Source organism: Takifugu flavidus, chromosome 12, assembly GCF_003711565.1.
Source record: "Takifugu flavidus isolate HTHZ2018 chromosome 12, ASM371156v2, whole genome shotgun sequence".
In the NCBI taxonomy this organism is placed as follows: Eukaryota; Metazoa; Chordata; class Actinopteri; order Tetraodontiformes; family Tetraodontidae; genus Takifugu; species Takifugu flavidus.
The window spans coordinates 10515918-10746046 of record NC_079531.1 but is presented as its reverse complement, the minus strand read 5'-3'; the positions used below and the strand labels follow the sequence as shown (position 1 = coordinate 10746046).

The 230129-nt window shown below is 43.6% G+C and overlaps 15 protein-coding genes and 1 long non-coding RNA gene across 52 annotated transcripts; 12 read left to right on the top strand and 4 right to left on the bottom strand.

Annotated features, from left to right (window-relative positions):
- Window positions 1-5024: 5024 nt before the first annotated feature.
- On the top strand, window positions 5025-47799 carry fat3a (FAT atypical cadherin 3a). 4 transcript variants are annotated; one of them, XM_057049440.1, is made up of 31 exons: window positions 5026-5401; window positions 12262-15582; window positions 16915-17235; window positions 17926-17987; window positions 18755-19069; window positions 19388-19595; window positions 19894-19962; window positions 20589-20728; window positions 20864-21139; window positions 21254-21464; window positions 21549-24274; window positions 24352-25723; window positions 26480-26676; window positions 27499-27652; window positions 27813-28046; window positions 29789-30178; window positions 31137-31351; window positions 32832-32969; window positions 33889-34032; window positions 34369-34566; window positions 35254-36055; window positions 36282-36416; window positions 36517-36671; window positions 36759-36995; window positions 38281-38524; window positions 39267-39420; window positions 39881-40569; window positions 40750-40863; window positions 43270-43329; window positions 43739-43774; window positions 45725-47799. In XM_057049440.1, the coding sequence occupies exons 2-31, from the start codon at window positions 12279-12281 to the stop codon at window positions 46345-46347; spliced, it is 13923 nt and encodes a 4640-aa protein (XP_056905420.1). In that variant the 5' UTR covers window positions 5026-5401; window positions 12262-12278; the 3' UTR covers window positions 46348-47799. The 4 variants fall into 4 exon arrangements, with proteins under 4 accessions (XP_056905422.1, XP_056905423.1, XP_056905420.1 ...); XM_057049441.1 differs by lacking the exon at window positions 19894-19962; XM_057049442.1 differs by lacking the exons at window positions 43270-43329; window positions 43739-43774 and having other exon boundaries at window positions 5025-5401.
- A 909-nt stretch (window positions 47800-48708) lies between these two features.
- Window positions 48709-61568, top strand: blmh (bleomycin hydrolase). Its single transcript, XM_057049518.1, has 12 exons — window positions 48709-48865; window positions 50143-50340; window positions 51602-51711; window positions 51996-52137; window positions 52253-52341; window positions 52426-52518; window positions 58914-59069; window positions 59161-59319; window positions 59395-59462; window positions 59545-59662; window positions 60411-60477; window positions 61280-61568. Exons 1-12 carry the CDS (start codon window positions 48856-48858, stop codon window positions 61432-61434), a joined length of 1365 nt encoding a protein of 454 aa, XP_056905498.1. The 5' UTR covers window positions 48709-48855; the 3' UTR covers window positions 61435-61568.
- Window positions 61569-62504: 936 nt separating this feature from the next.
- Window positions 62505-76060, top strand: slc6a4a (solute carrier family 6 member 4a). Of its 4 annotated transcripts, none has more exons than XM_057049517.1 (14): window positions 62505-63527; window positions 66957-67632; window positions 69028-69162; window positions 69578-69800; window positions 70805-70943; window positions 71608-71742; window positions 71829-71932; window positions 72053-72180; window positions 72263-72375; window positions 72962-73093; window positions 73179-73278; window positions 73360-73460; window positions 73812-73979; window positions 74699-76060. In XM_057049517.1, exons 2-14 carry the CDS (start codon window positions 67173-67175, stop codon window positions 74771-74773), a joined length of 2013 nt encoding a protein of 670 aa, XP_056905497.1. In that variant the 5' UTR covers window positions 62505-63527; window positions 66957-67172; the 3' UTR covers window positions 74774-76060. The 4 variants fall into 4 exon arrangements, with proteins under 4 accessions (XP_056905497.1, XP_056905494.1, XP_056905495.1 ...); XM_057049514.1 differs by lacking the exon at window positions 62505-63527 and adding an exon at window positions 64989-65580; XM_057049515.1 differs by lacking the exon at window positions 62505-63527 and adding an exon at window positions 64989-65580 and having other exon boundaries at window positions 66847-67632.
- An 8548-nt stretch (window positions 76061-84608) lies between these two features.
- On the bottom strand, window positions 84609-102450 carry ankrd13b (ankyrin repeat domain 13B). Of its 2 annotated transcripts, XR_008952911.1 has the most exons (17): window positions 102310-102450; window positions 101720-102171; window positions 96725-96860; window positions 94403-94527; window positions 93979-94024; window positions 93553-93696; window positions 92802-93042; window positions 91647-91713; window positions 91373-91454; window positions 90987-91051; window positions 90523-90659; window positions 90112-90269; window positions 89786-89968; window positions 89287-89450; window positions 86666-86742; window positions 86312-86553; window positions 84609-86219 (listed from the first exon to the last, which is right to left on the bottom strand). XR_008952911.1 is itself a non-coding variant. In XM_057048640.1 (16 exons), the coding sequence occupies exons 2-16, from the start codon at window positions 101822-101824 to the stop codon at window positions 86382-86384; spliced, it is 1902 nt and encodes a 633-aa protein (XP_056904620.1). In that variant the 5' UTR covers window positions 101825-102171; window positions 102310-102450; the 3' UTR covers window positions 84609-86381. The 2 variants fall into 2 exon arrangements, 1 of the variants encoding a protein (XP_056904620.1); XM_057048640.1 differs by having other exon boundaries at window positions 84609-86553.
- On the top strand, window positions 102382-120431 carry git1 (G protein-coupled receptor kinase interacting ArfGAP 1). 5 transcript variants are annotated; one of them, XM_057048617.1, is made up of 21 exons: window positions 102382-102527; window positions 105416-105549; window positions 105887-105999; window positions 106614-106719; window positions 106878-106964; window positions 107069-107199; window positions 108180-108274; window positions 108361-108403; window positions 108980-109006; window positions 110008-110056; window positions 110505-110577; window positions 110980-111077; window positions 111554-111665; window positions 111869-111993; window positions 112367-112519; window positions 114149-114496; window positions 115352-115432; window positions 116268-116344; window positions 117407-117583; window positions 117683-117746; window positions 117838-120431. In XM_057048617.1, exons 1-21 carry the CDS (start codon window positions 102476-102478, stop codon window positions 118051-118053), a joined length of 2361 nt encoding a protein of 786 aa, XP_056904597.1. In that variant the 5' UTR covers window positions 102382-102475; the 3' UTR covers window positions 118054-120431. The 5 variants fall into 5 exon arrangements, with proteins under 5 accessions (XP_056904597.1, XP_056904598.1, XP_056904600.1 ...); XM_057048618.1 differs by lacking the exon at window positions 108980-109006; XM_057048620.1 differs by lacking the exon at window positions 114149-114496.
- A 282-nt stretch (window positions 120432-120713) lies between these two features.
- Window positions 120714-123940, bottom strand: tp53i13 (tumor protein p53 inducible protein 13). Its single transcript, XM_057048641.1, has 8 exons — window positions 123458-123940; window positions 123291-123365; window positions 123083-123118; window positions 122770-122828; window positions 122497-122575; window positions 122173-122301; window positions 121043-121985; window positions 120714-120958 (listed from the first exon to the last, which is right to left on the bottom strand). The coding sequence occupies exons 1-8, from the start codon at window positions 123572-123574 to the stop codon at window positions 120855-120857; spliced, it is 1542 nt and encodes a 513-aa protein (XP_056904621.1). The 5' UTR covers window positions 123575-123940; the 3' UTR covers window positions 120714-120854.
- Window positions 123941-125545: 1605 nt separating this feature from the next.
- LOC130534485 (uncharacterized) lies at window positions 125546-135361 on the top strand. Of its 16 annotated transcripts, none has more exons than XM_057048637.1 (25): window positions 125546-125617; window positions 127291-127442; window positions 127554-127658; window positions 127862-127915; window positions 128459-128518; window positions 128630-128749; window positions 128861-128956; window positions 129067-129159; window positions 129318-129392; window positions 130038-130160; window positions 130541-130651; window positions 131745-131855; window positions 132143-132217; window positions 132439-132472; window positions 132549-132595; window positions 132672-132726; window positions 132814-132917; window positions 133285-133347; window positions 133712-133780; window positions 133865-133939; window positions 134021-134080; window positions 134192-134266; window positions 134499-134534; window positions 134622-134702; window positions 134785-135361. In XM_057048637.1, exons 2-25 carry the CDS (start codon window positions 127395-127397, stop codon window positions 135115-135117), a joined length of 2103 nt encoding a protein of 700 aa, XP_056904617.1. In that variant the 5' UTR covers window positions 125546-125617; window positions 127291-127394; the 3' UTR covers window positions 135118-135361. The 16 variants fall into 16 exon arrangements, with proteins under 16 accessions (XP_056904617.1, XP_056904606.1, XP_056904604.1 ...); XM_057048626.1 differs by lacking the exon at window positions 125546-125617 and adding an exon at window positions 126533-126840 and having other exon boundaries at window positions 128459-128512; XM_057048624.1 differs by lacking the exon at window positions 125546-125617 and adding an exon at window positions 126533-126840 and having other exon boundaries at window positions 128459-128515.
- LOC130534490 (uncharacterized) lies at window positions 126166-128470 on the bottom strand. 2 transcript variants are annotated; one of them, XR_008952914.1, is made up of 2 exons: window positions 128348-128470; window positions 126166-126568 (listed from the first exon to the last, which is right to left on the bottom strand). It is a non-coding gene; the product is annotated as an uncharacterized LOC130534490 (long non-coding RNA). The 2 variants fall into 2 exon arrangements; XR_008952913.1 differs by lacking the exon at window positions 128348-128470 and adding an exon at window positions 127038-128334.
- A 657-nt stretch (window positions 135362-136018) lies between the features above and the next one.
- On the top strand, window positions 136019-137661 carry LOC130534489 (synaptic vesicle membrane protein VAT-1 homolog). 2 transcript variants are annotated; one of them, XR_008952912.1, is made up of 5 exons: window positions 136019-136292; window positions 136440-136516; window positions 136643-136867; window positions 137365-137554; window positions 137631-137661. XR_008952912.1 is itself a non-coding variant. In XM_057048642.1 (4 exons), exons 1-4 carry the CDS (start codon window positions 136271-136273, stop codon window positions 137371-137373), a joined length of 333 nt encoding a protein of 110 aa, XP_056904622.1. In that variant the 5' UTR covers window positions 136019-136270; the 3' UTR covers window positions 137374-137581. The 2 variants fall into 2 exon arrangements, 1 of the variants encoding a protein (XP_056904622.1); XM_057048642.1 differs by lacking the exon at window positions 137631-137661 and having other exon boundaries at window positions 137365-137581.
- A 1645-nt stretch (window positions 137662-139306) lies between these two features.
- On the top strand, window positions 139307-186957 carry igsf11 (immunoglobulin superfamily member 11). 2 transcript variants are annotated; one of them, XM_057050782.1, is made up of 8 exons: window positions 139307-139827; window positions 155231-155260; window positions 178181-178344; window positions 181052-181259; window positions 181456-181611; window positions 183287-183409; window positions 184070-184217; window positions 184653-186957. In XM_057050782.1, the coding sequence occupies exons 1-8, from the start codon at window positions 139767-139769 to the stop codon at window positions 185200-185202; spliced, it is 1440 nt and encodes a 479-aa protein (XP_056906762.1). In that variant the 5' UTR covers window positions 139307-139766; the 3' UTR covers window positions 185203-186957. The 2 variants fall into 2 exon arrangements, with proteins under 2 accessions (XP_056906762.1, XP_056906763.1); XM_057050783.1 differs by lacking the exon at window positions 155231-155260.
- A 1112-nt stretch (window positions 186958-188069) lies between these two features.
- Window positions 188070-193111, top strand: dhx40 (DEAH (Asp-Glu-Ala-His) box polypeptide 40). Of its 3 annotated transcripts, none has more exons than XM_057050777.1 (17): window positions 188070-188393; window positions 188464-188609; window positions 189193-189312; window positions 189404-189640; window positions 189727-189793; window positions 189865-189996; window positions 190359-190458; window positions 190531-190617; window positions 190706-190888; window positions 190968-191048; window positions 191135-191292; window positions 191655-191760; window positions 191942-192050; window positions 192177-192268; window positions 192378-192447; window positions 192558-192786; window positions 192939-193111. In XM_057050777.1, the coding sequence occupies exons 1-17, from the start codon at window positions 188225-188227 to the stop codon at window positions 193058-193060; spliced, it is 2208 nt and encodes a 735-aa protein (XP_056906757.1). In that variant the 5' UTR covers window positions 188070-188224; the 3' UTR covers window positions 193061-193111. The 3 variants fall into 3 exon arrangements, with proteins under 3 accessions (XP_056906757.1, XP_056906756.1, XP_056906758.1); XM_057050776.1 differs by having other exon boundaries at window positions 188071-188393; window positions 192174-192268; XM_057050778.1 differs by lacking the exon at window positions 188070-188393 and having other exon boundaries at window positions 189189-189312; window positions 192174-192268.
- Window positions 193112-193477: 366 nt separating this feature from the next.
- On the top strand, window positions 193478-199849 carry LOC130535619 (RAC-beta serine/threonine-protein kinase). 2 transcript variants are annotated; one of them, XM_057050781.1, is made up of 14 exons: window positions 193478-193836; window positions 194652-194713; window positions 195222-195350; window positions 195450-195561; window positions 195755-195908; window positions 195995-196126; window positions 196251-196316; window positions 196389-196457; window positions 196725-196847; window positions 197074-197202; window positions 198051-198265; window positions 198683-198770; window positions 198837-198939; window positions 199013-199849. In XM_057050781.1, the coding sequence occupies exons 2-14, from the start codon at window positions 194668-194670 to the stop codon at window positions 199090-199092; spliced, it is 1446 nt and encodes a 481-aa protein (XP_056906761.1). In that variant the 5' UTR covers window positions 193478-193836; window positions 194652-194667; the 3' UTR covers window positions 199093-199849. The 2 variants fall into 2 exon arrangements, with proteins under 2 accessions (XP_056906761.1, XP_056906760.1); XM_057050780.1 differs by having other exon boundaries at window positions 196251-196457.
- A 613-nt stretch (window positions 199850-200462) lies between these two features.
- Window positions 200463-205522, top strand: ccnp (cyclin P). Its single transcript, XM_057050785.1, has 9 exons — window positions 200463-200648; window positions 201070-201192; window positions 201666-201741; window positions 201845-201987; window positions 203323-203421; window positions 204162-204317; window positions 204596-204754; window positions 204829-205007; window positions 205084-205522. The coding sequence occupies exons 1-9, from the start codon at window positions 200595-200597 to the stop codon at window positions 205250-205252; spliced, it is 1158 nt and encodes a 385-aa protein (XP_056906765.1). The 5' UTR covers window positions 200463-200594; the 3' UTR covers window positions 205253-205522.
- A 2339-nt stretch (window positions 205523-207861) lies between these two features.
- LOC130535616 (von Willebrand factor A domain-containing protein 5A-like) lies at window positions 207862-216883 on the top strand. Of its 5 annotated transcripts, XM_057050770.1 has the most exons (20): window positions 207862-208018; window positions 208086-208288; window positions 208356-208578; window positions 209360-209526; window positions 209613-209727; window positions 209813-209988; window positions 210082-210170; window positions 210618-210762; window positions 211140-211219; window positions 211292-211406; window positions 212035-212193; window positions 212287-212390; window positions 212537-212745; window positions 213436-213492; window positions 213987-214043; window positions 214548-214622; window positions 215676-215702; window positions 215792-215958; window positions 216261-216384; window positions 216467-216883. In XM_057050770.1, the coding sequence occupies exons 1-20, from the start codon at window positions 207955-207957 to the stop codon at window positions 216544-216546; spliced, it is 2436 nt and encodes an 811-aa protein (XP_056906750.1). In that variant the 5' UTR covers window positions 207862-207954; the 3' UTR covers window positions 216547-216883. The 5 variants fall into 5 exon arrangements, with proteins under 5 accessions (XP_056906750.1, XP_056906753.1, XP_056906752.1 ...); XM_057050773.1 differs by lacking the exon at window positions 213987-214043; XM_057050772.1 differs by lacking the exon at window positions 215676-215702.
- A 240-nt stretch (window positions 216884-217123) lies between these two features.
- Window positions 217124-219330, top strand: mrps23 (mitochondrial ribosomal protein S23). Its single transcript, XM_057050786.1, has 5 exons — window positions 217124-217232; window positions 217686-217862; window positions 217958-218035; window positions 218256-218379; window positions 218767-219330. The coding sequence occupies exons 1-5, from the start codon at window positions 217189-217191 to the stop codon at window positions 218902-218904; spliced, it is 561 nt and encodes a 186-aa protein (XP_056906766.1). The 5' UTR covers window positions 217124-217188; the 3' UTR covers window positions 218905-219330.
- Window positions 219331-220678: 1348 nt separating this feature from the next.
- On the bottom strand, window positions 220679-226150 carry LOC130535618 (galactose-3-O-sulfotransferase 2-like). The gene is made up of 3 exons (XM_057050779.1): window positions 226017-226150; window positions 222393-223023; window positions 220679-222274 (listed from the first exon to the last, which is right to left on the bottom strand). Exons 1-3 carry the CDS (start codon window positions 226067-226069, stop codon window positions 221396-221398), a joined length of 1563 nt encoding a protein of 520 aa, XP_056906759.1. The 5' UTR covers window positions 226070-226150; the 3' UTR covers window positions 220679-221395.
- Between the last annotated feature and the right edge of the window lie 3979 nt (window positions 226151-230129).

Below are 230129 nucleotides of genomic sequence, written 5' to 3'. Positions count from 1 at the left end.
TGAAGAGAATCCATCCTGGAAACAGGAAATAATCAAAATTATAGAACCTTTGGAATGAGTGTGCTATCGTCTGGGGTAAAAGGCTGAAGCTACTGCCAGACCAGATATGAGGAACATCTGAATGAAGGAAGAATGGGCAGTTGGACACAGGTGGGGAACATTAGGGTGGTAACCTGGTGCTTTTCTACAGGGTCTATTGGTACTAGAGGAGGGACAGCGGCAATAATGTCCAACACAAACAGGGTTGATATTATGTGGCTGATTGGGATTATTGGACTGTTCCCCACACACAAAATAAGGTGGGATCTGAACACCGCGACCCCCCTCAATGCCTCCTGATCACTGCATCCTCTGTGTTTTTACCTGATCCTTTATTTCCTGTGCTGTCTTCCCTTCTTTATTATCTATTTGGCCATTAAAGTGAATCCCCAAATGGGAAAGGCCTTTAAGTGCTGTTAGTTCCTGGTCGCCACGACAACAGGATGGGACTCCTTTGATGAGGCTTCGTGCAGGGTCATAGACCTCTCCATCAGTGACCTGGGCATCAGGTGCATGAGGGATGGAGAGGACCAGTTTAATAAAGAGTACTGCAGGATTCTCAAGCCCTGGAGATTCTTCAAGGGTAAGAGAAGAGCTTTTATGGAACCATCCTGCCAACACCGGAGGCCCCGATGGCTAATACACAGGATTTAATCAACAACCTTTTTTTTGCTCATACAGTAAGAAGCTTTATTACAAACACAGATAAAAATTACACTGAGGCCCACAGATGTTGAGTAGGCATTTAGTTACCTACAATAAGGCTAGTATAGCCCACATAAGTGTGTTAAGGCTCAGATTTCTTCTCCCCCAAGTTTTAAATTAATCACTTTAGATACATATTTCAAGACACAGAGGATCAAGCTCTGTTGGCTACAGTCAGCATTCTTAAATCCAAACTGCACCGGGTGAAGGATGAGACTAAAAAAGGAGGAACTGCTCTCCGAGTCTTTTATTTTCAAATCCAGAAGATGATATTCAAGAAATTGCAAATTTTATATCCTTTATATCTTTAGATCTATATGTTTAACATGCTCCTAATGATCAAGATACTATTTCTACACTTCTAACCCCAGAGAGGAATCGACAGTCTGACAGGCACAAAAATGTTCATTTCCTGTGCTTTAATACATTCTTTGAAGCGTTTAAATATAAGAGGACACGGGTCAGTAATTTATCTGTTTTATTTATAATTTTGTTTCAGTAGTGGCATCTGTTATACACCACAGTCATGAACAACCCCAAAATATACCTGGAATCAGTGTAAACACTTACTGTGTTGTCTGGTGCATGTTTGCAGGCATCTATGAAGGTTATCAGGTCATCAGATGAGACAACTCAGAACCCCCAACAGCGTCTTCAGAAAAATCCCACCGTGTTTTTCCCTGTTCCAGGATCCCGGGAAGCTGAGCCACCTATAAAGACAGCAAAATCAGGGCTAGTCAGAGGTGTGTCAGTAGGGTCTGGAGCTGTAGTTCAGCTCTGCTGCTGTGTTCCTCACCATTCCCAGGGAGAGGCATGGGTTAGGCATGGTGGTGCACCTGTAGACCGCTACCTTTGGCGGTGGGATAATGAGTGAATAGAGAGATGCGATGCCTTCTGCTCATGCAAAATGAGACTCACTGTGTGCAGAACTGGAAATTTGATGTTATTGTACCCCACAAGTAGGGTTTTTCCTGTAGGTGTGAGGGTGTGAATGAGATGCAGATGAAGATGATGAAGACTGAAGTGTCATTTTCATTGCAACAGAGGCTTTATCTGCCTCAAGATGTTCCCCACATTCTTCCGAACCCTCTAATCCTAACGCATCTGAGAGATCTTAAGAACGAAGCTTCCAAGCAAATGTCAAGAAACGACATTACATGTTAAACGAGTGTTTCTTAATGACACAATACTCTCAATCTTTTTAGGATGGAATGTCTTCTGTGATGATGTGATCAAGGAAGGTTACCATATGCTTCACCCACTGGACACTTGCTTTGTGTCCTTCATACTCTAGGTGGTACAAGAGGTTGAAATCTACCCCTGAACTGGGCTTCGGTTGAGGAACTACCCAAACTCATCAACATACTGAGACACACTGTCCTCACTACAGCTACGTGTCCCATTGAAGATGGTCGGTCAGAATACCCCTGACACAGCGTTGTCCAGGTGTAGGTTCCTCAAAGTTGAATGTAAGTGAGTACTGACTGGAAGATCAACCACACTAGACCAGAATGTGAATCAAAACAACGTGGTTTAGGAACCACAAAGACTCACCTGGACCTGCGCCAAGCACCTGCTTGGTCGCTTGTCTTTTGTCTCTTACCTTCTTCACTGGAAAGGTATGATTGTCTGCTTGGAGGAAGGACTCAAAAACAGTGGACCCTGGTGCTTGTGAGGTCTTTAATCTGATGTTGAAGGCCATGATAATAACATGGGCATGGGATAATGAGAATAGCACACGTTATACAAACATCTCAGTTACCTTTCACTTACTGACTTTATCCCCTTTTCCAGTGAAACAAAGCTTTCCATTTGTTTTCAGGTTGTTGTTGGTCTCCCTTGTTTCCTCTTTCCAGGTGGAGACCATCAGTGGCCTACTTTGGGGATACAGTCCCCGTCCATTCGGATCTTCTCCTTCTCCATCTTTTCCCTCTGAAATCCTCACCAGCATTCTGAGCCTTGCAGCAGGACTGATTTAGCATTGCTTTTATGCAGTCGTGGCTGTGCTGCTTGGATTCATGGATGCTTTGAGCACTTGTGAATGTGCTGTATTCTGACATCTCTGCTGCATAAATTATCCTTTCTTAGGAGCTGTCCCAGGTATGTAAATCTTTCATCATAATCAGCACGGTTGGCATCCACAGTGATGGGTGCACGTGGTGTTGTTCTCCTTACCATGCAGGTTTTGAAGGCGCTCACGTGCAGACTGACCTTTTTAGCCCTTCAGAATTCCCTCGCAGATGGGTGTGATTGGTGGAGAGAACAGCAAGATCATCAGCATAGTCAAGACCTTCCAGCTAGGTGAAGAGAGTTGTTCTCCTTGACAGGAAGAGCATGGGAGGGATGGTGCATCCCTGTTGAACACCAGATTCCAGATTCAGCCAGTTTGGCATTGATTAATATTCAGGGGAACTCCAAATAATTGCGGAATCTCCTACATATCACAGTATACTATGATATCAAGCTAGAAGGCTGTCAACAGTACACCTTGTGCCAACATAGCTTGAAAGGCATGATGTCACTTTCGTTGACGCTTGAAGTGAACAGAAAACAAAACAGAGGAAGCTCGCCCCTCCCCCCAATATTTTTGTAAGTGTCATGAAATCACATTCAAATAGAAAATGGATCTGTGCTATGCTAACCTCGCTCAGGTGGCCGAGTGAACACCAACTGTTCCCTAAGTAAATTTCTATACATATTTGCAAACACACTAAGCCCCGCCCCCTCCCCAAACCATCTTTTCGGTGATTGGCTCATATGTTTTGAGGCACAGCTTGTTCCTATAGTGTTTTTGGACATTTACTACCCCCGTGTTGTCTTCACAGACCGGGCTTTTTCAGGGACAGGCGGGTAGCAGATCAACGGGAGATTTAAGACAAAACTGAAATAGAGCTGAAACCATGAAAGGTTGCATCGTGCACCATGAGGGTTGCCCGTTCCTGCTTTAGCTTGGTGTCACATCAGTTCTGCCCAGCAAAATTCCACAGACAACATTAGAAGGTATGGACAACAGGTGTTAGTTTTGTGGATTCCCTCTTTGGGACTTTGGTAATGAGACCATCTTGTGTCCCGTTCACTCTCTTTGAAGAGGTTGTTCCAGTCTTTGTCCCTTTACTGGAGAGGATCGGCAGATACTCTTTTTTACAGTTTCCTTTTCCAAATCTGATTAGCTCTGACAAGCCGAGTTCACCTCGGATTTGTGTGGGCAAAACTTGCACCTTGAACTGTGACCAGTCTGTGGTTGGAAGAAGCTTATCCTTCACTGATGTGGAGATGTTCGCCTGGTGGCCAGAAGCATTGGCCTTACTCTGGTCCTGTAAACCACTTTCAGGATCCAGTAGCTACACCTCCATCACCCAAACTTCCCACAACTGCAAATGGAAGCGTGCAAAATGGATCCTTGTCCATCAAAACCGTCGGCGCGCTGCATGTTCTTCAGCCACTCGTCTGGAGAGATATTGCATCTCTGGTGGGTCTCTGGGTGCTGGAGGCGTATTTTAGGGGGTCCAGGGTTGCTGGTGTGGTGTTCGGGTAGTCTCTTCCTCAGTAGGTGCTACTGGCCTGTGGTCTCTCAGAGTGGAGAATGGACTCAAAAAAGCAAACAGCACTTACTGCTTACATTAAGTATCTTATCTGGTCTCTAACGAAATATCCTCCAATAATATCGGCTCCTGGATGCAGGACTGGGAAGGCAGGGCAGCAGCTCCATTACAATTATGGAAATTTGTGGTATCCTGTTACATTCTGAACCTGAGGTTAGAGTCGGATGCCATTTTATGCAGACAAATAGAAAGTGTGCAAGATCTAATCACAGGAAGGTTTCCCTCAAGGTGACCAAGCTTCCTAATTACTGGAGCTTGCTGCTTGATTTCAAAGACATTTCTGATTCAGCACGAACTGAAGCAGAGTTCAGTTTCCCTTTTAACATTATTTTATAAGAAGTAATGGAACGAACACATGATAGTTGCCTTTTATATTTTAGTGGAAGCTACAATGTGAGAGAAAGACACAACAGGATCAGCACAATATTAAGTTATTCGCCAATTATTCTTTTTAAAAAACAGCTTTTAGTGACCTAAAGTGTCCCTAAATGAAATCCTTTATCCTGTCCTTCTCTTCTTGAATGGATTTTTAAAATTAAAATATTTATGTTTTCTTGCATGTAAACGACTTGGCTCTTAAACAGCAGCAGCATCTAAATGATATCAACTCTCATCAAATAGGAACGACACGCCTGTAGATTGGATTCTGCAATTCCAATCGGACCAAGCAGGCTGAACCTGTTTCGGAACAAGCATGGCTCGGAGGGGTGCGTGATGGATCCGAACCCGGCTCTCCGTTTCGCTCTATTTTGTTCCGTCTTCTCCCACATTTCCTGCTCAATCCGCCCTTTCTCTTCCGTGCTGCAATTACAGGTCGCTGTTGTATCGCCGTGTTTGCTCAATAAAAGGAAAAAGGGCGCTCTCTCATGCACTCCAAGCGCGGCTCCGCCCCGTCGTGAACGCGCGCCTTCACCAAGCAGCGGCAGCGGTGCGGACCGGGACCGCGGAGCAATGTGACCAGATCGGGAGTCCATCTGATAACCCTAACCCTCGCTGGTGTGGACAGGACTGACACGGACATACATGTTCTTGGGAATATTCTGCACGATGGCCGGGTAAGTAGAGGCGGAACATCCGCGCACCGGCTGAGAGAACCGGGCAGAGCTGGGAATGAGGGTGCAAGCGTGCTGCGTCCAAAGGGTTAAACGATGGGCTTTTGCGATCAATGATGCTTTCTTTTTCGTCCTGCGGGGGTCTCTTCTAAGAAAGGGACCCGCTGAATCGCCCAAACACCCTCCGGGTTTAATGAGCCTTGGGTGCGTGGCCCTGCGCACTGCTCGGTGGAAGGAACGGGTTAACCGCTGCCAAGGAGCGGGATGCGCGGCCACAATTTCTGCTATGTGGGACAAGAATCCGGCAGGTCCCCCCCCCCCCCCCCCCTTCTTTTTGCATCAATCTTCAGTGAAACGCTCGTTTGACTTATTAGTTTAATTCACGCAAAACTGCAAACGAATTTTTAAAGGGAAAAAAAAGTCGCCGACAGTATTTCGTTTTTTTTCCCCTTTCTAAGGGCGATTCGGGCCTTCCTGCATTTTTATTCCATCTATTCAAATTTCTCCGTGGGCAGTGGCACATTCCACCGCTCCGTTAGTCTACAGACTAACTGTGGACCCCACAGCTCGGACCCCTGATGTATGGATATGTGGAGAGTTTAGCCAATGCAGAGCTGCAGACGGAGGCTGGGGACGGCTCCGGTGTGCACATCATGCACAGTGGTGCGTGTGCAGGGCAATCAGTGCAATAAGAATACATGCACGTACATATTTACAGGCGTATCTCCCGGTGCACACGCGTCTCTTCTTTGTATTCAGCGTGTTGGATGCTGCAAATGGGGGTTTTGTTCCTTCACATCCGTGAACCTGCTCACCAAACAGCCTCTGGACCCTCCGCATTACCTCACCTGGTTTGCACAAGAGGGATTTAACATATTGTGGCAATTTGCCCGTTTTTTTTCTTTCTTTTTTTGCAAAACACGTTGAAATTGTGGCAGTAATTTTCCCGTGATTGCATTAGTTCAGGTTATTTTAGAGAAAGATGCAGCTGTGCTCAGGAATTTAAAAAAAAGAATGATGGTTGGTTGAGGCTGATCTCCAAAAGATGGAACCCAAACTGTCAAATGGACCCAACTCTAACCCATGTCACACAACCCTCCACGTCTGAGTTAAAGAAGCAGAGCGAAGAGGCCTCCCCCTCCTGGATTTGCCTTCATACATTTCAGAATGTCTCACACTGGCCGCCTGCCTGAAGTTGGCATCCTTGCGCGTCCCCTGCACCTACGGCCCCTTTTCATTATTTTTTCGGGCTCCTGAGGTTTCTGTGAAAGTCCATTTGTGCCATATATCAGCTCCTTGAATGTGAGAGACGGTGGGAGAGGGAAAGAGTTTAGGGAACTTCTTGTCCCCCCCTCCATACAGTTTGGGAGGCGTTGGGATCGGATGATCTGTCCCCGCTCGTGTGTTTGGCTCGTTTGTGGGGGTTTGAATGGCTCTGCCTTTGTTCCCAGCAACTGCTGGGAGTGAGTGCAAGGTAGAAAACTTACTTCTCTTCATCCCTGATTGTTGTTTTACGTGGTGCCATGTGAGTCTGTCTTTTATTCCAGAGATTTGAAATAGACTTTTTATTAAATTTACTTTGTCTAATCCCACAAAAGCCACTCACGTGAGTCATATTTACGGCTGGATTAATGTCTTTTCTTACTATAAATACTTTTTGTTCAGTAAAATCTGATGCTTGTTTGGAATTCCATGAGATTTCCTGCTGCTACATTAGCATTCTGCTTCCAAAACCAGCCTTTTATCTTCACAGATGTTCATTCTGAACGTCGGTGCTTCATAATATCTTTGTGCTTTGATTAAAAAGCCACTGTAAGTGGAAGAATAGAAACGTTTATGTGTAGCAACGTAGTTCCCTGAGGCAGATGATTAAAGCTGTAGCCTCCCTGGAGCAGATCGGCTGTAAATCACTGAAATTATGAATGTAGGTAGTAACTGTGGCTCCCCTGAGTCAGCTGGGTCCAACCTGGGACAGCCCGAAACCATTAAAGGTTGTCTGGAGGCACCATAATGGTCATTATTGCTGGTGAGATGTTGTAAGTAGGAATTCTGCATTGACAGCTTCTGTCAGCGTTTTGGGAACTTTACTTACTTTGACCAACATGGCCGATGGAAAAAACTTTGACATGATCTATAACAAACATTTCCGCACCCTCTACACTAAATGCACCTATACATAGAAGCACCGTCAATATCTACACCTCCATGAAGATGCTGCGTTCCCTACTGACTCTTTCCCTCTTTATCTATTTATTTATATGTATCTATTATACATGGAGAATTGGGAGAACATCCTATTCATGAATAAACTGACTGTGATTCAGTCAGTTACAGGAAGTCATCCAGCAGCAAAGCTTCCCCAAATCATCCAACCACCACCGCGTCTTTCACTTTTAATGTTTTTTTTCCTCACTCTCCCATAGATGCCATTTTAGCACCGTCTCTTTCCTTCGGATAAACCAGGGGTGTCCAAACTTTTTGCAAAGAGGGCCAGATTTGATAACCTGAAGATGCCCGGGGGCCAGTAGATCCTTCTGATGTTTTTTTAACCAGAAAAGTTACATGCAAATGTACACTATTATAAAGCAATTTTCATTGTCACAATTCTCTTTATTTTTCAAATGGCAGTGGAACCAAATATAAGCCACTCAGGCAGACGTGAACAACTCTAAAAACACAATTCTGCCTTTAATTCATATCTGGAGAGTCAGATAACATTGAACACTGAACTGTATGGAATACCTTAAATTTCCATGAGTTTGATAAATGTAATGCAAAGTTGTCTGTTATCATTCAAGTTTAAAACAAGTAAATTTTGCTCTTGTCTTTTACAAGATCTACAAGAAAGGAGGAATTACATTTTAGTGATTTATTTATTCTGTTAGTGCCAGCAGGCCATAAATAATACATTGTAAGACTGAAGTTGCGGGCCGTATGAAATCTTAACGCGGGCCGTGATTGGCCCCCGGGCCGGACTTTGGACATGCCTGGGATAAACCATGAACACCTGCCTGCAGGTCTGCAGTTGTTGTCCCTGGTTCTTTAGTGGCCTCTTGGCTGAGTGGTCATTGTGCCCTTGGAGTCATTTTGGTAGGCTGGGACTGGGAGGGTTCACCAGTGTTCCCAGTTTACTCCATCTGTGCGTAACCCAGACTGACTGTTAATGACCCCCCTTCTCATCTGTCCAACTCAGCTTGATGTGTTGCTTTTAAGGACTTTTAATCTGCTTCATTTGAGTGTGGCAATGCTCCAAAGATGCTCTTCACCAAAGTTTGCTCGTGGTTAAGTGGACATTTGCTTTTGTTGACACAGGGCGAGGACGGCGTAGTTTCCTTAAAAGGAAATCTTTGCCAATATTACATTTTAATGCGATGTAAAAATTATGAAATATGAAAGGAAGCAGGAATGGGAAAAGCACTGTTCATACTTAATCTTATAATAATTGATTTGTGAAGCATTAATACACTTTCAGACAATATCATAAGCAGTCAAAAGCTAATATCAGTTGGTAAATTATAGCATAAATATTTATCTACAGGGTTTAAAACATGTAATGTGATATTCACTCATCACTTCATAATAAACTCATTATTAACTTATCTTCCAATGAGATGGGTAATTTATTTTCCTTTCAGTATTATTTCCAATGACATTGGAGCACAAATAGGCTGAAAGAATTATCTTTGGAGCTCCTATTTCAGAGGAAATCAGTGATTATTTGTAGTTATTTGTAATATCTAATAACTTCTGAGGACAAAGCACTTTTGTTTGGCAGAAATCTGCCGTTATAAACCACATTGGTCAGTGTTCGCTGTGTACAAGCAGCCTCTTTTGTGAGCCAACTGGGTGGCTCAAACAGCCGAACATCGCTTGTGTGTTTGTTTGGGTGGCAGAGGTCATTCCTCCTGGAACGCTGCAGCAGGACCTTAATCTAATGTGATTTGCGGAAGCACGCCTTCAGTGTTTAAAGCGGAATTCTGTTGTAATTGAATTTGCACGTTTCTCCATGAACAGTTTTGGAGCTGGAATACTCAAATGTCTTTTTCTTCTGGGTCAAAAGTGTGACTATTTGTATGACATGCATAACCAGCGCACTCACACACACACACACTCACACCTGCAGGAGATAGCTATATGTTAATTTACTGTATTTTTCAGAAATAGTCACAAATCGAGTTACTCTGTAGTCATTTCCTGTTTCCACGTGGGACAGCTCGGGCCTTGACATCCAAGTAGATGTTCCTTATGACACGTGCCGGACGGTACCACCCACCTGAGCATTGTTGCAGACCCTGGATGTACCCTGATGGCTGGCCTCTTCCAGCAGGGCAAGGCACCCTGCCACAAATCAAAAATGGTTTACGGAGCACAACGGCGACCTTTATGTGTTGACTTGGCCTCCAAATTCCACAGATCTCAATCTGGTGGTGCATGTGTGGGATGTGCTGATCTCTGGTGGTTGCCTCTCACAGCTAAAGTGGGGTACGCCTATGACGATAATTGGGCTGATTTTTGTCCTGGTTTTCTCCCTTCCCGACCAAAGACGGCAAATGCTCCATTACCTTACGTCCTATGAGATTATCCTGCGGCTGACGATCGTAAATTCAGTATTTATCACCTGTGGCGGGAATGATTCCGCCACTGAGGTGTTATATGGATGACAGTGTTCATTGAAAACCAAAGGCCAGGACCCTGCCTTGTCCAGTGGGCCCGTTCTGAGCTGGACTCTCTAAAAGAGAAAAGAAAGGTGTCTTGTGCTACTGTGCTGGACCTCAATAAGCTCCCGACTTCCAAAAACCCTCCAAGCCAAAGAAGAGAACATCTTTGCTTTGGAGGCTTATCGGGAAGATGTTGGCATCCAGGTCAATCAATCAATCTTTATTTATATAGCGTCTTTTACAATCAAAATTGTTTCTAGGCGCTTTCCAGAATCCCAGGGCCTAACCCCAGACAAGCAACAGTGGAAAGGAAAAACTCCCCTTTAACAGGAAGAAACCTTGAGCAGGACCAGGCTCATATAGGGGGACCCTCCTGCCGATGGGGGGCTGGGTAGAGAGAGAGAGGAGAAGGGGGAGGACAGGTAGAGGAGAGGAGAGGTAGAGGAGAGAATCCTCCTCAATGGTCCTCAATGATAAAATGGAAACAGGAGAGGGGACTGAGCATGCACGACTGAATTACTGTTTTGGAGGACAAATGTAGAGTTTTGTACTTTCCCTGAAAAACTCTTTACAAAGTATTACCTCTCTCTGTCAACAGCTTCTTCTCCATTATCGTGAGAACCTTCTAGCTGGTCATCACGGCAGATAAAAAACATACAAAAGGCTTTTGTATGTTGGCCAAATTTGAGTCTGGATGGGAAAACTTGAACATTTCCTGTAAACCTTCAACACTCCCACCTTGAGAGACATTCGAACATCTCCGTCCAATATTTCTTTGATCAAGAAAACTACAAAGAAACTCCGACTAACATAACAAATAGTAGGAAACCCATCAGTGGAGGAACTGGCAATGTTAAGGATCGTGTTTAAGGTTCTGTTACTCATTTATTAAGCCCTGAATGGACTTGGGCTAAGTTACATTGCTGACTCTTTTGTTAGGATTGATCCCACTACAACTCTGCGATCCTGTTTGGTTAATTTGAGGTTCTTAAATTACACCCAAAGCTTTGGAATAAACTCTGCAGACGTCAGAACAAGTTAAAAAACCTTTTCTCTAGCTTCTACCTGGTTCTAGCTTATCTCTGCATGGCACTGCGCCTAATTTAAAACGATGGACACGATTTTTATACATATTTAAATGGTTTTATCCGACCATAACATCTGTTTTTGGGCTGTATTTTAACTGCTATGTTGAAAATTTTAAATTCTTTTCATTTCCATTATATATTCAGCATTTTGCTGCCTGTTTGTGTAGGTTATCATAAGCTGGTGTATAAATAAGTGGTTAGAAAAGGAAAATGTCATTCAATATGTAAATATTGTACATTATTATGCTGCAACAAAGCATTCTTGGATTTGCTTAACGTGTTGGAAACTGTGAGGAGCTTTTGTGTGTTCATGCTCTTCTCTGCCTGTTGCCAAGGCGGGTGTGATGGGGTCGTAGCATTCCGCTCTCGCTATTAATTATACCAGGGTGCAGACTTAGACACATGCACGCACGTGCACACAAACACACACTTGTACTTGTGAGGTCTCTCATTGACATAATGCATTCCCCAGTCCCCAACACCTAACTCTAACTCTTACAGTTAAATACTTCCCCCAGTCCTCCCCTAACCTTAGTTTAATCCCAATTTTATTCTTAATTAAAGTCCTAACCCCCCCAACAGGAACTGCATTATTCAAAATATCCTTCATCTCCTCAATATATAGATTTTTACACCTTTTTTTTCACAGTAACTCTGAAGCTCATAAGTAAGAAATGACTTTTTCTAAGATTAGGGTGATGAAGTGAGCCTTACATACTTAATGATTGAATTCTCTATAGATGATAATTTCACTTTTAATATGCAGGACTAGATTCTGGAAAGCTAAAGAAAAACAATCCTCCTATGTGTTTATGGAGCCCAATTTCACATAGGTTGATTGATGGAACTGCATTTAATGCATCGCAAATGAGTAAAATAATCCATCTTACTGATGTAAATATGGCAGCGTGGTTTCATACAGCCTTAATGGAAGGTTGGAATGAAGAGAGCCGCTGATGCCCGTTAGCCTCTCACAACTTGTCAGTCGGGCTTCAGCAAACACCTCTGAATAATTTATGTCCATCTTGTCCTGCGCACGAGATGGAGAAAGTTATTGTGATTCTGCTCCTTGCTGCATTTTTTTTGCTCACTGATTCTATGTGTTCTTTTGGTTTAGGATGGAACGATGATGGAATGGATGTGAACATGAGAAAGAGGGGAGGCAGACCAGCGTCTCCCTTCAGCCTTTTCCTTCTGCTGCCATTGCTTCTCTTCAAGCTGCCGTCCTGCTTTGGACAGGGTTCCTTGGAGCGTCCGAAGGATGACCCTCACTTCAGCTTCACTCAGGCCGTCTACCATGCTACCATTTATGAAAATTCTGCAGCACGGACTTATGCCAAGAGTAAAGTTAAAATGGGCATCCACCTGGGACAGAGTTCATGGGACATTCGCTACAGAATATCCACCGGAGACGATGAAGGGTTTTTTAAAGCAGAGGAGTACATTCTGGGTGACTTTTGCTTCTTGCGCATAAGGACTAAAGGCGGGAATGCTGCTATGCTAAACCGGGAGATTCAGGATAATTATGTGCTGATGGTGAAAGCGTCTGTGAAGGGAGAGGCCCTCCTAGAGACCTGGACAAAAGTCAACATCCAGGTTTTGGATATGAATGACCTTCGACCTTTGTTCTCCCCTACCACCTACTCTGTCACCATCATGGAGAGCACCCCTCTGAGGACTAGCATAGCACAAGTCACTGCTACAGATGCAGACATTGGCTCTAATGGGGAATTTTATTATTTTTTCAAGAACAAAATAGATTTGTTTGCCGTGCATCCAACCAGCGGAGTAGTTTTGCTCAGTGGGAAGCTCGACGTCAGTGAACGTCACCAGTATGACTTGGAAATCTTGGCAGTGGACCGTGGCATGAAGCTGTACGGAAATAACGGAGTCAGTAGCACAGCCAAGCTCATTGTCCATGTAGAACGTGTGAATGAGCATGCCCCAATAATCAGTGTGGTCAACAGTAGCCCCTGGTCGCATGCCAAGAGCCCCATATACGCCGTGGTAACCGTTGAAGACCCCGATGAAGGCCTGAATGGGGAGGTAGATTCAGTGGTCATTGTGGGAGGAGATCTGGCAGACAGCTTTTTTGTGGAAAGATCCGAAGAAAATGATTTTTTCCTGAGGGCCACTGAGCCACTGAATTGGGAAACTCACCCTCATGGCTGTAACCTGACCTTGCAGGCTGCTGACAAGGGAACCCCACAGAAAACTTCCGTCAAGGTTGTCAAAATCATGGACAAGACGCGATCAAAGGTAGCAGCCATGTTTGAAAAAGAAGTGTATAATATCACTCTGAATGAATTTTCACCTCCAGGAACAGTCGTACGTGCTGTAAAAATCAAGCCAGAGTTTAATTACGTAGAATATAGACTGACGCCTTCGGCGGATTCCGTCTTTTTTAGGATAAACGCTGGAACGGGTGTGATCTCCACCACTCAGTGGTTTACTCAGGTCAGCCAAAGTGTTTTTAATCTTGAGGTACAAGAGATGAATAGTGAGCTGAAAGTTAAAGTGAAGGTTGTGGTTCAGGACGCTAACGACAACACGCCAACCTTTCATCAGTCCTCTTATGAGATACTGGTCAATGAAAGCGTTCCAGTCGGAACCAGTGTCTTAACGGTCTCCGCCCAGGACGGGGATACAGGTGAAAACGGGTACATAACTTACAGCATATCCAGTCTTCAGTCCCTACCCTTCAAAATCAACCAGTTTTCGGGTGTCATCACCACCACGGAGCAGCTGGATTTTGACTTCTCGTTCGACAGCTTTGTGTTTGTGGTCAGAGCGTCCGATTGGGGGTCGCCGTACAGGCGGGAGAGCGAAGTTTATGTGACGATCCACGTGAAGAACGTTAACGACAACCAGCCACTGTTTGAAAAGACGGCGTGCCATGGAGTCATTTCCAGAGATTTGCCAGTGGATGAAGTAATTACCACAGTGTCAGCGATTGATATCGATGAGCTGGCCCTGGTAAAATATAAAATAGTTTCCGGGAACAAACTGGGATTGTTCAACCTCAACCCTGATTCTGGTGTCCTCTCGCTGCAGCATTCTCTTGCCCCGGCAATTTCAAGTAAAGTTTTCAGTCTCAAAATAATCGCTACTGATGGGGAGAACCTCTCCGAGCCCATGTATGTCAACATCTCGGTCGTTGAAGGAAAGTCTCTTCCCAAAAATATCAACTGCAGAGAAACAAACGTGGCCCAGAGGTTAGCCGAAAAGCTACTGAAAAAGTCAAAAAGCAGCACCGCACCCAAAACCGAGGAAGGTTTTATCGATATTTTCTCTGTCAATCGACAAACACCTCAGTTCAGCAAAGCTTTTCCCACAGATATTGCGGTCCGGGAAGACCTAGCGGCTGGCTCGAGTGTTTTCCAAGTGAGCGCCTATGATGGCGACACTGGGTTCAACGGTCAGATTCTGTACTCTATTTCAGACGGCAACACTGACAACTGCTTTACCATTGACATGGACACCGGTCTCATCAGCGTTCTCCTGCCCCTCGACAGAGAAAAAATGGATCACTATCTCCTCAACCTTACAATCTTTGATCTGGGCCGGCCACCAAAATCTGCTTGGCATTTGCTCACTGTCTTCATAGAGGACACCAATGATAATGCACCCCAGTTTCTTCAAGAGGGAGGATATATGATCGTCATACCTGAAAACACAGCTATAGGCACCGACGTCATCCAGGTCGGGGCTACCGACAGGGATGCTGGACCCAATGGGGAAATTGTCTACTCTATTTTGACTCCCGCCACAAACTTTGGAATCAATTCCACCAACGGGGTCGTTTACGTCGCTGGGCAGCTTGACAGAGAGCTTGTTTCTGTCTTTTATCTTAAGATCGAGGCCCGGGACAAGGCAGAGAAAGGGAACCAAAGGTTTTCTGTGACTACTCTAAAAGTCATATTGGAAGATGTGAACGACTGCCCACCGGCTTTCATTCCAAGTGCTTACAAAACCCGGGCTCTGGAGGATCTCCCCGTTGGAACTGTTTTGGCCTGGTTAGAAACACAGGATCCAGATTTGGGTTCGGGGGGCCAGGTCCAGTACTCCCTAGCCAATGACTACAACGGGTGGTTTGAGGTGGACAGGACCAGCGGAGCCATTCGGCTGATGAAGGAACTGGATTACGAGACCCAACAGTTCTACAACCTCTCTGTGAAGGCCAAGGACAGGGGGAAGCCCGTTTCGCTTCTTTCCGTCACCAGTGTGGAGATCGAGGTTGTCGATGTCAACGAAAATCTTTACGCTCCGTACTTTTCTCAATTTGCCTTAAAAGCAACAGTTAAAGAGAACGCCAGGATTGGAACTACCCTACTCCAAGTCACTGCTAATGACGACGACGCCAGCCGAGATGGGGAGATCCAGTACTCCATTCGTGACGGGAGTGGACTTGGGCGATTTGCGATTAATGAGGAGACGGGTAGGCTGGTTTTAGCTTTCTTTATCTGCATCGACCGTCAGAGTGACAATGAATCACATCACACAAAAGTCTTTGCACAAAAGATCTGAGAAAGCTATAAAAACAACAAATGCTTTTGCTTATGTACCATAGCGCAGAGGTTCTCAACTGGTGGGTCGTGACCCAAAAGTGGGACGCAGACCCTTTCTGGAGGGGTCGCAGACAGCTGGTTGAAAATGTAAATAATGTTTAATGCAAATCTGAAGTTTGACATTTGTTCTGTTTTGAAAAAAATATTAAATGAGCACCAACCCGGGCACTAGCCACGTTAAATGCTATTTCATTGACTCTCACTCCAAGCTGGTGCTGCTAGGCGGTGAGAAGAATATGTGTAACTGTGATGCGGGATATTTAATATGTGGATTTTCCTTCATTGAGGATAATAAGGGACAGAATCCCCAAAAGTGAGAGTAGTGAGGCAGACTAGTGAGGCAGATGGTGCTGCTTTGGCTAAAGTCATTGAGTTGTTGCTCGAGTGACCTTAAAATTGTTGCTATGATACGAGGCCCTGGACTTCTGCCTGCCCCGAATGTGTCTGAACACTCAGCGCACTGAAAATTACAAGTTAGCATTCACAGCCATTCCTCCAAAGTTACTTTAATTACAGCATTTATTAGAGTGTATTATTGTTGCTGTTGTTATTATAGTTGTGTAAAGATGCAATGTTCCCTAGATAACATTAAACTCTTGCTTTAGAAGTGGACAGTCACAAGTTCCATCCATCTCAATTGAAGTCATCTCTAACTGCTCATTGTCCAATTTGTTGAGTTCAGTTCATCAATGACAATATTCCTCCTCCAGGAGCGTTTAAGTGCCCAAACCTGTCATCAGTGGTGGTTTTGGGGGCAATATTTACACACATGTGAAGCACACAGGTCAGTGTTGGACCATTATTAAATTAGGTCCATCCATGTCCTGAATCACATTAGAACCTGTTTTTTTAATGGAAAATGGAAAGCTTGTTTCTACAGGTAGTTTTTGCTGTGTAGATTGCAATTTCTTTCAATTTATGTTTGGATTAATGTTTCGCTGCCTGCACCCATCCGTGCAAGAGAGGCCAGCCCACACACAAAGCTGGACTTTTGCAGGCTGCATGGACGGCGGAGATTTCTGTCGGCGTGCCAGTAATTATGCTAGGGCATCATTAGTGGTAATTAGGTTTTTTCATTTTCTGCCAGATAGAGCTGCGGCTTCCTCTTTTATGATCTTAATCTGATTTCGGCAACGTGTTAAGAAGATTTTGTTTTTCGGGGAGGAGAAACAGAAATAACATCTGAATTTGTCCTCCTGCAGGGATGATCTACACCACTGATATCCTGGACCGCGAGACCAAAGACTCTTACTGGTTAACTGTGTATGCCACCGATCGTGGCGTGGTTCCCCAGTTTGCCACTACTGAGGTGTTCATCCAGGTGGAGGATGTTAACGACAACGCCCCACTGACCTCAGAGGCCATGTATCAATGCACGGTGCACGAGAACTCCCCAGACGGGGTTTCAGTGATCCAGATCCAGGCCCAGGACCCCGACGACACGGCTCTTTCCTCTGATAAGCTCAGCTACCACATCATCAGTGGAAACCCACAAAACCTTTTCACCATCAACACCAACACTGGTGAGGACTGAATGTGTGTTGGTGAGGGTCATGTTTCAGATTAATACAGCAAAATGACTAAAATAGAAAATATCAGTGTGGATGCTTAAAACCAAAATGACTTTATATCTCTGTGATGAGGAGCTGACTTGTTCAGACTACTCACAGCAGCATTGATCAGCATTAATCAAGGTTAACAGGCTAAAGTTAATACAAAGATTTTTAATACTAATATAGAGTATATTATATACACCTTTATGATTGAAATGAATGTCTGACCCAAACATCTCCTGGGCTTATAGAAAATAGCTGGTTGACACAATGTAAATATTCCTATCTGAGCTTTTTTCATGATCAGTTAAAATAAAACAGTAATTCCATCTGCTGTCAACAGACGACGAGCAGAATTTTTGTACTAAATAAAAGTTCAAAAGATACATTTACAAAGAGGTCAACCTCCAAAAGGCAGTTATATTTTGCTGACACGCTGTATCACTTCTGCGCCTTTGAGTTTTCGCTTCAGCTATAATTTCACTTTGTTGTCCTCATTATATATTCACAAAGATGTACGAGCAAACAGATCTCTCACTCTTTCATTCCTCCCGCGCTTGTAACATTTGCAATTGCTTTGAATCATTTATTTCACCAGCGTGGCTGCGCATTTGTGTGTGTCGTCTGGGCGCCAACATTTTCCTCTGCTCTTCTTGTCAGGTCTGATCACCACCACTTCAAGGAAACTAGATCGAGAACAACAAGCAGAGCACAATTTAGAGGTGAGCGTGTGTACGGGACACGAGTATCACGTTGTGAGCCCGTCCTGGGTTTTCCCATTTATAGTAATGAGGAACGTGATCCCAGAGCTGGACTAGCTTTAGAGCTGGTGATCCAGAGGGATCCTAAAGACAGCTGACTAAAATCAGAAGAAAATGTCCTCTGAGCGAGTTTCTACTTGGGCCGAGCTGAGAGAGAAGAAGGTGAAGAGAGGAGACAGAGAGGCAGACAGCAATGAAGGTGTTGCCAAGCACAGAGCAGAGGAGGGTGTAGGAAGCGAAGCAACATCTGTGGCAGCGAGGATGAATATGTCTGCAGAGAGCTGGAGCCGAACATCGGTTGTCTCATTCACACATAGCTGGCTTTTAAAGCGCTTGGAATCGAATCAGGATTTATCAGCGTGTGTACGGAAATACATTAAAATGTTGTCATAGTTACTGTTTTCAAACACAGGAAATACAGCTTTAGCCACCCCCCCGTAAATGTTTACTGTGGAGCATAATGATGCATTATAAATCCCTCAAACGATGGGATTGTCCGTAAAATGTTGCTTTACAAAAACTGTATGTCAAAAATAAGAAGGAAATTACTGTTGGTCAATAAAAATATAAACTATAAAATGATTTTACCGTCCAACCCTCTCAAGAACCCTCAATTCTGGAGACAAAACATGTGCTTAATTCACATATGTGGTCCATTACGTAAAGCTTAATGTGTACTAAACCCTGTTAATTAGGTGTAGGTAATTAATCCTCCTTGGCCCCTGCAGGTCATGGTTTCAGACAGCGGCCCCAGTCCCAAACACAGCGTGGTGTGGGTGACAGTCCGGGTCCTGGACGAAAACGACAACAAGCCCATATTTCCCGAAAAGATCTACCAGGTCAAACTTCCAGAGAGGGAGCGCAGAAAGAAGGGGGAGCCCATCTACCGCGTCTTTGCCTACGACCGCGACGAGGGGCCCAACAGCGATCTCTCCTACAGCATTGTAGACGGCAACGAGGACACAAAGTTCTTCATTGATCCTAAGACGGCGGTTTTGACGTCGCGGAAGGCCTTCGCTGCTGGCAGCTACAACATTCTGACTGTGGGTGACCTTTGACCCGTCAATACCACTTTGTGTTTCTAACGTCATCCTCCTGACATCTTAATAATGACGTGATTTACGAGTTATTTATTTGTTTATGGTGTGATGTAAATAACCACTAAAAGGAAGTAAAGGGAGTGCAGCTCATTGGAGTGGAACAAGAATCAACTTTAAAACGTTTATTTACCGATTTATTTCAGTTTTAAGAATATCTTGGAGTTTATCGACACTCCACTCGTGATTCCAGGTCAGAGTTACTGTTTCCGAACCTTTTTTTCCTGAGCTGACGTCTTGCAATCCCACCTTTGCTCGTCTCAGATCAAGGCGACGGACAACGGCCGTCCCCAGAAGTCCTCCACGGCTCGCCTGCACATCGAATGGATCCGCCGGCCTCTGGCGGCGCCGCCGCTCCAGTTTGATCAGCCTTTCTACAACTTCACGGTCATGGAAAATGACAAAGTGTCAGAGATCGTGGGCGTGGTGTCCCTGCAGCAGAGCTCCACCACCGTCTGGTTTGACATTACAGGTGAGAGGAGCCGGGGGGGGGCGATCAAGGGTTAGGTCGTTGGGCTCTCAGCCTTTCCTGTTGGCTCCGTCTCTTCTGTCTCCTCATCACACCTTTTGTGTGAAGAAAGAAGAAAACTTCCCCCCAAATTTATCCCAAGTATCTGTTTTATGACTTTTATCTCACCTTGGAGCAGGTTTTGACCATCTGAGCTTATTTGTTTGTTTCCTAATCCACTTTTCTTACTAACAATCCTTCTCTCTGCTCTTCCTGTCTTACTTTTCCCCCCTTTCTCTCCTCAATGCTTCATTCTGGAAAGGCCCCATGTCTTTCCATGAGATCTTCTATATTGTGCAGAGCACTTGTGGCAGGAACTGTTCTTCAGAAGGTATCGACTCCAGATTTTAACCACTTTTTGCCGCCGACTGCTCTTCTCTTTCTCATCTGTTCACTTTCTGTTCGGTGTCTTTTGAACGTGTGTGTTTATTCATTTTAACTTAACGCTCACATTTGGAGTCCAACCACTTCATGGGGCCACATCATCTCTGATGAATTTGCTAATAAAGACTTGTGGTGGAAAATTCTTTAATATTTTTGCTGTGCGCCTTATCAAAAGTTTTAAATCAGTTCGTAAGTCCGAGCTTTATAACCTCTCCTGTGGTCGCCACCAAAGAAGGTCTTTGTCTGACCTTTAAGATGCACCTAGACCATATTGTGTCCTACTTTAAATTTACGCAAACAAAGCAGTAAATTAGCTTCCAGGGGAGGAATCTTGAGACTCTATTGTGAGTGGCTAATGTGTTAGACCTCCCCCACCCTTTCCCTTTTTGTTCTGCTGAACTGACCCTCATATGTTGTTCCACACACTTATTGTTCGCTATGGCCTGTGTCTCCAGCTCATGTGTTGCATCGACAACATTCCTGATCCTCGTGACATTTGTGTTTCCAGAACACAGATTTAAGATTAACACCTTTTCTATCTTTTCTCCTCCTAACTGCCACTTTTTGGACAAGGTGGGAACAGCGACAGTGTCTTTCACGTGGACAAAACCGTGGGGACCATCATTATTGCGAAACCTCTGGACGCTGAGCAGCAGCCGTCCTACAATCTAACGGTGCAGGCTACAGATGGAACAAAAACCGCTCACACACAGGTACCGCGTTCATTTTAACCCATTCAAATGTTGCCAAGCCTTGATTTGAACCAGCAGCTCAATTTGACCAGCACAGGTCCGTTCACCTCTGTAAGAGACAAGTTCAGTTTGTCATATTCCCTCTTTCTGTTGCAGGTTCATGTCACTGTGTTGGACAACAACGACAACGCTCCCGTCTTCTCCCAGCCGACCTATGACGTCACTGTTTCAGAAGACATTCCTCCGGACGCTGAGGTGGTCCAAGTTGTGGCCTCAGACCGCGATAAGCATCACCAGCTGTCCTACTCCCTGCAGAGCTCCATAGACCCCAGCAGCATGCGCTTCTTCCGCATCCACCCCACTCTGGGCACCATCTACACTCTTCAGAGTTTGGACCACGAAGCCTGCGCCCTGCACATTCTCACAATCACTGTAAGTCGCTAGATAACATTGTTAACCTGCGGGTTAACTGTATTAAACGACACTGAAAAGTAACTGATTTGTTTCCTTCCTTTCTTCTTTGGGTTTTATTTACATTGGCTGCAGGTGAAGGATCAAGAGTTCCCATACAGAAAGAACATGGCTCGAGTCTTGGTAGAAGTTAAGGACGTAAATGACCACGTACCTATATTTACCCGCAGTGTGTATGAAGGTTCTGTCTACGAGTCTTCGGCGGTGGGATCGGCTGTAGTCCAGGTTACGGCCTTGGACAAAGACAAGGGCAGAAATGCAGATCTGCAGTACTCAATTGAAGCCGGTAGGGGGCGTTTAAAAGCTTCTTGGAAGTTGTAATATTTTTGCGAACGATCTCAGTAATGCAGTTTTTTTTGTTATCCGACAGGGAACAAAGGAAACACGTTCCACATCGAACCAACTCTGGGCATCATCACGGTCTCCCACGACCTTAACTTGTCTAGCATCGGCCATTACGTCCTCACTGTCAGAGCCACCGATCAGGGTTCTCCTCCTCTGTCCACCACAACGATGGTTCACATTTCAGTTACCCTCTCTGACAACGCTGCCCCGAAGTTCCCCCAGAAGGAGTACCTGGCTATCATCACGGAGAACGTGGCAGTGGGAACGTCTATCATCACAGTCAGCGCCGTCAGCCAGACAACCCTAACGTATGATATCAAGCAGGGTAACGCTGAGGGGGTATTTCGGATAAACCAGTATAGCGGCGTGATGACTACTCGTAAGTCTCTGGATTATGAGAAGACCCCGTCGTACAGCCTCGTAGTCCAAGCCATCAACATGGCTGGAATGGCTTCCAACGCTACTCTAATAATCCAATTGAAGGATGAGAACGATAACCCGCCGGTTTTCCAGCAGCTTCACTATCGTGGCAGCATCAGCGAAGCGGCGGCGGTCAACAGCGTGGTGCTGGAGTCCGACGACTCGCCTCTCGTCATCAAAGCGACCGATGCCGACCGAAACGAAAACGCGCTGCTGGTCTATCAAATCGTCGAGGACGTCGCAAAAATGTTCTTCACGGTGGACTCGGGGACAGGCTCCATTAGAACCATCGCCGCCCTAGACCACGAGACGCTGGACACCTTCCACTTTCATGTTTTTGTGAGGGACAGCGGGAGGCCATCGTTGACGGCCGATGGTCCGGCTGAAGTCACGATACAGGTGATCGACACCAATGACTCGCCGCCGCAGTTCAGCCAGACTTCATACGAAACGGTTCTGCTGCTGCCGACATATGTAGGAGTGGAGGTTCTGCAGGTTACGGCTACCGATCCAGACAAGGACGTCTCCAAGAATCTCACCTATTCGTTGACCAACGGTGTCTTGGAACACTTTGCCATCAAACCCTTAAGCGGCGTCATCGTGGTCAAACAGAATAACTTCTCCAGCGAACGCTTCCTCTTCGGCGTGCGAGTTTCGGATGGTAAATTTTCCAACACGGCTTTGGTGAACGTCCTTGTCCGCGAAGCTCTGGACTCCGGACTGAGCTTCAGCCAGAGTCTCTACTCTTCGACGATTCGTGAGAATGAATCAGCTGTTACCCAGGTGGCCGTGGTCAACGCTTTGGGGAACCACGCCAACGAGCCAGTCATGTACGCCTTGTTGAACGGCGGCGTGCGCTTCAAAATCCGCCGCACGTCTGGAGTGATCCAAACCACGGGGATCTCTTTTGACCGGGAAGAGCAAGAGTTCTATGAACTGGTCGTTGAAGCGAGGCGGGAGGACGACCATCTGCATGTGGCCAGGGTTTTGCTTAAAGTCCAGGTGGAGGACGTCAACGATAACGCTCCCGTGTTCGTCGGACTTCCATATTACGCAGCCGTTCAAGTGGACGCGGAGCCGGGAACGGACATTTTTAGGGTCATGGCAATAGATCACGACAAAGGTATTAATGGACACGTGTCCTACTATCTCTTGGATGATCACGGGCACTTTGAGATCAACAAGCTGACCGGAATCCTGAGCCTAAAAAAGGCTTTCGAGTCCGACCTGTCTAACGTGGAGTACCACATGGTCGTCTACGCCAGGGATCACGGCAGCGTCCCGCTGTCCTCCACCACGGAGTTTCCAATCACCGTGGTGAACAAAGCCATGCCGGTCTTTGACAAATCCTTTTATCACATCTCTGTGAATGAAGACGTGGCCGTGCACACGCCCGTCCTCGGCATCAACGCCACGAGTCCGAAAGGCCAAAGTATAATCTACACCATTGTTGACGGGGATCCCTCCCTTCAGTTTGACATTGGCTTTGACACCGGCGTCATCACCGTGGTTCACCCTTTGGATTACGAGAGTGCGGCGCGTTACAATCTGACGGTCAGAGCCACAGACTATCTGACCGGAGCCCGCGCCGAGGTTGACGTGGACGTGGCCGTTAAAGACGTGAACGACAACCAACCCGTCTTCCAGAAGATGGCGTACAGGGTTGTCTTGTCTGAAACGGCCATGATCGGAACCCCGGCGCTCCACGTTAGCGCCACCGATAAAGACTCTGACAAGAACAATATCATCCACTACCAGATCTTTTCAGATCACAACAGCACGGACTATTTTCACATCGACAGCAGCAGCGGATTAATCCTCACCGCGCGTCTGTTAGACCACGAGCTGCTCCAGAGGTATGACTTCGTCGTCGTGGCCACCGATAACGGCTTCCCGCCATTAAGTAGCGAAGTATCCGTCACAGTGGTAGTCAGCGACGTCAACGACAACCCACCCGTTTTTAACCAACTTCTCTACGAGGCGTATGTCAACGAATTGGCCCCCAGGGGTCACTTTGTGACATGTGTCCAGGCCTCAGATGCCGACAGCTCCGACTTTGACAAGTTGGAATACACCGTTTTGTCAGGAAATGAAAAACTCATGTTCACGCTCGACAGAAAGTCTGGAATCGTCACCCTGTCCAGCCACTACAAGCAGCGAATGGAGCCGGCTTACAGCCTCAACATATCCGTGTCGGATGGCGTGTTCATGAGCACCGCCCAGGTTCATGTTAAAGTGTCGGAGGGCAACCTTTACGGGCCAGTTTTTGAGCAAAATGTATACGAGGCAGAAGTAAAAGAGAATTCTGCTGTCGGGACTCAGGTGATTCAGGTGAGTGAGTTTTTCCTCATTGGCAACGTCACCTTCTCTGCAGACTGAAACATCTCTTTCTTTTTGTTATACTTCAGGTCAAGGCGACAGATTCAGACCCCGGAGCGTTCGGCCAGATTGTTTACTCCTTCGTGAATGATCTCGGCAGAGAACGGTTCAGCATGGATGCCTTCGGTCAAATCACCACCGTCGAAAAGCTGGACCGCGAAGATCCGAGCAACAGGGACGTTAGCTTGACCGTATCGGCCCGCGACGCAGGAGGATACGTCTCTTACGCTACCGTCCAGATGACGCTGTTGGACGAAAACGACAACGCGCCGCACTTCTGCGCCACAGAATACAGGGCGTCAGTCAAATCCAGCGTGGCCGAAGGGTTTTTGGTGACGCAGGTCCAAGCTTACGATCCCGACGACGGCCCCAACGCCAGAATTACATATTCTATCTACAGCGATTCACATGTTCCGGTGATGGACATTTTGGAGATCGATCCAGACAATGGTTGGATCGTGACTAAAGGCAGCTTTGGCCATTTGATCAACTCTGTATTGTATTTTTTTGTCAAGGCTGAGGACGGAGGACACCCAGTCCGCCATTCTCTAGTCTCCGTGTACGTTCATGTCGTTTCTCCAGGTGCATTCATCCCTTCTTTTCTGCAGCATCACTACGAATTCAGCGTCCCAGAGGACACCCCCATAGGCACAGCTGTTGGAACGGTACACCTCAAAACTCCTCATGGATATGCCTCCTTCTCTTCTGTATTTACCCTGAACAACGGGGCAATGGAGAAATATAACCAAGACGGGGTATTTGTGGTGGAGAAGGACACGGGATTAATTAAGCTCAATAAGCCCTTGGATCACGAGGTGATCAAAGAATACTACTTTAAAGTGACTGCCACCATCCAGCAGACCAAAATAGACTCTGTGGCTTCTGTTGACGTCGAGGTCAAAGTTTTAGATTTGAATGACAACAAGCCAGAGTTTGTGACCGACACTTATGAGGCCACGGTGATGGAGGGAGTGCCCCTTTCTACTAAAATCCTTCAAGTCCAAGCACTTGACGCTGATTCTGGCATCAATGGTCAGGTGAGATACAGTCTCGGGGACTTAATCCGGTCCGAAAGTGACTCAGGAGCTTTGTTCAACACCTTCAGCATCGACAGCAAATCTGGTTGGATCTCCACCCTTAAGGACCTGGACCACGAAAGTGCTTCGTCCTATGTATTCACCGTGGTTGCCTCTGATCTGGGGGATACGGTGTCCTTTTCCAGCACCACCACTGCAACTGTAGTGGTGACGGACGTCAACGATAATCCGCCGCGGTTCCTGGAGCAGAACTACTTTGGTTCGGTCCAGGAGAGCAGCCCTCCCGGTGAGGTGGTGGCGGCGCTCAACACCAGAGACGACGACAGCTCCGCTGCTAACCGCCAAGTCACCTATCACATCACCGGTGAGCAGCAGTTTGTGGCTAAAGTCATAAAAACATCCAGAGCTTCTTTTTTTTTTTTACCATAATGTAAGTTTGTTATAAAAGTGGTGGAATCCAAAAATATCGGGACCTGATATTGTGATGAAATTTAAGAGTCTTAAAAATCTTCAAGTTATTTTTTAGGATTTACTTTTAGGTAGATATGGACTTATTCACATATATACATTGTGACTGCAGCTTTCTGTGGCTGCTATATATTAGTGTAGGATAACAATGGAGTGTAAATAAGTGTTGACCTTTACATTCAGGGATTTTAAAAAAAATTAAATACACACATAAAGTCTATCCTGTTTTATTCTGTAACCAAGTGGTGAAAGCTCAGAGCGTACAGAAGAGCCCAATCATCTGCTAAGGTATTAACACAATTAACCTCCCATTTAGGTTGGACTCAAGAACCTCTTTAAATTCATTATGAAATTTAAGACTTGGCTCTTTGAAATATTGATGTAAACCAAAGGAGACTACACCGAAAAGTCTGATTGCCAGTAATTATTATCTCCTATTATAACTTGGCCTTTAATGGGGATTTGAACCCAGACCTCCTCTACTGGAGTCAGTGGGATTAACCACAGACCAGCTACACTATCAGGAGTTACAAGTACTGATTCTAATACGACATACTGCTGTTTAAACGTGTAGCAGTACAACAGCCTACCCTACAGTCTTTGGTGTTGTATTTCTTTTACTGGTCCTTTATTCAACTTTCCTGTTATTTAGGTGGGAACTACCGTGGATCTTTCGCGCTAGGGTTGGTTCAAGGTGAATGGAAACTGTATGTGAAGTGGCCCCTGGACAGGGAGGAACACAGCCTTTACATTATCAACGTCACTGCGAGTGATGGCCTCTTTGTTTGCCATACAACGGTACAAGTGACAGTGGTGGACACCAATGACAACAGCCCCGTCTGTGACAAGGTCAGGACTTTAAAAAGCCATTTTAAGACAACACAGGTGTTAAAATGAGTAGAAAATGGGAGTTTTATCACAAGAAGCCATTCTCATATACATACCGTTCAGTATTATGATCCCCACTCGTGCATGCATTAGAGACACATAATGATAGTCAGATACCGTGTGGACATTTTGGCTTGTCTTAACAATTTTGGGATTATTTGAGGGTTCAGACTTAAAGTTAGTAAGTAAAGTAAGACTTTAAAGTTGGGGTTAGAATTGGGTTTGGGTCATGTTTTGGGTCAGGGGGGTTAGTTTGGATGGTTAAAGTAAGGGGCTGGGAATGCAATAGATGTCCTTGCAAAGATATAAGAACAAGTGTGTGTGTGTGTGTGTGTGTGTAGGTTTTTTTCTGTACCAAATTAAACAACTGATTGGGTGTTTCTGCCTGTGCACAGGAAAAATACACAATTTTACCATCATTAGACAGATTTATTTATTTATTTGCTTATTAACTGCTGTTTTCATGAAAGTTATGTCATAAAATAGATTTTTTTTTTACCCCAGTTAATTACTGTGAGCTTTGGGGTCAGGTTAGCAGGCATTGGCTTAACAACTTAATGAAGCTAAATGCAGCTAAGATAATTGTCACGGCTTCAGCATTTTGCCTGAATGTATCAATTTATTATATTTAGGGCAGTGTGACGGAACTGTGGTGATCGCTGTGGTTGCCTTTTAGGAAGATTGTCCTCATCTCTCCTCATTTATTGGGTTCTCAGCTTTCCTTCAGTGGAATTGATGGCAGATAACTTCAACCTTTCTTCCTTTCCTTCCTTTTCTGCCCAGGCTGTGTACGCGGCCTCAGTTCCCGAGGATCTCTCGGTCCACAGTGTCGTGTTGAGAGTTGGAGCTACGGATGCAGATCTAGGTGTCAATGCCTGGGTCCAATATTCCCTACACGGCCCAGGGTCCCACGACTTCCGCATCGATCCCGATACAGGTTTGGATAATGTTGTCATGATAATTAAATAATTGAAATGATAATGGAAGCCTACAGTGCAAATGTAAAACAAGAAAAGCTCCCCAAATCCCTAGTAGGCGTGATAATTTCATGAATAATAGCTGAGAAAATGCAGCACCTGAGCCGTCCTGTCGTCCAGGTGAAATCAAGACATCTGTGATTCTGGACCGGGAGCTGACTGACAGCTACAGGCTGCTGGCTCAGGCGACTGATGGCGGTGGGCGGTGGTGTCGCGCTGAAGTGAGGATCAAAGTGACTGACGTGAATGACAACCCTCCGATGTTCACCCAGTCGCAATTCTCAACAAGCATTTATGAAGACACCGTCCCCAAGGCTCTGCTGACCCGCGTTCCGGCCATAGACCCCGATGAGGGTAACTCAACTTCGCTGACGAGTCACTTTTATTACCATATTTTCACGACCATAAGGTGCACTGTATTAAAAGGGGCAGTCTCAGTTATGGGTGCTATTTCTGTATTTAAAACATACATAAGGCGCACCATATTATTAGCCGCATGCTGAAACATACAGTAAAAAATGACAACGGAAGTAAAACAGTGAGTTTCAACACATTTATTGAACAAAATATTCGTACTTCCGCGACAAAACCATCAAAGTTTTCATCTTCTGTTTCTGAATTAAACAGCTGCGCTATTTCTATGTCCAACAACCCGAATTCCTCTTCTTAATCATCTGAATCGGACTCACCGACCGGTTCCGGTTCAGCGTTGATTATGTGAAAGCTCTTCCAATACATGAAGACGGTATCATAGCCCAATGCGTCTACAATCCACTCCCATATGGTGGCATAACTTGCCCGCCGCTGCCTCATAGATGTGGCCGGGCGCGGTTATCTTGTCGCGGCAGTAGGTGCGGAAGATGGCCGCCCTCTCCTGGTTAGGGTTAGGGTTAGGGTTAGGGAGATGGCCGCCCTCTCCTGGTTAGGGTTAGGGTTAGGGTTAGGGAAGATGGCCGCCCTCTCCTGGTTAGGGTTAGGGTTAGGGAAGATGGCCGCCCTCTCCTGGTTAGGGTTAGGGTTAGGGAAGATGGCCGCCCTCTCCTGGTTAGGGTTAGGGTTAGGGTAGGGAAGATGGCCACCCTCTCCTGGTTAGGGTTAGGGTTAGGGAAGATGGCCGCCCTCTCCTGGTTAGGGTTAGGGTTAGGGAAGATGGCCGCCCTCTCCTGGTTAGGGTTAGGGTTAGGGTTAGGGAAGATGGCCGCCCTCTCCTGGTTAGGGTTAGGGAAGATGGCCACCCTCTCCTGGTTAGGGTTAGGGTTAGGGAAGATGGCCGCCCTCTCCTGGTTAGGGTTAGGGTTAAGGAAGATGGCCGCCATCTCCTGGTTAGGGTTAGGGAAGATGGCCGCCCTCTCCTGGTTAGGGTTAGGGTTAGGGAAGATGGCCACCCTCTCCTGGTTAGGGTTAGGGTTAGGGAAGATGGCCACCCTCTCCTGGTTAGGGTTAGGGTTAGGGAAGATGGCCACCCTCTCCTGGTTAGGGTTAGGGTTAGGGAAGATGGCCGCCCTCTCCTGGTTAGGGTTAGGGTTAGGGAAGATGGCCACCCTCTCCTGGTTAGGGTTAGGGTTAGGGAAGATGGCCACCCTCTCCTGGTTAGGGTTAGGGAAGATGGCCGCCATCCCCTGGTAATCCGCGGGCAGCCGCTGCGCAACAGTTGTCCTTGCGCGTATGGAGAGATGCCGCCTCCTCATAAAGCAAAAACACTAAGGTTGCTCGATTGCCATTTTCAGCCGCATATTCGATGGCCTGTAGTTTAAAGTAAGCCTCATTCATACAGGTCTCGCTTGACCGGTGCCATTTTAGGGGATCCTTACGCGTAGGTGTGCCGCTAATTGACTCGATTGGCAGAGCGTTTACCGTAGTGCACCCACCAAAGGCGCACAGCAGATTTTGGAACTCCACACACAAGGCGCTCCATATTATAAGGCGCACCGTCTATTTTTGAGAAAATCTCAGTGTTTTAGGTGCGCCTTATAGTCGTGAAAATACGTATGTATTAATGTCAGATTTTCTGCCACCTCAGCAAATCCTAACCCACCGTTGGTGAGCAGACTGGACCCGAATCCTCATTTTTGTGACGCTGCTCTGCTTTATTGCAGGACCTGGTCGCATAGTGACGTATTCTCTCGTTGACGATGCCGGACGTTCCTTCTCTATCGATAAAACCTCGGGTATCCTGGTTTTGGAACGCTTTCTGGATCGGGAAGTCCAATCAACTTACCGGGTGACAGTCAGAGCGACCGACTGGGGCGCGCCGACGCGGCTGTCCTCTTTCGCCAACCTCACCGTCACAATACTGGACATCAATGACAATCCGCCTGTTTTCGAGCACCGCGATCAGCTGGTGACAGTGAAAGAGGATGTTGGACTGGGAACGGAGGTGCTGAGAGTCCACGCAGCCAGCAAGGACATTGGGACTAACGCTGAGATCACTTACAGCATCCGGTCAGGCAACGAACACGGGAAGTTCCACATTCAGCCCCGGACCGGTGAGTCGGCCGATCAGATATCTGCTACATTTGTACCGTGTTGAGCCTTGCAGGCATATATGTGTATAATCTTCATCTATATATTTGGCGTTCCAGTGATGTTTGGGTCAGCAGACAACGAGGACCGTGTGCTTGCACCCCTTGGTGATTCAGACGGGGTGCCCAAATCCAATCCTTGTGGGTTTTCCAACCTACCAGGTAGATGTACACAGGTGCCTGGTAGAACAAAAAACCTGGCTGGACTGCGGACCTCAAGGACTGGATTTGGGCACTCCTGGTTTGGGGTACTCATCCACCTGTAGAAGCCATCTTCTTTGTGTGCCTCCAGAATTTGTTGGATTGATTGAATCCGTTCCTCCCTTCCCATAAAATACTCTTAAATAGTCTACAAGACTTGTTTTCGCTGCATCAGGCTTGTCTAGATGTTCTTCGTGCAAACGTCTGATGCTGAATATTGTGGTGGAGATGTTTCCCTCTGATGATTCTTCCGTGACGAGCACTGAGCACGTGTAGCTGAACTGTTGAACTGTGAGCCACAACTCCAGATTCATCCTGGAGCTCTTTCCCAGTCGAACGGTGGTCTTTTATCAACCCTAGGAGCAGATTCTAATGATGAATTTAAACAAGCTGTCACCCTAACAGGCTAATTAACGTCTGGTAGCTTGGTCTCCGCTATACCAGAGCTCAGATCTTAAGATATCTCGTCCTTTGGGGGCATCACAGTTGTTTCCCCTCAGATCCAGTCTGGTGGTATTTAGAGTAAGAGTAATCAAAGTTGTGTCGCTGTCCAAATATTCCTTCACAGTTAGAGTAACACTCTAATCTCTCTCACCAGAACCCTTTGACTGAATTTTAATTGACACATTTTATACGAGTCCTTGTACTGTTGCACCCCCCCACAGACAGTTTCATATAAATTCTTCTTTCTTTCCTGGTTCCTCCCACTCATCCTTCCCAGGTGCCATATTAGTTTCCCAGCCTCTAGACTATGAGACCTGCAGAGACTACTTTCTGACGGTGGAGGCTCGCGATGGAGGCACGCCCCCCCTCAGCGCCATCACCACGGTGAATATAAACATAACGGATGTGAACGACAATGCCCCCGTGTTCAGCTGTCAGCTCTACACTGCGGTGGTGTCAGAAGATGCTGCCATGGGAGACTCAGTCATCCAGGTATGTTTGGGGTCAGAGTTCAACCCGTTTTTCTTGTTGTTTCTCAGTCATTTCAATATTCAGGGAAGGATTTTCCACTGTTTTTGTAGTTATACTCTAGGGTTCGCTTGTTTCTCGGCTTGACGGAGGCAGCGAGGCTCTAATTGCCTTCCTTTAACGACAACTGCGTTTGTAGTCAGGGATTTAGCAGGAGCAACCTTACAAAATAAGCTTTCAGACAGATCCTCCAAACGGTTGGATGTTTCAAGCAGCCGTGCCTGAAAGTAGGAAATAAAGCCGGATATCTCGCTGTTGCGGTATTTAAACCTTTCCGCCTTCTTTGCTTTCACGTTTCTTTAATGATGTTCATTACTGGTACATATCATGTCCTGACTGACACAGTTCACGGAACAAATCACTGCAGATGCACAAGCAATGAAAGGAAACTCCAATAATAACAACTCAACCCCCCCATCTCTAATTACTACGCACACATTCGGCTAATCAATGTTTACGATGGCCGCCTTTTCTAAGTTTTGTCTCATTTTTAAAAAAGTGTATTATTTCGGCATAATGGACAAAAGTTTGAAGACAAAGAACTTTGAGAGGGGCAGCAGTTTTTGTCATAAATGGGTTCTTAAGCTGTGAGGAAAGTAAGAACTCAGGGCTTTTTTGTCAGAGCTGAACTGTGAGTGAAGGATATCAGAGGTCAAACGATGCGCTTGGGTTGTGATTAACACATTTATTGATCAGGGAGGAATATTTTTTAAAATATTCCACCATATGTGGAACTTCATTTTCAAGGGTAGATAAGGAGGATTGGGGGGAGTGCTTGGAGAGGTGAGATTTCTGCCCCCTAAAAGGCTTTTCCTGAGCTCGACAACCACTCTGCTGCTGATGGAGGTACATGTGGAGAGCAGAGTGGATGGAGATGGGTGGTGGTGCAGAACAGGGACTAGAAGATGGACGCATAGGCGTTAGTTAGTGCTAATGAGCAGACTGCTGTATGATGTACTTTTTTCTTGAATAAGCTCTATTGGTGCTTTAAATTCCTGATTAATCATCTGAACTTTAAAAAAATGTGTTGAATTTCTGGGACACTGGCTGGCCAGTGGATCCCTGTGCACCAGAGATCACAGACACGCTCACTCCACTCTCTCCCATCAGGGGCCAGCTGACCCCTGACTCTCCCCTATTAGCTCAGCTGACCCCTGACTCTCCCCTATTAGCTCAGCTGACCCCTGACTCTCCTCTTGACCTCCTGGACACTCACTTGTGTTTTCGCTGCCTCAGCTTCTGCCCCCGTCAGTCGTGCATGACTGAATCATTGCTGTGCTGATGGACGAGTCCCTCTAACGGGCGATCTCCTCAGCATGCAGCCGCGCTCAAAACACTGCAGCCTCTGCAACATTCTGGGATTGTCCGCAACAATGAGAAACGCGTGCACGTTCTAGGATGGTTGAGGATACAACGGAATAATTTGGACTGTTACTGTTTGCAGGTAGTAGCAGAGGATGTTGACAGCAAACCAAATGGAGATGTCTTATACACTATAATTGCTGGTAACCAAGGCAACCAGTTCTCCATTGACCCAACAAGTGGAATCATCAGAGTCAACAAGGAACTGGATCGTGAGTCGGTAAGTAATTTAGATGAATTAATTGGAGAAAACAATGAGAGGAATTAGTTGAGCTAAATATTCTTGGTGGTATATGAATATATTAGTATTGTATATGATGGTATAATGGAAACAAATGTAACAGTATGTGCCACTAAGCTCTTAAAAAGAATAAAGTTTAAAAAGGAAATAAATAAGACTAAGAACAGAATAATTCTCCACATTTACTGCAGTAAATAACCCATCATTGGCGCTGTACTTTGGGTTTAGAGTAGTAAAACAATCTGTCCGGATTTCCCAAGAGGGGAGATCTCCCCAAATATAGTAGAAAGCAGAATTAAATGTAAAACACAACATGTTTAACTGGAAAGTTGCACATAGCTGGATTATAGAAAACACCGCAGAAGAAAACAAAACAACAAGAAAACACAAAATGGTCCAAATCCTCAATGGATCAGGCTCGTCCAGCACATCCTGTCCAACTGGGGACTTTTGTCCCTCGTGACCCTGGTGATGCTTCACCACTGTTCCTTCCTTGCTCTGACTCAGTGGCAAATAATTATCACATCATGTATAATTAGTGAGAGGGCTTCAGGAGAAATGAATAGTTATCAAGTATATAAATCACTCAAAAACACCTGAAGCCGCCTCAGATAAGCAATTCCTTCACATTTCAGCCGGTAAATTAGAGAATTATTCATTCGACTTATTTCAGATTCCATGTAATCTGGGCGATATCGTCCGTAGGATCTATTTTTAATACAGATGAACTGGCACAATGTTGGAAAGGAGTTGGAACTAAACACATCCTTTCAATTGAACTTCTGGAGCAGTTGTGCACAGACAGACCAGAGGATTTGAGATGTGCTTACGGTGGTCTCCTGAATATTAAAGCATCACGTTATTTACGTGTGTGTGTGTGTGTGTGTGTGTCCTCCAGGTTCCCAGCTACTCCTTAGCAATCAGTGCTTGCGATACTGGAATTCCACCCTTGTCCTCCACCACCGTGGTCAACATAGATCTCTCCGACATCAATGACAACGCTCCCTTCTTCGCCCTGGATGATTTCACTGTTGTCATCCAGGTAAAGTTTAACTGAAGCTAAAGCTCACGCCTCAAATGTCAGGACCTGAGACACAGCATCACAGGGTTTCTTAACCTGTAAAATTGGCTTATTGCACACATATGTTGCACAAATCTTTTTAATCTCCCAAAGCAAATTTGAGTCTTGAACCCTTTTACCACAAACATGCTTCAACAGCGGTAACCTACACGACCCAGAAGCAGGAGGTGAAAACAGCTGTTAGCATTTAGAAGCTAATTCAAAAGTCAATAAAACAAGCATCTCCCAGTACCTGCTGTTTGTAAAACCTTTGGGTAAATGATCAAATATACTGTATATGGCCTCACTATTTCCCAGGAAAACAAGCCAATTGGTACCAGCATCCTGCAGTTTTCCATCACGGATCACGACTCCTCCAACAATGGCCCGCCCTTTGACTTCCGCATCCTGTCAGGAAATGATGGAAAAGAGTTTGTGCTGGAAAGAGATGGAACCCTGGTGGCCAACCAGGTCTTCAGGAGGGACCTGGCTACTGAATATGTTCTACAGATACAGGTAAACTTACTCTTCAGTGAAATTAATACCATTTAGACCAGGCATGGGCAAACTAAGGCCCGGGGGCCACATGCGGCCCGTTAAACGTTTTAATCCGGCCCGCCAAACTTGAAAAATTAAATGAATAAACCTTGTTAATGTTAAATTTTCACTGCAATTCTGGTGTTTTCCCACTAGAAAAAAGACAGTCAGGAGGAGAGTGATGGTGATATCCTGAAGGATAACAGAACTTTCAGTGCTTTAAAATAGAAATGGTTATTAATTTTTTTTAAAAGGCACATTTTATTCATTTGATTTTAAGTGTTTTAAGACTCATTCCAAAGTCAGATATTTTGTTGTAATGCTTCTCTTCATTTTCATTTGAAATTAAAGCACATGTTTTCTCCATATCCCAAGATGTGTATTTTTTCTCCAATGAGGTTACCAAAGCACTCCATCCATCCATCTGCTCCTGGTCCGGCCCCTTTGTCAAATGTTAGAACCCATTGTGAATCAAAATGTTTGCCCACCCCTGGTTTAGACTAATCTGTTCATCTCAAGAAGTGTAAGAAGAAGCGCTGGATACCAGCATGTTTGTGGTGTGAACAGGCTGACTGGTCGCCATAGTGACCAGCAAACACAAGTTAGAATTTTTAGCTCCCTTGTACTTTGAATTTTCTTCTGTTTTTGTGCCTGTTCTCCTTACAGGTGACAGACTCGGGGAGGCCGTCCCTGTCCTCGTCCTCTGTGCTAACTGTCCGAGTGATCGAGGAAAGCCTCCATCGGCCGGTGGCGTCGCCTCTGGAAATCCACATCGTCACAATGGAGGACGAGTTTCCCGGCGGCGTCATTGGTCAGCTGCACGCCACCGACACCGATCCTTACGATGCGCTGACCTTCGGCCACGCTTCGGCGGCCCAGCGCGGCCTCTTCAAGATCAGTCCCCGGGATGGTAAAATCATCGCCTTGGGAGGTTTAGACGCAGGCAGGTACCTCCTCAACGCCAGCGTGAGCGACGGCCGCTTCGTCGTGTCCGCGCCAGTGAGCATCCACGTCGTCCAGGCAACGCCGGAGATGCTGCAGGAGGCGGTGACCGTGCGCTTTGAAAGCGTGACGCCGCACGACTTTGTGGAGTTTCACCTGAAGAGCGTGCTGAAGGTGCTGCACCAGATTGCTTCGTCCCAACGGCAGGACTCGGTGCGCCTGCTCAGCCTGCAGCCCGTTGGCGGCACGCAACAGCTGGACATGCTCGTTGCCGTGGAAGCCGCTAAAGAGGAGTACTACAAGGCGGCCTATGTCACCCAGAAGCTCAGCGCGTCCCGGCGACAGCTGGAGGAGCTCCTCAGAGTGTCGGCCATCTTGGATAAGAACTGTTCCGGGCTGGAGTGTCACGGAGCGCAGTGTGAACAGAACATCGTCCTCAATTCGCACAACCTGACCACTTACAGCGCTCAAAGGACCAGCTTCGTCTCGCCACACTTCCACCGGTCCTCTCGCTGCACGTGCAGTGGTGAGTGCGTTCCGCTTCTGCCCCGGAATTCCACTTCCTGTGTTTGGTCTGAAGTGTCCACCTGTGTGAGGCAGATGGATGCAGTAACAGAGTTGCATGTTTTGTGTGTTAATCCATGTCAATAATGGATTTACCCTTTTGTGTTTTGGCATCGTAACAGTTAATATAACTTAGATCCATTCAAGTCTAAAGTATAAATTGTAAGGTGATGACCGTCTCTGCTCAGATGCCAGCTGTGCCGTCGTATCAGAACAATGCAGAGACCATCCATGCCCAGATGACATGCAGTGTGTGTCTAACACGGCCACCAGGGGGCACTATGCCTGCCAGTGCGCACCGGGAAAACACGGACAGTGTACAGGTCAGAACACGTGTTTGTTGGCTTGGAAGAATTCAAATATTTCTCGATTGTTGCGACCTCATCCTATTCAGACACCAATCTGTCTCCTGTTTGGTTGCAGGCCACTCATCTCTGAGTTTCTCGGGCAATAGCTACATCAAGTACAGGCTGTATGACTTGCTGCAGTCGGAGATGAAAGTCAGTTTAAGAGTCAGGACCCTGCAGAGCCAAGGAGTCATCATGTTCACAAAAACGGAACCCTGCATGGTCCTCAAGGTGGGCGCACATGCCGTCACACTGGGGTTTAGTGTGTTGATAAAGGCCTTGGTTTAACTGTGCGTCCACATGTGTGCATGCAAGCAGCTGGCAGAGGGGAAGCTGTGGTTCCAGCTTGCAAGTGACCTTGGAGGTGGCAGCAGTCCTGGCATGATGGGTATCTCTGGCAGTCAAATCAATGACGGCAGCTGGCACACCGTGACACTGGAGCTGAATCGCAACTTCAGCAGCCTGACGCTGGATAACCGCTACGCTGAAGGAAGCCGCGGGCCACCGTTCATACACTCGCTTGCTGCAGGCATAACCATCTACTTTGGAGCGCTGGTAAGTTTGAAAGGGAAGGGGAAGAGGAGCTTCATCATTCAAGAAGCAAATTATCACATCGCTTCATCTAGTTCATGATAGGAATAACCTGATTGATCCGGTACTTTCATAAAGTAGATCTGGATCTTTCTACCCAGGGTCAGATGGATTTTTCCTTTGTTTAATTTAAAGAGGGGTGAGTCTGAGAAATTGTCTTTCTATTTGCTCCCAACAGTCAGCATCGGGAGCATCTGACATGATGTCTTGTCGTGTTATTGTCAGTGTAAGTAGAGCTCTGTCTGAGTTTGATGATACTGATTTAGGTTTAGAGGGGAGACCCCTCCCCCCCCCCACAGTAGCTCTCCCGCTCTTGGAGACGTGGTGAACCACAGCCTCTGTGATCAACAGCCCGTAGGTTGTTGTCAGTAAAAAACCAAAGCATGAGTGAAGTGGTGCACAGAGGAGTCTAGCGGGAGGCTTTACCTTGCTGGCGAGGAATGGTGGGGGCTGCATTTGCATCCATCAAACAAGTTTCTGCCTCACAGCGAAAGGATTAATGGGGCTGGAGGAGCTTGGATCCTCCTGCGGTGGTGTGGAGGGGGTGTGGAGGAACCGCTCTGCTGCAGGGGACAGGGGTTGTTGTCCCATCTTAGAGACTCTGTCAAGTAGAATCACAGTGACAATGTTTCCTTCACAGCGGGGGGTGGGGGGCGGGGTGGAAACCACCACAAAGGCGAGGTTCTTGTAACACAGGAAGATGCTGGAGAAATGCAGATGGTTGTCAAGAGGAGCCCAGTGCAGATTAAGTTCTAGTTCTAGTTTAGTTGTTCTTAAATCATGGCTGTGAGACAGACGATATTAAATGAAAACTACAGTATGTGACCCACCAAAAGCTGGTGAGGTCAAAAAGAGAAAAGGATTAACTTTATTGTCTGAGGTCATACCGCCCTCGCTCCCCCGGTCTGACATATCGACCTCCAACATGATGAGCTGAGCTGGATCACATCTCGGGAGAACTGGAGAGGTGGGGGGGGTGAATGAATGTTTCAGGGAAGCAGGAAAGCTGGATGTTTGAGAAACCTCTCGAACATTTAAGATTTGAGGATGGAAACAGATGAATCTGTGAAAATGTGTGATGTCGGGCACTGTTAAGGAAACACATTTGTAACACTTTGCTTTATGTCCCCACGTATTTACCAATTTGCTTGTTCAGCTTTAAGAGAATTTGTTATTAAAAAAACCAGAACAGAATTCTTTGCCAGACAACGTGTATTTGTGTGTAATTCTTTTATATTTCATCCATCAGGTGCAGTCGAAATCGCACGATCTCCTGGACGCCCAGAAGGACCCACAAGTTCTTGAAGGTTTCCAGGGATGTCTGGACTCCGTGATAATCAACAACAACGAACTTCCGCTGCATAACAAACGCTCGCACTACGCAGAAGTGGTGGGCCTGACGGAGATTAAGCTGGGATGCGTCCTTTATCCTGACGTTTGCCTGCAGCAGCCGTGTCAGAACGGAGCTACTTGTACAAGTCATCCCTCTGGCGGTGAGTGGTAGCAAAGGCAAATCTGGCTCGGCCCAATCTCAGAATACCCTCAGTTTAATGACGATGACCTTCTGATCAGAGTAGAGTTTTGCCTTTGTGGGCATGTTGTGGTTGATATTGTTCATTTATGGGTCTCAAAGAGCCATATTGAATGAGAGGCTCTAAATGGGGTGACAAAACTCTATTTAACAGCATCATTTTGAAAAAGATAGAGTGCAAAGGATAAAGTAAAAATTTCATGAAAAAGATTATAATTCACTTGATTAACATTCTAAAAGTCACAGATCGGCACACTTATCCTGGGTTTCTTGGTAAATATTGCAGCCCAGTGAAGTTGGACTGTCCTGATCCTGTTCACGATATAACCTCAGTTACATCATACTGGTAAATACAAACCAGTTTATGTTAAACCGATGAAATCTAAGCATTAGAGGATTCAAGCACAGACAGACAAAGAACACCATGAAGTCTTAGACTGTCTCCTGTAACAGAGAGAGGAGTCGACGTACAGACACACCAAAACAGCAGAGGAACCGCTAACCTGTGTGCGGTTGGAGGATCTGAGAGCTTTAAATGGATCCTCTCGAACCTAAAATCCCAGTTTGTCTCAAACCAAGCAAAACACAAATAATCTTCTTTATTAGATTGTAAAAACAGCTGAAATTTTCATTTGGTCAGGAATGTTTCCTGGCTGCTCTGTAGAATAAACCAGCCTGTGTCACCTTTCTGCCCTGCTTGCCAGGATTTTCGTGCAGCTGTGGTCCCCAGTTCACCGGCGCCTACTGCGAGACGGAGGTAACGGCATGCGTCCCCAGCCCCTGTCAAAATGGCGGCGCGTGCAAGTCTATCGGCAACGCGTTCTTCTGCAGCTGCAGGCGAGGCTTCAAGGGCCTGACGTGAGTCTCGCACACAACAGTCGTCCCAAAATCCCATTTTTGCAATGAGATCTATTCAGATTTATTTCAGAATAAAGATGCAGCAAGAGATGTTAGGCAGTTTGAGGTGGATTTTTGATGTTGGGGGGCAGTCACAGACTAGTGAGATGATAATTTTCTCCCAATTCTCTTGCTTTACGTTCTCTTTTTTCACACTTTTGATAAAAAGAAGTGGTGTAAGTGATTCAGTTTCAAATAAATAGTCGTTTCGCTCAGTCTGAAATTCTCACCATAGCTCGATTGTGTTGTTTTGAAGAGCAGTGAGGATAGTTGCGCAATAAAAGATGAACTTTGACGCAAACTCTTTAAAAAGAAGAACCTTTTGAAAAGAGGAACTCACAATTGTGCTGTCAAAATGGTTTTCATGCATTATAACTCGACACCAGCCTCTCCGCCGTAACCTTTTCCTCCCGTCCCGTAGTTGCGGGGAAGACATAAACGAATGTGACACCGCGAAACCACGGAGCGAGTGTGAGAACGGCGGCGTGTGCGTGAACACTCACGGCTCCTTCTACTGTAACTGCACCGCGGGGTTCGTGGGCCAGCGCTGCAGTCTGCGGGGCGTTTTTGTCCCGGACATGCGGGCAGGAAGCGCCGTGATCAACAAAGAGGAGCTGATCGGCATCGCGCTGGTGGTTTTCATCATCATCACCCTCATCGTACTGTTCGTTGCTTTTCGCAAAACGGTTTTCCAGAAAAACTACTCTCGGAACAACCTTTCTTTAGTTCAAGATCCCGCCACTGCCGCACTGCTCAATAAGGCCAACGGGATTCAGTTTCAGTTCCTAAACTGCACCCCAGGGGACCCTTTCAACCTGTACACCGAGACAGGACTGGGTCCAGCCATGGTGGGACCTCCACAGGTCCCAGTTAGACCTTTGCCCTACACGCCCTGTTTCCAAAGAGACCCCAGGTGTACGCTGGAAAAGAGCGACAGGTGCGTGGTGGAGCATACAGAGATGAGCACCTTCCACCCGGAGTCGCCACGGAGTGGGTCAGGAACCATCAAGAGGGGGGTGGTGGTGTGTGTGCCCCCCAGCCTGTCTTCGGTATTGTCCTGTCAATCAGACTGCGAATCCATATGCAAGAGCACCTGGGACAATGATGAGGGTGAGTGTTTGTTTCACATTGTTAATATTTGAGTATTGTTTGAACTTTACAGTTACAGAATAAAGACAATAGTTTTAATCAGGCCTTGTGTTTGACAGCATAATATGCCGCTTGTGTCTATGGGTCACAGTCTGTCAATTGAAAGCATTTTAAAGTGTTTTTTTAACCTTCTTCCCACAGACAAGACTGCTGACACGGCAGATGAAGTGATATGTTATTCTGCGAGCAACAAGGACAGCAACTCCGAGGTCCAATCCCTCAACTCCTATCAGTCAGATTCCTGCGACGACAATGGTAAGATTCATATCCAGAGGAAGATTCTCTAAATGTGCCAAATTCAGAGCTTTTCTGACTGTACAAAGAAAAAAAAATACGTGAACCTTTTGGAATTTCATGGTTTCCTGCTTTGATTTATCACAAAATATAATCTGACTATCATCTGAGGGTGTTGATAAAAAAACATATATGTATATATGTTTAGGTCTGTCATGCCTTTGACAACAACCTCACAGAGGTGTGAGGAGAAAAAGTAACTGAACCCCCGAGTTAGCAACCAAAAAAGGTAATTAGAGTTCCCCAGTCCACAGTTCCAGGAGGTGCATTATAGTAAAATGGAGGCTCTCTACAAAGAAGAACCCCCTCCCAGACAAAGTGGCCCCAAGATGTGAAGGCGTCAGTGGAACCGGCTGACGTCTGCGTTCTTGAGGCTGCAGGACTCGTTAAACACCACCAAGGAGACAAACAGGGCAGAAGATGGATGGATGAGCGGATGGATGATGGATTGATGAACAGATGGATGATGATGGACAAGTGCGTGAATGGACAGATGGTGGAATGGGTGGATGGGTGACCTCAACCCAGCAGAGATGCTACTGAGCTCCAGCAGTTTTGCCTGCAGGAGGGAGCTAAAGCTCTGATCCACAGCTACAGGACGCCCCGATTGAGGTTTCTGCTGCCAAAGGATCGGATGTAACCAGCCCAAGGGGCCACTTACTTATTTTGATGTTGGATAATTGAGTTCAAAAAAGACATGAGGGCACCTTCTGTTTGTCAGTATGATGAAGATCAGTTCAAATTCTGTGACAGATTCAGCAGCAAACCATGAACTTCTGAAAAGTGTAGCTTCCCAAAGTATTTCCTGTCCTTCAAATGTCATTACGGATAGAGAAATTCAGCTTCACTTATCTTAAAATTAAATATTTGAAGCCATGACCACCAGTTTTACCATCATCTGGGGTTTTATAGGTCCTGTTGCCGCTCTTTTGGCTTTTTCTATTTCTGTATTTTGAAAGGTCGGTGCTCAGATCCTGTCATCGTCTGTCAGTTATTAACATTAACAGAACGTCCCTGCTGGCCAACAAATCCCAGTACAAGTGTACAACAATCTGTTATTGCTGCGACTAATAACGATACAAGCTCAGGTAGTTTTACAGCGTTATGGTGTAATTGTGATCTTGTATGCTAACGTTAAATGAAAGGGAATCTGGAGACAGGTGTTAGTGCTGAAGGCCTCTTCTTTCCTCTGTTCCTTCATCACTAGGGATAAATGAGTACCGATACCATACCTGATACCAGCCTTATTTCTAAGTACCTGTAATAACTGCCAATACAGTCACCGAAAACTCCAGCTTATGTTGAGTAGCGCTCTTGACCAGAAGATGGTGGTGCCGCAGTTGAGTATTGGTACTCAAGAGTGAGTATTCGTAGTGGTATTGAACGTCCCTAATCGGGACACTTGATGACCTCACTGCTACTCAACTTTTGTCTTGTAATTACAATCTGTGGTTCATCGCGTTCTCACGGGTGTCCCCAGCTGGGGTTCTCCAGACTGGAGTTGCACGTGTCACAGGTGGATGGAAGCTAGCCACCAGGGCTCAGTGTGTCCTGGAGTATTGTTGCCTCTGAGCTAGCCTCCAGCGCCCACCATGAGCCTGTTCGCTGCTAATAATGGATGCATGGTCTGCTAATGATATTGGGGATTCATAGAGATCTGCTATGGGCAACGTCCGTTATCTGCATCCACCAAGTTAACATGTTTTTCTTTTCATCATCTCTGTCCACAGTGAGACACTAATGACAACAATCCCACACTCTTTGACTTGGCAAAATCAGTTTTTCTCTGTTGTTACGCTTACTCAGCAGATTTGCTGTTTATCTTTGAATAATCCTCAATGGAGGCGACTCCAGTCCTCGAGGCCGCATTCATGCCGGGTTTTGTGTCCTACCTGGTAAAATCTGCCGTCACCAAGGGAAGTGGAGCCCCAGGTGGAAGTGTTGTCTAACTAGGATAAAAAGCCCGGCTTGAATCTGTTCTCAAGGACTGGAGTTTCCCACCCTTTAGATAGTTGATATGAGGGGATTTCGTTGAATAATCGCACATGCAGATCACACATCGGGCAGCAATTACAGTTAGATGGACCGCCTTTGCAAAATGTACAGTAAAAATATAAATTCTGAGTTTCCATATATAGACTGAAGTATCCAGTCACACGCAGCAATCGTGGAATAATTCAGTTCTGTGCCGTTCTGACCAAGAGGATGTTTCAGAGATGGACTAAAGGTTCTGCTAGATTATAGTGGTTGCCTTTCTCACAATATAAAAGACAGCACATCATTTAAGTTATGTCATACGTGTCAGATTTAAGGTTCATAACACACAAGTATTTAAAAACTCATCTCTTACTTTCTCCCTTTCGCAAGCCTCCATAGTGACGGTCATTCGACTGGTCAATGATGCAGTTGACACAATTGAAAGTGAAGGTATTCTCTTTCATCCACTTTTTCCTCTTTTATGTTGTCGGTGTGTTATTTCCAACATATGACACACCCAAACTGTCACGCTGTACACACTGTATTGACATTATGTAAACTTAATTGTTTAGGCAGTTTCATATATTATACTGACCGTAGTCTTCATGCTCTTTTTAATTAAAAATAGTTTTATACTGTTTAATAAAATGTAAAAAAACCCATTTTACATGATATTTTACATTAACCGGACTCATTTGTAAACTTTACACTAGTTTATCTATATATACAAACCGGTGGTTTTCATCATCTTAATTGAGCCTCTATCTTTTTCCTCTTCTGTATGTCTACATGTTGTGATGATATTAACTCATCATCGGTGATAAACGCCTCTGCATTTACGTCTTTTTCCATCTGACAGTGTCTGTTTTGGACCATGATCCAATCTACAACAAAGGTGATTTGCCTGACTCGTGTACACGCTTACCCGTTTGTGTACATCTGTGTGTAGCTCTGTGTCTCATGAGTGTGGGAAGCAACCAGTGAAAATATCAACCATTGAAAACGGGCGGGGACACGACCACGATCTCATCAGGAATCATTTTACAGCGGTGGGCTCTTATGAGGCCGTAGTTGAGATTGTTTCCGAATTCTCTAGCCTCTATTCTAACCGCAGAGGTCGTCAGAAGTTGCTACGCGAATTTCAAGGCTGATATTTTTGCTGTCGTCGGAGTCTCGTGATGAAAATGCTGAGAGATCAGCTGGTTTTGAAACGCTGATGTGGTCCTCCTGGTATCCTGAGCTGAAGAACCTAACAGATCTATTGTCACAATCTGAACAAAATCCGCAGTTAAAAAAGGAGGGTTTAATTTCAAATCCACTCAACAAATTCTTAAAATGTAAGTTAACTGGTTCCGGATCAGTAGCACATGTGGTCCTGGCAGAAAGGGGGCGGAGCACAGACAGAAAAGGGGGAGTGGCTTTAATAGACAGGGGGAAAAGGACTGGAGAGACCCCCTTAGAGGTACATCAATTGGCCAATCTTAACATCTCCAAATGTCATTTACGAGTTAATCATTCATAAAGCGTTATGATTTATTCAACAAACATCTGGGCTGAACAGTTGTGAACCAGTAAATAATCATCCCGTTCGTGCCAAAGTACAGGAAAGCAGCCCTGCTACGTCCATAAAAGGAACCGACATGGGTTATATTTGTATGGAAAATTGAATTGATCTATTCCGTCCTGTTTGCACATGCACGTACTCAGTTGGGGTTTAGCACCTCATCCAAGAACAATTCACCACGTAAACTTTGAACCACTGAGCATCGCTACAACAGTGCGAGCACGTCAGCCACAACCACCTATAGATATATAGATATATATGACCTATATGACCTATAGATGAACAAGTGTCTGCGACATGTCATAGAAGAGAATACAAAATTTCAGACCGCACTGGAAACAAATTGAAACTGATCCTCAAACCCGAGACAGCTAAATACTCTCCTCGATCCTGCTTTGAAGAGCGGAAGATTTCTGAGTTTCACCGTCTCAAATTTGCCAAGCTCTAAATGAGTGCTTTGACGGATTTTTGTGCCCCTTTTTTCATCTTCATTTCTTTTTTTAACACGCAGATATTCATGTCTGGGTGCCGTGCATCGCCACATTAACAAACTTAAGCCTGTCATTGTACCATCACATCACGGACTTCCAGGCTTATGATGGTTCTGCATCGTCACTGTTTGACATCCCACATCCTCGGTCTATAATTTCGTCTAAATTTTTGCTTCGTCAGGTTGTTCGGCTTAAACCTCATGACAAAACAATTGTGGTGTTTCTCTGATCATTGGAATCACCACGTTTCCCATTTCCTATGCAAATCCTGAAAAAAGCTGCAGTGAAATTAAGTCCCATTTTGCTCAAGCAGCATATTGCAGCGTCTTGAGTTTCAGCAATTTTCTTTCCTGACCTCTGAATAAAACATGCAAACTCAGAGAACCATGTGATATGTGCTTGGATCACGGAAGAGGTGCGTCTTTGGGAAATCTCTTGGTGACACAGCTTTTCCTGCAGGGCGTAAATGAAACCTAATCTGCTGCATGCACGTGCTTCTGTCCCCGTAAACCTCCAGAGTATCACCTTTTTGTGCCGTGTCCTCATTCATAAAGCTCAGCATGCTCTACCAGCCCTGACCCTGTCGTTTGTATCGTGCATGCCGCGTGAACTTCAGATTCTGTGTTTGCTGTGTGTCGCTGAATCCAACACGGCCGTTCCGTCTGAAGGCTTGTGTGCTGCACAGCCCCACCTTGTGGAGATTTTTTTGATTTAACCTCTAACATTCTAACTCATTTTTACCATCTCAAAATCCCATTAACAATTTGCCTTTTTTTTTTTACCCATCCAGCATATCACTGGGACATATCAGACTGGGTGCCCAGCAGCAAGCTCTCCAGCTTCGAGGAGGTGCCCGGCTACGACGCCAGGCTGGGCAGCGGGGCAGCGGGCTCAGCCACCTGCCCCGGAGACACCGCTCATGAGCTGGAGTCAGACTACTACCTGGGAGGCTACGACATTGACAGCGACTGCCCTTCTTCCCACGTGGAAGAGTTCTTGAGCGAAGACGCTCTGCCGCCACCACTGCCCACCGACGAGGACTTCCCCGAACTCTATATGCCGATAACCTCAGTCTCCAGCGACAGCACCCTCAGCTCTGGCAGCAACAGGTGTCAGAACACCAGACCACACCCAAGCCAAAACCTCTCTCCACACCAATTACCTCCAGAGGATGCAGCCCAGGTGGGGCCCGGCTCTTCCGTGAGCGGGGCAACAGCAGGAAACGCGGACGCTCAGAACTGTATCCCTGCAGCTGAAAACCTGAAAACACCTGCTGGTGCACGTCCACCCTCAGACACGTCAACGCTTCGCAGACTTAATCACTCTGAACGTAAGACAGACTTGGAAAATATGGATGAACTTTGCGAAGGGGTGACTTATATCACAGATTCAGAGCAACAGACTAAAGTGTAATGGGATGAGCAGGTGAGAGAGGCCACAGGATGTGTGTAATGGTTCAGGTGCAGCGGTGATGCAGATGACAAGAGAAGCACTCAGAGGATCCAGTCAGCCGTGAGCATTACAGATCACGTCAGATTCTCTCTGGCTCTGCAGGGCGATCAAAAGTGTTCTTCCCAGGTTCAATTGTTGCAGTATGAGAAGAATGGGGATGAGAATGTAAATGAAAATACTAATCCAAAGTAGATTAAAATGTATATGTATGTTTTGTTCATTTGTGAATATGGCTAGAAGGGCCCGTGGGAATAACAGAAGAAAAAATATCGGGTCGTTTGTGAAGGTTATTTGGTTCCCTGCCCCTCATACAGTCCCATTAAACATTTTTTGTATATTTTGCTGCACTCTGAACTTGAAAAAAAATGTGTGAAATATTGTGACTACTTGTTATTACAGATCTGGACTCAAAAATACTGCTAGTTTGTTTCTTTTCAGTTGTACAAAACAGACTTCAAAGTACATTTTATTCAGTATTTTTTTATGCATAAATTGTTAATTCTTCTGTGTAGTGTTGTGTGATATCTTTGACCAGGCCTTTGACTGTATTGTATATAGAGACGGGCCGGGCCATTCAAAACTCACGTTTGGAGTACCGCCCCCTGCTGGTGGTTTGTGTGTATAACACCCGTTTTACCTGAAGGGTCAATAGAGTATTTGTCTTTCCCAAATATTGGCATGCGCTGCAACACTAGGCAATTAAAAAACAGCCTAGAAATGATTTGACTATATTTCCATTTGTGGCCTATTTATGGCACAAAAATCGTCTTTACTGAGAAAAGCTAAGAAAGTCTCCAGTGTGATTTCAACGTCTCTGTAACTTTATCCTTCAGAGAGACAAAGAGCAGACATAGATAGTCAGTACTATAATTGGGATTTGGCGCAGAGTAGTGACGAAAATGTTTTAAGATAAATTCCCATTATTTCCTAGCAGCTGATGATTGTAGCAAGAGACAAAGACGCTGCATCGGAAGTCCCAGAATTTAACATGAAATGATATTTAAATTAAGTAAAAGATTAAAAGAGAGTCTGAACAGCAGTAATTCATTATCACAGGAGATGGTTTATAATTTGTGAGGCGTCCCATGAGAGCTGCAGATAATCCTCAGCTTCTTTTTTTTATCTGACTGCGACTGGTTTTTGTTCTAAAACATGAGGAGGCACCTGTGAAACGCGGGTTTCCTTAATCATTAACATCTCTCTGAACATATGTAAATATACTGAACCCTGTCCGGAAATATACACAAATGTTTGACGTGATGAAAGGAATTTGAATGTATTTCTGGTGGAATACGTCCTGGTTTTAAAGTGTTTCCCATGCGACTCTAAATACATTAAGGATCTCCACCTCTTTTGCACACTGATGAACATCATCTAGCCATATTTTGAATAAAGGCTTTTTTTACCCAGCAACAGTGTTTTTTCCTTCCTTACAGAGGCTCATTATTGCTGGGGGCTGATGAGCCAGTGTTAACCCTTTTTTAAGTCAATACTTGTATACCGACGAATGACATGAGCCCCAAAATTGTGTGAATACAGCTCACATGTTCATATTAAAGCATCTTTAAAGGCTGGATGTGGTAAAAGCAAATCAAAATTAGTTGCACACACTAGAGACTGAAGTATATATGACTTTGTGATATGGAATATTTCCACAAATTTAACCTGCTTGCAGCACTTAAACTGTTTTATTGATAGATGAATAATAAGGGGAGGTCTCAAAAGCATTCAGCAGCTGGGGGAAAGAAAAAGAAGCAGTTGACTCTTGTTGGAGGGATGTTTGTGAGTGAGGAGCATGAATTCTTTCACCAAAGTCAACAATGGTGAATGGCTCTGCATAAGCTGCGTGAGCTTTTGTTCCTGCTTTTATTTTTTTGGAAGCGCCATAGCTGGTTGTGAAAGTTACATTATTTCCACAAATGGACTTTGCATACATAGATAATCACCCTGAACTTAAATTCCTGCCTGTCGATCATTAAAAAATAAAATAAAAACCCAACTATATGAGCAGTGATTCCTGATTGTTCTTGAGGCCAATACTCTACAAACTCCATATAACTTACTATAGGAATAGTAAGAGCTAAAGTGGAGGTTTAACGAATAAGTTGGACATAATAAAGAAATGTAATTTTAGCTGACAAGAAGGTGTGATTTGTGTACAAAGTAATCGGTGGAAAAAAAACATTTTTTTACCCTTATAAAAGTGCAATAGGAGCAACCTTCGTGCAGGTTCCTGTCGTTAATAACAACCCTTTTATTCCGTGTTAACAGTCCAACTCCTGCAGAATTTAGATCAACTCCAAACGCTCATTTGCAACTTCCTGCACGCGCTCACTCGTAGGGCGCGCGAGGCTCCAGGGTGGACGCGCGTGGACGGACGAGTTCTTCTGGTGACATCATTCCGGCTGTCAGTCAACACACAGCACTTCCAAGATTTTCAGCTGAAATATTCTGTTATTCTACGGGACAATGAAATCCGGTGGGTCGATCAATGCTAATTTTTCATGTTTCTGCTCAATAATTTTGTTGTTGCGCCGGGAGCCTGAACGCGATTTGTAGTTGTAGCCGGATCAGGACAAGTGAATGAGCTAACCAGCTAACTAGCGTGCCTTGGGTTAGCATTGCAGGCTGCAATACTTATATTTACATCTTTAAGGATTATTTTTCCCGCTGGTGAGATGAACACTGGGGTACAAAAAGGTTAAACTATTTTTTTAACCTCTAAAATACGCCGGTTTAGTAAAATAAGCACTGACAGCTTCAGCATTCCCGGGCATGCTAGCTTGGACTGCTATTGATAATGAAACTAACTGCAGTCGTGATTGAAGGGAAACTTCTTTTTTATTTTGTAAAGGCTTGTTTTTGCATTTGATCCCTTTTTTTTTAAGTTTATCATTGCCCACTGTTTTCTGCTCATCAAGTTTCTTTATTAGCATTGTTATTAAAAATGTTTCCATTGGGTTATTGTTGGTTTTATCTCAAAATTCCTAACAAACTATTCACCTTCATAATTCATTTATTTATTTTTTAATTTTTTGGAGCTACCGTGGAGTTTTACTGAGCTAACAGCAGACTTTTATTCACAGAAAAGGAGTGAAATAAAGTGTTTAACAAGGAAAGAACAATGTTTCTGATCGCCCTCACTGTCATGCAATTAAAAACCACCTCAATTTCTTCATTATTTGAGTTTTTAGACTAGAATATCATGACAGGAAACTACATATTTAGGTGTGTTTGACTTGTGGTTAAATCTACATGCTCATAAAATGGAAAAGCATCAGCATATGAAACGACAGCAGGGCCACGCATGACATTTGCATCTTTAAACCATCTTCTCTAATTAAAGTTGAATTCATGCATCTAAATTTAAGATGCTAGCAGCTGCTCATCACTCTCCATTCAGCCCAGACTGACAAGACTGTCAAACTCTTTATTATTTTAAAAGTGCCACATGTTCAGTCCCAAACCTCAGCAATGAGAATGTGTTATGAATTGATAATAGATGGTAGTTTTCCTGTTGTTTAACCGTACTATTAAAAAGAAGGAGGCTTCTGACCAAATACAGCTGTTAAATTAAAAGTGGAAGGTTATCAAATAGAATAGACAACACGTTAACCACGTCCTGGAAAACATCTCCTCTTATATTTTTAAGGAAAAACCCTGATCTTATTTCTCTTATCTAAGATGAGCTTTAAAATTCTTCTGTTATTATGGGCCTCGGTTTTCCCTGTTTACACGCTCCCTCTTGTTTTCCAGGTCTGTGTCAAGAGAAAATCGCCACGTTCACCCAGCGTCTGCGGGCTGAACCTCGCTACCTTTTAGCTCAGAATGTGTCAACCTGCATCGACCCACTAGAGGTTTGTCTGCACCGTCAGACGGTCCAGGACACGGTGCACACCTTCCAGCACACTATCCCCACAGAGGGCAAACCTGTCACCAACCAGAAAAACTCGGGTATGTCGGATCGCTCCAGGAAAACATTGGAAATGCCCACAGGAAGCAGCCGGAACTTGATTTTCTCCTCATTGTGCTTCATTAACTTTTGATATTGTCCTCACGTCGCAGTAGTATTTCCTGTTGTGAAAACTGCTGGAGTCAGTACATTTTGAGTGTGACACCCAGATAAGACACATTCCCCCTGTTCACTGATTTCCTCATTTTCCTGTTGCTTTCAGCATCTCCCACAGTTCCTCCTACAGTCTTAAGAGTTTTATAAATGTTATCAGAGAGCAAATAAGATCATATTTGATTCCATTCGTTTGCCTTTATGTGGAACAGTCTCCTCGGGAATCCTTGAATTTCGCAATAACCAGATGTGTCAGTAACGAACGAGACAAACGAGAGATTTTTTTTTTTTTTCTATGGCTGTTGTGTGCTTCAGCAAACGTTTCTGTTTTTCCTTCAGCCACATTATGGAGCAGAACAGTCTCCCATGTGTCTGGCCTGCTGTCAGCCCTCGTGGCTTCAGGAAGAGCGTCAAGCGCTGCTGAAACGTTCGCTCCTGGCAGTCATCACTTCCTGTCAGCGTTTACAGGACTTTTGCTAATGGTCGAGTCCCTCTTTCTTCAGAACTCTTAACATTTACCAACTTATCCGTGATGATTTCGTCCTTTTTTTGGTGACATATTAATACAACAGTGTAGGAAAAACCCGGTTTAAGACATCAGTAAGATGGCAACATGAAATCACGCTGTCATGAAATCAGGGAACAATGATACATGATCATCCAAAATCCAGTTATTGTGGAGGGAGTAAAGCTCAGGGAGGAGACTCTTTTCTGAACAGAGCTGTTCTATATAAGTTCTATAAACCAACATTTTATTCCTTTATAACACGTTTTTCTGACCAGGCCTCTTTGTGGACACTAGATGGTGTAGTTCACCATAGAAATTCACAACTGCTCTTCAAATAGCAGCAACTGGACTCGACTCAAGCTGGAAAACTCTTTTTCTACAACCTGACCCACAGGAGTCTCCTTGCTGTGTTTCTGTGATCGATGGCATGCTTTTAATAACCATGCAAATTGAATCGGGTGATTTTATCTGTTGTGTGTTGGTGTCTGACCTTTCAGTAATGTTACAATTGTGATTTAAATTTGTATAACTGCTGAAGCTATGCCAACAGACTCATTTAGAGGTTGATTAACCTAAAAGAAAAAACCCTGAAACATTACATTTAAACTAGATCTCCACCCTTTTCTTCTTTCCGCCACCAGGACGATGCTGGATCTTCTCATGCCTCAATGTCATGCGACTTCCTTTCATGAAGGCCTTCAACATAGAGGAGTTTGAGTTTAGTCAGTCGTATCTCTTTTTCTGGGACAAGGTGAGAACTCTTCTGCTGCACCATAAACGTTGGTTGTTTGGTATTAATGAATGAGTACATGGAGATGTTAGCGAGGGTTGAGAGGGAGACTCAAAAGGAGCCCCGAACTCTAACAAATGTTCAAAAATGAAGTTTTTTAAAAATGAATTGGCATTAAAGTGACATAAGCTAACGTATATTTAAGGCCTGGTCAGGGCTTCCCTTTAAGAGGAGACCTAAATGAGGTTTCTACCCATTTTAAGGATCTGGATCCATTTTCCGTTGTGGATTTTTCTTTCCCACAGATTGAGCGTTGCTACTACTTCCTCCACTCGTATGTGGAAACAGCTCAGAGAAAGGAGCCAGTGGAAGGACGCCTGGTCCAGTTCCTCCTCTCCAACCCCTCCAATGATGGAGGACAGTGGGATATGCTGGTGAATCTCATCGGTTCGTGCCACTCAACCACAGCTGACATAAGCTGTTCAGGGTTTAAAACCTCCTGGTATTGGTTAAATGTAGAATGCTTTTTAGTTGAATGGCTTTTACTTTGTTTTCTCTCCAGAAAAGTACGGGGTCATACCAAAGAAGTGCTTTCCAGAGGCCCATAGCTCGGAGGCCTCACGCAGGATGAACCACATCCTTAATCACAAAGTGTGTTTCTCTGTTCACAGCTCATGAGCAAAGTCACATAGTTGTGCTGCAGCCACTGATTTCCTTTCTCCTCCTTCCTCTCAGCTCAGAGAATACTGCCTATTGCTGAGGAACATGGTGGCCAGTGAAGCTACTAAAAGCAAAATCTCTGATGCAATGGACACCATGATGGAGGAGGTGAGTCAACAATGGTGGGTCCAGGTCCTGGTGGTGGCACCAAGGTGTTTCTGCTGAAAGGAACCATTTCTTAGGCCAACTCCAAATGCTCCTCCTTGTTCCACATGTTGCAGCCTCTATGTCGTGAGATGTAGCTCTTAGCTCTTGCATCTACTGAACATGGCCCATTCTGCCTTTGTGGCGTATTCCTCGGGAAGATTGGCAGCTGTTTTGAATGTTTTCCAGTTGTGAATAATCTTTCTCACTGTAGAATGTTGAACTCAAATTGTTTGGAAAGGGTTTTTGTAACTGCTTCCAGATTGATGTGCAGCAGCAGTTGCTTCTCCAGGACCGTTGCTTAGTTCTCTCCCTCCTTGTGTTAACACACCTGAACGCTCCAGACCAATAAACTTCCAAAAGCAGAGGTCTGTGTACCTCCTGAAGACCAAATGTTGTTGCTCTGAGGTTGTCTGTGACGAGATGATTTTTGTCATATGGCTTCATGGCTCCTCACCGGCTTTGGAGGTGCCATCATTTCCACTTCAGAGCCAGTCCAGATGTTCCTGTTCCCGCTGAGGGCCAGTCAGTTGTCATGTTCCATCAATGTTGTACCTACCTGACCCCTACAGTGCTCATATGCTGGACCGATGAGGAATTTTCTCGAGGTAATGGCATTTAAAAAGTTTGAATAAATCATGTTTTGGAGGAGGTATAAACAGTCTCCAATCCAATATTTTTCCGTGCACTAACAGTGGATCGCCCAAATGATCAGGGAGTATTGTGAGCTCGGGTGGTTCGCCGCCGTAAGTTGTTCAGTTTATTTATTTTTTGGTTTAGATTTTTATCCATGTGTTTCCAAGAACAAAGGCACTTTTATAGCCCATCGCAAACACCATAAAGTTAGATTTAAGAAAAAAATACAACAGTTTTGACCATATTGTGACTTCTGGTTCCGGGTTCCTGCTGTCACCTTTGCTATGTTCAAATCTGTTGTACATTCCCTAAAGATTCTTTCAAACCACCATATTGCATATGCTCCTAAACCTGATACGCCGCTCTATAAAAGCTTTGTGTTTGTAGTTGTGTGTCTTTGCTGGGCTGCACAGGTAGGTGTGTGTACACGTCAGTCCTCACCTGCTGTGTGTGTGTTGTACCGGGGCCCATTCAGCCAATCAGCCTGTGATTGAGAGGAATAAAGCCAACGGAGGTTTGAATCGTGGTGTCAGCTGTTTTTGTTGTTCGGCGCTGTCAAGTTCTTTATTGTTTAAACAGTTGCCTACAGATATAATACACTCTGACCTAAGTGTAAACAAGCATGTGGCAATAGTGAAACCTACACAGCGGGGGTTGTATTTGTTTGATCAGCTGGATCTTGTTTTGCTTTGCTTACAGCCACAGGTGACAGACAGTTCTGTCACAGAAAGAACACCCCGCATAGATACTGTTGCACATGTGTGTTCCATCCCATCATGCTACATGCTCTGGCTCCTGCTACAAACCAATGGCCTTTTATCTAGAAGGATGGGAGCGTTTGTTAGGTCTGTCCTGTGTCTTCCTGCCTCTCATCCAGTGGTTGTTGACCCCTTGTCTACCCTGGTTAGGATGGGTAAATGAGCAACCTTCTGGGTTCAGTTCAGTACAGTTTAAACTGACATTTAACATACAGAGCAAGTCTGTACCAAATGGTTAGTGTCTTGTTTGTGAGGAGAGGGTGACGTGGGTCATCGTGGTGAGGGAAAACCTATTTTAGACTCCGGGGCCGCGATCGTCTGCTCTGATTAGTTGGGTTAGGAGATGGAGAGGGAAGCTCTCAACATTTAGCAGCTAATGTTGGATTGTTTTATGTGTTTATGTGTTTGTGGATCCCTCCTCTCTGGGGAACTCTTTTTCTGTCATGGATTTGCATTTAATCGTCCATATGTTTATGAACGTGTACCTCACTTTAATGGTCACATTACCTAAAGGTCCGTTTACGTGTGAATTATGAATGTCTGTTGTTTAACCTTTTATATCCACCATCTAAAGGCTCGCCTCAGGCTCTGATCCTCTAATTAATTGCATTATTCTGCACTCCTGGTTATAATCATTTCATTTTATTCCTTTATTTACTATAATTGGAGCCATGTGATCCCCCAGGTCGTTCTGTCAGTGAGGGGGAATCTGGAAGCATTTGAACAAATTAAGATGCCACTCAGAGAGTGTTGCTTTCCTAAATCTGCATCTCTGCCTTCAAAGGCTCAACACACCTCATGGAATTATGAGGATGCAGAGATCAATCCTTCCCTCCACTGCCACTATGGCGTCTGCTGTGAGTACAGATATGCTGGGGTTTCCAGGGACAACCATATATAAGGTAACCACATTGCTCGCAGATGGATATGAGACTGTTTCCTCATAACACACATCAGATATTTTGATGCAAACGATTTGAGGGAGGATTTTCTTTTCCACAAGCGAGTTACAAACAGAGCCGCCGCTGCCAAACTGTTTCAAATCATTGTCGCTCACTTGAAAGAGGCTGAGCTTGTGCGAGCGTCCGCACAGATGGAGCCTCGGCCGTTGCGGGGAAACAAGCTGCGAGCGCTCGCCGTGCGCGCGTCCCCCAAATGTGCAGTGGACACGCTGTATGTTACGTGGAGAGGTGCCTGCATCTAAACAACCGATCCCAGGCCTCGCTGATGTAACAACGGACGTCATTGCCACAGTAAACTGCATCAAAACACAACATGTCAAAGCTTTTTGATATTGTCCCCCCCCCGTCTCCTCTGGAAATGGGCCCCATCCACACGGCTGTTTTGTTTCACTGCAAGGCCTGATGGCTGTCACGCCGGAATGTTTTATCCAGCTCCTAAGAGATGAGATCCCCCTCTTTTTGGCAGAAGAGGGTAGTCCTTGTGAAACTTTCCTATCAGAAACTTGGGTCTATCAGCGACATCTTCCTTAATTAACTAAATATACAGATGTAGAGCATCGCACACCTTCCACATCTGGCAGAAAAGAGTGCAGAATTCACAAGAAAAGGTTTAGTGGAACAAGAGCTGGTTGTTGCTCTAGCCCATGATGGGGGTTTTCCAGATTTGCTTTAGTCAAGATTTAGAGTGAGCTCATTGGGCTCGCTAATATAAGAAAACAAACCATTCAAGGCCGGCTAAATTTTGTCGGATGAACTCAAGGTTGAAGTTCATTAAGGTCCAGCTGGAATGTTTAAAGGAAACACTCTAAAAACCCGGATAGTGGATTCGGAACAGCTGAATCCAGTCCGTGCACAGCAGATACCATGAGTGCTGTTTAGCAAACCACTAATTCGTGTAGTAGGTAAGTCATAGAGTTCAAATAACGTTAATAAAATCAAGGTACTACGGCAAAGTTTTAGTTAATGGTGTGCTTATTTATGCAGCCAGTCTCTTGCAGTGCTTTCATTCATTAGTTTGTTTTATAGGTCACCTTAATGCTGGTCACAAGCTAAACATTTCACCCGCTCTCAGTCTTTTGCGTCATGTGAACTTGGCATTTTAACCTTTTTTCCCCACTGTGCATCTGCTGTCTTAATGTGGACAACAGATGCGCAGTGTGCAGCGTCGATCCCATCCATGAACCCCGCTGATTGCGTAATTAAATCACACAAATTACATTTAAAGTAATCAGAAGAGTGGTGCAATTGCAGGGGAACCTCCGTGCTGCTCAGCACTGCTGGTGCGCTTCCTCAGCCAGGTTTCTTGTTTGATGTGGGTGGCTTTAGGCGGATGTATCCCTGCTGCTCTGCCAATTTGAAGCTGTCCACTCACGTTTCTCCAGTCTGTTTGCACTGTTGTTAGAATTTAACAATGGCCACATGTGTTGCATGTTTACTAAGCGTGGAAGTGAAAAACTTCCTCCTTTCTGTTATCCAAATTGTTTGCATGGTGTCATTTGTTTACATTCATAAATATTCTAGTTACTACTTATAATTTTGTCAGGATTTTGCGTTTTGTTTTGCAGCGTCCAGCCTTGGCCCCAGCCTCAAAAACATGCTTAAGTTTCCATGAATTTCTGTAAACTATAAAGGTTCCTGTTTAGGTATGCTGCCATACCCAGCGTATCTATGGCGTACGTATTTACAAATTTCACAGGCTCAACAACCGGATCGTCCTGTAGTCACTCAAAGATTTTATTTACTTTTACCTGCTTTTTGATTTTGGACTTTTTTGTAGTTTTTGTTTCGATGCAACTGTAATCCTCATATCCACTCATAATCAGGCACGATGGTGAACGTTTGGACGGCGGTGTCTGTCGGGTCCAGATCGGGCTAAATTTGCGTAATCTGATCCCGGCATTAGGCAGCCAAAGCTCAGACAGGTGCCGGGTTCAGACACCGAGTAGGAGGTCAAAGGGCAGCCAGTGATCCTCTAAATCAGGATGTCTCTCAGACGTTTTGCTTGAGGAGGTGCTACTTGTGCGGTGCCAGGACTTACTGGGAGGATCACCTCTATCATCTGTTTAGTGTTTGGCCCGGTTGAGCATGTTTTGTGACTTCCTGTAATGTAATCATCCGTAAAAATGACAATATAAATCTAGAATTCGTATTTAATGGCATTTTAGTATAAAGCCTGTGGAGGCTGAACCCCAGTATAACCATTATCTTGAAAAATGGCCCCCAGGCTGATTGTCTGTCTGTTTATTGTATATAATCCTTTCAATCCTACCTCTTGGTCATTGGATTGTTTGAAGGGCATCAGACAAATAAATATGCAGGGGGATGTCAACCATTCAGTAGTGGATAACTTCAAACATATCTGTGCTTGGTCCCGAAGGAATGCACTCATTCAGCCCCTTGTTTATAGCAAACCACGCCAGCGTGCCATGTGAGAGGACAGATAAATGCTTCACAAACTTCACCTAAATCGCTTCGAACAGCTGCTTCGAACACCTGCAGTTGAGCTGTTTTGAAATATTAAGTTTTCTTTTGAAGTTACTTTCTAAACACGAGCGAAGCTTATGTGTCAGGTCCCCGGTATGGCTGGGTGATGTCTCCGTTTGTCTCACCCTGTCCCCCTGCGTCTCCCTCCGGCCTCCGTCAGTGAAGCAGCAGGTGTTTAAACATTGATCCTGTTCTGATGTCATTGTGGTTGTTTGCTGTCTGAATCGGGCCTCTGCTTAAGCTCAGCCTTTCACCTCACACCTACTTTATTTACCCTGCTGGGGCGGATCAGAAGGGACGTGGGATGCCGGCCCAGCGCGCCTGTCCTGTCAAAAACAAGACATTAGCAGTTCAGGAGACGTTGAGTTCGAGAGGTCTTCCTGTTTGGAAGCCAGGAAATGAAAGCCACGTCAGATTCTGGGGCCATCTGTTCGAGCAGCGTCGTCTTAATTAAGAAGGAGGTATAATTACCAGGAATTTTGGAGTCAGAAGCAATAACTGATAATTACCTGCTGCGTCCAGATGATAGAAATAAAAATGATTTAATGTGTCTTTCGTGTTTTTAGATGGAAAAACCATAAAGATGGACTCTGATCTGAGGATAGGAATGACCAATTCTAATTGGTATAAATCAGTGGTATAAGGGAACAGTCCAACAACAAAATGTTGGATTTCCACAAAGATCTGATAAATTACACCGGCTCTGTTGTTGCCGGGTGATTCCTCCTGACCTCCTCGTCATGATGATGAACTCGATGAGATGTCTCAGAACTGCATGTTTTCTAAATGAGCTCTCCTCACAGCTTGCAGCGCTCCCGTCTTCTTCAGGTCTTTGTTTCGGGCCAAAAGTTATTGCACCACCTACTGCTCTGGAATGTGAGGCTTGTGAAATCAATAAAGCGATTTTCACAAGCCTGACACCCCCCGGTGGTTTCAGCTGAATTTGATAAAGATAAAAAATACAATAATGTTCTCATTTTTGGCCCAAAATTGAAGTTACTAAAAAATAAGATGCACCTCTAACCTGACTGACTGTATATTAAAGGACTGATGTTGTTGGTCTTGGTCTACTTGGTGTTAGAATAACTTCTTTAGTATCTCCATAACGGCCTCCTATAGAGACGCAAAGCTACGTAGGCTACTGTCATGGCTACTAAATGCCAGGCCACAAATAACCACCTCAGCAGTCAGCAGATAGAGATCTAGTTTACTGGGACCAGTGGTGTGACTGATCCCAGACCAATACAGCGTTGCATTACAGACAGGCAAGCATCCGTTAAATCTGTGCACGCAAGGAGCAACGATTCAAGCATGTCGTCTAAGCGACTTGAGTTCAGCTCTCATTGTTCTGTCAGAAGATGATTGATCACCCCGATGTTTGTCTGAAGGATCCGGTTTAACTTCAGTTGACTGGGTGGGAGGAGGGTTCCGAATGAGCTGGTCGAGGGCTGTGAAATGAGAAACGGTTCATCTTGAGGGTGATGAAACTGACACCATCTGTCCGTGTGCCCCGTCGCAGGTGTTTCGGGTGGTCAGCGTTTGTTTAGGGTGCCCGCCTGAAACCATCTGCTGGGAGTACCGGGACAAGGATAAGATCTTCCACCGTTTGGGCCCCCTCACCCCGCAGGAGTTCTACAGAGAACACGTCAAACCCTTATACAACATCGAAGACAAAGTATGTTATTCATTACACGTCTGCTGCAGCCCACAAAACCGGATCCTCTCATTTGCTTCGTGCCATTCCAAAAATTCTTCTCTTTCACCAGGTCTGCCTTGTGAATGACCCCCGACCCCAGAATCCGTACGGGAAGCTGTACACCGTCGATTTCCTCGGCAACATGGTCGGGGCCCGCTGCACCCTGTACAACAACCAGCCCATCCAGCTCCTCAAAACCGTCGCCGCCGAGTCCATCAAGAAGGGCGAGGTAGGCGGGTCAGAAGAGCAGGGCCGTGTTGTCCGTCCGCTCGCGTGCTGAAACGGTTTCCTCTTTCCCGCTCAGGCCGTGTGGTTCGGATGTGACGTCGAGAAACACTTCCACGGCAAGCTGGGCATCAACGACATGAACGTGTGAGTACGGGTGACGGAAACGCGTCCCCCAACCGCCCGGCGGCGTCACTCATCAACCGCCTGTCCCGCTTGGGTCTCGCAGGTTCAATCACGAGCTCGTGTTTGGGATTTCGGTGAAGAATCTGTCGAAAGCGGAGCGCCTGATATACTCGGACTCCCTGATGACCCATGCCATGATCCTCACCGCCGTCACTGACAAGGTAACGCTGACACAGCCGCAGCTTCCAACAGCTAATTAAATAAAATCCGCCTTGTTTTTAGCCTTAAAACACATTTTAAAGGCCATTACGGCAGTATGTTTTGGGTTTTACTGCCTCCAGCCTTTCCCTTCTTTAATAGTGATTCTGCCCTGCTGGATTTAATATCTGCAGAAAGAGTGTAGTTCTACTCATGCGAGCGCAGCAGTCATACGTCTGTTAAGAGAACTGGATACAGAACGCACTCCTGATTTTGAAGCAAAAGCCCTGCTGGCCAAACTCTGGTGCTGCAAAGATGGCGTCAAGCATCTACTGTATAATGACTTGTAGCTACATAAGCATACTAGCAAGGACTTCTCATTTACCTTAATAAAGTCATTGTGTTCCAGTTTTCAATTCTTTTTTCATGAACGACCACGGAAGCCACCTGCTTTTTGAATAACGATACTGCTCAATCTCGGCCACGATGGAACTACGGAACGTATGCACTAGCGATTTTCTCAGACCTGGAATTCGAGTGTTTTTTGCTCCACTAAGCAACTTTAATAGGAACGACCAAAGGCTCCGCCCCCATCACGTTATCTAGTTCTCTTCTTGGATCCATGCAGCCATCTTAGCCTCCCTTTCCCCCCGGTATACAAACAGACCAAAGGGGAGTTTGGTGTAATTTCCCCCTACATAATTACCCCGCGCTAATTTACCCTCCGATGTCTACCCTTTATCTCACCGTGGTCATTTTTCTCTCCTACAGGACGGAAAAGAAGGCTATGAGAAATGGAGAGTGGAAAACTCCTGGGGGGATGACCGTGGTAATAAAGGTAACCCCTAAAAAAAAACTTTGTTTATCCCCCTAAATCAATCTTGCTGCGTGGAACCAGCACTCAGACCCACTTCTGAAAGGTTCTGCCTGATTTTGCAGCTCTCTTTCTGCCGGCACGTCTCTTTTTTTCACATCTTACAACTCTGAAACCCATTCAGAGTCTTTAGTTTCCATTGTGTCAATCAAATTAAGGAAAGGATAAGCCTGAAATGGAAGCCCGTGATGTCGTTTAACTAATTTTATGAGCTGTAGATGCTGCTTCCTGCTTCAGAAAGGCCCTACAGACGTGCACACAGGAGCACGTTGCAGATCAGTGAGCCTGGTTGTGAACAGTTGGCAGTGATATATATCAAACATTTGGTGGACGACAGGAATGAGGAAGAAATGAGAAGATTAAATGTTAACACAACGACCTTGTCTCTAAAAGCTTAAGGTCTCTCTTTAGGACATTTATTATTATTTGAGCCCCATTTCCAAGCTTAAAACGCGTCCATTTGTCAGACCGAGCGGGCTGTGTGCTTCCTTTTAAAGCGTGGGAGAGTGCCAGGAAAATGTCTCTGATTAAAGATGTTTTTACACAGAGAAGCTATTTTAACTGAAAATGAATCATTTAAAAAAGGACAATTTTGTGGCCAGTCGAGCGACGGCATTTAGCCAGCTCTTTCATAAGCGTTCGATCTGGGGCGAGGGTTTCCCGCTTGGATGAGATTGATTCCCTAATTTGGTGTTTTTTTTTCTTGACTTAAAGCTCCGCGTCCTGTTCTAAAATCAATTCCGACTGAGTTGTTTTGTCTCTGTAGGCTACCTTATCATGACGGACGATTGGTTCTCCGAGTTTGTCTATGAGGTTGTGGTGGACAAGAAGTTCCTGTCCTCCGATGTTCTGGACGTTATGCAACAGGAACCCACTGTGCTGCCTGCCTGGGACCCAATGGGATCGTTGGCGTCGTTTTAGAACCGTCGCGTCCCCCCGTGAGCGACCTCGGCCTCTTTCTCGGCCGCGTTTACAGGAGCACTCCAGTATTTCCTCGCAGGTCTCCCCCTGTTCTTCCAGATGAAACCAGTAAAAATCAGTTGAAATGAAATGAACGCACTCGCCTGCCCTTGTCTTTTTTCCCGCCTGTCTTTTTTCCCGCCTCTGTCGTGGTTCCACCGGAAAGACTTTGTGTGTATTTTCTTAAACGAACGTTGGCTCAGACTCCAGTCAAATCAAAATCCAGTCTAGAACTTTGGTTGATTCTTACGTAAAGCCGATTATGTTGTAACGTGAGGATTATACACATGTAGTCATCGACCCTTCAGACCTGCTCACATTCTGGGCCAGCGCAGGTCTGCCTGACGCCTCTCGCTCCTCATGCGGCTGCTGGTGGGGACAGAATTTAGGAAAAAGACTGCGAAAGAGATGGCGGCGGTGTGTAAAGCGTTCAGATGTGTGTCGCCAACAAACCCCCTTTGCTGCTGCCGTGGGTCGCGAGGCGGTTTCCACTTGTAAGCCAAAAACCAACGATAAGAGTTCAACGTTAAACCGGAACCGGGACCCAGAGCTGCTGTTTCTCCTCGGCGGTGAAGGCGGACTGTGCTTTTGTCATGTCTGGATCACACTGTTGTGCGCCAATCCTAACTTGTGAGTGCTTCAGGGAGCCCGCGGACAGTCTTTTTCTTTTTTATACTTGAGGCGGATACAAAAGCCTGTTTATTTGATTACCTCATCTAATTAAAAACAAGCCATGGTTTTAAAATGCAGCCTAGTGGTGAATTCTTTTCCGATCTGATATATAAAGCTTGTTGTGTTACTGCACGTTTCAAGGAAAATCAAGCCTGCTGCATGAAGCCCAACTGTTCATTAAAGTCCACCCTCATGGTGCGGTGACATCACACTCCGTGTCCTCCAGCTCTCATCTGCTTGCTTTGCATGCGTCTGGACAGTCTTCAGATCCCCCGACTGAGAAGCATGGTGTGTATATTCAGAAATGTGCACAGCGGGGGATCACTCGCATGGAAATAGAGGTTCGTTTTTGCCGCTCTTCCAGTCTCTTCATGGCCTTTCAGCACTTTCTTGTCCCTCAAAACCAACTGGGAACCTTAAAGTCCCAAACTGCTGTATGTATGTACAGTATATAGGGCTGTATTCACTTGTAGATTTATAACTTCTCATGGATTAAATTTAAGAATGCACCACCCCTCACCCCTGGCCCCTGTTGTAGTTGCCCTGTTCAGGCTCGTGGAGGGTTATGTTGAATACCAATATTATGGGATAGGGGACTTTACAGTCAGGACATGAAAAATGGGTCTCGTGATGGATTCCAAGCTGGAGTCTACATCTCTGACCTGCCCTCATTATTCCCGGCATGATTCACCTCCGTCCCTCCGGATTCCCTGTGTGTGTGCGTGTGTGAGTGTGCGTGTACTTCTGTGTGTTGCAATTAGGATTAACCCAGTACTTCAGCTAATACTGATTGGAATGACAGTCAGCAGTGCACGCACGTACGTGCGCAAGTGAAGGAGGGCAAGAAAGAAAGGGGGCACAGCGATTGATACGGGGTCGTTTGTTTATTTTCAGTTATGGTGATGTCATCAATAGAAATCCCTCCATGCGCGCACACACACACACACACACACACACACACGCCGATCACAGGGCTAACTTTGGTGCTGTAGCCCATCTGGCACGTAGCCTTTTGGCCTTGTGGTTGCATAAGTGTCAGATTATGTGGTAAATTATTTCTACAGCAGATTCACATTCACGTAGTAACTTTTTCCTTTTCTTTTTTATTTCTTCTGACATTTTGCAGTTTATGTATCTGTTTTCTTTCTCTTCAGCCCTCTTAATCAATATGCATTAGGAGCCTTGGATTAGGGGCAGGGATCCTTAAAGCTCGGTGTGTGTGTGTTTGGGTGTGAAAGCATGCTTGAGGATGTTTGTGCTTTAAGCCAGGCAGAACACAAATGTGGTGTTCTGTAAAGCCAGACATGCCGGATCTGCGAGCTTTGGGTTAGACCCCACAGGCTAAATTATGTTGATGCGGGTTATCCTCTCGGAACCATCAGGTAAGGTATAGTTCCTGTCATTTTGTGTCAGCGGGTTGATAATCCATCACTTACAATAATGTTTACTCATATGTTGTTTATCCATAGTTGTATATGAGATATGTGGTTTTAATATAAGTGTAAGAATTTATGAATTGGGAGGATGGCGGCGCCGACTCATCGCCAGCCAGTCTCCCATTACTCCCGCTTTACATATTCAGGTGTTTGTTTTGCTGTCATGTTGATTTAGGTGTCGCCTAAATTTACTTTCTTAACACCGTTTCATCTAGTGAAGGACTTTTGAATGTCTCAACTAACTTTAACACACCACATCATTGTCCTCACCGCTGTTATTATTACCAAATGGTCGGTATTCAATCCTGCAAGAGAGTTTTGACCACCCCGATGTTGAGATTTGTCTGGCTGCTCCCAGTGAAGTTCATGTGACAGCTGGAAATGGTTTCCTCTGTAAGAACTCCAGGTTCATATATCATCCCGGCCAAAGCTGTTCTGCTGGATGGGTCTCTCCGTGTCAGACCGAGACGGAAAAGCCTACCTGTGCTCTTTAATCTGTTGTGCTGGAAAACCCCCAACTCACAACAACCGAACCCCGACCGTAGCCCGGCTCCAGGGAGACGGGGAACGACAAGAGCCAGGATCATTGTAATTCTGCTTAATATTGCAAATTCAAGTCTACCTCTGTTGTCCCGAGCGTGAGACGACCCTGTTTCAGAAAGGGGACCTTTATGGGGATGGGGGGTGATGGGTGGAGGGCGAGAGCTGAAGGCTCAGACTCCCCTGCTGCGTTTATGGACTCTGGGAAACTCTAATAACCTTGCATCCTATGAGATCCGCTGGGCGATAAGACGCTGTGAGTTGTTTGTGATAACAGAACCCGACTATCACGGGCAGGATTCTGAATATAATAACGGGCCAGCGGGGACAGTAGAGGAGCCAGCTGTGGGAGAAATATGATCCCCTGCTCTTGTCTGGAGAGCCCTCACAGTTTTGTCACAGAAACCTTTGAACATTGTTGTTACGCAGGCAAATATTACCGTAACTATATGAAGAACACAACTGCGTACAGATGATTCACAATCATACGTGTCAGTAAGAAGCTGGGAGGGCAGAACATGCAGGCGTCAGATAGGAACGACTTAAAGTGCTCAAAAGATCAAGAATGGGAGAATGATTAAAAAAAACAACATATGTGAAGCAGCTGAAAGCATTAATGCTAATCTGGTTCCACTCTGCAGGAAAGTGCTGCCAAACAAACAAACACAACACAAGTCAAACTATTATCACTAATAGTATCGCCCCCCCCTTATTATTCTTTTAAAACCTGTTGTCGTTGGCCTTCAGGCCTGAACTCGCTGCAAGTGTGTTGTTGTGCTTCTGTTTAAACAGATCACAGAAATAGTAAATAGTAAACTATTTACAGTGAAAACTATTTACAAATATTTAACAAAAGCATACATCTCTATAAGTGTTGAGACATTTTTGGTTTCACGTTCACGTCTCGTGTTGTGCCCTGTCGGTCAGGAAAGAACCCTTGAAGGCTTTGGACCTGGTTAGGTGTCAAAAGGGCCACTCAGCACTAGGTCACATGATCCTGTGATGCTGATTTGATTTATGTGTGTGTGTGTGTGTGTGTGTGTGTGTGTGTGTGATAGAGAGAGAGAGAGAGGTCAGTGTTGCTGTTTGCATGTACAGTGTTAAATGAGAATAGAGAATATACATGTGAATTTGAATTTTGTTTGACTGTTGTGTGTGTGTGTGTTTGTGTGCACTCAGCTCCATCCAGCTGTATGCATGAAAACATGGCATGTGCACAAGCGCGTGTATTTGGTGAGAGAGGAGCAATGAGGGAGGGAGGGAAGGAGGGAGACAAATGTGAGAGGTTTGAGAGCTCAAATGTGAAGAGCCCGCGTGCTGATGAGCTCGTCCATGTAGTGTCCAGCATGTTTTTGCCTCTTTGAGATTCTTTACGCCGCGGCAGGATTCTTCCAAGTCCCCGGCAGACGCGGCTGCTCCTGCAGGTACTTCCGTGTGTCCGAGCTACTCTTTCTCTGAGGTAACGTATGGGATTCCACCTTCTCTTTAATTTTAATGTATAAACTTCCAGAGAGTCGGAAAGTGATGAAGAAGGAGCGAGGACTGGTTAATGAATAGCGAATTATCTCTGGTGTGAGCAGAGTTCATAGAGATAATGGTCCAAGCGTGGGTTCCTGTTTTTTCAAAAAAATTTATTTATGGTTATCTTCTTGTGGATTTCTTAACTACACCCAAACCGACCCTTATTTATTTTTTGTTTCACATATAATTTTAAAACCAAAGTTTTCCTAGTCACTTTAATTTGTTCTCATGTTTTGGTCTCAACTGACCGACTTCTGTCAACTCGACCGGTTCCCGAAAGATCAAAAGGGCCATATAAAGACAATAATGATGTAATGTGATAATGAACCTTAGCGGCTTGATCAAAGAGTAAACGTAGAGTTTGTAAAGGAAAATCAAACGCTGCTGGTCGCAGGTTAGCGTTTGTAGTTTTAGTCCTGACCAACATGTTCTGTCCTTAATCAATAATTTGCTAATACTCATCGATTATTTTACAATAAAGCCTAAACTTCACGTCTCATTATTCTCGTTATGTTGTGTGGATTTCGCTTGACTGTTTGTTTATTGCCTCTTTTTCGCGTGAGTTAAAGTAAACAACTGGACACAATTAATGGAACCGACTGTTTCTACTATTTTATGAGCATTTGTCCCCATAAAGATATAAAATCGAGAAGCAAATGATTTACACACAACTGCAGGAACTCTGTTTTTCTATGTATTTTCTAAGCTTCATGTTGTCGTTGGTGAGCTTCCTTTCCCTCTTAAAAGTGGCACTTTTACAAGTTTACAAATGACTTACACCAGTTAATTGGACACAAAGTGACACAACTGAACCACTATTAGGTGGGGCTACTTTTTTTTCCATTTAAACCCTGATTGAAATTTGTGTATTTCGATTTATTACTGTATTCCAAGTGCAATACTTTTATCGGTGGTGCTAAAAGGAGAAGCTGGTTTATCGGGACGCCCAACCCCCACTTTTCATTTTCTCCTTTTGCTCCTAATCTGGACATTCTTGCACTGTTGCTCCTTTGCAAGTCGAGGACGGCGTCAAGTTTTACAAATGGACGTACAGTAATTAGTCTGGGTGTCCCGGTAGAAGGTTTTTGTCCTTGGACTGATTTTCAGTTGTGTGGTTCAGGTATGAGAAACAACAGATATGATGTTTTATTGGTGTGTGTCGACTGGATAAATAAAGTCTTTGTGGCTTTTTCGTGTGTTGCAGTTCACGGTGTCGTTGAATGTCTCAGAGAAAGTTTTCTGTCCACGTCGGCCACTGTTAGTTCTGCTTCAACATTCCAACCCCCTCATTCTGGCCCCTCTCCTTTCTTTTAGCTCGGTTCTCTTGCCCATTGTCTCCTTTACCTATTCCGGAAGGACAGTCCCGTCGTAATCTGAGAGTTGGACGACGCTATCACAACATTGTCACAGCCCTCAACTCCGCCGCTCCCCTAATGGGCACTAAATTAAACGGCAGTGTCACATTCTCATCCTTGTTGCTGAGAGCATCCACCCATCTCTAACTGCCCGTACCAACATCACCGCGAGCCAATGGAGACAAATGATATCACCATGACTCGCATGTTGCCGTTGGACACCGGGGACACTGAGAAAGAGGACTTCGGTGGCAAAACAGAGGAGGGGGGACAAGAGGAGGGGACAGAGCAAGAGGACAGTAGACTGATGGTGGCTGATGGGCTTGCAGAGAAAGGACCCAAGACTTTGACCTCTGACTCTGGACAGCAGGTGTCCAATGGCTTCACATCCAGTCCTCAAACTACAAGGGAGGAAGTAGACAAAGCAAGCGGCTCTACGGGAACGGACTCTGGGCCTGTGGGGGCCGCCGGGTCTGCTGGGGGCCTCAGAACTCTGGTGGTGCAACAAACGAGTTTGGAGAGGCCTCGAGAAACCTGGAGCAAGAAGGTGGACTTCCTTCTGTCCGTGATCGGTTACGCTGTAGATCTGGGAAATGTCTGGCGCTTCCCATACATTTGCTACCAAAATGGCGGAGGTAAGGAGCTTGGAAGGCTTGGATGGAGGGATGATGGAATGGATAGATGATGGAATGATTTATGGACGTGTGGATGATGGATGGATGGATGATGGAATGATTTATGGATGGATGATGGAATGATTTATGGATGGGTGATGATGGATGGATGGATGGGTGGATGATGATGGATGGATGATGATGGATGGATGATTGATGGATGGATGATGATGGAATGATTGATGGATGAATGGGTGGATGATGATGGAATGGATAGATGATGGAATGATTTATGGATCTGTGGATGATGAATGGATGATGGAATGATTGATGGATGGATGATGAAATGATTGATGGATGATGGATGGGTGATGGGATGGATGGATGGTGGAATAATGGATGGATGGGTGGATGATGATGGAATGATTGATGGATGGATGGGTGGATGATGATGGACTGATTGATGGATGGGTGGATGATGATGGACTGATTGATGGATGGATGGGTGGATGATGATGGACTGATTGATGGATGGATGGGTGGATGATGATGGACTGATTGATGGATGGATGGGTGGATGATGATGGAATGATGAATGGATGGGTGGATGATGATGGAATGATGGATGGGTGGATGATGATGGAATGATGATGGATGGGTGGATGATGATGGATGGATGGGTGGATGATGATGGATGGATGGGTGGATGATGATGGAATGATGGATGGATGGGTGGATGATGATGGAATGATGGATGGATGGGTGGATGATGATGGATGGGTATTACAAAGTAAGATGCTCCACTCTTGCTCTCTCTCTTCTCTCCCCCAGTAGCAAACAGGGCCTCCTTTTCTATTTCTTTTTTTATTAAATTTACAATAATAAAATCTTTGTAATTTCCTGTCTTTGGTGTGCGTCTATGGTAGAGACGGGAACACCACAGTATTAATTGTGTGTTTTTTTTTTTTATTAAAACACCTTCAGTCCACCCCCCCCCCCCCCTTAATAACCTGTCTCCCAGGCAGCTTTGCAATCAACCCTTATCTTTGCTGTCGGGTCACAGCAGCACGCCGTCGTCCACGAATCAAGAAATATTAAGAAACGAGAAAAATTCGTTCCAAATCTACCAAAGCTTCTGTGTTGGGTTCAGTCCATTAGCAGCGATATTCCTTCATATCGTTCTTTGAAATCTTTACGTCCATTTTTCCATCATCGGTTCAAAGTGGCGCCAGTGGGCCGATATTCCTGAACCCACTGGTATTATGTAGACCAGACCCTTAGCTCTAACGATGCGTATACAGACAGAGATTTAAAGCTCATTACATCCCATAAATCCACATTTTTGCCCTCCATCTCCAGTCATTCTTCTTCTTCCCTCCCTCCCTCCCAAAATGTATGACCCCCATCTTTCCCCAGGTGCCTTCCTGCTGCCCTACCTGTTGATGGCAGTGTTTGGCGGCGTCCCTCTCTTCTACATGGAGCTGGCCCTGGGTCAGTTTCACCACAGTGGCTGCATCTCTATCTGGAAACACATCTGCCCCATATTTAAAGGTAAAAAGGGGGAGAAAACAGAAGCGTATGAGAGCGCCGATGGCAGATGTTCACGATGCAGAGTAAGAAACAAAAACGGCTCCAAATGTGAAATTGCCAGTATTCAAAGAACGTTAAAAAGATGGCGTGAAGCCGGAGAGGCGGCTCATTAATCTGCGTTATCCCGTCTGGGGACTTTCCTTTAAGAGGATCCGGTGCTACTTATACATCCAGTAGGACTCTCTATTATGGAAATTGTCACATTTCCCTCCCAAATGCCAGATGCTGAGAACTGTGATAATGTCTCAATGGTTTTTGTTCTTAAATGTCACCTACTTATGCCATAACATCTTGAATTAGCCTTAAAATAAAGTGGGGTGATCGGTGGCAAATTTGAGTGGCAAAGTATTTGTATTTGCTTCTTATTTTGCTCCAGGGATTGGTTTCGCTATTTGCATCATCGCCCTCTACATAGCCTTCTACTACAACACCATCATGGCCTGGGCGTTGTACTACCTCCTGTCGTCATTTCAGTCCACCCTGCCCTGGAGCACCTGCACCAACAGCTGGAACACCGCCAACTGCAACCAGTACATGTCCACAGACCACAACGTGACGTGGTCCAACACCTCCACCTCTCCCGCGGAGGAATTCTATGTGTAAGTGCATGTAAGTCCTCTGTAAGAACCTAGAGAAGGGAGGCCCAGATGGAAGAACGTGGATCATCGGATGATCTCTGGTGTTATTAGCCATGATGGAGTCATACAGGAGTGATATCCTGAGCTGGCAACCGTCGACTATACATGATCTATTCCAGACTTTCTACTGTTGGCTAACGATGAGTCACGGACGGGGCCCCAAAAGTAAAACAGTGAGATAAGCGTCGTGTGGTAAAGAGACCCGGAAATCTCCATGATGATTTATTCATTTATTAACGCAACAACAGGAGACGCAGGGAAACCGCTCAGCAAACGAACCCCTGTTCGATTCAGACCAGCGACTTCATACGTCCCCCTAATTTATGCGCCAGTTACTTTCCCAGTCAATAATTGGAGTTCATTAATTTTTCCATGTGGTGTGCAACTGCAAGACTACTGTTTTTATTCTTGAGTGCTGCACAGGCGTCTGGCTCGGGCTTATCAGCTGCACACATGTTTGTTTGTCCACTGAGACAGATTCATGGTATGTACATGGTTAACTTTTCCCCTAATGTAGATTTAAACAAATTCTGCAAGGAAGTCTGGCACCAGATATTTCCTGTTTTCAGCACAAATCATATCGGCCTTATCATGCGGCCCAGTGGTTAACCTTTGATATAATGTGATCCTTATGCCCACATACTTCAGCCTCGCTGTGCTCTTTCATGGGTGCAGGGTTTTTTCTTCCGTTTAAATGCTCTTCCGAGTTCTTATAAAGCCATTTATAAGCCCAAACCATTTTTTTTGGTATAGTTCATGACCTGCTGTCACGATTTCCACACTAATGGTGAATTGTGCCAACTTTTTTTCCCCCCACTCCTTCCTCCTTTCCTTACTCACTCTCTTACTCATTTTAATGGCACATTCTCTTTGATTCCAAAGTCTCTTAAGCTCCTCTCAAGCTTGTTCCTTTTCCTGATGTCCTTGTCCACCATCACACCCGCTGTCCTGTTTTCTGCTTGTAGCCGTCAGGTGTTGCAGGTCCACCGCTCGCCCGGTTTGCACCAGCTGGGCTCTGTCAGTTGGCAGTTGGCCCTTTGCCTGCTCTTCATCTTCACCATTGTCTTCTTCAGCATTTGGAAGGGAGTCAAGACATCTGGAAAGGTAACCGGAGCACCCACATTCATATATTGGGACGCAGCCAGATGCAGATCTATAACGTGCGCGGTTCACACCGTGACAGAGGTTCACGCTTGTTTTGAAAGAGTGATATCAGATGGGAGAAGGTGGCTGTGCTGATCCCTCTCCACTGCCAGAAGTGCCTAAAAGGGTCATGTGACTGTCAGAAATGGACCGCAGGGTAACGGGACTGGCGTCCAAGTCGGATACATCACACGTCACACGGTGGTTGGGTGCTTGCTGGTAAAGCTTTGGTCCTGGCATCCACGTGGATGTTACTTCTGACCGCCTACCCAATCACTGTTGGAGACCACAGAACTGATGTTTCCTGATGACTGTGGCCTCTTCCAACAGGGTAATACACCCTACTACAAAGCAAAATTGGCTCAGGGTTTGCGAAGCACAACGAGTTAGAGAAATTTAAGTGACCTCCAAAGTCTCCAGATGCCGACTTCTTGGTGCCAAAAAAACCAAAGAACGCCTTGAGGGGCCTAGTGGAGTCAATGCCACAAGTCAGGGCTGCTTTGTCAGCAAAAGTGGGACCGCCCCAACATCAGGCATGTGGCCATGATGCCAGGTCTGGTCAGAGGTTACCGCTAAAGATCTGAAACTGTGGCCAGACTGAGCAGTTTCCCCGTGTCTGATTCAGGTGGTCTGGGTGACCGCGACATTTCCCTACCTGGTTCTTCTGGTGTTGCTCATCCGTGGGGCCACTCTACCAGGTGCCTGGAGGGGTGTGGTCTTCTACCTTAAACCTGATTGGGAGAAACTACTCAGCACGACAGTACGTGGGCACGCTGACATAGTTCATTCCTTTTCTGCTGCCTTTAGCTTATGCTTTCATCATCGTCCTGTCTCCACAATCCAAAGGTATGGATCGATGCAGCGGCACAGATCTTTTTCTCGCTGGGTCCTGGCTTCGGGGTTCTCCTGGCCTTTGCCAGCTACAATCCATTTCACAACAACTGCTACAAGTACGCACTTTTGTGACAGAAAATGTTACAATGTCTGCGTGTTTACCAAGGAGTAAATGTGAATTTTGAGAGCAAGCTGTCATTTTCCCGCTATTTGAGCCTCCTCCCTCTACATCGCAGAGACGCTTTGATCACCAGCTCAGTGAACTGTCTGACGAGCTTCCTGTCCGGCTTTGTCATCTTTACCGTGCTTGGCTACATGGCTGAGATGAGGCAGCAGGATGTGGATGCTGTAGCCAAGGACGCAGGTGGGACGAGGCCTTACAAAAGCCACACGAATGAGCGAATGATAACACCGACGTCCGTTTACTGTGCCTCTTTCTTCCCCAGGTCCCAGCCTGCTGTTCATCATTTATGCAGAAGCCATCGCCAACATGCCTGCGGCTACTTTCTTCTCCATCATCTTCTTCCTCATGATCATCATGCTGGGTCTGGACAGCACGGTCAGTTTGTGCATGTCTAATTCTAAAAGTTTCTTTCATTTCAATTAAAGTTAAACTAGCTGCTTTCGGATTAAGCTAGCTGCCATTAGATTTGCATAGTTACTGTTACTTTAAGGCGTATGTCTTACTGGTCGTTATCTTTACAAAGCTAAAACTTGCTAAATATTCATGAATTATCCTATATATAGACAACCAATAATAAAATGTGATAAAGAGATGACAAATGATGTTGTTTTTTTGAGGGGGGCTACATCTGGATGAGCTTCCTAACTCGAACAAAAACAGTAGTAATGATATTATAGACTCTCCATCTAGTTCACTGAAGTCACTGAAGAGAAAAATAGCAGTTTCTATAAGCACTGCCGTCATTCACGGTGAACCCCGGAGCCCTTCAGAGCAACAATCTGGGCTAGAATGATGACAAACGCAGCTTTTTTTACCCTTGACCCTTCGATCACATTCAACACAATTTAAAAACAACATTTTCCTTCCTTGAAACGCGTGTGAACCGTATCACGGGGCCTTCGGAACACTGGCTTCTTTTCTTCACCTTCTCAATCTCTCCCTTGTTCCTTCCTGTCTACAGTTCGCGGGCCTGGAGGGGGTGATCACGGCTGTGCTAGATGAGTACCCCCACGTCCTGGTTAAGAGACGGGAGAAGTTTGTCTTCGGCTTGGTGTGCGTCTGCTACCTGGGCGCCCTGTCCACACTCACATATGTGAGGTTGCAACACACCACACCTCAACGTGTTGTGATTCATAAACAGTTTTAAGACCGAACCCCCCCCCCTCCTCTCATTCCAGGGAGGAGCTTTTGTGGTGAAGTTGTTTGAGGAGTACGCCACAGGCCCTGCAGTCATCACCGTGGTCCTGCTGGAGGTTATTGCTGTTTCTTGGTTCTATGGTGAGTGATTCGGCCCTGAGGGTGAGCGGGAGCGTCGTCTCTGCCCTGACCTTACTGACTTGCTGTACGTGTGGATTGCAGGTACCAAGCGTTTCTGTAACGACATCCAGGTCATGCTTGGTTTTTATCCAGGGATATTCTGGAGGGTGTGCTGGGTAGCCATCTGTCCATGCTTTTTGTTGGTGAGGGAAACACACCTACATCTACACACACATCCTCACAATACTATGATTGTTAGAACTCTCATTAGCCACCTCCCTACTGTAACAATCCCGACCAACTCCCCAACCCCAACCGTAATCTAAACTAGATTCCAACCTTATCCACGTTTTGTGGCACCCACTTCACAAACACAGCCCCACATTGCTATTTGAATGAGGACTTTGGTCCTCAATATGTAGTAAATGTGAGCACACACACACACACACACACACATTATTATCCCATTATTTTGGGAGGACTCTCATTGACATCTTGCACTCCCCAGACACACACACACACACAGTGCCTGACCTGTGTTCCTCTTTGTGCAGTTCATTATCATCAGTTTCCTAGCCTTCCCTCCAGAGGTCAGGTTGTTCAGCTACCACTACCCCCTGTGGACCACTGCGCTGGGATACTGCATTGGTGTGTCCTCATTCATCTGTGTGCCTACTTATATGATCTACTGCCTGATCGTGACCAAGGGTACCTTCAAACAGGTTTGTGTCCTGCACCCTGCATCTCTAGTGTCTTTTATAGATGGTTTCCCCCAGATCCAGTACTTATCCAGTGTCCTTTCCTTTAATATCCCGCCTTTCCTCAGAGATTATCTGCTGAGCGAGTGTTTCCTTTTCCTGAGATCAGATCAAGGCAGCATAAGAGAAGAGCAGAGTAGACTTTTGCAAAGGAAACATAATTGTGATAAACTTAACACAGGAAAATGGACGGAATTCCACTTTCAGGCAGTTTGGGTCCTCGCATTCCAAATGTTTACTGAGTTTTATGCTAACAATTAATTAAAGCAATTGTGGTAAAAGGCCCCTTCCCCACATCTTACGGAACAATTGCAATCAGAAATGAACAATTAAGTAAGATAGACTAACCTATACGCCTATAAGTATTTTTATTGGCTTTTTTTTTCCTATTTCTAACCTTTTTAGAAATGGATCTTAGATTATGAGGAGGGTATCTGTCTCCATCCAACATCAGTGCTTAGAGGGACTCTTCTCTTTTTCTATATGTTTAATAGTACTGTAGTATAGTAGTACTGGTATAAAGTCAGGATTTAAATATTACTAATGAAAATAATAACCATGTTTATACGCTATGTGGCTCCAATGCTGACTTGCAGTATTTAAATATTACATCACTGGCATGTTCAGTCATGGAAAACCCTTTTTTAAATGGATGGTGCTGCTTTCTTTTTCTTTCTTTGCAGCGTTTGTTAAAGAGCATCACTCCAGTGCCCAGCACAAACCAACACAGAGACATTATTGTCACCAGTGCACTCTAATGCAAAGAAGGTGCAATTTTATCAGCGAATGCTGCCAACTGGACAAGCTACCAACCTAGCGGACAAGGGGACTGCAATCCGTCATCTTTGCCTCTTTTTCCTGATGTTTGACATGTTTACACTTGCTTCACTGTCTCACGCACGAGACAAACGTGTAGTGGAGTAGATTTAGGCTGCAGTTTTAAAGGGCATGCTGCAGGGGGAAAGGTACATTACTGCAGTTTCAAACCATTAGAGGCCTTAAGTGGACAAAGAGAGAACATTTAATATCAGATGTTCAGAGGAAATAAAGATCATAGGCATGTAATAATAAATGAAATGATACCCAGATGTAATCAACCCCTTATTCAGACATTATTAAACAGGGAATAACCTACTACTAAGCAGTTTTCTTATACCTTGAATGACAACATCCACAGTCATAAAAACATCATAAAAACGTCATCTCTTAGTTGAAATTTCCCTTACTTTCATTTCATTTTGGAACATAAAGCAAAACACACTTTCCTGAAAAGAAACTCTAACAAACTAGAGACAAATGGACTCTGCAGGTTAGAGTATTTGTGTTTCAGTCCCCTGACACTATACAAGCTGTTGTGTGCTCTTATTTGTAAGAAATTCAGGATTCTTTCTACATTTATTATTGAAGCCAAATATTTGATGTTTTTTCCTGTTTGACTGACATGTAGCCTTTTTCCCCCCCGCAGAAAGACCAGAAGCTTTACAGAAAATGTGATAAACAATGACATAGTGCTGCCCTTTTCAGTTCAAGCGGCGTGCTTTCTTTTGTCATGCTGCATCAGTGTCATTAACAGGAACCAAATACGGGCGTCAGAGATAGTAGCATAGTGTGAAAATCCGCATGCGTGCTCTTTACTTTCTACCAAAAACATTGTGTGTGCCTTAGGTGAGTGTGGTGTATTTGTAAGGATGTAACTAGTCATATCCAGATGTACGTCAGAGCAGGAGTTAAAATATGGCGAGTGCTGTCCAGCCTGTGTATTTACTTGTCAGTCTTGTGTTGGTGTATTCTACCCTATAAAAATGTGTCCAGTGTTTTGTGTCTATTTGTGTGTGCGTGCGTGTGCGAGTGTGTGTGTACACACACTGTTGTCTTGTCAACTTCCACTATAAAGAAGTCAGTAAACTCTCTTGTATCTCTGAAATGTATGTAAGATCTATGTATGCCACAAAAGCCACTTAAGAAATAGAAATGTTTAAAATAAAGATAAATAAATATGATATATGGGAAACAAAAGATAAATAAAGAATGAACATATGGAGAGACATTGCCTTATTCTGTTTCATTTATTTCTTCATTTGGTGCTCAGTCTAATCTCGTACACAGGGATATTGTGTAATTGTATGTGGACGAACAATGTGATGCTAACTTTAGCTTTTCAAAACAACGCTTAACTGCGAAAACTTCAATGACGAATTGAGAAAAACCTGAGGACAAAAGAAACTCCCAGTTTTCCATGTTGCTCCTTAGTTGGCCTATGGCTGTTGTTGCTGTTCCTCAGTGTGTGCTGCCTCTATCTGACAGAGTAATGCGCCGTTCACCCTTTTCACTGAAGGTGGCACTTCCTGTTTACAGAGATGAAAATGATAATGTTCTTAAATGTCTTCACTCTGGAGCCCGGCTTCAAAAGTTGGATTCAACCACCATGGGCACCAGTCTCAAAGGTGCAAACCTAACCAAACCTCGCCGTTTCCAACCGTTTTGGTTGTCACATAAATACTTCAACAAATATGTAAATATTCAAAGTATGTGATTGATATGGGTTTTATATCAATTCCATATGCTAATAGTTAAACCTTCTCAAGCTTTGGCACTGCTATTTGTCAATAAGAGAGTGACGTCATACCTGCTTTGCTCATAATAAAAGGGATTGTTGAAAAATCATTTCTAGTTTGAGGTAAAACCACTCTTGTCCAATGGACCCTCCTCTCCAGGAGTTCCCTGATGTCCCTGATGACACAGGGGGATGTCACCCAAGACAGTCCCACAGTTGTCTTGTCTTGGAATTTTCCAGAGGCTTGATGCCTCTCATCCATCGCCTCTGGCCTGCAACAAAGGGACTTTTTAACCACCGAGGGAACTTTATCCCTGGAGGATTGAAAGCTCACCATGAAGTTTCCAGAGTCTTCTTCATTGTAAGGCATGTTGGAAGGATTAAGGAGGTCTTCAAAGTATTTCTTTCAAAGACTAATAACATCCTGAGTTGAGGTCAGCCATATCCCATCCCCAACATACACAATGTTGATGTGCTCCTACACACTCCTGAGCCAACGGATGGTAGACCAGATTCTCCTTGAAGCTGTGCAGAAGTGGTTCCTCCCCTCCCATGCCCAAGGGCATTACCACCATGTCAGGCACTGACCACCTTGTGGGCACAATACAGGTTTGCCACCTCAACAGTGGAGGCAGGGAACATGGCCCACTCAATGTTCAGGGATGCTGGATGAACAGAAGTTGCCTCCATGACCAACCATGACGGAGGGACCTCAGTATCATTGTAACAACCCCAACAATTGAAGTTCCTCACATTTGTTGCCCAATAGTCATACAAGAGGTTAGGTAGGTCCATTCCACCTAAAAGTCTTGGGGCCTCTTCAACACTTGATTGCACAACATAGGAGGATTTTTATACCAAACAGAATCCAAGGTAAGACTATATTATAATCTATTAGACTACATTTAAAATAAAAAGGAAGAGGAATTCAGATTGGTATGCACTGAAATAAATGTAAAGAAACATTTATCTTAATAGTAGTCCTAGCAGCCACAGAGATATTTTGTAAGGACAAATACTTAAAATCAAATTTAATTTGTGTATGAACAACATTGACTAATGTATAGACATAGACGTTTTAGATGTTAAATGGTAGATTGCTAAATGGATATTTCTTGCCCCCTTTTTAGCAGGAAAGACTTGTATCTAGAAATTATGTCAAAAGCATTCCAGACTAAAAGGGTTGCAGAGATAGAACATGCTAGGTCAGACAAAATCAGCAGACAATCGTCTGCAAACGCAGACAGCTATGAGATTCCTGGATATGCCACACTTATTGGGATGAGAACACGCTTTTTCAGCATGTGAGCTACTTACAAAATGATCAAGTCAAAATGATCTATCTACTTTAAAAATGCAAAACATATATGTATTTTTAAATATATTGACAATTTACTTATATGTACAATAGATGTTGGTGTACCTTGCATAACTGCATGAACCCACTTTGCACAATACAACTCTATATATATATTTTTGTCTCTACCTCACTCTGACTTGCTCTGAATGGAATAGGCCAGGGATGCATAGTCCAGACAGCAGGTGCTGGTAGCCAGCCTCAAGCACACTTCTAAATGATCATCAGGCATGGTGGAACTTGGGCTTAATGAGCTTCATGTGGGAAAAGACTGACTCGCATAAATAAGTGGAGCTGAATGCAGTCAAGGAGGTAGCACATTTCCTGATGTTAAGTTCCAGAACTGTCCGTGAGCTCTGGACGTCAGCTGAATGTCTGCTTACAATGTCATCCTTCACTGAAGAAACAGTGTTGCAATTTTTGATGTGAGTGAAGCAGTCTCAGCCTGTTTCTGAATAAAGGTAGCACACAAATGTAGCGCTTGGCTACAAAATCTTGGAAGCGTTTGTCAAAATCCGACAGGCAAATGTCAAGCAGCTTTGCGTAGCGTGCACTGTCAAGCTGCACATATGACTTTCCTTGCATCTCCAGCTCTGATGTGAGGTTCTGGAAGGTTTCCAAATCATGGCACTGGAACTTTGATGAGAAAAGTTGAATTCTTCATTTCTAAGCCATCTCACATCAGTGTGGTACAACAACCCAGAGTGGTGGCAGTCATCCTTCTCCAGATGCACACAGAATAGCTGTCTTTGAAGAGAGCCTGCGCAAATATAACAGGCGACCTTTGTTGCCACATCCGTATTCTCTTTCATGATTAGAATTTTTGCTCATGACACTTGTTGCTGTATACTGCAGTGATTATTAAGGACGAGTGAGAAAGCATCATCCTCCCTGCACTTGGTAATGAATTCAGTCAAGCAGCCAACCATGGTGGGCGCCCGGTCCGTGGTGATGGACACCAATTTTGCACGGTGGCAGCTGGGTTTTCTTGATATAGACTGAAAGATGTCTTCTCCTTGTGTGCGTTCTTTCATGGGCAGCACTGTTAACAGCTCCTCTTTTGCAGTCATATCCAAAAATGCCATCATTAGCTTGGTAGAGTTTTGCAGCACTGGGAGGATTTAGCACTGGACGATAATAAGTAGGATCGTGTCATGTGATCTACCTGCACTATATTTGTGATCGACAGGTAGATTGTAATCAACATATTGGGCATAACTGCCATAGAGTGACAGATAAAGGCTCCCTTACAAAAAACTAAACAGGGCTCAGTGGGCATCTCTTCCTTGTAGAGTGTAATAAGTGATAATTACTTTGTTAGAACAGATGGTATTTATTCAATGACCTGTGGCGATGCATAAAATACAATTTACCTGCAACTTTTTCCCAAATTTGAAAACTAATATTGCCATTCCACCCTGTCAAATACGATATCTGCAACTGCCAGTAAGGCATCTAACAGGGAGGTTGATGAAAGAAACCTCATTAAATCTCTTCTGAAGATAAAGATAAAAGTGTCTAACTCTAACTTAAAACACTTATTTGATGTGGAAAATTAGGAATGCATACAAGGCTGTTTCTAGGTGCCTATCTAGCAAGTTACACAATCATATGATGATATGAGCCGCACTGGAATGGCTCTTTATCCTTGCTTCACAGTAGGGGAATTCATCTCAGGGTTGGAGGGAGTATGTGGGACTTGAAGAACTCCATAAACATCTTTGACAGGTGCAGGGCCATTTGCTTCCAAAAATGTCTTAAAGTGTAGCTAAAAGCAACGATTTGGCCTCAAGCTCGACTGCCCTAATAGGACATTCCGGTTCTTTGGCCAAGGTCTGATGGGAACTATGGGCAGTGGTAGCTCAGTCTGCTGGGAACTATGGGCAGTGGTAGCTCAGTCTGCTGGGAACTATGGGCAATGGTAGCTCAGTCTGCTGGGAACTATGGGCAGTGGTAGCTCAGTCTGCTGGGAACTATGGGCAGTGGTAACTCAGTCTGCTGGGAACTATGGGCAGTGGTAGCTCAGTCTGCTGGGAACTATGGGCAGTGGTAGCTCAGTCTGCTGGGAACTATGGGCAGTGGTAGCTCAGTCTGCTGGGAACTATGGGCAGTGGTAGGTAGCTCAGTCTGCTGGGAACTATGGGCAGTGGTAGCTCAGTCTGCTGGGAACTGGGCTGAGAAGTGGAGGCTTCACAGCACTGTCGAGGTCCCCTTGAGGAAGGTCCAGAACACACAAATGCTCATAGAGGGCCATACGATGAACTGGCGACTCACCCGGACCCTGCCTTCACCCATCGTGTACCCTCCATGTGACCCCAAAAGGGATAAAGTGGTTCAGAAGACAAGACAAGGTTGAAAGGTGAACTCAGTTTGGATCTCTGTGAAGATCATGTTTATTTTCTTGTATTGGTCCAGTGAAGTCTGTCCAAATACAATTATTTTTTTTAATTTAAAAAATCTTTAAAGAGAACTGTGTAAATTAGGATTATTAAAATACCTCATTACACTTAATCAATCAGATAAAATCATGTTCACAAAGACTTACAGGGATTAACTGCATTTTAGGAGCATCCCGATGGACACAGTGGCCAGGTTGTGCACCCACCCAGTCCCACCTTTGATGAAATGTATCCACACGTCCTGTAACCACAACAGCTGGGATGTTCCTCTTGTTTGCCTCCTGCAGATTTCTGTTTCATTTCCTGTTGCATGTGGACCATTTTGAGGGACTGCAAATATGAATGTTTGCCCAACTCTTTATTAAAGCAGGAATATTGGCATATTACAAGTGGGATGATTAAAATCTGCCCAAAGACGGAGCCATTAAGGATGAAGGTGGCACAAACACACCAGCTCAGCGGTTGAAACTCTGTGTTATTGTCAAATGTTGGTGACCAACGTTTAAAAAAACAACTCCCCTGCAAAGGGACTACAATGAGCCGTAAAATAGTTTTAAAGGCCATTGCTCCCTTTTTATGTTATTCAGGGGCAACATTGAGTTAAATGATCTGTGTGTGCATGAGCATATAGATACACGTGCACTTGGCTTCGATTATTCGCTTTCTGTCTCAATGATTACAGAATAAAAGCATGTGATGACCTCAATCTTACTGTAAACCATTGTACTTTTGTACAATTTACATTTTATGCTTATTACATTAATTACACGCAACAGAAATTCCTTACATGTTCCATGGGGGTGCACCGAAGCTTTGTGGTCAGATGCATTATGCTTGTGTTCCACAGTCCACACTCAGAAAACGTGTCCCCTTGGACGTAGCTGGACGGCTAGTCTCACCCTTGGGTGCCTAACTGGTGCTCGGATCACGTGACCCTGTCCCCTGATGAGGGCAGGTGTTTGACCGCCTCCCTTTTACCTGCTCCCTCCTGGTCTCTCCATACCGCTGCTACGCTTCATATATGCTGCTCTGCCTTCTACCTCCCGGCTATTTTGCTGCTCTGTGCTGTTATGCTGCTCTGCGCTTTCGATTCAATCCCACCACCCCCCCAGCATCCTCCCGTGGGCTCTTTATTTCTTCCGCTACCAAATTCATTCCCTGTCACGTCCAAGCTGACTATTATCAAGGAATGAATATGTTGGGACAGAGCCTGCTTCTATGCTAAATTGATGCTCTGCAATTTGGTAGAAAACTATCGACGCAGTAAAGTGGTTTAATCCAGACTGATATTGTGTTATGCTTTTTTGTGCATGGTGGAAATGGAATTGTCTATAAAATGTCAAATAAGTCTGATAATACCATAGAATCGGGCCTCAAAAACAGGCCTGAGGCCATTGAGAGGAATATAAAATCATTCCCCTTTGAGAACAGAGGAAACATACGTGTGTGTGTGTGTGAGTGTGTATGTGTATGAGTGCATGTGTGAGCGCGTTGTTTTAGCAATTTCCTCTGCGCTCCCTTCTCCTGACTGCTGGCCAAATTGTGAGTCGCCTGTGTTGCTTTATCGCTGCACATCTATATTAAACAGAGCTGCACCTCCAGCTTATATCTCCAACTCTGTATATGTCATTTCACCCTCTCACTATCAGGTGTCTATCAGGACCTCTGGCTCCTTTCATTTCTCTCTACCTCCCCCCACCCCCAGGTCTCATCCTGTATTGTTTTTTCCCCGTCATGTGTCCTGTTAGGCTGGACCAACACAGTTGTTTGCGTGTGTGTCCCTACTGTCTTCTTGCGATGCTTTTATTTTGAAATGCCTCACTGACGCTGTTATAGCTTTACAAGCATCCTGATACTTCTTTGGATCCGGTTATTTTTCAGACAGCCTGTGTGTTTAACATATCTTTCAACTCTCTCCCTCCGACTTGCCCTCAAATCCCAATTTGCATATTTTTTTTAATGGATATCCCACTCTGTGTGTGTGTGTCGGGGGATTGACACAAAATTCCTGGCATTTACTTCTCTGACTTGTTGATTTGTCCTTTACGTTTCGCACCATCTCCGTCTTTCCAGCCTCTCTGCTGATATCCTGATACTGCGGCTGCTTCTGTAGAACAGGAAATGAAAGTGTTTCCCCCCAATCTGTCACTCTGGCCTTTTATCACACAGAAACCTGGAGCCCCAGCAGTGGCTGTTTCTCACTTCTATAATGAACTCATTTTGCATGACAGAATACCATCTTATCTCCACGGAGTAGGCCGCTCACACGCCGCCCATCTTCTGTCTCTGGCTCCTCCTGCCTGCTCAGTTCATATTACTGTTACCAAGATACACCGGGAGCTCCGAGAGCCGTTGTCCTCTCATTACAGGAGAGGAGAAGATAAAGTCAAAAGGGATGGCATTCGCGCTCGTTATCCGCGTCTTCTTTCAGTCATGTCACATGACCAGCATTAACATGTTTACACCAGCCATCCCTTATTCATCAGCCGTTAACAGAGGTTAATGAATGTGCAGTGGTATAATTGTGGGGCTTATGAGTTGCTTTCATCCAGCTTTGACTAATACTTTAAATGGTCTGCATCAGCCAATATGTATGAATCTATTAAAATATATCATTACCATAGATGATGGACATGTTTTAGAGGGGTATCAACTCCAGATGAGGCTTTGTCCCTTTCCACTGCATCAACGTCACCTTTGACCCGCTCTGTAGTTGCGTATCCTGCTACAAAAGAATGCAGAGAAAAGGTGGGTTGAGACAATAATGCAGTGGAAACATGGTGTCAGACCTCATCCACCTCTCAGAGGCTGAGGAAGGCGGCTCAGTGGGAGCCAAACAGGAAAGGCCTCCGGTCTTTTCCAGTTGTTTGGACCTGTCCTGCAGCACAACACGCCTGGAGCGAAGCCAACATGCCGAGGGGGTCGCCCACACCCATCAGCAGCATCAACACAGATGCAGAGTGTGGACATTTCTTTTTCCAACTACGCGGGATAGAAAACTGGGATTACAGGATTAAAGTGGGGGACTGAAGAAGTCCTGCTATATCTGCCTTAAATGAGGAACAAAAGCAATGAGACAAATGATCTCGAAACAACCTTTGCGTGGTTATTTCCTCATACGGCTCATCCTCTGGTCACATGACCACATGCCCACTAATCTTATCAGGAGCAGGTAATTAAGTATCTGTTATTGTTATTCCCCTTAACAGTTCCTTATTGTGCATCCCTGGGAAACTCTTCACCCATTTCAGATCTATTGTCTGTTAATTGTAACCACGCAAATTATTTTGTAAATTGGCATTATATGGATGAAGTGAACTGAGAGATAGCTTTGCCATGTGTAGGATTTACCATCAGTTAAGATACAAGTTACAAATTTGGAGAAAGAAGTGTTTCAATTATTTTCTGTCAACGAAGAGTGACGTCACAAACACTTATGTCATCTATTATTGGTACAGAACTGATAATCAATCAGGAATCCCCCCCAATACATATGTGTGTGTGTGTGTGTGTGTTTGTTGCGAATGTAAGAATAAAAAGAAATATTTAAATAAATGAACCATTGTACTGAATCGATGTATTATTAATTGATTCTGTAATTCATAAAATAGATTGGAATGATGCATGTGGTTGTTTGACCTTAACATTTTTTTTTAAAAAGCTATTTAATTTTAAACTAAATGTGATTTTAAGAATTTAAAGCAAACTCCTCTTGGCCTGGTGTCCTGAGAGTAATTAGTCAATAGTCGAATATTGTCCAGCATATTGCTCCAGTTCAATGTCCTTTTTCATCTTGTTCGTGGCATTTGCGGTGCAGTCAGCCTGGAATTAATGGACTTCCATTAATGTAATAATAAACTTTTCTTTTAGTTTGAGTTAATTTTAGTTCATATTTTTAAACGCATTTCATCTTAATTTTCAACCTCACGCAGTCGCTGAACGTCATCAGATTAGACTCTGCTGCCATCTCCCGACAGAATGTGGAACTACACGTTAGAACCCTTTGTTGCCCTCACTCAGGATCAAACAATCCAGATTATTTCCTTTTATGTCAGGCGTTTTACCACTACTGCGTGTTTAGTAACCTATCACGAAGGTGTAACAGATAGCCTGCCACATTTACCCTCCGGTTAATGTGAGTCGTGGCTTTGGAATTGATTATCAATAGAAAAAAATAATGTATGGGGTAACGGATGATGAATGGTTGCCAGATCTTTTGGCCATGAGGATAAAGTGTAGTCCTCAACAATGAACAGTAAATATTCTATGCAATTCCATCAATATTACCTTTGCTGTATGTCAAATTTTATTTGTATAGCACCAGTCCACAACAGTCATCTCAAAAGACTTGACAGATAAAGCAGGTCCAAAAATAAAAGAAAAGGGTTTTTAATCGCCCCAGGGGGGCTAGAGTGATAAACACACAAATGCCTATTGGTAATACACAGTTTTTTCTAAGCTGGAATGAAAAAGGATTGTTTTGAGAACAGGTTTCCTTGCAAATATTCATACATCCACAATGAGTAAACTTGAAGTAGAAAAGCCCTGAACCGTGAACCAAACCCAGAACCTTGTAGCTATGAGGTGATTGTGCTAATCAGGGCGCCGCTGACCCATCTGCAGGTACAATTGTAAAACCTTCAAATCAACACTTGGTTCCCATTTTTAAAAGAACCATGGAGGCAAAATAATATAAAACATCATCATATTATAACAAAATCCCAGCTTTTCCCAGAAAGGAGTTAATTATTGTGTTAAATGTAGGCCTTTATGATGTATAAACTCCTTTTCTACCATAAGACATCCTGTAACATTTCTGAATTCAACATCGGTTACTGTGTGTAATAATAGAACAAGCATTGGGTGAAAAAGTGCAGTTGTAAAGGGCTGTAAATGCATCGCTGGACTGGCAGAATCCTGGACCCTGGGCCGTTCTAGAACGCCAAATTAAAGGCCAGATTTACGTTCTCCATGACAAAGACGACTCAAAGTCATTTAATGATCTCTCATCTCATATTTGATGACTCTGACTCGGCCGTAAATTGAGAGACATTTTCTAACTGACCTGATTTCAATGTGACGTACGCTCTCAAAATGAAGTGTTGCTAAACGAAACTGGTTTTGTTGTCTCAAAATTTGTCTCAAAAATGTTAAGATTGCTGCCAACGGTTCATGTTGTCGACGTCCAGCGGAGACTGGCAGCAGGAAGCCCACGCCAATGCTAAACCATGCTAACATATTGCATATGACTACGTTCACACGTTACATCTCCGTTTATGTGTAATTATACAGACAGTGTGTTGCATTGGGAAAAACAAGCTTGTTCCTTTGTACACAAGCACACCCCTGTACCCTCACGCGTGGGTCATCTCGAATGCCTTCGCAGCTCAGAACACGTGTGCTTCTGCCTCATGACAGGCTCAAACGAGATCTACCCTGAGTTTATTTTGTGCCCAAACTAAGTCACACAGAAAAAAGGTGATCACAACCACAAGCACAACCACGGTACACCTGGATTGGGTGCAAACCAAATCCAACGCTCTTCTTTAATTATCATTTTTATAATCACGAATAGCAACAAGTAGCAAGATGGTTAGCACACGTTCAACTTGACGAGACCTAGAATCACCTGCCGCCTTCACACAGGTTATTTGCCGTGATCACGTGAAACCCAAATGAGTCCGCGGGAGCAGGGACGGACAGACGGCGGTTAACAGGCTCCTCGGACCGTGACTGACCCCTGTATGAAGAGCTGGTTTTGAACAAAAAACATGTACGTGTTGGACATCTAATGCCTCCGATGAAACCACAAGGTGCAGTTAGTCCACCTCCACAACTAAACGGCGTTCATCTACCCTCGCGCTCTTCATCAGTGAGGGTCACTGGGCGTCTCCCTGAAGCCACGGGACAGAAAAAGGAGGTTCTTTTATTGCAAACCACAAAGATTGTGTCATTTTTCCAGCCACTTCTAAGAAGCCGGATTTACTTTTGCTCTGGCTTCAGGGCCCCTAGTGGGCCCCCCATGTCCGTTCCTGGGTTGGCGACAGCTGGAGGAATTACTCGAGATGTCCCTCCTTGTGTGGCTGCTGAAGCTCCGTCCCTTCTTGCTCTCTGGCTGACATCTCCATGGCGATGCGCAGTTTCTTATTGTAACTGCAGGTGGATGGCCTCTTCTTAAAGGGACTGGAGAGAAGGGTGCTCGGGGGGCTGGACTTGTCCTGCGAAGTCCTGGGGGTGGGAAAAGAAAGGAGAAAATGCTTTTAGGTTGCAGGTTACCTCCCTTCCCTTATCGAAGTGGGCAATGTGCAAATGGCAGGAAACACAAAGCGGAATGTTTAACCTTTCTAGCTGGCATGGATTGCACGGGAAGGGGTGCGTCCCTGGTTTGCTGTTGGTCAGCGCCTCCCAGATGGTCACCTGGCCGGAGGAGATAACGGGGTGGGTGTACAAACCATCCAAGCAAAACAAGAGGTTCTTCTACAGGCTGCAGCAGTAAACCCGTGCACCCCCTAATGGTTCCAATGGTTCATATTTACTCTCTAATTTAAAAAAAAACAATGATTTTTTTCTTTTCGTTAGTCTTGCCTGAGCATTTAGTCACAACAGGGAAATTAGGCAACAGAAATATTCTGTCTGACGCTGGATTCACAAACTTTCCGATGTTATCTTTCATTTGGAAGGTCAACTACAACCATTACCCTTGTAATTCTGGGTCAAAAACCTGTTCTGATTAAGCGGATTCCCTCCCCCCTCCCGGGCGTTTAACAGGGTAAATAGACACACACCAAACATGTGAAAGTCACACAGCTCACACAACCTCCAAACTCACACAATATTTGTTTTCTCCAAACTGTTTTACTGTGATTTTTCAAGAACAAGACATAAAGTACCGTCGTACTAACCCTAAGGGGTCTCTACATCAGGGGTCTCCTCTAAACCTAATCCTGCCCGCCCACCCAGACCTGAAGTTTAAGCAAGCAAAGGGGTCAGAGAGGTGGGTGAGTTTCCAGCCTGGGAATTACCAACACACCTAACCCCCAACCCTAATCCCAAACCCAACTCTAACCCTAACCCCAACCTCAATCCTAACCCCCAACCCTAAACCCCAACCCCTATTTTAACCCAAATGCTAACCCTAACCCTTACCCTAAATCTTTGCCAAGCAGTCATAAATTGGAACAGATCACATGTTACAGGTGAATCCCTGTAATGGATCGTGTGGTGCTCTTAAATTGGATCCAGCCGTGATGGATACATATGTGGAAAAGGATCCAGTTCAAAGCAGCTGTTCATTGCTGATCTGTCAGCTCCATAGATAGTGTGTGTGTGTGCGTGTGTGTGTGTGTGGGGGGGGGGGGGGGCGGGTGACAACTGGAAGTTGGACAACCTTGAAAGGTACTTTCATTTCTAAATTGCATTTTTGGATCTAGTTGAAGGATACTTACTTACTGGGCAGACATTTCTTCACCTTAAGCACCTAAAATCTATCATTCAGACAAGGTTTGGACAGACACCGTTGCCTCGATAGGAAAAGAGTTTCAGAATCGTTCAAGCGCTAAACTACTGTTGAAAGCATACGTGTTACTGTCTATGACCCATAGGTCTGATACATATGTGTCTATGACAATGGCTCCATTTCTCTCCAGACCTCATTAACCTTTCTTGTGTCATCTGGGGCTTTTAATCCGGCTGTGGGGACCCCTGCTGTGTGTGTTCCCTTGCTGCTCTGCCTCCACAACGAACACACGGTTATTGATGGGAGGCGTGTCCTGAGACCTTCTGTGCTTCTGGACTCAAACTGCGAGAGGGGCGATTTTTCAGTGATTCCTCACTGTAATAAATCTGAGTCAGACTAAAATAAACACACACACACACAGACACACACACACACACACGCGTCCTTGTACTTCTACCTTTACGAAGACTTTCATAGACATACTGGATTCTCCAGCTCCTTACCATAACCCAACCATCCCAACTAAACCTGACCCAAACCTTAACCTTATACCCACATCTTAACCCTCAAGCTGTCCTTTGAAGTTGTGAATTAAAGGCCTATATCTAACCTTTGTTTTGTCCCTAAAATTCTTGAGAAGGTGGTGGTGACTCGGTTACTGGAGCACCTTCAGCAGAACAGATTGAGATGTCTCGGGCAGGTTTTAGAGCTCACCACAGCACAGAAACAGCACTCATTAAAGTTCCTTGTGATCTTCTTATAACTTATAACTGTTATTGGGTTTAGAAGGACAGCACTAGGCTGGTTCAGATAGATACCTTTCTCAGATAGATACCAGTTTGCTCGGGTTCATGACGTTGCCTCTTCAATCATGGCGTTCCACAAGGTTCTGTATTTGGACCAACTGTTTTCACTTTGTACCTGATTCCCTTAGGAAACCTTATTTAGCAGACTGGATGAGATGCTGATGACATTCATCTATATTTATCCATGAAACCATAGGAGACAGAGCAGTTAGTGAAGGACCGGGCTTGTCTCAAAGACATAAAATTTGGGTATACCTCAAATTTTCTTCTCCTCAATTTGGACAAAAAAAACCAGACACTGGAATACAACTAAACCCACAAGTCAAGCAAGAATTCCACCTACAAAGTTGTCAGTGATGCTCCTGTAGGCATCAACGTCAAAGCGACTGAACACTTCCAAAAAGTTAAAATTTATGAGTATGAATATTAAATATTTGGTCTTTGTACTAAGCAGCATTTGCAGGTCGTCCAGCTTCCCCTCACTGTCGAAACACTGTGCAGTTCTGGGACAGGTGAAGCTCCTCAAAATTGAACCGTAGGTGTGAATGTGCTTGTCAATTGTTGGTTGTTTGTGTATGTTGGCCCTGGGATCGGCTTCAGCCCCAAAGTAATATGAAGTCAATGCTTAAACTATGATGTCAGTGTGATATTTCTTTGTAGGGAGTAGATAATGTCTGAGGAGCGCCAGAGTTAACCCACCTGGTCATGTTCCGAGCCAGCCTCCAGCAGACTCTGCTGAATAGCAAACTGCAGCAGGTCTTCCTCATCCTCCCTCAGGGTGTCTCTTTGTTTGCTTCCCAACACTGTGTATCCAGGCGGGACCTCAAACACACATGAGGGAATCACCCCTGATCGGCATGACGCTGCAGCACACAGGGGCAAAGTAAAGGCCAGGAGATGGGATTATTATGGGATTATTATCCATATACGGAGGTCACAGAAGAGTCAAAGAAAAACCTCTTGAATCAAAGTTTTGGCTGGTAGATTTGGATGTTTAAACCGAGGATATCTCTGTGTTATATAACATTTCCAGATATTCTCTCTCAGTAATCGCAAAATTGAGTAAATCAAAAATTCTACCTCAAATTCTATCTTAAATTATGTTTCAAAGCACCCGCGCGTTGCCGGCTGATACATCTTAAATAACGCTTTAGAATATAATGGTCCTCTGTTTATAACATTTATGTCATGCTCTTACTGGTGGAGCTGGAGACACTGGAGGAGTCGCTGCCTGGCGATGGGAGGTTCGTCCCCATGGTGTCCCTCTCTTCATCCTCCTCCACCCCCACATCGTTGTCAGCACACAGGCCCAACATGTCATCACAGCCGTTCAGGTTGTTGAAGGTGATCCTGGCATTCAGGATGTGGTAGAGAGGGATCTCTGCAGAGGAGATTAACGACGCATATCTGCACTTTACTCACAATTTCCCTGTCCTCCTCGATTGTTTTGGTGTTTACCCAATCTTCAATCTACACCCCAGCCCCATCGATTTTATTGATGGATTTTGTTTTTGGTTCTTTTACCGATTTTGACAGGAAAGCCTGGAGGCAAGCGCAAAGTGATGAAGTCGCGCAGCTTAGCAAACAAGGCATTGGAGATGGCCATAAGGTCAATGATGGGGGCCACTTGTTCTGCCAAGGAGAGGGGATGGGACTCACACAACCAGAGTTTGGCTTTAAACCTGGAAACACATGCAGTAGTCAAACACTGCAATATATCGAGTGTTATATTTTCAGTGGCTCCATAATTAACACAATAAGAGGCTGTGAAACATCAAACACGCTGCACATTTTGTCCTACAACAAAGAACTGGAAGTGGAAAAGAGATTTAAAACGACAAAACGTCACAAATTCAGACAGCATGGCTGGACTGTCTGAGTGTGATAATTGTCTTCTTTGTTGTCCCCCCCGCCCAACGCCTCTCTCTCTGTCACCTCTGAGTCTTTGTGGTGAGCTGACACGGATGGCCGATGTCTCTGAGAGTCGGCGAGGAGCTGGACTTGAAGTATTCTTCGGCTGTGAGTGTTGCAGGATTGGTCACGGCCGGACAGGACATCTCAGTCATTAGTGCCTAGAGAAAGTGAGTTGGATTTTTAAAAATATCAATATTGTTGTTCCAGGAGAGTATATTTCATTGCAGAACACATAAAACCGTGTTTTAGAGTGTAAAATACTCTAACCCCCAGGTCAAAAGATCCTTACTGCGTATCCATCCTATAAACATTTTACAGTGTTAATAATTGTTACAGTGCTGCTCATGACTGCTCTGCTTAATTACTTCTGGCTCGGATTATGACACAACCAGGACAGATGAAACACCTCAAACATTGGGTCTCGAATTCATCATTTCAATGCTAATAGAGAAAAGAAAATCCCCACGATAGAAAAGAACACGTGCCCCATTGTTAGGTCCGATGTGTTGCTCGGCGATGCCGAAGAAGTTCTGCAGCGGAGTCTTTCCCCCTGTTTAGACACACAGAGCAAGTGGGGTGCTGCTGTTAGCTTAAGTTCATTAAAGAACTACCGTACGTCACTATAGCATGTTTGATATATGTTACATTTCTCTGCTGTAATTCAAGGCTGCATTACTGATGGTGGCATCCCACAAGATTTTGTGCTTGGACCACTGTGATTTATGTTTACAAGGAGACACATGTATTGGTTTATGACACAAGTGTCCATTATTTTGGCCTTTTCACCGCAAACAAAGGGGCACATCAACTATATCAGCCGAACATCTGGAGAAAACAGAGCAGCCTGATAGCTAACAGCTTTCACCTTTACCTTTGGTCTTGTTCTTGTTCTGGTCAGACAGATGGCTGGTTCTTGTCTTGGTGATCAGCTCCACATTAGATGCTGCATAAACCTGAAAAATAAATCCAAAATAGTAAATGAATGTGCTCTGATGAGATAAAATTACTTTAATTGTGTGTATTTACCAGCAGATATCAATAAGGATACATTCGGATAGTTCTCTGTACAATATTTAATAAATAATCAGATATCATTGTTAAAACCCTAAATCTTTATACATTTAAAGACACTTTCGACTATTTACCTTTGCTTCATACCCATTAACAATCTCAGTCTTCTCACTCCTCCAGCCCAATATTCCTGTCTTATTTCTGCAACATATAACATATTTCATATGAGTTTCTCATACAGCCACATCCACACAGTCAGAAAGTCAAGGTAGTCAAAAGTAGAAGGCAGCTGTGTGACCTTTTGAGACTTTTTACCTTTCATCTGAAAAGCTTTTTCAGCTCTGAAAGGATGATGGAATTCCCAGGTTTTCAGCTTTTTGACCTCCAGCAGATTTGACACTTTGAATGTGCATAAATAAGATGGACAACTCTGATTTGCACCATGCGGCCTCACGTATCTGTTGCTGTAAATTATTCATTATTACGCTGGTGTCACTTAGTGCCACATGCACAACCTATAAAAGTCCTATAACCTATAAAAGTAGAAAGCCACGTTCTGAACTCCTTTAGAGGAGCAGCAACAACCCATTTGTCTCGTTATGTGGGTGACGCTTTCACCCAAACACATCTTTGCAATGGACACCCCCCACTTACGCCCACCGCATTTAAAACCTTTTGATATCCTTGACACCAAGGCTAAAGTGTGTATCAGGTGTGTATTGGTTTTTGTCTCCTATTTGTGCATCTTCAAAGTATCAACTCCACAAGAGGTTCAAAATATGGGACTAGGCATTACACATAAGAATGTGTGGAACTTGACAACACTTTGAAATGCGAAACATCTACTAGGAAACTTTAGGGATTTTAGACTTTCAGGTGTCTTGATCATTTTTTATTCATAGTTTTTGGCTCTTCCTTGGCTTGCCCATGACCACAGCTTCAGATGTGGTGTAGCTCCAACACAAAGGTAACCTTTCAAGTGAGGCCCAGTGTTGTAGGTAGATTTAATAATAGAAAACCACAATATGCATTATGCTATGCATTTTAAATAGACAGAGGCAGTTCTCCAGGCTTCTCTAGGCCATTTGGTTATCCAGGAACTAAACTAAACTCACACCTGCGCAAGTGTGTAGTCAGGGCCCGAGTATGGAGGAGGTCCAGCCAGGACTGCACTGGGATTGTAATGTATTATTGTTTGCAGGGATTAAAGGTTTCTCGCATCTTTATTGGCATCTGACAGCCGTCACTTATCTTTCTGAGCATGCTTGCACGTTTAAGACGACCCTGACCTCTCAAAGGCGATGTTCCGAGTATCCAGCTGAGTGGTTACCACAGGTGCGGACAACCTTGCCGCTACCTGTTCCTCACTGGGCTGCATCATCCCCAGAAAGCCCAAACTGCTGGCAGCACCACCGTTGGTGTCACGATTCCCACAGCCATGCGAGAGAGATGCGAGAGATGAGATGCTCAAGGTCTCGCAGAAGACCAGCTCTCTGTCATGGTCAACCTCCATCACCTCGGCAGTGGAGTCTGAGGGACAAGAGGGAAAGTGACCTTTCAATGATCATGTTGGAATTAGGAATGGGAAGTTAATTAATCGTCAACGAAGCGGTGGGATGTCGACAAAGCTGAGGAATAAAGGAGAGAGAGGAGGGAGAGAGAGGGATCAATCTATGGAGATAGCAGATGGTGCAGAGAAAACAAGAGGGACACACAATTGTGAAGGATGATGGGAGATCTGAAGGAGATCTGAAGGAAACCCTTCTGCCAGCAGCTTTACCAAAAGACTATAAACAAGGAAAGCAGCTTTAGCTAAGGGTAAGAAAAGCGATCTACAAGCCTCTCAAGCTCAGTCAGACAGAAGTTCTGGTTTTGTATGAGTTAATCATAATCTATATAATCTATTATAATGAGGTCTTTGTCTCACCAAGACATAAAACAATGTAAATACTGAACAATGCGCTCCTCAAATAAACAAATAAGACCGGATAAAGCACACAATTGAGTGAATAATCACTTGTACAATGTTTGACCTCTAACCTTTTCCTCTGAAAATGAAGCTCCGATTTCCTCTCTGCCAGGTCATTTGTTCAAAGCCCATCAGGGTGGTGTCAACACGGAGACACTGGCCACTCTTCCAAACCCTGCAGGTGTCACTGGGGCAGATGCGAGACACCAAGGGCACTGAGGGCAAACAGGCACAAACGTTTAACAAAGCCACATCTAATGATATATACGGTTCAGGACAAAATAGAGGGATTTTAAAACTACCGGTGCATGAAAGATTGTGGGCCTGTGTGCAGTCAAATCAGTCATAAGAGTCTAGTTAATCATAGCTGCAGGAAGGAAGTGTGAACAAGAGCGAAAATGAAAAAGCCACTTAATTGCTTTAATCTAAAAACAATTGAGGGAACATTTTGTAGTTAAATTAGTTGCTACTATAGGGAATACAAAGAATTAAATCACCCCAGCTAGTGAACTCCCATTTCATCTCCACATAGAAATCCTGGGCCTGGAAAAGAATCAGCAGAGAAAGGATAATTAAAAAACTTACCAGACAGGCAGACACTGCCCACTTTCTGAATTTTTACTGTGTCATAACGTGTTTCTCCTATGTCTTTCCTGTTCTGTTGTCACGCATGAGGCGCCTGTGGAAGCACGCATCAGCACGTAGTGTGACATGAAACAACACTACAGTGAACATGGGAGCGTGCAGTGAATGTGGAGACCACTCAGCTGTTGTGACACTTCTGTGGAGCTGCACATTAGGCCACAGTCTGAAGAGAGACTCACAATATGCCTCAGTTGGGAAAAACTACATTTGTAATACAGATAAATATGTGTGTGTGAGTGTGAGTGTGTGTGTGCGTGTTTAAGTATAAAATCGCACTTGGCGCAGTTGCTCCAGCAGTACTGGGATGCTAGCTAGTCTCTTGGCAGTCCTCTGGTAGTCACGGTAACGGAGAACAAGACGCACCATCTCTGGATCTCTGGTGCTCACTGCCTCCTGGAGAACTGCAAGAAGACAGAGGGCAAAATCAATGATTCAACACTCATTTAAAATTTATGAACATGAGAAATTTAAGGGGGCAGAAACTAAAGTAGAACCCAGGAAAATCTGGTTTGACCCATAACTGTTGTTTACCCATCTTTCAGCAGGGAACTATCTGCGCTGCGTTACAGTCCAAAGTATTTCAGCTTAGATGTTTTTATGCTTATTTACATGCACTCATTGTGCTCTGTCTTGTTCTGTGGTGGCCTCATTTACAAAGACAGTTCATCCTTTTTATTTCAACAAAGACGACTTCAAACTAAATGGCACTATTTTTCTGAATTTCAAAACAAATCGAACGAGCCAATTAAACACATCTGTCATTTCTTAAGTAGAACATCCTTTAATCATATAACAAAACGGTAAATAGGTCAAGAGGTTTTTTTCCAAGAATTCATGACTAGACTGGCGGTTGAGCAGTGTGGTGTTCTACTCTACAGGGATCTTCATATAATAATAGATTACATCTTATATTTTAGTATTTGTTCATATTCTGGTATGATTAAGTTTGTGGCTCATTATTTTGGCACAGCCTCACCCAGAAGAGTAAAACATTAATCAAGAATTTTTGATTGAAAGGATATAAATTTTACACCCTCCCCCCAATAAAACCTTGCTGGTGAAGTTGTCTGCAGGATTTGACCAGGATTAATTTTGCAACAGCAGGTTCACTTTGATAAAATGTGCACCGAATAAATATCTCCCTAGGAGAGCACAGCACAGGACAGCACAGCACAGGACAGCACAGGACAGCACAGCACAGCACAGCACAGCACAGCACAGCACAGCACAGCACAGCACAGCACAGCACAGCACAGGACAGCACAGCACAGGACAGCACAGGACAGCACAGCACAGCACAGCACAGCACAGGACAGCACAGGACAGCACAGGACAGCACAGGACAGCACAGGTCAACAGAATGACTGTCAAGCAGCACTTTGCACTTCAAGACGTCTTGAACGCCGGAGAAATTTGACTAATTCAAAGCAATTATATTTCCTCCTCAGTTATCAAAATGTCCACTGATGCTGCACGGCCCTCAGAGCCCGCTAAAAAGAGACACTTTCTCACTCCACCTGTCCACTCCAGCAGACATTAAAGGGAAGGAACATTCTAGATGGAAACAGACCAGTGATATCTCCTATTTGGCAAGAGTTCCTGGACCCCGACTCTTCCTCCCCCTCATAATGGTGGTTTATCACATCCACGCAAACAACTGATTCAGATCAGGAAAATAACTCCTTGTCCAACTGGGTTCCAACACTGGAAAATAGAAGACTAATCCAGATGATGAAAAAAGAGCATAGGGCTGGAAAACATACACCCAAAAAAAGATTTACGGTGAGGGAGAAGGAAAAGGGAGTGGCTGTTGGCCCAGATGCTAGAGGGGTAGTTCTGGCTATACAAAGGTCCCTAATTCACCCTACAACCCAATTTCGGGAGCTTTTCTAAAATAAAATGTGCTCAATCCCATGTTTTCATTTTAGGACCGGCAGTATTACCTGTCATGTAGACTAATGGAATGTGTTAATGGTGGGCTTAGCCAGTGTAAAGATTCTAGCTTGTAACTTTACTACTACTGCAACTTTTTTGACCTTTCCGCTGCTTCCTTTGACTTTAGCTTCTTTGCTGCTATTTTTGGTTTGCTTCTGTTGGACTATTATTAGATATGGTCGCATTGTGCTATATTTAAAAACAAAATCAGAACAACAGCAAAGACTTGGAGTGAGCTTTGTGGTTTGACAGTAAAGAATAAAAATAAATTCAAAGGCAAAAGGTGTCGGGGGAAAAGTAGGCCATGAATTTTAAGCAACATCAAGAGAAAAGACCTGCCACCACTTCACTGCTTACAAAAATAGTGCAATGTTCCGACAAAAAACTTCCATATTTCTTTCTAGAAAACCAAGATATACTAGTGTTCTGTGAATCAGGGGCAACGAAAGCAATACTTGATGAGTACTTGGACCCAACCCCCCCATAAACATGTGGAAGGGGTGGAATTAAAGGGTAAAGTGGAAGATCTAGCCAAAGGAGAAGCAACTCTAACAGAACATGTTGGCTTCACTGTAAGCAAAGGTTCACCTTTATTTATTGCATAAAAGCCTCAGCTGCAATTTTGATTTTGATGGCAGTGGTACCACGCATGCACACACTTACCACTCCAACCATTGTGGTTCTGTTTGTTAACATTAGCTCCTTGCTGTAGGAGGATCCTGGCACAATCCAAGTGGCCAAGGGTGACAGCCAGATGCAGAGGTGTCCGGCCCCTGGGGTCCAGAGACTCTAAATCCGTCTTGAAGAGAAAAAGAGGGAGTAAAAAGGTGAGAAAAAGTGAATTCAACATTGGCACAGCATTACATTACCTGCACCTCTACGTACGAATATAACCCAACCATTTATTTCACATAGTAATTAGATGCAGTTGTGGTCTAGCGGAATTTTCTTTAACACAAACATTTGGTCTGCATCAGGCAGTGATGAGAAATGCCATTTTGTACACCTGGAACTGTCAAAAAAAGAGACATAGACAGTCTTTTAGTATATAATAATGCTAGTTTTTAGAATGTTCTGCAGCATTAGTAAACGGAACTCCCAATTCTGCTGTAAAATTAGGTCAAATACAGCTTTCTAAATGTAACAATAGCAAAGTTAATCCAGTGGTAACAACTTTAAGGACACAACAGTTTAACTTAAATTCAACTGTCTCGGCGTTGCAAACAGCTTGATACAGTATATTGGCATCTGTTACCATGTCATTTTCTGTTCATTACTATTGTGTGTTTGCTAATCTCTATTAACAAAGTCACAAATTAATTCATGTTTAACCACCACCACCAATAAGAATCTGATGGGTCTAGAACAAGAGGACAGGGGACTTGCCAGTCTCTTTCTTGGTTGTTAAAAGTGCCTTTTGTGCTCGTGTCTGGGAGAAAACAAACTCATATAGTTGGTTTCACCTCAACACATAGTTTGTAACCAATCTCTTGGATTGGTGGTTAGGTTCGTCTGTGAGCTGTGTCAACTAATTTTATATTGGACTTTACCCCCAGTAAATGAGAGGCTTTACTTACTGTTTCTCCAGGTTGGGTAAAGAGCCCTTTTTTAAAACCTAAACCAAATCTCGGAAAGCCCCCGCATGGCTTCCTCTCTTGTTCACCTGAAGGGATTCGATATTATTGTGGCCAATAACTCTGTGTCATGGGGAGTTTGAGAGGAATAGATGGTTGGTCAAACCTTGAAATGGAGAGGAACACTATAAGTATCCTTCTGGAGGTTCAACAGTGGACCAGCTCAATACCTTTTTCATGGTGCTGAAGGGTCCATATCAGTTTGCTCAGCAAGTCTTCAGATGCTTTGTAGACTTGGAGAGCTTAATATATATCATGGCCTATTTGATCTCTGTGCTTTTGTGACACCTTGTTGCACCACATCCAAACTAAATCTTACTAAATATATTCTCCAGAGAGATTCAGTAGGCGGCCTATAGGTTTTTGAGCAGCCACCACCACTCTCCTTTTTATCTTCAGCGGAACAGCCTGCACAGCATTACAAGGAAGTATGATAGCAAAGCAGCTCCAACTAGTCCAAACACAACACAACGTGTCGAGTGAGTGAAATGTTTTGTTAACCTTAAGGACAATGCAACATATATACAGTAAGTATGGACAATTACTAGCGTAATTCCAGGAATCTCACAGCCAGGCAGCAGTGACATTACTGTAGGCTGCAAAGGAGGAAAAACATCAAACCTTTTATTAAGGGGGTAAAATAGGAAGAAATTGTCTCAATGTTTTAATGTGACACCTACATATACTGTACTACTGGATCATCACCAGAAATTGATTTCAGCAATTGTTCACATGTAAGGTATGGCCCATCCAGTATGATCTCAACTGGGCCTTAATTTATTTAGATTTTTGGTATATCAATGCAACATTTTAATGAAATGATCCAAGGGCTCTGGAACCACCATAAATGCAATATCCTGAAGTCACTCTGGACAATTTAGGCACAGGAGGGACATCCAGTGACATAATCACTGAATGCAATTAACTCTCGCAACTCATAGAAATTACATCAGCACATCTCAGCTTAATCACTTTACAACGGTGTAATGTGGCATCCCCTGGGTATTCTATTATCAGGCTGAGGGCTGCAAAGTCTTGGCACTTGAGTTCTGCAGAATTTAGTAGTTTGTTCAGTTTTCTTGAAAATCCTACAAGCAATATTGTCTAGGGACAAATGCAATGTGCCTGTTGTAGTACTTTCACAACAACATGGTGGCATGTTCTACTGGAGCCACTGACGGATAGAGCCAGGCTCCACGGCAGGGTAGGACCCCTTGGCACTGCCGCACGTTTTGATCCTGGTGTAATCATTGTGCCAGAGCATGATGCTACCCGGACGAGCCGCCAAAACCAGATGAAGGCCAGAAAGGGGGCCGATCTAAGTACCTACCCTTGAACAGGAACTTGATTAGGCCCCCGTAAGATTCTACAAATGGCCGTTCTGGGGCAATTCCTCCATTGGAGACACACATTATTGGCTCCCCCTTCGTAAAATTATGCTGAAGTTCCTGCAGTAGAAACGCGCCTAATGTAGGGTGTCATAGGGAAGGGCTGCATATGTTCCACATAGAGGCCAGTCTGCTGAATTTCTATCAGTCCATGTTAGACAATATACTGGTGTACTGTATTACGTGTGCTGGGGACAAGCAAAGGCTACACGACACCATCCACTGCCTCCTGTCATCCCCGGTGGACATTGCCAACTCTTGTTGCGTCAACAGGTCATCAAGGATCCATATCCAAGCACTAACGCCCTGGCCAGGGTCACTGCAACCTGTTGCCCTCTGGCACGAGGAAGTAGGACACCATCAGGAGTTATGAAAGCATCTCCTAAATGACTTAAATGTAACTGCACTACAATCAGCGTTATTCACTTCACCAAGACATATGAAGTTGAGTTGGAGTCAACAAGGAGATGCCATCTCCAGCAAGACCTGCAATTTTAAGACGTAGTGTAGTCCGGTGGTGAAGGAGAGGAGGAAACAATAAAGAAACTCTGGAGTTTGTGATTGTATGATTTATAGAAGAAACCTTTACTGCAGCACAAGGGGACACTCGCAACAGTCTTGCATGTGGCCAGCACTGCATGAATCCTGTATCTTTCTTCTCTACAATAATGCATTATTTATGGTTATCTCTATATGTGGACCAGGTAGCCCTTTTACCCCTTTGCTCCCTTCCTTCATTCCTTGTGCAGTATACACATGGTTGTTTGCAGCATCAATCTTTCATACAACACCATACACAAAGGTTTAAAGCCGACATAAGGAGCAACCCAACCCCTTATTCAAACCTCAAGTGTGCTATCTGAATTAATGGTTATTTGCTTTATTATAACCAAACTTGGAATATCTCAAAACAAATCTAAATTAGATCAGTTAATAAATGGAATACACAACATAGCACACTCGGAGTCATTGCTTGCAGGACCAATGATGCCCCTTGGATATCTCTCATGCTACCAGTAGTTATTGGTGCTGAGGGAGGCGGCGTTTTGAGGAGAGTAATGAACAAAAAAAATCGAGAGGACGCATTGGGAGAGAGTTTATTAGGATTAATGCAACAAAGTGATGTTTGTAGCAGAAAAAGGGCTATCTTAAATTTGCAGCAGCATTTCTTCATTGTTCTTTCAATCATGGTTGCTGACGTCCGCGAATTTATTGACCCCGCCGTGTTATTATAGAGCAGTGCAAACAGCATCTGCAAAGTCCATTAATGATTAATAGCCCAAATTTAATTATACTTATTGAAAAGCCATACACGTGGGAGGCTTCACCTGACCAATTCATCATCAGTGAATAAAGGTTTCTCAAAATTCAGCATTTCATATTCCTGAGACTTTAAAGTACATGAGCCTTTGCTCTATACTAGCCATCCCCTTGGTCTAAAGCATCTTCCAACAACGTCTAAAAACAACATAAATTGTACAAAACATTTTCCATGCACACTTTTAGCCCTCTGGTCAGTCACGAGAGGTCTCAGTCAATGCATCGCCACTCCGTGCTGAAGATGATAGAAAATACAGTGGATGATGAACAGAGTTACTCCCTTTTTGGTATGTCTATGCAACATTTTAATAAAGAGATATTGTGTTGAGAATATCGGTATGGATTTGTTTATCTTGTCATTGTATTCACTCTTATTGGATTAAGACCCAGTAAGAGCCTAATGGACACTGAAATGTTCCAGTGGCCTCAGTTCATTAACTAACCAAGTAGGTTAAGTTGTGCGTTTCAAAGCATTACTGTGGTTTTTGGGTTTGGCTCGGCCAACATAACAGCATCACTGCTCGAAATAAAATGCTTTATTTCTTTTGTTTTCCAATATAATCAAACCATTATGAACCGAATCTCTGCCTTTGCTTGCACCTCACGTCGCTGAAATAAAGCTGCAACCCTGCTTATTGAAGTTATTGAAATGTCAGGAGTTGTTAAGATTTTTTTTTTAAAGTGTTAAAAGGGTGTTTGCGTGAAAGCTGGGTGAGACTTTTGAGACTACCGTACTGGAGCTGACGATGGAGAGACTCAAAAATCTGCTTTATGCCACCTGCTCTTCTTCTGAACAATGAAATTTCACAAACATGATTGCACTTATACTCCCTTCTTTTTGTTTTAACTTTTATTTTGATCGCAGGTTGAAAACCATTTATGTGCCTTTGTGAATATCACATCCTGATGATTTCATTACTACATCACTACAACTCGTGGCAACAGGTCATCCACAAGCCTGTGTCATCCACTAATAAATGGAATAGGTTCCATGGACTTACAGCAACCAGACTACAGTACACACACACACACACACACACACACACACGCACGCACACACACACACACCCATCATCATGTACACTTTTCCAGAAATGAACTTTCCATGCACAAAATAAAGGAAGGGTTATTTCTTTAAAAATTCCCATTGCCACTGTGTGGCCACGTGTACCACTTATTTGAGCTTTAAAATCGGATGCCAGTGACGTTAAACATCGACGTGCACGCGTCTCATGCCACAGAAATAACAATTCAACATAAATGCCAAATGAAGAGGACCCGGGCGTGTGTGTACGGTGCACAAAGCTGGCTCTCACCTGTCCCTTGGAGCCCAGCTCCTTCTCCAGCTGTCGGTGTTTGTTGTGCCACACCAGATAGTGGACAGGATAGCGACTCTTCTCCGGGGTTTTCTTTGACATCATTCTCTTTCATCCAATGCACAGAACAGTCAATTTCTGCCTCTCAGTTCACGCTATTGCAACGATCCAGCCCATCATCCCTCATGATGCTCGAAGGTGTCGGCAGATCGGAACATCTCTGGCTGCGGAAAGAACTTCCAGACGCCCCGCTGATTGTCTCGATAGACTGGGCTACACCTTGATTCCTCACCCATCCGCTCCTCCGCCTCTTGCTTCCCTTCACTTTTTCCTCTCATGTCTACTCCATCCTCCTGCTTTACTCCTCCCAGCCTCTGCTGACAGGCAGGACGCGCTGACAAACTGCAATAAAATGTGCATTCAATGCATCCAACCGTCTTTTTAGGATGTATCTGCCAACACGGAACACGAACAAAACAACAATCACAATAATATTAGTAATAATAATAATAATGATGATGATAATGATAATAATAATAAAGGTCTATATCTGTCATCATATATGGGGGAGGAGGGGGATGGACACTAACCTCCAGGAAATTTAGCTGCGATCTGGCCGCGGAGGCAGCCCCAGCACCCGGCTTCCGGGGATTCAGGGGCAGCATCGGTTGACGGAAGACGTCGGTTGCTAAGTTGGGCTAAAGGGTGAATCGCATCACTACATTCGTCCACTTCTCCATTGCGGTAGCTTTCGAGATGTCCAGGAAGCTGCAAAGGACGGAAGTGTGCGCCGACTGCAGTGCACCAGGTGAGTGAATGCGGGCGCAAAATGGAACACAGCCGAACAAAAACCGTCGGAGAGGCGGGTATGATTCGAAAGAAGGCCAGAGCTGCTGTCACTGTCAGTGGGTCCGCGGAGTAGGAAAACAGCCGGGGCTCTCCAAAGTGGCGCAGGCCGAGCATAAACACTGGCAAATCTGGAAGATACATCCCCACATTTCCCTGTTGCCCAAAGTTAAATCGCTCAGTCGATGATATTAGAAGGATAAACCCAGAGATGACATGTTGGGAGTACAAGTTTTAGCCCTATGAGATGTTGGGGCTCAGATTTCCAGGCTCCCCCCTAAAGAGTCGTTTGTTTTGATTTTGCCGAGCAGGCCGATTTGATCACATTTAATCTTTTGTTTGAGCTTTTATTCAGAAAAGCGTCAGAATGTCCAGGTTTATTGGGTTATTGGAGCAGAGAGCACCGCTAACGACGATAGCTTAGCTAACTTTTGCTAAACTCTCTCTTTTTTTAACGCGTCATAGTCAAACAAAGCTCCGACTGGATTATTATCTTATATTTTTAGAATCCCATATAGGTTAGCCGCTCCGTGGGGATAGTCCTGCGTATCTGTGGGCCGTGATCAAGAAAAAAAATGAATTTTATTCATTGTGTTGTTTCATTCAGTTCATTGCAATTAAGCCTGGCTGTTATTGTAACAAGCATTCTAATGACAAGTGGATATAAGGCCACAAAATAACAATTAACCTTACATTTACTGTATGGATCTTTTACGTAGCATTGCTTTAACTTTTAATGTGAGTTAAATGCTATAACAATGTGGTAAAAGTGTTTGTTCTGCTTACCTGAGGATAAAATGAATTTCAGGGAATTAAATAGTGTAAAAGGATGTATTTGTGAAGAGAATAAAGTATCTTATTTTACCATAGGGTCCATATCTATATGAGTATTCAGCATTAAAACGTCCATTTTGAATACACTGATTCCCCCCCCCATTAATTAATAAGCTTGGCATGTATTGTGATGAGCTACATTGGGAATGTACATTTAACGACCTTGGCTACAGTTTAATCAACGTTAAAAACATGTCCTTGTGTGACCATGTGCTTATTCTAACGAGTGTTTGTCTGAATCTGACCCCATGTCTTTCAAATAGACCATACCAGGATGAACATTATTACTTTCTGCCGCCCTGCCTGTTTGACCTCACACGACCTAACGTAACGTCCTTAGTGTTTGCATTCGTTTGTTCGTTAGCTCGGGCAGCTTCTCCCTCTGCAGGTGACCTGTCTGCATGCTTTACCTCCTTGCCGGCTCAACCCGTAGCCCCTGTTTGGTCACCCAAACCCACAATCTTGCTAACTAGTCCCGGTTAGTAGCCAGAGAAGCTTTGCTGGAGGAAACACTGAACTAACTTTGACTGGGGATGAATGATGTGTGTGGTTCTGGCTGTTTGCTGTATATTCCTACATTTTGAATCAGCTGTTTTCCTCTTGCCCCTCCTCATGAAACATGCACACACATGTAGCACATTCTGCTCAATGCTGTCATTTACATGTAGGCAGCACTCCAATAACATGACCATAGAGGACTTGTGATTTTCCAAGCCAGTTTCCTTTGTCATGTGACAGGACAGCGTGATTATAGCAATGTTGTCATCGTCACAATTAACTTTTAATTGAGTGCAGAGTCATTTGTTGGAGGGCTACGTAGCTTCTTCACTGCCATTGCATTTGCTTTCGTTTTATTGGTACCACAGAAGCATCTGTGTTATATTCCTGCATTGTGTCTGAATGTGCTGATCTCATTGGATGATATACATTAATGATCATTTCCAGGCTTCCAGCGAGGATATTTCCTGGCTTTGTTCTCAAATATCATCTTCGGGCCCAGAAATTCAAGCTCGAGTCCTACGTCAGACATGAACGAGCATCAAGGCCCTCCCTGCTGTAGCATGACACAAAAATCATGTTAAAGTATGACATCACACAACTTGACATGTCAGTTCAAATACAGTATGTCATACAATTACTATGTAACTGACCAGGTACCTATTTTAATGGCATGTAATATGAATTTAACTGGAGAGCATGGATTCGGTTCTAACCTTTATTTTGAATTGGGAAACAAAGATAGAACTATATTGAAAACAAAAGGACATAAAACAGAAATAAAATCTTGTTAAATAGAGGCTAAATTCAATAATACAGCTGAGTTTAGAGATGTACTCTGTGGCACTGCTGGAACTTATGGTCTTATAGTTGCACAAGAGGAAAAGTCACAAGGTCAATAGTATGAATAGGGTTCTTATGGCCCAAGGCATGCTTGACAAACTGGTGAAAGATTTATTCTGTTCAAACTGGAGCTGCTCTGTAATGGCTGTCAAAAATGCAGAAATAAGCGCACAATAACCGGGATCCTTCTTCTCAGGCTTGTGTTTTAATATACCCCGGATATCTGGAGTTGTTTCGAGATAGTGTGACATTTGAATTCTTTGAATTTTATCACTCCTGTGTTTCTGTTTTATCAGTAGTTAATATACAACTGAAGCCAAGCTCGTCCCCTTTGTTCTATTCTACGGGGTGGAATTCCTTATTGAGCTACATTGTATGATGCTGTTATTATGTCGTGCTGTTTATGTACGGTAGCTATTACCATGGTAACGGCCTTCAGTGGAAATACACATCAGTCCCGAACCAGAGCATACTTTACTGAACAGTCCCGGTATATAACAAGGACTAAACCTAATTCTACATTTTATTCATGTATTTGCCGCTGCTTTATCTTTGAAAATTACCCAAGCTTATTAAAGGACTATTTCAGCCGTCCTTGATAGTAGTGGAAGCTGTTTGATACAAAATTTTGTGTTAAAATGCTCTGATATCACTTTTTTTGTCTGTCACTGCCAGACCCCGGCTGGACCAGTATCAACCGAGGGGTCCTGATCTGTGATGAATGTTGCTCGGTCCATCGTAGCTTAGGGCGCCACATCTCCATTGTCAAGCACCTGAGGCACAGCGGGTGGCCTCCTGCTCTGCTGCAGGTAAGGTCGGAAAAGTAGGAGCGAACGGGTGAAAAGGGCACGTAGGTGTTGCTGGAACGACCTCTGGAACTGACTTGCTGAATGTGCTTCGTCAGGTTTCACAGTAGCAACCTTGGGTTGCTGCTTGTTTATGGGTCGTTCTACTCTGAGTTTAAGTGCTGCCCATCATCAGTCACATTAACAGTAATGATCTCATTCCTATGGCCGACATAATGGTCCGCACCACAATGCCGCTGCCCTCTTTGGCAAATAGAAGTGCTGTTCTTTCAAGAAGAAAATGTGTAATTCTCTCCACATATACGGACTTGACTGTACATACTGTACGTGTGTGTTTCAGATGGTTCAGACCTTAGCTAGCAATGGGGCTAACTCCATTTGGGAACACAGTCTGCTGGACCCTGCTCAGGTGCAGAGTGGTCGTAGGAAACCCAACCCGCAGGACAAAGTCCAGTAAGTTTTCCTCCAACCCTACCTTCAGTACGCTTGCATGCACTGATCAGTTGAGCCATGCACGACTTTGACTGGCGTCTCGGTGAAATTCGGCCCTTGTCCCGGTTTTCGTGCACCAGAGGAAAATAAAATAACTGAGGGGAGCGTATCCTCCTCCTTAGCTACAGGTGGTGCTATGTGTCTTTTCTTGACCTATTATGTCATAAAAAGGGAGATGGGTAATTGTACAGCTTCCCTCATCTCATACGTAACGTACACGGTACTTATTGTTTACATAAGTTGCTGATTCCGAGGTTATCGTTCCAGGGTCATAGGCCACCGCGGGGGTTGTGCAGCGTGCCCACAGGCGTTGCCTAGTTTAACTCCGATTAGAACATGCCGGAGAAAGTCCTTTTCCAATGGCATTTTCTGGGTGTTTTAGTCGGTTAAAGACAACTCCGATATCAGTGTGACTAACGCGTTACGGTGCACATTAGTTGTCCAGTTATAGTCGGATTAAAGCAATAATTCATCCCGTTCAAGCGTCATGTAAACGTACTGAGTGGTCACATGGTCTGAACTGGCAAAGCTTCTTTCTGATTCCATGCATTTGAATTCTACTTCCTAACGTCTAGTCCAACCAAGTCAGAGTTCATCAGAGCCAAATACCAGATGCTGGCTTTTGTGCACAAGTTACCCTGTCGAGACGATGATGGTGTCACAACTAAGGACCTCAGTAAGGTGAGGACTCACGATATACAGTCAAAACCAGCAACGGAACCCAGTGCTCAAAGCAATAAAGGGCATAAGAGCATCTAACATCATCACCATCAGAATATACTGTATGTTTTCTGTATTGTTGATGTCAATCATCACTCTCATTTACCTCCATCGTTTAGCAACTCCATTCAAGTGTGAGGACGGGGAGTTTAGAGACGTGTCTCCGCCTCCTGTCCCTCGGGGCTCAAGCCAATTTCTTTCATCCGGTCAGAAAAAAACAATCTTTGTAGCACTTCATTCTGGACAAATTATACAGTAATATTTTTTTTACTCCGGGGCTGAAAGTCTGTGTATCTACCTGACTGTTTAGGAAAAAGGCACCACTCCACTCCATGTGGCAGCAAAGGCAGGTCAAATTCTACAGGCTGAGTTGCTAGTGGTGTACGGTGCAGACCCCGGTGCACCCGACATAAACGGACGCACCCCTATGGACTACGCCAGGTATGGACAGTTTTGCTAGTATCTAGACCAAATATTGAGGTTATGCTCACTCTACACCACCCAGTAATAGGAGGGAACGTAAATCTGGTTTGTAACCCAGATTATTATTATTATTGTTTACCACCTCTCAAGATTTTAGAGGCAGCGCATGCTATTTTCACACAAGAACACTTACCGAGAAAGTTAAAACCTGAATAATATTGACAAACACTCAAGTTCAGTTTGATCCATTAGCCTCCCAAATTAACTAATTATTGAAGCGTATCAACCTGCCAAGAACAAATGAAGAGCATGAGGACCTTTTAACATACTACGTACCTACTAGTACAAGGACTAAAGGCCTCAGGTTCAAGGTGCATGAATTGTCATTTTAATTGCTCAACAAACAACGATGATGGATGATTAAGTAAATGTGAGTATTTGGGCTTTTAGCATTAGCATCAACAAAAGGTTTGGTTTTAATTGTTGCTTTTCACATAATCTGCATCCACACAAGACACATTTAGTGGCCGACGGTGCGGTTGCAGTGCAGCAGAGTGAGTTCTGTCCCACTTCAGCAATGTCACATCCTTAATGAACCACTCTGTGTTTAATGTGATGGGGACATTAGGCCGATCTGCTGCTTTAATGTGATGCCCTGTGCTCTGGTTATTGGGACGTTTTTGCTGTGTAAGAGTTTCCTGCTACTGTGTTGGCACATTTCTGCACCTTCCCATGATTTGTCAAGTTCTCTCCGCGCGCTGATGTATCTGATCGATGCGACGGTTTTGCCTTTTTCTTCGTTTATTCTTTAGTCGTTTTACCGACCAATTGCTCAAAAATTGCTTTTTTTGCGGGAGCCCCCCCAAGTATCTTGTTCCTCTAAACATTTTGTGAGTACTTGGAATGAAATGTCCCATTTGAGTTCCTTTACGGGTAAATGAAAGCAGTTCTTGGTGTGTGTGTGTGTGTGTCTGTGTGTGTGTGTGTGTCTGTTCCAGGCAGGCGGGCCATATAGAGCTGGCAGAGAGGCTGGTTGAGTGTCAGTATGAATTGACAGACAGACTAGCCTTTTACCTTTGTGGACGGCGACCAGGTAACAGACTCCACCAGTTTTATTAGTAGTTATTAAAGACAGTTTATGGTGACTTTTGCTGAGTAGATTTACCCATTTGTTCTCAGATCACAAGAATGTTCATTATATCATCCCTCAAATGGCAGACAGGTATGGATGAGGATAACTGTATTTTCTCTCAAAGTATCCTTTGTTCACGTGCATGGAGGGCTACAAATGCATGGACGCTCTCTTTTTTTATTATTCTTAGTCTGCAGCTACTTGACCTGCCGCACTTCTTTGACTTTTTCAACTCTTCTACTTGACACAGCGTAACTTGTAAAAGAGGCTGTGAGCATATATCGTCACATTGAAAGAACAAAGCTTAATGGTTTTCAAGCTTGCACACGTTGTGCGTGAAAACATTGAATTTCTGCCTACTGTGCATGTGTAAAAGGGGCTCCAAATACCAGAGATCCCATCAGTTAGCACTGAAACACACAGACATACGTGATTTAGCTGGGTGTTACCTGCCACATCCAAAAGGCATTTGAAAGGAAGTGGTGCGGAACATCATCTATTGTATGCGAGCGCCGCCATCTCATTCCTCTATTCTGGTCTGTAAAATGGTTATCCTTCATAATAATACCAGTTGTGATGTGACTTTTCTATCCTCCTTTTTCTGTTTCCACTTTTTTCCACACTCATCCTATGTTCTCTCTCTTTTGCTGTGCTTGGTGGAGCCAGAGCTCGTCCTAAGTGTCCGACACAGAGGTATCATCACTTTCCTTGTTTCTTTTCTATATGCCTCCCTTCATTTCAGCTCACTTTGCTGCCCTGTCTCTTAGAGAGTTCCCAAGTAAACTAAACAAGTAATTGTGCTCAATGACTAAAACAAACCTGCAGTGGGAGTGGTGATTTCTTTGTTGATTTGAAGTTTAAACCCTGTAGCCAACTCAAGTTTAGCTAGAATCAGGTGGCTCCATTAGTAGCCGATGTCGATAGCAGCATTAAACTCTAAATGAAATTCAGGTTGTACAGCTCTCGCTGAGGCGGCAGCTGAGAGAAACGCCTGCAGCCCTGCCTTAGAAACACAACACAAGCTGGAGCGGTTTTAAATAATGTTTTTCCTGTTACCACCACAGCACAGCTGCACTCATTAGATATGATAGATTGAATTGTAAGTTCCAGTGGAAAATCCTGATTTGTTGCTCCTGAATTCCAGCATCACACTCCTGCCACACATTTAACCATCCCATAATGGCTTCTTTCACCTCTTTGTACAGACCCACCGCAGACAATGTTATCTTCTGTGCACACACAAAGTTTGATGGTAGTTTGCAGACAATTTTTCCACCTACATTTGTTCGTGATCCCCCACGTTTGCCTTTAGCCATATGTGGTTAAACCTCTGCATTGTGTCAGCTCATAACGTGTGTGTCTGTGATAGTGTTGCACTATTTTAATACAGTGTGTCATTACAGCAGAAATAGGTATTTTCACACTCTTCTGATTTGTAAATAAATTGAAAACAGTTGACAGCAATATGTATATGCTAATGTATATCCCGATATTTACCTGCAAAAACTGCACCCTGCATTCCACCAAATCCATACTGTATGTGCTCTTATTGTGTACCGCTCAGCACCCATCCTCCCTCCTCCCCTGTTTATCTTATCTCTATATGCATGTCTTTGTTCCTTCCTTCCTCCCTCTCACTTTCTTTATTCTGTTGTATTGTTGTCTGTATAACTCTTTTCTTCTGTGTATTGTAGTTTGGACCTGTCTGAATTGGCAAAGGCTGCCAAGAAGAAGCTACAAGCAGTGAGTTTGGTTGTGTTGTGGGATTTAAATAAAAACTCTCTGCGTATAAATACCTATTGGGACCGCGAAGAAGCGCAGACCGGTACTATTATGTGATATGTTACATTACAGCCTGACCCGATTTCACCGCTGAGTACTGTACATACAACAGATCAGCGTAGCTTAGCATAGGCCACAATACAGTCAGCTTAATTGGCAACTATTATTAATGAAAACACATATAAATACGCACTCTCCCTAACCACAGTGAGCATGCGTGAGTTGTGAGTAGAAACTCAGCTTCACGGTTACTGTAGTTTTCATGTAGTTTGGGAAAAAAAATGAAAAAGATTAAAAGTAAACTAGGAAAAGGGTGAGAAATCCAGTTGGTGTGACAAGCACATGGTTTATTGCAAAAAGTCTGAGGTGTAAATTAGTTTCTTGGATGAAGTTTGTCTGTGTTTTGCAGCTCAACAATCGGCTGTTTGAGGAACTGGCAATGGACGTTTATGACGAGGTCGATCGCAGAGAAAATGATGCAGGTGGGCCTCATTCTGCCTCGTTACCATCATGTTTTGTACCATATCAAATGACAAAAAACACTTCCACCTTTTATGATACTAGAAAAAAGAATGAGAAGTAAAATACTGGAATAAAATGTAGAGTTGGAGGAAACAAAAGTTGATGTCAGAGTTGATTTAATGGAGGAATAAAGAGGTTATTTGAGCTAGCTCTATTTCCTTCGTTAGTAGTTGCACACAGAGAAACAGACATTGAATCAGATTAGTGGGATTCAAGATCCAATTTAAAGAGTCGATACATGTTTTGGGCTTCCTGTGTGTCTGATTGCGTGTGCATGTGGATATGCTGCCTATGTGGAACATGTCCGAACAGGCAACGGCAGACAAACACATTGATTTTGGTTTCTGTATTTTTTCCCCCAGTCTGGCTGACAACCCAGAACCACAGCACGCTGGTGACAGAACGCAGTGCTGTGCCCTTCCTCCCCGTCAACCCTGAATACTCTGCCACTCGCAATCAGGTGAGACAAAACATAGACACGCGGAAAAGTCCAGATCTTTTCTGTGGAAACCGTCGGTGCAATTTAGACTAATATGCTGCCTACATTTGTTTTTGTTTTTATCAAGTCGAGGATTAATCCTCAATAATTGAGCAGGAATTAAAACCTAATCCAGTTGTGTTTTAATTTCTCTCACACCTGCTTTGCACTTCCTGCTTTTCTTATCTCTCTGTTTGTCCTTATTTGTGTAAAACTGTGTAAACACTGACTTTGAACACTGTCGTATTGTGCCATAATGGCACAACAAGAGGTAATCAATTAAATAGTAGTGAGGTTTAATAAAATATAGTTATCTATAAATTAGTTCCAGCCTAAAGGATCGAAGGAAAATGTTTTTTTGGTTTAGGGCTTGTGTGAAAAGTGTTGGATGCAGAAATCAATTTAACTGTATTGTGAATAACATCCAAACCGTCCTTGATCACTTTCTTTACCCTTAGGGACGTCAGAAGCTGGCCCGCTTCAATGCCCGGGAGTTCGCCACGCTCATCATTGACATTCTGAGTGATGCTAAAAGGAGACAGCAGGGGAAGGGTCTGAGCAGCCCCATCGGTAAGACCGGGGATACGGACAGGTTTTCTTTGTTTAGATAGGTTTTAATTCTTAAATAACACTGAAAAAGAGTCTTTTTACTTAATGCATTTGTATTGGGCAGATACAATGAATTTCTATTTGATTTATGATTATTATATAAAACCAAATTATAAGTGGAGGCTGGATGAATCTGGAGTGAAAAGTTACACTTATATTTCTAGATCCTTTAGATCTGGGCCTGGATGATGACGACCAACACGACTATGACAGCGTAGCCTCTGATGAAGACACGGACAGTGAACTGACCACCCAGAACAACAACACACAGCGCAGCAACCGTGCAAAGGTTAACCGCTACTTATTTCTGAGAGCCTCTACACGTCCAGGTGCAACTCTTTTTTTTGCTACATATCATTTTAGCTTCTAAGGGACATCATAAACGTATCTAGAGTCTCACTAGATATTAGGTAGAGGTAGTTAGAGGAAACCCATGGACAGACTGTTCCCCAACCAGTTCCCTGGGCTTATTTTACTTATCTGCTCTATTAGCAGTTACCTGACCAAAGGTGAGGGATGGAACTCTTCCATCCACTTCCTTGACACTGGTCAAAGCTGCAGCAATCACTTTTTTCCTGCACCTGGATATATGGTCACTTCCATTAACATTTTAAACAAAGACACACTGATTCATGTCCACCTTCCTCGATGCCACATTTCAGAGCATGGACTCGTCGGACTTGTCGGACGGTCCCATCACCCTGCAGGAGTACCTGGAGGTCAAGAAGGCCCTGGCTTCTTCAGAAGCCAAAGTGCAGCAGCTGATGAAAGTGAATAACAACCTGAGCGAGGAGCTCCGGCGACTTCAGAAGGAGGTATGGACAGAATACATGTAACAGTCAAAAGGGCACCGATTTCCTCTATTAGTGGTTCACAAACAGTGAATTTGTATTTGACCGCCATCTGCTGCCATAGAACAGACATAAATGTGTTTAAAATTTTGGTTTGACTTCAAAGTAAATCGTCAAATGAATCCAACCAATAATAAATTAACCAAAAACTGGATTTTAAAAGGGAGTGAAACACTACAGAACACTATTCAATAAAATGAAAGCGTGAGTCATTTTATTCGTGCATAAAGTTTATGCAACTAAACTTGCATTAACTATAGTTCATCTCCCAGTTCATCTCAAGTTCGTGTTTCAATTTAAAAATAAAGCATTTTATATAAATTCTAATACTAAAAATAAGAAGAGATGTAGAGTTACTCAGAGCTGTCAACACAAATGACAAAATATGCAAAATAGTCAGAGTTTAGAGTGAGTGGGTGACATCTAAGTTCTACAAAACATCTAGAGTGCATGATCTCGGAGTCTTTTCCGGGATAAAGAAAAACTTGGAAGGAAGAAAAGCCAAAAAGGCTTTTGCTGTCAAAAACTATCATCATCCGTGTACAGAACAAAAAGGTGGAATCTGCTGGTTACCATAAAACATCTGATTCCACTTTGAAGGAAGCTTCTCCTGTTCTGGAATCAGTTTGGATAACTAAGGTTAAAGATGTATCAGAATGTTGAAAAGACTAAAATGGAGAAATAGAGCCGGAACCTTTGGGCCAAAGCACACTGCGTCATATGTCAAACATGGTGGAGACGATGTTTTAACATGGAGATGTGCTGATACCACTGGTCTGGCCTCACTGCTGCTTATTGGTGTGATTGCCCACAGATGTAGCAAGATGAAATCTGAACTTGCTTAGCCTTGCAGAGGCCTAACGTCCCTAAATATCCTGCCAAAGCTTCTTGACTCTGAGACTCCCGACCTCAAACAAACAGCAACTTTTCTGGTAGCGAAACCCAAAACAGGGAGATACAAGCAGTGAAAGTGGTGAGGAAGCTCATCATTTATTGATGTCTGTGGGCTCCACTTTTCCGATACACAGGAAACCTCCATGTTTTATTTTATAGAAGCTCCGATCACGTCGTTACGATCACGTCATTCATTCTATTCTTTTGTGATTTCATTGTGACTCGTGACCTCACTAGTGCCATCGTATCCATCCATATGTTTTTTACTTGAGGCAAGAGTTCTGAGGAGTTCAGGGAAATCTGCCTATAGGTACCTCCTGCAGACAGCAGAACTCTTGTAGTGGAATTAGAATGTGGTCAGAAGGAATTGGGTGCATGTGAATCATCCCTTTACTCACTCCCATTTGAAGTGGTGGCAGCATGGAGGAGTGTACGTGGTCGGTGTGCGCAGGTATGTATCCTTCCACCTCGCTTCCACAGCCTAGCGTGTATTAGCATTTGACGCCATCGGTCATTCCCTTCCTCCCCAGTACTGAGTTTAGCCGATACAACTGTTCCTTAATTCTGTATTTGTGTTTGTGAATGCTTATCAATGACCATTCAGCTGACACCTCCTCCCTCCCTTTTAACCTCCTCTGCCCCCCCCCCCACACACATCCTCTCATCCTTCCCTAATCCCCCCCTCCTCCTCTCCTGTAGATAACGCGGATGCAGACAGAGAACAGTGTACTGCAAGGAGGCCAGAAGGCTGGGGGCACAGCTGGCCATGGTGCCGGGGGGCCTGGTGATGGAGGAGGGGGAGTGGGCCAATGGCAAGGGGTTGGAATAAGAGGAGGAATGAGCCAAGGGGCTTTGGGCATCTTTGGGCCAGGAGTGGATCCTCCAAGACTGTCAGGTCCCTCTTCAGTCACCCCCTATTCCCATCCGCGAAGAGACCGCCAGGCCTTCTCCATGTATGAGCCTGGCGCCCCCCCTGGCCCCATGGCCCATGGTCCCCCAGCCCTGGACTCCCTAGCAGCCCGCCTACAGCCCCTCAACACTCCCAGTGTAAGTTAGACCTCCGCCAGAACCTTCCTTCCTTCTTGTTGGCCATGATTGTCTCTACTTGGCCTAAAAGATGTGTGCTAGTCCATTTCTGATCCTTCTTTCCCCCCCTTCTTTGTCTCTGCATCTGAATTCCTGATATTTCTCTTTGAGAGGGTCGAGTCTCCCCATTGAAACGCAAGCTTCCCGAGAACAGCCCCCTTTCTGATCTGGATCTTTTAAGCACCCCAAACGGGTTTACTATAAGCCTCTAATTTCTTGGCGATCTCTCTGCACCTTTATCACCTCAGGCGGGTCCGTTCAGCTGATTAATTTATGATCAAATCAAGCGAACGCTGATCAACAGGTGGCGTGAGTGGCGTTCAGCCAGCAGCGTAAGTGCTAAAGTTGCATCGTGCAAACCACCGCTACCCTGGCGTGACCATGGAGCTGCGAGTCCAACTCCTCAGATCCATCCTCAGAGAATTAACCACTGTCTGTTTTCTCTCTCTTCACCTCTGTGTCCCATTGCTCACTGCAGCACAGCCTTTGGATGTAAGCATTTTCTCTGTCATCGTCTTGTTTCCCATGTCCACTAATACCACGCCCTCCCACTGATCTCGCTCCATCTCTACGCTAGCGCTTTAGCAATGGGGACTTTAGTGTCAAACGTATAGCGTCTAGATATGTGAATAAAAGGGATCTGGTTTTGTGACAGGATTGTTGAGGTAATGTGACGCTGCTTTCTCTAAACGCGTCTGTGATGTCGCTTTTCAGTTCAGCTACTTATTGTTTTCTCCGTCTTTTATTAAAACTTCTACCCTTCCCTACATTTTCTGTTTCCTTCCCTCTTTTTCTCTCCTTTCCCTCTCTTCACAGGTAAGGAAGGGCAGCCCAGGGGGCCCAGCACCATATGGCAGTCAGCATCTGTCTGGATCTACAGAGATGGGCAGATACCTGGTCAGTATGCAGGTTCCATTCTAAAAATACCATAAAATAAATGTAAAACCCAATTTTTTATGCCTCTAAAGCTGTGAGATTTTCACCGATCTTGAGGGCAGATCACTGTTTTTCAACAGTTGACCTGGTTATTTTTATTGATTATTTTTGCCTTGAAAACTGAACATTCTAACTCACTTTCCTAATCGGACCGTTTTGTTCCGTAGCCTTCGGACTCACATCTACAGAAACAAGGCTAATACACATTGCAGAAGTGTTCTTCACTCCTGAAGGCTCTTTTTAATGCTTCCACAGTGGAGATCTCCTCCAGGGGGTTAGATCCAACAGGCCTGAGAGGGGAAACAGCCATGTTTGCTTGTATCTCTCTGCTCCAGACGGTGGATGTCTTCCTCTCGTGAGCTTTAGCACCCGTTGCCTAACAATGGAGGAGAACTCCAGTATTCTTTCCCGCACCGATCCTTATGTGACGGGAGGAATCAGTAATGCTCAGTAATCTGCTCAGACACGTGAGATCTTGATGATCTGGTCCTACTTCACCTGTTCCTCCTTTAAAGGGTCCAAAGTGGTACAGTCCCACTTTGGACCACCTCTTTCTGCACTACTGGAAGTCAATTATTCCCAGCTGTTGTGTTTCTGTCCCTAATGAATTCCATAAATAATGAATCCACTGCAGAAGCAATGAGGGAATGTCTCCCGGAATCAATCCTGTTCCCATTCGCTCCCATTTTTTGCTGCCATTTAGAAACAAAGCCCCTCAATATATCTTAGAAGCCATTTAACTCGGTGAGCGAGGTAACGGCTGTGGTGACTGACGGTATCGTTGCTCTGTTTCCAGGTGCCTAAACTAGAGAAGCACAGCAGCGGCAATGACAGCGACTATGACAACACACAAACATACGATGTCTCGTTAAGGTAAGGCTGTGCTGGCACCATATCTACGCTATCGCTAGTGTGATGATGGACGGATAAGGGTACATTTGATTGGTAGAACCATCCATGCAGATTGATGCGTAGGTCTTTATCTGCTACTCTACAGGGAAGTCAGAAAGTTTTGTTTTGAAGTTTATGCTGTTACTCAATATCCCAGAGTAACTTTTTAGCAATTTTTTTTAAATAAAGGAAAAACTAAAATATTACACATCCTTAAAATGTCATTTTCCTATTCTGTTTGTGGTTGGTAACGTGTTTAAACTGTTTAATACTTAAAAGGTCCAAATTATTTCAGTTTATTTAACCTGTGGAGGTCGCTGCTTGTCTGCACAATGCATTCCAGGATTGTGAAAATAAAGGGTTAATAAAGAGACATGAAATGCTTCAAAAAGAAATGTGTAAGTCAGAAGGTTAGAAGAAGAATGAACAGGCACATTTTTCCAAAATTGTTACTGAATTTTCTCTGAATTCCTCAGTGTATCCTGCAGAATACTGCTGGAAAGCAACAAAAATAGAACGCAGTACGAATGTAAACTTCAAAAACTGCATCAACCCATTTCCCAGAATGCATTTCAACAAAAACAGTCTGTGAGGGCTTTATTAAATTTTATGAAAAAAGAAATTGATTATTTTTAATGTCACCATTTAATAATGGAAGCAGATGAGAAACTGTAGTGTTTAGGACAGAAAGCCCTCAGTACCTGGTCCGGGTTCGGTCGGCCGGTCTGATCTTCTGCAGTAACGCGGTCCGGTCCGGTCCGGTCCGGTCCGGTCCTCATTGTAGCCCGAATGCTGTGCAGAGCAGGACCCTGGTGCAGGAGTTGGGCACCTGTGTCTCTGTTGAAGTATGAAATGTTCCTGCCTCTCTTTTTGTGCCTTAAGCTCCTCATTAAACTGCTAAATGTGCAACGCCACCTTTGATGAGGGTCATTTGGAACTGTCAGCCCCTGACTGATCGACCCCCTCTGGGTATTTATGAAAACTGTCAGCATCCTTCTTCAATCCAAGGTGTTAATTAAAGCGGACCCTGATTTTTCTCGCCAGCTTGGGCCGCAGCAGCGAGGAGGAATGCCGCGGGGAGCCCGAGGAGGGTGGAGGCGGGGAGGTAGGGGAACCGGACCCCACCCTGCCTTGTACAGAGAATGTAATACTGAAAACTGAACAGGTGACCAAGAACATCCAGGAGCTGCTCAGGGCTGCTCAGGAGTCCAAACACGACAGGTAGCAGTGACAGCGCATGTGTTTCGTGGGCAAATATTTCTAAAAACCACTAACTAAAACCCCCGTGACCCGTTGATTTCGCCCAACTGGGTTCTCTAGCTTTGTCCCGTGTTCGGAGAAGATCCACACCGCTGTCACTGAGATGGCCTCGCTCTTCCCTAAAGTGAGTTCTCCATTCCCAGCGTCGTGCTGACGCATCCCCGCGTTGCTGTTTTCACCTATTCCACCTCCCCCTCCCCCTCTTTTGTCCACAGCGACCAGCGCTGGATGCGGTCCACTGCTCCCTCCGCCTGTTGGCCTCCAGTGCCTCCCGGTTGCAGGTGGAGTGTCGTAAGGCCGCCCCGCAAGAGCCCGGGGCCCCCGCGGTGGACTACCAGCTCCTCACTCAGCAGGTCATCCAGTGCGCCTACGATATCGCCAAGGCTGCCAAGCAGCTGGTTACCATCACCACTCGGGAGAAAAAACAGTGATGGACGTGAAGAAAGAGGGAGCGAGGACAGACGAGTGCAAGGGTGGACTAGGACTCCTTTGACTGGAAGAAAATTGGGGGAAAAAAACTACAGTATAGTTGGGAAAAACCCGGAAGAGGAGTCGTGGGGAGAAAGGAGCAAATGGAAGGAAGGAAAGACACGGGAGAAGTAAATTAACACAACAAACAGGAAAGATGAGCAAGGATTGAATATGGGATTTCAACCCGCTACCGTCTAGCTAGACGTACGGAAACGGATCAAGTGCGACTGTGAACATCACGCATGGAGGTGGCCGTGCACAGTGAATGAAGCCCGAACCACTCCCACTCCCTTTTATTCTCATTTTATTCCTCTTTCATGCACCACTAAGTAAACAAAATACTGACATACACTGGAATAACTAGGATTTGTTGTTTAAAATGCTTTTGTTTTCTTTTGTATTGATATTACTGTCTTTGTCCTCTTGAATTAACGGTTTTATTGTTTTTCAGATCGGATGAATATGAGCTTTGAACGTTTTCGTTGGGATTTCAGTAAACATGCACACGAAAGAACCTGTGGATTTCTCGAGCACATGCTATTTAATACCTAGAAGGTCCGTCGGAGTTCTCAGTCGCTGCGGAACTGCAGGTCAGCGCGGCGATTCGGCCGGGCCCCGACGGCGCCGCGGCGATGGCGGCGGCAGCCGGTCAGTTTTACTCATCTCTCAACTAAAGAAAAACGGCGACGTTGATTCACAGTTTACAAATGGAAATGCACAGTTGAATTCCGCTTGGGGTCGGGCGCCTTCGCTGCAGGGTCACTGCCCTCGATCGGCTCCCGGCGGCCTGGCTCGTCTCTCCGTTCAGCCGCTGCGACAGACACAAAACCCAGCTGCCATTTTGATCCTGTGGTGGCGTCGGTACAGCAGCCGTCGCCGGTCGGGAGGCACAAACTGGAGGTTCATTAATTCTGCATATCAAAATCAGAATTATCTCTATAACCAGTTTTACTAAATTAAGTTTGTGTTTAGAGATTAACCCGATCTGGCTTTTACAGTAGAACGTAAAGGCACGTCCAGGTCCGCCGATGATTCCGCTGTCATGTTTTTAGGGCGCTGCCTCGGTAGCCGTTCTGTTGTGCTCCCATTAAATGAGCCTCATGGGGAGCAACAGAACCAGCGTCGCTTACAGGGAGGATTTCTCTCCACAAGAGGGCGCCATTTTTGCGGATTTTTTTATTTTTATTTTATTTGTTTTTTCCTCATGAGTACATGTCTGTCGTCATGAATGTGTTGTTTTGTGATTCTCTGTCAGGACCTGCTGATCTAGGCCATATGTGTTGTCCATTCCATTCTAAGCTCTCCCAGCCTCCGCATTCACCTCTCCACCTCAAACCAGCGTGATCAAGGACATTGAGTGGATCCACAAGTCTGGTCTGTTATCTGCTTTGAGTGGAGGTTGTGCGTCCTGTCCCTGGTTTGTTCTACTCTGTGTTGCCGAGAGCTACACAGATGCCTGTTATAGATCACATTATACATGTGACGACTTCTTTAAAGCGTGCTTTAGTGTCGTGGCCTCTAAGGGTCGTCCTGGTCGTCTCAAGGACATTTGACTGAGCGCTGCGGTAACTCACGGAGACGTTTGCGTCAGTTTGAAGCTAAAATGGGCTTTACTTTATAAAAATCTAGTCACCAAATCATCATTGTGATCTGTAGTCTTTACGCCAGTGCAGGCCTCGTTGTTTCGGTGTCACTGGTTGTTGTACATATCGCAGATCCTTTTTAAATCAGGACAGAGAACAACAGTCTGCGCGGGCGGAGGTGAAAGTTAACCAGCCTGGTTCCAGTTGCACAAATAGCACTTGTTAAAAACACTAGCTGGGTGACGTATGTTTACACTGAAAGTTGGAGTCTTCCACAGGCCTTAGATAAAGAAGCTTAGATAGGAGACGCTGCCTTGCATTTGGGCCGAGGCAGCGGGATGAGTCTGAAGCACAGCTGGCTGTATGGCAACGGTGGAGGTTGGTGCCCAACACATTTCCTGCTTCCCATTCCGCTCATGCACATTTCCAGAATGGTTCACGTTCAACAGATTTGCCACATCTCTTCGAGCGGAACTCACCCGTGACCTCGGACGAGTCCCAAACTAGTACAGACGTGTCATTTACAGTTGCTGGATTAGAACCTCGCGGTACCGGGCCTTTGGCACTGTGACCTTTGCTGTTACTGTCCCTCTTTCTTTCTTTACCAGGCAAAATTTGGGAGGCAGTTGACGGGAGCGTTGTCTTCACAGAAGATGATAAAAGAAACTATGATGTAGAAGAAACAATGACGTTTAAAGGTCAAATCAATGGAAACTCATAAGCTGTACATTTGTAATAAAATGATGAAACAACCACCCGCTGAGTAGCTCCTCATCACTTAAACGTTAAATTGTAGAAACGCAGCAGCAGAACTCAGGACTGTGAAAGTAAGAGCAGGACAAAACAAAAAAGCCTTTGTCTTTGCTATGAGTTGACACCATTGTGCCACCTACTGGTGACAACAGGGTACTTGGCATAATGTGATTACTACATAAATAAAATGTAGCTTAAATGCACCAGATCCCAACTGACAGGACCAAGTTTTTGACCCAGATCTGCAACAGCGGCCCTTTCAAGCAGAAACTCTGGCTCAGATGAACGTGGATAAAAATGCATTTATTGTTCCTGATCTGTGACAACTGGCTGATATGTTTTGGGGAAGGTTTCCTCGTGCCGTCTCCATCCCCTCGGGGGGGATACGAGTCCCCGGCGGGGACGCGCAGTCTTTATTTTCTGTCTCAGTTTTCGTCTGAGCTGGAGGAGACGGGCAGGAGGACGCACTGATGTCTTCGGCTTCTCTTGCTCCTCCTCTTGGCGATGCGTAGCCGCCGGCGCATCACATCTGGGGGAGACGCGAATCAAATGTTACACATCCGACTTAACATCTCAGAGCGGGCGCTTGTCCTGTGAAGCAAAAAGCCCCTACCTGCCACGCTCTCGTAGTCCCGGTGGGGATCGTACCAGTAGAGACTGGGAGCGGTCCTCCAGTGGCGGTACAGCCGCGTGTGGAGCACCGCCAGGGCGAGGAGAACCAGCAGGGAGCCCAAGGCGGCCGCTGCCCACACGGCTTCATCGGTCCTCGGAGATTTGGGGAATCCCTTCTTCACTAGGGGGGCTCCCGCTTCAGCCACAGGGCCCACGGTGCATTGGCAGCGTTCTCCGGCTCTGCAGCCTTCACACTCCTGACTGGTTTGGATATGATGGTGCAACTGTGGCTGGAATACAAGTTCTGACTGGGATGGTGCCACACCAGGGTCTCCATCACCAGGAGAACCTTTATCGCCAGGGCCGCCACTGTGATTGAGCTCCTCTCCAGGCCAGAGCCGCTCTGCTGCGGGCTGTGGCGTTAGCCTGCGTGCTCTCTGGGAGATATTTGAACCCGAAACACTGGTGGTCCCAGCAGAGAGGTCCTGAGAGTCAACGTGCTTGGAGCCATCAACGTCTGGGAGAGCGCTGGTGTCCCGCACGGGGACGCTCTTTTCAGTCACGTTCTCAGAGTGAGCATCACTCTCTTCTGCAGAGGCGGCTCTTATTTCCCTTTTGCCTCCCACAGCTTGAAGTGCCGCCCGCCTTTTCCGCTTCCTGTTTGAGTGCGGCTCTTTCTCCTTTACCAGGAAAGAGGAGATGACCTTCTCGCAGCACTGCCTGGGCGTCTCCTGGGGACCAGCAGAAGCCTCTGAGGGCTCCCCTCCTCGTTGCTGCAAGGGCTCCTCGGCTGACCGGGTTAACAGCAGGTTGTATTTCCTGCCCTGAGCTGTGCCGCCCGCCGTTCTATTCGTGGATGTTGAGCTCTCCAGCCAATCACAGATCTCAAGAGAGGCCGCGGTGGACAGCTCCAGGGTGCGTCCCCAGGACACCAGAGCTAATGGCTAAACACAGAGCTTACCATTAAATCAGGAAGAAAGTCCCCTTCTAACTTAAAAACCTCTAAAGTTAGAGTAAATTCAGTTTCTTTTGACTCTAATGTACATTTTTGGAGGAAACTTATGAACTTGGGGGAATTTTTCCTGCCTTCTGTGATTTAGATGCAAACAAATGCGGAAACGTTTGTCTCACCGTGTGTCGTCTGAGCTTGGGGTGGGAGGTAAGGACGTAGTGTGTCAGACAGGAGCGGGCCAGGACTGACAGAACCAGCCGCTCACGGAAAGGAGCGCAGGGATGGTGGAGCAAAACCGTTGCGGCATGCTGGGAAACGCACAAAAGGACGGAGAAAAGTGACCAAAAGTAAGAAAAAAACACGAAAGAGTAACATTAGTATTGATCCGTGGCTATTCTGGCCCACACTGACGTTGTTTAAAGTGGTCCAAGTTGACGGGCAATATGTTCACCGCAGTTATTTGTGCTCAAATCGCCCCGTAAAAACCCAATAATGTGACTTACATGCAGGTTATTGAGCCACCGTTGAGGAGGACAGTACACATACTCTCCACTCTCTGCCATTACAGGTCTGAACGCACCACTAAAACACACAAATGCACACATCTTCAGCCCTTCAGGATAATTCATTTTGGTGCACAGAGTCACATGGCAACATATATTCATTTGTGTTGACACTTATTGGCGGAACACATTCATACAGTATTTATCCTTTGGAGCACTCATTAAAATCACAGGGCCTAAAATCCAGCATGATAGTTGGGGGAAGAGCTTTACCTGTTTGGAACGGCCCGTTTGTAGAATATAGGCTCATCCATGCAGATCTGCCTGGCTGGCTGAGGGGGGGAAGGAGATGGTTTCAATAATGTGCAGCTTATAAGGCGACCAGACTAATAAGTTCTATTTCCATCGGCATGTTGATGTTAATGAAACAGTCTGTTCGTGCCTAAAACGCATACAGGAGCAGACAAGACAAACATCTGAGACAGAACTAATTAATGAAAACAGTCAGTATGCTTGAATCATAACACTGTTCTTTTGATTTTTTTTTTCTTAGGCTTTATATTAAAACGTTCAGAGTTTTACTCACCTCTGGATCATAAACCCTGTCAATCGTGGGATGTTTCTGTACGAAGAAAACCACACACACACACACACACACACACCCGTTGAACTCAGTGAAAGTGATGCCGGAACTCAGTGAAAGTGATGCCGGATGTAAATGCTATGACAGCTTCCGGTTCATACTGCGTGGCTATGTAGCCATGTAGTAACAGAACTAAATGCTAAATAATTACCCGCTTAGACTCAGGCCACGCAGACACTGGACAGTCCCGGTAAACACCCTCGGGAAGGTCTCGTTGCAGACGCAGCTATTGCACACAAACACGCAGGTTAATAATGCGGGGTTTGAACCGTATTGTGACGTCACAGCCCCACCGGGAGACAACAGTGTCTTGGTTACCTTCCCATTATCACATCCCGGCCGCTGAGCACCGGGAACGTCCCCGCGACACCAAGCGAGCCACACCGCGGCCAGAACAGCCCGAACCAGCGTCGAGGACCTGCTCCGGCTCGGCATGGCGTCATTAAAGTCCGGGCTACATGTCTGACCAAAGTTCTTAGCCGGTGGCTACAGCTAGGTTAGAACACCTAAAAGAGTCAAGTAAAAAGTGCTTTCGTAGTAGTATTAGTCTCCGTAGAAATGGCGACGTCTTCTTTAATCTATTAAGTAAAGTTAAAAGTAAGAAACTTTTGTCAAACGTCTATCATCATCATCATCGGTAAAAGTAACTTTATTCTCACAGTTTGAAAAGCGTAGATTTAACCGGTGATTTCCTCTCAGATTTCAAAATAATTTGGTCGAGTTTTTCCAAATACAGGCAATTACTTTTAGTAATTTCGTTTTAATTTGATTATTCAGGCGACTGCTTTATATGATGTTAGGGTTTCATCTTTTCACCAGCGTTTACCCCCATTTTAGTCAATTTGTTATTTTCTTGTCTTACATGTTGTTTTCTCTTATTACGAAAATCAACTACAATAACCGGAAGTGCTTTAGCGTTTTTGTACGCTATCTTTACTCACTTGTTGATCAACGGAAGTAACAGCGAACTTGCACTACTGGGCGTAAAAACACTCTTTATATTTATAACAATAAGATATATCTCATTTCTTGATTATACATACAATTATTTTGATGTCTTTTAATAAAATATCTTTTTTAATGAGTCAAAGTGAAATAATGAATAATTTAAGGACTGCATTTTTAAAAATTATATATATAAATCCAGTATTTGGAAAAGCATCAGTATTTTTGTACGCTAACTTTACACAACTGTTGATGTAGTACAGTGCGACCTCTGCAATTGCCTGGCCTAAATCTGACTGTTTGTGTGAAATGTGAACCATTTCACTTGCTGAAGACCAAACTGAAGCGGAAATGCCCAAGAACAAGCAGGACCCGAAGACATCTGTGGTAGAGGCCTGGCAGAGCATCACCATGGATGAAACCCAACGTCTGCTGATATTTTTGCGTTCCTGACTCCTGTTTTGTAAAATGAAAATCAAATTAAAGCTGAAAGTCTGCAATTAGAGCAAATCTTGTTTCTGTTCAAATTTTATGATACTATGAAGAATATTAATATTAACACTAATAACATGAAGACAGAAATGTGTTTCATTTCCCTCTTTCAGCCCATGTTCTGCACAGCTTTTCTCCAGGGTTTACTGACAGGCCAGAAACATGCTCATTAGGTTGATTTGAAACTAACTTGCCCCACTGTTTGAGGGAACTTTGTGTTTGCCCTGCAAAGGACTGGAAACCTGTCTAGAGCACATTCTTGCCTCTTAAAGCTGACTGCTGGGACGTGAACCAGTTGCCCCGGTAATGTGTGGACAGAGAAAGTGGAGCTACCTGCTGGTACAGCTAAACCAGGTATTCACCTCAGACACCACCCAACGACTCAGTGATCCTTATTCCTTTCAAAAGAAAACTAAAGCATGTTGAAGCCTGTAAAAATGACTTTAACAAACAGCAGAAAGATCTAAAAGTTTTCATGTTGTCAATCCGGAGCACTGAATTTAGGTTGATGAGAGAATATTTACTTTTTATTACTGCATGATGAGCATTAAGTTACTCTCTATAGAAAACATTGATGAGGGACTGATTGAGAATGAGAGACCCAGGAACCCATGACTGTTCTTGGGCTATAACCATCACAATCCACTAGAAACTGGTAGCCTCAACTGGAAGGACACACCATAGGTGATGGACTGTAAAGGCAGGATGACCATTCAAAATCCAGGTGGATGGTGGGAATGAGATGGAGGACAAGGGATACTTACGGTGACGGCTTAATCTGGGACGCATGGAATGTTGGGTGAATTCTCAAATGGTTAGGCAGGTGCTGATGTATTCACAGTCTCGTTTACGGTGAATGGGCCAATAAACCCAGGGGCTAATTTCTGAGATTTAACTTGCAGAAGGATTTTCTTGGTGGACAGAGTGGAATTCTGGGTGCTAATCAGGGCTTCCTGCATTTCTTTCCAGATGAGTTGCCAGTGGCTGCCATTCTAAGGAAGCCTGAAATGGGGCGACAAGGGAGCTGCGTGAATGTTTAAGGTAATTTTACTCTCCAAGACTGAGGGCGTGTTTTATTTTGATAACGTAAGGTATTCAAGGTATCGGTTAACCCTTTCAGATTGCCCGGGGTGGAAAGTAAGGGAAAGACTGGATTGTATTGCAGAGACTAATGCCTCATGTATGAAATCAACTGTGGAACTCCATCAGTAACTATGTCAGTGGAACTACTACAGGAGATTAACACTGTCTGCCCATTTTTTGGCTGCTTTGGAGAAATTGCAAGAAGACTTTTACCCTTAGATATGTGGTAAACCACTGATGAAATTGACCAGTGTTCAAAAATGAACTTGCATTGTAGCAGAAATCCACGACAGACCCAGATCACCAAGGGAAGGTTCAGGGTTACTCCTGCGAGTCTCTCCTTTAACTGGTTAGGCATGACATGACTGTTGGCCATCAGAAGCAGAAATTCTTACTGTTGTCCGAGCCAACGTGCCGTGGCTGCTTACAACCTACCTGACCTGGTCGGTGGATTCCACGTTGGCCAGTTTGTTCTGTCAAGCAAAAAACTTAGAACAACGAAGGAATTGCATTGCCGATCAGGACAAAAATAGTGTTTAATGTTGTAACACAAAATATCAGAGTTGTTGTGGAACGGAGAGAAGAGTTGGCAATGAGGAAGAAAGCTGGGCGTGGAGAGTGAGCAGCAGGGCACTGACAGGAGACGAGGATCAGGTTAGACGAGGCAGGCGTCAAAAAGTCCAAATTCCTGATCTGCAAACTTCCAAAAACCAGAGGGCAGATGAACAAATCTTTTGAGAGCCTAGAGTTTGACTCACCCCGGGAGGATTTTCCAGAATTGGCAAAGAACGGAGAGGAGGAACAGTTTTTTCTGCAGCTGTGGATCAGAGTTGATGTGGACCAGGTGGACTGACGTCAGAGGCAGAGCAGGTGTGATCAGAAGAGTCAGTCATGCCCAAGCAGAGGGAACTATGTAAGGGAGAGCAGAAGGAGGGAGCAAAGAAACCAGATTAATTATTGTGATTAGCAGCTAAAAGGGAAAAGAGAACTCTCTTTCAATGTTGTTATTTTGGCTCGAGCTGTGGCTCCACCCATAAAACCAGGTTCCTCCTTGCACACACAAACACACCCTCACATACACACACAGCCTGTTATAAGTGCGTGGAAAAGTTGGCGTTAGTGGGGCCCAAGAAGCGGTGGACAGACGATAAGGTTGGACCAAATGACATCCATCCTCAAAGGTTTGTTGTCCTTATGAAAATGATTAGCTTTTTAGCAAGCAGCAGCTAACGTCTACAGTATAAATCAGTGAAAGTTTGCTCTATCTTTACTGGTCAGTTTAAGAGAACATTAATTGTGACTCACACATGTTTTTCTGGCAAATAGAGACAAACGTAGAAGCACAAAATACGAAAGATTTGTCTGGTTTTTATTGTACCTGTACTTTCTCCTGTTGTGGGTGTGGCTCTCCTCTGACAGAGAGCAGGAATATGTTCTGTTTGATCCCTATCGTGGATTTGTGGGCTGTCTATTTAAGAAGCAAAACATAATTCTAGCTTCATAAGCTCCCAATTCTTCCATTTACTTTACAGAGATCATCAGCATTACACTTCACAATCATAAACAAAGACATCGATTAAAGTCTATTAAGCAAAGATCTGGATATGTGTCTTGTCTCTTGTCCTGTGCAGCTCCTGATGGAGCAGGGGCTGTAGCTGTACAGCAGCCGGTGACAGATCCACCTGGTACCTTACAGCCTCCTGCTGAGGGACAGGAACTTGAAGACCCAGTCAAAATGGAGGGAGAAAAGAGTCCTCGGGGGTGTGCCACAGAAAACAAGCAGGTGTCAGCATTCCCTCACCCGTTTGTAGTCTTTATCTTGTTTATCAATGTAAGTTTTCCCACAATGGTGTTGTAAAACTGATAAAATCTCCTCTTTATCTGCCTCCACAAGCTGTGGTCTATGGACAGCTCTGAGTCCTCAGACAGCGAGGATGAGGGGATTTGTGACAAAGAGAAGAAGAAGAAGAAGACACTGAAGAAGAAAAAGAAAAAGAAAGTAGGTGTCTCGGTAACTGTCTGAAGTAGCTTTGCAGAGACCTAAATGTCTTCCTCTGAGTGGAGGAAGGTGCCGTGCTCCGGCTGCACCCCAAAACATCCAGTCAAACAAGAACGGAATGAGAACAATTGGAGCTTGTTTAACAAGGCGCTCCACTGGGAGCGTGCAGGATGTACTGAGCCATACTCTCTCTCTTCCAACAGGACTCAGGTTCCTCCTCTTCATCCTCCTCGCCGTCCTCCGACAGTGACAGTGAGGTGAGCTGTGCCTCTCAAGCACTTATGCCAAATGCTTTTCCTGCAAATCAGGTCTTGCTCTGACCTGCCGTCACACACCCACACACACATACCTCGCGTTTCCCTTCTGGAGCTTATACATCTGAGAACATCCATTTGTCAAGCTGTCACATAAATAGCTTATTGGTTCAACGAGTCCTCATCAAAAATGAATGCGACACTGGATTGTTTTGCTTCTAATCTCATCAATCAATAAACAGACATTTCCGATTCTTATGACACCTAAAATTGACAGTTAATCCACATTTGATGGCCACAGCTTCATTCCTGAGCAGGAGCAGGACCGTCATCATACATGCTTCCATTTTGTTTAGATTTGTGCTGTATACAGCCATGATTGTGTCCTGTGCTGGACACGTTAGATGTTCACATGGGCTTGTGTGTGGATCTCACTTTTGTACTGGGGAGATTTTATACTGCTGATCCCACAGAGATGATGTTCTTAGTTTATCATGCACGTGTTTGTCATTCATGTTAACCATCATCCATTCTCCGTTTAATCAGGATTCATCTTCTGAAGATAAAAAGGACAAGAAAAAGAAGAAGAAGAAGAAGAAGAAGAAGGTGGATGAATACTCAAAATATGAATATTATTAGTAATTTGTTTCAACATTGTGAGCATGAGTTGGATGACCTTTTGTCATTTCTGCTATCTTCTGTTCTTCCTTTTATCAGGATTCATCTTCTTCATGCGATAGTTCCTCTGATAGTTCCTCTTCTGACAGTGAAGATGAAAAAAAGAAGAAAAAGGACAAGAAGAAGAAGAAAACAAAGAAGAAAAAGAAGAAGAAGAAGGTGGGTGAATACTCAAAAATATGAATATTATTAGTAATTTGTTTCAACATTGTGAGGATGAGTTGGATGACCTTTGTCGTTTCTGCTATCTTCTGTTCTTCCTTTTATCAGGATTCATCTTCATGCGATAGTTCCTCTGATAGTTCCTCTTCTGACAGTGAAGATGAAAAAAAGAAGAAAAAGAAGAAAACAAAGAAGAAGAAGAAGGTGGGTGAATACTCAAAATATGAATATTATTAGTAATTTGTTTCAACATTGTGAGCATGAGTTGGATGACCTCTGTCGTTTCTGCTGTCTTCTGTTCTTCCTTTTATCAGGATTCATCTTCTTCATGCGATAGTTCCTCTTCTGACAGTGAAGATGAAAAAAAGAAGAAAAAGGACAAGAAAAAGAAGAAGAAGAAGAAAAAGGTGGATTGAAAAACTGACCCTGATAATTCTTAGAACATTTCGAGCAGATATCACCTTTGTTCAAGATGTAACTTTACCTTTTGAATATCCAGTAACATGTAGAGGAAAGATTCTCTACTTGTGCCTTTTAAATAAATCCTTTTGTATCTTTTTATCAGGATTCATCCTCATCTGATAGTTCATCTTCTGACAGTGAAGATGAAAAGAAGAAGAAGAAGAAGAAAAAGAAAAAGGTTTGAACTTTGAACATGTCCGCGGATTTTTACATATCAGTGAATTAGTGGTAATTATTTTAGGAGCTTTTAAAGCTTTCTGTCATTTAAGACACATTTATTGTGATCTTTAAGGCCCACTTTTGGGCTTTGCTTCATTCATCACTTTGATAGTGACCAGAGAAATCTTTTAAACCTTTGGTCAGTTTTATTGCTCAACACTGGTGAACATCAATGACCTGCCAACTAGGCCCCAAATCCTGGAGCATGGTAATATTTTAGTTAATGAAACGTGTTACTTTCACTCATGTTAAAACATCTTGTGTTTATCCTGTTATCAGGATTCATCGTCTTCATCTGACAGCGAAGATGAAAAGAAGAAAAAGAAGAAAAAAGACAAGAAGAAAAAGAAAAAGAAGGTAGATAAAACCTTGGCTCCAATGATTTAATGGCTCTTTTTTTTAACCTTTCTGTCACGTCATGTCAAAATTTCATCATAATTTCTTCTTCACTTAAATATTGGCCATAACAGTTTTGTCATTCGAAACAAATATCAGTTTTACGCACGTGTGGAAAATCAGTTACCAGCAAAATAGGAACAAAATCCTAGAAAATGAACCCTGTTCTTTTATAAAACATTACTGACATTTTTAACTGCGTTGGCAGGATTCATGCTCTTCATCAGATAGTTCTTCTGACAGCGACGATGACAAGAAGAAAAAGAAGAAGAAAAGGGACAAGAAGAAAAAGAAGAAAAAGAAAAAGAAGCCCAAAAAGAAGAAGAATAAGGTAGATAAAACAGAAATTTTGGAGTTTGGATCAAGCCCCAAAAGGATGGACAAAATGGGGAACTTGTGGTAGGGTTTGGCCCTGGAGCATCTTCATCACGCTGTAGCCATGAAGAGTGGAGTGGAAAGGGGAAAATTTCTGTCCTCTGATGGCCACAGAACTCTAGACAGGACACCACTGAAGACAGCCAAATCTCCAGTCGTTTAATGGTTGCCCTGGTCCAAGAATTTTGATTGTCAAAAAAGCACATTTTTATTCCATAATGCATATATGAACATCAACAATGAACATCACCGACTTGCAAAATCTGGAAAATGAAACCATTTTGGTATGAGGCATTATTGTCATTTCTGTTAACTATTCCAATTTTCATTTGACAGGATTCATCCTCTTCATCGGATAGTTCATCTTCTGACAGTGACGATGACAAGAAGAAGAAAAAGAAGAAAAAGGACAAGAAGAAAAAGAAGAAAAAGGACAAAAAGAAGAAGGTAGATAAAACTTTGAACCAAAACTGTGGATTTTATGTCTCTCGTAGTTTAGAGGGCACACACAATTGTAATTAACCTTTCTGCCATCTTTCTTGGTTGCATACATGTCGTCATACAGTTTCTTGGACATGTGATCACTCATGACTCATAGGTCATGGGAGGTTTAGGGTCTTCAGACCCCCTCACACAGGTGACCCGACCGGCTATACACAGTTCCTGACCTATATGCGAGAAGCATTCGCCCACTCCTTGGCCCTCTTGATCTGCAGCCATCGTGAGGCTCTTGTGATGCCCAGGAGGCTCTAGTCCTAATCGATTGTCCCTTCCACTGACTGCATGGTGCACACCACCCCTCTCTGCAGGACTGACTTCCTCCATCCTCTGCTCCTCCCAGAGCACTGTTGGCTCCAACAATAGGGCCTGCCTGCACGTCTGTGGATAGGATCATGTCTGGTCTAAGGCTGGTTTCACAATGTTTCCAGGGAATCCACGTTGCTTTCCCAGGTCCACCTTTAGCTTACAGTCCGTCACTGTTTCTAGGAGGTCTGTTTGGGCTTTTGGTCAGGAAGGTGGTTGTTCTCTGGCTTGCACCTTGGTGGTTGCAAGCACTCACTGTGGTCAATGACAATGTTGAGGTACTGGGCAACTGCCTTCACTACCTGTCACTGTAAAGGGCTATGACATCTGCACAAAATGTTATCCAGAGTTCCTCCTCCTTGGTACAAAGGCCATGTTAGAGTTTGGACCTAATCCCAACAAAAGAGGTTAGATGGGCTGAGTAGGACATCATAGGCAGATTAAATGAAGAATTTGTGGTAGGGTTTGTCCCTGGAGTACCTTCCTCGCTCCATAGAGACCTTTGGTAAGGTTGTTTCTAGGCAGTGTTGGCTGTTCTTGTTACTGTAGAAGGCAACATCACTTAGACTTTGAGGTAAGGCCAACTGTGACGGGTGGCTGCTGACCCTCCTCATCCTTCCACAATTCATATAGCAGCGATAGCCTCAGTATCCTAGACAGGACACCACTGAAGACAACTGAATCTCCAGTTGTATCATGCATTATTGTCATTTCTGTCCTGATTTTCTTTTGACAGGATTCATCCTGTTCATCGGATAGTTCATCTTCTGACAGTGATGATGACAAGAAGAAAAAGAAGAAAAAAGACAAAAAGAAAAAGAAGAAGAAGGACAAAAAGAAGAAGAAGGTAGATAAAACTTTAACCAGAAACAATGGATTTTATGCCTCTGGTAGTTTAGAGGGCACACAGCTGCTGTTAACCTTTCTGCCATTTAAGGTCAGATTTTAGCAGCATTCTTTTAAAACATCCATTTTTGATCTCTCCTTCTTTCACTCCGATAGTGACCAGAAAAATATTTTGTCATTTAAAATAATTCCACAGCAAATATGAGCATCAACAACCTGCAAATTACCAGCAAATCTTGCAAAAGAAACCAATTATTGTCATCTTGGTTAATCCTCCTGTCTCTGCAGGATTCTTCTTCTTCGTCTGATAGTTCATCATCTGACAGTGAGGATGGAAAGAAGAAAAAGGACAAAAAGAAGAAGGTAGATGAGACTTGAGGCCACTAAATGCTTCCTCTTCTCCCCTTTCTATGATTTCAACTGTTTTTTATAAAGGTCAGTTTGTGACCTTTGGGAAGCCGCAGTACAGTCAAGAAAAAAGTTAAAAACACAGCAAAAAAACCTCTCTTTTGTGATTTATTCTGATGCCTTTTAGAGCTGCTGGGATGATTATAAAGGTAATTTTAATCTTTCCTATTTTGCAGGATAAAGAGCAGAGAGATCCTGATGCTTCAACTGGTGAGATCAGATCCTTCCTTCGTGCCCCAAATGCCAAAGTATCCAAAACAAAACTCATTGTTGGTGTTTTCAACAGATGGGGAAAAGGCCTCTGAGGGAGAGGAAGATGTCGGCGCTGACCAGGTGAAGTCCTATTGCGTGGTACGCCCGCCAAACATCACCATGAAAGTTCAAAAAACCCTTTATTTTGTTACCGTAGAGCCTGTGTGAGCTCCAAGCAAAGGAAGAGGGAAAAGTGTCGTCCACGCAGGCTGGTAGGAGCACAGCTGCAGCACAAATACCAGCTGGAAGTGTGAAGAACGGTCGGGGTTTGTGATCAAATAGAATTTTCTGTTGAGCAGGAGGAGCACACTCGGTCCCCAACGAGCCTGACGATGGACATCTGAGTGATGACGAGGGAGAGGATGAACCCAAGAAGGACAAGAAGAAGAAAAAGAAGAAGGAGGTAAGTGTGTTAACAGTTACTGTGTGAGTTACCCAACAAACCCATTAAACATTCCAGCGTCCTTAAAATCCTCGTGAAGAACTTTGTTCCCACTTATGATCCCGGCTCATCTTTAGAGGGTCCATCAAAGGGTCCAGAACAAGGAGAAAAGCCACACTTGGAACCTTTTTCTTTTTAATTTAGTGGAATTATTTACATTGAGTGAGTCACAGAAGCAGAAGAGCTGAAAAAAATGAGAGTAAAGTTAAAGATCCTTCAGTCAAAACAGCTAAAAATACTTAGTTGTTTCTTTAGAATCATGACATATTTGTGCGTCAGACGTTGAGTCCTCGTTGAAATGTAACATTTGGATCATGTTTTTTTTAAGAAATCCAGCTCTTCCTCTGATAGTGAATGTGACAAGAAGAAGAAGAAGAAGAAAAAGAAGGAGGTAATTGTGTTAAGTTACTATGTGAGTTACCCAACAAACCCATTAAACATGCCAGCGTCCCTAAAATCCTCGTGAAGAACTTTGTTCCCACTTATGGTCCCGGCTCATCTTTAGAGGGTCCATCAAAGGGTCCAGAACAAGGAGAAAAGCCACACTTGGAACCTTTTTCTTTTTAATTTAGTTGAATTATTTACATTGAGTGAGTCGCAGAAGCAGAAGAGCTGAAAAAAATGAGTGTAAAGTTAAAGATCCTTCAGTCAAAACAGCTAAAAATACTTAGTTGTTTCTTTAGAATCATGACATATTTGTGCGTCAGATGTTGAGTCCTCGTTGAAATGTAACATTTGGATCATGTTTTTTTAAGAAATCCAGCTCTTCGTCTGATAGTGAATGTGACAAGAAGAAGAAGAAGAAAAAGAAAAAGAAAAAGAAGGTAAATTTCCACTGAACACATTATGTTGGTGTTTGTGAATAACGACTGACACTGAACAAACACCTGATTCCATGATGTCACCAGAAGGCCAGTTCCTCCTCTGACAGCTCCTCCTCCTCCTCTTCATCATCCTCCTCTTCTGATAGTGAAGATGACAAGGTGAGATGGCCGCAGAGGGAGTTTTAAATCCTGCTCTCTGTACAAAAGCTGACAAAAAGCCTCCTTAATTTACATTAGAAGAAGAAGAAGAAGAAAAAGGACAAGAAAAAGAAAAAGAAGAAAGACAAGAAGAAGAAAAAGGTGGGATTATTTCTGCTTTCATCTCCATCCCAGTCATATTTCCAGCCACATCCTTTAAATAAATGGCCATAATGATGATAAAACACCTCCTGGATCCGTCCATTTTCCCAGGATTCTTCTTCTGATTCCTCCAGTGAATCTTCCAGCGACGACGGTAAAAAGAAGAAAAAGAAAAACAAGAAAAAGGTAATTCATTGCAGATGTGTAGAGGAGCGGATAACAAAGAATGTCAGTTTTTATTTCTCCTACTTCTGATGTATAATGATTATTATAATGAATGAAGATTGAAGTGTAGCTGATATTAAACCATCCTTTGGGATCAGAGTCTGAAGTCTGAAAACTGCAAAGCTGGTTGTCAATGAATCAAAAACTTTACATAATAATGGAAATGATGAAATGACTTATTTATTTATGGCAGAAAAATAAGAAGGATAAGAAGAAGGGCAAAAAGAAGGTAATGAAAATGTTTTCAGAGTTGCAAATCTTCTATTTTTAGTGCCAGACATGATAATAATGATCTGGATTATTTTCCTTGGAGCAGGACTCAAGTTCCAGTTCATCAGAGAGTTCCTGTGACAGTGATAAGGAAAACAAAAAGAAGAAGAAAAAAGAGGAGAAAAAGGTTAAATTTCAACCTAACACATATGAAGATAGAAGGTATGGTCACCGTGGTAACTGCAGGTCAACGTGTAATTTCGTTCCAGGAAAAAGCTGATGGAGACCAAAGCGCTGAGCCAAAAACTGATCCTGGATCAGCTGGGGCCACAATCTCCCTGCAGGGCGACAGCAAGCCGGATCCTGCCACTTACGTGTCCTCGGTGCAGATCCCGGGAAAGCTGGAAAAGCTGGATCCGCCCCCTGCTGCCTCTGACCCCCTGGCTGGCCGCTCCTCTCTGGGGGTCCTACAGCAGTCCCCCCTCCGCCGGCCTACCAGTCCCATGGAGTCCCTGATGGAGAGGCACGGAGAACCTGGGAGCCGCACCAGTACCCTGACCTCCTCTGACCTACTGAAGCCCTACAGATTTTACCAGAAATAACATTTAATAGGTTGCTGCATGTCTTTTATGTTGGGGAGTGAAATATACGATAGGGTGCTGAGCAAGAAAGGGGGAAAAATGGAAAAATTGGCAACATGGATAAAAAGTGGGAAATGATGCAATTTAATTAACGTACGCTAGAATTCATCTTCATTTTCAATGTAATTATTTAGAACATTAATTCACAATCCAGTGATTTTATAAAGAGGCTGTTTTGCTGAATTAAAAAAAGGATTTAATTTTGTTTTGTGTTGTCATTTTTCATATTTGAGAGGTTTGTTTAAACATAGTTTTAAGCCACCAAAACATTAAAATGAACTGGTTAGAAAAAAGAGTTAATACCTGGAAAACAGATTGATTGTAGTTCTAGCTGAGGTCCTTTTGCTTTCTGCTCAGTATACAAAAAAACACCTTTTTTTTCCTTCTCTTCCATTTTCCACAATATTCTTTAGACCAGAGGCCAGACATGATGGAAAGGGAACCAGCTTGAGAGAATTACTTATTGTGGCATTTCTACAACTCCATACCCATTTAAATCCATATAAATTTGATTCAATAACAAGATTATCCTGACAACTGCCTGTACTTGAAAAAAATGACGCGAATGAGAAATAGTAAATATCAAATATTCAACAAAAAAAGTCTCGGTGGTATCGGAAAGGCGCAGTTGGCCCTCCTCTCCTGTTGGTGGCGACAACGCGCCCTTTTACCATCGTCACAAGGAAAAGAAGAAGAAAAGTGTAGTCTGATATAAACACTCTAAAGATCAACTGCATTTCCGGCTTAAAGTAGGAGTTAGAATCTTGCAATGTGTGATGAAAGTCAAGCGTGTTTTTTAAAGACTTAGGAGCAAAAAACAATCTTTTTCCGCCCTGCGTTCACCTTTTCTGTTCGGGAATAAACCCGAGTTTCATCCCAGGAGACCGAAGATGAGAACCATCAAACAACACATTCGTGGATGTTATTGTCTTTTTCTTCCTTTTTCTGTGGATATTAATCCGTGATCCTGCCATCGTTGATGGCTGTATTTGAAGCCAGATGCCTCATCTGACCTCTGGGCGGGGTTGGAGCTGTTTAAGGTGCGGCTCAAAGGGTTTTTCCTGTTTGGCCGAGGTTCTGTCGACATTTGTTCACTCGACACAAACAAGCCACGATGGATTTCAGCCTGTCATCAGGTATTAACACTTACATTTGACATTACTTCCTATTTCCATGTCTTTACTGGGTTGTGGAGGAGTTAATCCCAGGTTGTTGGCGACCAAAAGTGTCAATCGAGGTCATTTGTAGTCAAGTGTGATCAGCTGTTTGTTTTACATGTGCAGCTCTTGAGGGGAAAGAAGAAGAAATCAAGAAGGAGGAGGCCAGCAAGGACGAGATTTCCTGGCCGTGGGGTAAAAAAGTAGGTTCCAGTAAGGGGGGGTTAAAAGTGCGTTTTTGGGTTCATTAATGCATGTTTTTATTGCATCTGAGTGTCATCAGAGGGCATCACAATCAGTAATTCTTCCGTTGCGTGTTATCATTGTAGGATGATAAAGACGGCAAGAAGTCAGACGGCAAGAAGTCGGACAGCAAGGACGGAAAGAAGTCAGACAGCAAGAAGTCGGACAGCAAGGATGGAAAGAAGTCAGACAGCAAAGATCACGATCATAGCAAGAAGAAGGAGAAGAAGAAAAAGGAAAAGAAGGAAAAGAAGCATGGAAACCAATCTCATACCTCCTCATCCTCATCTTCCTCCTCTAGCAGTGATGAGGTAGGGCTCACATCTCGGTTGTTACTGAATAGCACAAACTGTCTCCTGGTTGCTTTTGGGTTATTACAGCCACCCTGTTTCTGTGTGCAAAAGTATTCCCGCTGCCTTGAGCAGCCTGAATACTGAACAGACCAGTAAGTCAGCAGGTGATGAAGGTAGGACAAACACAACAGGTCTTTCCTGCAGCACCGGTGTGAATCTGGCTGCAAATAAACAATCTGTGTCCATCCATCTCACTTTCAACCCAACCCAGATACTTAGGGCAAAGTTCACTCGCGAGATGGATATTAAAATAACTGGAACAGACGGGTTTTCGCTCTGGTAATGTCGACTGAAAATACTCTGTTCTGATCCAATGAGTCCTGACATTCAATTGATCCAAACTCTGGTGCCTTTTAACAGCTGGTATATAAAAGATAATACACAGAAGTAGTAATAAATCATGTTTCCTTCCTTAGTATACAGCTTCATTATTATTTTTTTCTCTATCTTTTCAGGAGAAATGATCCACTGTGATGTGCAGCAGACTGGGCTATTGTGCCTGACCTTCCCATGATTAAGTTAATATTCTGATAAAGGGAATTCCTTTTCTGCTGCTTCACAACATTTTGTGTATAAATGAATGTGATCCTTGAAAATTGAAGTCTGTTTTCTCTGGCCGTTGAAATTCTCAAACCTGGCCACAAGGTGGCAGCAATAAATTCTTATTCGAAATTGAAGTCTGTTTTCTCTGGCAGTTGAAGTTCTCAAACTTGGCCACAAGGTGGCAGCAATAAATTTGGATTCAAAGACCAGTTCCAGTCTGAATTACTCTGCTGAATTACTGCTTAGTTGCAGTTTCTTTACTCTTTAACTGTAGATTGAGGTCTTCTGGGCCTCGACATGAGCCACCGAGCTAACATGTCTACTTGTTTTAATCTATTTTACCTCCCTTTGAGGTCTCTCACGAAAGACGTCTTGCCTAATGCGTCCATTTCTTTTCGTTATAATATTAAGGCAGCGTTTGCAGATGAGTGAACACATGAGACATCCCAGTCGCTCACATGTGGCCTTCTCCAGTGAGCCTCCTGCACATTTTTGGACGATGGGACGAACTGAGACAGCGTGCCAGTTCCACCGAAAAGCTGAAGCTGGAATCCAACCCAGAACCTTTTTTTTTTCTTTTTTTTTTTGCTGTCCCTTCGGCTAAAGGGAACTGCAGCAACCAAACAAAGCACTTGAGTTTAGAACAAGTCAATTATTTATTCATTTTTTAACAAAACAACTCCAAATAAAATATTACTGTTTTGTTTCTCCTGCCTGGATGTTATTTTCTTCATCTGTTACTGGTCCTCAAGTGTGTTAGTGCGCATCCACCGGCGTCCCTGCACTGTTGGATAGTTTAGAAGAATGCATCATATTTAATGAAATATACTTTGTTTGTATGTAAAGGCGCTTCTCGGGGCATTTTAGCTCCATGTGACTCCGCGCAAACATGATGCAGCACTAAACGGAGCCGCTTCGCTGCATCAATATTGTAGCTGTGCTGAAGTCGGGCCAACGCTGCAGCGTTTGGCATCCAGCACCTTCAGGTACGTTCAATCTTTCATGACAAGACAGGGGGGGAAGAAAAATGGAGTCATTTCAAAAGGAATCAATAATAAATCAAGTATGCATCTCTGGGAGGCCCCTGAAGAAGCACGATTTAACCCATCCATCAGGATCAAACTCTTTTTTTGTTTAAAAGTGTCGTTAAGTGTAATCATGGTTTCATATGATAGACAAGGGAAAGTTTTGTTGCGTGCTTCTGTTTAAAGAAACACATTCAGATTAATTCCCTCCGGACCGTTTAGGCAGCGCGAAAAAGGCTGAAGATGAATTAAAAACTTTCCATGTAAAAGCCTGTGTGAAATTGAACAGCCGCTTCATCTCCTGGGATGGGTGCGTGATTTTCTCTCCACTAACGGCAGAAGAAAGAACGGGACACTTTGGCTCCTGGACATTGTCTTCAGTTGACGGGGGGCCACTAACCTGACCTCTCCTCTCCAAACTTCTCCTTCACCTTCTCCCCGTCCTTTCTGGGTTCACGCCGCGGGGGGACATTCACATCTCTCCCGACTGGCGTCAGCGGTCTCCCAGCAACAGCCATTTTCGACTTTTGCGCTGCCTAATGAACTTAACGAAGCAGAATAGGAAGCGCGTGAACAGTACCTACAAAATAAAACGAGATTCTCTCTCGCTCTCCAGCTTATTTCCGACCTTAAACGCAACACACTCTTGTAATGTTGGCTCCTGTGGGCCAACATTACAAGCGGGATGCATCTTTGGAGCAACTCGCCCCAAAGATTTCGTTCTAATAACGCTCACGCTCGTGTCTGCGTGAAAAGAGGCGCTGCGATGCACTTATTTTGAAATTAAAAACCGGATGTAGTGTCCTTTCTCCCACCGGACGCTTTACTCTCGGGTCCGCTCAGCTGTGGAGGAACAAACGGGGAACCATGCAGCGCAACAAGACGCGTTTGATAGACTCGCCAAGTGGACGGGGAAAATGTCACTTTATCACCAGTTTCTAGGTCATTTCCATCTACAGCGGATAGACCAGCATGATTTATTTGGGAGTGACTGCATAAATCTACATACGAGAATAGTCTTGGAATAAAAAGCGGCTCCGAAAGAAACAAGAAGAAAGGACTTAAGAACACCCGCAGCAGAGACGAGTACTCTGGATTTTCGAGTTCCCCCTGCGACAAATATTTTATTTTTTTTAAAATTTTGCTTTTCGAGGGGCGTAAAATGGGAACATTGTCACCGCCGTGCGCCGCGTAAACGCCGGTACTTGTCTCCAGAGGACTTGCAAGTGGAGCTGAGATTTCTTAGGGGTGGGGGCTCTGCGTTGGAAGTTTGGACCGCGCTGTGAATCATGATGAAGTTTTACAACTCGGAACTCTGGATCGCATGGATGCTCATGTTCAGCCTGGAGGGTAAGTTGCAGAACCTGGAATGGGGGGGTGGGAACTCACCTGCGAACTCAACACGCTCTGAACAACACTGTTGGTTTACTACTACCTCCAACACACACACACACACACACACACACCACTACCACTATCACAATAACAAAGCTGCGTTCTTCTAGCCTGAATCATGCAGGTTTTCTATGGTGTATAAAAATAATCTGTATCAATATGGAAAAAACAGATGTATGTGGAATTAAACTGCCCCCCCACCACCACCACCCCTAATACGTTGTGTTTGGATCAGGCTGACAAATCCCTGGCTTGTGCACAAAACCTAAAGCACTGATTTAGCATGACTTTTACCCGGTTGCCACGGCGTAGGTTAGGCTAAAGCACTTTTGATGGTGATTGTGGCCCTTAATGCTGTTTAAAACTATAAAATGCTCAGTCTAAAACTTTTACACCCCCCCCCCCCCCCCCCCACACACACACACACACCACACACCACACACAATATATATAAAACCTTCTTGTTTCTATTAATACGTTTTAATGCAGCAAAATCAATTTTGTTTGTGACTTCTGGTCGGGATTCCCACTGACCTTTCCATCTGATCCCTTCATCCCTTCGGCACTCTCTCGGTCTTTCTGTGTCATTACTTTTCTATCCCCCCCTCACGCACACACAGACCGAGGGAAAACGACTCAAAAGAAGGCGAAAAGTTTCGGTACACGGAGCAGTGACAGGAGGAGGATAAAGTAAAGCACTTTTTTGGGGGGAAGCCAACAGCGACATGTCAGGGAGGGCCTGTCAGCGAGGTCCTGCACACCTCAGCAATCAGACCTCCCCTGTTACGCATGAATATTGGATGTTTTCTTCTCCGAGCAGCAACGCAGCAGATCAGAAAAGGCTTTATAAACTCGCAGGTCGTCTCTGCAGGCTAATGTAGCACCAGTTGTTGCTACCCTGCACTCTCTCTGGTGCCTTGGTGCTCCTCTGCCTGACTGAACTATTCACCCTGAGGGTTGCAGAGAGCCAATCAATTCGAGAAATGAAATCCAAGTCGAGGTTGTGACTCTGGACTCTTCTTTTACATAATAGATCTTAGAGGGAAGGAGCCTGATTGGCTTCCAGGCTTCTGCACTGTCTTCTGTGTTTGAAGCAGGGAGTTCAGTCAGGATGAGGAGCACTCAAGCAGAACTAAAGGAGGAAAAAGACACTGGCTTGTTTCTGAACTCATTGATATTCAGGACACTCGTGTCCACGTAGGAGCTGAACGTAAACCAGGCTGAAAGACCGTGAAAGATCACCTTCCAAAGCGTATCCTCTAAATCCACAAACCAACGCAAAAGCTATTTATCAGTCTTTCTTTCTGCAGGAGGAGGCAGAGGGATACCTGGAAGGATGAAAACCTCGGCGCTTAAACGCATCGCGACCTGACGTTCGCAGCGTCCAGAGGCAAACGTCTCCAAGTCTAAAATTCCAAGTGATGCTACGATTAAAAAGAAAAAAAAAAAATCCCATCTGTGACATCTCTTTTATCAAAGTAGCACCCCCACCCCCACCCTACCCTAAATCGCTCTACATCTAAAAAGGAGCAGCTGGAACAAGAGTGTTTGACAGATGGAAATTTCCACCTCAATAATTTTTTCCCCCAACTAAAAATAACCTCTCAAAAAAAATAATTAAAGAACCTCAGGGACGGTTTTGCCAAAGGCACGTGCGCGCGTCCGCTTTTGATATTTGAGCGACGGGCGCGGGGAACCTCAGATGATGGTCCTCAAGTGATGGTGGCGCGAGACCTTCTGGGAGGGAAACTAAATAAATGATGGCCAGATATTTGGAAGAGAGCGAGCGCGGCGCTCTCCGAGCACTGCCTGGAAGCGGGCCTCGTGTCCACGGGCCGCCCTGCTGCACCGGCCCTGGCCGAACATCTGTCACGGTACTTCCACAGCAATTTGAGAGTCTGGGGCTTCCAGTTTGGAAAGAATAATGACGAATATCAGGGAGAATGAAGTCGCCCTGACTTATCAAACAGAGAGGGAGCCCATTCCTCTGCGTGTTTTCGCAGGAACTTTCCAGCTTTCGTTGCCGTGACGAGGTGTTTCCGCCACCGGAGCAACGGTGTTGTATACAAAGAAAGGTGCCCTGTAATGAAATGACCTCAGAGTCATTAAAGGTGGAGATTTTAAAGGTGAATCTATGGTTTCAATTTGCACAACAGCGAGCGGTGGTGTCTTTAAGGGAGCATCTATGCACCGGTTGTTCCCGTGAGTCCTGTTTGCTTTCATGTTGTCATGTTGTTAGTAGCGTCATCGATTGGGAAAAAATCGCTAAACAGTTTGTGCTGCTTTAAGGTGAGAGTCCCATTTCTGCACCTCTGCGCTCATTTGCTCGTTTTATGTTCTACGGAGGCCCAACAAAGATTATCAGACATCACATTGTGACTGAAATCATCTGACGCACACACACGCAAACGTAATGCTTTGGTAACACCAACAACAACGCAATGGCTAAAATTAGCATTGGCCATTGAACGTAGCTTGAAAGGCTTGCAAATCAGGAATTATTGTAATTATCCCATGTTGTGTAACACGTTTTAATAGAGGCTGTTGGACGTGTGCACAGAAGTCCGAGCAGCTGCTTCTGGTCTCGCTTTGATGACTTCAGAAGCTGCTGACAGCCACATTATCCTACAGGATGTGTGCAGTAAGTTAGCGTATAGCTCATCGGTTCTGATCTTGACAGAAATCATTTTGATGTTCTTGTAAGTACCAGAATCTGTAACAAGGCTGAATGAAGAATGTGTGTTTACATTTCTGGTAGCAGGCTACACAACCTAAATATATACTTATTTAAGGCTTATTTTTGTTTGTTTTTGATGCAACGACAGGAAAAGTTCCTTCAAGGCAAATGAATCTGAGCAAAGTCACGAGTGTGTGTCAGAACTTCAAGGCAGGGTCACATTTTGGGGGATTTCCACAGGGTTCCACAACAGAATAGTTTCTGTTCTGTGCCGTTTCTTCTCCAGCCCTCCCGAGTGCTCTCAAACTCTGATGTTTGCCTCAATTCATGACATGGAGGTCGTTTTAGATCTTTAGAACAGTGTTTTGTGGCACTCAATCGACACACATGTCCCATATAACCAATAACAGCATTAGCAGGAGTCTGTGTGGCTGCCCTGAAACAGCCTTTCATTTCCCCTTAAAAGTTTAATGGAACACATATTTCCCTTATTTCTGAAAACAGTTTATCGGCTGGATGTTTCTGACCACAAACGCCGGTGACGATGAACGATGCAGGGTCAGAGGCGGGTGGTCGCAGTTTCCTGTCCGCTTAAACCCGACGGAAGGATCCAGGCCTCTTCAGCTGCGCGCGGCGGCCGCGGCTCCCTAATTTGAAACAGACGGTTAATTGATCTCCAGGCCTGCGTGGCATGGCGGCGCCAGCGACCTGAGCTGGCAGGGGTCACGCTGAAAGATAACGCAGGTCCCGTGACCCGACGGGATGGCGGCGGGCTGACTTGTTAAAGGTATCCCAGCTACGTTGATGCGCTCAATCTAATCACGCTCATCTCCTTGACGGCTCGTCTTCGCTGGCGTCTGATGGCGTTTAGCGCTTCAATCCGCCATTGTGCTTTCACCCCCTGATGATGTTGATTCTGATGCATGTGCTAATCTACGAAATACAAGAATAGCGCAAAGAAGAGAAAATAAAGGCAGAAAACATCAAGGGATGAAGAGGAGATCCTCCTGCATTAAGTATACCCTGAGTTCTTAGCGGCCATTAGTTATTTATAAACTAAAAGGCTACATCTCCTGTTGTAGTCGAGCCTTTTTAGTCATTCTCAATAACCCCAGTTTAAAAATGGGACTTTTCCAAAGGCAGCCACGTGGCAACGATAAGCTAGATGCATTTTTATGAGTTTCAAAGGATCAAATTCATTTGGGCTATATGAAACAACCACCACAACCATATCATATATGTTTAATTCCTATGTATAATTTATATTATTCAACCCGCCAGTTGCTTTAACTGTCGAGTCAGCATCCGTGTCACTTCACAGACCAACCACCAGGCTCAGCTGGGCTGGTTTCCACGGTAATGATACCGAAGTGAGGATCCTGCCTGTGTAGCTGGGGTGTGACAAAGGGTCTCGACACGTGTTGGTGTCTGAGACCGCCCCCCCCCCCCCCCCGGAACGATTGTGTCCCAGAACCAATCCTCAGAGCTGCATCGGCCTGGATAAACTGCATTTGATGGCGCGGTTCTAAATAACTTAAAGAGCAGCTACGCTGTGTTTTGTCCCCACAGAGACATATAAACATCTCCGTCGGAGGGTTTCACCCACTTGCGCTGGATCCTTTTGCAGATCGGAGCTTTTGAACTTCATCGACACGTCAACGAAAGATCTGCATCGTGTTTTCATCATCTGCCGATGTTTTGGTCACGGGTCAGCTGACCTATAGCTTGATGCTTTTTAGCTGTGTCGTCGCTGCTGTACATGGATTCATGTGCACAACTTTATCTTCTGTTGATTCATTTTCATTGTTTTCATGTTTAAAAATCCCATTTTGACGCGGTCACGCTGGCGTTGTCTCTGGCCGCTCCCGTCTCTCCCTTCGGGTTTCTACCTGCTCAGACATCGTGGCTACACAGGTGACTTTCTGGGGATGAAGAGGAGAAGTTGGTCTCCGCTTGTTCTGTTCTGGTGAACAATGAACAAGCGTGTCAAATCGGATTCATGTGAACAACCAGGGAGACTCCAGCACCGAGGCACACAGGGACACGGAGGGGGGGGGATGGGGCAGGGAATCACACAAGAACCCTTCTGTGCAACGTCACAGGACACAACGTTCTCACATCCAACTTTATATTTCCTTTGTTTTGCAAATAAAGGTTTTTAAAAAACGTGATATTTAGAATATACATATGCTGTTTCTTATACCAGATTAGAACCTTCTAACATTTGTGTAATACAGGATTTACCAAACACACAAAAGCACGTGCATGTTCACACAGGAGCACGCTCTTTTATAGAGCTGCTCGTTTATAACAAAAAAAAATGGAAATCATGGTTATTTGTTGATTTGGAACATTACGCTTTTTAAAAAACTTCTCAACATTTCATTAAACGAGGTTCAATTACAGTGAAACAGACAAAAATGAAAAAACAAAGTGGAAAATGTCATAAACCACGTGTTTGTGCACTCAAGGCGGCAGCAGGAAACAACCACGGCCGCCGTTCTTCTGCCCTCCTTCCCACGTACATAAATTAGCTGCTCCGTCCTCTCTCAGAAGCCTGCGGAGCCACAGTCGCCCTGACAGACGACTCACAAGCGTGATCCCGGATCAGCTGATCCATCACGCGACCCTCTCTCCTCATTAGGGCAGGTGTTTGACCCCCTCCCTTTGACCTGCTCCCTCCTGATCGCTCCATGCTGCTCATACACTCGATGTATACTGCTCTGCCGCGCTGCCTTTTTTTGCTTCTTTGTGCTGTTGTGCCGCTCTGCGCCTCGGAGCTTGATCTCATCACCTCCCCAGAATCCTCCCTGGGCTCTGTTGCTTCGATCCCCGTTGGGGGGGGGACTGATATTCATTCCCCTTAAGTATTTGGTTTGATCCAGAGCTGTCTGACTGAGCTTGTGGACACATTGTTGGACGCAGCGACGTAAAACCCCACAGTTAGGTGGGCTTATGGTTTAGTCAGATAGTAAAATGAAACATACATGTTTAAGGCTGGTGATCCACTTGTGGGTGCAAGGATCTGGATTATTATAAAACAGTGGCAAGACTGAACGTAGCGTGGGTGTAAGTTCTGACTTCCTCAGCACAGAACAGCCCCGCGTTCAGTCTGCAGGCCATCATAGTGCTGCTGGACACCACAGGGATCATCCTTACACATTAATATTCCTCATTCCTGGTTAATGTCAGAACCTCGGGGCAGGGTATCATCAAGATAGAACATTTTTTAAAATTCTCTGGTAGTTACGAGAGAATGAAATCCTCTCGGTTCTGCCGGAGGATGCGGAGACTTGGTTCCTCTTCTCCTGAGCTGGGGCTGCTGATCCTTGCTTGTATGCCAAGAGGTGATTTGTGAATATGAAACAATGTGTAAACTACTAAGCCAAGAGCCAAATCATTTGGTGAAATGGGTTTTATTGAGGATTATAGCTGTCATTTGGACTGTGACCCTGGCTTATAGATTAAGGATAGCTTTGGCATTACTTGATCGGTTCAGAAACGCACAAGGGAACGTCTTGCCTATGAAGCCATTTATATACACACAGAGTTGGACTTGAGGGAGCCACTATGAGCCACTATGAACCTAACAAACATAAATTTGTACCATTTTGATTCATCTTTCCAAATTGTGTCCTCATGTACATTCATTAAAGAACTTACGCAATAAATAGAAGCCTGCTGATAAAGGTGTGGGTGTATATTTACTTTAAAATCTGGATTTCTCATATCCAGATTTTAAAGTTGGGGACATCGGTATACGATGTTATAGATATATTGATATATTCTATATAATACAGAAGCTACGGGTGAATGGCCTACATTAGGACGACCATAAATATTCACATTTGCTTAACTTTATCATCGTTCTGGTCTCCAAAACAACACAAACATTCACTCTTGTTGAGCGACTGCATTGTATGATCAGCGCTTGTGGAAAGAAGGTCCCGTTAACTTATTTAGGCGCCACCTACAGGCCTGGGGGAGCAACTACACATGCAAAGCCTTTTACAGTGGATAGTATTTAAGGGTATAAAAATTGAGAGGTTAATAATCTTTACAAAGACAAAAAGCTTGCATTGTCTTCCCTACTTGGACCCCTAATTACGGCAGACCAACAGGGATGTGTGATTAGTTCAGAGCCAGTGATGGAGCGGTTTTGCTGTCATGATAAAGCCATTAAGGAGACATAATAGCAATTCATAAAGAAAGAGCGTTGATATGAACCCCAGTGAAAATGGTGGGACTTCAAGCCATCCATCCTCCACCCAAGAAGCCCCTAGTTTAGTTTAGTTGTTATAAATGAGGACAATTTATCAGAATGGCGTGTCATGATCGGCTACGCCAGTGCACCCAGCTGGAAAGTGCGTTATTATCACGGGCTTCTGTCCAATTTTGGAAAAAGGTCTTCTTGTGTAGTAAATGGTCCATCACTACATTATAAATATACAGCTGAAGGCAATGTCAGAGAGTGAGAGCGATATACACATGTTTGGAAGCTTAAATGAACATGCCGGCCTGTAATTAAAGTTCATAAATAAAGCTCAGGCGTGAGAGTAAACGAGGCTTCGGTGAAACAGTGTTTGTTGGCTTGTAATGAGTGAGGAAGAGCTGCGGTCCGAACAGTGGTGAGGGATTAACCGGAATAACCTTCAGTATACGAGCCGAGCCCCTTTCTCCCTCACGAATAATGCACAAACTTTCAAAGAACAATAAGAATAAGATCTGAGGATGGGAGCTCTAGGCTGTGTAGATCAGGGCGATCCGCTGCAGAAGCCAGTTTAACACACGGAGCCCGACTTTGTGGGAGACGGCGTGACGCAAGCCGGAGTCTCGAACACGGTTATTAACTGTCTTTGTTCGCCGGGCCTTTTCAGCTGCAGGTGATGTGGGTGTTGACGCAAAGGAATATTACAGGTCATTAGCTGCCACTTTCATTCTCTATGATGAGCGGGTGGCTGCAATAAAGGCTCTCAAACTCTGTGCAGTCGATTCCGTGACCCCTCTTGTGGACCATCTGGCCCCTGTGATACTCATATTTCACAGAGGAGAACAGCTCATTTCTTCACATGTTGCGTTGGCTCTCATGTTAGAGGGTTCATTTGCCCCCCACGTGCATGTGCACTATTATGCTACTGTGATTGTCATGCTTACTGAGAGAGGGGGGGTTGTCAAAAGTTTCTTAGATACTCCTAAAGCCCGTGGGATGAAATGTTTCCACATACAACATGAAAGCAGGAATAATGGAAGTACTGCGAATCAAAGACTCCTCCCGGCCTCGTTCCTTTGAGGACATTGTGTTGCTATTGTGACTGAACATGAAGAAAAACAACAGTCTGCATTTCCATTTTCACCCCCCCGAAGCTCGTCTCAGGCGGGCAAAAGTATTAATAGCTTTGCGCATTCGTCACATCAGCTGAAATCGCACCTTCCTCCTGATTCTCAGAGGTGTTTTACGTGATCACATCACTCAACAACGCTTATCTCGCCACTTCTGTCAGTAATTTGTAATTTATCACAAACTAAAAATAAGCCTTTTTTAAAAATCTCCATACTACAGTTCATTTATCGTGTGCAGCATCCCCCCCTCCCCAATCCGTGTGGCTCTTTCCTTGTCATTAAAAAGTCAATACAGCGTCTGGAAGCACTGTCAAGTGCTACAGTAAATGTTAAACGCCAGTCTGCCTCCGCCAGGCACCCGCTTTGTGTGCTGGTCTCCTTGGAGACGAGAATGAGATGGTCTTTTGCATCACACTGAGGGCTTTGTGGTTATGTGTTATTTCTTAACTTGCTCTGCTGTGTAGTATCTCGGTGTGTGTTGGTCATGTTGTGGAGCTGCGTGCGTGTGTGTGTAAGGGAGAGAAAGCTCAGCCGCACAGAGGGTGTGTGTTCACTGGCTCGTTATCATGTGAATGTATTATGTTTCCTGTCAACATGGTTCTGTAAAACAAGGGAGCCTCTGTCTGCCAGGTTGAAGCCTGGTCATGGTGGCCGGGCCCAGTGGTGCAGCCTACCGGGAGTCCACTCCTACAGACGCTACTGTTGGCCGCGTCTCAGCGGAGCCCGTCTGTGAGGAGCTCCGCTTTGGGAATGACGTGACCGAAGAGAGACCGTTCGCAACGTAGACATACATGATTTCATCATCCATTTCAACTTGGACTCTCGAGACGCGAGTCCTGCCGATCCGAAGCGGCGTTGGTTTTGAGTTTGGTGGATCTCCTACTGAACAGAAAACGTTTCCAAACATAAGAGAATTGAAAGGGAATCATTTCTATTCAGAGCACAGAAGGGAAATCTGCTTTAATTAGCAGACAAAGGGGTTTGTGTTTCACAACCAATATTGCTGATGTTCTATTTGACGCAGATGCGATATGGCTAATTTTGATGAATAGAGGAGCTGTTCTTAATTTTGGCACCGGTGGCTAAGGTGGGAGAATAGTCCCCACAATGATACAAAGGCTGACAAATACAACTGAATGTGATCTCATGGGTTTTTTTTATTTTAAACGGAGCTCACTTGAGGTGTTCAGTGACTCTTTTTCTATTAAAATCAGAGATGGATACACATCAGAATTAATCTAGAGTGTACCGTTCTTGCTGCCTCTTGCCATTTGGGTTCGCAAAGACGTGGACACTCTTGCCTCTTTGAAACTAGATCACTTTAAAACCACCTTTGAAGAGTTCTCTGTGGAGATCCTCTGGGCGGACGGTCCTCACCATTATCTTCATTAGGCAGAGCTGCAGCTCAGTGATCCTGGAGATCTGAGCTGGGTCTCTCCCTGCTTTTGAATGTATCGATTTGGCTGACGGGGAGTAATTCTCTGGGATGGCGAGTTAAAGGTCAGGCCGGTGGTCTTAGCTTCCACATCTCACTGGGACCAATTTGGAGGTCTGGATAGCTGAGGGTCCAAACGGACTGACGTTAACATCTGGGTGTGTGTTGTGGGGGGATGTGTTCTGTAGTTATGCGTGTGTGAAAACTGGTTTTCACATACAGCTGAGCTGGCTTCAACAGCCTCTTACTATCGTTCCTCACACGCTAATCACAATCAAATCTTGCTCAGTTAATATGTGTGTGTGTGTGTGTGTGTGGGTATGTGTGTGTAGGGGGGGTAGTTAAGCTACAAGTCTTTCAGTCATGTCTTAATTGCCCCAACCTGTTGGTGCATTATCTTTGAGCGAGCTTGCTTTATCGTCCCGGATCATTGACCAGGAGGTTTCATTTTACACTCGGGCCTAATTACAGCCCGAGACATTCTTCTTCTCGGAGATAACGAAGATCTGGACGGTGTGATTATGCAGGATTTACTTCAGAGGCGTGAGCATGGAGCTTTGATTTCAGGGGGATTTCTTTACATAATTAAATATGTATAAACCATCAAGCCATCGCTCATGTTTCTGAAGTTTCTCTGATATTTATGTATTAGACTTAAAATGTCTTTACTCTTTTGTCTTAATAATTTAGATTGGTGGTTTTTTAAGAGTATTCTCCTACGTGTCCAGAATTCACTAATTGCACCACATGTACACAAATATTTGAATGCAAATGTTCTGATTCTGGTTTCTAAAAGTAGTTTGGACAGAATACACTAAAATAGTGATGCTATTCTACCGATGCTATAAATGTGCGGTATAATATAATGATACTATATTTGTGTGATTTTGATGCCACATAGATATTAAAACTCTACTATTCTTTCAGTTATGGCTAATGTCAATATCCTGTTTTCTGTTGTTTCACTTGTCCTCGTTTCACTGTTATCTTGTATTATTTCATTCCTGCTTTGGCTTCTCAGCTGAACCTCACTGTGGATGAAGTTGTGTCTCTTCTTATTATGATTAAAGTTAAAGAGTTACTTTTACTTCTAGGGCTGCATTTCTTTTTCCCAGCGTTCCTCATGTTGGAAATGCTAATTACAAAAAACGTGTCCGTCTCTCGGCTCTCCGTTTGTGTCCTTACTTTGCTTCCAACGTCAATCATTAAGGCTCACTCATTTATATTGAGTGATTAATATTGTTGCCTGAGTGTTTATGCAGAAGGATACATTTCTGAATAAGCCAGAAAAAGAAGCTATTCTGTTAGGTCTTAATGGCCAACATTGACCTGTGTAGCTAAACTGTGGAGCAGCTCGTGAAGAGCAAATATAAAAGAATTTGCAGCAGGATTTAAAATAGCAGACATGCATGACAAGTCTTGAGAAGGAGACACCGTGTCTGAGTGGTCTCTGAACCCAAGCTTAGTCCTCATTAGACTCACACGGGCTGTGGAGCCGACTCCAGCATTCAGGGCAAGAGGCCAGTAGAAAGGCAAGAAGCTTAGACAGGTTACCAGTCCATTACTGGTCACCCTGTCTTGGTCTGAAAGTACCTTTATAAACACAGGGTGGATAATTCAGTCAACTCCTCTAATCACAGAGCAGCTGCTCTGAGGAACTCCAAGAAGTTGACTGTGAGATGCAACAGGATCAGTGCAGAAATGTAAATAACATCAGGATGAAGGAGCGCTAGAAGCGACACGCCAAGAGGTGAAAGAGAGGTGAAGATATGGAAAAGGAGAGCCTGCCGTGACGCCGTTGGTGATTAGAGCACCAGAGAAGGAGGAGAGTGGCCTTAGCTCCCTCCAGCAACAACACCTGCTCTTTTACAGTAGAGCACCATCTTGTAGCGGGGATTGATTTTCAGGAGTGAAGAATGAAACACGCAGACGTTCTTTGTATTGTCATCGACATGAGAACGCGACATTTCTGTACAATGGGACCTCTACTTACGAAATTAATTGGTTCCGGAAGTTGTTTCATATTCTGAAAATTACGTAAGTAGAGATGCGTTTTCCATGTAAATGCCCTAATCCGTTCCAAGCCCCCAAAAATTCGGACATAATTTTTTTTTATAAATCATAAAAATGCATCAAAACAAATACATGTTACAATTGGATTACCGCACAATAAATGTAGGAATTCAGTGCAAGCATTCTCCAGGAACAAAATGAACTTTATTACAGGCTAATCTTACATTAGCCGTCATTACTAGCAACGAACGTTAACACTTGTGGTAACACCGCCATCTAATGGACAAACATACGAACACCCACAATAATCCCGAAGACGACGAGGAAGACACTTGTATACACACAGACTTGTACAGATTGACGTCCCTCCTAGCCAATGGGATTACAGGAAGATGCTAGGCAATAGCCAATGGCAGAGCAGCTACAAGCACGTTTGCGTTCGCTAAACTCCGCGAGCTGCGAGTAGCAGCGGTAGCGTATTTTTGCCTTTCGTATCCTGAAATTTTTTTCGTAACAAGAGGAAATATTTCCCCGTTGAGACGTTTCGTAACCTGAAACTTACGCATGTAGAGACGTTCGTAGGTTGAGGTCCCACTGTATAATGTTCACAATGCTCCTCCATTTTAACACACTCAGCCAGAACAAACAAGCTAACTTTTGTTGGTGTTGCAGTTATAATTAAAATCACATGTAAAAATCATATAAATATATCAAAAACAAAGAATTCCCTGGTTGTCACATAGGATCAGGGTTTTCAGGGTTTTCTTTTAAACAGTTTGGCACAATTGTGCAACACTTCAGGTTAATCTGATGTTCCTAAAGTCTCAGAGACTATTATCAGATTTGGGCCCAATGGGTCATATTTGGATTGGGATTTATGTAACATTTATTGGGATTTACACAACAGATTTATCTGGATTTTAACACTCGCGTTGAAAGCCAGATAATCCACCCCTGTATTGTTAGCACAGCAAACACTGCGATCGGCTCCACCAGCTTCTCCTAACCTTCATCTAAGACAGTAACTGAGAATTAAAGCCTCGTTATTGATTGTTTTTGGCAGAGGCAGCCTTTTGACCAGCTGTCACTGCTGCATGTATGGGCTTTGTATTGCCTCTTCAGCAGAAAGTCACTGTTATAAGGCTTTTTTTTTGGTCTGTTCTGATTCTCCCCAATCAAAGAGTAATCTGGTTTATGGTATTTTTATTATTGCTTTGGCTTCTTTGACAGTTGGACCGAGGGGACGCAAAAAAAAAGTATTATTGCAAAAACAAAAACCTCCCTATGGACAAAACTAGCATGAGGTGGAAAATTGGCATTAATAATCTCCAGGCAACAAGTGTTCCCTGAAAAGACGTGCAGTATTTTTATTTATTTGCTTTATTCACACGTGCATAAATATTCTATGAGCAATATTAAAAGGTCTGATCATCAATGATTAACACTCTTTGTAGTGAATGTAGGTTAGGACCCCGGAGGCTCACAGACTAGCAAATGAAACAAACAAATTTCTCTTTATAAAACAAGACGAACATATTTAAGGAGCCTTTTTGGATGTGACGTTTGTTCTAATGTTTCACAGCTCTCTTGAGGACATTGTGTGTTGTCTTCCACTCCATGTTTTCCATTTAAAGCCTAAAACAAACAGCTTAATTATAATTCTGCTAGCTAGAGAATCACATGGGTAAGAAAACCGTGTTTTTATAGTTGCAGCCAGTATCGTTCCCGGAATTTTCTCAAAGGAGCGTTGGGCAGGATTCTCCAGCATCGCTGCTCACTTGCTGGTAAACACCTTCTGGTTCAACTGGCCAGTAGGCAAGAAAGTTTGTCTCTATCGGAGCCGCAGTTCTGCCTCTGCCAAGGACCGTTTTCTTCCTTTACTTCCACTCTTAAAAGTGAAAAACGTCAGTACTTGAGGGCTTTGCTTATTGCAGTGTGTGTGTGCGCATGCGTGTGTGTGTGTGTGTGTGTGTGTGTGTGTGAGAGAGAGAGAGAGAATGAAGTTACTGCCTCTTACTTGTAAAATTGTTAATCTTTGGAATAGGAGATGAGTTTATTTATTTATTTTTTGTACGTCTACTCTAACCTTTGGGACAAAAAGACGCCCTGGCCTAAACTTTTAAAACATTTGACTCAAAAGCAGCATAAAAGCATTTGAAAAGTTTAAAGGTGCTTGTGTGAACAAGGAACATGTCTGTTATGTAGGAGCTGATTTACATAATTTAGCCTTGACTCAAGGCTCAAGGCTCAAGGATTTCAAGGCAGAACCCTTTCGAGTGCCTGTTTCAATTATGTATTCTCGAATGAATTGGCGATTCTCTTTTTTTAATCTCACTTTCTCTCTATGACATGTTTTCTCTTTTTATAGTTTATTTATATACCCACAAGCACGATGCTATTTTAAAGTTCCGGACTTTTAAAGAACAAACATGTTGCACAGCGAAAAGAGTTTTTCTGAGCCGTCGCTTCAGCGTTTCTGCTCATCATGTTGTTTTTCAAACTCGTCAATGAATCCGCATCAACGGCCTCCGCCTGACGCCTCACGTCAATGGCGTCTGTTGTGGCTTTGCATCCAAGCCCAATCATTATTTCATACTCGGGACTGGGGAAGGATTTAATTAGCTGTTCCATGTCACTGTCGATAATTGTTCAATAGCATACAAACACTGATGCTGACCCATTCTCTCTCTCTCTCTTTCTCTCTTATTTCACTCTCTCATTTTACCTAATAATTGTTACCTTGCTTAGACACTAATTAGTGATCCGAGGGAGTCTGGTTATAAGTTACAGCTCAATTTTCCACTGGGACTTCATTATTGCTGAAACAAGATGCATCCATCCATCCATCCATCCATCCATCCATCCATCCATCCATCCATCCATCCATCCATCCAGAGGCCCAAATGTCCCTCTCCCTGGTCACTTTGTCCAGCTTTACTGGGGGATCCCGAGACATTCCCTGGCCAGCTGAGAGACATAGTCTCTCCCATATGCCCTCGGTCTTCTAGTGCCCAGGAGGTGTCCTAACCAAATACCCCAAAGGTAGATAGTCTGAACAACATTCAGGATGTACCCCCCCCACCCGCCCAAGATGGGGAGAGGTTACCCTCTCGTCCGGGTGTGGGCAATAAGTATGTCCACACCTGGACGAGAGTTCTCATTTAGGGCAACGCCAGAGTGGTAGAGTGCAGCTTCTGTCAAGCACATTGGTTCCAGAACCCAAGAGATCGAGGTGAACCCTGCTATATCTCGCCAGAACCTCTCGACCTCGTACATTAGTTCATCCGAGAGCTAACCTCTAACCTAGCGGATTTGAGCGGCCAGAAAGCCTTTAACCATAGCAAGTGTGCCTAAAACCTCAGCTGACTAGAGAATCTCACTGCGGTATTAAATGCCGGCAGACTTTAAGTCACTGTGAAGTGCCGAAAGGTTAACACATGTCCCAGATAAGATGGGACATCGCCAAGATGTTATCCGCCGTAGCACATCCTTATCGACTTGGGTTTCTTGCCGCAAGCGGACACACACACACAGCTTTTAGTGGATGTAGCATTTATGTACGTGGTGTCTGTGATTATTTATGTCCCTTATAACACACTGAAATATAAGCTAGCTGTAAATGTTCTGACCTGTTCGTTTCGTCTCAAATATTACGTTTTTTTCTCAGGTGAACCAAACAAATGTAATGCTTAATAATAAATTATAAATATAATAGTAAATGATTATATTTTGGAGTTCTCAGGATACACAGACAAGAGTATAATGTAAAACTCTAAAGGACCCGATGCCGCTATTTTAGTCCAACTAACGAAAGACCAAATTGTAAAACGCGAATTAAATCATTCTTATTAACTTTTAATTCAACACTAATTATGTGCTCTTTCTTTTGACAGGTTCATACTTCGAACTATTCAGAGGAAAATGTAAGTTTTTTGTATTTTTCAAAGGATATCTAAAATATACACACAAATACATGCAGGACATGTCAATATATCTTCCTTAAGCGAAGAGAGATGCAAATATCAGATTTTTGTAACCTACATTATCTTGTAGCAGAACATCAATCATGTCTGCCTGTGACATAACCATCTTAATGCATGGGCTCATAAATAATATTAAAAAGATGTATATGTATTTTTTAAGATGGGAGCTGTCACTCTGTTGCATCAGTACGATGATGTAAACCTTAAGTTCGGTTTGGTCTATTTCTGGCTGATGGATTCGGTAATGGTTTATGTCTCTGTGGCGTTCCCTGTGTAGATAAAGTATTTTAGTCCACAATAATCCCCACCATCTGCTGTCTCTGTTACCACAGTTTAGTGCACAGAATCTCTCTCTACTCTCATTTCCTTGTTAATGTCCCGCTCGGTGCATTTCCTCCCCCTGCTTCAACCAATTTTTGTCATTATTCCAGTTTTTTTCCCTTCCTACTTTACTTTTCTTAGTACTTTCTATGCTTCATTTTACTTCAATAGATAGACAGACAGACAGACAGACAGACAGACAGACAGACAGACAGACAGACAGACAGACAGACAGACAGATAGATAGATAGAGGAGTCTGGAGCTCAGCTGTTCCTTGGCTGGACAGAGAGCTCAGATGTTCTTCCTGGAATCTGCTGGAGCCTCTCTCCCAAGTGCACCGATCACCACTGGTGCTGCTGCCTTCCCTTCCCGCATCTTTCGTAGCTCTTCCTCACACCCTTGGTATTTTTAGAGCTTCTCATGTTGCTGAGGTTGCTGTCACTTGGGGATCATTAGATCAAACAGCACCGCAGTCTTTTGCCGTTGCTACTTTTACTCCTGTTTTTATGTTTGGCTGATTAGCTGCCTCTATTCCCAGTCTACCGGTAACCCCCGAAAATGTTTCCCTTGCGCGTTATTTTCATTGCCAACACCATTAACCTGGCTGTTATATGCTTGACTGTTTCACTATGTGTAGCATAGCAATAGAATGAAAACACTAGCTTAAACACTTGTGACAGGACTCACAAATGTAGGAATTAATTATCCTTTGTATAGAAACAGAGAACGCTGTCATGGTGCTCAGCAAGGAGCGCAAAGTTGCCGAGGGAAAAGCCTCTTTCCCGCCACACCGCTTCAGATGTTCTCAGCTTCAAACCCACCGCAGCCCTCCTCCTTTCCATTGATGCTTCTAAGCGAAGTCGAGCTCTTTGTTGGAGGCGTGCACCTGAGGTGATGTGAACACGACCATCCTGGCCTCCTTTGAGAGGAATTCTCCGTGTTGGACACGAGTAAATCATTAACATGGTTGTCAGACATATACAGCGGGTCCCTGCAGAGGAACACACCTCAGTTAATATTAACTACATAGATTAGTGAGTGCGTGCATCTGCTAGAGTGAAACCTGATCAAATCCACCAACTCCCATCTCTATGAAGCCGGATACCTTTAAAAAAAAGAGAGAGGACTAGGAGATCACCACATTTTGGCTCAACAGCTAATGACATCACAAATTCATGAACTCCAGATGTACATGCTAGCTTAGGCTCACACACATAAACTGCACCAGTAAGCAGATCATATCCTCAGTATCTGACCCCAATCCATTATCAACAGGCATCACAGGCTCACTTGTCTTCCAGCCTTTGTCCCTTTTCTCCCTTTAGGATACAATAAGTGCTATGACACAATCCAAGAACAGTGAGCTGAAATGGCTCTGTAGTAGAACTACATTCTTTTTTAATGGCCGTCAGCGTCACCTGTTTTAGGGCTGTTGCCTTATTTAATGGATAAGAATGGTCTCCGAGCAACGTGGGTCTCTTCATACGTGGGAAAAGAAACAAACAACCATTGTTCTGTTGTGTGAAAATCGAGTCAGTATGATTGTATTAGTTCTTGAATTTTTGAAAAGCACATCAGAACACACACACACACACACACACACACACCACACACACACACACACACACACACACACACGTGGAAGCAGTAGAAGGATCAGAGAGGAGGGAGTTAGTAATCACGCATTCTAGTATTATTCTTAGTATTATTCTTAAAAATGCTTTTAACTCTTATTATTGACCCGATTGACGAATGTGAATGCTAACTATTCGTACACATATCAAGAATTCGCTTCGGTCTAAGGTCTCCTGAAGAAGCTGGACTGTTGAGCCCCAACAGAGAGACATGCTTGGACAGCTGTCCCTCTTCCAGAAGTCCTTCCTTCATTTCTTTAATTTGAAATCCAGGTCCAGGCATTGGGCTCTTCTTTTAAAACAACTCAAAACGTACATGGTGGCATCCACACGTTGGGTATTTCCTGTTGTGTCACTTTAAGTTCATTTTGTATCCCCTTCTGTTTATAAAAATAGCTTGTTTGCTTTCCTGACTTGTAATTAATTTAGTTTCTCTTACTAATTACAGCTTTTAGGCAAATGGGTTAGTAATTTAGACTGTGTGTGAGTGTGTGGTGGGGGGGGGGGGGGTTTGAGTTTAGGGAAGCCTTTGAGTTTACTTGTGATGTTAGTGTGAGAGTGAAGGCTCTTAAATTCATTATGTCAGAGTTCTCACAAAGATAGAAGTACAAGTGTGTGTGTGTGGGGGGGGGTGAGTTTAGGGAAGCCTTTGAGTTTACTTGTGATGGTTAATGAGTCCTCACAAAGATACAAGTGTGTGTGTGTGTGTGTGTGTGTGTGTGCGTGTGTAAATTTGGAATTTCCTCAGATCTCCTATTACCCCGACACAACACTTTCATAAGTGGCCACCTGACACTGGCCCTTGCGACCTGCCTCACTCATCCACACAGCATCTGCTTATTTTTAAAAACAGCTCTGGATGGAGGTCCTCAACGCGTATATGGAGCTTTAAAAAGCACATGTGGAATATACGGATGGTACATGTTGGTACATAATAACGTCTGCAACATTTTTAGATTTGTCACAGCACCGTAAAACGTATCACTGACACCCCGTCCGGGGGGGGGTTGTCTACCTCATTTAACCTTCTTCCCCCATTATGTGAACTCTTGTAATAATTTAGAATTATGATCTGTATCAACTGTCGGCTGAAGACTACGCGTCTAAGACGATTACCAGAGCCGTCTTTTCAAGCCTTTTAATTACGAGTGGTTCACTTGTTCAGCAGGCTTCTTATCATATATTCACGGCCGACGTTCTGAGTACTCTTGGGATTCCTCAGGGAAAAGAAGCTTGGATGAAAGTGAGACTGAATTTCCTGCCTGTCATATATAAAAATGTCAAAATGTCAACATTCTATGGAGTCCTAATACTTTGGGCTCGGCTGTAGTAACAGATACTTTCTCTTTTAGCTCACAAACACAATGATCCATATAAGAGACCCAATGCTGAAGATGGCTTTGCCGCTTCCTATATGGTCCTAAACTTGTGTTCTATTATGAAAATCCCCCCAAAACGCAACTTTTTTGCACCTATTGACTTTATTCTCAAAATTTGGACATTTTTCTTGAACTGCATGAAGAAAAAATCTCCCTCCCCTAATTTTTTCATCACAGGTGGCCCTAATTCTCTTCCCTAGTGATCAATACCATCCAATTACAGACTCCAATCAGAACAACGCGTGACCAGGAAATAACACGAGGCAACCGAGCGTGTTTGTGCTCATTGGAATTTATTAAAAAAAGGAATAAGAATTAGACAGCTGATGAAATCTCTCCAAGATACCGTGAGTCTGGGAGAAATTGATCAACAAGAGTTCAGCTCTTTGCTTCCTGAAGGATAAATTAGGACGGCTGCAGCCTCTTTGGGGACTGCAAGTCTGGCTTCAAAGATGCGATGGAACATAGCACATCCCGGTGGTTTGGTAAGCCGTAGATGGTAACCTGGGTGCCTGGGCGTCGTACCACCAGGAGGGACGAATTTTTTACTGCTAGAGTCTCGCTGAGGCTGATCTGCTCAGACGGACGGTCACGAGGGACAAAGTGGGGAAGTGGCTGATGTCCTCTCTGTCACAGACGTCTGGCAGGATCCCCCCCCGTCCTGGGATTCTCTAGCTGAAGCTAAAGGCTGCGCAGGTGTTGCCGGGAAGCTCGCAGCCCACGTGATAAACGCAGCGGTAATGTCAGTTTTTTCCTGTTACATGTCCACTTGTCAGCTTCGAAGACATCTGCTGTGCAACAATCCAGAGCTCCAAGTGGCAGCTATCGTGTTTTTTTAAAGGCCACCGGATATATTTAATTCATACCAGAGTGAATTATACAGAGGGACAACTTTTAGATGGAGTTAGCTAACCGTCCCCATCTACTGTGCGAGTGGGTGAGTTATTTTAATGATTCCCAGTTTCCCATAGCTATTAGTGCACATCACCTGTAAGGCCTTTCATTAGTACCCATCAGAGGCTTGGGACACATCCCGGCAGGTAAAACACTCATCTATGTCAGGCCGGAGGTGTGAGGCTGCAAAGGCTGTTTCACATGCAAATTAGGCCAATTGTCCACCCCTAGCGGTTGTGTCCCACCCACTGCACTATGAGACACCCACCTATGAGATGTTTGTCTGGCATTTAGATGTGTGGCCTTGTCTCGGGGTGCGTTGGACAATGTCCTGGTCGCTTTACTGTCTTCGTCCTGTGTGTTGTGGATCGAATCCGCTAACGTAATTATTGTGAATAACTCGAGAGGCATGCGGATGCACTTGAGGAATATTTTTGAATATTCTATTTCTGGGAGGTTTATTTTTAACCGCTGGGTGCCCGTGCTGTAATAGATGACAGGAGAATGGTCCTATCATGGTAATTTTGCTACAGACACATACGCTGATGCATTCTTATGAGACACGTGTGGAATTATCGACTAACTGCTGAATGTAGAAGTGCAGGAGAAGCTTCTGACAGACGATATAAGGGTTCTGTGTGCCGTCCCTTTGGAAGAGGACGTATCCGCTGTGGCTAATCTGCTTGTTTGCTGTGTGTTCCCTCCTACACACACCCGTGCCCCATTCATGGGTCGATCAGGGACAGCTTGCCCAGCGTCTTGTTCTTCAAAGTGTTCTTCAAACACACTCAGCCCTTCATGGACTTCTATTTATTACCATTTAACGATGTGCGGCTCCGGACTTCGGGGCGGCTGCCCTAACGTGTCCACCCTGCGCTACGCTCCTCTTATGCACTAATAAACCCTCTTTTGTGTTTCTATTTCCTTCAATGTGGCCGCTGCATCCCACAGAGCCGCACACACACACACTCGCACACACACACACACACACACACACACACACACACACACACACACACACACACACACATCTTTGGGTCCTCTTTCTCTCAGACTCTTCATCTGATCTTCTGAACATCAATCCTTCTCTCCAGTAAAGAGTGGGAGGGAGGTGACAAAAATGTGATGACAGATTACCTGCTATATATAGAGCCGGTCTTTTGGCGTTTCCTATATTCATTTTCTCCCTGTGCCTCTGAGACATTATGGGCTACGTGATTTGTGACTGGCGACATCTCAAACATGCTAGCTGGGCCTATAGGTCTCGCCCATTCGCAGGTCTACAATTGAATTTACACTAAAATACAGCTGTTTTACAGTTGTTTGTTGTTTATTTCTCCACATTTTATTGCCTTGTGAAAAAAAAATGTGAATATGGATTTCTCTGCGTGGCACCCAGGCAAAATCCCCCGTGATTAATGAAAGTTGGACGCGCTCATCTGTTTATAATGTACTCGTAACAAAATCTGCTCAAAGTGAGCTATATTACTGTGTGTAATATCCTCTGTTCTCTACTGCTCATTTGCCTGTTAAGTGCTCCTATATTCAGTGTCATACAAGAGATTTATGCCCTCCTGACTCTGGAGGACAATATTGCAAAGTATGGATTAGAACCAGACTGAAAGGTCACAGATAATCTCATGCTGCTTCTTTCTCTTTTCTCTGTAAATCGTAGCAGTCTGCCATGTAGGATTTAACCTCTGCTTAGGAGAGTGACCACAAAAACAATTCATTTAGCCTCTGTTTTCCACCAGAAGCACGACTCCCGATAAGGCCGCTTGTTCTGCCCTGGCAACGTGATCATACATGAACATACAAACACGCTGCTGCCCCTTGATTATTCTTTTTCTTTATGCTTTTCAAACAGTTTTATAAATAACTGTAGATTACTGGGGTGGGGGAAGAACACTGGCAGCCAAATCCCGTAGAGTGGTTGGAAACTGGGTAGTGTCTTAATGAACTCAGAGGCATCAGGGGAAGCTGCTTCTGATACAGCATATGGGCAAATACGTTCGACATCTATGCCGTTGTATGTTGTCATGCATGAGTATAAGACACAAGCTTGTCAATGTCCCCATCCTCTGGATGTATACAGACAGCCAAGGACATTTTTCGTAAAATTGGCTACTTGGTAAACCAAATTATTTTACAACTGAATTTATTTCCTTTTATGTTTCCCGATAGCAACCTTTCATTTCCTGTATGTATGCGCAATATATTGTGCGTATGTATGTAAGTATTTAGTAGACTGTATATATGTCAAGGTGGACAGGGTGAGACAAATTGGAAGTGTGAAATTCCTCTCCTCAGCGGGGGAGCTCGGCTAGCCTCGCTGACATTCCACTTAATTTGATTCATTACGGTGTTGTGATGCTATTGTAGCCTCATGCAGAGAATTGGGCCATTTGCTTTGAAATATTGTGACATATTATAGCCGTCACAAGGGGGGTGGGGGGGGCAACCGTGGGGGATTTTCCCAGCCTAAACAACAAATTGGAGTCACCATAGTTTTTAACCACCATTTGAGAAACTGTAACGATGAAGTTTATCAACCTCTTGTTTTAACGCTCTTTATTTTAACGTGTGTGCGTTAACAAAAAACACGTGAACATAGTTGAGAGTGAGAGGTCGCAATGAACAGTTGGGCATTTTGATCCCTTGCTCAAGGGTCAGCAAAAGAAACTCCCAGCCCAGACTGGACTACTGCTGCCAATGACCTTTGACCTTTTGGGTCAGAACCTTCAGGCTTCAAAGGGTTTGGTGGATAGTTGGAACTCAACTCTGGGCTACATTACTTTCATTTTCACAATCATTCTTCTTCATTTCCTGACAAGTACATTCACAAATTCACCGTGTGAATCCCTTGATCGGTGTTGTCCACGGCGACAATAGCAGCTTATTGGGAAAACGGTGCGTTTCTCCTTCCTCCCAGACTTGGGTTTCATTCAGCCCTTTATAAACACACGATGATGAAATTAAACCAATCACAAGCAGTGAGGTGCTGGAAGAGATCAACTCCGTTCGCTCGCATTGTCCCGATTGAGACATAAAGTCGTTCACTGACATGCACAGTGAAGCAGAATGTGTGAGACTGACATAATGGGTTTGTTGTGGAATGTTCTTTGCTGCCGCTGTTTCATTTCCCATTATTAGTCCACAATAGCAATGAGCCCGGGCCGGTGAAGTCAGGCGGAGCGGAATGGAAAAATAAAGGCCCCCAATATCAATGTAGGGCACTTCTCCACGTCTATCTCTTGTTATTTAAACAGCAATAAAAGCGCCTGGCACCGCGGCGTCGGAGTCTTAATTGTTTGCTGTACAGCACCTTAAACCGACACAATATAGGATACGATAAAGTCAGACTTGGTTTGGATGGACGGACGGATCACCGCCTCACGCTTTGTCTTCAGCTGAACACGCCGATGCAGCCGTCCCATCAGCGCCAATCTGAGTTTTTTTGTAGCGCTATGGTTGCTCGTAAAACTCCTATTAGATTAGAAAAAAGTCTTCCTGCGTATCTGACACGCGCATTATACCCACGTGTAAACGCACACTTGCTCCGGGCAGTTCTTCTGCTTGGCTTGCAGTCCTCTCGGTGGCTAAATGTCTCTTGGTAGCTTTCCTGACTGCACCACTAATGCAACACCTAAATCTCTCTGGAACATCTACTGTTTTAGCTGACTTCTTTCTGACCCGCTTCAGAAAGGCTTTGACTTTCTAGACAAGCAATCGGAGTGATGAGCGATCAGCTCGTATGTGTTTCGATAGAGAATTTCAAGCCTGTACAACAGCTGATTTAGCTTCTTCAGCTACTCTTTGAGTAGATCAGGGATGGGAACATTTTTGTTAATGGGATGCTTAAGAGAAGGTGAAAACACTTCCGGGCTGCTTCTCACAGTACATACAAACACCTCAGAGAGATTATTTCTTAACACTGGAGTAATTTTTAGCTATTGATTAGCTAACATTCCCTGCTTCTTAGCATATCCTGAGGTTTCCCAAAATTCTAGCGTGATGCCCTCTTGAGATATCTTTATAGCTTCATCATCATCCTCATCCTCATCTTGGCTCATTCTAGGACTACAGCTTTTGTCAAAACTGAAGCGATGCCCTCCCAATGCTAGCAGGAGCTAACCTGTTCTTCATGGGTGTTCGGTACAAGCTGAAGAACCTATTAGACCAAAATAATTAGTTCTCACTAGCACGCAGAGCTCGTTAATCAGCTTAGACTTAATTATAGTTGCAGAAAAGGTTTCCATTTTACAGCACATTGTGCACATTGTACCTGCGTAATCGCTAGCAGGATCAAACAAACGGTGCCTTTTGTGAAGCCCCGGTTTAGAAGCCACAGAACCGTTTGACAGCAGGAACGAGACCTACTAAGAGGCGATGCACATATTGAACTATGATCAATATATCTCGGTTTATGAGGTTATTTACAGCGGTGTGGTGACGCAGCGACGTTACACCCGCCCTGTTTACGGATCCAACAGATCATCACCTTAAATTTACACTTTTCTTTTTAAAGTGCAGCAAAACTGTCCTCGTGCTCTGTAAGTGAGTGTGATGAATGACGTCAATCTAGTCATTATACTCAGTTCTTACATAAATTATCCCCCCTCCACACACGCACGCACGCTCTCACAGCCTCTCTCACTCTATCTCCCCCCCTTTATGTCCTTCACTCTTTTATATCTATATTGTGATGAGTGTGAACATAATGACTTTAAATTTATGCTTTTGCTCCGTTTAGATGCATTCGGCCTTCCCACGTCCATTAACAGCTGCAAATTCCGCTTTCGAATATGTTGCAATGCGGCGGGGAGACGAGCGTTCACGCGGACCTTAAAACCCCGCTGAAATAATGGTAGCCGCCACTCACATACTCACATGCACGCCTGTGCTGGATACTTCGGAGCAGGAGCTCTAGATGTGGCAAGAAGCGCTGTGTAATTCACAGGTTACACCGTCAGTAGCCGCAGCGACAAGCGTTAATAGCATTTCTTCCCCAGTCCCAGAATGCATTGCTTTTAACCACACAGCATTATCAGAGCAGGACGTCTCCTGGGTTCTGAGTCGTGCCAAACTTTTTGGACCGTTTCCACTGTTTGCGTCTGTGTGGACGGACTGCATGGGCATTTTCTCTAGAAAAGAAAAAATAATAAGCATATTATATATAAACTAATTATATTCGTCTCCTGGCGGTGCCAATGAATCCCCCGTCACAGGAAATCCTTGAGTGTGAGTTTTCACAAGAGCGAGTGTGGAATCTCATTTATGGAAATGACAGCAACTCTATATTCAGAGAGTAAACCCGTCTTTCTCACATCCTCTGAAATAACCAACCAACATGTTCGGTAGTTAAAGCCCAACTTGTAGTTCCCGTTTGCAAGGTGAAAGTTGTCAGATTAGACTGATGGGTTGTTTAAATTGTAGCTTAGCAACACTGGTGACATCACGAGAAGCTGCTCTGGCAGCTGATGAAGCTGATGATCACCACCGAACTTCAGTCACATTCATGGCTTCGTATTTTTAGTTGTGGTCATTTTATAAGAAAAACTGCCATCTCCCTCCTGAGAAACATCTCAACCGTTCTAAAGCTGTGGATCCGTTGGGGTCCAGGGGTCCAAGCGCAACCACGTCTCCGCACTCATCTCCCAGGTCTCCTCCTGGGTCTAAATCAATCCTCGTTGGTCTCCTGGAGGCTCTGATTGTAGATCGGCAGCACTTCCTCCTGAGCTTCGCTGGGATCCCCGGTCTAGATCTGGGTTCGCATTATTTGCGCTACAGCTTGAATCTAAACCAAAAAAACCCCATTTTGACTCGCCTGCGACTGGTCTGAAGTTGAGGATTAGCAAATGAATGACGACAGAAAGTCACATTTTAACTTCTTTTTGCTTCAAAATGGCAAAGACGAAGGAGCTGTCTAAGGATAGCGCTGTCATTAGCAACCACGAGACCTCTAAAGGGTACAAGGCAATCCCCAAGGACCTTAGTATCCCTGGCAAGAACCTTCATGGCATGTGGGGGAAAGGAGAGAGTTTATGGGAAATCTCCAAATGTTGGCACGAACTGTGTAGAAACCCCCCACGTGAGACATTCAAAGCCTTTTAACACACCTGGAACAGCCGGGGGTTCCAGTAGGGCTAATGAGCCACAGCCGAGGGAGGACTTGAGTCACCTTTAAGAGTACCTGGACAATCTGCAATAGTTCTGGGGAAATGTTCTGTGGACAGACCAAATTCATAACTGTCCATGTCCACTTCCTGTTAAAAAATGATGATAATTCATTCATCAATATTGTAAATTATAAGTTATACAAACAAAAAAATGGACTAAATGAATAAATAGATCAAATAGATTTGTGTGCTTTTGTAGTATAAGTACAGCTATCAAATCCATTAAATTTAGGCAATGGTTGGGAAGAAAAGCTCTTTCTCTGCAACAAGGAATACCGCAATATTTTAATATCCTCCCAAATTCTGCACCCAAACCATAAATTTATGAAGCAGCACCAAACTCTGTGCAGACTAAAAGAAACTGTGTCTTTTTATCTGCTCAGATTCAAAGTCTAAGAATCTGAAATAAATCTGGTGCAGATACAGTCAGCCCTGTTCTCTGCAGAGGCGCAGCCACGTGCACGATCAACAGCTGGTCAACCTTCAGCTGCCTCTTGTGTGGGTGAAATGGACCGTAAAAATACCGCAAGGGACAAATTAGTCTTGTGCCAATAAAGAATATTCGGGAAATACAGAATCCTCGGCACATCTGCTGTCAATGGAAGAGCAAACTGCCGTCACCGCTGCAGCAGAAATAACGGATTTCATGGTTTTGGAATAGTGTTGAATGGGTTAAAGGATCCAGTCTTAAATACGTAGCAGTTATCACTTATCTGTCAACATGTGACCAAAGGAAATCCAATTAATTTTATGAGTGTTCATGCTTTGGTAATTATTAGCAACATTAGCTGCTTTTTCTTCTCACCACCCGTACACCCATAAACATTGGGGGGGTTGCCTCTGGTGGTCCGCTGGGGTCTGGATCTGTGTGTGTCTGAGTTAATAATGGCCTTGTCCAATTGGGCTGTGTCATGTGCTGATCATCCCCTGATCAGCTGTTTCTAGTACAAACATCTCTTTCTCTCCAAAGAACATTGCAAATCCTCCCTGTCTTCACTTTTCACCTTTAATTAGGTTAAATAAGAGCTCCTCGAATCTCTATAGGTCTGTTTACACATGTCACAGTTGGCAGATGCTTCAATTACCATAAAAAATAGAATCTGACATGTTATGATTGTAGGTAAGACTTATTTCTCTGTTGTTCTTGTTGATTTCATCGGCAGCAGGAAGACACACTGTTTTAATTAGGAAAGTGAGAAGAAATGCAGGAAAAAAACGCTCGTACAGGCAAAACATCCACCAGTTTTCTGTCACACCCTCCGTCTCTGAATGGCAACGCCGGCCTCTCCACAGGCGCAACTCCAGAGAATTTGGTGGTACTAATTGATATTCTAAACCTGTCTCTCCATCCCTCAGGCAAACTTTACAGAAAGAAAGAAAGAAAGAAAGAAAGAAAGAAAGAAAGAAAGAAAGAAAGAAAGAAAAAGAAAGAAAGAAAGAAAGAAGAAAGAAAGAAAGAAAGAAAGAAAAATGTTTACTTATGCACCTAGAAGAACTGAAGAGTATAAACTAGTGTTTTTCCCACTAGAGTTGCCTCTAAATCACCGATCGTCAGGTACTCCTGACCTCCTCTCTCTCTCCTCTCCTTGACCGTGCTCAAAATCTGCCCTTCTTTCTGGGACTGGTCCCAAGACAAAGTGCGGCTGCACGTTTCCGCCAAGGTCAGTGATCCATTTCTCAGCCTGTGACAGTTCTGTGGTACAGATGTGGGTCAGAGCTCGCAGGGCGTTCCTGTAGCTCCCCCACTGTTTCCTCAGCCAACACACCTGAAAAGAGGCGGCGGCTCCTCAACCTTTCACCATCATTGAGCTGCCTCAGTGGAATCATTGTGCTTTATTACAACATGATTTGCAGATGAGCAATGCCCCTCTTTCTCTTTTCTTCTTTTGACATTTAATAATTAACCATTTACTTTGGAATTGTTTTAATATCAGTCACATTGAACCTTTGAGGTCACATCTTATTCACCACATTTAGCACATCTGGTATATATTTGACTGGTGGCTTCATATCCCGTCTGATTATTCTTAATTTGGCCACTTGGTCATCCTTTGCTGTCAGTACCGACGTCATAGTTTCTGGTAGATCTGTTGCCGTGCCAGGAGCAATAAGAGGCTCATGGAAAGCTCAAATAATAGTGAAAAACGAAAATAAGTTTGACTACTCTCAGGGCCCAGCCATCCCAGGAAGCTCCGGCCATGTTTCCTGCAAAGACCGACCCAAATGAACCTCATTTGAAATGCATTGAACCTGGAACTGTCTTGCAACGGCGGGACTATGCTAATCCCCGCACCGCCTCCCCGGTTTCATCCATTTTTATTTTTCCTACTCCAACATTTATGTATTTCTCAGGTTCAACCTCAGAGTTGCCATGGAAGTGTGAATCTATTCTCCTGTCAGCATGAGAGGTGGGGTGAGAAGTAGCTCATTTGCATTTAAAGCAACAGGCCCTCCTGTCAGGCGCTCAGAATAGACCTGTTGAGACGGGGTGAAAATCAACCCCAGCGCTTCATCCTGGGTGCAGTTGGATCACAGCTTTACGCAGGATTGTGTTAAAAGGCCCAAAATGGATACAAAGAGCAAGTCCAACGAGGGGGTCACAGAAATACACCATTATCATTCCATTCCCACTCTTCACACCCTCAAAACCCAGTTACATCACTGGTTCTATCAAGGGTTTCACATTTTTTCATTCCTTGAATTATTCCTGAGCCGCTAATGTCTTGACCTATATGTGTCAGCAAGGAGGAAAGAGTTGAATTAAACATATAGTAAAGGCACATCGGATGAGAATTCCCTCAGTCACGTGCGCACCGGCTCGATTTATGGCCAAGTTTAACATATATGTTTTGCATTAAAGGAGGGACGGATGCATTTCCCCGACTGCTAGAGCCCTAATTGTTGCTGTGGCTCATTGCTGTCGGAATTTCACCACAGCGTAAAGTCCTGCCGGTCCGCTCCAGTTCCCGGATCCCTGGCAAACTCTTTATCCACGCCATCTTTTTCGTAATGTCTGAGTAATATCTGTCTATCTATAGAAGGGGAGTAATAGAAACGGGGGTAGAGTCGCCAGCGTAGCCAGTGAAGCAGATGTAAAGTCGCAAAAGTACAAAAAAAAAAGCCAAATGACATCTCCTGCTGCAGTAGATTCTGTAATCCTCTTGAGATTTTCGAGTAAAAGCACGGAAAGCTTTGAAATGGACTGCTTTACGAGCACCACCGGCTAGGTAGAAATAAAGCTGCAGATACACAGATATAAACAAGGCCTGACTATTTCTGTCAGCCGCTCCTCGTTGGCGCTGTACGAGCAGATAGTGACCCCTGCCTGTGTTGAGCATCGTCTCCTCATAATGGGGCCACAAAACAAACCTCTGGATGTCATAAAAACCAAAAGTGTGTGGCAAAAATGACAGGAACCAAAGCCCAAACATTCAGTAACTGTATTTATGTGTTATGAAGCTACAGCACAACTTCTGCACGCATGTATAACGTATCAAAAGTCTATCTATCTATCTATCTATCTATCTATCTATCTATCTATCTATCTATCTATCTATCTATCTATCTATCTATCCACCCACCCACTGTACATAATATTAATATTTCATCCCAATAAGTTTATTCTGAAGCTGGGGGTTGTAAACTGGCAGCATCTATATGATGCTTTTTCAGGCTGTCTTTTTCTATTTAGAATGCTTTATGTGGCCGGTATGTTCTTCCATTCCAAACAACTGCGCCCTACATGTCACAGCGTCATTAGACCAGATACTGGAAGCTACTGGGAGATACTGGGAGAGACACCAGCTCTGAATTCCACTGGCCACTTTTTCCATTAGTGAAAGGCCGGAGACCTGCTGAGGTCCGATGATGCTCTGGGATGTGGCACCTTCTCGCTATTTCTGGAGAGATGCTGAATTTATATAGACTCCTATATAATTATAGATTTACATACAGTACGTGATTAATTTATATATATTTATTGATTATATTTTTAAAGCATTTTAATGCAATGGAAAACATAAAATGCGAGATGGTTTTGAACCCAAGGAAATCTCATTAAATTTGTGTTAAACTGTAAACATTGGCAGCGTGGATGTGACCCCAACCAGAGGCCAAGCTGTGATCGTTAAATCACAATATTACAACAGTAAACGATGTTGATGCGGCTGATTGTAAACTTGGATTAATCCTGCGGCTCGTCACATGACCGTACTGTAAAAAGTGCTGCTGGTTTATTAATCTCTTTAACATTTAATGATATCTAAATAATTCACCTCACATTCAAACGAACTTTATTAGCACAGAATTCTCCGGCACAGCCGGAAGCAAGAGCCGTCGGGGGTGTAGGTGGGCACGTTTGGCGCCAGGCGCCACTGACGCCAATTAACTGTAATCTATGGTAAATTACAATTTACAAGGCGTGCATGTGTCCTCACGGCTCAAGGAAAACCCGTCCATTTTCCAGCTTTGACACATGGACGCACATAAGCTCACTTTGGTGGACGTCTGTATGTTTCTGCAAATGATTGAATTACGTAACAAATACTGCAGAGCCCTAATTTTTTTTGGTAAACCCAGATTACACAGGATTATCATCCCTTGTACTCCACCTATATTCTGTGTACGAGGGCGGCCGGGCAGGCGGCCGGGTATGCCACAAACACCAGAGCCAGATGGGACAGAACCCCTAAGCAGCTTAGGGTTGCAGTAATCATGCAGGCTAAGTTGCTATCAGTGGTGTGCCTACATGTTTGTGTGTGCAAGCTGCACCCGTGTCGGCATGTGTGACGTGCACGGGCCGCATCGGTTGCCTGAAACCGTGTTTTGCGGTGTTGGAGGGGCGTCAATCCGGGAATGCAAGACAGAGCGGCCTTCTGGTGCGACCGAGAGGGCGGAGCCGCGGGGAAAAATGGCGTGTAGAAAAGGAAAATCCTGCAGCGGCACCAGCGTCATACCGCTCATTTATCCTGCCAACAATGGAGTGTGAAACGACGCCACATGTTACGCCACACAGATCACCTCAGGAGAAAAGGAATCAATAGCCTGCTCAATAGTAATATGCTTTGAATGTCTGTACAATATTGATCACCGAAGGGTCAAAGAGCCAACATAATATCCCCTGCAGGCGATAAAATCCAAGGGAGTAAATTTGAGCCATTAAAATGTGCGTCAGAACGATACACAAACATTCCCAAGTCTTTTCAGCGCATTCATTATGTTCCTGCCCACACAGGGAGAGAAGAGACGGCTTCCAAATGACAAAAAGGCCAACTATCAAACCCCGGAGAGGGGAACGCATGCATGTATTTACCTACATGAATATTCAAGAGCGAGGCTGCGGCACTTCGCTCGTAGAGGCAATCACTGGTTTATTTATTTGCGTTCTTGACATGCAGTAGAGTCCTGCCCCTGCTGGATTATTCACTGCCTCGCCCTGAGGCTGTGTGTGTAGGCGCCAATTGAATTTGGAGCTGTAATATTGACCCGTATGGGTCAATGGGGATGATTGCTGTGGTGAGGGCTCAATCAGAGTCTCAAAGGTAACATATTCTGCTTGAAACTGCACATTATTCCGCAAATTACGTCTTTTCTTTCTGCAGGAACAGTCAACAGACTTTCACAGATACCCATAAACCCTCTCTCTTTTATTTTTCCTGCTCGCGCTCTCTGGAAGTGGGGGAGATCACGGGCACTTCAGCCCTTCCCTCGCTCAGCGCTCCTCTTTGCTTTTGTTGGAATTAATTTGAATGCAAATGATGCTGCGATAGAGCAGCTATATTGTTGCCGTACAGCAGCACCACCTGTGTTATCCCCTGATATCTGAGTCGACATACAGGAACAGAGAGAGGCGTAGCGTGAGGACATCACGGACAATAACTCTGCAGCTGTTTATGAGCCGCTCTAGCTTTCTTTCTTTTTTACTTAATTGCCTGAACAATTATTTCTCATTAGTATCGCTGCTCCTGCTCTCACCTGAACCTTCCGAAGGCACCCTGAAGAAATCCATCATCATCACAAAAAGGGCTGTAAAACAACATTGCCCATCATTCTCTCATTGTTACTTCATCTCCTCCCTGATTAGCTCTGTGCTTTTCTATACATTCAGTCTATCCTTTACCTCCTGCCATTCAGCATTAAATAATAATAAAGCACCCGTCTGCGGCACTATAGATTTGCAATCTGTTCGCACGCTGCGCACTCCCTCACCTTCAGAGTCATACATCTCCCCACATTCATGCTTCATCTTTAATATCGCTCCACTTACATCATCATTACTGATGCCTCTACCTCGGATCTTTATGGCTCAATCAACTCCTCCCTTTTCAAACAGGTGTCTCCCCGAATCAGCTCCCATCTCGCCTGCGCATCTGTCATTGCTCCACGACATATTAACCGTGCATATTATATAGATTTTTGCTTTCTTTCTTTTGGAGCATCTGTCTTCCATGATGGGCAACTTATTGTGGCTCGACTTTCCATGAATGGCTTTCAGAGAAGGTGCGATTGGCGTCACTGTTCTGTCTGGATCCCTCCGGTGCAGGAATAGGCTGATGAAGTGCGCCACTGCCTCCGCTGTAATTACTTGATGAATACATTTATTATGCTTTTAGCCTCAAGCCGTGAGGAGCTGAAATAATTTTTGAGGGATGTGTTATTTGTACTGTGTGTGTGAGCATGTGCATTTTCTTGGAATTTAACGTCTGAGCTATTAAGTCTATGCAAATTAGCTAAACTTGTGCGAAGACGTGGGATCTAGCATCCTCATCCTCGTTTCACATAATTACTTTCTATTCAATAAATGCAATAAGATCATGAAAAATTAATTCAGGCATTGGGGCCCGACTACACTTAAGAACTGTGGCAACAGCAATCACCTGACACACACACACAGACACACACACACAGACATCTGTAGAACATTGTGCCCCCTCCCCCGTGACACCATCATCCACCTTATGTGACGCCATCATCAACTGTTTGACATTAACAGTGACGTTAAACTATTGATTTCTTCAGTGACACAGCTGTCGAGAAGAAAAGAAAGAAGCAGAAGGAAAAAGTAAAACCAAAAAACCAAAAAAGCGGGACGAGCTGGAAGAGCTGTGATAAAATGATACGTGATGTTTCCAGATGTAGAATCTGAAACAGGACGTTTGGACGTTGCTCCCAAGTTAGTTCCAGTCTTTTTTCTTGCTGTTTTCTTTCATCTGGAGGTGATTTTGCTGCGTCCTTTGATCTGTGTCCTCCATGGGAACAGTTGGCGCCACCCGTTGTTACCTGTAAAATCCTCTGGTGTGATCGTGGCGTCGCCGTGACAGTGAGTCCTGATCCACTTTGTGGATCAGTGTAGCTCTGTTTTCTCCAGTGGAATTCCCGTTGTCACTTTTTTGGTAGGATTCCAACAATTTTTTCTTTATTTTTCACACTTTTTGGGTAGTTTGCAGGAGAAGCAGCTCCTGACAAGACAGCACTGTGGTAACATCTTTGTTTCTACTCATTTATCCGATCCTGAGTAATTACTTTCCCAAGGTGTTTAATCTGGGCTGCTTATTGCATTCATATGTTCGGAGGTTGAGCGCATCTTGCTAAGTGTCATGGGGAACATGTGTGGCTTTTCACTCATCAGCTGTTACACTCATCTGCCTTCCTTCCTAAATATTGTCTTTCAAATGCTTTTTTTTCTCTCTCTCTCTCTCCCGTCATGCACGCACACTCGTTTTCTCTCATTTTCCCTTTTCACTGCAAACTCTCTTTGTGGAGGAAGAGTGGCAGGCGTATTTGCTAGCCATATGGCAATGCCAGGAGCATCCGGAGCAGATGTGCTAAGCACTGGGGCTCTGCTCCATCACGCACACACACACATGCGCGCACAGAGGCACAATACCAAGGAGGTCAATGACTGACAACAGCATTATGCAACCGTCAAAGTGCTGCAATGAACTTCTGAATAGCAGGACTGAATAATGGCACTTTAACTATGGGCACTTTTCCTTGTCCTTCATCACCTGTAGCAAGTTCCTCATTGTTTGGTTGCTTTTCTAGGGAAAAAAAGATAGAAAGTGTGGTAAATGAGACTTCTCATTGTCAAGATGTAGCCTCCATCGCAACACATATGTGCACGTATGCATGCGCACCATACATACAAAGCAACTACAATTAGTGCTTGTTACGTGAGATTACGGTATTTTTTTCTACAAATGTATAATATGTCTACCTGTACGAATAAGTCCAGTCTCTCCATGCAGACCTTTTGGTCCAGTTTTGGCTCTGCGACCTCTCTCATCTGAAGAGATCACACCCAAATGAATGAACGAATGAATAAATAAATGAATAAATGAATTTGATTGGATTTAAATGAATGAATAAATGAATTTGATTTGGAGCATGTGGACTATCCACATGGAAGATCCAAGACAAAACACACAAATCTAATAAAATTATAGAAACATTCCCAAAAGGAGTAGGAAGAAGCATCAGCTTATTGAATCCTACCATTTCTCCAAGTAGACTTAATAATTCATTGAACTTCCTGACTGTCTCGGCCTTATTTTAGATGATTCAAACTGATTTTTCCTTTTAGAATGCAAACTCAAAAGTTTGCGAGCAGCAGTGGTGGGAGAGGTTGCCGAGCACTTTGTTTTAGAAAGCAGACCAGAGATTGTGACTCAGTAACATTTTATAGCTGACGTAGGGCCCTAAAGATGTACATTCGACTGATCAGACACGGAGAAAACTTCACGTCAGTGATCAGAGATGTCCGCTGCCGAAGTGCCAACTCAGCACGGTCTTGCTGAATTCTTAGGAGGCATTTTTGCTGAATAGTAGAAGAATATGTGTGTGTGTGTGTGTGTGTGTGTGTGTGTGTGTGTGTGTGTGTGTGTGTGTGTGTCTACTGAGCGATGTAAAGTTGACCAGTGTGCAGAATATAAAATTGTAGGCTTGTCCCAGTATTTGCTGAGGCAGCATCTGACCTACATTCAACATCAAAAAGCAGAATAACTTAGAAACTATCACCATGCAGATCAACACACGAGCACAAGCGAAACCGTTCGCACCTTCCAGTAAAGACGCTCTTCAAAGGACATCAAGCCCGTTTATTGAATAAACCATGAAAACTAACTTCTTATGTTAATTTAAATTGTTAATTTACAGAAAAGTTCTGAAAATATAAAAAGGCTGTTGGGGAGGCTGAGGGACACCTTTGTCTACGAGTACACTTATTTAGTCCGCCAACAATGTTGATTTTGTTTGTTTTGCTCACACTATGGCGGCTGAGACGACCTGAGATGCTATAGCATAATATGGACATGATTCTCTACACTGAAGAAAACTGTTTTGGAATTTTGTCTTTGAGATTTTCCCTCCTATTTTTAAAGATATGGCTTTAGCATTTAAATTGCTTTCATCATTGTATGTGCAATTGCATTTGAAGTTTGCATAGAGACGCGAATAGCCTCACAGACGCGTATGTACTGATAAGAAAGCATATAAATATGTCTGCTCTGACTGTGTGTGTTTCCTGGGCTGCATGTGTGGAGCCATCTGTTTGCTGCTTTAGCAATAGATTCCATGCCCGAGCTTATGTGTGCATGGGGGCAGTGGCCTACTTTAACTTTTTGCTCGCGCCGTCAAGCACGTTATTTTGATTGAACTTATTTAACTAACCAACTTTCATTTTAAGTGCGTCATTTCAGACTGTTCAATAAATGTCAGTTACATTTTCAAATATATAGTTGATAATGACAGTGGTTCTTCATTCGGAGATGAAATCACCAACAGCTCTCAAATAAATAGTCTTGGACCTTCATGTTGGGTGTCACAACTGGTCTCACTCTGGGAAACATATTTTCTAATGATCATTAAGTCACAACCCATTTTTGGGCTTTCTGTGCTTTATTATTCTCATTAAATGAAAATCCACATTTGAAACACCCCAGATCATATTTAAAATTTTGCCTCTTAACACAAACATGCAGGGAGTGTCCATAGCTACCCCCTGGGCAGCTGTACATGCCTTATAAAATAGGATTTTGAAATAAAAGACATGTCCAGCATCAGATGCACATTAAATATTACTTAATTTTTTTGACCAGCTGTTCACGGCCCATCCAAGATGGGTCTGCGACCCACTTTTGGGTCGTGACCCACCAGTTGGGAACCACTGCTATAATGCAAACATGCAAAGTTTCAATGGATTTGAAATACTCCCAGAATAACTCGCTAAGAATCAACAACAACATCACTCCCATAATTAGTGCAGAACTATGAACACACAATGATAAAGGTTATTTGACAGCTAGCATTTGTTTGTTAGCAAAACAATTCAAAAAGTTAGGAGTGGATATAATTTTAATTTTCTGTAAATATTGATAATGGTCTTAATAAGAGCTGATTACATTTTTGGTGACATTTTCTCTTTTAAACTTAAAAACAAGCTAAATGGTCACTTTTACTTTCATTTGAAGTGGGCTTAGCTCATGCTGCAAGGGTTTCCGTTTATTTTCCAGTCTTGTCGATGCGCACGGGGAAAAAAAGGTTTATGTATTATTTACATTTTTAAAACCCTCTCCATGTTTTCAACTCCGTAGTAAAATCTGAACAATCGCCTGGACGTTACTTGATAGTGGACTTAGCTTACATCATTAAAAGGACACAGTACTTCCTGAATTTGCAGCAAATTTGGACCAAAGTGGGTATTAAGCTATGTAGGCTACTCATTGGGTTGCTGGCTCCTGTGGCTAATAGGTCAGCCAGAAGGGGTTGGGCAAGGGATGAGGGATGATGAGCGTGAGAATTTTTTTTAATTTGAAGACAAACTGAGGAGGGAATGTAGACAAGACAAATAAAGTTCTAATAAATTATGGACAAAACCAAACTAACGCCATATCTGTCCTTGGGCACATTCCGCATTCATGTTATCTACTCTGTTTCTAATAAAAAGGTGGGTAACTGGCAAAAAAGTTGATTAATCTCCAAATAACTCAGAAGATACATTGAACATAAGCAGGGTAACATGGTTTATGCTGTCCAGTGCAGTGAATATGTACAGATCTGTACATTATTGAGACTGAACAGCACAGAATACACCACTACTGGACAGACGCAGGAGAACCAGCTCGTAGGTCAGGATTCCGCCGTCTCTATAAAGGACAACTTACAGTCCTCTGCTACTACTCATTAAATCCTTCTAATATAGCTTTTTAAATACACTATATTTATTGGTTATGCTAAAATTTTGTTGTATGCAAAAACATTCTCTCATGAAAACAACCAATAATCATAAAATAAAGGATGAGAGAACAGATAAAGCAACCCCATCACGCTGGTGTCATCAGCAGGCAGCCAACCTCATGATCTCCATAGGTCATGATAGATCTTAAGAACCATCTTAGGGACAACCCAAGACAGAATAAAACCAGAAGATCAAAGACAGCACACCCCCCCTCTGAAGAGCAAACCTCACAGCACAGACAGGACCAGGCACAAGGCCCTGCCAGCCTCACCCCTCCCAAGAGTTGAGCCTGTTCTTGGATAGTAAATCTAGGGGCCCCCAGTGTTCTTCCTCTGTGCTGCTGTCTCCCACCTGTCCCACCAGGAAGGAAGGGGTATGTCTCAAAAGAAAAGAAGGAGACAGTGGAGAGGACTGAAAGCTTCCCAGCATCTAATCAAGCTGAAAAAGTTGAAGGTTTTTTTCTATATTAAAAACATTCCTGTTAAAGAAACCTTTCATTCGACAATGTCGGACTAAAATACTTCAATGCTAAATAATTTATCTTTAATTCTAACACAGTAGTTGGCTCTTTGGCAAGGTTGTCAGGTAGGGGATTATATCTTTGAATAAAGGTTTCGCTATTAGCATCAGCATGTGTTCTACGCAGCCACGGCGGTTCGCAGAACGTGATCTGCGTAATCACATCAGTGTCATTATCCTCTTCAGCATGTTCAGATAAGATTACTTTCCATTTGGGTTTTTGGAAATGATACATGTTGCAGGAGAAGCCTAATTTCATTTAGGCTCTAACGTCTTTAGCTGCTCTAGAAATAGGATGCTGCATCTGCATATTCATCTTTATTGGTCTGCTGCGGCTGTCAGCTGAGCTCAGATGAAAGAAACAATCCCCCCGTTTTGTAAATACACACTTTAGCACTTAAAATCACTTAAAAAAGGGCATAAAAATAAAATTATCCCCACTTTTTGTTAGCATACAATATAATGACACATACAGAGTCCAACCACAGCATGAAGCAGCAAATTATTTTAGATACTCAAGGTTTTAATCACTCAAGGTAATGAAAATACAATATATTTGGTAACGCTGTAATAGTCTGAGTATTTCAGCTGCTGATTTGAGTTCCCAGCAGGTGGTTTTGCAAAATCAGCCAGTGTCTCGCTGTGACTACAATAGAGTCGGCTTTATGAAGCGGCCACTGACTGCTTCTTCTTTCCACAGTTTATGTGCAGGCGTTGGACGTGACCGTGGCTCAGAGCAGCGTTCAAGTTGCCCGCGGCCAAGCGGCCGTCCTGCCCTGCTCCTTCACCACCAGTGCTGCCCTCAACAATCTCAACATCATCTGGATGGTGATCCCGCTGTCCAACGCCAACCAACCAGAGCAGGTACTGCAAAAAACACACCTCCCACATAAAAAAAAAAAGACACCTACGAATCCTGATTTAAGATTCGTGCAAAAGTCTGTTTATTTCCAAGTTTTTTTCTGTAGCCTGCGGGACGGCAGCATCAGATGGGCCGTTCCTGTGCCTGTGCCACACGGCTCAGTCTCGGGCTGACTCAGCCTCAGATTTCGCCCTCTCTCACACAGCTCGTCCTCCTTTGGTTGTGTGATTCCATTTGAGTTGGTTAACATGCAGCTGCAGGCCACACAAGCTCACCTGCCTCCCTTCACTTTGAACTCTGCACTGGTCGGCCGTGCAAATAATACAATCAGCTTCTGCACTAATTACCTTATGCCCACAACAGGCTCAGTATCACAGCTGTTCTCACTACACTCACATGCACGCACACGTATAGAGACTAACAGAGAGGAGGGGGGATTGATAAGGGTTTTGAATTTTAGTCTCACAAACACCAGGAAGGAAACTGTTAAAAGCAGCAGCGAAATAAACCCATAAGATATGAACGATCAGTATTTGATTATTTATTTCGGGGGTCTGCTAACATCTGCGCTCCTTTATATTAAATGATATCTGACATTCTATATTTGCGGGGAGCGTCGGCCACATCTGAGATGTTGCGTTCAGGCCATCTGTAAGCTCCAATGCTGCGTTCAGGCTGCGTTAGTATCGGATGAGCTGTCTGATAGGTGATGTGAATTTGAGTGATTAAATAATGAAATAAAGTGCTATTTGGGGTGACATTACAAGTACAGGGACACTTTAGAGGAAGAGAATGTCATGAGTGATTAGAGTTGATGCTAAAAGCCATAAAGAATTACTGAACAGAACCCTTTTAACCTATGTTAACTCTTTAGCAAATGCACGCGGACCACTCGCATGAGCTGAATCAGCAATAGTGGAGGGCAAACGAACAAGATATTATAAAACTTTAACTGTTAATGCTCAGATTAATACTTATGTAATAATACACTAAAGAAAGTCTGAACTGGAATAGTGCTAAAAATGCAGCGTAATCCTTAACCCTCGTTCATTTGTTGCTTTTAATTTTTAATACACCATCGCTGCTAACTTTTTTCCCCCAACAATTATGCTGGGTAGAACAACTGTTACAACTGTTTTACACATGGGTTCTCTGGGTACCTCTGGGGTCTTAGCTGTCTCAGACGATCCTCTTCCTTCTGATGGGCTGACCTTTGACCTCTTCAGTTCGCATTAACCCGAGTGAAAAGTGGGTTAAAAACATATACAATACCCAAAAAAAAATAGACCCCCAAGTTACAAACTACAGCCATTTACCTGAGTGGGGGTTTGTGTTTTTCTAATGCTTTTTAAGGCCTTTCCCACAATTTCCCCAAGCTTATTGATCTCGATCAGGAGTTGGGACGACATGACTGGCTGATGTCTCTCAGCGTTTGCATTCGCTTTGCTACGCGTGGAGGTTGCAGAAAGGCGGTTTGCTGCCAGGTCAGCAGTGGGACCTTCGGCTCGTTGAGCTACAGTTCACGGAACAATCGTATGCCTGAATGTGAGCCATGACCTGTTTTCTCCCTCTGTATATAGCTACAAAGCCAATCAGGCCACGCAAGAGGATGAGTGACTTACACACACAGACAAACACACACAAACATCTCAGCTCAGTTTGTTAGGGGAGAAACAAGCGGGGGAAACCACGTGTGACCAGACAGAATATGTGCAATACTGGTTGCACATGCAAGAGCACGTACGCGTAAGTGAGGCGACGCGCGCAAAAAATGCAATTGCTCTCCTCACAGCTGAGGAGCCACCTATTCATCTGCACACGAGAGGGCGAAAAGGCTCCGAAAATTGCAGCCGCGCAATTTACCACTGTTAAACGGCGAAGACGGCGGTCACACGCTCAGAAGCTCTTTCAGCGGCGCTGGATCGCTCTTGAACAACACGCACACACTGGCAGCGCTTGGTTCGCTGCCTGGGCCTTTGAACTGCTCAATAAGGCATCTTTTCAGAAAAGTGAATAGCCTCTCAGATTCCCCCTGTGCGTCGGGTGTGTGCAGGTTTGTCTGCACACATGTGCATGTGCACTAGATAACGATCCCAGCGTCACAAATAAACTATCCAAATTTGAAAAAGTCTGGGCCCACCGGAGGGTTAGAAAACTTGGCGCTAATCCCGGCCGGAGTCAAACCTTCCTCAGCCTATTGTTGTGATTTCATCCGGATGATCTGAAGTGGGGCTTAATGCCTCGGTGGATTCCACGCTGGGAAACAACCTGTTGGCACAGCGACGTTCATCAATTTATCTTTTCAAGTTAAATCTCCAGTTATGCGCCTATTTTGAGATTTTAGGGCTTAAAAGGCAGCAGCACAAAAGGCATACCAACTAAGCTATAAATGAGGGAGTACAAAGATGTGCATTTGTCTGTTTAGGTCACATGCTGCAGCTGGTCTCTGTTCAATTATTTCTATATAAAGCTCCTTTTCCTCTGCTAAATTGAACCACGGCTCCCTCTAGCGGGACGTACTGTATTTGCAACCACTCTGCAATATTTTCAAGCATCCTTGACCGAAGAGTCTGGGAAAAAAGCCATTCGGACAGATCAAGAAACGTTCACACCTTTCTCCTCTCTTTACAAATATTAACTCAGTCCTTGCTGCAGCAGATTGATGTTCTGATTTTTGCTTTGCTTTCGTTGCCCGAAACCCCAATGCAGGTGATAATTTACCAAGGTGGCCAGATGTTCACCCTTGCCAACCATCTCAATGGTCGAGTTGGCTTCGTGGCCACCATGCCAAGTACAAGTGCCTCCATCTTCATCAACAACACCCAGCCGTCTGACACTGGCACCTACCAGTGCCTTGTCAACAACTTCCCAGACAGAGGGGGCCGGAATATCGGTGTTATCGGTCTCACCGTGTTGGGTAGGTGTCGCCATAATGATGCTAAAGACTTTAGTTGCTTAACAAATGTACTCTTATGCTCTGTGGGGTCACTCGCAGATGTTTAGATGCCTTTCTGACGAAGCAGGGTGGTGCGAATGAGATCGCCAGCGTTTTTGGGGGCATCCTTATTAACATCGGATTTGATGGTGATTACTGCTCACTCTCTGCTTGCCAGTGCCCCCTTCCGTGCCAACATGTCAAATCCAGGGCTCGTTGGACGTCGGTAGCGATGTCATGCTGTTCTGCAGCTCTGAAGAAGGCATCCCCACCCCCTCTTACTCCTGGGAGAAACTGGACGCGCTGCCGAGGCTGCCGCACAACGCCATGCAAGGTATTACAAACAAGCTGGCCATCGGAGTGCCCTTTTGCCCCAACTTTGCTGGTAAATGTTACACACACGGCTGAGCTCCGGCTCCGCTAATGCTCCACCATCTCTGCCACCTGTCCTGTGCCAGGCCCACCTCTCTCTTAACCCACTCTCGCTGATCCTGGTGGGGGCGAAAATGGATGGATGGTCGTGAGAGATCACCTGTACTTTGAATGATTGTACCAATGGATGGAATTAACCCAGAGGATGGTTCAACATCTGTTTTTCTGGGTTCATTTTTCTTTTTTCATGCTGAACACCTTCTGATTAGAGCAGCCAGCTGTGGTTGCACAGCTTCTATTTCAAGCAACTTTGGGTTTCAGCATTAAAAAAAACAACATATCTCTCCTTGTCTCCTTTTCCTCTCCAGATGTTTACCTTGCACAGCCAAATACTCCATCCTCAGTTAGGTTCTTAGGTCTGTACTCTACTGGTAAAAATTACAAGGGAATCTTTCTACATGCATTAAGGTCAAAATTAAAGCTGACAAGGAGTCAATGTTTAATGAGATGCATCTTTCAAAATTAATTTCTGATGTTTCATATTTAAAAGTATGAGGAATCACACATACAATATGGATGAATATGCTGTGACATTTGACCTCCATACCCACTGGTAGAAATCGTGTACAGTATGAACGTCATGGCGGTCCATGTTCACCTAATTTCTATTCTCTATGATGGATGACAGCATAGATCAGCTGGGTCACCAATGAACGTCACCACTTTCTTCTTTCAGTGCTGGACTTCCTGGACAAAAATCAGATTTGCCGGGGGGGTGTTCTGCATGGAGTTTGATTTTTCTAATCTTGCTTTCGTATTTTCTCTGTACGTTCTTGTTTCCTTGGTAACCAAAAACTCTAGAGTAATATAGGTCAGTACCCTTGACCAGTGTACTGGCTCAAGAGCTGGATTTGGTCCTCAGACACTGAACCCTGCCTGCCAGTGAACCTTGGGGGTGGGGGTATTTAACTGTGATAAATGAAGATTCAGGGAACATTTCTTTATTTGCAGAGCCGCTCTGTGCTCAGGTGAATATTCAGAGCAATGACTAGGTTGAACAAATGGGAGAACTGAGGATTGCCATGATCCTTTAGAGAATAGTTTGTATAGTTTGTATGAATGTATAGTTTGTTTCTTATTGATCTTCTGAAACCCACAAAACCTCTAAGGTTTTTGGTAAATCCAGTAGTGTACAGCCCTATGAAACAAGTCCAACCATTCATTCTTTATTTTTCAAAGAAGCATCTGCTGATACACTTTTTACTGTACAGACTTGTAAATATTTGTCATTAGCTCACGTTAATTAGTGTATTGTAAAGAGCTAACAAAGAATTTTATTCAAGTTTATTCTATACAAAGCTATAAAAAAAAAAGAAGTTCAGATCCAGTCCTCCGACAGCCATCCAGCTGGGTTTCCTGTCCTATGAGGTAAACGTTTCAACATGAAAGTGTTTTTCTACCTGTAGGACAGAAAACCCGGCTGGATTTTTTGCCATTGAGGATTTGGATTTGGACACCTCTGCTTTTAGAATAATGTTTTTCTTTGTCAGGTCATAGTGTGTCTTTGTTCAGTTCTATATAGCGCTAACTGCTCTTATTTACTTTAATTCCTGTCTTGCTGTCTTTGTGCTCCACAGACCAGATCCAGGGAACAGTGTCACTAAAAAACATCAGCACCAGCACTTCAGGACTCTATCAGTGTACGTCCAGTAACACGATCGGCAAGAGCACCTGTCTGCTCAACCTGCAGGTCGTGGAACGTAAGGACACCCATGGACACAAAGATTGTTATTACTGTACATACATCACCATGTGTTGAAGGGAATACAAGGCCACAGTTACACATCTCTGATCCAGTTTTAACTAGCCGTAATCAGATAATTGTAGAAATCAGACCCGAGGCTTATGCGGAACTGCTGTCATCCTACAGTAGTTTACATGTTTCAGTCCAACAGTAACCGATTTTCTTTTAGAAAACTACCTACTTAGTGAGATTCAAGAAGTGTAGGGTGTATTGGGGAGAAATCCAGGTGTGGTAATCTGATTAATCAGATGCCTGCATGACAGAAATTGAATAATAATTGGATTTTTACGATTATGGGACAGGTGACTCTTAAAGCATCACTCAAAGAGTAAAAATACATACGTATAGTTACACATGTATTCTAATATACAGCCATAAAATACAAACCTAAAGAAATGTTGAATACAATTTGGAAATGTAATACTTAAGAAACACGTCAGAGGAAGCAGACAAAAAGTATTTCCAGAACCGGCATCTCAAAAGTGGATAATTCAGTGAGTCATTTCCTCCCAAGCTCAATGTTCTATTAGGTTGTCTGCAAAATCTCATCAGCTGAAACTCTCCTGGGTGACTTCGGTACAGGCGTGTAACATGCTCTCTGCGTCTCTGTTTGCAGCACCACCCCAGAGCGTGGGTCTTATCACAGGGACCATCGCCACAGGAGTCCTCGCCATCATCATTTGCTCTGTGCTTGTGGTCTTTACAGTTTTTTACTGGAGAAACAAGAACAAATATGATGAGGAGGACGTTCCAAATGAGATCAGGTTGAACATCTTACTTTCTTTTTTGTTCCTTTTTTGGGGAAGGGGTTACGTTAGAGGAGCTGATGGAGATTTACCGTAAAAAGGTCATCATAATGCGCTTTATCCCCATTTGTGGACCATGTCTAAGATAGCCAGATATCAGGAATGTCTGAAATCTCTGGTATACTTGCTACAGACTGAGCACCATAATTTTCATTCTACTAGCAAAGTGAGGACATTTTGGGGAAGTGGGGACATTTTGGTGCATCCTCACATCTTCAAAAGACTGAATTTTGAGGTAAAGGTTGGGGTTAGGGGGTTAGTTGGGATGGCTAGGATAAGGAGCTGGGTAATGAAAGTATGAAAGTTCTCACAAAGATATAAGTACAAGGATGTGTGTGCCATAGAGTGTTACCCATAAATAGACTTTTAACACTGCCGTTTTCTTTTCAACAGAGAGGATGATCTTCCTCCCAAGAGATCTTCATCAGTGAAGGCTTTCCATGCGGATGCTTCGTCCTCGGAGAACGACACGCTGACGTCCACAAACACTTACAACAGCCGCTACTGGCACAACCCTAAACCCAGTTATGACACCAACTCCTACATTCACTACAATGGAGACACTCGCCAGACCTTCTCCACCACTGTTGGTGCCCCCAGAAACACACCAGCCCAAAGTGCTGGACACGGCCACACGGTGGTCCCGACGCCCGCCTCGGCTCCGCTGTCGCGCCACGCGCAGCCCGCCGGGGCGGTGACCTCATCATTTGCCAATGGCAGCCACACGCTCCCGTCCCCCAAGACTTTGGTGGTCACGACAAACTCCGCCCCTTCACCCACCACTATGGTGCGCAGCAATGGGTCCGTGAGCCTCAAACCTGTGGTGACCTCCACGCACGGACACAACATGCATTCATATGTAGTGAACCAGGCCACGCTGAAGCGGATGGGTGCAGTGCCTGTCATGGTGCCTGCTCAGAGCAGAGCCGGTTCGCTGGTCTAGTCGGATCCAACGGCCTGTTCGCTGCGGGAAAACTACAAACAGAACACTTTGCTGAGTTGTTTGACCTTGGCTGGTTCAAAAAATAGACTGGGCAAAAGCAACCCACTGCCATGTTGTGTCTCTATTAAAAAAAACAAAACAAAAAAAAAGATTTTATAGTGAGCTCAGTTATATTTAATTCCAATTTCTTGGAAATTTTAGACTGGAACATGAATATCCCCTTTGGATGGACAAACTAGATTTTTTTGGTAGCGTTACTGTAGCTTTAACCACTTTTGCATTTGGGTGATTTCATAAAGGTAAATTTGAAAATTTCCTGCAGTTTTTAAAAAAAAAAAATCATTAGAACAGAGACCGGCCGTTTTTAACTGCGTGTGCCCACGCTGCATGGTTAACAACGCGCTAGTTTTCACATATAAATGCATGCGTGCATTGGTTCATCTTATAAAAAGTTGCCATTAGTTACAATTATTTAAACTGAAATCGATTGGCAGTAAAGGAAGCAGCGATAAAGGTGTGATAAAGCCAATATTGGACTGTTAAAAGTGCATAACCATTTCGAATTTTAAATAAAAAAGGGAGCTCAGTGTTCCCTTAAATTATCTCAAGCATTGTGTGTGTGCGAAGGTACACAACGCACAAGAAATGAGCGTTTACAAGTAATGTTGTGTGGAATGGCCTTAGAAGATGGTAGAAATGTTTTTTGGGGAATGGGCAATACAATATACTTCTATATAATATATTTTATTGAATGCAGATATTTTAATTATTTTGTGCTCCACAGCAATTTTATATCAAAAGTACAGCCTTTCATAAGACACAACTTTGTCTGCACATGAAAAATGTGATGTACTATACAGCATATAGCAGGTTTCCATAGGGAGAAGTCTGAATCTGTTGCTCTGTCTCCAACCTGCTATGGTCTTTTCGGTGTTCATCGTTTGTTGTCCTAATGTTTCTTGTTACATCTACTCTGGAAGACTCATAAGGGGGTGTCTTTTTTTTCCATAGATGCTTTACAAATAACCTAAAATATGTTATTTAAAGGTTTTTTTTTCTGAACAGAGGCTAACACGGACTTTTCTACTGTACATATTGTACTTACAAGAGTAGATTGTGAATCAAAAAGTCAATTGTCTATGTCATACTTTACTACTCATGTCTTAATTTCAAGATGGTTCGTATTTACATTACGCAATATATCAAAGTGTTATTGGTTTGGATGACATGTTTCTCCATTGTTTATTGTATTATTTCATATTTGCCAAATAACAGTCAGGTCAATAATTATTGGAATGGTATCATTTTCAATCATTTCACCTGTATACATCACCACAATAACTCGGAAACAACTACAGACATTAGGCTTTGCAGTGTTAAGCCAAAACCATGGCAGTATCTACATATTCCAGAGCTCAAACTAACTAGATAGATAATGATGGATATATTGTGACAAGCCCCCCTTCCCGGGGTCTGTGGCCCGTGGACACCCCCTCAAACCACGTTAGTAACAGAAAATTTGCTCTGTTTATGTTGAGATCTGGTGACTTGACTATCGGTGATGAACATGACTTGATCATTGATGAATATTTCCAACCTGTATGTACTCATAAATATAATGTTACATTGCCAAGAGTAAAATCTCTGTGTAAATACTGTATGCATACAAATATAGCACATCTTATTCTTAATTTTGTTTTCAATGAAATCGGAAAAAATAACACTTGATCTTGTAATAAATGTTAATACATTCTGTCTGGCATCCTGTTTATCTATCTATCTATCTATCTATCTATCTATCTATCTATCTATCTATCTATCTATCTATCTATCTATCTATCTGTCTGTCTGTCTGTCTGTCTGTCTGTCTGTCTGTCTGTCTGTCTGTCTGCCTGCCTGCCTGCCTGCCTGCCTGCCTGCCTGCTGCCTGCCTGCCTGCCTGCTGCCTGCCTGCTTGCCTGCTTGCCTGCCCTTATTATTAATAATATACCCTCTGTTATCCATGCTCACTTGGCAATTTATTTAAGAAACAGTTATATAATTTCATATCTATCTTTTTATGCATAGTTGAATGTATAATTTGTGTGTGTGTGTGTGTGCGCACGTGTATGTATGTGTGTGTTGGGGGGATATAAATGATTTCCCCATGAATTTCCAGTGCCACACATTTCTTGTCCCCCTCTTCCTCAACACTCACATCATCACCACTAACCAAGGTGAGATGAGGTTGTATTTTGGTTCATCAGAATTTTCCTTGTGGAAAGGATGCATCAAAATAAGGCACTGAAGGGGATAAAAATGTAAAATGAATGGGTATTTGATATTTATGATTAGGGCAAACCTTGATTTACAGAGTGTGAAAAATAAATTGGCATTTACCTTTTATTAGATGGTGACAGATGCAAGTATTGCACCTAGCCTAAGCATTTAATGCATATGAACCAATGCTGTTACTAATCATTGACAGGCTGCAAGAATGAAACTATCAGTGGTCACATTAGTATACTAGACAAAAAAAAAATCTTTGTAGTATTTTTTTTACCCGTCAAAAAATATTGTCTGATCGCACTACAAATGGTGGTGTACAAACATAACAATTATTTGGTATATGGTGGAGTGTTGGTTACGGCTCGAGTTGAGGAAATACAAAGAAAAAATGTACTCGTGTGTTGAGAGTTTACACTTTTATTGTTTAGGAAGGATCTCATCGGGAAGAAAAGCAAAGAATTATTATTATTTTTTACTGTTTTTGTAATTATTAATGTGGTTATTTGCTGCACCATCTCATTTCCATCAATTGGTGGCGATAGTGAGTATTTTATCTAAGTTTCCTGGAGAGAGAAGAAAACGGCGGACCAATAGAAACACAGAATGGGTTCGTTTGCGGAAGTTGGCCGATCCGTTTCTCTTGAGGACTCAGAACAGTTTAGTGAAGGAAGATGGAATTGAATGCTATCAGTGGACTGTTGTGAGGATATTATTACTGTCTCTTTAGCTTTTAAACGGAAACTCATCGGTCACCATGTCCAAAGTATCAGGACGACACTCAAAACACGAATCGGCATATCTTCCGATCCACCAGCATAAAGCTCAGCTAATCGAAGCTGTGAAAGAAAGCGATTTTTTAGTAGTCACAGGCGAGACGGGCAGTGGGAAAACTACCCAGCTTCCACAGTTCCTATATCACGCAGGTGAAGTTACTTAAACGTAGTAGCTAACGGAGCCAGTAGTTTTCAGCCTAACACCACATCTCTTGTCCAGGTTTTGGTCAAAATGGTAAAATCGGCATCACCGTGCCTCGCCGACTGGCTGCTATTACGGTGGCCCAGAGGGTAGCCGATGAGATGCGCTGCGTTCTTGGTAAACAAGTGGGCTACCAAGTGCGTTTTGATGACTACACGTCTCAGGTGAGTTGCAAAGTCGGCTGCGTGGATTTAAACTACAAACGGCATTGAAACAGTGAAGAAAGGTCAGATTAGATTGAGATATAAGAGATGTCGAAGGTCCGATCTCGCTGCGGTTGTGTTTAATTGACAGTTGACTCTCGCAAAAATGATACAAAATTCAATCTGATCGGCTATTCTGTTGTAACAGACATGCTTGCGACAGTTGAAAGACTAAAAACAACAAAATAGAGCTTTTAGTGCTGATTAAAGTATACAGAATCATTAAATTTTATTGATTTACAGTGCATTTTTTTGTACTTTGCTGTGATTAAAAGGTGTTCTAGAAATTCCGGTAGACACCGCTCTCAGTCTGCACAAATCTGTGAAGTTAAACAAGACCTGTTTTATGGATGGACGTTTTCGGTCTTCCAGGCCAAAGAGAACTCTTGGTTTAGATAATTCAACTGTTTTTCAAAGTTTTTCCCTAACCAAGAGCCTTCTTCATTTCTGAAGAACTAAAAGAGACCCTTTATATAAGACAGAGAGGACTGGCTCCTAAACAAGATTTCCATTATATGTCGGCGTGTGTTTGTCTTTGAGCCAGGACACGGTGGTGAAGTATATGACCGATGGCTGTTTGCTCAGGGAGATCCTGGCTGATCCTCACCTTTCTCACTACAACGTGATTATTTTGGATGAAGTTCATGAGCGCAGCCTCAACTCTGTGAGTCAATACAACCTAAATATGTTTTTAAAATGTCTTTTCTTGGGGATACACAGTGTTATTGTCATTTGCTTTCTCCAATTTCTTGCAGGACATCCTTCTGGGCCTTCTGAAAAAAAACTTCTCGGATAGAGGTCAATCCAGCACGGGCCGGTCTGTCCCGTTGAAAGTGGTCATCATGTCTGCTACGATGGAAACAGACAAACTCTCCGCATTTCTTGGGGACTGTCGTGTCCTTACCATCCCTGGGAGGACCTTTCCTGTAACTTGCACCTTTGGTTCTGCTGTTGGACCTAAAGACACCCAGAGTACTGCTTACGTAAAAGAGGTGTTGAGCATTGTGTAGTTTTATATTGTTAAAGAGTTTAAAAAAAAAAGTCTTACTTCATCTGTGGTCTTTGTTTTTCCCTGCAGGTTGTCAAATTGGCCTTTGATGTCCACACCAGTGAAACGGCAGGAGATATTCTTGTGTTTCTGACAGGTACTGGAGGATCGCATCGTAAAATGGTCTTATATGCACAACAACATGTCATCATCTCTCAATCTTAACAGGTCAGACAGAGATTGAGCAAGCCTGTGACCAGCTGTTTAAAAAAGCTGAGTCAATAGACTACCGCTACGACGTGCAGGACCAGACCGTGGAGGGCCTGCTCATTTTACCCCTATATGGATCCATGGCCTCAGGTAAATTCATTACAACTTCCATCTCACTCATTATGAGGGTTGCACTTTGTTTTGTGCTATGTTACTGTACAACATTTATTATATTTACATACTTTTCAATGAAACGTAAGAAAAGTAATACTGAGGTCCATATTACAAGTTTGGGCTTACTTTGTGTCACTGGGATCAAAAAATGAGGAACCTCCAGCTGTTCAGCAACAAAAAAAGCTTTTCTTTGCTTCTGCACAACTACAGAAAGTTTCACCCCGCGTGTCTAAATGGAAACTAGTACCGGTAATATATAAAACCAAAAGTCAATCTTTAATTTCCTTTGCTTAAACTGTGAAATCCCTCGTTGAAAATAGAGCTCTATTTTGTTACAGACCAGCAGAAAGCGATCTTTCAGCCTCCGCCTGATGGGATCAGAAAATGTGTCATGGCCACTAATATCGCAGCAACATCACTGACCATCAATGGGATAAAGTGAGCGTGGCCTGCCAGCATCCACTTCAGTCCACAACCATCGGTTATTGATTACCTTAAACTTTCATACAGGTACATCATAGACAGCGGGTTTGTGAAGCAGCTCAGGCACAACTCCAACGTAGGTATGGATATCCTGGAAGTGGTGCCGATTTCCAAGTGAGTGTCGAACACTGAAAGAATTCACTCGCTCTACTCAGCCAGTGTGGAAAGGTTTGTTTGTCTGTCTGGATTTCCTCACAATTAGGAGTGAAGCTCATCAGAGAGCAGGCAGAGCAGGGAGAACTTCTGCGGGGAAATGCTTCCGAGTCTACAGCAAAGGATTCTGGGAACAAAGCATGCCTGAATACACGCTTCCAGAAATTCAGAGGACAAGTCTCACCGCTGTGGTTCTTACCCTCAAGTGTCTAGGTGTTCATGATGTCATTAGGTACATTGGTGCTCATTCTGTCTGTTTTCTATTTATGGTCACCGCGGTTTCCATAGTAACCAGCTGTTTTTCTTCTAAGATTCCCCTACCTTGACCCACCAGAGGAACGCTTCATTCTTGATGCATTAAAACAACTTTATCAGTTTGATGCCATTGACAGGTCTGGACTTTGGTTTTGTCAGCATAACACTGGTAGTTTTAGGTGTATAATAGGTGTGTGTTTTGTTTTGTGTGTGTTGATTGTAGGAGGGGTAGAGTTACTCAGCTAGGAGAGCTCATGGTAGAGTTTCCCCTACAGCCTGGTCTTACAAGGGCTCTGCTTAAAGCTGCTGAACTTGGCTGTCAAGACATGCTGCTGCCTGTGGCTGCCATGCTGTCTGTGGAGAACATTTTCATCAGGCCAGGTCAGCATTTGAACAACAAAACACAACCTAGCAGGGTAAAATATCTAGTCTGGGTGTTTGCACCTAAATGTACAGAATCAATTAATGACCTGAAGCTCTGGACATTTGGGAAGTTTATAGGAAATTAACGGTACGATTCATTTCACCATATGGAAAATAAGAAAAATGAGTGATGTGCATGATAAAGAGGATAAAGTAGTTATAGCCTCCTGAGGAATCGGGGTATCCTCTACAAGGCAGAGGAGTTCTTGATTATTCATTGGTGCATAACTATTCACATTTTTTAAATTTGTTGAAATTTTCAGTGAGTGTTACATTTTTAAAGAAGACATATTCAAGACTGTCCTCCGATATCTCTGCAGGCGGTACTGACAAGCAGAAAGAGGCAGATGAAAAGCACAGAGCACTGAATAGCAGCCTGAATGATTTTGCCACACTTCTCGGTGTGTTTCAGTCGTGTAAATCAAGGTAAAGTATTTATTTATTCAGCAGTGGCTTAGTCGCCTGTTATGTATTTAGGATGATAATGAACACAGCTCTAATATTCATGTTTGTAATTTTATGAATTTATATTTTCCACATTATTCATTTCAACTTAATTGTGGTGCTTTATAGACCTGACTATTGGACTCTTTTCATTTTTGAGCAGTGAAAGACCTTCTGCATGGTGTAAAGATAATTGGATCCACTGGAGGGCGCTAAAGTCCGCCTTTAGTGTGGAGACGCAGCTGCGGGACATCCTGCACCGCCTCCAACAGGTATTTAGCTGTGCTGTTCTACTTCGTTTTCCTGCAGATGGTTATTCTGCTTTTGTCATTTATATATTTTAAAAAAAATTTGATTGATGTTTGCACACTAACAGATGTTTTTCTCTCTCTCAGAAGAATCATTTTCCAGTAGAAACATTTGTGGGTAGTAGGACTGACATGTTCAGGCAGTGTCTATGCTCGGGATATTTCACCAATGTAGCAAGAAGGTATCTTGTTTATGCAACATTTTCAAATTGACATTCTATTTACTTTACACATTATTTAGCCTTTTTTAATGCTGGTTTGTGATCATTAATGTTTTTCCATCCTAAATAGATCTGTGGGTAAGACATTTTGTACAATGGATGGAAGAGGATCCATGGTTCACATTCACCCATCATCTGCTGTAAATATAATTTTGGATAATGTATTTTTAAATTTAAATCTACAAATGTATTCACTGCACTACATTTCTCATTTCCTCTGTTTATGCAAATTCCCTTGGTTTTCTTTAAGCTTTTCGAGAAGGAAGCAAAAGCAAACTGGGTAATCTTCCATGACGTCCTGGTGACTTCGCGTGTGTACATGAGGACGGTCTGTCCCATTCGTTATGAGTGGGTGAAAGACTTGCTCCCTAAGCTCCATGAGGTGGATGTCTATGATTTGAGCAATGTTGCAAGAGAGGAAGTGACCAATGAGGAGATAACAAAATGGGAGAAAAGGGAAGCAGCAAAGAGACAAGCAGGTGGTTTCCCCCAAACTTTATTTATTTATTTATACGGCAAATGTTGTTAACCCTTAGTGTGCTTGATCCACGTAGTGGCTTTAAATGGTGTTTTTGGAGTAACCTGAATCTATGTAATTATGCTTAATTTATTGTGTGTATATTTTTTCCAGAGATATCTGCAGAGAATGTTATGAAAAAACTCGAAAAGCGAAACGATGAAACGAGTGTGAACGAGGCTCGTGCTCGCTACATCCAACGAAAACTGCAAAGACAACAAAGTAAAGCTCCTTAAAGGACACAGCTTCGGACAATTATGTCAGTGTAATAAAATTTTTATACTCTGGCAGATTCTTTCATTGAGTTTGCACCTCATTCCTTTTTTAAAAACATTTTTATTTGAAAAGATAAATAACATTTAGAATCTGGTCTGTCAGACACAGCTTTAATTACAGGATTAAATTTAAAGACTGGAAAGTTTTTAGAGAAGGAAATCTCATAGCTGAAAATCTGGTTGTTAAAAATATAGAAACTTTTGCTTGAAACATTGCCAATCTTTCTTTATCATTATATACTGATTTATTTCGAATGTTGCTTAATGTTATTTTTATGAAGAAATAAATAAAATGTTATTTTCTGTACGCAATGTAGAAACATGTTTACTCCTGATGACAGACTTCCGTTTAGTGCCACGGCCCCGTTCTCTTAAAGACGTCACTTCCGTTTGCGTGAGTCGCGGTCTCGAGGCTGCTTCGCTGAACTGTCTTGTCTGGGAAGACGACTAAGCGCCTACCGTTACTTTTATACAATTTGGATGAGACTTGAATCCATACGCGAAGTGTTAATCTAACAAAATGAAGCCCGGTGGACGCCGATTTTGCTAAAGCTTCGCAGCGGAGACAATAAACCGCCAATGTTGCTGTTGCGGAGAGGAAAACAACAGAGTCCGCCGAGCTGTGTGGTCATCCGCAGAGTTGAGAACGCACCAGCTTCAAGTAATCTCCTGGAACTAGTCTTCATTTGAACATTAGTTTCCAAAAAAACAACAAAAATCAGCCGAAATACGTGAAGGTAAGAAATACCGGCTTAAATTAAAACCACCAGAAATGGCTAACCGACGTGCTCTCTCGCCATCAGCGGAACGTGCGTGTTATTATTATTGTTATTATCCGCGGTATCGTCGTCATCGTCCTTCGCTCCTTAATATCGACCCTGTGAAGCGGCCCGACCTGTCCGCAGCCCTGGAAAGTGCTTCATGTTTATCAATGTGTTTTGGAATAATCGTATAATATTTGAACAAGATCAAGTCATAAACGCATTCTGAATATTTTATAATTGCTTCGTATATTTTTTGATTGCATGCATTGTAAATCTCAGGTTACAAGGGTTTACTAAAATTAGTTGAATTTCTTATTGTACTAAATAAGCTGTTTATTCGCTGGTAGACCCTGAATCACCGAGGCATCATAACTTTAGATGAGGCTCATTACGTCATTTAATATTGCAGATAATTTGCCATTTGTTGTTGTCCAAGTTTGTGTAGAGTTTGCCTCAGAATGTTTGCCTCAGAATGCAATGTGTGTGTGTGTGTGTGTGTGTGTGTGTGTGCGTGTGTGCGTGTGTGTGGGGTCCATGTTAGATAACAGATCTATTGTAATAGATTGCAGTCATGAGAGCCATTAATGTAGCAGGTTTGATGTAACCTGGAGAACAGAACATTCACAGTAGATTCATTTAACTACTGTGGTGACTCCAAATAACTGACTCCTTCCAAGAAATCAGATTCAGTTGAAGCCTTACCCCCAGCTTCCTGCCAGTGCTCTCACTTGTCTTTTTGTTGTCAAGCCTGATCTACCTAACAAACAGCATCTTCTCCCCTCTCACAGCGTGTCCTGCTGCAGCATGGATGAAGTCAGTGTTGTGAGAGAAGGATGGCTTTTCAAGAGAGGTGAGGCCTCCGTTCCGGGGTTTTTTTTTCCATTCAAGTGAATTTATAACATGTCACAGATTTAATGCTGAATCAGAAACCACATCAAATAGTAATTAAAGTAGCAGAAGCTGTTACACGGAACCACACCAATGCTTCTTTCCAGTGATGGGAATCTGATGGAGGACAAATCACAAAGCTTCCCTAAAAGATGTTTGTCAATTATTGAAGAAGGGCAATGATCATAAACAGGATGAGACAGGGCGTGGAAGACATCCTGAGGACTCTCCCAAGGAGCTGCAGCTATAGAGCAGCATCCTCAGAGCGGGCCGAGCCAACGTTAGCTTTACACTTGATGCTTAAAGAAGTCATTAAGCGTCACGCTCGGAGAAAAAGCTTTGTTTGTGGCAATGCTGTGATGTAAAGCTGCGCAGTTGAGTCAGCTATTCAGGAGCTGTGGTTCATTTTCTGGAAATGAATATGTTGCCATTGCCTTTTGCAAAATGTCACCATTTTAATTCTTCTGCAGGCGAATACATTAAAACCTGGCGTCCTCGTTACTTCATCTTAAAGAGCGACGGGTCCTTTATTGGTTACAAAGAGAAACCCGAAGTGTGTGATCACAGCTTACCGCCGCTCAACAACTTCTCTGTCGCAGGTCCGTCCCTCAAGTGACACTTTGGTTAGTCAGAGGTCTGGAAGCGCTGCATCCATCTTAAACCGCTTGTGTGTTTTGTTATTTTTTGGGGGCCTCCAGAATGCCAGCTGATGAAGACAGAGCGGCCGCGGCCCAATACGTTTGTCATCCGATGCCTGCAGTGGACCTCTGTTATTGAACGCACCTTCCATGTAGACAACCATGATGACAGGTAAAGACCACAACTCCAGAGGGAACATCCTCTCTTTTCTTTCTTCCTCTGCCTTTTCTGATTGCTTTTTTGATGTTGCTACCACATAGTCCCTCTCTCTGAATGTGCTGTGTGGAAGTATACCATACCAGTGTGTACCATAAACTATAAAACAACAACTTAAAAACAGAAAACATGCTTCATTGTGGTTCAGGAAGAAATGGATGCAATCGATCCAGGCGGTGGCCAACAGCCTGAAGAGTCAGCAGCAGGACGAGGAGCGGATGGAGATCAAATTTGGGTCGCCATGTGACAACAGCGGCTCTGAAAACATGGAAATAGCTGCATTTAAATCCCGGACAAAAGTGGTCTGTATTTATACAGGCAGAGCAGCTCATGGTATTCATTATGTATGTATATCAAAACAGTAGCGTTGATTGGTGGTTTTTTGTAGACTATGAGCGACTTTGACTACCTGAAGCTGCTGGGCAAAGGAACATTTGGCAAAGTAATCCTGGTCAAGGAGAAGGCCACGGGGGTGTACTACGCAATGAAAATCCTTCGTAAAGAAGTCATCATTGCTAAGGTGTGTTCTCATCCCGTCGTTGAAAAAGCCTTTACTTGAACTCCTTTTGAAAGTGTTTTGGTTTTACCATTATTTGCAGTGCCCCTTTCAAACGCCTGTGTGTGTGTTTTTGTTCTTCTTTCAGGATGAGGTGGCACACACGGTTACAGAGAGCAGAGTTCTCCAAAATACGCGACATCCCTTTTTAACAGTAGGTTATCAGTCACAGTTATTGTCACTTCTGTTTAAGTGTTTGTATAATTGTTGTTTTTCTTCCCTCCAGACCCTGAAATATGCATTTCAAACACATGATCGCCTATGCTTTGTGATGGAATATGCAAATGGGGGAGAAGTAAGTTTCCTTCTCTTCTGTCTAATGTAGTGATGATGGACAACATAATGGAGCTGTTTGGTTATTGTATGATATTACACCAACACCTGGCTGAAGAAAAACAGAAATAAATCAAAGATTGAAAAAGGATACATGGCTGTATAAAACACACTTGAATTTTCTTTACAAAATCTACACTTGTGCACAGAGTCTGGGTTTATGTCCACCGTGTGCTTCTGAATCCACTCCTCTGAGAGAACATAGAACACATTTACGCTTCTTTTCCAGCTCTTCTTTCACCTGTCGCGGGACAGAGTGTTCACCGAGGACAGAGCCAGATTTTACGGTGCTGAAATAGTGTCAGCGCTGGAGTACCTGCACTCGTGTAATGTAGTTTACAGGGATCTGAAGGTAAGCTCTCTAGTCTTCTGTTTTTCTTTATCATTATATCTGTTATCTGCAGTCAGTCTCAGAATTTCCTTCACACATTAAAATCTCTAACACTTTCCTCTATACTCTACATTGTCCCTTTTTTTGAAGAAAAATTTAATTAATTATCAACAGTACTGCTGAAGTTATACTCTCACCGACACGTTATTAAAATGGTGACTAAAGCTTAATGTTTGTCTCTGCGCAGCTGGAGAACCTCATGTTGGACAAAGATGGCCACATCAAAATAACAGACTTTGGGCTGTGTAAGGAGGGGATCACAGATGGTGCTACCATGAAAACCTTCTGTGGAACTCCTGAGTACCTGGCACCAGAGGTAACTGTTATCAGTAATACCAACGGTTTTATGGAACATCTTTTTAATGAAAAGTGCTGCTGTAGTTCCACACGGATAGCGATTGTAGTCCCTTAAGAACCTGAAAAATCAGTCACGTGATCAGGAAACATAAAACAACTCCCATCAAGAGTGATGTCATTATGGGAGTCCAAGACATAATCAGATAAAAGTAACAAAATAATCCTCTCTCTTCAATATAGAGGAAAGAATGGTACACAGCTCCCTCTAGACATCATGAAACGAGCCCTTTAGGATCCAGTTTGGACCAGTCCGAGCTGCACTTCACATTAGAGGGGCGCTCTCTAACGAGATCCCCCACCTGCCTTATTGTGTGTTGGTCCCTATTTCGCTGCCAAAATACCTTGTTTCTCTGCCACATTTCCCCTCCGGACGAGGCCGCAGCCACCGGGGATATTGTTTCCACGAAAAGGCTTACCTGGTCTGTACCAATGCTTCAGTAGGAGGGACATTTCAAAGTAACGTCCACACAGATGCCAGGAAGCAGCAGAACGTTGCCCAAAGCATCGTGATTGCTTTTTCCACGTACTGATGCTGTGTTCCCCCCGAAATTGGATTCATTAAACCAGCCCACCCTCTTCCACTGCTTTGTAGTCCAGTCCTGATACTCACGTGCCGACTATTGGCGCCCTGTGTATTCTGGTAACAATCTAAGCTTGTCTGTTGGATGCCGGCATTCGCTCTTCTTCTGTATCGGTGGTGGCTGGGTTGTCGCGCTGTTATGTGTCAGGCTGGACTCTGGCACCCCCTCCTGACACTTCATAGGAAATGCACCCCAAAACAGTCCTGTTTAATTCTTTTTCTTTCAGGTTCTTGAGGACAACGACTATGGCCGGGCAGTGGACTGGTGGGGTCTGGGTGTGGTCATGTATGAGATGATGTGTGGCCGATTGCCCTTTTATAACCAGGATCACGAACGTCTCTTTGAGCTCATTCTCATGGAAGAGATTCGCTTCCCTAAAAGCCTGGCCCCTGAGGGCAAGGAACTGCTCAACGGCCTGCTCAGAAAGGACCCCAAACAGCGGTTTGTGCTTTACGCCATTACAAATTCAGTCAACATAAATACGTAAAACTGTGTTTGGTTGGCTTAATTATTTAGCTAAAACTGTTTTAATACTGTCCCTGGTAGTCATTCATTCTTTCCTCTTCACCCATTTCTTCTTTTTGCTCTTTTATCTGCCTGAAATTAATTCTTAAATGGTAATCAATAAAATAATGTGGATAAAAAAGCTAAGTAATGACAGTGGACAACGCAGGGCAAGGTTGATAGAGTGCGTTTAGAATCGCTGCTTATCTTAAGACTGAAACAAAAGTCGTGGACAATATGCACATTTTATTAAGGAAGTATATCTTTATGTAGCAGGGGGTGGGGGAGGTAATAAAGGGAACTACTCCAGGTTACATTGCACGTGGTTTGTGAATGGCTTTGCTTTGGTTACAGGTTGGGAGGTGGACCAGATGATGCCAAAGATGTCATGAGCCACAGGTTCTTTACCTCAATCAACTGGCAGGATGTCATAGAGAAAAAGGTACAACCTGGACTGGAAGCTGAGCGAGCGGATGTTCACCATCTAACTATTGTCCTTTTTCCACAGCTCATTCCACCGTTCAAGCCCCAGGTCATGTCAGAGACGGACACGCGGTACTTTGATGAAGAGTTCACAGCACAAACTATCACAATAACTCCCCCGGACAGGTGTAAGTCTCTGGACGTGTGTCTCACCTGAGCTGTGACTCGTTTTCTGGGTGTAATGCCTCTTCTCTCCAACAGATGGCAGTTTAGATGCGAAGGAGTCGGACCACCGAACACACTTCCCTCAGTTCTCTTACTCTGCCAGCATATGGGAATAATCGTTGACACCTTCACTGTCCTTCCACATCCACATCCCTACGAAAGACTCTTTTTATTTGTTCTTTAATGCACAATCCCTGACACATGCAACAGCCAATCACAGTGAAGAGGAGGATGATATTGGGGGAACAGGAGGCAGGTTTGGATCAGGATATCCTCCCAGCGTGGTTGTTAGTTACACCAGAACATCCCATATCTACCGGCTACTCTTAGAATTTTCCAATGCAAACTGAAGTAGGTCAACAAGTTAAGGGAAACTTCCTTCACAGATGATTTAAGTTTTTGTAAATGTGTATTTAATTTTATTTTTTCTAAACAAGTCCTCCGAAGGTCAAAGGAATCAAAAAGCGCTTCTACATTCATATCTGCAATGTGTCATTATGCTGCGAGGAGTTGACCAGAACTTTGGTCAGTGAGTGATAAACTGGTGGAAGCCTGGAAACATTTGACCAAGTTAAAAAGTCCTGAATTGCCAAACCAATGTGTGAATTTCTGACCACATGTCCTCCACATGTATGTAAAGAGGGAGGGGGGGGGGGATAATGGACGTGTGGATGCGCATGCCTGTATGCAAAAGTTAAGGAAATATGAGAACATTTTTACTTTTGTGGTTTACGCTCTGGATACTGAAATGCCGAAAGAGGACACTAGGTTGTGCACTAGTTGTAATTTATGACCTGCTCTGCACCAATTGGTTTCAGAAAATGAGAACCATGTTTCATGGCTACACTTCACATTAAATGCTGTTTTCTTTTAGGTTTGTGTGAACTTTTTTTTTTTTTAGAATAAATCTAAAGAAAATAGTGTGATTTATTGTATCACACTGAGGTCACCTGACAGGGGTTGTGTTACTGATTATATTGCTTGGCCCAAGGGGTCATCGGGTCATGGAGAGCAATGAAGATGTGGAGTCTCTGAGGCTGGATGATACTGACGAGGAGGAAGCAGACATCCAGAGTTATAGCAATCATTGATTAATGAGGATAATGCCGACTCCAGGAGGACGAGACCCCTGATTGAGGATAAAAAAGAGACTTTACAGCAAGCTGCTGTAGGTTGCTAGAAAACGTTATCTATGAAGTACGGCGGTCGATCAGAGGGAAAATGAACACCGTTCACTAACACTGAGGCCAATTCAGAGGCTGCTTCTCTCTCTTGAGCTTAAAAAGGTTCAGCTGGAGTTGAGTTCTGGAAAAATTGAAGATTTTCTAATACTGAGCACAAATAGTATCCAGAGATCTTTTTTAAAGTCCATTTGCAGTATTAAAACATGAACAGCCAACGTCCCCCTCCGTTCACGAAAGCTAATTAGTGTTTCGGACCGGAAATTGTCGCTGTTACCTGTCCACTTTGACTTCCTGTCGCCCCGCCCTCACCTGCACCGCGGGCTTTATGAGCCCCTGGTCGCGGGCCGCATCGTCCCCCTCTCGGCTCCAGGCCTCCGCCGACACCGTGTAAGTAGCTGCAGCGGCTCGACGCAGGGATTTTGTCCCCGGCTGCCATGGCCCGGACCGGTTTCTGCGACTCCAAGCCCCTGCTGGACTTACACAAGAAGGTAAACGCGCCAGGTGACATAGAAATAAACGCAGAATTTGTTTGCATCCATTCAGCATTTGAGCGTCAATCCAAAAACTAGAAATATTTTGTGTTGAATTGAATGCGTGATCCGTTTGCCTTTTCCCGCTGAGTGGTCAGGTGAGACGTTCACCTGGATGGGTTGATTCGAGGCACCTGCGTCGTCCGTGGTTTCACATTCTTGGAATCATTCAGCTCAATTACTGATCGGCACCGTTTGACTCATTTGGTGAATTTCAAAATCTAATGTGGTAAATGACATTTTATGCTGAAATGAAGCAACCGGTTCCCTTTACTGACTCATGACAAGAAACCACATGCCCCTACTGGAAAACTCTATTGCTCAAACTCATGCACGTGGGATAGTTTTAGTAATTATATGTGGATCTGTTCCCCTCCAGGTGGATGACAGAGTCCCAGTAAGATCTTGGGGTAACGGCTGTGCACCCATTGATGGCTGGCAGTCTCTGGGACCGGATGAGAGGCTGGTGGTCAATGTGGAGGTGGATGTGGAGCGTAAATGGGTACGCACCTGGCTGCTTTTCCACTACACTTGCGACAGTTTGAAAAATAACCACATTTAACTTTCAGTCGTGTTGTGGAAAAAGTTTTTTTTGTGTGTGTGTGTGTACTCATTTCAAGACGAGTAGTATAACTCAAATGATCCAAGCTGTGAGATGGCCGTCTTTCTGCTCGGAGCTCTTGATAAATAAAATTGAGAATCACTTTTTTCTGTTGGATGAGACCCAGGAAGACCTTTTTAATCCTCTGCACCTCTCCGTCTTTACAATATTCTGGGTGCCTCTGAGGTAAAGGCCTGGAGGTTCACCACAATTCACCTCTTTGTGGAGATTGTTGAAATTATGGCCAGGTGTATTTTCAAAACACAATTCCAATGTGTGCAGTTTTAAAGGGTGATCTGAAGACAGGATCTCACAGTATAAAGCTGGTCCACTTTAATTCAAGCCCAAAGCTGCAACATGTTCTACCTTTTTAGGGAAGACCGTTATCAGCCCAAACAAGGACTGACATCCTGTTGGAGTTCCAAGAAGCCAGACGGCAGTGCTCCGTTGGTAATTGTTGGCTCTTAAACGTATTTCTACAACTCAGCACCATGACCAATTACTCCAGGTGGGTTAACTGGTTTGCCTGTGCTCTTTCCCGTGTCCTGTGCAGTCGATGGCAGTGTGGTGCACCCTCTCTACAGTCTGCAGGCACTGGTGCCGAGCCTGCTGCGACACGAAGTGGAGGTCGCACTGGAGAAGCTGGGCCTCATTTGGGACAAATCATATGCGTGGGACATGTTTTTGGATATGATGGTGAGACATTGTCGTCACAGCACTATGTCATGTTGGATCTCGAGACTTGGGGTTCTTGACTCAAAATATTTGTTTGACACATGCACATTGGAGTGATATTTAGTTTGCAGACGGGTGCCTTGACAGAAGTCCCTCTTCCCACTGCTGAGGCTGTAACAGATATATACAGTATGTGTGTGTGTGTGTGTGTGTGTGTGTGTGTGTGTGTTATAGAATTTTAATAAAAATGACATCAGGGCCAAATGTTTTTATGTTTGGCCTGGATTTACTTTGGACAACCTCGGCTCAAAACCAAAAGCGTGTTCTGCAGGTTGAGCACTTCCATTATCTCCCGCTTATCCGGGGTCGGGTCGCGGGGGCAGCAGCCTAAGAAGAGAAGCCCAGACTTCCCTCTCCCCAGCTACTTCTTCCAGCTCATCCGAAGGGATCCCCAGGCGTTCCCAGACCAGTCGAGAGACATAGTCTCTCCAACGTGTCCTGGGTCTTCCCGGGGGTCTCCTCCCGGAGGGACATGCCCTGAACACCTCACCAGGGGGCATCCTAACTTGATGCCCAAGCCACCTCATCTGGCTCCTCTCAACGCGGAGGAGCAGCGACTCTACTCCGAGCTCCTCCCGGATGGCAGAGCTTCTCACCCTATCTCTAAGGGAGAGCCCAGCCACCCTACGGAGGAAGCTCATTTCAGCCGCTTGTACCTGTGATCTTGTTCTTTCGGTCATTACCCAGAGCTCATGACCATAGGTGAGGGTAGGAAAGAAGATCGACCGGTAAATCGAGAGCTCTCTTCACCACTACGGACCGGTGCAGAGTCCGCATTACTGCGGATGCCGCACCGATCCGCCTGTCGATCTCCTGCTCCATTCCTGTGTTCCGCAGGTTCAGCACTTCATGACTATAATGCACTGTAGCTCCTACCCAGCGACGTCGCCAGTAAGAGACGCATGGTAGTGTCGTGGCTGCTCTAGTTCCTTCTCGAACAACTACGATACATCGTGAAGAAAGCTCATATGTTAAACAATGTTCCTGAGAACACCTTTTAAACCACTGAATACCCAATGGTTTGGGCTCTCCAGTATGGCATTTGTTGTATTGCCTTGCTTTTATCTTTATAGCCTCCATCCACTATTGTGAGTGACAAATTTGCTATAATTTACTGCCTCTATGGTGGCCACGTGATATTCCAGCCATGATGTTCTCCAGTGATTAAGTTTAACATTAAAGAAGCTGGAACCTGAACTTGAGATATTTGGAAGCATCTCCATCGTTAAGACAATCGTCTGTAGTCGATTTACTGTTTATAATATTTAAAGCGCAGTTTCTTGTTTCACCTTGTAGAGGACTCAGATGCAGACCTCTCCGCCCAGCACCGACCTGCCTCAGCACTTCACTGATGCCACTCGGGCTATTTTAGTGGACTGGCTGATTCAAGTTCATGTAAGTTGCCTTTTTTTTCTCCTGTAGTCACATTTTAGTGGTGACATACTTTAACATGCATTTATTTGCGCTCTGACATGAGGTTCTTTGATGCAATCTTCAAATGCAGGTTAAGACCAGGTAATGGCCAATGGCTGCACTGGTTTCAGCCCCTTTCCATGTCCTACTATTGCAAGTTTAAAAGACAACAGGAGTTTTTGCTTCTTAAGATCTGTCTTACACAAAAGGCTGCATCAGTTCTAGAAATCTGATTGGGGTCAACAAGTCAGTCTGACCCTGCCATTAGTCACTAGGGGTAAGAACATTTGGTCCTTACCTGGGTGCTCTTTGGGTCCAAGATCTTTTGACTTCAGTGTAAGTGTCTGATTGGTGATGCCTCAAGCAAATATTAGTGTAAAGATAATACACCTTTTTTTTTTTTTTTTTTTTTTTTTTTGATGCAGCGTTTTTTGTGTTTTATATTCTAGAGCAGGGAACCTTCACAGCCTGCTTCTAAATGTAGATGTATCTACAAAACCACGTTTTCTTGAGTAGTTATTGCCTAGTTATTTTAGGTCATATGTGCAGTTGCAACATTGTTAAAATTGTGTGTTACACAATATTAAAGTTTGAAAATCTCTATTTTATTGTAGCTGAAGATGTAACTAAACCTGTTCTTTGCCACTAGTATCTGTGAAAGCTTGATCTGAGTTAAAGGTTGTTTTTTCACTTGAGTCCTGAATGTTCTGTAATGGTAACAGGACATGATGCAGTTTCAAGCAGAGACCCTCTATCTGGCTGTACACCTTCTGAACCGTTGCCTTCGTCAGATGAAGGTGACCACAGCCAACCTACAGCTCCTCGGCATGGTTTGCCTCTTCCTTGCTGCAAAGAAGGAGGAGTGTCTTCTTCCTGAGGTACTCGCTCCTCCCAAGTGTCAAATTACAGAATTAAGTTTGTTTTCTCCTGTTGGCTGATGTGTGAACAACCAACAGCTGTGACTGAAAAGGAAAAGGGGTTTACTTACTTGATTGGAGGGCATTAGGGGGTTTGGTACCTCTCCCAAGGGTACCTGGAGGCATGATTTACCCCAAATGAATGCAATCTTCTAATTATAGACCGTAGCCTTAATGTTCAAAAAAAAAATTACTTGGATCATTTTGTCTTGGATTTATTTTTTTTTTTTTTTTTTTAGGTGTCTGGACTTTGCTACTTGATGGACCACACGTATACGAAGCACCAGCTGCTGCGGATGGAACGGAAAGTTCTCTGTGGGCTCAAGTTTGATTTGTCCCACTGCCCACCTTTGCATTTCCTTATTCTGTTTGCTTCCATTGCTCACTGTAGCACTAAGGTAGATTTGTCCATTTTGATGACACACACAAAAAAAAAGAAGTTGTAGCCCTGAAGTGTCTTTGGTGTTACCAGATGGTTTGGATGGCTCGTTATCTTCTGGAGCTGTCGCTGATGGACGGCCAGTGTGTGGCGTTCCTGCCTGTGCACCTGGCAGGAGCAGCCCTGTGCCTGGCCCGCCAAGTTCTGCAGGAGCCTCCAACACCTGAAGGAGAAGCTGCCTGGTGTCTGGTCTCAAGCCTTCATATCGGCAGGTTCGGGGTTTGAAAGGTTCCCTCAAAGTTCCCCTCAAAGATGTGAAATTTGACATCTGTCTCCTTTACTTTTCAGTGAGTCTGTGCTGCTGAGGATCATGAGTATCCTGGCCAGCGCTGCAGCCACGGCCCAAACCCGAGACACTTGTGCCACTTACCTTAAGTATTCCTCTGCAGACACCATGCATGTTAGCAGACACCCAGGATTAAAGAATCCCTCCTCACTGTTGGGCACACACACTTGACCTTCTGACCTTCTGTCAGCTTAGAGCGCAAGTAGAGATCCCAGACGAGCACCTTGATATGACTTTCACAACTGCAGAAGAGGTATATTTGATGCAATGTCACTTTATATATGTATGTGACCAATCTATTGGCACAACAATTTTTATATCTTGCAGCCAAGTTTGACATTTTGTATGGTATTGATTTATCTTGTCATTTGTAAAAATGATGTATAGCCATGTTTTAATGTAAAAATAAAGTATCTGCTGCAGTTTGTTTGCTATTCATGACATGTTGTGAAGGTGACATGACTGGATGCAGATGTAGGGTTAAATTAGCATATCAAAATGTATTTATACTGAGATATTTCAAGTGTTCCTCTGAATTTTGGGTTTTTAGCTGTAAGCCATTATCAAATTTCAGGGTCTCAGACCAAGTCTTGGTATTCCTTTTGCACCAACATTTTTAATGCAGAAATGTTGCGTTTTGCACAAAATACACCTGCAATGTGGTGTGATGCTGAGTCTGGCACTGCTGAGACCCAAGTTGCTCTTTTAGTGACCTTCTCTCCTCCCCCATCTTCACTTTTCAAACTACTCTATAGATTCTCTATTTGGTTAAGGGTTATTTTTTAAACACCCTGTTCCACACAATGCAGACAGTTTTTACAAAGATGCAATGGATACACGGAGTCCTTGAGAAAGTGGTCCTTGACAAACGTGGAGTATAGATTCAGTACCAAGCTCAGTGGGTCCTCAGCAGTGCTCTGCAAATGTCCCGGCACCGCTCTACTACCACTCCACAATACAACTTCTCAGAGTCCCTGATACAACATTTAAAAGCTAATGAAACCAATACAGCTGTTCAAAGTTAATTAGCAAATAAGGGTGACGTGAGTCTCCAATATTGAGCCCTTTCACAGTATTCTAATTTTGAGGCGATTTTTTTTTTCTTTAGCTGTAAGCATTGTCAAACTTAAAGGAACCCACTGAAATATCACTCAGTGTAATTTTATAAACGTTTTGATATTGTTATTTGCTGAGATGATCCTTTGGAGCCTTTGAACAGCTGCAGTGTTGGCTGATCCACACAGCTCTGTGTGTGTTTTATTCCCGAGATAGTCAACTGTTTTTGCTTTATCATTTGGTATCTACGTAGACGCTGGCACTTGAATGCACCTCTGATAGTTCAGCTATTTTCTTTGGTCACGAGGAGCTCTGGTCTTATGTCAGTAATTCAATCACTGCCAGGAAAATGTAAGGTGCTCCAGAGGAAAACAGGCACATTAATCTGCAGAACAAACCTGAATTGTCCTGCAACATATCAGTGTTCAGGTTTTGCAGCTTCTGCATTCCAACGCTTCAAAGTTTTCACAAATGCTTTGTTTTATGGTTGTAGTTTTGTGTGTCAGTTGCTACGTAGAACTAAGGGACTGCACCTTCGCTTGAACCTGTGCTGCTGGGAAATGTACAGCCCTATGTGTGCTGCAGTAAACAAAATGTGACTACTGAGGTAGTTGTGGGCTTCTTGATTTCTGCTCTTGCAACTGCAACAGTTGTGCAGCTCTCAGTGACATAGTTGGTGAGGTATGTCAAAGTCAGTCCTCAAGGGCCACAATCCAGCCGGGTTTTCTATCCCACTGAATGCATTTTCAGCCTGGTAGGACAGAAAACCCGGCAGGAGGGCCTTCTACAGTGGTTGTGGATCAGTTTCTGGACCACTTGTTCTGCCTAAATATCCGTTTTAGTGTTATTTTGTACTGTAACGACATATTATGCACCAATATTATGTTTTGTTTGATATGTAGAACACTTAGTGGTCTGCTTGCACACCTGAGGTCAGATCCCTTGCTCAGGTTTTTCTTCCTGTTAAAACTGCTGTGGTTGGAAAGAGAGAGGCTGCAGAAAAGGAAACCACAAAAGTTGACTACTCGGAGTCTACTGTTGCTAAAAGATCGGACTCCCTGTATCAACAAAATAAACTAAGTAAACTCAACGAGCAAATCTAAGAAAGGACGTGTAAAAATGATAAAGTCCTGCTTTTATCTTGTTTATATTGTTCATTACATCTTTCGCCTCAACTAGCTTTGCAAAGGGATCCATGATCGATAATATCACATCCTATCAATAAACTTTTATAAATCGAAGCTTGCCTCATTTTCTTGCCCATTGACCGGAGAAAGGCGGTCCCGCAGCGTCAAGAACGATGACCTAATATGTGGGCGTGTCCATAAGTAGCGTGATTCCTGGACCAGGAGGCGTTGGCGACACAATCCTGCAAGTTCCCGCAAAGGTACCCCAGAGACTTACCATTCACCGTCAACGGTAGGAAACTTTGCCCCGAATTTGTGTTTTGTGTGCGGGTTTTGACTCGCAGCTGTCGTGTAGCAGGGCGAGCGCTTCCGCGGAATATAGGCCCACAGAAGGTAAACATGACTGCGCAACTGGGAAATTAAAAGTCCCTTAATTCCACAGCCTGACTTTAACCACTGTATTTTCTGTAATGTGTCTTTTTTGGCATCCAAGTTGATAACGCATCGAAATTTGATTTTTATTTTTTTGCCATAACTTCCTGATCAAAGTGGCATTGATCTGATCAGTACATTGGAGAATTCTACCACCACACATATTATAAAGTACTTTCTAATGATGGTCAGATGCAGTTTCAGTAAGATTACTAATTTTACTTTATAGTTTGTCAGCAACCTTCATCAAAACTTAGCATGATTTTGTTTTCCAGACCCAAAATGTCTTGCTGTGGTCTCGTCACCATTAATAAGGAACCAGGTAAGAAAGAAAAACAAAAACCATAGAAAGTTAAAACAAAAATCAATGTTTTTGGTTTCTCTTTTAGTTCCGCTGAAGAGTGTGGGGGTGGACGTGGAGGTCCGAGATCATGTTGCCTCCGTGGTTTCCACTCTAAACTACGAGAACAGTGAAGACAAAGCCGTCGAGGCCGTTTTTGTCTTTCCTCTTCCTGGAGATGCTGCCGTCTGTCACTTCAGTGCCACCGTTGGACAGAAAGAGATTGTAGCTGAAGTCAAGGAAAAGCAACAGGTGAGCTGGTCAATCATTCCAGCGAGATGCGACATAAAAAAACAACTTTTGTCTTCTTTCTCTCCAGGCTCATGAAGAGTACGATGATGCTCTGAGCTCGGGTCAGCAGGCCTTCCTGCTGGAAGAGAGTGATGAGACTCCAGATATATTTTCCTTGAGAGTAGGCAGTCTTCCTCCAGGACAAAGTGCCTCCATCCGGCTGGAATATGTTATTGAACTGGCCGTGGAGGCCGATGACGGGCTGAGGTTTTGCCTGCCTGCTGTACTGAATCCCCGCTACCAACCTGAGGGTAGGAAAAATGTAAAAGATTCCTACAGATCATTCTAAAATAAAACACTACACCTATTAGTTGCAGGATTAGTAAAGTATCTATCTAACTATCTATTCAGTTTATTTATTACTTTAAAATGTATGTTACATTACATCCTGTACAAAATCCTCTTATGCTTTAAATGGCTAAAAATGTTTACAATAACAACATTGCAACATTAATCTGATTTCCTGTTATATGATGGGTGACATGTTTCTTACAGATCAAGTTTATATGTAGATAGGAAATACTAAAATATGGCGCAGTGATATAAAGAACATCAGGGGAATGGCTTTTCACTATTAATTATTCGGAAGGTACAATATTGCCTCTTGGGCTTTTCAGTTGCAGTAATAAAAAGGACCACAAGAGGTCAGGACAGAGCACAATAAACACTTTCTCTTTTGTGGTTATTTCTATAAACAGTTTTTCATTAGAAAGTTAACCGTACATTCCACACGGTATAAAAACACACACTCACCTACATAAAAAAATAATTTACAGTAAATTGTGAGATATCAGTTCCAAATCTAATTATTAATATCACCTTTTAGTGGATATCTTTGCTCAGTCAGTGCTATTTGTTTCATTAATGTATTGATCCTTTTACTGGTGTCAGGTTGTGAGTTATTTCACATCCTCTGCCCTTTTCTGCCTTTTTATTAGGTTCAACAATTACTGTTATATAGAATTTGTCTGCACATGAAGTTGAAAAATGTATTTTTATATCCAGATAAACGTATGTTTTTGTTGTTTATAGGTAGCAAATCCTCCAGTGTCCAGGTGAGCAGTGTTGCAGCCTCTGAGGTGCCCTACACCCTGTCTCTGTGTGTCCGAGTGTCCTCTACTCATCCTGTCTCTAAAGTGGAGTCCAATTGTTCCCTGGACCCTCTCCAGTATCTTAACACAGAGAAAACCCAGACCACGGTACGTATGCTGCTGGCATGCTGCTGCTGCATGTGGCTCTTATTTTCATTACATCTCTATTAATGAGAACGCTTAAATAACTACAGGTCAAGTTGGCACCTGGACATAAATTTGACCGCGATGTGGAGCTGCTGATTTATTACCAAGATGCTCACCAGCCCACTGCATTGGTGGAAGCAGGGAAGAACTCTGCCAAGCCTTGTGAGTTTGTCAACAAGTCCCTTATGCAGAGACACTTGTGTGTGTTTGAACCCTGACCCGTGTCTGTCTGTCCACTGTGTGTTAGCATCCCTGATGGCTGACCCAGTAGTGATGCTGAGTCTCTATCCTGAGTTCCCCAAGGCTGTGATGTCTTCATTTGCCTCATGTGGAGAGTTTGTGTTCTTAATGGATTGCTCTGGAAGTATGAGTTCACCTCTGAATCGCTCCAAGACGAACGAGACTTGCATTGCTAGTGCCAGGGTACTCATCATATGTCGTCTTTCTCAGTAACGCTCTGAACATTTATCAGTCACAGCATGGCCTTGATGCTGTCCCCTTCCCCCCTGCTTTTAGGATACTCTGCTGCTACTGTTGAAGAGCTTACCAATGGGCTGCTATTTCAACATTTACACTTTTGGCTCCAGCTTTGAACACATCTTCCCGTAAGTCGCACTGTGCATTGATTAAAGTTTGTAAAGTAGCTGGAAAGTCCAATCCACACACTGACTAACAAAGTTTACAATCCCAACCCTAGCTGTGTTTTAGTGGACTGTGTTTGCGTTTCATGAATTCTGTATTGTTTCAAATCAGCTTGTTGGTCATATCATGCTACATTAAAAGTGTTGGAAGACAGCTGGACAGCTGCTCATGAGACACAGGCCATTAACACAGACCAAATCATGCAGCCTGTTTTCTAACACACTAGTTGGTTGTTGGTGGCACCTCAGAGTGAACCAGACTTTCCAAATAATGGAAGAAGTTGTCTTGTGTCAAAGCTTAAGGTGGACATATTCATGTGGACCTGGGCAGTGCAGTGAAAATACAATTTTTCCCCTTTAAATTTAAGTATGTTGCTATATGAAGTCTATCTGTCCATCCATCCATTGCAGTAAAAGTGTGGAGTACACCCAGAAGACCATGGACGAGGCGTTGAAGAAGGTTAAGACGATCGATGCGAATCTGGGAGGAACGGAGATCCTGAGGCCCCTCCAACATATTTTCAGTCAGACCTGCATTCCGAATCAACCTCGACAAGTAATAGAACTCCCTTCACGCAAACACACATGTGTCTTCTGTCTTTGAACTGTCTCACCCAAAACCCCAAATGAACTGAAACATGTACTGGTACATTAACTGGTTATAAAGGTCTGAATAAAAGAAAGGACAGTGAGACTAAATTAGGCTTCTTAGAGATGAGACTGAAACAGCCTCCTGTTGAGGTTGGTATAACATGATATTGATTGCAGCTGGCTGTTGTTTACAGTGTCCTTCTGGAGTTTTTAATTGAATGAAAGATATGTTGATTATTTTAATGTGCTCTATGCTGCATTGAAAGTCATCTGATCGACCTTGAACACAGGTTCTATGGCTCTAGCTGTTATTCACATGCTGTTATACCCTCTCCTATTGAGGTTTTTGTCTTTACTGACGGAGAGGTGTGCAACACCAAAGAAGTTATCAGTCTGGTGAAGAAGAATTCCGCCTCCCACAGGTAAAACCACAAATAAATAACCAATACAGGGTACCTGCAGCGTGTGTCCTCATGCTTATTCGTGCATTGTAGGTGTTTCTCCTTTGGCATCGGGGAAGGCTCCAGTTCTGCACTCATTAATGGACTGGCCAAGGAAGGAGGAGGACACGCCCAGTTCATCACAGGCAGCGACAGGATGCAGCCCAAAGTAAGGCAACCATATCCTTCAGTAGTGACAATGTTTAACATTTTGGAGAAGCTCTCATCCACTTTATTCATGTTGGGCAGTTTAATATCCAAAAACCTGAACATGTTATATTATTTATTAGACCTTTAGGAATGGATGATACATCCGTTGCAAGAATGAATTACAGCCACGTGCCGTGAACTGTAAAAACTGTTAAAAAAAAATAAAATAAAATACTAGACTCACGTGAGTCTAACAAATATGATCAGTAAAGTTAAACTGATTAGAACACAATAATCAGTTTTGCAATGGTAAAAAATGTCCTCATACTGTAGTTTAGAGAGGAATTTGTTTTGTAGAAGTAGGAATATTTGGGAAAGCCCAAAATGGTGACAAAACTTGGAATGTATACAGGTTTATATACATGCAAAGTTTATATTTTTATTCTAATTTTTGAAAGTGGGGAATATGATGTGGTATAATTTAAGCGATAAACAACAGTGACCATGTGGTGGAGCCATGGAGATAAAGGATAAAGGCTGACGGTACAGCTCCTGTCAGACCTTTTGAGGAAAAGCAGCAGTTAACAGGAGATAGAAAAAATGTAAGAAAATAAAATGTCAAGCTCGTTCCAATTCTTCTTCACCAGGTGATGCAGTCGTTGAAATTTGCACTTCAGCCGGCTGTGATGAACGTCTCGCTTGTGTGGGACTTGCCGAAGGAAGTCTCTGCCGCCGTTCTCTCTCCACCAATCACTTCAATTTTCCAGGGTCAGCGGTCGCTGGTTTATGCTCGGCTCACTGGGCTGGTAAGAGACGTGCTGGTTTGGATTCATTTAATATCTACAGTTGTGCCCCTGCAAATGGGATGACCCACTCTGGGATGGGGGGGGATTCCGCAGAGCTCAAAAGCAGCAGAGGGCCACGTGACATTGAACTACAGCCTGGCTGGTCAGCCCTATCAGAATAAACTCCACTTCTGTCTCAAACCAACAGAGGACAACAGGTAAGCATGTAGGAGAACCAAGATAAGAGGACAAGAATAAACATTAAATGAGACAAAAGAATAGTTTGCTAGAATGATAATCGAAGCTCGTCGCCGAGGGCTTTAGAGGTCCCTGGAATTGTTGCGCGTTTGTCTTGTGTGTGCAGGTTGACGGTCCACAGGTTGGCTGCTCGCACTCTTATTCGCTCTCTGGAGATGGAGGGCGAGGTGGGGGATAAAAATGTTAAAGAGGAGGTGGTGGAGGTCAGCGTCCAGTCGGGAGTGAGCAGTTCCTTCACTGCTTTCATTGGTGTCAATAAAGATGCTGGTGAGGTGATTCAAGGACCGTTGCTGCTGAGAAATATTTCAACACTAAGTAAGTGTCATTCCAGCAAAAACTACATTCCCGGCGTGTTTACAACTGGTCTGAGAATGAAACAAATCTTTGTCACAATGTCTGCTGCCTCCACTTGGATATAGTCCAGAATGTAATCAGAATCATTGCAATAGATTGAGTAGTCACGCCGTACGTCGACAGGACACTTGAAAAGAAATGAATTATTGCCTTAATCCCACTAGAACTGGACAACTGAAATACGTGTAAAGGCGTTACTCCGACTAATATTGGAGTTCTCCTTATCCGACTAAGACACCCAGATAATTCCTTTGGAAACTGCGGGTCTGTGGCCTGTAAACAGGTGTTTATTATGTGACATCATAGGTCAACCAGAAAGGGGGCTGTATTAACCTGCTGAAAAGATGCTTATCGCCACCTAGTGTTTAGGAGAAGGACGCGTTCCTATCAGTTAATTGATTTTCTTAATCCAGAAAAGGAGTAGATGAGAGCACACTGACAATATGTGGGCTCACTCACACCGTTGCAGAGCAGATTGCTGACTGGAACTAAAACTTTCCACACACACACACACACACACAGAGCTCTTCTAATTATTCTTCAGAACACCATCGTGACATGTGAGGAACCTGAAGCAGCAAAATCTGGGAAAACAAATATTTGTGTCATTCTCAAATCCTTTTTGTAATGTGCTGACCTTTTCTTTTAAAGGGCAGATGATGTACGGCGGTATGCCTCTGATGGGTTGTTGTTCTGCATCATACCAAGGTAAAAGTAGAGTGATGCACATTTCCACGCTTCACTAGAAGACCTTTTGCTGCCATGTGTCTCTTAGATTCCTACTTTAAACTACTGTAAATTCTACACTGTAGACACAACTTGAATTTTCATAAAATTTAAGAATAATACACATATAAGCCTAAACACTATAAGCCGCAGGTGGGCCCTTTGAAACTTGAGAGCTTTACGTTCCACAGAAAGATTATTTTAAATGTTTAATTATTAAACGGTTAAAAAAAAAAGGAGCCTACCAGCTGTTGATCTTCAGCCTTTAACTTTTCTACTTTTATCCCCAGTTAATCCTACGAAACACAAGACGCTAGCAAATTTAAAGTAGCAGATGCAATTGCACATATTCTCAAAAAATTAAAGTCCTTTAAGTTGATTCTTCAGGAAAATGATTTTTTTTATTTTTAAAAGCAATGTGCTTTTGACTGCTGAAGTACCACTGGAGTTTATTTGATTTTGCTTTTGTTTTAAAGTGTGCATGCCTGGGATTTCCCCTAGGATGGCTTCAGGTTTTGGAATGAGGAAACCTCGTGAGTAAAAGCGGAGTGATGCACGTTTCCACACTTCACTACTCTGACCAAACGTACTGTAAAAATCCAGTGAGCCTTTCACTGCCATGTGTCTTAGATTCCTACTTTAAAGTACCGTAAATTTTACACTGTAGACACAACTTGAATTTTCATAAAATTTAAGAATAATACACATATAAGCCTATAACACTATAAGCCGCAGGTGGGCCCTTTGAAACTTGAGAGCTTTACGTTCCACAGAAAGATTATTTTAAATGTTTAATTATTAAACGGTTAAAAAAAATAAGGAGCCTACCAGCTGTTGATCTTCAGCCTTTAACTTTTCTACTTTTATTCCCAGTTAATCCTATGAAACACAAGACAAATTTAAAGTAGCAGATGCAATTGCACAAGTCCTTTTATGTTGATTGTTCAGGAAAATGATTTTTTTTATTTTTAAAAGCAATGTGCTTTTGACTGCTGAAGTACCACTGGAGTTTATTTGATTTTGCTTTTGTTTTAAAGGGGGGTCCATAGCAGACCAGATACTGCGTCGCTGTAGTCCCATGGTGGCTTCAGATCCTGGAGATGGGATGCTTCGTGAGTAAAAGCGGAGTGATGCACGTTTCCACACTTCACTAATCTGACCAAACATACTGTGAAATCCAGTGAGCCTTTCGCTGCCATGTGTGTCTTAGATTCCTACTTTAAAGTGAAGTAACACAAAAGATCGCTCTCAAATCCAACACACAGATGTTGACTCAAATCTGCAACACGTGGCACACATTTCCTTCTGGATAGTTATTTGTGTAGCAAAGGTGGTTTGTTCTGTAGGTGCTGGCATGAAATCCAAGTCAGTATCGAAGGGATGTCCAAAGTCAAGAACTCCGTCTGCACCTATGATGCTTGACTGTAATTCAACATGGAAAAACTACAGAATGAAACACTGAATAGGTTCAATTGAGTATTTAATTACAACTTCTTGGACAGCAATGAATTGTCTCTCTTCAGTTGTATTTCAAGGCTGTATTTCATTGTGGACAAAGACCTATGGTTGAGTGTGGCAGAATATTTAAAACGACCTTCTTGCCAAAATTGTCATCACATCTTTTACATCAGTTACCCTTAAGCTGACGCCACAAAATTTTACTGCAGCTCTTTTTCTTGGGACCAATGAATTTTCTGTCTTCGGTTGGTGGAGCACACCAAGATTTGAATGCCGTATTTCTTGTACTATAAGGTGCAATATTAATGAACGAGTCTATAATCATACAAAAGGCGCGTTAAGTGAAACAAAACAGTCTGAAAAGTCAAACTTTATTCAACTCATTCACAATAACTCAACAGTGCTCAGTTGTAACGCATGAAATACAAAACAATACAATCACATTTTCAGTTCATTCCTCTTCCACAAATCCATCTAATGCTTCATCATCAGTGTCAGGGTTTAACAGTTGGGTGAGTTAATTTATTAACTGATTAACATATTGTAAAGGCAGGGTTATGGGATGATTATGTAGTAGTTGTTTTAAATAGTAAAGTTTTTTTTGTAGTTGCAAGTTAGATCTACTTGTTTCTAATTGTTTCCTTTGTGTAATATTATCCTCTTTTTGTTTTTGTCTTCATTCTTTTCTAATTGCTTCTCATGTTTAGAAGATGATTATGCAGGCAGTGCTCCAGGTAGGCAACAGAGAATTCTGTCAAATAAATCTCACTATCAACACAGGGATGATTGGTTATTTCTTTATTTGTTTGTTTGTTTGTCCTAGGTGAGGACGATATTCCTGACCCGCCTCCCCAGGACCTTTTGCTGCAGTTGGTCTCCCTGCAGAAAGCCTCTGGCTGCTGGGCGTTAGATTCACATCTGGCTGATGCACTAGGAAAGACAATTGATGAGCTGAGGAAAGCAAAGCCTGAGGCAACGGGCAATAATAAGGTATCGTAAAAAGAATATATACATATAACAACAACAATCATGAAAATAATCAAGAAGAATAAAATGAAGTTGGGTTAAATGTCCAGAGTTAGGGAGAAGCGTTAGGAGTCAAATTGGAACCCATTTTAAAAATATATGCCCAGAATATACTGTAAGCGTTTGTGTCCTTGTTTTCTTTTAATGTGGACAAGTGTCGAATACATTTTTAGAAATTGTCTAGATTCTTATTTTTTAATCTTTCATATTTAACATCTGTTGCTGTGTCTTGCTTGCTCTCTGTTTTCTTTGGTTTGTTCAATTAGATGGAGGATGAAGTGTGGGCCACCATTTTGGCTCTGATCTGGCTTCATGGTGAGAAGATGGACGCTGAGGACGAGTGGAGTCTCCTTGCACAGAAAGCTTTGTCATGGCTGCAAGCAACCAACGGTATGTACAACTCTCATTTTAAAATGTTATTTTCTTATCAGTTTCTGCTCAGGACCCAGCATTTTGTTATTTTATTTTGCAGCGCCCTATTCAACAAAGTGTGTGGACGTTGGAAATTCGCTGCTTGGTTCCAAAGTGAAGAAAGAAGATCTGGGACTGTAAAACTTAATTCCGGTTTTATCATGGTTATTTCGGATGCTCTGTACTGTCCGATAACATTTACCAATGAAAAGTTAAGTTGAGTATGTTAAGTGGAGTCAAATTTATTGCGAATGTAATGTCTTATAATGCTTTCTTTATTGTCTGAAGCTGTTTTCTTAAGAAAGTATCATAACATAAGGTTAAAGGTGGAATTTAAAACTCATAACACAGAAAGTTTTGGATCGGCTATAATATGGATAGTAGCAGGACCTTCAGAACAGGACTTGTCTTTTATTGGAAAGAAAGGTGGAAAAATAAATGTATGGTTACTAAATTAAACAGATAAACGTCACAGAGATTATGATAACAGATTCTTCTCTTACTAAATTTCAAGTTGCATAGCTAAATAAACAGCAAGTATTCTAAAGATGGGTTTTATTTACATATATATATATATATATATATATATATATATATATACTTTAAAAAACAATCTGAGAATTTTAATTAATATTTACAAAATAATTATACAGAGCTGCATAGTTAAAGGACCAGCCCCCACCACTAGGTGGTGGTAAATGCAAATCTGGCGCTGTGCGTTGCCTGCTGACATTCAGGAAAGAGAAGAAGACGCCGACACGGCGAAGAAGAACTGAATCCAACATGGCCGGCAGCAGACTGGAACGGTTTGGAACCGTGTTCACTCGGTAAGAAACTATGATGGAATCTGCGCAATAACGTCAAATTGAATGTGTAACAGAGGCGTTTTCAGTTCATAAGACGAGATTTTTAAGTGGTCGCTTTTCTTTTCAGGTTTCAGGTATTTGCTTAAAGATATGACCTACTTCAAGAATATTTTTTAATTTGAAGTTAACTAACTGTGGGAGACAACCTTTGCGATACACCTTTCCAGTGTCCTCGTCATTTTTTAGCATGACGCGCAGTTCAGGTCCCGAAATCATCTCTTAAACTGAATTATGATGTCCGTAAATTTCTACTATTACCGTTAATCGCAGTGACCGACGAGAACCCCTTAAAGAATTCCATCTACTCAAAGTATAGAGTAAATTGCACTGGTGAATTATCATCAATACTATCAGTACTATGTTAATTCCACATATAATCACTCATGTTTGTATAAATGATTGTGTGATTGACAGGGTTCGAGACCTGATGCATTCTGGCGTGATGAAACCTCATCAGAAACCCATTTGGTATGATGTTTATAAGGCTTTTCCACCGAAAAAAGAGCCTCTTTATGTGAAGCCTTGTCGATTTTCCATTAAGAGACAGGACAAAGTGCCTGAGATCTTCTACAGAGAGGACCAAGTCAGAGCGTAAGTGATCTGCTCATAGTAGTGACAGTGACTGAAAAGCTTATCTAACAAACACATCCCAGAATACTACATTGTTTTGATTGTTTTCCTTTCAGGAAGTTCTTTAATCTGTATGGGAGTGGTCCTCAAGCCTTTGACCTGTCCAAATCCAACTTTGTTTCTACATGTCAGAGGTAGTTTTTAAGCTTTCCCCCCCACAATTATCATTCAAGCAATGGGAAATGGGTTTAAATATTTCAACATTCTACAGTTTTGTCTGTCTTGTGTTTAGGTCTGAGATTTTTTTCTGGATGATAAGATAATAGATCTTAAATTCCTACAAGTTTAAAATGGACTTCAATCAAATCTCTCTTTTTTTTTTTTTGCCTATTTCCCAATTATTTCCACCTGTAGGTTTGTTGACAAGTACACAGCGTTAAAGAGTCGTGGCGAGTTGGATGACGATGCTCTGTTTGAGGAAACTGCAAAGGCTTTACTTGAGGATGGAATCACGCTCAGAAGGAGAGGAGCCCCTATTGTAAGCATAACTCACATTTTGTTGAGCTTTCACTTATGAGTCACTTCTGTAAAGGTAAAATATGCAAAATACGTCTGCTATTGAGACAGTTGGTGGTTTAATTGTTAAAAGATTATGAAGATATTTACCATGAAACTTGTGGCTGTTAATTGCATCTAGCAAAGATGGATTGAGCTAAAAGGAACCCTCTCAAGTACTTGTGTTAGTAGCCATATCAGACTACAAATATTTACAATATGTAGAACATAGTTTAAAAACTGCTGTCTGTCTAAAACACACACTCTTTCAGCTGAAAGGGTGAAAATCCAAAGGTTTTGCGTCCCATTGTTGCCTATGTGGTTTCTGTGCAACACGAGTGAACAAATGGTGGCTGTGTTTCTCCTGCAGGTGTCAGCAGAGGCTGCAGACTCGTTGCTTGACTTGAAGCTCACTGACCTGTTGGCCGAGCAGCAGTCCATCAGCGCCGACAGCAAAGAGACGGTGGAATCCCACACGGACCCAGATGAAGGCCCAAGGGCCATTTGATGAATAGCAGCTTCTTCAAACTAAGGAAGCTTTACAGAGGACTGTCGAATCATTTTCCATTGTACTTGAAACACTTTCAAGTATTTTGTCCCACCATGTTGTGTGAGAGGCCCTTTTCTTTATGAGCAGCTGGAACTGTGAGAGTCACATTAGTGTGTGTAACCAGGGGGGCCGAAGTTGTCATTTATTAATAAGGAGACAAGAAAAGGACTCCTCAACCTGTTTCTTTGTCAAAGCCTTAACTGAAGCGAGTGTCAGCCCCAAAGTATCGGAAGGAAGATAAAGATTTAATGTGATAATACAAAATAAGGTTAGACATTAATCAGTCCCTTAACGGTTGACACTGATTGGTTGATAAATGTGTTGTATCTTGTTCATCTGCAGTTAAGTACTGTATATATTTAAATTTCTCCTTCTGTAACTTTGCGTGTTGCTGTTTCTCATACTTTCCACACATGCTGCCTTTATTTAAGTTATTTAACCCCCAATGATGCAACGAGCAGCTTCTCAACAACTGCTTCAAGGATGAGCTGTGCAACCATTATTGAAACTGGAAGGTTTTGAGGGGAACCATCGTCTTTGAGGGGGAAATGTAGGCGGAGAAAAGGTTTGGTGGAACCAGATGGTCTAAGGCAACAGCAGAACTCAGGACTGTGTTTCATAGTGAGAGGAAGAATGTTTCCACATGAGATCAAGAGACTGAAGAGCTGTGGAGCCTTGAGAAAACCACCAATCAGTGAGGCTGATCAGGACTGAAGGGTTCAGGTTGCTGAGGGGCATAAAGATCAGACTCTGGAGCCATTGAAGGAGGTCAGCTGGTCTGGTGAGTCCAGATTTATCCTGGTCCATCAGCGTAAGAAGTGATTCTCCCATCATGCCTGGTGCCTCCTGGACCAGCATGGGGGAAGTTCTGATCTGGGGTTGCTGCAGTTGCTCTGGTCCAGGTTCAGCAACATTATGAATCCAAAGAATGAGACCAGATTCAGAAAACATCACTTTTTTTTTTTTTTTTCAAACCTGAATGGGCTTGTCCGGGATTCGAACCCAGGACCTCTTACACCCTAAGCAAGAATCATACTCCTAGTTCCTCCCTGAACCCATCTGTCTCCATCCGAGCCTGAGGAATCCTGACAGCCATCTTGGAATATGCTGGATCCATGAGGGAAAAAACCGTCCATTGATGGAATCACCTGGTCATTCAAGAGCATCAGATCTCATTTTCAACCACCAGAGACCAGACCTGAACCCTGTTGACAATCTGGAGAAAGCTTTGTGCACACTACTTCTGTAAATGCACAAATGATTTACATCTGCGTAGAAGAGCCTTGTTACATTTCATATTTAAAGGCAGAAGCTGAGCAAAGGTTTCATCTGGATGACTGTTTGGGCAGCCTCACAAATTAGTGCATTTTCAGCACTTTTTACCTCCACTTTTCCGTCCTGCTTTTGAAACGACCACATTTTACTGCCATGTTTAAAATGGCTCTCTTCCAGGTTTTTACAGGAACTGGTGGATCCCATTGCTTATAATTTTCACGTCCACTTTCATCTGTGGCTGTGCATGAAGCTTCAACACCACTTCATCATCGGCTGAGCCATCCGGTATGAGCCTGGTCCTGCTCAAGGTTTCTTCCTGTTAAAAGACAGTTTTTCCCTGCCACTGTTGCTTGTTGGAGGTCAGGACCTGGGATTCTGGAAAATGCCTGGAGTCAGATGTCTAACAAAAGCTGAATTAAATTAGAGATGTCTTCATTTTTAGCGATGACAGTTGCTCTTAACAATTCAATTTTTTTTTATTTAAAGACACAAATAAACACTGTTAGTGTGAAGCATCATGCAAGGAAATTAGAGAATCAGAATCAAATAATCAAGATGATTATGTGTTATGTTCACTTTTCACCAACTTGCATAGAAGAAAGTACGTAGCCTTTCTAACACCCTATGGACATAAAATACGCAGATCTGCTTGAATTTTATTTCCTAATTTAATGAATTGCTAATGTAACTGAGGTCGGCACTTCTTTTCCTTGCCACAGATGGCTTTATATTGCTTCTTGAAGCACCCAGGGAGGGCAGACCTCAGCTGCTCATTTCCCCACATTTTATCACTTAGACAGGTAGTAATAGCAGTCGCAGCCCCATTGCTCTGATCTTGTAGAGATCAAAAGTCAAATCTGGAGCATCGCCACAATTGGATCAGCTCCTCTGTCGCCCGTTTCCTCAGAATTTAATTGAAATCCGTTCATAACTTTTTGAGTTATTCTGCTAACAGCCAGACAGACGGACGGATTGAATTGTTCTCATAATCTCTTCGGCGGAGGTAATAACCTGTGAGCTCCACATGAGATTAGAATGAGGAAGTAGACAAATGAAATTCTCAATTAAAGTGTTTGATTACCTCACTGATCAGCCAGTTATATAACCAAAACATCGAGATGATCAGATCTTCCTATTAATTGCACTTGTGTTTCTTTTTAAGCTTCTCTTTGCATTACCAGAGAGGTTTTCTGGTTCCCTTCATACCGGTTTTGCCTGAATGTATAGCGGCGATTCTTGCTGCTTTTTTCTTATTCTTGGTTAGCTCTGAAAACTGCTGGGTGTAGAGACGGTTTGTATATTGAAGTTCTGGTGTAATAAATTTCTGACATTTTGTTTTCGTGAGCTCATCTATGTCTGGGTTCAGATTATAACCCTGAATTACAGCTGCCCCATACTGGAATGGCTTTAATCCAGCATCTTTTATGTGTGCAGGGTCAACTGCTTCACCTTCTTTCAAGCAAGTATGACTTAGCTTGGCCTGAAGCTGTCTGAGCTTCAATACTTCTCTTTTCATTTGCTCTTTCCCAATCTGACTCTCCACTTTGTGCCAGAATGTGGCGTTAAAGTGCAGGTAGATCCTCCAGTCTAAAGCATTCCACCTCTTGATCTTCTCTGTAGTGTTCGGCGAAAGCGCGTGTCGCGTTTGTTTACTGCGACTATTTAGTTTAAAGGAAAGCACATCTTCCAGCGACCAACAGAGGGCGTGCTTGAGTAAGATCATGGACTCGTCAAAGTATTCAGAGATGAGAATAAGATGGAAGTCTCGCTGAATTGCTGCAATGGCCACCCTGGCTCTGTCCCTGAAATCTACGGCATCTTCATTGACATTGTTCTCAAATCCAAAGTCAAAGGCCAAAACGTTGTGAGCATAATGATTGTTGGTAATAGAGGTGTTATAACTTCTCCAACTGTTTTCTAGGAAGCTGTCGAGGCTGCGTGTCTTTTGGAAGGCTGGGATGCTCTTGTAGTAGGTAAAAATAGACTCCATCATGGAAACTGGATGTCTCAGGATTGAAAAGTAGAAAGTATCTGCAGGCATCACTTTAGCCACCTGTGAAACAACACAGGAAATGAACTTTAGATTTTAATACATTAAATAATAAAGGAAGGAAACATCAAATGACTTATTTATTATATCTGTTTATTATACCTCTTCCCCCTGAACTCACCTCAGATTTCCTGAACCTCATGTGGTTGCACATGATGTTGAACTCTTTCACACTCCTGCTGCTGACACCTTCCACAAAATGGGAGGCAAAGAAGTGCGGATAAAATAACTGACTGTGTTTGTTCAGAGGGAGGGCAAAGGTCAAGTTCCTACTCTCGCCGTAACGGTAGAGGATGTTTAAAATGGTGCTGCTTGCTGTTTTGTGCGTCTTGAGGAAAAAAATGTGAGACTTCGGTTGGCAAGTTGTGTCTTTGAAGGACTTTGTAGGACTAAGAGTGTTTGTTGGACGTTCCCTGGTACTGACTGAACTAGAAGGACCTCTGCTCGCCTTGTTTCTACGTTTTGACAGGAAGCGTTTCCGAGGTAAAACTTCTGCTGCCACCCCAGAGCGCGGAGCAAGGTTTATTCTATCCATGCCTGTCTGTAACGACAGACTCTCGAATCCTTGGTTTGGATGATGAAGATGATGTGACAAAGCCTGGGACGTTTCTGGAAGATCAGATGTTTTTGCTGACTTATCCACAGGTCTCTCTTTCTGCCGATGGCCACCTTCCCAGGCATCGTGCACAGCAGATGGCTGCTGATCTTTGTTAGCAGCCCTCGGATGCGGCTGTCCTGGAAACTTGTAATTCCTGTGAGGAGTCATAAACATAATTAAACCAAAAAAACATTGAAATACAGTACGTTGAGTCTAACGTGATGAACACGGTCCGTGACGTGGTCCAGATAAATGATCAAAGCAAGTCAACCAGCTTCACACTCAGTTATCCGGTTTATGACAAATGAAGTTCTTACTCACTGTCAAATGAGTGCACAGAAACACTGAGGTAAAGGAGCTCATAACTTTATTAGCATGCATCCTTCTTCGCGTGCTCTTGCATGGCCTCTTCTGTGTCACATCTAAAGCTTTCCCACAACAACACAGACGGGAATTTACAATCGTGAGGAATCTGGAGTCGTTAATGATATCTGTTGCAGGGAGACTTTAGAATTAAGTGTAGGTTCTATGCAGAGCTGTATGAACATGGGTTACACTCTAGTTACAAACATTTATGTCCATCTGGTGGCATTTAGATTGTTTTAATGAGGACTTGTACAAACATTGTTATTTATGATTTTTTTTCTTAATTTGTTTGGCAAAAAAGAGAAAACAGCTGTTCTGGACTGATTCCCCAAGTAGTGTTATGTTATATATTTTTGGAAGTGCACGTCAGACTACCGTTTGGGTGAGAGAGTGGTCCCAACACACATAAAGCAGAACAAGGGCAGTTCACAGTTAAAGGGAACCTGGAAACACAACTAAAGCTACTTTTCCCAAAAAATTTTAAAGGACAATTCCAGACCCATATTTTTTTCTTCTTAATTGTATGGTCCCTTATGCACAATTCATTAATACATATTTTAACCAAAATAACTTTTATTTCATGACATATTTTTGTACTCTGTGGTTCTACTCATGCGCAAAGACACTGAGCATCTCAATTGGTTATCAAACACGCGCCCAATGACCCTGTTCCTCCGCACCTCTTAAAGGTTTTCCCCACCGTTGGGCCATATTTACACAACATCATTAATAGCCGTCTGTCCTCTGGAGTGGTTCCTTTAAATTTTAAACATGCACTTGTGCAGCCACTGATTTAGAAAAAACCCTGGACTGGATCCTGCTATTAAGGCAAATATTAGACCCATTTCTAAGTTGTCCTTTCTTTCCAAAATCTTAGAGACGATTGTCTACTCTCATGGACAGAATCAGCACTTTTAAGAGATTTCTAACAATGTCTTTTTAGCTAACAGCTCTGCAGTTGATTCAGTGGACAATGACATCCTAAATGCTCATTTGGCCCAGGTCCTACTTGTCTCATTGGACATTTTGTGTCAGCCTTGGTGACTCTGTGCCCTCCATAGGGGTCCCACAGGGTTCAGGGCTCTTTTATACTCTTTATATCTTGGTTCCATTCCCAGGAAGCATGACATTTGATTCCACTGTTATGCTGATGACAGCCAGATCTATCTCCCTCTGAAAAAGGCTGATTCCTCCCTGATCAAGCTGCTGCTTAATTCTTTAGATGCGTTAAGGCGTCGATGGTTCTAAACTTTTTAAATTTCAATGATAAAAGGACTATTGTACCTCGGCCGACTACACACCCAGCCGATCTCTCAGATCAGCTGACCAGCTCCTCCTGAGGGTTCCCAAAACTAGGCTGAAGCTCTGAGGGGACCGAGCCTTTTCTGTTACAGCTCCAAAACTGTGGAATGAACTGCACATGAGACAGGCCTCCTCACTGTCCAATTTTAAAAGTCACCTATTTTCTCCGGCTTCTCACACCACGTAGATTGTTGATTTTATGTGCACAGACATTTAACTTGGGGTGGATAGTCTATGGATGTATTATGTTTTTATCTTTGGTATTATATATCTTTATTATGTTTTATATGTGGGAAACAACTGACGTCACATACAGCACACATGCGTCATCTACATTTTGCTCAGCGTTGTTAGCAACGTGTCAAAGTTGTGGTTTCGGGACAAATGAACAACTCAGAGAGTATTCAAAATTAAATATAGTAACAATATAGTTTTATAATAACGAAATATATTTTTTAAAAGCCATAAAACTAAAAGAACTTAATTTTGGTCAGGGATTGTCCTTTAAATAAAACACCGCTTGCAGTTGTTATTAAAAGCATTGAGGATTGTTAGGAAACTGTTTTATATCTGCAATATTGTGTTTGGAACAGAAACTGGCTGTGTGATGGACACACAACCTGAGTACCAAGAGAAAACTGAGAACGGCTACTGCAGCCCAATCACAGCTGCGGCAGCTGAATCCAAACAATCCTTTGTTCATGTCAGGTGCCGCAACGATCAGATTTTGGACGAGAACTAAAAGATAATAATGTACTTGATGAGGTGTACCCTTTAAAATGTCCCCATCAAATTCTCAAAATCACTGCAAATGAGATCTAACAGCATATTTCAGCTCCTGGCCAGCTCTGCAAAAGTTAAAATAACTTAACTGAAAATAACTTTCAACTGGAATTTTATTTCTTCTTGTGAACCAAGACACTGTTTTTATAAAACTGCAGGGTTGACACATTTTTAAAAGCAATATGCAACAATCCTCCAACTGTGTAAAATCACATACTGTCAAATACTGTTCATGATTTTGTAAAAGTAAAAAGTAGACCAGTTAACATTTCCAGGAACTATTCAAGTAAAACGCATGTATGGAACGGAGACAGCAACTATATGTGGAACGTAAAAAAAAAAAATCACTTTTTGTTTGCGATGTTTCCCAGCATACACTGTATTTTACCATGGAACTAAATTAGTGTACTTTTCATAATAACGAGTCATCATGAAAAATGGGAGTTTTGTCCCTCCCTAAATGGCAGAACTACTGTACATGCCCAGGTCTAACAGAAGAGACAACTAGGCTGCACGGATAAATGACGTTTAAATAAGTTTATTTTGGATCAGTGGAGGAAATTTTCAACGGCATTAATAAAAACAAGAGTTTGCGCAAAGTGCGCGCAGATGTCGTTTCGGCTTTTAGCGCAACATGATAAATGGTCAGGTGGAAAATGCGCAGTATCGGTAACGGAGCAACATGAGAGGACTTACGAGGACCCAACGCTCAGATCTCTGATCCACTTAGTCAGTAAGGAAAACATCATCTTCCCGGTAAACAACTCCGGTTCTGACCCGATCCCAGTCCTGCCAGCGCGCTCTCTTTCTCTCACTCCCTTCTTTCTCGCTCTCTCTGTCTGTCTGTCTGTCTGTCTGTCTGTCTGTCTGTCTGTCTCTCTGGCTGAAACGTGTCAGAACCTGCGCGTCTTCGGAATCATGGAGGTCAGTCGGACAGGAGAAATGTGCTTACTTAAACCCTCAGTTTGGAGCTCAATAAACAAGTTTCTGCCAACCTAAACTGTATAAGATGCTGTTTTCAGCCATCGTGGTGCACTCGCTGTGTCATGGGTAAAATTTAGAACATTTGCTATTCTCCCCGAGGTGCTGAAGCATTGCTGACATTATTCAGTGAGTGGTTTTCAAAGTTAAAGGGTCTGGGAGGACGTTTCTCCCCATAAATACTCTATCCCTGTGTTTATGGAAAATAATTGAATAATTTTCACTAGTCATTTACATTTGTAAATATTTGTAAATGACGCCAACTGTATACATACAGGATAGATGATTTTTCCTTTTTCTGTTTTTTGTGTTTAACTATAAATGGATTTGTATATTCTGTCTCTTGGCTACATTAATATTCTATTAATTCTAAGACATTTTTCTAAAGCTAAAAAAAAGCTTGTATTCTTGTGCTATGGATGGTTTGGTTGTGATGACATGGGAAGATAACTAACCAGTAGAGAAATTTAAGTATTGAACTTTCCCTCTGAGGCTTTGACATGCAGGAACAGATTAACTTGCCTTAATTTCACTGTCAGTTTATCTTTCAAACTCCAAGTTTAACTGTGGTTGGCCTTTAGGAATTTTTTTTTTTCGAAGAGAATGAAATATAACTGCACGTCCAACCAAAAAAAGGAATTAAAAAGGTAGTGACCTAGAAGCAATCACAGTCTAATTTATTTCATACTAATAGCTTTATTTAGATTACCGTATTTTCTGGACTATATGTCGCTCCGGAGTTTAAGTCGCACTAGCCAAAAAATGCATAATAAAGAAGAAAAATAGATATATAAGTCGCACTGGACAATAAGTCGAATTTTGGGGGAAAATTTATTTGATAAAATCCGAGACCAAAAACATACATTTCATCTTGAAAGGCAATTAGTATCCATTAGCATGGGTTAGCAATAGCGTTACGGTATGCTAACGTAACAAATTCAGCTACATGACCCACAACGAACTGAGTACGTGTCTGCTTTGTTAACGTAACATATTAACAGTTATTCAGATAACTATAGCATAAAGAACATCCGAGCAAGTTTACCAAACAATCAAGTCTAACTCCATAGACGAAGCACCGCTTCTTCTTGTGCGTCGCTAAAGGAACTCGTTCCTCAGTACAGAGCGCCCTCTTGTGGTTGTCAGTGTGAAAATAACGAACATGTGAAATTCTGTAATAATGTATTTATATAAGTTGCTCCAGAGTACAAGTCGCACCCCCTGACAAACTATGAAAAAAAGTCCAGAAAATACGGTAGTGTAATTTATCTTAGTTTAGATGGCATTCTATACATCACAGGCATTTTTCAGATTAAATCACCCCCAAACCAACCAAACTGTTAAATAAACTTAAACTTATTTTTTTTATTAATTGTTAATATTTTCTGTCAATCACACACAGACACACAAAATTCTGTTAAGTTCTAATCATATTCTGGTATGAGACAAATAACCTGGAACATTCACCCATGTAACATCTTGTCAACAATGTGGATCCTCTCACTGGGGGGTATCATATTTTTCACTGCTGACATGCCTCCAGCATTTTCCAAAGGATGAATTTTAACCCAATATTTTAACGTTTCACATAACAAAAAGCATTTTGGGCCCAGGACAATTCCTTAGGATATTGCTGCAATTGTCTTATTTTTGTCAACATGTATAAGTTTGCCATATCACAAATGGACTACCGTTACTCATAATCAATCAATAAATTAATCAATCTTTATTTATATAGCGTCTGTTACAACCATTGCAAACATTAGTGAGCTGTGAACATTTTTGATCCGCCTCAGGCCTCTCCACTTCCAGTGGAATCGAGAATTTGGCTTAGAATCCAAATTCTTTGTAAGATTCATTGTAAGACATTTCAGCCTTCTTATGGGTCTGACATTTTGACATATGTATATGCTCCCACAACGATCACTGAGGTCAGCCAACCAGTTATTTTTCTCGGTTTCTCAGACTCCAAATCTTTCCTAACCCCCCCCCCACTCCCCGTTTTACCTTGTGATACTTTCACTTTTAGTCTTTTAGTCCATTTTTCCCCGTTTGATTGAAATTCACATTATTTCATAAAACATTCTGTTTTAAATGGGTCGATCACTGGTTGTCCTGCACTCAAAAGACGCTACTGTCGAGGACTGTGGACCCTGATGGTTGAGGTCGATGCAGGCCTGGATGGCAATCTGTCAAGTGGCTGTCAGTATGCAGCCAAGTTAGCAGAACCGTTGGACACCTTTGAGGGGTACACCATTGATTCTGAATGATGGCGGAATGGGGGAGAAGACCCTTCTTGTTTTAAGACCTAATTCTTTTTGGGATTTTAATCGCTAGACCTAACAACTGGTAAACGGAGGACATGACCTCTGCGGTGTGGATATGTGCAACGTAACAGACTTATGCACTTATTATCGTTGATGTCGCTTTCGCAGATCTGTCTCCATCAAATGAATAGTGCTGTTTTTGCATTCTGAAGGAGTTCAATACTGACTCAAATGAATTGCAGAAATATTTCTAGTGGATTGTTTACAGTTTTGTCTTTTATACTACACACCATTCTTTTCAATGTGTGCAAAAAAACTGGAGGACTAGACTTTCTCAATCTCAGCAGGTATGTGTGAATGTGGTCAGATGGTCTTTGTGTGTGTGTGTGTGTGTGTGTGTGTGTGTTTGTTTGTGTCTGCGTGCATGTGTGTGGGAGAGAGATTATCCTCCAACTCATCTCTCAGTTACAAATCATTTGGACTTGAATGGGTGACCATAGAAACCTTTTTTCCAAACACATTAAATTGCTTCATCAATAAATGCTCTATCTTTTCTTTTTCTTTCTAGGGCATTTGTCATATGTACATATAAGACATTAAAATCTACATAGGCATGATATTATATTGTCAAAATGGGGCTTATTAAATGTTTTCTATGTCTATTCTATGTCATAATTTCCTCATAGATAAGAGATACGTTGTTGTGGTTTCTAAGGGTACAGTGTGGAGTATGTTAGTTTGTTACATTTTTCATGTAAAAGTTTTGCCCTTAATGTACAGGTATATTTTTAACATAAGTCTAGGAAAGTACTCTTTTCTGACTGCAGAATAGCAAATTTCACGCAAGTGATTTTTTCTCAATCAATCAATTTTTATTTATATAGCATCTTTTACAATCAAAATTGTTTCTAGGCGCTTTACAGAATCCCAGAGCCTGACCCCCAAACAAGCAGTTGCAAGGAAAAACTCCCCTTTAACAGTTTTGCAGAATTTACAGAAGAACAGAGCAATGTCCAGAGTGGTGGTTCAAGTTCACAAAATTCAAAATTTATTTCCTATAATTTGAAATCTAGATCTACTGTTTCTAAGTCAAGTCTCAATTCTCATTCAACTCCAAGATGGTCGCACAGTTTCCACATGGTCCTTTTAAGGGTGTGGCCGCTCCTCCCGCCCCTGGGGTCAAAGGTCCATGTATTAACCTTCTAGTGTCCAAAGAGCTGTGCTCTCCATTCCTCACAGCTCCATCCAGTGCCCAGGTGTGGAACTACTTGGAAAAAGGTTGTTAGTCCTCCATTTCACATAAGTTCCAACAAACAGGAAGAAAACTTGAGCAGGACCAGGCTCATGTAGGGGGACCCTCCTGCTGATGGACTGATGGGTAGAAAGAGAGGAGAGGGGGAAGGAGAGGAGAGGAGAGGTAGAGGAGAGAATAGGCATGCATAGTCCACAGAGTACATACAGAAATACATCATATTTAGTAAAGTAGGTTGCCGGTTCTGTGGTTCTTGGGCACTGTTAGCAGCTCTCTGTGCTTCTTTTGTGCTGCAGAAGGGGGATGAAA

Coding starts and splice junctions, on each gene's coding strand:
- igsf11 (XM_057050782.1), top strand. CDS start 139,767: ATGATGAAGTTTTACAACTCGGAACTCTGGATCGCATGGATGCTCATG. Junction 155,261..178,180: donor CGAACTATTCAGAGGAAAAT/GTAAGTTTTTTG, acceptor TTCTTTCCACAG/TTTATGTGCAGGCGTTGGAC. Junction 178,345..181,051: donor ACGCCAACCAACCAGAGCAG/GTACTGCAAAAA, acceptor ACCCCAATGCAG/GTGATAATTTACCAAGGTGG.
- blmh (XM_057049518.1), top strand. Junction 50,341..51,601: donor CACCAACCAGAAAAACTCGG/GTATGTCGGATC, acceptor TTCCGCCACCAG/GACGATGCTGGATCTTCTCA. Junction 59,320..59,394: donor AGTCCATCAAGAAGGGCGAG/GTAGGCGGGTCA, acceptor TTTCCCGCTCAG/GCCGTGTGGTTCGGATGTGA.
- dhx40 (XM_057050776.1), top strand. CDS start 188,225: ATGTCCAAAGTATCAGGACGACACTCAAAACACGAATCGGCATATCTT. Junction 189,997..190,358: donor ATATGGATCCATGGCCTCAG/GTAAATTCATTA, acceptor ATTTTGTTACAG/ACCAGCAGAAAGCGATCTTT. Junction 190,459..190,530: donor CTGACCATCAATGGGATAAA/GTGAGCGTGGCC, acceptor ACTTTCATACAG/GTACATCATAGACAGCGGGT.
- LOC130534485 (XM_057048623.1), top strand. Junction 127,659..127,861: donor AGAAGAAAAAGAAAAAGAAA/GTAGGTGTCTCG, acceptor CTCTTCCAACAG/GACTCAGGTTCCTCCTCTTC. Junction 132,918..133,284: donor AGAAGAAAAAGAAGAAGGAG/GTAAGTGTGTTA, acceptor GTTTTTTTTAAG/AAATCCAGCTCTTCCTCTGA.
- fat3a (XM_057049440.1), top strand. CDS start 12,279: ATGGATGTGAACATGAGAAAGAGGGGAGGCAGACCAGCGTCTCCCTTC. Junction 19,963..20,588: donor CAGGAACTGTTCTTCAGAAG/GTATCGACTCCA, acceptor TTTTTGGACAAG/GTGGGAACAGCGACAGTGTC. Junction 32,970..33,888: donor AGGAACTGGATCGTGAGTCG/GTAAGTAATTTA, acceptor TGTGTCCTCCAG/GTTCCCAGCTACTCCTTAGC.
- LOC130535616 (XM_057050770.1), top strand. CDS start 207,955: ATGATTTTGTTTTCCAGACCCAAAATGTCTTGCTGTGGTCTCGTCACC. Junction 214,044..214,547: donor TTTTGGAATGAGGAAACCTC/GTGAGTAAAAGC, acceptor TTTGTTTTAAAG/GGGGGTCCATAGCAGACCAG. Junction 215,703..215,791: donor TTATGCAGGCAGTGCTCCAG/GTAGGCAACAGA, acceptor TGTTTGTCCTAG/GTGAGGACGATATTCCTGAC.
- git1 (XM_057048617.1), top strand. CDS start 102,476: ATGTCCAGGAAGCTGCAAAGGACGGAAGTGTGCGCCGACTGCAGTGCA. Junction 109,007..110,007: donor CCTAAGTGTCCGACACAGAG/GTATCATCACTT, acceptor TGTGTATTGTAG/TTTGGACCTGTCTGAATTGG. Junction 117,747..117,837: donor TGGCCTCGCTCTTCCCTAAA/GTGAGTTCTCCA, acceptor TTTTGTCCACAG/CGACCAGCGCTGGATGCGGT.
- mrps23 (XM_057050786.1), top strand. CDS start 217,189: ATGGCCGGCAGCAGACTGGAACGGTTTGGAACCGTGTTCACTCG. Junction 217,233..217,685: donor TTTGGAACCGTGTTCACTCG/GTAAGAAACTAT, acceptor TGTGATTGACAG/GGTTCGAGACCTGATGCATT. Junction 218,380..218,766: donor GAAGGAGAGGAGCCCCTATT/GTAAGCATAACT, acceptor TTTCTCCTGCAG/GTGTCAGCAGAGGCTGCAGA.
- slc6a4a (XM_057049517.1), top strand. CDS start 67,173: ATGGAGACAAATGATATCACCATGACTCGCATGTTGCCGTTGGACACC. Junction 69,163..69,577: donor CATCTGCCCCATATTTAAAG/GTAAAAAGGGGG, acceptor ATTTTGCTCCAG/GGATTGGTTTCGCTATTTGC. Junction 71,743..71,828: donor AGAAACTACTCAGCACGACA/GTACGTGGGCAC, acceptor CACAATCCAAAG/GTATGGATCGATGCAGCGGC.
- LOC130534489 (XM_057048642.1), top strand. CDS start 136,271: ATGGATTTCAGCCTGTCATCAG. Junction 136,293..136,439: donor GGATTTCAGCCTGTCATCAG/GTATTAACACTT, acceptor TTACATGTGCAG/CTCTTGAGGGGAAAGAAGAA. Junction 136,517..136,642: donor CCTGGCCGTGGGGTAAAAAA/GTAGGTTCCAGT, acceptor TTATCATTGTAG/GATGATAAAGACGGCAAGAA.
- ankrd13b (XM_057048640.1), bottom strand. CDS start 101,824: ATGATGTCAAAGAAAACCCCGGAGAAGAGTCGCTATCCTGTCCACTAT. Junction 96,861..101,719: donor AGCTGGGCTCCAAGGGACAG/GTGAGAGCCAGC, acceptor TTTCTCTTCAAG/ACGGATTTAGAGTCTCTGGA. Junction 93,043..93,552: donor CTTCATTTTCAGAGGAAAAG/GTTAGAGGTCAA, acceptor CTTGTCCCTCAG/ACTCCACTGCCGAGGTGATG.
- tp53i13 (XM_057048641.1), bottom strand. CDS start 123,574: ATGCCGAGCCGGAGCAGGTCCTCGACGCTGGTTCGGGCTGTTCTGGCC. Junction 123,119..123,290: donor CGTGGCCTGAGTCTAAGCGG/GTAATTATTTAG, acceptor TTCTTCGTACAG/AAACATCCCACGATTGACAG. Junction 121,986..122,172: donor CCAAGCTCAGACGACACACG/GTGAGACAAACG, acceptor CTCTGTGTTTAG/CCATTAGCTCTGGTGTCCTG.
- LOC130535619 (XM_057050780.1), top strand. CDS start 194,668: ATGGATGAAGTCAGTGTTGTGAGAGAAGGATGGCTTTTCAAGAGAG. Junction 195,351..195,449: donor CAACAACTTCTCTGTCGCAG/GTCCGTCCCTCA, acceptor GGGGGCCTCCAG/AATGCCAGCTGATGAAGACA. Junction 198,266..198,682: donor AGAAAGGACCCCAAACAGCG/GTTTGTGCTTTA, acceptor CTTTGGTTACAG/GTTGGGAGGTGGACCAGATG.
- ccnp (XM_057050785.1), top strand. CDS start 200,595: ATGGCCCGGACCGGTTTCTGCGACTCCAAGCCCCTGCTGGACTTACAC. Junction 201,988..203,322: donor ACATGTTTTTGGATATGATG/GTGAGACATTGT, acceptor TTCACCTTGTAG/AGGACTCAGATGCAGACCTC. Junction 204,755..204,828: donor TTGCTCACTGTAGCACTAAG/GTAGATTTGTCC, acceptor TGGTGTTACCAG/ATGGTTTGGATGGCTCGTTA.
- LOC130535618 (XM_057050779.1), bottom strand. CDS start 226,069: ATGATGTTTTCCTTACTGACTAAGTGGATCAGAGATCTGAGCGTTGGG. Junction 223,024..226,016: donor GATCTGAGCGTTGGGTCCTC/GTAAGTCCTCTC, acceptor GACTCCTCACAG/GAATTACAAGTTTCCAGGAC. Junction 222,275..222,392: donor TGAGGTTCAGGAAATCTGAG/GTGAGTTCAGGG, acceptor GTTGTTTCACAG/GTGGCTAAAGTGATGCCTGC.